Source organism: Equus asinus, chromosome 10, assembly GCF_041296235.1.
Source record: "Equus asinus isolate D_3611 breed Donkey chromosome 10, EquAss-T2T_v2, whole genome shotgun sequence".
NCBI lineage: Eukaryota > Metazoa > Chordata > Mammalia > Perissodactyla > Equidae > Equus > Equus asinus.
The window spans coordinates 19,031,837-19,320,194 of NC_091799.1; the positions used below are offsets into that span (position 1 = coordinate 19,031,837).

Sequence of the window (288,358 nt, forward strand, 5' to 3'; positions counted from 1 at the left end):
TCCATCCAAACAAACGTCCACAGCGCGGGGCCGGTGGATTTATTTTCCGACGGTCGGAGGAGCTCGCGGAGCTCCGCTTTCTTCTCCGAAGGGTGGGAGACTGGCGCGGAGGGGTCCCCGCAGAGCCCAGCGAGGGTCGGCGCCGGGCGGGCGCAGCAGAGCGCCCCCGTGCGGCCAGCCGAGCGCACGGCCGCCCCGGCTGCGGGCAGAGGGGGGGCCCTGGCTAGCAACCTCGAAAAGGGCCTGATTGCACGGTCCCCAACTTACAGAGGAGAAAACAGGCAGGAGGAGAGTGCAAGAGACCTCCCGTGTTCCCCGCGCTGGGAAGTGGGACCCAAAGCAGGGGTTGCTTCCCTGCCAAGGTCTGCCTCCCTGGGAGCTGCAAGAGGCTGTCGGAGCCCCTGCAGTCAGTGGGGTGGGGTGCTGGGGGCCCAACCCGGCAGCCAGGCCCACAGGGGCCTGTGTCCCCCAGCAGGAAGCTCTGATGGGTGCAGTGGGGCCGGTGCTTAGCCCAGAAGCAAATTCCAAGTACACAGGGCTTAGATCTAGCAAAATCCAGCCAGGGAACAGTGATGGAGCATCACCCTGTACTGGGCCAGGGGCTCCCAAACTGGGTGGACAGGTCTGGGGTGGGCCAGGGTTACCTTAGCCCCTCAGTCCTTTTCCTGCCTTCTGGGGCCTCCCTATGGCCAAATGCCTTCTGCTGGGTCCCCCGCAGCGCTGACCCACGCCCAGGGCCAAGCTTCTTATGGGTCTGACCTCACCTCCTCGTCCGGAAGGCCCTGGGTGTTATCCCAGAGCCCCAGGTCACGTTCAGAGGAGGTGGCAGAGCTGAGCCCGTTTGATCTTATGAGCGTTCTCACTGTAACCACCACACGACAGGACACTTCCTTCTGGGTGGACTGAGTCCAGGCTATAGTCGGGCACAGCACTGGAAGTGGGCATTCTTGGAATGGATGCCCAGAGCTGCCTCTGATTGGCTCTGTGCTTCCAAACACTCTCTGGAGCCTCAGTTTCTCTGTCTGTAAATGGGGGACTCCCTGACTGCAGGACCGTGGTGATACACACATAGGGTGTACCTCTGTGTCCTCCATAAACATTCACTGGTGCTGTGTGAACAAGCGCAATACTCCCCCCCGCCCCCGTTTGTTCACCCCTCACTCAGAGCATCCTCCCTCCCAGGCCAGGCCTTCCTCGAGCTCGGTGCACACCTGTCTCCTCCAGGAACTCCGCCTCTCCCTCCTTCCAGGACTCCTCTCCGAGGGAAGGGACTGGCGGGACATAAACGCCATTTTTAAAGGTTTGGGAGGATGGGCAAAGATTCCTAAAGCAGACACAGAAAGCACTGACCATACAGGAAAAGACTGATCATTGGACTATATCAATAACTTCTTTACAATTTTTAAAAATTATTTGAGGTATAATATATAACATTAGTTTCAAGTGTAAACATAATTCTATATTTGTATACGTTGTGAAATGATCCACTACAATGGGTCTAGTTAACACCCGTCACCACACGTAGTCACCATGTCATACATTATATCCCCGTGACTTATTTATTTCATAACTGGAAGTGTGTACCTTCTGACCGCCTTCCCTCATTTCGTCCTCCACCCCCCACCTCTGGCAACCACCAATCTGTTCTCTGTATCTATGAGCTTGTTTTTTTTTTTTTTAAAAAAATTCTATACATAAGTGAGACCATACAGTATTTGTCTTTCTCTGACTTATTTCACGTAGCATAATGCCCTCAAGGACCCATGTTGTTGAAAATGGCAAGATTTCATTCTTTTTTTATGGCTGAATAGTATTCCATTGAATATATACTCCACATTTTCTTTATCCATTCATTCATCGATGTCCACTTAGGCCGATTCCGTCTCTTGGCTATTGCACATAATGCTGCAGTGAACATGGGGATGCATATAACGTTTTTGAGCTACTGTTTTCATTTTCTTTGGATAAATACCCAGAAGCGGAATTACTGGATCCTAGGGTAATTCTATTTTTAATTTTTTGAGAAAAGTCCATCCTGTTTTCCATAGTGTCTGCACCAGTTGACATTCCCACCAACAGTACATGATGGTCCCTTTTCTCCACATGCCCACTATCCCTTCTTTCTCAACTTTTTGATAATAACCATTCTAACAGGAGTGAGGGGATATCTCACTGTGGTTTTGGTTTGCATTTCCCTGATGGCTAGTGATGCTGAGCACCTTTCCACGTACCTGTTGGCCATCTGGATAACTTCTTTGGAAAAATGTCTACTCAGATCTGCCCATTTTTTAGTTGGCTTGTTTTGTTTTTGAGTTGTATAACTTCTGTTCATCAAAAGGCACCATTAAGAGGGTGAAAAGGCAAGCCACCGAGTGCGAGAAGATATTCGCACATATGTATGCTAAAGGACTCACTCAGAGGATAAATAAAGAATGTAAAGAATAAAGGAAGGAGAAGACAGACAACTCAGTAGAAAAATGGGCAGGGGACTTCCCAGGTCTTCACCAAAAAGACATGCAGATGACCACTGAACATATGAACATGTGCTCAACCTCATTAGTCAACAGAGAAAGGCACATTTCCACCACAATCAGATACTGCTTCACACCTACTTAAATGACAAATTTTAGAAAGTTGGAGAATACCAAGTTTTGTAAATGACGTGGAGCAAATGGAACTTCCAAGTATTGCTAGTGTGCATGTGAACTGCTACGACCATTTTAGAAGACTACTTGGAAATATTTACGAATACTGAAGATACGCCTCCTCTTTGATGCGGCAATCCTACTCCCAACAGCGACGTAGACACGCGTCCACCAAAGACACGTGCTCGAATGTGCGCAGCCGCACTCTTCACGGTCGCTCCAGACGAAGAATAGCTCGAAAGTCCCCAGGCAGTAGGATGGATACATAAACTGCGGGATATTCGGACCAGCGAGCGCTACGTGGCGCTAAGAATAAATGGACGCGGCTGCAGGCACAACACGATGAACCTCGAGAACGTCATGCTGAGCGCCAGAGGCCAGGGACGAAAGAGTCCGTGCTCTGGGATTCCTTAATGTCCAATTCACACCCAGAACTCGTCTGTGGAGTTGGCAGTCAGGAGCGGGTGGTCCTTTGAGGGAGTGCTGACTGGGCGGGTGCCGAGGGGGCGTCTAGGCCAGGTGAGGTTTGTTTCTTGGTCTGGGCTGGCACATGGGTGTGTTCAGTTTGTGAAAATTTATCAGGTCCTAGTCCACTTATCATTTGTGCACTGTGCTGTATGAATGTTACTTTTCAGTAAAAAAACATATTTAAAGGCAAATAAAGAGAAAGTGATAGGATGATGGTGACACAGCACCAGAGAACCCTCGGGGCTTAGTGAGTTATACGCCCCCTGGGGAGTGGAAACTGATGAAGGAAACCCTCGTGCAATCGATGTCCCGGACAGGTGGGGCTCCGTTTCTCCAGTGGCGAGGTGCTCACCAGCTCTCGAGGAGCCTGCTGTAGCCTGGACAGCTCTGGTTAAACGGGAAGTGTGCCTTCTCGCTGTGTCCACTGAAGCGTCCAACCCTGTACCCCGAGGTCACATCAAATGAGGCTTCTGCCTCTTCGTCAACATAGCCCACACCCGCACCAACTCTTGGAATTTATGCCATCAATGGGTGTACAGTGGTATCTCAATTTTTTCTAGATGCTCCTTTTTTTTGTTTGTTTTTTGAGGAAGACTAGCCCTGAGCTAACATCTGCTGCTAATCCCCCTCTTTTTGCTGAGGAAGACTGGTCCTGAGCTAACATCTGTGCCCATCTTCCCCTATTTTATATGTGGGATGCCTGCCACAGCATGGCTTGACAAGTGGTGGGTAGGTCTGCATCCGGGATCCGAACCAGCAAACCTTGGGCCGCCGAAGTGGAGTGCACAAACTTAATCGCTGCACCACTGGGCTGGCCCCAGATATTCTTATTTTAAAATTGACATATAATTGACATATTTTTCCAGATATTCTTAATTTTTGACATTTTATATTTTCCCAGATATTAATTTTTGACATTTTATATCTTTCCAGATATTTAATATATAGTTCCCAATAATAATCTTGTTAGTTAATCTGTTGTATCTGTAGTTATTTCTTGTTTTCTTATTTTATTTGCATCGTCTCTCTCATTAGAAGTTTGTCTTTTCAAAGAACAGAATTTTGACTGTTCAAATTTCTGTTTTCTCTGTTTTGTTGATTCTGCTTTTACTATCATCGTTTCCTGTTTCTTTGCATTTACTTGTTGCTTTATTCCTACCTTCTTCACTTGAAAGCTTAGCGTGTATGTTTTCGATCTTTCTTGTTTTTGGATAAATTTAGACTCGAAGTTTTGTTGTATCCACTGCTTCAGCTGCGCCCTGAAAATTTTGATATGTGGTGATTTCGTTATTTTGTGCTATGATTTTAATAAGTTCTTTTATGGTTTCCTCTTATTTAGTTGTATGTTTTGTATTTTCCAATTGTATGTGATTTTAAGGAGCTAATATTTTGTTATAAATTTCTAATTTTACGGATGATGTTAACCCTTTGGGATTTATTGCGCCCTCTCCAGTGGCTTAGTGCACAGTGAATTTTGAAAGAATATAAGATCTATATTGGGTAGAAACTTCTGTGCTTGTTAATCAGGTTATTCAAATCTTTTCTCTCTCTGCTCGTCTTTTTTATTCAGGTATAATTGACGTATTTCAAGTGCATAACTTAATGATTAGATATTTTTATATGCTGCAAAATGATCATCACATAACTCTAGTTAACATAGGTTGCCGCACATAGTTACAAAGTTTTTTCGTTGTGATGAGGACTTCTAAGGTCTACTCTCTTAGCAACTTTCAAGTATGCAGTACAGTGTCATTAGCTATAGTCACCATGCTATACATGACAGCCCCATGATTTAATTATTTTATAACCGGAAGTTTCTACCTTTTGACCCCCTTCACACATTTCATCCTCTCCCCCCACCTCTGGCAACCACCAGTCTGTTCTGTGATATCTATGAACTTGGTTTTTTGTTTTATGAACTTCCTTTTTTTTTTTTTTTAATTCCACATATGAGGAGCTCATATAATATTTATCTTTCTTTGACTTATTTCACTTAGCACAGTGCCCTCAAGGTCCATCCGTGTTGTAAATGGCAAGATTTCATTCTTTTTTATGGCTGAATAGTATTCCATTGTATACATACACCACATCTTCTTTATCCATTCATCCATCAGTGGACGTTTATTTTGTCAGAACATCTCGGCTGTTGTGAATAATGCTGTGATGAACATGGGCGTGCAGATGTCTTTTCAAATTAGTGTTTTCATTTTCTTTGGATAAATACCCAGAAGTGGAATTGCTGGATCATATGGTGTTTCTATTTTTAATTTTTTAGGACCCTCCATACTGTTTTCCACAGTAGCTGCATCAATTTACATTCCCACCAACAGTGCACAATGGTTCCCTTTTCTCCCCATCCTCACCAACATTTGTTATTTCTTATCTTTTTGATGGTAGCCATTCTTTTTCATAAGATCCATTCGAACAGGAGCGAGGTGATATCTCATGGTGGTTTTGATTTGCATTTCCCTGACGGTTACTGATATGGAGCATCTTTTCATGTACCTGTTGGCCATCCGTATGTCGTCTTTGGAAAAAAAAGTCTACCCAGATTCTCTGCCCATTTAAAAAATTGGATTGTTTGGGCTTTCTTGCTATTTATTGAGTTGTACGAGTTCTTTTTTTAGATATTAACCCCATAACAGATATATGATTTGCAAATATTTTCTCTCATTCAGTAGGTTACCTTTTCACTTTGTTGGTGGCTTCCTTTGCTGTGCAAAAGCTTTTTAGCTTGATGTCGTCCTACTTGTTTAGTTTTGCTTTTGGTCTCATTGCCTTTGGAGTCAGATCCAAAAACTTATTGCTAAGACCCATGTCAAGGAGCTCACTGCCCATGTTTTCTTGTAGGAGCTTTAGGGTTTCAGGTCTTACGTTCAAGTCTTTAATCCATTTTTTTCTTTCTTTCTTTTTTGCTGGGAAAGATTGGCCCTGAGCTAACATCTGTCACCAATCTTCCCCCGCCCGTCTTTTTCCTCCCCAAAGCCCCAGTACATAGTTGTAAGTCCTTTTAGTTCTTCCATGTGAGCCGTCACCACAGCATGGCAACTGACAGATGAGAGGTGTGGTTCCGTACCTGGGAACTGAACCTGGCCCACCGAAGTGGTAAGAGCACCAAACTTTCACCACTAGGCTGTCAGGGCTGGCTCTCTTTAATCTACTTTGAGTTGATTTTTGTGTATGGTGTAAGATAATGGTCTACTTTCATTCTTTTGCATGTGACTGTCCAGTTTTCCCAATACCACTTATTGAAGAGACTGTCCTTTCTCCATTCTCCACTCCTTTGTCATAAATTAATTGACCATATATGCATGGGTTTATTTCTGGGCTCTCTATTCTGTTCCATTGATCTATGTTTCTGTTCTTGTGCCAATACCGTATTGTTTTGATTACTGTAGCTTTGTAAAATAGTTTTAAATCAGCGAGTGTGACGTCTCCAGCTTTGTTCTTCTTTCTCAAGATTGCTTTGGTTATTCAGGGTCTTTTGTGGTTCCATACAAATTTCAGGATTGTTTTTTCTATTTCTGTGAAGAACGCCATTGGAATTTTGATAGGGATTGCGTTGAATCTGTAGATTGCTTTGGGTAGTATGGAGTTTTTGACATATTAATTCTTCCAGTCCATGAACATGGAATATCTTTCCATCTATTTGTGTCTTCTTCAATTTCTTTCATCAATGTCTTAGAGTTTTCAGTGTACAGGTCTTTCACCTCCTTGGTTAAATTTATTCCTAGGTATGAGATATATATATATATATATATATTTTTTTTTTGCTTAGGAAGATTAGCCCTGAGCTAACATCTGTGCCAATCTTCCTCCACTTTATATGTGGGTTGCCACCACAGCATGGCTGATGAGTGGTGTGGGACTGCACCCAGGATCCAAACCTGTGAACCCTGGGCTGCCAAAGTAGAGTACACAGAACTTAACCACTATGCCATGGGGCTGGCCCTAGGTATTGTATTCTTTTCGATGCAATTTTAAATGGGATTGTTGTCTTAATTTCTCTTTCTGATAGTTTGTTATTAGTGTATAGAAATGCAACTGATTTTTGTATATTGATGATGTATCCTGCAACTTTACTGAATTCACTTATTCTGAAAGTGTTTTAGTGGAGTCTTTAGAGTGTTCTATTGGTTATATCATCTGGAAATAGTGGCAGTATTACTCCTCCCTTTCCAATTTGGATGCCTTTTATTTCCTATCTAATTTCTCTGGCTAGGACTTCCAATGCTATGTTGAATAAAAGTGGCGAATGTGGGCATCCCTTTCTTTTTCCTGATCTTAGAGGAAAAGATTTTGGCTTCTCACCATTGAGTATGACGTTGGCTGTGGGCTTGTCACATATGGCCTTTATGATGTTGAGGTACATTCCCTCTATACCCACTTTGTTGAGAGTTTTTATCATGAATGGATGTTCAATTTTGTCGAATGCTTGTTCTGCATCTATTGAGATCATGTGATTTTTATTCTTCACTTTGTTAACATGATGTATCACATTGATTGATTTGTGGATGTTGAACCATCCTTGCATTCCTGGAATAAATCCCACTTGATTATGGTTGTTGAAGTTGGTTTGCTAATGTTTTTTGTTGAGGATTTTTGCACCTATGTTCATCAGTGATACTGGCCTGTAATTTTTTTTGTGGTGTCCTTGTCTAGTTTTGGTGTCAGGGTAATGCTGGCCTCATATATTTGCCCATGTTTTATCAATTTGGCTACAGTTTCTGGGAGGGGTGTATTAAAATTTTCCAGTCCAAATGCTGATTTATCTGTTTCTTTTCTCTTTGGTCTGTCAGTATTTCAAAACTGATAGGCTCTTATTCAAAGTAACTTGCTCTTGCCTAATGTTTCCAGTGCCCTCCCGTGTCTCTTGGGGGCTACTTTTTGTTTACAGTAAACTCAGGCTCTGGTCTATCAGGTCTTCTTCTGGTGTTGGTTGGTCAGCGTCTTGTCTTCCTTTTGGTGGACCAGCTCTTCTGGCATCTGTCTTTCCCGTGTGAACTCATTGTTCCTTGGGACTCTCAGCTCCACAGGCTGGTAACACACAACTGAGGAAAGTGGTGAGAGCCCAGAATTTAGCTTGGTGGTTCTTAACCTTGGCTGCATGTTGGCATCACCTGAGAAGCTTGACGCACAACTGGCCTCCTGAGATTCTGGTTTCAATGAGCCACGTGTGGTCTGGGCACAGGAAGTTTTAAAGACTCTCCAGGGGATTCTGACTTGCAGCCAAGGTTGCGAGCCCTTTGCCCCCTCACCTCAAGGACAAGGAGGGTGGGGTGATAGATGTGCCTCGAGTGTTCCAACCCATGCCAACCTCACCCGTGTGACCTCCCCCATCAGGAGACCCAGCCCCTCAGGGAAGTGTCAAGACCTCTGTCCCAGCACCACCATTCCCAAGACCCGAGTGTCTGGCTGTATTTACCTGGTTTAAGGTGTGGAGAGAGGGGAGGAGGGAGCCCAGGGGCCAGCCCAGCTGCTGTTTTGATGGTGAAAGGATGAAAATGGTGAAGAGATGAAATGACCCACCTAGGGCAATGTGGGGGAGATGAATGAGCATAGCCAGAAAACTGCTCCCTATGCCATCTCTCACCTGTGGCATGGGCCATCTTTCCCTCTGGCCTACTGCTCTTCCCCACCCTTGAGACCCAAGGCCCTCCTAGCTTTCGTGTTGGGTCATGTGATCCAGCAGTCATCTTCTCTCTCTCTGGCACTCCACTGAGTTGGGCTCAAGGGAGAGAGGTAGTAGCCCATGGCAGTTCACTTTCCTGCCCTCCCCCCCACCATGGATCATGCTGGGCGATGTGGCTTCAGAGATGAGAAGGTGAAGGCCCAGCTCTCACCCTTGTCTCTGGTGTTTTTGGGGCCAGCATCAGGACTTGTCCAGGGAGGTCCGCCGCTGGCCATCACAGTCCCTGGGGTGGCCATAAGCCTCACAGTAAGTGCCACTGGGGCCCATTCTTCTTGGGCTCCTCAGCAATTGAGTCCGGTCCACCTGTCTCCCACCTGCTTTGAGGAATTCATTCAAAGAGTGTTTTCTCAGGCCTGTTATTTTTCTGGGTCTGTGCCGGGTGCTCAGTTTGAGTATATGTGTGGCTGGGGAGGAGAGTGTGATAAATGAGACATATGCCCCTTCCTCCAGGAGCAGACAATCTAATGAGAGGACCAATGGTTCTGATGTGCAAGGTATGCAGTGGCTCGAAGAGGAGGATCATTCCTTTTGCCTCCAAGGGGTCAAGAAGGACATCACGGAGGAGGTGTATGAGCAGGGTCTTGAAGGATGAACAGGAGTTTACCAGGCAGAAAGATGAGGGCAAAGCATTCTAGGCAGAGGAAATAGCATAGGCAAAGGCAAGGAAGCAGAGTTTAGGGTTTGAAGAACCACAAATAATTCAGGGAAATTAGCGGGAGGTGAGGCCGGGATGGAGGGTGAGGGCAGACCTAGGAGGTGGTTTTCAGAAACCTGAGGGGCTTGGACTTTATTCCTAGGGTGAGGGGTGAAGCTCTGTAAGTGGAGGAGTCCTATGAGATGGATCTTGGTTGTTGGAAGATGGATGCGAGGGGAGGACATTGGAGGTGGGGGAAAGGTTTAAGGGGCTGATGCTGTAATGGAGGCGAAAAGTGTCGAGGCCAGAACTAAAAAAGGAACAGCAAGAAGAGAAAGTAGTGGCTGAGTCTAAAGACAAACTTAGATGAGAGAACTGTCACAGGTGGCTCCAGGTGGAGGCCTGGGTGACTCTGGCGGGAGTGATGGTGGAGCTGTTCCAGAGACGGGGACGTCAGGAGATGGGGAGCAATTTTGGGCTTGGAGGAAAACGGTACGTTTAGCTGGGGCTGTGCCGAGGTCTGAGTGTGACATCCAGGTGGCTGCTGGAGCTCAGGGACATTGGCCAGCGTCAGAGCTAAGGGCAGTTAAAGACACAGGTTGCACTCAGCTGCTGGGAGGATGCTGAAGCAGGGGAGAGAGGTGAGAGCAGGGCTCAGGGAGCCCAGAATTTTAGGGATGAGCCAGTGTGGCTGGGAAAAAACGGGCAGAAGGAGAAGTAGGAGTGACATGGCTGGGTAGTGTGCACGTGGGTGGAGTGGGACTGGCGAGACCATCAGCCCTCTGAGAATAGGGGTGCCAGTGGTGTCAGTCACTGCTGAGTCCCCAGTGCCGGGCTCAGGAGGTGGACGTGGAAGGTGCTCACACAGCATGGTTTGAATGAATGGACAGATGGATGGATGGATGAGAGGACGAATGATGCTCCGCCCACCTCACCATCCTCTCCCCACCTCCCCGAGCTGCCGGTGGAGTGCTTTCCCATCTCCCCGGGATGGTCTCGCATCCCTCCGCCCTCTATCTCATCCTCCTCTGTAGCAAGTGCCTCGGGAGGGTCTAAACCGAGACCTGCTCCAGATGCTCTGTGATCACACAGAGCTGGGGGCAGATGGGCTCACCTGACCCAGGCCAGCCAATCAGAGTCTGTCCTGGGACTCTTGCCTCCGGGTCTTCTGAACTGAGAATGTGTAAACTTGGGTGGCCGTGTGTGTGCACACGAGTGTGCCGTGTACACTGGTGCACAGAGCACATGAGAAGGAGGATGGAGTGTGAGAGAATGAGAAGCAAGCAGACGCCCAGAGGCAGACAGGGGCAGTGTGGGCACGACAGAGGAGAAAGAGGTGCCGCCTGGCTCCGGCCCCTCTGAGGCTCGGGCACGTCTTTCTTTGGGCTCCGAGTGTCCTCCGGGTCTGGCCACTAACCCCACCTTGGCCTTGGCTGCTGTGTGTGGACTTCAGTCTCTTGCCGCCCAAAGGCCTGTGTGTGAGGTGCCCCCCCGGGACCCCGGCATCCATCTGCCTGCCTTCCCGAGCAGCGCCCGAAGCCTCTCACAGCCAGCCTCTGTGTCCTGGATGTCAAAGGCCACCACTCATACTTTGTTGGTGACCCAGCACCGGGAGGGACTTGGCACATGCTGTGGATGGCAACACAGAACCCGGGCCCCAAAGAAAGATCCAGGGTGTCACTCAGTCTCTGCTGGTGCTAAATGCCCTGCGAACGTGGTTCCATTTTCCCAGGATAAGCCACTGAGGGAGGCGCTGTCCCCACTCTGACAGGTGTTGGGTAACGAGCTGAAGGCCACGTGGTCAGGATGTGGCAGGGCCGGAATGTGAGTCCAGATCTTCACAGGCCACGCAGAGTGTCCTGTGTGGGTTCTCATGGACTTCTCTGGGCTGCTTTTCCTCTCCTCCTCCCATGGGAAAAAGACCTGGGAGAGGCGAGAGGTGGGCTGGGCCGGAGGCGCTGACACACTCTTGGGGACCCCGTGGTCCTAACGAGTGGGAGCTGAGCTAAGGGTGGCCCATTCTCATCCTATTCTGGCGTGAGCAGGCTGGAGGCAGCAATGGCCCTAACTGAGGTTTAGCCCCAAATGCAAAGGTCACGTATAACGGAGGCAAAGAGCTTTGACAGTGAAACCTGCATGGACGTGTCCTCACCAGGAGCCAGGGTCGCATCCTGGGCCCTGCAGCCCCCTCCCTGCGCTTAGGGTGGCGTCTTACAGGCAGGTGAGCCATCGGGACGGGACTGGACCACTGGGGCCAAGGCCGTGTGTTGTGTGTGCCCCACCCGTGGCCAACTGGCTCTGAACCCACGAAGACAAGGCTCTGGGGTGAGCCGGAGGTATAAGGGCCCCCTGCAGTCCTCACTGGCAACCCCTTGAAATGCACACGTTCCCCACGCTTTTATGGCAACTGGGGTTTCCCCTTCCAGGAGCATTCCTGAGTGATGTTGCCAGAGAACGGCAGGGTTTTCTCCACCCCTCCTGAATTCTTCTGGCTTGTAACCAGGTTGCCTAAACTAAACAGGGGCAAACAAGCCCACCAGCTCTCTCTAGAAGGCTGGAAGGCCGGGGTGGCGGCCACCCACCCCTTAAGCCTTTGGCTGGCCCGGCCAGCATCTGGGACAAGCTGGAGAGGAAGCTGGAGGCCAGAGCCTGGAGCATCCTCTGAGGGATGCTGACCTTGGGTGATTTCAGAGACAGCAGCAAGCTGGGAAAAGGTTAAAACAAATGTTTATTTAACAAATTATATTAAGAAGACAATCACACAGTGAAACTTTCCTTTGCCAAGTACAAGAGTCACCTCAAATAAATAGACGTAGCAAGGACTTCGTCCTAAGCGAGGCACGGCGGCCTGTCTGAGGCCCAGGCGGTCGCGCGGCGGCTCACCCGCCCTTGGCTGGGAGCATAGCAGTCCCCTGTCTCCTGGTGGTGACGGCCACAGGCGCTCTGGGCCGCCATCAGAACAGGCAAGGACAGTGGGGCTGGGGCGAGGGCAGGGTGCCTGGCCTCCTCTTCCAGGCCCCAGGGGTCCAGGAGACGGGAACCGAGTCCCAGGAGCTCAGCTGTGGCACATGGCTGCTTTGTCAGGGCCCTTCTCTGCCCTCGTCCTCAGGCTGCCCAGGTCTCCGGGGAGCTGCAGGCTGGGACCCCTTGTAAATGGGAAGGCGAGCAGCCCGGAACCTCAGGGGAGCCCTTGTTGGCTGGAGTGAGCAGGGTAGGCGGGCTCTTGCCTTGTGCTCAGCACCCATGGCGCGGTGGGGTGGTGACACCATCACGCCGGCACCAGCAGGACCAGTGGCAGCTGGGAAGTCCATTACTGGACTGGAAACAAAAAGGTCAGTGTGGGGCATGTGCTTATGATGGGCCAGCTGGCAGAGGGGGCTCTGGGGCCCGACGAGACTCGGGTCCATATCCTGTCCCTGCCACTTACCAGCTTTGTGCCTGTGGGCAGGTCTCAGCGTCTTCATCTGTAATAAAGAGCAGGTAACACCCATCTCTGGGGATTTGTTTTGAGGGGGAACGACGGGAGAAAATGTGCTCCAAGTGCCAGCCTAGCGCAGGGCAAGGAGCAGGGGCTCCATCCGTTAGTCCTTCCTGCCCCTGCCGGCCCAGGGCAGATGGAAAAGCCAGTGTCAGCGGCTTCTCACCACCAAGTGCGTGTACTCAGGGATTTGCAGGAGGTGGCCCTCGCCCCCGGGAGGCTGGGCTCTGACCTGCCATCTCTCCCTGCTGCTGCCACGGCTCCCACCTTTCCGAGCAGAGGAGGGTGTGGGATGAGAGCTCTTGGACTTGGGGTGGGAAAGACGCCTCGTTACAAATCTGCAAGTGAACCTGGAGCAGACTGGCTCCTCATCACCGTTGTGCCATTTCCAGGGCCTCTGGAGAGAGACCGGAATGTTCTGGGGAAAAGGAAGGCAGCGCTGTGCTCTGCTTAGTCTTTTCGGGAGGGAGGGACGGGGGTGATGGGGGGCCAAGGGCGAGGCGGCCGCCCTGCACGTGTCCAAGGGGCCCCCACCCTCCCCTCCCCAGGTGGCCAGAGGGGTCGTGAAGAAAAGCACCTCCCAGGAAGAAAGGAAAGGTCATGACAGCTCACCACTGCCCGGCGCCCCGGTGGCTGCATGAGCCCACGAGGGCTGGGCATGAGCACACACGCGCCCCCGGCCCCCCACACACTCGCTCACCCGCCTCTCAGAAGCCAAAGCAGGAGAGGGTTAGGAGCAGCTAACAGCTCTTTCCTAACAGCACCACTGTTTCACCGTCCCCGGCAGCCGTGTACCGCCATTCACAGTCAGCGCCAGCCGAGACCACATCTGTGATGCTGGGGTCCCTCTGGCGCACCCGGGTCCACGCAGGTCTGCCCTCTTGCTGGTGGCCCTGCAGCCCCACCTAGTTCCGTGCATCCCGGGACTGCAGGGTGGCCCCCGGGGGTGTGAATGGGGAGCTGGGTCCCCCCCTCCCCCGACAGCCACTCTTACTGCCTGGCTCTGCCTTCTTGCTCCCTGACAAGGGACCCTCCAGCGTCCTCTCTGGACTTTCCAGGGCCCCTCAGAGCTGCTGAAATGCCTGGTTCTCGGTCAAGGGAGAAGGGCCCCCGTGTTAGCTGTCAGAGATGATCTCCCATCCAGGGTGTGAAGAAGAGATGGAAGGAAAATTGCATGAACCACTGGGAACTGGACAGAAGCGAGCATGGCTCTGCCCCGAAGCCTGCCAGCTGTCACCCCTCTCTGTTGAGCTTTGACTCACATAAGTCACTTGGTTTGGGACCAGCCACCCCTCCAAAACAGCAGCAGACCCAGGTTCTCGGGACCCCGGGGGCTCCCCCGATTCCCCAGAAACGCGAGCTTATTTTAGCGGGAACGTTTGAGGTCAGCTCCTCAGCTCTTTCCTGGTAAAGCACTGACCCCAGAAAGCGCTCGCAGGGACTGTGGGCTCCACGCCGCGGCCCCGGGTCCACCAGCCACCTGCCCTCTCCTGCCAGGTGGCAGGCATGGGGAGGCCAGCCCCGCCAGGGACGTCCTCAGGTCTTGGGGGAGGTGGGGAGGGATGACCACTTCCCTGATGCGCAGAAATCAGGAGGTATCGAGATGAAGACCGAGGTGGGAGAGCCGAGGGCTCTGGAGCTGGGGGGGCTGACGGCAGGTGCATGAGGTATTTTGTGCCCCGCCCCACCTCCCTGCCAGCGGCCAGTCTCCTGTGTTGGTCAGTTCCTGCTGCACCTCTGCCACCAGCGAACCCTGCGCCCTCCTGGGAACCACAGTGGGGAGGGCTCTGTCCCGGGCCGGGCAGTGGCTCTCCTGTGCTGCCTTCCTGGTGGGGGGACCTCCCTGCTCTCCATGGCCCCCCACATGCCAGCCTCATGTCCAACCTCACACCCAAAGCCCCAGCCATTTGGCGACCCCCAACATGAGGTCTGTCCTAATTCCACAGAATGTTGGCATCTCCCAGACAGCCAGACAAGGTGGCCATGGGGTGAGGGCCGGAGCCTCCAGGGACGGCTGCTGCCACCGTTCTCATGGCACATGTGTGGGGAGCTGGACTTGGCGGCTGGCAGGGTGAGGACCTCAGTGTATCCACTGGCCACCTGTGGCAGAAACATCAGTTCTGGCCCCCGTTTGGTGACTTGGGTCAGATGGGCTTTTCAAAACAACTGTCCCTGTTAGGAGAGGCCAACAGGACACCGCCTAGCTCTGAGCAGCTGGGTGGCCATGTGTCCACATCCCTGGGCACCGGCTCACAGCACCTCTTCACCTGCGGCCCTGGGAGGGCCTCGCTGTGGTCACCAGGTCGGGGCACCAGGCCGAGGCACGTGGGCGTTCCAGAGACGAGCCCTCTGGGGGGGGAGAGGGTATGAGCACAGTGTCCTCGCATCGAGGCAAGCACCAGTCCCTCAGCTGTCTCCCCAGAAGGCAAGTCCCCTCTGTGCTGGCAGCCGGGGTGTGCTGCTCCCCGACCTCAGGACGTCCAGTGTGTGGATCGAGGGACAAGTTCCAGGGCTGTCCACAGTGTGGCAGGGAGTCAGGCTCGGGTCCGCTCGAGGACCCACGGGCTTTTTCCTCCCGTGTTCCCCCAGGGTCGCCGTGAAATGCTCAGGGCACTTGATGCTGTTGGCGTGAGGGACTTGTTCCACGGCAGCCCTGGGGCTGGGGTGACCAGGGAGCCGTGGAGGGGCCTGTGCACATCTGCCATCACCCTCAGGGTCTTCCAGGAGGAAAGCAATGGCGTAGTGGTGAGTGACAAGAATGAAGGGAGCTGGTGGCATCACTGGGCGGCCAGAGCAACTGTCCAGGGCCCTCAGGGGTGACTCCTGCGGTGGGTAGGGTTGTTTGTAGGACGACTGGTCATCACACAGACACGTTAGGAGCCGCTGGTCACTACAGCACACACAGATTAGTGGAGATTAGGAACAACGTCCCCAGGGAGGTGGGGATGTCATGTCAGGCAAGCCGATGGCCGAGGATGCAAGCTCAGCTGCCCAGTCTGGTGAGCCCCGCGGGCGGACCGGGCGAGGGGGCACTCAGTAGTCTGGGCAAGGCTCTCCTCCCTGCAGGGCGCCGGCCCCTCAGGACTGGGGGATCTGCTGACACCGGGTGGGGCTGGGCGGGAGCCTGGCGGCGGCACTCTGCTCCGTGCGGAAGCTGTACTCATACTGCAGGGGGGCGGACAGGGGACAGAGAGCACAGTCAGTGCGTGAGGACACCACAGAAAATCACAGCCTCGGCCCAGCCCAGGCAGAGGCCAAGGTCACCCTGCTGAGTATCCAGCCGCAGGAAGGGCTGCCTTCCGCATCTGCGTGTGCACATGGACTGTGGGTGTGAGCTCTGGGTGTGCGTGTGTGTAGACATGCCTCTGGTGCTGTAGGGGCTGGCTGCTTTGTGACAACTGGTGCCTTTCACAGTCCTGGGCCTGTTCCCCACCGGGTGAGGCCTCAGCACCAGCGGTGCCCGCGATGCCCGTGGCAGACATGCGTGAGCTGACCGATGGCCCTCCTGCCTCCAGGGCCCAGCAATGCTGCTCGTGCATCCTGCTGGAAGGGGAGTCACACGGCTGGGAAGGGCAGATCTGCGACTCCAGCCACAGCCACCAGGCTCAGGGGACCCCTGGACTTGCTGCTCTGCTCAGTGCTTCCTGAGCACCATGGTGACAGACACTCCAGGTGACACGGGACATGGAATGGACACCACCCTATACTTGCTTTCCTCTCTGAGTTCCCAGACCCACTCCCTGAAGGGCGTGCGACTGTCCTCACGAACTGATGAGGACCCGAGGCTCTGTAAGGGCAGCACCCCACGGGCCACCCAGCCTGAGCCAGGACAGGGTACCGGTGCTTGGCCCAGCCACACGCTGGAGGCCAGAGCTTCCGGGAAGCAACCTTGGGTCACAAAAATGAGGAAAGGTGGGTCCCAAGTCTGACAGAAATTCAGAGAAGGGGCAAGGATGTCTGCTGGGGAGGGGGCACCTGCGGTTCACCTTGGAGGCCAGGTGGGAATACAACGTCCCAGCGAGGGGCAGGTGTGCCAGGTGGAAGTGTGGGCACAGGTAAGGAGGGGCCAGCGGGCACCGTGGGCAGGAGCTTCTGGGGTTGTAGCATGGGGAATGGCCTGGAACACTATGCCGAGGCAGCGTGTGGTCCTATGGGTTTTAGGAATGAGGAGCTTAGACTAGGTCAATGGCTGCTGTGTATTCTAGCAGTGGAATTGCCATAAAACAGGGTTCCCCTACATACAGCAGAGTGAAGTGGAGCTGCCTAGGTGAACTCAGCCACCACCTGAGGCTGTCTCCTCGGGGGACACTGGGTGGGGGGGGCGGCTCTTAGGAAGATGGTATGGAACCATACCAGCAGGAGGGTGACTACGGGGTGCCCACCACAGGGAAGACTGCAGACCCCAGCCTCAGACTCCAACTGCCCCTGCCCACCTCCTCCCGCCGGGCGCACTGGCAAAGCCTGGCTTGCCCAGCTCCCCCAACCTGCCCGAAATGAGCTGCCTGCAACAAGGCTGAGGGCTGCGCTGAGCGAGAACAGCTAAGAGGTGAAAGGTTGGAGGGAGAGTTCAAGAATGACAGGGCGGGGGGCTGAGCCAGCCAGCACTGTGTCTTCAGCCACCCCTGCCTTATGGTCCCCTAGGGCTGACCCAGGATGGACAGACACTCAGTGAACTCATCTCTATAGGGCGGGTCATGTCAAGAAGGAAGCACTGGCGAGGATGTGGAGAGAAGGGAACCCTGTGCACTGCTGGTGGAAATGCGAGCTGTGCAGCCACTATGGAAAACAGTAGGGAGGATTCCCCCCAAAATGAAACAGAACTACCATAGGATCTAGCTATTCCACTTCAGGGCTTTTACCTGAAGAAAAAGGAAAACGCTCGAAAAGACATCTGCTCCCCCATGTTCACTGCAGCATTATTTACAACAGCCCAGACGTGGAAGTGGTCTCAGTGCCATTGCTGGATGAATGGATAAGATGTGGCACACGCACACACACACAATGAAACATTATTCAGCCATAAAAAAACGAAATCTTGCCATTTGTGACAACATGGATAGACCTTGGGGACGTGCTAAGTGAAAAAAAGTCAGAGAAAGGCACATACTGTATGATCTCATATGTGGAATCTAAAAAACCAAAAAAACCCCGACCGAGCTCAGAGACACACAGAACAGACTGGCGGCTGCCAGAGGTGGGGGAGGGGGGTGCGAAATGGGTGAAGGAGGTCAAAAGGCACAAACTTCCAGTTATAACATAGGTCCTGGGGATGCAATGTACAACACAGTGACTATAATAATACTGTATTGTATTTTTAAGACTTGCTAACGAAGTAAATCTTAAAAGTTCTCATAAGGAAAACAAATCTGTAACTATGTATAGTGAGCGATGTTAACTGGACTTAATGAGGGGATCCTTTCGCGATATATACAGATATAGAATCATTACATTGTATACCTGGAAGTAATACAATGATCTATGTCAATTACACCTCCATAAAAAAGGTGGAGTGGCCTCCTGTACTCCCAGGGCTGCTGTGAGGGTGGGACGAGCCTTGGGTTAAGGGCCCGTCCCTGGCACCAGGAAAACAGTCACTGTGCATTTGTTGGCTATGCAGCCAACAAGACCTCGCCCTCATGCCCCCTAACGCCCAGGGCACAGCCCGCCGCCAAGGGACGCCAGCTCTGGGGAGGCTGGTGGAGCAGTGAGCCCCGGAGACCTTCAGGCAAAGTTCAGGACAATATCGCCACCTGGTGGCTACCCGGGTGCATGACAATAGGAAAGGTTTTCTCGTTGGCTCCATCAGCACCTGCCACACCCACCCGGTGCTGGGCACTGGGGCCAGGCAAGAGTCCCACAAGGGTGGCCGGGGAGGGACACTGGCAGAGCAGGGTCATCAACCCAAATTGGCAACCCAGGAGGAAGAGCAGGTTGGGGAGAGAACATGAGTGCCTTTCTGCCAGTGGCCGAGAGTGGTCCTCCGAGGAGCCCCTCGGGGAGCTGCCGGGCTGGGGAGACCTGGAGCCAGGGATGTGGGGCTGGGAACTGGAAGCACCTGAGGGGCAGGGCAGCTGCAGTTACAGATGTGGAGATGTTGCAAGAAAAGCACCCAGCGTCAGAAGACGAGGACGGGCAGGGAGAGCAGCAGAGGCCGGGGGTGTGCTGGGGACCTCAGCAGGAGCAGCTCTGAGTGGGCGAAGGTTCGAGAGAGGGGTGCAGATGTGCACAGGTGAGTGCGGCCCCTCCTCAGGCACGCAGGGCAGGAGATGCGGGATAAAGCTATTAATGGCAGGCCGGTCAGCCTTTAACACACACCCTGGGGGGGTCCTGTTGAAATGCAGATTCTGACTCAGCAGGTGGGGCCTGAGAGCCACGTTTTTATCCAACTACCAGGTGACTGGTGGTTTGGGGACCAACTTACACAATTCTGTGACCCAATCAATGGGACCTGGGAGCAGATGTGATAGGAGCAGGCAGAGATGGAAGGGCCAGGGATATTAGAGCTGGGCAAGTGGGGGTGGGGGGGAGAGAAGTGGGAAATGGGTGAGGTCTAGGCGGAGGGCTTCCCTTTGGCTGCTCTGAGACCATGCCTGGCCTGGGAGACGCCTACCTGAGGCAGGAGCAGAGGTGAGGCAGCTCTCAGAGGAGGCAGCCAGCCCAGTGCCAGGCCCCCAGCCGGGGCACCGTCAAGTGCTGGCGGAGACAGTCGTGGGCTGTCACTTCTTCAGGGGGTTCTGCTGTGCCCTGCTGTGTGTGGCTCTGTGCCAGCCTCCTGGGGGTGGCGGGGAGTGCCTGGGGCAGTCAGCCCTCGTTGATTTGTTGGGGCTGGTCTTCCACAGGGAGCACAGAGGGAGATGGAGGCACCAGCTCCCAGATGTCCACAGCCCCGGCCTCAGACCTGGCTGCTGACGGCGGAGGGCCCAGAAAAGGGCACTTCCAGTTTCTGGATGGCAGAGTGGGTGGGAGACGGAGGGACAGCAGGACATTTCCGAGTCCGGGGAAGTGGCTGACGAGGTGGAAGTGCCTTGGTGGGGAGTCATGCGCCAGGCTTTGTGGCCAGGAGGTGGGACATGGCCACTAGGAAGTGGCCATAGGCGGGCCTTCAAGGATGCACTGCTAAGTTCCCTCACTGGGGCTGGGGGAAGGAGGGAGGAGGGAGAAGTTGAAAATACACACACTGCCTTTTTCTGACTCACAGCCGCAACACAACCCTGCCCCCACCCCAGGGGCCAGGGACTCAGGCGCACAGACTGCTGTCCCCGGGCCCCCGCCCCCTGCCCTTGGGATTTTTCCCTTTTTAGGTTATCTTGGCTGGAGAAAAGCCTTACTCCCCTCATCTCTTGTTTTCTCTAACTCCCCGAATGAAATTTCAACATATGTCCCCCGCCATAATCCCCCTTAGGCTGCGGATCACCCGTCCCACAGCCGCTGTCCTCCCCGGGATGGCTGGCCCCAGAGTGTTTGCCCAAGAGACTGGGGCCGCTTCTGGAAGCCCTTTCACTCCCTTGGGCAAACAGCGAGTACCTTTGAAGGTGGATTTGGGCTCGGATCTGTTTACTCAAGACATTAGTCTCCTGCATAAGGAAAACCTGCCCTCGCGGACAAACAGCAAATCCTTTTTGAATTAAAAAAATTTCCAATTAAAAAGCATTTGGGTTCGCAGAGCCGAGCCCAGGGGAGCGGCGCCGGGCCGCGGCGCCCTCTGGTGGACACAGGCCGCCACCGCAGCACGGCAGCGGGCCCGGCGGCCTCTCCAGGAGAGACGTCGCTGTTGGGGGCTCCGACCCGTCCCGTTCCCCGGCGGCCACACCTGCCTCTGGCCGGCAGACACTGCCACTTGACGGGATCAGACCTCCTCCAGCCACGGCGTGCGAGGCCCAGCTTCCAAGAGCCTTTTGTCACGGCGAGACCAGCTGCCCCGAGGAGGCCGTCCCAGGAGCCCCAGCCTGGCTGGTACAAAGGGGGCCACCCAAGCCCCACCCCCAACTCACAGAGGTGCGGTGAGAATCGCCTAAGACGCTTCGGGAAAGCACCTTGAGAGTGGAGAAACGAGTCCTCACGTATCTAACCAGGGATTTCACCAAAGCCAGTGACGCCTGGTCTTGCCCTGGTGCGGTGGGCTGGTTCTGGTTTAACTGGCCCGGTGGGGCAGGCATCCACATTGTTTAAAAAAAAAAAAAAGCACCCAGGTGATTTCAATGGTTAGGAAGGTGGCGAACCACTGCCTGAAAACTTTGACCAGACACAGCAGAGGGAAAGAAGGCGAGCAGACCCCCTCCCTCCCTGGTCTAGGCACGATCAGATCAGTCCGAGGGCTCCGCACCAGGAAGGGCAGGGAGGGACTGTCCCAGCATCTGAATCTTGCAGATGTGGACGCTGAGGCCGGAGAAGGATCAGACTGCTCACAGCCCCCGAGGGAGCCCACGCACGGCTGGGCTAGGCCCCCAGTGGCACCTGCACCGGGAACAGGCATAGTGCTGGCAGTTCCACTGGCGTCAGGCAAGCGCAACTCTGAATCACAAGTGGGTGCAATTCGGAGGTGGTGGGGGGGAGAGGGACAGATGTGAGCCAGCGACCCATGCAGGTTGGCACCGTGCTGGATCACGGAAGGGCCTGGCGGGGGCCCAGGCCAGGCCTCAGGGACCTGGCCAGGTGATGACAGGTGGAGGGAAGGAAAGGAGCCAGACTCAAGCCAACCATAAGTGTGGTTCAGGGCTGGGTGACACTGAAGGGTGGGCTCCGCAGTCACGGAGTCTCCTCAAGGCAGATGGATGGGCCTGGCCACGCACAGTCAGAGGCAGGTGGGTGAGGCTCTGAGCAGCGGCCCCGCGTTCCCCACAGCCCACCTGCTCCGGGGCCCCAGGGCCCAGGCCTGGACACCTGCTCTGCTCATCACCAGTGGTTCAACCCCCTGGGAACTTCAACTACGGAAGCTTCCTCTCCTCATGTAAGGGCTCTGAGTCCTTCCCACCTGTCTCCAGAAGCCTGGTGGCTAGAACTCAGCACCCTGTGGGAGGGAAGGAGGCAGGTGCCCCTGCGAGGAGCAGGCATGGAAGTGCCCACGTCCCAGGGTGCAGGCCTCCTCTGTGTGCTAGGGGAGGGCCCATCCAGCTGATCTTGAACCCGTCCACCCTCTCAGCTACTGAGGGCAGACGGAGGACCAGAGGGGAGCGACGAGCCCGAGGCACGTGATGCTCTGTGGTCTGAGTCCTCTCGTTTTGTCCCAGGGGAGCCTTTGTCTCATACTTGGATTGTGGTTCCACAGAGACATCCGAAAAACTGGGTGATGGGGGAAGCCTGGGGTCAACATGCGTGCGGAACTGCTCTACCTGAGGAAGGCTGTCCACGTGCAGACTGGGGCACAGGGGCCGGTGGGGAAGCCGGGACTGCCCTCCCCAAACCTCCACGAGGTTCTAGAACCCCCCGGAGCTGGGAGAATGCCTTGTTCAACCTCGTCATTTGGTGAGAACCCAGCTCAGGGCTCGTGGGTTACAGCCACGACCCCTGTGGCCACTAATAAGGCGAGAGGAGTGGCAGGAGCTGCTGGGTCCCAAGTCAGGGTGCTAGGACCGGATCCTCCTATCCTGTGAAGCTGGAACCACTGCCCTTCCCACGACAGGAGAGCAGACCGATGCCAGACCAAGGCCAGCAGGGGCAGCCGGGAGGCCCTTTAACTACCACGTCCCATATGGATGATCCGGTTGGTCCCATGACAACCCCACAGAGGGTCAGCGCGGCTCCTGCAGACCGTCTGGGAAGCCGTTTCTGTGCTTCCATCCTTGCGCTCCCACTGGGCTCATGAGCTCTAACCTGAGAGCAGCAACCGGAGTCAGGAGCCCCGAGCTCCACCCAGTCCCACTGCTGGTCTCCCCCTAAATGAGGGGCTGAAAAGGGCCCCTCCACGGCTCACCTGCTCCAGGAGCAGGAACCACGGCTGTCAGGCACCAGGCCAGGCACGGAGCTGGCCTGGGGAGGGGCTCTGTAAGCAGCGCTGAGTGACTGCATGGCCAGGCACGGATCCAGCCCCTGCATCTTTCCACTGAGGCATCGGGGTCATTTTCAGCAATCCTCATCGGACCCACCCTCCCTGCTTTCCTGCTCTAAGCCTGGGACTCCCAGGAGGGGATGGCGACCTCACCCTCTGCCCTACACAGCCTGCCTCCCTGGGCTCAGTGCCAGGAGAGCCCCCTCCCTCTCAGGGCACCCTCAGCTCATGAGTAGCTTCCATTGAGGATTCAGACAAAGCATCTCCACATCCCCACCCTGGGGCCGAGTCCCAAGCCCCCTCCACCTGGAGTGAGGTTTGAATGGTTTCTGCAGGCCTTTCCCCATGCGAGGTTTCTCGGGTTTCCCCTCCCCCTCCCTGCCCAACACCATTTCCTAAATGTGCCTTGGCCAGTCACACCTTTGTGCCTTTCTGAACACTGGTCCCTCTGGGACACTCTTCTTCCCCCAGGAGAATTAATCTGAAACCCCAGGGCCCCTACAGCACTTTCCACATTGTGCTTAAGTGCGGGGTCAGGAAGTGGTCTCAGCCATTGCTGCAGCTCCACAGCCTGCTATAGGCTGTGGCCCAGAATAGATGAACGAATGAACGAAGGATGGATGGGTGGACAGGTGCGTGGATGGGTGACGGGATGGGTCAGGCTCTGGGCACAGCTCAGTGCACAGGAGAGAAGGCAGCTGGCGTGAGGACTCAGTCCTCGGGCAGGCGGGGGGTCACTCCGGTTTTCGGTCTTCTGTGGAAGCAGCAGTATCATTCCAGCCCTGGGCCCTCTGAATTCTCACTGCCCTCTGAGGCTGATGGTGTGATGGCCCCCAGCCTGTGGTATTTAACTCATGCATGTAAGTACTGAGCCCAGGGCTGGTCCACATCACCCCTGCGGATGGCGGAATTCTGAGTCTAGGTGATTTCTGTTTGTATCTCTGTGCACAGACCCTGTGCAAGTGGGAGGTTCACACATTGTTGGCCTATGTGGTGTTTAGAAATAGAAACATGGGAAAAGTTGAGAGACTCTGTGTAAAATGCCAACATTTTCCAAGCTTTCATTAAAAAAAAAAGGGGGATATGCCAATTCTGGACCTCCATTCTTGCACAGCAACCACGAGCCTCACACAGGTGAGTGGAAGCTGTTTTCTTCAGAGAGGCATGCGCTTTCCAGTCTGCCACAGTCCTCACCACTCCCTAGAAATGGCCCAACCTGGCAGAGTGCCAAGTGCCATTTTATCACTGTGATTGTATTTTGTGTGTGAGCGTGTGGGGTGATGTGGACAAAGTAAGGAAGAAAGTAAAATCTTTCTTGGACCCGTGACTATTAAAAGTAGGAAAATTAAAGACTGAGAAGGCACACATTTTAAGGAAAATGGGGAAAGCACATTTTGTGGTGGAACTGAAGATTTCTGCATGACTGATAAGGACACCAAATGTGTCTTGCTCTCCTGGGCCCCTCCCTTGTCACGGGGCGGCCGGCGGGCACCTGCGTGTCCAGCCTGTGTGCCCTGCCTGTGGCTCTGGGCGGGGCTGGGGACTGACAGATGCCTTTACTGCTGAATAAATGCCATTTCTGTGTCTGCAAACAGCCATGGGGGCTCGGCCCTCATCAAGTCAACATTTCAGAGTTCACCTGAATATCACCTAAAAAATGGATATTTGTATTTTCCCTCTCCTAGGTTATTTGTAGAAAAAGATTTAAAATAATACCGCTTTCCAGCCCTGACTTCTGGGTGGAAAACGAGAAGCCGTGGGGTCACTCTGGGAAGGAAGGTGCCCTCCTCATTCTTTATCTCCTCTTTATGCTCCTTTTTTACCTACATGCCAGGCAACCTTCTCAGAGTTCAATTTGGGGGGTATGACTTTAAAACTTGGGGGACGAAAGTTCACAAAATGCTAAGAAAAGGGTAGAAAAATCCCTGAATGAAGGACTTGCAACAGACCGAATATTTATCCTGACTTCAGTTTTGCCCAAATAGGGACACAACTCACGACGGTACCCGGGCAGGAAATTCTGCCTGCCGAGCGCCACCTCTGCTTCCGCTTTATCCACGGCTCAGCCTGGTTCTCTCATCCTTACGACGAACACCCTGGGCCACCTCGGAAGCAACCTGTGTGCTGGCTGCCGCCTGGCCAACACTGCGACCCACAGAACCAGGAAGGGTGCTGGGGGAGGGGGACCCTGAGGCTCTCCGAATTAGGAGCTCTTTTAATATAATCTACCATATTAATATGCCCGTGGAGAAAAAATATGATCATCTCAATAGATGATTAAAAGACATTTATCAAAAGCCACCACCCATTTCTGATAAAAACATTTAGGAAAATAGAAATAGATGGCTAATTCTTTAACATGATAAAAAAAAAAAGATGTCTATATATAGCAAGCCAAAATGCAGCATTATGGGTTAATATTGAAATTAGAAGCTTCCATGAAAAACACAGATAAGACAAGGGGATCTGGTGACCTGCAAGTGCCGGCCGTGGTGCCAGGGACAAGCTCCAGGAAGAGGCACGAATGCTGGAAGAAAGGAGGCTGGCACCGGTGTTTGCAGATGACACAACTCCCTGCCTGGGAAACTGAAGGAAAGCAACTGAGAAACCACCAGAAACAATAAAAGAAGCCAGTGAGAGAGCCAGCTCCAAAGGAAAATGCAAAAGTCAACAGCTTCTTGATATAGAAATGCCAGAAAATCTAATGCCAGAACAGAGCCCGTTTGCAAGAGCCACAAAAACATAAGGCACCCGGAATAACCTAGAAAGAACACCATCCACTCTGCCGAGTGACAAAAACAGACCCGGGTGGAGACTCTCCATCTAAAACGCCAGCCACTCCCCTCCCGCCCCGCCCCCCCCCGGATCTGTATGCTCAGCGCAGTCACAATAAACATGGAGAAGGCAGTTACGGGAAACCCTCCTCCCAGAAAGAGTCTGAAGTTCAACTGGAAGAATAATCATGTGAATATAAATAGGAAAATTGGGGGGGGGGGAACTAACCCTATCATACATTAAAGCTTATTATAAAGCTGTCAGATTCAAAACAGTGTGGTAATAACCGAAAAAGAACAGAGTCAAGAAAAATGTCCATTGATCCACTTATGTATGTAACTAGGAGAAAAAGGTAGCATTTAAACTTCATTAAGAAAACTGGCTAGCACTTTAGGGTAAAACGCAGCTGCTTCTACTTTATACCCTCTAATAAACTGCAGATGGATTAAGTTGTTGAAAAGTATTCAATATTTTAATACATTAAAATACAAAAGGGTAGGAGAAAATAGGGGTGAATATTTTTATAATCTTCTAAGTACGACATGAAACCAAAACCAAGAGGAAACATTAAAACAAAGACAAAACTGTCCGTGAAAAATTTAAAAACTATTGTATAGCAGAGCACGTCATTAAAAAGGTGAAAAGCCACTGCTTCGAGTGTGTTTGAACCGATGACAGAGAGAAGGTTGTTATAAAAAGCACAAAGAAAATTCTTAAAAATGAACAAATAGCTTAAATAAGCCAATAGAAAAAATTGGACAAAGGGTGCAAATGGAAGAGATTCACAAAAGAAAAACAAACGGCCAATGTGCATATGAGAAGCTGTGCACCTCTGAATAGCAGTGAGACTTAGCTGTAGTGAGGATGTGGGACACAGGGAGCCCCTCGTACGCCTCTGGGTCAGGGGAGTTTGAACGGGGGCACCCTTTTTGGAAGGCAAAATGGTAACAGATATTCTTCTAAAGACAGACCCGGGGGGGGAGCAAAGACACGTACGATGAAATATATTGCAGCAGTGTAAGAGTGAAAACCTGGAAACAACTCAGACTGCTGTCAGTCAATAGTGCTTAAATAATTGATACTGCTTAAATAAATGATAGCATAATCATAAAAGGGAACCACATGCAGTCATTAAAAAGAATGAGGGAGATATGTGCGAAATGATACGGAAGGTTGTGCAAGATACACCGGTGACTGCGAAAGCAAGGTCCAGAATATTATGTACCGTGTGAGCCCGCGAGACGTTTGTTAGAATGCATGTGGGTGTGTGTCTCCAAGGAGTGGACTGTGGGGGATTTTCCCCTTTTACTTTGCATGTTTCTGTAATGTTTGCATTTTTAGAAACATGTACAACCTTTGAACTCGGGGAAAACACTAAATGTGAAGAAATCGATTCTGATTGGCAGGGTAGCTGCTTAAGGTGATAAACTGCCCAAGAGATCGGCCACAATTTCTGGGGAGAGAACTAAGCTTCTCTGTGGCATAAACACAGTGGTGTCCCAGCTGTTGTCAGGTCCCGAAGAGTCTATGAAGGAGTGGTCCCCCAGCGACTTCCTACATTTCAAAAGAGGCCGAACCCTTCTTTCGTGCCTTCAGAGCGGCCATCTATTTTCATTAGGTTTCTTTGTTTTTGGCTGGAATCATCTCAACTCAGTGTGAAAGCTAAGAATTTGGCGGCAGCTCTGTATCTTTGAGCAACATAAGAAAGGGGAGCAGGACAGGGTAACTTCTATTTATTTAACGTACTTTTATTTCCTAAATGAAGGAGGCAGATTTCCTTCCCAAAATATATCAGCTGCCTGACTGAAAAAGAAAGAAAAAGGATTCTGTGTGGTGAAAATGTTCAATCTCACAGGTAGAGAGAAGGTACTTCATTTCCTGTTGCAGTTTACGATCCGACCACTAGATGGTGCAAAGGGATCACAAATTTTGCCCCATCTCCCTCCACAAAATTCTCCAGCTTAATAAGCACAATGAGAGCTTTCCAAAAGTGGGAAGAATGAACAATTGTGCTGGGATATGAACATTTTGCTTTTATAAAATTGGGACTCTGCCATTTCATTACTGATACAAAAATCTTCTGCTTTGCTTTCTTCCCGCATATGCAGGTCCCAAATCCATGCTAGTCTCATATATTTGAAGGGGCCTGCAGAAGGCGTGCTAAGTGGATGTTCAAAAGTTGAATTCAGAAATTCCTTTCACCTCGCTCTGCCAAATGTGTTTCCATTAATTTCACCTCAATGTCGTGACGTAAACGCCAGTGGAATCGGCCCCAAGCTAAATAAGCAATAAGCCCCATTTTTCAACACACAAACACATAAAGATGTCAGCTCAAACTGTTTACTAATTAACACTTAAAAAGACACAAATTAGATATGCGTGGCTAAGAGCAATTATAATCAAGACGAATTTCTCTAGTCATTTGGGAACTGAAAAAAATGCCTAATTGCTGGAACCAATGTTTTAAAAACTGAAATCACGCCAGTTAGCAAATATGTTCATTTAAAGAACATTCCACGTGACTACACTCTTGAGGATTGACTACAAACACGAGAACAAGGAAAATATTTAGGTATAAAATTAAAATCTTAAGCTCCCTTAGATTTATAACTTCTTCATTAAATACATCTGCGAACAGCGGCCCATAAAAACCTGCAGCAATTCAGTGGTTAAATGAACTGCCTCCCTTGTCAATTTTAAGGGAGTGATTAATATTAGGTCGTCCCTCTACTAATTAGACTCTCCCTTGTCTTTCAGCTTTAAAGTCGAGTGAAAATGGCTGGCTGCTCCACCCTGAAGTGTGGGCTCAGGATGCCTCCCCGGCCGTGTTTTTGAGCGGGGTACCCACCGAAGGGCGGGCGAGCACCGTGCCTGTCCGTGGAAGGTGGGCAGCAGGTGTGGAGATGGCTTTACGCGTGCAGCCTGAAATCTGCACTCAAGGCCACTGTCTCCTGGCCGTCATTCCTTGAGACAAGGGACAGAGCGGTCAGTGAGGGAGGCGAGGCTGCGGAGGGTCGGGCCACAGGCCAGCGTGGGGCAGTGGGCAGATAAACGGCTCGAGGAAAGGTAACGGGGACACGGGATGATCTCCAGAGCAGCTGCCTGGACAGCGGTGCTGGGGAGCTCCCACCGGCCACGCTGGGGAATCCGTCAGATGGAGAGATGGGGCGACTGCTTGCAAGGGAAATAAAGAGCGGCCAAGAGGGAGAATATTTACATGCCCATGTTCTCAGTCCGAGAGACGACGCTTCATCACAGGGGTCGGCTGCGAAATTACTCTCTTCCCGAGTCCCAAACAGAGAGAACCTTCGGTCTGGGCAGTGGGGAGGACAGCAAGGGCTTCACAGACAGAGCCCCCCAGGGTCACTGGGCCACCACCCTCCTGCAGAGCCAAAGGGCTGTACCCAGCCCCATGGGGGAGGGGGCTCACCCGGGGCCAGAAAACCCTCCTGTTGCTGCTGACAGCTGCCACTGGCTGGTCCCCTGGTCGCCTCCATGGCTGAGGGGAGATAAGCAAAACCTCACGTGCGTTCACGGGCGGCAGGGGTATGGGTGCTGGCAGATTGGGCCAGGCAGAAAGGATGTGGCCGCCATCTTCCAGAGCCAGGAGAGCGACGGCATCTGAGTTGGAGTTTCTTTATTAGCCACGGCTTCATTCATTTTCAATAACCCACAGACGCCTCCTGAGTACTTCTGAGTTGTGAGAGGTTTTGCCTTTCCAATGATTTTTTTTCCTTCAACATCTGCTCGATCGCATGTACACTGATTTTAATCGTGATGTTAAAACATGGCCTTCCTCGGGTGTCTTTCCTGAAACGTAACCCAGGAGCTGCATATGCCTCAACCACGGGAAGGCCCTGTGAACAGCACAGCAGCGTGGGCTCAGCCTTGGGGGCGGTTGTCAGGCCTGCGCTCCAACTGGAGGAGGGGCTTGCCCCAGGGTCACACCCAGGTGGCAGGTCCGACATGCTACCCCAGGTATCTGGACTGGAAAACTGCATCCTTTCCCCTGCACCACGTTGCCTCCACTGTCTACACAGCCCACAAACATCCCTGCAAACACATGATACCTATGCACCAAGGTGGCAGACACCTCTAGTCCACACTGCCAGCCACACTGCCAGCGAGCCTTGTCATCTTCCTGTTGTAGGGCCCAGAGTCACACACTCCCTTGAGCTCATCAGGATTCTGGGGGGCTCGGGGTGCCCACCCACGACTAGGGTGACACCTTGTCTCTCTCCATCTGTTACTCAGTGCCAGGCAATTCTTGGGCTGGCAGGCTGGGGTCCGCTGTGGGCCCCCACTCTGGTGGGGGGCTCCCAGGGCCAGCTCTCCTGGGCTGGCTACTGGTGTGTTCCCTTTGGCCCATGACCACCAAGCTCAAGGCTGACATGGTGATGGGGTTCAATCACGGAGTGACCTGACCCTGAGGCCAAATGGTAGCAATGGGGCACAGGGTTAAATTCAGAAGCATCCCCTGGGCGGGACAGGGTGAGTAGAGTTAAAGTTGGCAGGAAAGCACAGCTGCCCAGTTCTGGACGATGGAGCAACGTGCTGCCTCCTGGGGCACACACTGCAACTGCCTTTACAGCTGGGACCACCCGACCCAGGTTTCTACTGCAAACCGGGGTGATGCCACCTCCCCCAAAAAGGTGCGGGGGAATAAAGGAGGGGGAAGGCTTGCCTAGCACAAAGCAGCTTCCACAGACCTCTGGAATCCCGGAGATCGGTAGGGCCCAGAGTCACACACTCCCTTGAGCTCATCAGGATTCTGGGGGGCTCGGGGTGCCCACCCACGACTAGGGTGACACCTTGTCTCTCTCCATCTGTTACTCAGTGCCAGGCAATTCTTGGGCTGGCAGGCTGGGGTCCGCTGTGGGCCCCCACTCTGGTGCGGGGGGTGGATCAGGATGGGCAAGGAAATGTGATATGGATCACGTGCCTGTGCCCCTGAACCCAAAGGCCGTCTCCTACCTTCTGTGGGGAGGGCGTTTGGCTTAACAGTGTAAAATACAACAAAATAATAGTTTACAGTGAGCAAAGCAAACTCCCCAGCCGGGATCTTCCCGCCCCCAGGCGCCCCCCCACCCCAAGGGCAGCCAGACTTGTTGGTAATGGAAAGCAGCAAAACCCTCCCCAACAAGGGGACACCCAGCGGCTCAGGGCCAACCCACAGGGCCAACCCATGGAGCCCGAGAGAAGGGCCAGGCGGGCGTGGCACGGCTTCTCCTCCACCTCCAACTCCACGAGCAACGCTGAGTTCAGCGGCTAACAGGAGCAAGTTGAGGTTTATTTATGGAGAAAATCTTCTGATGTTGTTGCAGAAGGAGTGCATTCACCTAAGTGTATGGATAGCAACATGCTTTTAAATGCACTGTTAAATGCACCGTTAAATGTATGCAGGTGGCTGGCGTAAATAACTTCTAAGTCCTCAGATTAAATGAAAAACTCCACGGCATTCTTGACTGTGATGACATCTGTGGGTCTGTGGGTCTTACACACCCTCTGGTCCTAACCTCTCCTCGTTTCCCCACATTTTCTTTAACTCCACTTTAGTTTCCTTCAATGCCCGTGTTTCTAACCCATCACTGAAAACAGAAATAAAGCTAGGCTTGGTCAACCGGCATGTCACTCCCCAGCCATGAGCAACAGAGCAGCACGTGGTGCTGAAACGGGGACGATTTACACGGCCTCACACCCCTTCCTGTGGACAGGAGAACAGTCATAACCATGATCGTGACCACGACAAGAGGAGCTGATGACTGCTGAGCAGTAACCACGGCAGGCACCGTTCTCGGCCATTGACGTGACCATCTCAGGTAAACCCCGTAAATGCTACGGGCTAAGTACTTTTATCACTGTCCTGATTTTACAGAACAGGAAACTGAGGCTCAGAAAGGTTAAGTGGGGGAGCTCAGATTCAAGCCCAGGGCGGCTGACTCCAGGACCCGTCTGCCCCGCCAGGCTGTGCTCAGAGTGCCTGACACCAAGACAAGACATTTTAATGAAGCACACGTTTTTCGACCAGATTTTAGTTCTCAGACTGGAGAAGAGAGTTAAGGTTTATGGTGGTTCTACCACATGCACTGGGGTCTACACGGGGGCCCTCACCTACGTCACCCCATCCTGGTACCTCAAAGGTCCAGCCGGGGTCAGAACCCAGGTCCACCAGCCTCCCACACCCTGTGGTCCCCACCAGCCCCTTACAGGGAGCCACAGACTTCAAGTCACAATGGAGAGGACTTGGAGTGTGACACACGGGGTCTCGATCTTGTCTTGGGTAGGTGACTTCACCTCTCGGAGTCTCAATTTCTGCCCCACAAAATGGGGAGGAATGATGCCCCCTTGGTCAGCTTGGGGTGGGACCCAGTGATGATGTCGGTCAAGCCCGGAGCCCTGAGCTGAGAACACAGCAGGTGCTTAACTAATGGGGCTATTGTTAGGGCCCAGGCAAGCCAGCTGGTGGGGGACCGGAGGGGAGAGAAGGCACGACATTTCGACGGCCACCCCATCTCCAGTAAATGCCACCCAACCCGCAGTGATGGGCACTGGTCTGCCTGGCTTTTCACATCTATTCATTTAGTATCCATGAAAACCTTATGACAGGTCCTATTGTTATTCCGGCCTTACACAGAGTGGGGCGTGACGTGTCCTGGTCAGTGTGGAGCGGGGTCAGACGTCTGTCTGTATGACCCTGTCCATCCTAAACAGGTCACAGGCCGTGCCCCTGCCTCACACCTGCAGCCAGAGCAGGCCACCCTCCAAGGCCTTCCACACACACTCACCGAGCGCCACCCTACGCGGAACCCCACGCACAGGCGGTTCGTGGGCAGGCAGACGGCGGAACCATCCGGCACCCTGCTTTGGAGAAGGGCTGACACGGAATTCTACGCACACATATATTTCTAAGGTGGGAGCCAGCCATTCTTTCTCCTAAGTTTACCCCCAAAATTCTACAGATGACAATCAGATTGGTTTTTATGATTTACTGAAAATCAAAGGCAAAGGGGGACTTTTTTGTCTTGCTTTTGCTATGACAGGTTTAGAAATTTGTTGTACTACATTGATTCAATTTTCCTTGATTTCAGCCATCTTTCAATAATGCAACCTGCTTCTGCTAGCTGGGTATACAAGAGAAAACCCAAAGGAACTGAGAATATTGAAATGGTTCTACCATTTCCATCTTTGAGACAAATGTTCCTCTCCAAGGAGAGCTGGCTGCGAGCATGTGACTGCTTAACAACCTTCTACACAGAACAGAGGACGCGCACACGCTAACGCCGTCTCGTGGAACAGGAAACGCGGGCGGACGAGACCTCCAGTTTGATTCCATTATCTCAACTCTCCTTCTTCCGAGTTGTCACATACACTCCCATCTTGGATTTCTTTCTTTTTTATTAGGAAAACATTCAAACTGTTTCAAACCAGGCTGCCAAGTGGGGTCTGGCTTTCAAGCACAATGGGATGTATGCTGATCCTCCCTCTAAGTTACGACAAGGCTCGGACATTTCCCCACACCCCTCCCGGGAGCAAACAATAAAACAGAAGGAGGACGACAAGTCCACTCTGTGCCTGCCCCCAACCTCCACCTTCTTCAAGCTGAGACCTTTTTAAAACAATGGAGCACAACTGATTTTTCTGTCCGTCACTTAAAACCTTCTGACTTGGAGAAGACAGGGAGATGCTGGTCATGTTTGACTTGAAATAATGAACACATTAAAAGTGAGTTCCTTTTTCTAAGAAATAAATTTGAGTGAAATGAAAGTGTTTTCCTCAGAGGCCCCCCCAACGTCGAGGTCCTTGCTGCTCCTGGAGCAGATCCCTAAGCGGGACGAGAAGCCCGGGGTGAGCAGTGACGGCCAGGCCCTGCTGCCCCCACCCTGGGCGGCCTGCTTACCTCTTTTTCAATTTCTGCCAGAGATTTGATGGTGATTCCCAAGAGATCGAAGGGCTGCATCTGAAAACACAGATCGAGTCATCCTTTTAATCAGCTCAAAATGCTTCTTCACATCTGCTTTTATGCACAACAACTGTGACACCTCGAACCACCCTGTGTGATCTCGAGTTTTCTCCACCCCTCTTCCAGAGAAACCCAGCGGTATGACCCTCTAGTGACTAGCGAGGGTGAATGGACCAGGAACAGGAGCGTGCTCCAGGAAACCTCGCCGTCAGTGGGGAAGGACCCTACTGGTGGGGTCCCTGCTTAGTCTTCTGTTTGTAGCACGGCCACGGCGCTCCTGAAAGACGCTGACTGTCACCAGTAACTCCCACCTCGCTTCTCTCCCCGCCCACCTAAAAAGCCAGTTTGCTCTTTCTGCAGCGGTGGGGATGGAGGTGCCCACGACTTCTGCAGAGGCCGCCCTGGCTGGTGTCTCTATAGTGTGGGACGGGTCTAAGGAGCTCCGGGAGGCGAGGCAGCCGATCTCCTGTCTGGGGCTCCTTGGCCGCCAGGGAAGGGGCTGGAGGGAATTCCAGGTCTTTGAAAACGCAAGGTGAATAAAACAACCGCCCATCAATTATCGTCTGAGAAATTAATGGTAGTGAAAGAGGATAACACTGCATTTTAATGGGGTTTCTAAGATTTTACAAAGATTGGGATCTTTCTCTGAAAATGCTGGCTTTTCAACAGACAGTGTGAAAAATCAAATACACAGGGGTCAGCTGGAGGTCCAGAGAAGGCTGGGCTGAGATGCACGGTGAGAGGGCAGAGGGAGCTCTGTCTCTGAGCCCCCTCTGGGCACATTAGCATTCTGGATTTCCAAGAGGGGCACCGGCCCAGCCTCCTGGAGCCCAGGCCAGCAGCTGGCAGCCAGGAATGAACAGGTGAAACGTGAGTCTCCGACAAAACCCTGGGGTCCTCATGGCTCTGAACTAGGGCCTGAGGGTGGGGGCAGAGTGAGAGCCCAGCCTGGCCAGCAGGGATTTCCTGCGAGGCATGTAGAAAGGGGAGGCTGGCTCCCGAGTCCAGGGACCCAGATTCAAAACTGGGCTCAGCGCCTCCTCGTGATGCAGCCACACGTTACATCGTTAAATCGCTTCATCATTTCCTCTCCTGTGAAAAAGCAGCGTGGGCAGCCCTCCTGGCCTGGCTGCTGGGAGGGTTAAACGAGAGAAGTGCAGGGAAGCGCTCGGCACTCGACTTGGCCCAAGTCCTCGCGCCTTGAGCGCTTGCTGAGTCGGCAGAGCACCGGAGGTAGCACGCTTGTGAGGGCAATCTTGGGACAGGGCCACCAAACGAGGCTCTCAGCTCTCGGGCTGCTCTGCCAGGAGCCACAAACCAGTTCGGCTCTCTCCCGCTGCCAGCCCGAGTGGCAGGAGAACAGGGCCGCCTGCCCACACTGCCCGGGAGCCAGCCGAGGTCCAGCTGTTGCATCATTAGGCTCTAACTGCCCCACTAAACTTTCCCAACTGGAGCCGGTGCACAGGACAGAGCAGCCTCTCGCAGGGAGCAGGCGGGAGAGGCGCCAGCGTCTCCATGGCAACGTGGCCAAGTGGAGTCGGCTGAAGTTACTCATGCTCCGCATGTCACGTCACGAGCATTTTTCAAGATTAAGCTGCTTACCAGAAGGGTTCAGAGGAGGCCTATTATATTTCATGAAAATGGAAACTACAGAGCAGGTCAAATCGCAAGCCGGGTGGTTTTAAGCTGGATCCAAGAAAAACACTGAAGGATTCGTTAGCTGGTGCCCAAACGGGGGCCTTCATGTCTATTAGCTACTCAAAGCAAAGTTCTGCAGAAAGGATAAAAAAAAAACCCAGAAACAAGTCTATTGAGTGGCATAGGCCAGCCCTGCACAGCTAAGGGAGGGCCACTGCCCTCCTGGGGGGCAGGCGCCATCCGAAAGAGGGCCCCAGAGTGCAAGGCGGGGTCTGCAGCCCCAGTCCACAGCCCCCCAACGCCGTGCATGTGTGTGGCAGGTGCCTCTATGGTCCAGCCTTCGGGCCCAGCCAGCCCACTCAGTCCCCCTGTCACTAAAGATAGCTCGGGGACCAGCCTGGGCCTCGGTTCGCTCACGTGTATCATGGGGTCAATGCTGGCCTGCTATTCGGGGGCCCCTGAGTTAGAACAGAGAAGGTGGTTATCACAGAATGCAGCAATTACAATGGGAAAATGGGGAGCCTTCTTTCTGCAGGACATTGTCATCATTAAAGGAAAAAGAACAAAAATTATCAAGCTGAACTTGGAAACCAAGAATATTCACAACTGGCAAATTTCAGTTCAATTTATCATCACATTTGAAATGAAAAGTCTCGGCTGCATGTGAGTTTCTCTGCTAGTCTGTCTCACTCCCTCCTCAACCCCTATCTGATCTTTTCTTTCACTTCTCAAGCACCTGCTATGTGTACCTACTATGTGCAGCACCAGCTGAAGGGGCCCAGAGAGGAAGAGGACTCACTGCCAGCTCTCAGGCAGCCCTGTCTGTTGCTGCTGCAGGGCTGAGCTTCCAGGGTGGACAACAGGCGGGCAGAAATGATCCCAATGAGGCACGGGGCACGAGGCCGCCAGGATAGCCCGTGTGCTGTGCGGTGAAATCAAGGTGGAGGGAGCTCAGGCTGGGGGTGGAGGAAGGGAAGGGCAATCATGCATGAAACTTACACTTTCTGGAACACAAGAAAACTTCTCTGAAATCATAAAAGGCACACCATCCATTGCTGCAAAAGAAGAAAAAAAGACAGAATGGCATTTCAGACACCATGGATGTTCAGTAACTTGAGATGTTGACACGGACGGTACAAGTGAGTCAGAGGCTGGAGCCAGCTGACATGTGCAGAGGTGAGTGTCGGGGGGAGCAGGTACCACCCCTGCTCCCGGGACACACACCTGGTGATGGAGGCAGACGCCCCGCATGTCCCCTGAACACCAGGCAGATGTGCAGACAAGAGCTGTGGGAGCAGAGAAGGGTCTAGAGCCCACCCTAGGAGTCTGGCGTCCGATCTGTAAGTGATGGGAGCCACGGAGGGGCTGACGGCAGGGCAGAGGTGCACGAGGGCTGAGAGGGGACAGAGCTGTGCCCTGGGAGGAGGTGGGCAGTAAGCATGCCCGTCAGACATTCTCCCCCTGAGAGTGATATCAGGTCCCAGGCTGTCGGCCTCCTGGGAAAGGTCAAGGTTGGAGAACAGAGTAGTTTTGGAGTCAGACAGACTGGGTTGAATCCAAGCTTCTCAAGTTACGTTTAAAAAGAGGATGGCACGGCCTGCGTTAAAGGGGTGTGTGTGAGCTGGAGGTGTGTACAGTGCCCGCACACAGTAGGGCTCAGTGGGTGGGAGCTGCACGGCCACCATCGCTGACTCTTGGTCATTAGTCCCAGGCTCCGTGGGCTGACTCATGGTTTGTGTCTGCTTGGTTTTAACAGGACACACGAGAAGGGCGGAATGGGTCCCCAGCAATTGCACACATGACACGGGGTGGGGGTGAGTGGTACAGTTCCTTTTCCACACCCCTCCACCCACTGTGTCCCCAGGTCATTGGAACTGCCTCCACTAGCGCATTCTTTCCCAGGATAAGTGCTCTTGATGAATTATAACGTCAGAGGAGGACTCTGACGCCACGTCAGTGCTGGAAACCTTGGCACGCTGAGCAGGTCGCATGGACAGAGCGTCACGGGCCTCCCAGGGTAAAGGCTCGGCAGCTGAGCGGGAGAGAGGCATGGAGGCTTCTCCATCAGGTCTGAGCAGAGTCGGGAGGAGCAGAGGCCACATTTGGCCTTCCTGGTCCCGGCTGTTTGTGCCTGGACCCGTAGCCCAGCAGTCAGCATGGGGGCCTCACCCTGAGGGTCATGGTTTTCTGGTAAGTTGTGGTTGTAGGAAGGAATAGAGAGACAGAATAGAAGTTTAGTGAGTGGGTTGCCTGAGAAATGATGCTCTGTGCTTCCCCCTCGCTGTCTTCCAAAATGGGGACATCTCTGGCATACAAGCGGGAGGCAAATTTTTCAGCCCTAAGAAAGGAGAACCTCAGAAGCAGAAAGAAGTCAAGGAAATAAGAGCAAGAAATCTGGGACAAATCTTCTCTGATCAGCCAGACGAGCCAAATGGCTCATTTTAAGCTATGTTCCTAATTTATTTCAGGGGAGAACAAAATGAAGCTTCCTCTGCTAAGTCTGAAGAAAAAGAAAGAGCACAGCTGGCCGCAGCTGCCGCACGGGAGACCTGCTTTCATCACAAGGCTGCTGTCCGAAGCGGGGCCCCTGCAACCTGCCGTGGCTGCCCTGCCCGGGAGAGGGCCGGCCAGGGGTGGGGAACAGTGTGACGCTTTCCCAGAAAGGACGGAGGGGAAAAGCTGCAAATCGTCCTATACAATCCGTCACACACTCAAGCACACCAGTGAAATCTGAGTACCTATGCATGCATGCTCATTCATGGCTGGAAAAGACCCGTCCGTGACTGGAAGATCCTCCAAAGGCCACAACGCCTTCTAGAGAGGGGCAGGACCAGGTGCCCCCAAGATCTAAGAGGAGGCCACGCACCCGTCCCAGCTCCTGCGGCTGTCCACCTGACGTGGACGTACCCCGACATGGCACTCTGTCTTCCCACCCCCTACCCGATGCCACAGAGACAGGCGGGCTCGTGGCACTCGCAGCATTTCCCATCATTTCATAGATTGGGGATCAGAGGCTCAGAGAGGCTGGGGTCTGCTGAGGTCACGCGGGGAGCAAGCAGCGACTCCGATGTCTTTGGGTCTTCTGTTACGTATGGAATTTCTGAGAACAAATCTGCCTCTTCTTCCATACCATGGCCAGTCAAGGTTCTGATGACCATTATCTCGCCCTCCCTAAGTGTCCGGGTGGGCCTCTTACAAGCTCTTTGTGATCAGACCTATGAGCCAGGAAGTGGGTGTGTGCAGGAGCCAACAGTCCCGGGTCAGACCCACTTCCGCCTTCTCCCCAAACCCGCTCCTTCCTTGGCCTTCCCTCTCACGGTTCCCCTGCAGCCCTCATCCGGGCCAGACCAAGCCAAGCACTAGAAGCCACAGCCTATTTCATGTCTCCTTTAAAGTCTCAAAGCCCACTGTTGTGCCTGCCAGGGCCATGTCACTCTCTCCCCTGGCTCCTCTCTGCCTGCTAGACAGACGGCAGGGTCCACAGCAGAGCGCCCCTTGCTCGCCCCTCAGGAAGCTTGCTGACTGAATGCCCGGTGGGCAGTGCTCAGCGAGCACGTCTTCAGCACACACCGCCAAGCTGAGAAGCCCCATCATCCATTCACTAGGCTTAGTGCCTTGGGTGGTTTAAAGACCTTATTAGTGCTTGGGGCTTCCCAATACAACAGGGTAGAGAACTGCCTCTCACTGGTGACAGCGGTTTCCATCTAAATGTCAAAGTTTGTTTAGAGAACTTGTGTTTTAGAAAGGTGGTGCGGAGACCTGCAGAGGCCTGACACCCCAGGAAATGAGAGGCCTGGGCAGCCCCGGGCGGGAGAGCGAGGGGCGGCCCCTTCCCAGTCGGAGGCTGGCAGTCACGTCTGCGCCCCAAAAGGGAAGAGAACAGGAGGATTTCCAAGGTGGGGCCGTCACTGGCATTTAAGGCCCTGACCCCTCACTGTGCCTCTTTAGAGAACGCCCTTTCTCTTCACCCCTTATGTTTATACCCCGGCCAGCCCTCTGGGCTCTGCTCGGAGGCCCTGTCTCTCCTCCCTGGGTACCAGGGCCGTGTCTTCTCTCCTGGCAGTGCATGTACAAGTCACCTCTGCATTCCCGTGTCCTGGGCACAGGGCAGGGCCCCGAGGGGCTCAGTGGCTGTGCTGGAGCAGGAAGGGAGCTTCCCTGTGGATGGGTGGTCTGGCCTGGGGCACGTCCCTAAACCCCGTGAAGGCCTGCTGTGCTGCTGCCTCCACCCACCCTGCTGCTGCTGGGGTGAAAGCCATGGATTTCCGGAAAAACCCTGGGCACCACTTCTAGGGCCTGGGAAGATCCAGGCAGGGAGGGGTGTCATTGTTGTTGTTTTAATTTTAGTAGTTTATTGAGATGAAATTCACATAATATAAGATGAACTGTTTTAGAGTGAACAATTCCGTAGCATCTGGTGCATGCACCATATTGAGCAACCACGACTTCTGTCTATTTCCAGTACATTTCCCTCACTCCAGGTGACACCCCTACACTCAGCAGTTCCCCCGCTCCCCCCAGGACTGTGTTTTTATCTCTCCTCCCAACTGACCATCATGTCTTTGAAAAGAAAGATCTAGAAACACACACTGGCTTTCTGGACCGCGGTGGCTCAGCCTCCTGGGATGCCGTGCTCCTGCCTTGTAGTTACAACAGGGGACGGGGAAGGGTGGGTTTGCCCAGGTTGGCTGACTGGACTTGGAGGGCTGCAAATAAAAACTGAGAAAGGGAGCAAGACCCAGAAAAAAGTAACTTGTAAAACTTGGGTATTAACAATAACAGCATTTTTTATGTACATATGTATATATTATATACAAAAATAAAATTTTACATAGATATATAAATGTATAAGGTATCATATATAAACATCTATTTTATATCTTGTATATTTATATAATGTGTATTTGAATAATATATATTTTATATTATATATGTATTATATATGTATATGTACCCGTGTATGCATATGTGTACACACATGTAACATTTTCAAAAGGCCCTCTCTTGGCTTCTAAGAGAGACTGAGGGAAGCAGTGGATAAGGAGGGTGCGCGGCCACTCGTCCCTTCCGGGGTTTCTGAGCGGCCCTACAGGAGACTTCCTTCGAGGACTCTGCTCACCCCCAGGCCCTTCCCCGCCCTCCCTTCCAGAGGTGAGGTCCTCCCTCCCAGACCTTCTGGAGAATGGCAAAGAATTGTTGGGGCCGAGGGCCAATCCCCCGCGTGAACAATCAAGGTGTTTGGTTAAGGCACACCTTCTGGTCCTCAGGGAGGCTCAGAGTTCATTTCTTCATAGAGAAACTTCTGGAGGAGGCTGAAGACAGAAGACCAGAAGCGACATCATTATGGGATCACGCCAAAGGCAGCCCGTTGAAAGAGAAGAAGGGGAGGAGGCATTCCCGAGACTGTTTGAGAAGCAGGAGGCAGCACCGTGGTGGCCTTCACACCGTGGTGGCCCTGACGGGGCTTAGCGGCCGAGGAGACGGTGAGGAGAACCATGCAGATCTAACCCGACCGTGAGGAGGAGCGGTATGGTGAAGGGAGAGAGGTGGGGACTTTGGGGTAAATTACCGCTTTATCTCAGAGTTCAAGACAGGAAGACAGGCACAGTCAGAGGCTCCTCATGTTCTCCTAGAAAGGACTTTAACAAACTCAAAGGAAAAGAAAGCCAGTCGGTAGGCTCCTATGGGCTGAAGCTCCCGAATGCAAGCTGGCTTAAGAGGAACAGGACGCTCTTGTCCAGGTGTGAAGTCCCCTTAAAAGGGAAGCCAGAGTCCCCGGAAGCCAGTGAGAGTTTGCTAAGCAGATGATCTGCTGGCCAAATTTCATTTATTCTAAAAATCTAGTGTATCAAAGATTATGGTAGACTGAAAGAACGTGGATTTTAGCAAAGCATTTGACAAATCTCTCATGTTACCCATGTGGTCAAGACGGATAAATACGGCTGGACAATGTTAAGGGTAGGAAAATCCATAACTGGTTGGACTAGATGCTCAAGAAGTTGATTAATAGATTGATGCTGACCTCGAGCGACCTCTCTGGAGGGTGCCCAGGGCGTTATCAATTACTTCAATGAAGACATGCATAAGTGGGCTTATCTAACACGTGGCTGATGGGGAGTCTGGGTGGACAGTCTATAAACTGGATAACGGAGAGAAATCCAATGAAGACCTCAAAAAGCTGGGATTTGGGGCTAAATTTAACAGATGGAATTTACTAAAGGTCAGTGTTAAGTCATGAACTTTAGGTCCAAAAAACCAGCTGCATTAGATGGAATGAAAGAGACGTGGGATAACAGAAGATACAAAAAAAGACTTCTTTGTAGTTGAGTAAGTCAACAATGTGATGTGACTATGCAGAGTGGGAGGGATGCTGAGTTAAGCTACAGTGCTGCGGACCTGGCGCCATCTTGGTCTGCTCTGAGCTTGAGTGTGGATCTCAGTGCTGGGACTGCATTCTCAGAGGGGCATTCCAGGTGGTCCACAAGGAGGCCCAGGATGGTGAGGGACCAGAAGCCATCAGGCCTGGTGCTCCAGGAAGGCAGGCTCCTGTCCATTTTTTGTTCATCATCGCCCCTGCCCAGCACCCCAGAGCCCAGTGCTGTGTCTAGCACATGGGAAATGCAGCAAGATGGGGCTCTGGTCCAGACACAAGGAGACTTGAAGGTAAATGTGATCGAATGTCTGCACACATTCTCAGAGTGTCACAGGAAGAGGTATGAAAGAGATGGGGGAAACCCTGCCCTCCTCTGGGAAGACGCACTCTGCTCTGGTGTAAGGGTGGACCAGCAGAGCTGGGGGACGAGGGTCCAGGTAGACGGCCACTTGTTGGGGAGCTAGGGAGGGATTTGGTGTGTTGGGTAGAAAGCTGATCTATAGGACTGCTAAATCCTCTTTTTTTTCTTTTTTTTTTTGAGGAAGATTAGCCCTGAGCTAACATGTGCTGCCAATCCTCTTTTTGCTGAGGAAGCCTGGCCCTGAGCTAACATCCATGCCCATCTTCCTCTGCTTTATATGTGGGACGCCTACCACAGCATGGCCTGCCAAGTGGTGCCATGTCTGCACCTGGGATCCGAACTGGCGAACCCCAGGCCACCAAAGCGGAACGTGCGCACTTAACCACTGCACCACCGGGCCAGCCCCTAAATCCCCTTCTAATTCCATACCGTCCATTTCTAGTCTCCTTATCTGGGCAGCCTTTCCATATTTTAAAATATCTAGAGGTTTGCCAAACATAATTCTTAAAATCAATGGCACACATTTTTCATGTCTTCCAGAAGAGTGCTCAGCAACCCTCTCCGTCCTGGCTTCTCGTCGGGGAGCACGTTGCCTGCCTTCCTTTTTCCCAGCTGAAGCCAGTATTTGGACTTCACTACTCTTAGTGCTGAGAGACCGCGATACTCGTTCTGGCATTCGGTCTATTGCCGAGTCCCACGCAGTGACACATGGTGGAGGAGCTGGAGAGGGAGCCAGGAGAGAGGACCCAGCTCTCATGGAGCCACCATTCAGGGGGTAAATTTTCATCCCCCAAGATGCCTTCCCTGTCAGCCTGGAGTTCTCACATGGACACTGCCTCACCAAACCGTGGTCACAACCCAGCAGAAGGGACAGCACCTGTCCTTCCTCGTTGGTGCCAAAGGTGGCATTTCCAAGGAACACAGCAGTCTCTCCTCTCCAGGCCCCTCGGCTCCCAGTGTGACATAACAAAGGTTCCCCCAAACCTTGGGGGTAACAGAGCTTCTCCCCTGGCGCAGTTCTACAAAAGAGGGAGAAGGGAAGGAAATCCACATTTTGGAACCACATTCTAGGTGGTAAACATGCACCAAATCACTTAACCCTCAAAGTGACCACTTGCAAGTTATAGTCAAGGAAACTGAGGCTGAAGGGAGTTACGCAGCTTGATCAAGGAGCGGGGATTCCAGCCCAGAGTCCAGCTGGAGGTGTCCAGCACTGCAGTGGGTGTGACAGGAGGATGGGTCTGAGAGGTCAAAGGACGGAGCACTGACCCCTGACTCTCAGCAGATGGCAGACGTGTGGCTGCCTCACCTCTCTGAGCCTTGGTTTCCATGTCTGTAAAATGGGGATGCTGTGACAGCTCTCCCAGGAGGCTGCTGTGAGGGTGAAAGGGAAAGCAGCCAGATGAGAGAGCTGAGCGCCTGGCCGGTAGTGAGGGGCGCTCAGCAAACACCAGTTTCCGCTCTGACCAAAAGCTATGCGCTAGGCAGGTTTCCTTTCAGTGCCAGGACAGTGTTTTTTTCTTCTTCTGCCTTTTTTTTTTAAAATTTTATTTTTGGTGGCAGTTTTAACAAAACGCTGATCCACGGCACGGCGCAACCCACAGCAGATGAAAGCAAGGATGAGCCGCAGGCTCTGTAGCGCAATTAGCATTCTCCTAAACAAACGAGCTTGAACAGAGCTGTAATTAAGCAGGCCTGTAATTAAGTATATGCCCTTTATCATAACGATCATGCTTAAAAATGGCATGATGCATGGAACTCTGTTATTAATGCTGTAATCCCAAACTGAAGTGCGAGTACATAGAAATCAGCGTGTCAGGCCTGTCACTGGAGTGTTTGTAAAATACATTAAAGAAAAAAACCAGGAAACAATGAGCTCATTCAACTGTTCTTTTTACAATCAGGCACTACAAGTCAAGAGGATTGTGAATGCTTACAGGATGTGCAAGGTTTAAACAAATAAAGCTCTGATCCGCTGCTGTATTCACACCACCCCCTATTTTAAAGAAGGGAAAAGGGGATGATTTTTTTTTCAACTGACCTGAATACCTGCCTTTGCTGTTCTTGGGGAAGTAGTCCAATTTGCATGCTGTATTTGTTTGGACATTAAACTGGATTCCTGCTTGCACAGACAGCTCTGCCATGAATCTAGGAACTCTGCCTGGCAACGGGACAGGGCTGCAGCTCCTGGGTCTCCCCTTCCTATGGCAACCATAATTTCCCTTGCTCTGGCAATCCCTCAGAGCCATCCCTTGGTTCTCCCCCCCAAACATACACCCTCAGACGTCTGCAGGCTCAACACGAACCCTCCACTGACCAACCCCCAAGGGCTCCGGACCTCGGGCCATTCCATTGCCTTGGAATACCCACAGTTGCTCGGGGCTGCCAAGCCCTTCCCTCGAGGACATCCCAACTGGGAAACACCCCAATCAACACATGTACTAATCTCAACATGCTTGATAAAGAGAGTCATAAAAGCGTGTGGTAAAAAATACAAAGACTCCATTACCAGCGTGTCAAGTGTTATCTGCTTATAGTTGTCAAGTGGTGTTAAGCGGACTCGAGTCCTAGTGCCTCAGAAGTACTCGCAGAGACGATGGTGAACGGCGCGGCTTATTGGCAGGTAGTCATTTTCAGAATGAAATTAAATGCAGTTGGAATGGTGGGAGGTCTTTAATTCTGTGTGCCTGCTTGGGGCTCGGAGCTGTAAATAATCAGTGGCTCGGCCCTCTCTTCTCCCCCTTCCCGTGGCGTTTCAGAAGTCCTCCGCCATTTGTGATGGGAAAAACGCCAGCCCCTCCAGATCTCAAGGCCATTGCTCAAACTCATTTGCAAACCGAAACGCCCAGCCCGGTCTCCTTTCTTGGCGATTTCACTTCGGGGATACTCCTCGGAAGATGTCTGCAGCCGCCTCCAGAGCTGTCTGCTCGGTGACGTTCCAACTGAGTTTATGCAAGGCCAACAACTTCCTTCTGGATCCCCAAAGTGATTTGTTTTGCCACGTTATTCATAAGCCAAAAGGATTGATTCATCAGCCACGTTCAGAGCCTCGGGAGCCCCATGCGTGAGGGGCAGCTCCGCGGGGAGGGAGAGCGGACGCGGGTCAGCCTGCTGGCACCAGCCTGGCGCAGCCGCTCGCCGGCCACGGGGCTTTGGGCAAGTCACTTAGCCGCCGAGTCAGACTGTCATCTGTCAAAGACGGATAATCACGTCCACTCGCAGCACTGCTGTTGGGATGAACGCAACTGAGAGGGAGCGAGCGCAGCCCGACCCGCAGCAGGCACTCGACACGCGGCGCCACGGCTGGGACGCACGACCAATGCAATGCGGCCTCAGAGGACTGAACGCAGGCCGGTGCCTCCGCCTGCCTCTGACTCGGGATGAGCGTTTAGTCTCTCTTTAGTCTCTGTGCCTCTCTTCCCTCCACTGTAGAAGGAAGGAAATAATACGTGGACCACTGTGAAGTTCAGAGGAAATAAAAACATAACGTTCCAGGGACAAACTAACTGCTCAAAAACTGTCACCCTTGCCATCATCATCCTCACTGCCCTAGAGGAAGATGCCCTTCCGAGGTGGTAGATCTTTTTCTTTTTCTACCTACTGTTACATAAAAACAGAAACGCGGCCACAGGAAATTCTGCAACCCTGGGCTGTGAATCCCAATCCAAAGGCTTTGGAGGTGCGGAAGCAATGCCTGCCCAGGAAGATGCACGGGGTCCCCGGACCGCGGCTCTCCCCTCATCTGCTGTCTCTGGCGTTACAGGTCAAGCGCAACTGTAGGAGCAAGGCCAAGCCAGGCCCGGCTGCTCACGGCCCCTGGAAAAGGGCCCCAGAGGTAAAGTGAAGAAAAGTGCCCCTGGGTGTCGGGAGGTTAACTGGCCAGGTCACCTGGAAATGCCATACTCTCCACATGAAGGTGCCTTCACACCACAAACGAGTCTTCTCTGAGGTTCTATTTGGCGGAGGCAATGAGGAAGCCCTTCTGCCCCCACACTCATTTCTCTGCCCCCCATCTCTACCTGGAACACCTGCCAGCAGCTGTCACCTTGGTCGCGGGGCCCATTTCGCCTGTCCACATCCCAGTACCCTGGGAGGAATCTGGGGGCCTCCAGCTCGTGGGCCCCTCCTTTCAGAGCAGCCACCCACGGGGTCCAGCGTGGTTTTGCAGCAGGACGCTGCCTGCAGGTTCAGGGTGGGTGTCTGCCAGCTGTGGGAGCTGGGAGGGCAGAGGCTACGGGAGGCTGGGCCACGGGCGGCTGCCCTATGCTCTACACCCACGAGAAGCTCCAAACGCACGAACGAGAACATTCTCACCCCGCTACAGAACTGCTTTTTTAAACTTCATAAGTATTTAATGGCTTGGGGCAGAGACCAATGGCATTTTTCTCAAAGTAAAGATAAAATCCAACTAAGTGACACTTTTCCATGTGGGTAAAAAGGTACTTGGATTATTGAGGGGCTCCTAGGTAAGTCACATGTGTTCACACCTGCTGCCCACAGTGAACACACACAGAAACTCCTTGGTGAGCTCGAGACTAACAACAGGGGCTTTGTAAACGCAGAATCAAAAGCAGAGACGAGGGTCCGAGCAGCTGTGTTGCCACCAGGAGCGACGACATTCCTCTGGAAGGGAGGCACGGCCTAAGATATACGGAAGCAGTTCAAGCCCAGCCACTGCTGTGTTACTGAGGGTGAAGACCCGGCACAGGGCAGGCCTGGCCGGCGACTGCCAAGCTGCCTGCTCCGGCGGCTGCTCGCAGGGCTTGGGGCCCCACGGGCACGAAGATGCACTTTCTGTTCGAGGGCTCCTTTCTACCTCCTCAGAACCAACTCCTATATATTTTTAAGTTGTAGTTTTCTTAACCCGTCAATAAATGAATACATTTTCTAAAGAAACAATTCCAACAGTACAGCTAAATTAAAGCGCCCCTTGAATCCAGAGCCCCCATCCCAGGGCCAGCCCTGGACACGGTCTGTGCACAGTCCTCGGGGTCCTCCCAGCCCGTTTCCCAGGCACTTACACGCATGTCTGCATGTATAGAAGAAATACAGAATTTTGTCTTGTACGTGTTTGTGTTTTTAATAAAAATGGTATCACGGCATAATTAGCTGTTCTGCAATGTGCTCTTTTTCACCTGTCAGAGAGTGTCCATGTCGGTAGCTGTAGATGTATCTCACTCTTTTTAACAGTTGCACAGGAGCAAGGGTGTGGAGAGACAACCAGGGCCCAGTTCATAAGGAGCCTTGACTGCCAGTTTAAGAGGCCTGGATGGCACCGTGAGGTCCCTGGGGAGCCACTGAAAGGTTTTTGAGCTGGAGAGAGACATGGTCATGTTCATAGTCTAGGAATGTCTCCCCAGCCGTGGAGAGAAGAACGGGTTAGGGGCATGAGGCTGGAGGCAGGATCACGGGGAGGAGGCTCTGATGGGAAATCAGGCGAGGGATGCTGGTGGCCCAGACTAGGACTGTGACAGTAAGAACAGAGGACACGGGGCGGATCGAGGGATATTTAGGTGGCAGAATCAAGAGACCTGGCAACTGGCTGTGAAAGGGCGAGGGAGGAGGAGTTGGAGTCCAGGGTGACTCCGAGATTCTGGCTTCAACAGCTGGAGAATGGAGTGCCGCTGCTGACATGGGGGGTTGCGGGGTTAGCGGAGAAGCGCAGGTGTAAGGTGCTGGGTTCCATTTTGGATGTGCTGGGTTTGAGGGGCCTGTGAGACGTCCAAGGGAAGAGGTCAGTCAACACTGGTTGGCACATCATGATCGAGGAGGCAAGACTGGTCGGTGAGGACTACCCGGAGGGGAGCACAGAAGTGAGGCCTGGGGGCTAGTTTTGGAGTTACCAGCATGGTGATAATTGAGGCCAGGAGAGAAGGTGGGATATTCTGGGAAGAAAACACCGTGAGAAGACAGCCAGGTCCAGGACAGAACACTGAATGATGCTAACACGTAGTGCTCAGGTTGAGGAAGAGAAGTTGGCAAAACAATGGGAGGTATCAGTATAAACTTGGTTTTAGTAAGTAGATATAGATATACGTATGTGCATATATGCATGAACATTTATATGTATGCATATCTACTCAAACATACACACATATATTTATCTGCTGTGGGCCTAGCAGCAATGAGCACACCCAGTGCCCAGATTTTGGTGTCTAGTGTTCTCTTTTAAAAGAAAAATGCTTTTTAGAAAACAGCTGATTTAGGGCTGGAAAGGGAAGGAACAAGCCCCGGACATCTTGTTGTCCGAGAAAGTAAAGACATTCTCAAAGATTCACGGTACTGTGGCAAAGGGACACAGGAGCCAGCTTGAAGGGGCTCCCACTGGCTAAATCTAGAATAATTTGAATATCAAAATAATTAATGACAATAATGAACAAGAATCCACTAGCCCACACCAATACACGTCAGTTGGGGATATAGGAAAGCTCTTCCTTCACAACAAAATGCCAACTAAGAAATACTGAAGGAATGATGGAATTATGAAAACCAACAGATGCTAACACTAGTAGGTGAAAATTTGATGAGTGAGCTATTTACCTAGTCCTAAAGTACCTCCCAAAAATTACATACTAATTACAAAAGGGAAAGTAGTAACTTTAGAGTGAAGGAACGTGGCAAAGATCACTTAACTGGGTGAGGCCAGCTAACTTCACCAACACTCGGTCATGCCAGCATCATGAGCCTCCTCCATGACGCACTGAGAAGGATACAACATCTGTTGAATAAATAACAGTGAAAAGAGAACTGGCCTTGGAGTCAGGAGGCCCACATGCAGCTCAATCAAGTCTCAGTGTCTTCACCTGTGGGTGAACGGGCTCGATCAGTGAGTCTGCTGGTGCTCATCCAGCGAGTTTAAAAAAATTACCACTGCTTGCTATTCCTCCCCAAGAGGTTCTGACTGACTCGCTCTGTGGGGTGGGCCCTGGGCATCAGCACATCTTCCAAGCTCCCAGGTGATGCTAATGTGCAAGTGGGTTTGGGCAGCCCTGGGCCAGATGGTGTCTAAAACTCCTTCCAGCTCCGACATTCTTCAGTCTCACAAATGATAAGAATCACCATAAGTATTAAATACAAATCGGTGATTCGAGCCCCTGGATTTAACCCCAGAGGATGCAGTTTACAAAATCCACCAGGGTTGGCCCATCGTAGGTAATAGCTGATTTCTCTAACCCTCATCCAGGTTCTACTTAAACAAAGGGTAACTGTAGCTTCTGGGCCAGAGGCCTCCCCTTCCTCTCCTGGAAGCAAAGGGCAAGGAGAGCCGGTGTCCCAGATGGATGGGTGTGGGAAGAATCCTGATCCACCACTCTGGAGAGCCCTGCCCAGGGCAAGAGCATGTCGGGCACTTACACACATTCCATTTAAACCTCCTGATGGCCCTGTGGGATGTCGCCATCCCCACGCTGCCAAAGGGACCTGAAGCCCAGAAGGGAAGGGACTTGTCAGGGCCACAAAACAGGAAAATGGCAGAGCTGGGGCAGAAAGGGAGAGCTTTGAAAGTCCACCGCCTTCCCACCACACGAAGGACGGGGTAGGAACGCCCTCCTAGGGGACATGAAGAGGTCACCCAAAGGTGGAAGCAGGAAAGTGAGATCAGGAAGAGAGAGTGGACGGAAGGTGTGTGGAGTCTGAAGAGGTCACGGAGTGTCCTCTGGGCACTCCCCCAGGGAACGCCGCTCACGCCCGAGACAAACACGCCACCTCAGAGACCTCCAGAGTCAGCTTCCAAATGCAGGTCTCCTCGTGCCTTTACTTAAAAACTTGAAGTGTTTCCTAAAGGTTACAGGGTGACGTCCAAATGCCTTAGTCCAGTCCTCACAGGGTGACTCCAACCCAGCTCTGTGGCCTGGCTGCCCCTCCCAGCCTGCTCCCTACGCCCAGGATCCAGTTCCCCCAACCGACTCACCATTGCCTGGCTGGGTCATGTGTCTGTACGCGACGTGCTCTTTTTGCCATTGGCTCAACCCGGAACGCCCATTCCTGCCTGTGGACCCCCGAACCTGGATGAAATGTTACCCCTTTGGTGGGGGGGTGCTCCCGAGCTATGGCTCATTGGACTCAGCGGTCTGTTCTCCAGCCGCCAATGTGCTCTGATCACTGGTGCCAACACCCTTCCCCGGATTACGAGCTCCACGCTAGTCCAGAGCTGGCGAGAACGAGGTGATGGACAGGCGGATGAGCGCAGGCCCCTATCCAGCATGGGAATCCTGCAGGGCTCTGTGAAGAAGGGGCATTCCAACCCCTTTACTCTGAGTCCATGACCAACGAGGAAGCTGTGAACTGCTTGCTTCTTTGCCTGAGCACTTTAATAACAGGACAGTGGGCTGGCGGACCACACACACTGGGAAGGTAGAACCTTGATATAAATTCAGGATTTGAAAAGAGACTGCCCGCAGGTTAAAGAAGAATGGTACAAGATGTGACAATTTGGTACCACAGCACAGAGGTCTCCTGACCTTGGCTAGCGGGACCAAGTTCCCAGGATGTGGCCCCCCACGTGAACCAGACTCCAGGATGAGAGCTTTGGAGTGACGGCCCGAGCCCTGGGGTCGGGGTGAGCCCTGTGAGGACACTGCCTGAGTGGGCCCCAGCTCCATCCCCCCTAAGCTGCCAGGTGATTCCAAAGACCAGTCACAGGGATGGAGAGGTTGGGGCCAAAGAAAGTCCGACAGCAATCGACATCCAACCTATTGTGTTTGTGGAAGACACTGCTTGTGTGCATTCGAACCAGGTCACAACTGAACAATAAAACTTAATTTGAAAAGAAGAAAAGGCATTTCTTTTCTTCTTCTTCTTTTTTTTTTTTTTTGAGGAAGATTGGCCCTGAGCTAACATCTGTGCCAGTCTTCCTCTGTTTTGTATGTGGGATGCCGCCACAGCATGGCTTGACAAGTGGTGTGTAGGTCTGTGCCCGGGTTCCAAACCCATGAAACATGGGCCACCAAAGTGGAGCGTGGGAACTTAACCACTATGCCACCGGGCCGGCCCCTAGAAAAAAAGGCATTTCTATGTCTCATATTTTTCTCACTTTAAAAAAGAATACTGGACTTCCCCGTTCAAAACCACAGGCCTAGCCATCCTCCCCCTCGTGAAGCTGGACTCTCAGCGTCTGGCTGAGGTGGGTTGGCTCTGACAGTCCCCACAGACGGACGTGGAATGACAGGAGACTGTGAGATAACGCTCATGGTTGGGATGGGGCACAGGAGCACCCACACCACACACACAGAGGGGCATTTCCAATCTCAGCAGAATGTTCAAGAAACTGTCCCCTGAGAAATGGCGTCTTTTGAAAGCAGTACCTCACCTTCCCCACATTTGGCTCCAACAGACAAGCTCTCTGGACCATGGGGATTTGAGCGAAAAGGCACAGCTTGAGACCGAACTGTCACCTGCATGGACGCCCGCTTTGATTCGGAAACACCAGGGCATGCGCTCCCTTCTACCCAGTTGCCGTGTCTATGAAGCACGATGCCACAGATTACCCAGATTTCAGATTTAATATTAACTTTTAAAGGGCATGTCACAAAAATGTATTCTCTAAATGTTGGTTGTTAGTTCACTTTGTAAGTCTATCATGGAAAACAGGAGTGAGGCTGCCACCCGTCTCTGGCTGCACCTGTCAGGGACATCTCCCGCCACCTGACAGTAATTCCGACGGAACTCAGCAGTCCCTCAGACGAACAATTTAACCATCCGCCGTCTGAGCTCAACCTTAAGATTTAATAATAGAGCCTGTGAATATAACTCTAATTTCTAGAGCTGATGAACTTTCAGAGGCAACATGAGTTGAAATAATGAGCGTAGGGATGACAAAGAATTCTAACCCAAGGTTCTTTGAACTATCGAGTATAATAAGCACTTGTTCCTTTCTACAATGGGCATATAAAAAGAGAAATCTAAATAATAATTGCTGTAATTATCTTGAAAAATATGCAGAGATTAATGGTGATTATGAAAATCTGTATAATTGTTCTCTGAAACCATCACTGATGAAGTGGTATCTCGAAATGGCCGCTGCCGGAGAACTTTGAACACCGAGCGCCATGTGGGCGCGGAGATGTGACCCTTTGGCTTTCTCCCTGTAAAATATTGCCCTGTGTTTACGAAATTGTTTTCCATCATTTCCAATACCCTGGCCTGCATTTTAACTCTTCATACCAGTGCCCTGAAAAGGTTCCAAGACGCCCTTAATGGGATGCGTATGTCATTGCGGTTCAAAGCCCCCAAGCTCAACTTGTTATTTATTCAAATAATTAATTACTCTTGTATCCATCGAGCAGTTTGTCATGACACATTAATGACTTGATAGACTTCTATGAACTGGTGAACACAGAACAGCAGAGCGTTTTTATCGTCATTTAATTTTAAAACGATCCTGTGTGAAATTATCTAGTCGTGAGTGATGGGAGCATAAAGAACAGACTCAGCAGAGCCCCTTTTGGATCATTGCTTTATTAATGGTAACGTCAGGGAAATGAAAAATGCTAACATTGTCATATTCCGCTGCTGGGTGGAGATGAATGGCTGGGGAGTGGGCGAGGGCTCCGCGCACTCCCTTGCCAAGAGCGCGAAGCCCCTCCTGGCGCCAGGCCGGCCGGGGCTGCAAGCCTTGCACACCCACGGGCTCTGAGAAACCACCTGCACGCCCAGTCTCCCTTCTGAGTTTATGGTTCTCCACATCTATTACTTTGTGTGTGTGGTCTTTCTTTTTAACTTGGATTTTCCACTGGTGATATAAAGCACCCTCACGAAAACATTTCGCTTTATTGCTTTGAACATTAAACGTTATTAATCCAATAGAAAAACGTTAAAGATACTGCTGTCACCTTTAAATGTGAAATGATATTAGGCCCTAAAAAAACGCTGGGTTGGTAGAAAAGATGTTCCCTTAGTTTCTTTCAAGTCTTGAGATGACTGTGCCGGGTTGATGATAAAATAATATTTCTACATGGCTCACAGCACACCATCTGCTTAAAACAGACTTCCTGTTCAGCTATTCTTTTCTTTTATATAGTGAAAATTGTTTCTCAATTGTTTTAATTACAAACTTGGGAATCTATGCAAACTATTCCCCCCGCAGCGTGATGCAAAGACGACAGACGACGATCCTCGAAGAGCCACAGCGCCGGCCTGCGGGCGGGAATCGTGGGGGTGCTGACGGCCACATGCACCGGCGCACTGGGGACAACAATGGAAAAGGCAGCAAGGCATTGTTCCTACCCTCCTTGGCAAGAGAAGAAAGGGTGGATTTCTTTTCCCCTACAAGCTTCCTGTTTCTGTTTTCCTGATTCCAGTGAAAAGCTCTGCCACCCACTTGGATGTCCAATCCAGGGGCCTGGGGCAATATGGACCCGTCCCCTCTCCCTCCCACCTCTCCTTTAAACCCCAAAGAGGGTGGTGGTGGTGGCAGCTCACACTTAATTAACTCCTCTCCTGCGCCAGGCCCTGGTCTAGGTGCTCTGTGTGCTGACTGATTTCTCATTACAATCCCATGAGGCATCTCTGTCTGTCTGTCTGTCTGTCTGTGTCAGTATCATTGTTCTCATCACCCCCATTTTATAGGGGACACTCAGGCAAAGAGCAGTTAAGCCACCTGCCTAGAAGCACACAGCTAACAAGAAGCAGAGGCAGAACGGAACCCAGGGGGCCTGAGTCTTCCCTCTGACACGACGGTGCCTCTTAATTCTATCCAGAGATCTCTCTGGAACCCGGCCCTCCTTCCCAACCTCCACCGCCCTGGAACCCCGGGACGGGGATACCCACTCCTCGAGCCCTGACATCAGCTGCTTGGCTACTCCTGGCTCCTATCGCTCTAACACCCTTCTCCTGCAGAAGGGGATTCGGAAAGAAATGGGCACAAGCAGAGCATTTGGGCATAACTGCAAATACATCTGATGTGAGTTGAAATGGGGGTGTTAGAATTCTGAGGATAAACACGGAAGGGCCTGGGAAGGTCCAAGAGGTGGCTTCTCTGTGGAATGGCTTCCTTTTCCAGATGGAGATGCTTGGGCCCATGTGCTCATGACTTTCACAGGGACCTCGCCAGCAAGGTGGCAGCAAGGCTGGAGCTCAAGGCCAGGGTGCCCCGTTACGCAGTGAGTGCCGGTCTCGGCACGCGAGCAGAGCCTCATTTTGCCCGTCAGGGAGGTCTGAGTAGAGCCGTGGCAGGTCAGCGTGGCTGGGTGGAATTCCGCCAAGGTTGGAGGCTGTGGGGTGTATCTCAGATTCATGTGGGCGAGAGCTAGCGGGCCCCTCAAAGAGACAAGCAGGCACCCTCCAGAGCAGCTGACACTCAGGTACAGGAGACTGTAGATGCCACAGGCAGGGAAAAAAACAGCGATTTCACATGGGAGCCCCAAATGGACAGTCCGGGCAGATAACCCAAATCACAGGGGACACTGCTTCTGAACCAGGGCAGCTCCACTCACGCAGCCAGCCCGCCCCAAATAAGCTCTGACCGCAGAAGCTCTCTCTCTGGAGAGCAGTCGCATCTCTCGAGATGACAGCCACACCGTGCGACAGGCGCTGGTCCAAGCGAGTGAGGGAGGGAGGCGAGGGACGGAGGGGTGGGCACTGGCAAGCTCGGCTTTTGTTAGCGCTTTAAAGATGGCATCTTCAGAGGTGGCCTCCGGGAGGTACCTCCTTTCTCTCCAAACCACAGGTTCTCAAACTTCTAGGTGTGTGAGCATGGCCTGGGATGCTCGTTAAAAGTACAAACTCCAAGTACCCAACCTCTGGAGGCTTTGGCTCAGGAGCGCCGCGATGAGGGCACCATGGAAAACTCCGCTCCGTGCTTGGAGCCAGAGAGCGCGTGGGTGAGGGTCTCAGGGGTGCAGTTCCGCGGAGCTTTGCTGCACAAACAGGACTCTGTTACCCACAGGGACTAACCACGGCAGGGCAGGCGGTGCTGTAGCACCCGCCATAGCGGTCACTTGGTGAGTGCCTGGGACTTTGCACCAGGCACTGCGCTCGACCCGTCCCCGTGTCACAGCCCCGTGAAGCAGACGGGATCACCTGTCTTATGGCCTCGAGAGGCAAGGGGGCCGTGCGTCCAGTCCAAGGGAGGCCAGCACTGGTGACTATGTCTGTCTAGCTCAGGAGGCTAGGCTCTCGCCAATCCGACGTCACTTAAGACAAGATGTCAAGAAACGCTAGTGCTGAAGCACAATCAGGAAGTGCACTCAGAAAGTGATCGTTTATCACTGATTATGGAACCTCACCCTGGGCTTCTCTTTGGTCCAGACCTTTCGTGGACGGAGCCTCTAAAACTCACCAGATGGAAGGAACCCTTGTCTGTCTTCTGGTACCTGCAGTCAATCTGCTGAGAACTCAGGGTTTCCACGGCTTTTGCCCTCAGTAGTAGGAGAGCAAGAAAATAAATTCCGATAGCTTGTAACTGTCTCTTCTGGAATCCAGACAGAAGGCTCTTTTCTCTCTCTCTCTAACTCAAATTGAACTCTTCATATTTTGAAGCTAAGGAATGCATTTCTAACTTGTGCTGGAATCTTGAGTTTCCTTCTTAAACCTTCCTGTGCTTACCCGAGTAATGACTTCCAGCCACTTGAAAATCTGCCCTGAATTTTTTAAAGGGACCCTTTGGTCAGAGTAAAGTGGAAGAACACATTTCAATGGAACCTAACAGCTTAAAAAGACACATATTCTCCACCACGAGGGTTTCGGTGCAGCTGCAGTAACTAGAGAGGACACGCTGCAGGCAAGAATTAGGGGGAACCATCGTGAAACGCAAGGCCCAATAGCTTCTTAAAAATACTTTAAAGTCCCATGGAACGGTGCTATAGGCCAGTGTGGTGTGAGGGTGTCGGCCAGGGCAAGGAGCAGCTTAGAAATGAGAGAACTGAGACACCCAGAGTTCTAAGAACCACAGTGTGGACACCGGTGGGGCCTCGTAACTCCTCTGGGGTTGCACACCCATTATCCTTTATCCCAGTTTCCACCCTGTTCCAGTTTCACCATGACGACACTCGGGCTCAGAGAGGTTTACTGGCTTGCTCAATGCGACCCAGCAGGCCAGTAACAGAACTGGGTCTTGCATACAGGTCTCCTGACTGCTATGTCGTCATTTATTGGGTCAGTGGAAAAACCAATTGAGCAGAGGCCTTGGAAGGGACCCCAGAACCCAAAGTCAAAGGCTGCCGCTTGGCAAGAGACTATTCAGGGCTGCTGGTCTGGGGACTCCGGGGGCCCAGAGGACACAGGTCATCAACGCTCTGTCTTCATTGTGCAGCAGTTTCCAAATCGTCTTTTGACAGACACTTTCTGAGAGCACAGTTTTTGGGCTCGTTGTTATTGTTCAGTTTTCTGTGGAGATGGGGCCGGGCTGCTGATCGGGGTTCTCAGCTTCACTCCCTCCGGGCTGCTGGACAAGCACCAAATCATGATTTCATTTTCGCCTAAGGTTGTGAAAGAACAGGGTGGTTTTAATGTTCTGCCTGTAAAACCCCAAATGGCCAGGCACTAACGGCGCTGCTCCAGCACACGGCCCTTTTCCCTCCGGGTGTCCACGAAGCCGCGTCCTTCCACCTGAGACAGGCTCTCCTTCGGTACTTGAGAACGTAACATTCACGGTGTCTACCATGGGTGGAAATCCTGAAGGGCATGACATGAAATTATTTTTGCTAAAAAAGCACAAACTGGAATGCTGTGAGTGGGGTGCTTGGCTGGCGACCAAGCCAGCCAGACACTCAGCACCTGAATTTCAGCTCAGCTGGGACACTCCCCATTCTCCTCCTGCAAAAGCAGGACCTCTTCTGAAGTGACTGTTTGGTTCTTTATTTAAAAAAAATTGACCCCACCAACTGCTGGCGCTGGAAGGGAAGGGAAGAGGGAGTCAAAAAGGCCTGAGAGAAGGAGCGGGCGCAGGCGGGGCCGGGGCACGGAGAGGAGTCTGGGATCCATGACCGAGTGGAATGTGGACTCAGGGCGCGCTGGACTTGGGTCCGCGAGGGAAGGAGCCCCCCGCACACGCTGGGCATGCAAATCAGAAAGGGGATGCGTGAGCGTGGTGTGGCCAGGGCTCTGACTGTGAAAACTGCTCTTCAATGAAGACAGAAAACTTGGGTGACAGCAGAGTCAGTCAACTTGTGGTGTGAGGATAGACGCAGAAAGTACAGGATCCTCGATGGTTCGGGAGAGAACAGGGAACCGGGAACACTTCCGAGAGTAAAGGTGGTTTGAGAATTTTAAGAGGGCTTTTTTTCCCTCTTTTAATTTTTTTAATTTTTTGGTTTTTTGAGGACAATTAGCCCTGAGCTAACATCCGTGCCCATCTTCCTCTACTTTATATGTGGGTCGCCTACCACAGGATGGCATGCCAAGCAGTGCCATGTCCACACCTGGGATCTGAACTGGTGAACCCCGGGCCGCTGAAGTAGAACTATGCACTTAACCACTGCGCCACCGGGCCAGCCCCTCTTTTCTTTTTTATAAATGGAAGTTAGAGAGGGGCGCTGTTAGCAGACGCTGCTGCCGGTGAAGCCGTCTCTCACTCAGCTTCAGAGAGGAGGAGAATGGTGACGGGACAGAACCAGTGTCCTGTGCAGATGAAGCTGGCCTCTGTTGAAGAGAATGCCTTCTTGAACCTAACCGAAGGGGAAAAGGAAGCTTCTGAGGCAACGTGGCCCGAGAACAGAGGCTCCTCTTCCTCCCAGCTCTGCAGCCGTCTTCATGACCCAGCCAGGCTCTGCCAACGTTCTCAGCACCCTGGGGTGGGGGAGGGGGAAGCAGGAAGGGGCGAAAATGGGAGCTGCGGCCAAGGGTACCGACAGCCTGATTAGGAAAACCCGGGGTCTTGGCCCAATTCTTTTTTACATAAACAAAACTCACTGTTAAAATTATTATTAACAGTGATGTAATATAGGGAGGAAAGTATTTTAGTGACAAAATCTATTTAAGTAACTTTATAAATGACGTCAGCTTGTATTTATAGAATCATTAGTTCTAAAGGTTCACCAAAATGTTTCACTTTTACATGACTACATTTTGTAGGAGAAATTATGTGCTAAAGAACTGTTTTTAAATTTGGGCATTTGGGGGATGTCTTGAGGAATTATCCTAGGAAAACATTTATCGTCTGATTACGGTATTAGGAAGAGATGTTCAAGATGACCTAGCAAAGCTGATCGTTCTAGAGTGACCCACAGCCGCAAAACCATCTCATGGACCATCACAGGCTCAAAAATTCACCACCCTCAATTATTCAGTCAGGTCTTCATGGGGCTAGACACACAGGGGTTCAAGTCAACCTGCCCCCGGCCTCTGCAAACTTATCCTTACTCTTAAATGGGAAATCTGTTTGCCTATGACCAGGGCCACGGCTCCATCTGTGCAGCCCCCAGCCACTGTGGCTATTCACAGTTATGGAGCCGGGTTCACAGGAGCAGCTGAAGAGCTGTGAACAGTGCCCAAACAGGGAAGATTTCTGCCAGTAACAATAATAATAATAAAAAAATCTATTCTGCCCCACTAGGCTCTGGGGACAAAACTCAGCCTGGTGGATGGGTGGGGGGTGGTGAGGCTGGAGCAGCATGCCATGCGAGGTAAGCGAGCTGGTATAATATTTAAGAGAACAAACTGGAGGCGGCCACGGGACCTTTGTAGCTAAGGGGACTGAGGGGCAGAGCAAACACATTTTAACAGCCAAACTCCTCCTTTCACACATGTGTAAAACCTTTGGAATTTCATTGGAAAAAATTTTATTTCAAAAGTAATCTTTGAAGTTTGAAAATAAAAGCAGAAGGCTATTTCCCAGTATAGAAATAAAGGGTTTAAATTGTTAAAGGAAGGTGCTAATGGGTGTAAGTCGCACCAGCTCCGAGCACGGACTCTGATGCTCGTCTCTGGACGCACCCTGTGCTGCTGTGTCTGCTTCTCTCGCGGATGCTCCCCGACGGAGGTGGGACATTCATTTCTCTCTCTCACTGCCCTTTGCCCTGTCAGGGCCGGGTGAACCCTCACCCTGGGCCTGGATGGTTACTGGGCTGGTGGTGATGATGATTCAGAGAGAAGGGGAGGCCAAGGGTGCCCTCGAGTGTGTGCGTCCGTGCATGCATGTGTGTGTTTGAGAAGGTGGCACAGCAAGAAGAAAGAAACCGCCTGAGCCCTGTGGGTGAGCAGCGGCCAAGCCTGGGTGACCAACCACGTCTTCCATGCGGCACCAGGGACACAGCCAACACTGCGGGGAGCAAGGCTCCTGCACGGTCCGCGTGGGCAGAGAGGAAACCATCCCTGAAATTTCCAGCCTCACAGTGGAAAATAAAACTCCAGACTCGAGAATGCAGCAGGGGTGAATGGGGACTCAGCTTCTGGACCTGAGCATTCACAGACCCCTGCCCTCGCCAGGCCCCGGCCCCCTCCACTCAGCTGGCTCCTTCTGCCCTGCTTGTTCACCTTGTGGGCAGGGAAGCTGAGGACCAGCCATCCTTGGAGGGCACACGGGGAGGCAGCTCCTTTCTGGGGTTTGTGTACCTGACACCAGCACAGGCAAAAATAGACGCTCAATAAAAACCTGCCGTGTGGAAGAAGGCAGGATTGTACCAACCCCACGGATCTCACAGCTGACAAGGCACTTTTGTGTGTCTTTTCTTAATCAGTCTTTCCCACGTTCCCCACTTGACAGAAGCCTGACCTGAAGCTCAGAAAACGGGAGTGACTTGTCTCAGGGGCAGAGCTGAGACTCGAGTCCAGGGTTTTTCAAATGAGACCATATTGTCCTACAGCCATGCCCCCCATATTAGCAGGTCACTTGTCCCAGAGAACGAACTGGACCACAATTTGCAGAAATGGTTGGAAAACAAAGGTCCACCAAGTTGCTAAGCATTTCACAGTTGTTTTATTTTTGGCATCAGTTAGCAATCACCCTTGAATTTCCCTTCCTAAGATATTCCAATTACTATCCCAATTACTTCGGCCAGAACACTCTCCAGCGCCCCAATTCACCTCCCACACCTCACGCCCAAACACACAGGTCAGAGGGCAAAGACTGGAGGAAAGGGCTCTGACAACTCTTTCTGTCCCCCACGGGGTGAAACACCTTCCACTTACTAGCCCAGCACAGAGAGGCTGAACAGCTGCCTTGTTATTTCCAGTAACATTCCAAATAGAACCAATTTCCAGTACAGCAAATAGCCTGCAGGCCCCGTGGAATCTGTTACGCTGGCCGCCCCCAAATCACAAACAGACTGTGCTCTGACGGGGAACACGCTTCCCGGCTCCCAGGTCAACTCTGAGGGTCCACTCGGCCTGCAACACAGGAAGCTGAGTGCTGGCCGGGGCAGGTGCACTGGAGGGAGAGCATCCCCAGGGCCGGGGGGCGACCCTGGCTTCTTTGCCTTTTACGGCCCAGAATCAAGCAGAGGGACCGGTGGGGAGGAGGGCCTTGGGGTTCGACAAATGACTGGCTGAAAGGGCGACACCCGAGGACCAGGAACTATGCGGGGTGCATTGTATACAATGCAAATTCTACTTAGGAGCCCTGGGTGTGCGTACATACACGAGCCTGCATGTTGTGTGTGTGGCCACGTGGGTGTGCATGCTCTGCATGTGTGTGCACCCGTGAAATGAAGATGCTCCAGGGCACTTGGTAAGATCCTTCCTTTTCCCATCTTCCAGAGGAGAAGAAAATACCTCTGCTGGTCACTGACACCTCAAGCATCTGAACGATACTTTGACAAGCTGACCCCCTGACACACACGTACAGGAGGCTTCTGGGAATGGGGTTTTTGGTACAACTTTCGCATAACCAGTAAGAGGGGGCCGAGGGATGAAACAGTGTGACTTTCATAACTGCCAAGCCTGTGACACGCCAAGTTTCCTCAGTCATCCAACCTGAGAGACACTGACACACAGGCTCAGCAAACAGCTCGGGTCCGTCAGACGGCTCATGTAATCTGCTCTTTATATTCCTCCCGGCTTGTCATTGCTTACCTGTGACCAGAGGCTGTGTGTTCTGGGGCTTCTTTAAAGCTAAATCAGAAAGATAAATAAATCCTCTCAAATGATGCGTGTTCTGGGCACCCAGCCCAGGCCCTCGAGCCTTCTCTCTTCCCACCGCTGGAAGGCAGGGGACAAGGGCAGGGCCACCTCGGAGCTCCCGGAGGCCCCCTCACTCTTCCTCCTGGCTTCTGCTCCCCTGCCTCCAGCCGTGTGTGAACCCCTGCTGCTTGCGGGCCTGGGGGCACAGGCTTGACTGAGCCCTATTCTCTTGGAGCCTTGCCATGCTCTAGTCTCCAGGGCTCTTCCTCACGTCACCGAAGGGCCCGAGCAGCTCTCAGCATCCTTCCCTCAGCGAGCGCCTGCCGCGTGCCCCTGACTGCCGCCCAGCCCGGAGTGCACTACAGGGCCGGTCCCTTTGCACGAGCCTCTCCACGGCTCCCCCAGCCCGTTCTCCGCAGGTGTGAGCAACCGGCCACTTGCGAGCTTTACCTCACTGGATCTTCACTGGTCTCTCTGGGGAGGCTTTTCATACCTCCATTTCTGTTTCTACCACTGAGGACACCGAGGCCCAGAGGGTGAACAGCCTGGTTCCTGATCACAGATTTGGGTGAACGGTAGAGCTGGGGGGACTCGGCCTCCAGGCCTCCTGCTCCTCCTCTGGCTGCTGGCCTTCCAGTGATGCAAAGACGTCACCAGCGAGGAGCTGGCTGCACCCTGGGGGGAACGCACAGGCATTTCTGGCCAGCAATGCATCAGCCTGGCACCACGGGGCCTTGTCACTGGAATGCCAGACAGTCCACACGCCCGTTTCCGGCTGAGGGGAGCAGCTACTCTACACCCACAGGGCCCGCAGGACGTCCCTGGGATCCCACAGCTTCCCTAGAGGCCTTAATCTCAGGTGCCACCTCTCCTGAATGGGTGCTGGCCCCGAGCAAGAGGCAAGTGCCTTTCAGCCTCCAGCACACACTGGACAGTAGAGGCTGGAGGTCAAGAATGGATCCCGGCCCAGCCTGCTTGAGCTGTGTGACTGTGGGTAAGTTAACTAGCTCTCTGTGCCTTTGTGTCTGCATCTGTAAGCTGAGACTAATGATATCTACACCTCTTAGGGTTGTTATGAGAGCAGCAGGGATGATTTGGGTAGAATATTGAGAACAAGAGCTGACACTCTATAAATGCTAGGTGGGTGTTTATCATTGTTATTATTCCTCACTTCCCAAACAGAAAGAAAACGACCAACGTCTGTTCTGGAACCCCTCCGTCTCTGTGCCCTCCCCCCAACCCTAGGAAAAGCAGTTTCCTGTAAATAATCCTCACGCAGGGAGGGGGCAGGGCAGGGAGGGAGGGCGTCCCTGAGCCACGAGGCTGCGGCGACATGACAAATAAGCCGCAGGCTGACAATGTCTCCAAGACATATTGCCGTTTACCCTGTCGTTCGGGCTTGCCATCTGTGCCGCCCGGTGGGGCTGGCTTCCCAGGCTGCTCTGGGGGCCAGCGGGAGCGTCCACTGGTCCCGGGACAGATCTGCAGGCTCAGCCGGCCATCAGTTAGGCTCCTAACGAGAGCACACGGAATCTGCGCACTGCTCCCCGGGGCACCGGGCCTTCCTTCCCGGGGAGGCCCGGGGTCTCTGCTCTCACAACAGGGAACCAGCAGTGCTCATGACCCACTGAGCCTTCCTGCCCTGCTTCTCTGCAGCCACCACCACTGAGGCCCGGGCACAGGCTGCCGGCCAGAAGGGAGACCAGATGGCGACATGAACTTGACTGCAGAGCCCTCACAGTCAACTTTGATGCTGCATCTCAGGAGGTTGGGGGTACAAATATTGAGAAGGCCAAGTGCTTCCCTCATGGAGTGTACAGTCTAGGAAATGAGAAAGAAACTTAAAACCAAGAGCAGAAGAGTGTGAAAGGCTATGAGAGAACTCTGTAGAAGGCACCCAGGGGGCACTGTCGTGATTTACTGTGTGTCCTTGGGAGACTCACTTAACCTCTCTGAACCTCAGTTCCTCACTCATAGTACCCCATGTTTCCCAGGGTGGTCGGGAGGATTAAATAAGTTCATACATAAAGTGATTTCGCTCAATAAGCACTGACTATCATTCCTGAAACCAAAAAGACACGCATGTCACTTGCTCCTCCACGGCAAGGCTGGTCAAGAGAGGACAGAAGCCAGTCCTTCTCATTGCAGGTAATGACACAACAGTCACCCCGGCCAGCACAGCTGCCCATGGGACTCAGGGCTTATTGGGCCCAGACCAGCCCTTCCAGGTTCAGAAATATCCCAGGTCTCTGGGCACGAAACGTAGGAAGTGGCTAAATTTGCCCAAATTATAGGCTGTCCTTACTTTTAACCATGAAGAATGACTCTCTGCCTTCCTCTGGAAATGAGCCTTAGTAAGGAGGTGCTGTGGGCTTATTCACTCTCATCCGAAACCACAGTAACGACAGGAAACCAGGGAGGCTGTCACTGTCCCCCAGACCCACAGCCTGAGAGGGAGAGGGCCCGTGGACCTCTGTGGCCCGGCCCCATCTGCCAGGATCGCCCTGTGGACGGCTGCACTCTGTGCCCACGGCCACCGAGCCTTCTCCAGGGAACCCACCTCAAGGGACTGAAGAGCACGCCTCATTTCCACAGTTGGCACCTGAGTGTTTATGGCGGCGGTTACAGCAAACTGGTGTGTGCTCCAGGCAGCCCCCCGCTGCCCCCAGGCTCTCTGTGAGTTATCAACCAGAGTGGGCCCCTGGGCTGGGCACACAGCAGTTTCTCGGGAACTGGGCACTAGAATGGGTGAACGGCCTCGCTGACTTCTCACAGCCCCGGCCCCGTGTGGGATGGGTGCGGGGAGCCCTGCGTAGACAGGAGGACACGGAGCCTGAAGGGCAGGGTCTGTGAGTTCCTGGACGGCGCCAGCCTGGGAGGCGGTGGTCTGCAGGGCCCCACTTCCTCTCTGCACCATGCTGCCCGTGTCCTCGTGCGCGTCCCTGGAGCATCACCGGGGAATGTGGGAAGGGTTTCAGATAGAACTTCCAACAATCACAGTTTTGGACTAAGGCTCTTGAAATAATTTAAAAAAAAATGAATTAGTTGGTGTTCCATGATGAACTCTAAGAACAGAACAGTCTAGTAGCAGCAACCAGCCCCTTTAATAACAAGGAAACTATGTGGTAAAGAAGACAGAGCAGGGCTGGGCTGGGGGCCTCTGAACGCAGAGCTCTGCCCACGAGGAGGAGGAAGCTGACCCAGGGCAGCTGACGTGCACGTGGAGGGGACCCGAGAGATGTGTGCTCACACTCGGGGCACAAAGGCAGCTGGAGGTGCCCATGGAAGGAACCAGGGGAGAAAGGGAGTCACTGGGCCTGGCTGCTGGGAAAAGCAGGGCTGGGGTGCAGGTGGGAGACTGGTCAGGATGTGGACGGGGAACAGGAAGGCTCCTGGGGCAGGAGGGAGACCAGAGTAAAGGCCCGAGGAGGAGGCTGACCTGCCGGAGCAGAGGGGGACATGAAGCCACTGCCCGGCCACGGCCACGGCCTCGGCCGAGGCCTGAGAGCAACGCAGGACAAGAACATTATAGAACTTAGGGCCAGAAACCCAAAACGGAACAAAAAGGGGGAATTTTATTTTAATGAAGAGTAAAATACACAGTCATAAACCTTCACGGCATGAATAACATTACATTGAAACGTACAAAATACCACCAATGCTCAAAAATGATAATGACAAAAAAGAAATCTACAAAACACTAAAACACTACCATTCTTTGATCAAGTAGGATGGATGGACGTGGACATGGATGTACCATCCATCCTATCTGATCAGAGAATGGCAGTGTGTGTGTGTGTGTGTGTGTGTGTGTGTGTCTATCTCAAACACAGTGCCTTATAGAAAGAAGACACATTTTCAAGTGTCATTTACTAAAACTGATCACGCAGAGGATGACAAAGAAAGACTAAATATCTGTGAAAAAAAAAATTAGACAGGCTACATTCTCTGACCACCTTGCAAAAAAATTAGAAATTAATACGAAAAGGTTAAACAAAATCTGAATCACTCTGAAAAAAGTATTTTCTAACACTTGAGTCAGAGGCAATCAAAATTAAATTATATATTTATAAATATAAGTACTACACACCAGAATACCAGCAAATACACAAAAATATTAACATAGCTTTAAATACTTGTATTAAAAATCAAAAAGAAGTGAAAACAAATGAGATGACCATTCAACCCAAGAAGCTACAAAAACCAAAAGAAGCCAAAAGAAAGCAGAAAAAGGAGCTAAAGATAAAATTAAATAACGAAATATAAGGCAAAAGCCTAATGCCTTGAAAAATAAATTAAAAACTAGTTATTTAAAACAATAAATAAAACAAATAAGTCCTTACCATGGATAACCAAGAAAAAGAGAGGAAAAAAAATAACATGAGGGATAAATATGACCACATGTATATTAATTTTAAAATCAAAATAAGCTCTTAGGCACAATTTTATACCACTAAACTTTAAAATTTATATGAAAGAGCTGATTTCTCTTTGAAAGAAAATATAAATAACAAAACTGACTCAAGAAAGAGCAGAAAGCCTGAAAAAAAAATTCACAATTGTGAAAGAAATTCAAATCATTGTCCCTCCCTCCCAAAACACCACTCACTCCCCAGATGCTTTCAGGTCCATTTATTTCTTAAGGGAACTTTCTTTCATTTTCCTTCTTCCCCTCAAGAAAAAGATAGTACAGTATTTTAAAAATATTCTTATATTTGAAAGAAAAAACCTCTTGATTCTCAGATCACTCAAAAATAATATCTTGACAAGCATTAAGCCCAATCTCACTTATGGAAATACCAAAATCCTAACTTAAATAACAGCAGCTCAAATCTAGTACTATATGTAAAGAATAATGCCCCAAAATAAAGCAGGATTTATTTCAGAAACATAACTATAATTTTCTAAATGCTAAATCATCAAAATAAAAACTGATTAGTATCGATAAGTTAAATGAGAAAAAATACAATATTGTGTTATTGATAGATTCTGAAGTTACTTTTATATGAAATTGAAATTAGTGCCCGAATTTAAAAAAAAAAAAAACAAAACACAACTCCCAGGAAAATAGCAATAGAAGAATGGCTCCTTTAACATGATCAAACTCTCTTCTCGATTACCAGCCTCTCTCAGACCTGAGTAGCAACACTAGAAACAGCCCCATCGAAGTCAGGAACCAGAGAGAACTTTCGCAAGCTATTGCTACTGTCATTTGCTGCTTTGGATGTTCTGGCCAACGATACAAAGCAAGAAAAAGAAATAAGGTATAAATGTTATCAAAGAGCCAAGATCATATTTGCAAGATGATGTTGCTGTCTATCGAGAAAACTCAAGGAAATCAGTTGGAAGCTACCAGGAATAAACAAGCAAGGTGGCCCGTTACAAAATGAATATTCAAAAACCAGCAGTATTCTTATAAATATAAATAAGCAATGCCCAGTTAAAACATAATGGGCAAAGCAACAATGAAAACATTTAAAACCTAGGAATTAGATAAACAGAAAGTAAACTATAATACTTTACTGAATGATATAAAGGAACATTTCAATAAACGCAGCCATACTGCCTTTTTTCTAGAAGGAAAGATCAAGTACTTTAAAAACGACCACTCTCCCCAAATTAATTTATAACTTCAATATTTTCTCAATCAAAACTTTGAAAGGATTCTCCTTGGAACTTGAAGTGATTCTAAATTTCCACTGGGTAAAAAAATTGAGCTCAAGCGCTCGCCTCGGCAGCACACATACTAAAATTGTAAAGATACAGAGGTTAGCATGACCCCTGCACAAGGAGGGCACGAAAATTCATGGAGCATTCCATACTAAAAAAAAAAATTGAGCTAGAATTACCAGGAACATTTTGAAAAACAACTACAAAGAATAATGAGACAGGATATCAAACATATACATTTACAATAATTAAAAATGTGATCCTCCCATGAGAAGACGCATTCAAGTCAATGGAACAGGGCACAAGCCACAAAATATATCACAGTAGGTAATAGGAGGTTGATAGAAGATTTTTGTTACAAACTCATTTGAAAAGAAAGCTTATTTAATAAGTAATGCTGGGACAATGATAAATAATTTGGAAAAACATAGTTAGATCCTTATGCCATACATGAAAATAAATTACAGATGAATTTTAGATTTAAATGTAAAAAAAAAAAGGGAGATACCAGAATATACCATGAGATAAAGAAGGTCTTGCTAAAATGCAATAGCAAAGGCACAAAACTCAAAGGACAAACCACAAACTGGAAAAAAGCAGTAGTAACACAAGAGCAAGAAAGGGCCTTGTTCCGTAAGGAGCTGCTACGGCCCAATAAGCACAAGCCGGACTTGAACAGAAAAGCTGTAGTATAAACAGGAAAGCACTGGAGGGATCCAGATGGCCAGGCCACAGAGGGAAATTCGCCCCTCACTAGTAAACAGGGAAATGTAAACTAACAGTAAGATGCCGTCTCATCTTTCAAATGGATAAGGATTTCAGAAAATAGTAGCCAGTTAGTAAGGTTTCAGGGAAGAAAAATTCTTTCGCACATGTGGGAGTGTAAATGGATTCAGCCGTCTTGGTGGGCAATTTGTCATCATGTATCAAAATGCTTAAAAATGCACACTTACCCTAAGGCACAAAGATATACCTAAAGGAATGTTCACCAAAGCATCATTTTTAGAAGTGAAAACAGCGTACACACCCAGTCATAGGGACTGGGTAGAGAAAGTGCATTGTACCGAGAGGAAGGTGAAGCAGCCATTCAGTTTGCCCTGAGGAAGACTATGAACCAGGAGAAAGGAGCATGACCAGGTCTCAAAACAGGACGGACATTCTCAGCAATAAAAAGGAGCGAGCTACTGCTATATGGAACAACGTGGACGGCTCTCAGAAACACTGTGCTGAGCGACACAGACAGCAGGTGCACGCTGTATGATTCCACGGATGATACACGAAACGCACGAGGGACTGGCAGGGACTGGGGGTGAGGGAGGAAAATGACTGGAAACAGGAACAAGAGAGCTTTTTAGGGTGATGGAAAAATTCCCTATCTCGCTTCTGGTGTTGGTTACATAACATTTAGCATGTAATTTGACATTTGTCAAAATTCATTGAAATGCACACATTAAGAGGGTGAATTTTACTGTATGTAAATAATACCTCAATAAATCTGATCAAAAAACCAGCACGGACAATTAGGTAGAAATATACTTTTATGTATAAATATGCATGGTATAGGAAAAAGTTGAAAGATATACCTTAAAATATTGTTTCTCTGGGTAATTTTATGTATTTCCCCACTTTTCTACAATGAACATGTTACTTTTATAAATTAGAAAACTTTGTGCCTGTTTTTGATAAAGAAAAATCTATCAATGAACTTTTCTGTCTAGTAACAAACTATTTTTTAGGTTCTTAGAGGAACTGCTGAGTCCCACCAGCCCTGCAAGGTGTCTGATTCTCAACAGGTGCTCAGAAGGGGTGGTGGGAGGGCAGAGCAGCAAGAAGGACCACCTGGTCCAACAGCTTCATTTGCAGCTGGGAAAATGGAATCCTAGAGAAAGCCAACAACTTTCTCCAGTTTGGAAGTGGTCAAAATGAGCCTTAAACCTCAGAGAGCAGAGCTATTTCCACCACGCCGGAGCATCTGTGGAATCCTGAGCTCGTACCTAACCATCCCAGGAGAATTCAAGCTCCCGATGAGTTGAAGATAAGCTACAGACAATGTTTCCCAAATTTTAGGAAACAGTGTCTCATGTCCCAGCTTCATCTATTTTTTTCCAGTATAATTACTGACTTCATATTTTTATTTACATCTGAAAACTCACTTTTTAAAATTTTTAAAAATTAAAAAACCCTTTATTTTTTTATTATTTTTAAATTTAATTCTTTCTGAAACTCACTATTTAAAACTCAAAACTACCATTCCTGGGTATGTGCTCCCACCTCCCACTGCCATGGGAAGGGCAGGGCCTCCTGGGGAAGAGGACGCACCCCTGCATGCTGATGTCGGCTGGGCTGAGCGCCTTCCCATGTTTGACCAGAAGCTCTAGGAGCCACTGAGTGTTTCTTCCAGGTCTCTTGCTCCTCTCCTCTACTCTAAGAACAGCATGTTGCAGATAGGGGCTGGTCCCAGAACGAGACGATGCATGGAGCGGGACCCCATCAATCTGCAGTCACCAACTCAGAACTTGAGTGCCGTACAAAATGGTGGTGGTGTCAGCCACCGTGGTTTGTCACTGCAGCATAACCCAGCAAAGCCTGATTAATATACCCACTTTAATCTTATCCTAAACAATGCTATCCACTGATACACTATTATGGGTGAAATAAAAAATTAAGAAGGCCATCCACATCTCTCCCTCAGGGGCACACGCCCCACCTTTTGGGAAATGCTGCTACAGCCTGAAGGAGGGAGTGGATAGGTACCAAAGGAGAGGTAGTTTATAAAGAGGCAGCTCCGAAGAGATAGGGCCATACAGATAAAACTCAGAAAGCTCTGAATTTTCCCCCAAGAACTGTAAGCTATACCACTGATTTCATAATTCGCTGTGCTCGTGTGTGTGTATAACTGCTTGAACAGTAAACATCAATTGTAAGACATATCCAATATTCAGAAATGTTAAAATATGCAAGGAACGCCCAGCTAAGATTCAAGGGATGTTGGGAAGCATGGGGAAATCAAGGCGGTGACCCTGTGGCCAGCTATTTCCCCAGGCACTAGCTTCATTATTAACCTTCCAGCTACTAATTCTTCTTAAAACAAAAACCACTCTGACCACCCAAATAAAAACATCCTTATCTACTCTACCGCTTAATAATTTAGCTACTCGGCATAATGGATACCGTTCAGCTGTCTAGAACTTTCAGTTGGCTCTATCATGCTCGAATCATTAATGGTCCACTTGTTTCGTTCAGGTAAATTACATTTGCATATGCAAATTATGCCTAAATTCTCTATACTATTAATGTTATTACTAATTACATAATAATAGTTACCAATTTCCACACAGATCAAACTTACAGTTTTGTAGCTATTAGGGAAATTGTGCTTTGTAATTAAGATAATCCTCATTTCCAGATGCTAATTAACTATATAATAATTAGTCTCATTCACTAATGCAAATTAAGGATTTTCATCTTTATTGATAAAGGAGTTGCTTCTTATCGGTTAAGGAAAGATAGCCCCAGAAATCTTGCAGAGAAACACTTTTCTTCCTCTAAAGGTTAAAAGGTAAATTCATTTTTATCAGTCTCATTTGAGGATGCAAATTAGGTCTTGATTAATCAAGTCAAAGATAAATGTGCTGGTCTTATTTCAGGACAGAACATATAGCTTATTGAGTTCATCTCTTTCCTCTTCCAAATAGTCAGATAAACAGAGTTCACAGAGCAGAAGTCTTCCTAGCGGGAGCAGTTCATCTGTGGTCAGAGGAAAGCACTGCCATCCACGTGTCTCTTACGCTACCTTTTGTTTTCCCTGGAAGCACTGTGGGAGCATCCCAAAATAGCTGTGTCCTCACGGTTCAGCCACAAATGGGAAGGAGCGAGAAAAGGTTTTTTGTGAGTAAATACAGAGAAAAAAGGGAAAGCCACATTTGCTTGGATTATTAAGTTTTCTGTGCTCCAAACAGAATACAAACTGGCACCTCCCATCGTGAGTAATGAGGGCTGCCTCGGCGAGAACAGAAGGGCTGACAGCCAGCGAGGCCTAGTTGGCAGCCCCGGCCCAGGCCGTGCCGCATTCATCATCCGATAAACCGATCCACCAATTCCGCACCACCATTTGTCATTAATTATGCTAATCAGCACGCCATTACTCTCTGATGACACTGTAGCTGTTATTAGCTAGTTATGGCTTTTCAAAAGCACAACTTATTGTGCATGCACGGGCTGTGCGTGCATTAGCCTACAGGGAAGAAATGTCCAATTATGAAAAGAAGAAATTTGCTATTATCTTTTTATAACAAACCAATTTAGTAATTAGAAAAGTCTCTGAACTCATACGTTCTTTTTTCTTCTCTCCCTTAAAATAATTGAAACAAAAAAAAAAATGTGCTTTTCAATATTTCTCTGAAAGCAAAGGAAATACCGACATGGAGATTTTTTTGCGACATGTTTAAAAACGGGGCCTAGGGAAGGACCGCGTGATGCTCGGGGCGCACAGAGATTCCTGTTGGGCTGGACTTTTTCTTTCCCACTTTGAATGAGCAGGACCATGTTATTACGTATATCTCAGTTGCCACAAATGCCTGAAAGGTGAAAGCACACCCTTGTGACCTTTTACAGTTCACTCGTGGCAGAGCAAAGCTGTTCACGTAACGATGCCAGGCTGCGCACACCTTACCTGGCAGATGCTCGCACAAGCAGCACAGCGACAGCCTCCTTTAACCCTCTCGTGCCCCCGTGACACTGCCAAGAGCATCAGTGCCGCTCAAATGACCTTGGAGATGTACAATTTGGCCAAATTAGCACACGTGCATTGATTCAGGGGAGAAAAAGGACTGTCTCCAGTCTTGCAGAAAAACAGAGCCTTCTGGGGTCAGCAGCCAGCCCAAGTCAGAGGAGACCCTACTCTGAAACTCGGGGCTCGCCAGAGGGGCTCACACGAAGCCTGCAGTGTCCGCAGGGCCAGCCTGGGGGCTCTTGTGCAGACCAGGCACTGATTCCAAGCTGTTGTGTTTGGGCTGGAGTCTTTACCACTAGTTTTAGAAGCTTCGTCTGTATTAAGAGCTCATTAATATCATCAGAGTAAATGGGCCTATTAAAACATCTTTAAGCAATATCTGAACATAAATCTCCCTAAACTATATTTAATGACTATACTTAAGATACATTATATGCAAGTCTTAATGAGACATTAGATAGCATTTTGAAGATTAAAATTAGAGAATCCATATAAAGTCTGTCCACTTAATGTGGCCTTAAGCTACACTGATGAAAGCATTACCACCAAATTATTACTGCATTAGAACAAATATTTTTAATCATGTCTGATTTATGCATTCTCTTTTTCATATAATTTTAATTTTCACAAAAATACATTTTGAGTTTACAAAAGAGGGTACGCGAGAGGTTTCAAGTTTTTGAAGTCCTCTGGAGGTAAGGCGAACACAGGACGTGGTACCGCTTACTGAAAGTGCTCTGGGCTCTGAATCGCATTTCTTTATGTTTAGTTTAATTAGTCAATCTAGCACAATTGGTAACCAAATATAGTTAGCTTACTATTAAACTTCCTCCAAGACTGGGCCAGAAACAAAATAGAATTTCACCAAAAATATTCTGAAGACTAGTATATAGTAGAATGCACACAGTATAATCTCTCTAATACTGTGGGGGTAACATCCGGGCTCTAGCTGAGTCAGTCTGTCTGGGTCCTGTGGAGACCCCACACTCCGAGACAGCAGCCGCTGCCCTGCACCCTGTGCCCCACCCCCGCCCCTGAGCAGATGCAGACAGAGCCGTGCTCTGAGTTCCGAGGTCTGCAACCTTCTGTTGGTCTGTTTCCCCAGAGGCTGCCAGGGAGGTGTCGATGAAGTCCTGCTCCCACTCCAGGGCCCCCTCTGTGAAGAGCAATCAGTGCTGCCTGTCGAAGGATATTAAAAAAACGAGTTTGACTCCCCCAGGGCTAAGGGAGTTGAACCCTTTACACAGATCCAAATCCGCCTCAAGTCTGTTCAAACAAGGACGCGTTTTCGAGCCTGTGGGACGTGGACCTGGGTGGGAAGGTGCTGATGCCCAGGTCTGAACCACTTGAGTGAGTAGTCGGGACACAGAAAGCTCGGTGGGAGTCTCTCTGTATACAGGATTCTACTCTGTTTAGGACAGAAACATATACCCTGAGTCTACAAAAACCCTGTAAGACAATACACAGTGGTCCTTTTTTGAAAACCAGTCAAACTTCAGATTACATACATAGAAATATTTTTCTTTATATTTATCTGCTATATTTAAAATACTACACTCCCAGACAGGATTTTCGATGTAACAGAAAATCTGTTTTCTCCTACCTGGTCTCCCCCCCAACCCCCCGCCACCTGGAAGACTGCACCTACCCTGCATCGAGATAACAGCCCTGCAAGCCCAGTTTGGGGTGAGTCTGCCGAGTCTTTCATATCCTACTACCAGCTGAACTGTGGGGAGAATGTTATCTGAGAACGTGGACAAGGATAAGCTGAGATTAATGTCACCTGGTGGCACACACAGCCTGGACTTGGATCTGACACTAGCACAGGATGCTTTGCAAAAACCCACACTTTATCAGAGGCTTTTTAAGACTTGTTTTTTTTTTTGATACTTTACACCAAAGTGTAATTACCTTTTATAAATGCTATTCAACTATGAAAGACTTCCGGGATTATGTAAATCAAGACGAGTCGAACCTGTGACACCTCCCTTAATAGAATGAGATTATCTGGCTTTTTTTTTTTTCCTTCAAAGAAGAAGAAAGTAGTACAATTTAAACACTCTGGTCATTAAAAGAAGACCCCTCCTTTAGCATGTAAAATCTGTAGCAACAAGCCTCTTTCCATTTGCTTCGCCCAGATATTCTCTCCCCAAAAAGAACTACTTCCTAGTACAATTTTGCATTTTTAACCGTATGAATTAGGCATTCTTCATAAATAACAGCTATGTTCTATACACGGGAGCTCCTTTTTATTAGGGGCACTGTAATGAACAATGAGCAATGTGTTCTATTATTCTTTGTCAAATCACAAAATGCTACATTAGAATAACTGTGCTGGTCAATGTAATATAGTAGATTAAATTCAACTTCTGTGGAAAAACCACTGTAAAACAGCATGATAAGAAGGCTATAAAAAATTTAATTTTACTCCAAACTCCATCACAAAAAAAATGGTGTGAAAAGTAATTTTGCATAATCAGTACACGCCATCTGGAACAATTAACCGATTTCTATAGAACTATGAGGATCAGTCATATCTGCTTATTAAAGATCAGAAATTATACAAGTAATAAATCCTTGAAAAAACTAAGCGTACTCCCGCCTGTCAACGCTATTTTAACTTCAAATACTGAAGAACGCCTGATAAGGCTGAAAAGAAGAGATTAATATATGCAAATTACATCCAGCATTTAAAACCCCCACAACTGTCTCCGGTTTTCTGTCCCTTATTGCTGCCTTTATGTTTTATTCATACACCAACTCACCTGTCACTTCATAAGCTATAATATTATGGGGGTATTATTAAACAGCATAAAGCCGTGCTTTAATTGGAAAGCTTCATTGCATTTTCCAATTATTTGGAGTAAATTAAAAGCAGATGCACATAGTTTAATAAGGAGTCTAATATCAGTTCCGGGAAATCAAAATTCATTGTCATTACTATGCCGTGATAGTTTTGCAAACTGTACTCAATTTCAGAGGTTTTCAAAAGAAAATCTGTCTATGCAATCTGTTAATTGTCATTCGGTTAATAACTGTTTAAATATCCAAACTACACAGCAGCTTCCTATTAAAAAAAATTAAACTATGGGGTTTATGCAAGCAAACAAACACGGAGTGCCACTCCCGGGCTGGGCTGGACTTTTCTGACTTGCCTGTTCACCTTAAAACAATGGAGGCCGGGAGAAACCCACCCACGTGGCAGCTTAGCCCGGAGGGGAGGACAAAGAACGGCAGTTCTCCACTCCTATGAGCGCCAGAGGTTTGAGCACCGTCAGACAGCTCTCGGTGGAAAAGGGCAGAAGCCATGTTATAAATTGCGTTTTCAGAGGTCTGCGCTGCTCAGCAAAAAATTAGCTTCCGAAGTTTTAATTGGTCCACCTAAAATAAATCCTTTTAATGAGTGAATTAACCGATTCAGGACACAAACATGGAAAAATCAAAGAAAGCAAATGTCGTGAGCAGTTTGTTTTTAAAAAATTGACCCCTGAAGGGCTGTTCCCTTGTTGGTTCATGACCCGGGAGTGGAGTGTTCCCCAGCCTCTGCAGGGGCCGCCCACAGTGCCTACCAGTGGACGGAACTGCCAGACAAAGGACTGTATCCGAAGCCATTATGGATTTCAAGAACTAGATCGTAAAGGTTACTCTTCAGATGTAGTTACATCGTAGGTCTGCAGCTACAAGTTGCATACATACAAATACATGTAGCTCGAGCATTTACACATGGAAAGTCACAGGTACACTCAAACTAGTACACGTAACCTTTTCATTTTTATACTAAGTGACAGACTTTTTCAAATCCTAGGTGTGTAAATTATAATAGGACAAGCAGTAATTGACTTTTAAACTCCACCCACTGCGAGGGCTACAATTAATCTGTTTTCAGCCTAAGAACTGCTGCTCTGCAAAGTTCATAACTTGTAGGCTCTTTTCTCCAGTCCAATTAAGACCTAAGAGTCTCTCTAAAAGGGAACTGCACAGAATTTACTCTCCATCTCCCGTTTCACAGGGAGTAGTGGCCAACACCTGATCGTCCAAGGGCAAGCTGCTCCAGATCAGAGAGGACACCAAATGCTCGCACATGAGAGAGCCTTCTGGCAACACAACCAGAAACTATGCTCAGAGATGAAGATAAAAGCAATTCTTGTGCAGTGATCCAAAAAATAGCATCTCTCTTTTTTTTTTCAAAATTACCTGTTTTAATAAAGTAGACACACTGTGCTAACTGAACCATTGAATTATCTGCAAAAATGATGAATCAAAACAATAGTTTGCAAAAATAAATGACTAACCTCTGATTAAAATGTCTGTCCTCATTAAATCCAAATAAAAGGTACAATATCTCTTTAAAAAAATGTAGCCTGAAGAAAGGAGCAATCCCTCAGCAGCGATAGAGAGCCTGGCGTCCTCCCATAAGATGGGGACATCTATGGAAGCTGTTTAATCTGCTCTCTCAGACCCTGGGAAAGGCCGCCTTCGATGGGCGGTGTGTCCCGTGGCCGCTGTGCAGGCCTTCAAGCCCGGGGGCCCTCGGCCTGGCAGCGAGCTCTGAAGCAGGGACTTCATGATGTGCTCCGTGGGTGGTATGACTTTCATGCTCCCTTAAACTAGCCCCGGCTCATAGCCATGTTAGGATTCTGGGGTAAGGAAAGGGGCCCTCTTTTTTTTTTTATTTTTCCCTTGCTAAAGGATCCTTGGATGGGAGGGGTGGGAAGGAAAGAGCCACAAACCAAAAGGCAAAGAAGAAAGAAGTCACGTTGTTTAGATGATTGAGCACAGATATGATCCTTTCTTAATCAGAGCTGATTCGATGAGATGGGCAAAGGAAACGTGGAGGCTGATTTAAATGTTGAGAAGTTCTCTTTAAAACTGTTTTACTCAGTAGCAAACTACATCTCAAGCAATTACTTATTTCTGAACTAGGAAAGAGGTTTGCCTTGTATTACGCCAAGAGGTCCCCTGAACGGGGTAGGGGCCCTCCAGATGTGAGCTCCCTTCTGGCTCTGCCTTAGTGGACCAGCTGCCCCATCCCTGACTGCATTTTTAGGTGGGTTGGGGGGGGTCAAACCATAGGGAGAATATGACGAGTGCTTCCTAGAATAATAGGAAGCACTTGGCTGGAACAGCAGTATTTGTGATAGCCATACCACCTACCATTTTGGGGGTGCCCACCCAACACTGGGCACTTCATGTACATTATCTCTAATCCTCAAAATTGCAGAAGAGAAAATGGACTGAAATGTTACATAAACTGTCCAAAGTCATGCAGCTGGAAAGGGTGGAAACAAAAGGGTGGATCTCAAGAATCTACTGAACAACAAACACCACTGAGCGCCTCCTGCGGGCCAGGTCCCGGGCCAGGTGCTAGGCACATACCTGTGAAGGAGACATCATTGCCCCAGCCTCCCAGAACGGACCCTGAACTCCAGCGGAGAACTGTGCACTGAACAAGATGTTATAACCAAGACAGACGGCCTTTCTTAGAATTGGGAAACCAATCAGATGGCCACAGTTTACAAGAAGCATAAACAGCTAAGAAGCTTACAGCCAAAGCATCTGCCCATTTGGACCTACAAAAGGCACGACCACCTCTGGCTGAATAAGGGTGAGTGAGGACTGCGTAATTCATGGACCAAAGGACCCTCTGACAGGAGTGACACTGGCGTTTTGTGAGCACAGGGCATATTTAAGGTAAACACATGAGGCAATGGAACATAAAGACGGGTGCCTTTACTGCCTGTAGGTAGCGAGCGATTAAATACTTCTAAGTGTGTCACCAGAAGCGATGCTCCAGGCCAACGAGGCAAGCTCTGCTCTCTCATTCAAAATTATGGATGTTGGCTCACCAGTGGATCATGAGATCGCTCATGCTATAAAACAAGTCAGGCGTGAGAAAGCGCTCTCTAACAAAGGATCTCAACCTTGGAGGAGAGCTCCGCATCACTCATTGTCTTAGAGACAATCGAAAGACAAATCTGAGGCATAAGGAGCCTCGTTCTCTGGGACACGTGATAAATATATTCCATCCAAACTCTAAGCTGGAGCGCCGGAGGTGTTTGTTTTTTTTTTGTTTTTTTTTTAACATAAACAAGTTAGGACCATCATTGGCCATTAATAAAAGGAGGGTAAAAAGCATTGGGTATTCAGGACACAAGCACCATATGCATGACAATGGATGGGTTCGGGTGTCTGTCACAGGAAAGGTGGCTTCATTGTTCTGAAACAGACCAGAGTTACTTTTGTCCTAATGTTAGCAGTTAAGCGCATTCGTTCTGACATTCTGACAAAAGGGAGGGTGCTCATGTTGTGTGATAGATAAAGGGTAACTTTCGATCTCCTCACCGAATCTATGTGGCTGTCCACCTGCTCCCCAGGTTCTGTCAACACCCACATCTCTACTCACTGAGCCATCAAGAGTTTCAACACGCTACCCTGGAGCCTGACCTCTGTGACTGTTGTGGTCAGGGAGCGAGCCTGGAGTCCGGGGCTCAGCCACAGGGGCAGCAGGAGGACTCGGGGAGCTGGAAGCAGGCAGGAGGGGAAGCTGAGGCTGTGTGCTGATGGGAGCGCACGGGTCTGGACGGGCGCAGTAACCTCTGGCTTGGTTTCGGCAGAGGCTGGCATCTTAGGAGGCCCGATCTAGGGAAAGAAGCTACAAAGCAGGGTGACAATAAAGTGACTGTCAGTTCAAAGAGGAGCCTGGTCGTGGGCAGAGTCCAGCAGAGCTGGGGCACCGGGAGAGGAACACCTCGGGGACAGTCCCAATAAGTGAAATGGTGGGTTTGGGCCACCCACTGTCACCACAGGGCTAAGAGAAGACCATGGCAAGGGGACATCCAGGTGCCCAGAGCTGTCCCACACACGGTCTAAGCTAGACCAGTGGTGGGCCCACATCCTGATGGGAAGGAGGGTCCTTGAGGTTCCTGGAATCGTCTCTTTCCTGGCTGGAAAAGGATCTGAGAAGGGGCTGTGGAATAAGCACAATCATAGCGAGACACCTGCAGCACTGTCTACGTACCAGGCACAACTCTAACCCTCACCACGAACACTGCCATCTCCACTTCACAGGTAAGGAAACCAAGGCACAGACAGGTTAAGTTTCTTGCCTAAGGTCACTCAGCTTTCTGCGAGGGGGCTGTGTGCTCAGCCCTTCACTGTTCTGCCCAGCAACGGCCAACACCCACTACTGGAGACGCCCTGTGGATTAGGGGGGTTGTCATCAATCAAGCATCAAAAGCCTCACTCTGACGGGGTCCCAGAGATGACGGTCTGGGGAATTATCTGAGATTTAAAGGACACTGAGACCTAACACACCAAGTTGGTCCTAGCAGGATTCACGCCAGGTGAGTGTGCCATGTTCAACCTCCACGTGCCCAAGGGGGGGAAAGGGTCACACACAAGCCAAAGCAGCATCCTCCACACAGTGACTTGGAGCTTAGAGTCTGGACTCAGAGAGACCTGGGATCAAATCTCAGCCCTCCTGCTTACTGGAACTGTAACTTTGGGCAAGTCACAATCTCTCAAGACCTCAGTTTTTTCCACCTGCAAAATAAAAATATTTATAAAGACAGGATATTTATAAGAGACATTTATTTTACAAGGCTTGAGCATGGGGCTCAGAAACACTGGCAGCTGTGCTGTGTCTATAAAATAGAGATGATAATAGTCATGGCATAAACCCTAAAGGTTTTCTGTGAGGTTTTCTTGGTAAGGATTTGTTGGGATTAAATGACAAAACGCATGCAAAGTGCTTACTACAGAGTCTTATACTCAGTAAGCGCTGGAGGAAGGTTACGTATTACTAAAATAAATTAATATAATCCATTTTAATAAAAGCAAAAACAACTTCACCTCCCTGAATGTGTTTAAATTAAAGAAGTTCCCTTAATTATATCATTTTTCCCTCTCAGCTGATACTCTATTATTGCGAGAGAGATAGAGATACAAAAGAAACAAAAGGCTAATTTGATAGAAGCTGCCCCCAGGCAGGAGTGTTTGGTAAACCAGGCTACTTTATTCACCCCAGAGAAAAACCTCTGAAGAAGTGCAAAGAGCAGACAAAGAGCTGGGATTAAGCGTGTTCCCGTTTTTGTCAGCATTTCTCCGGATAGGCCTGCAGAAAGGACCCTGCGGCTGGCCCACAATCATGCCGCCTACCAGGAAGGGAATTAGGATGGGCAAATGGGGGGCAGATTTCTGCTTACAAACCAGACAAAGAAGATGGACACACACGGGGGAAAGGTGTCAGAAAGTTGGTTTTTCTCTAATTGTTCCTGCGTTCGGGAACTTTACAGTCAAGGCAGTGTTTGGAGGGAAAGTCTGTGAAAGTCCAGGGGCAACAATTGTATAGTGGAGGGTAACAGGTCCCCAGTCTGCAAAGCACACAAGGCTCCCTCCCACAGAGCCTCAGGCCTGGAGGGGCATCATCACGGCTACCCTAGATGCTAGACAATGGCTGACACATAGGAAGCTTCCAATTAATATCAGCTGAATTACTGTTACGTTTAAATCACTGACGTTATTGCAATTACTGATATTGAGAGATGCGGGAATTTGCATCCAGAAAGGCTTTGTGCCTTGCCTGGGGTTACTGGGCTAGGGAGTGGGAGAACCAGGGCCTGAACCCAGCTTTTCTGGCTCCTGTGCTGGTGCCCCCACCGGCCCTCACTCTCAGATTGTAGAGGGGGATGTGGGCCACCAAACCACGGCCGCCTCAACTCTGCCGTGCTTAAAAGCCAACGAGAGAAGGAGAGCACAGCGGGAGCGTGGCCACCCTTTTAAGAGTACGGAAGTATCTGTCACCTAATAATATTTTTATTTTTCATGATGACGAAACTGGAAAAAGTCTTAACTTTCTCCTACCCGTGGAGCACAGGGAAAGCAGAAATGAATGCCTGGAGCAGAAAGCCGCACTTCTCCTCCAAAAAAACCAAAAGCACATTGGAAGATTTTATAGAAGGTGCTGGCTCGCTCTGCCAAGTGCCTCCCTCCTTCTTGCCCCCACACCATCACTCTGCCACCTTCCCGGGAAAGGGCTCGTGGGCTGCTTGCCACAGAAAGTCGCCCACTTCTAAGTGACGATGTGTGACAGCATATCCTGGCTTCCAGGGGGTGCCGAGCTGAGCCAGGCCAGAGAGCCTGGATCACAAGTTTCTTTGGACTGAGGAAGAAATTTTCGCTGAGCACTCAGAGCGTTCTGATTCCGGAGAAGTCACCTTATATATGAAATTATGTAAGGGGCACAGGGCTAAGGAGATGAAGACCATGCTGGGCACGAGCCAGTGTCCTGAGTGATAATTCTCAGCAAATCTTTGGGCTCCAACTCTGATCACAGCCCCGGAAGGGAGATGAACATGGAGAGAAACTGACATTCCTTCACTGCTTCTTGTTTTACAGAATGTTCTTATAGACCCTGGATCCTCATGACAAGCCTGGGAAGGGAGTGCATTATTTTACAGGTATGAATAACTAGCGTTGAGTGACTTCCCCAAGGTAACATAACGCAGGGCCTTTGCACAGGTCTAGCAGGGGAGCTAGTCACACATTTTGTGCATTGCACAACCTGTGCGGCCATTCACGGTGACTCTGTGTGATGGCCAGACTGCTTCTGACTCCAAATGCCATCAGTCACATGCTGAACCTTCTTCCACGGGCTTCCCATTGTCCTCGGGAGGGAATACGGGGCCCGGCACATGGCAGCTCTCAGTGCCTCCTGAATGAACAGAGGAGTAAACAATCCTTCTCTTCGCCTTCAATTACATCCTCCTTGATTCAAAATGATTGAAGGCAGCCTCCATCCTCTCTAAACATAGTCTCTTCTGGCTCAAGGTGCTCACAGGTGAAATCTCTCCCACACAGAGTGGTGTGGGAGTAAAGCAGGAAGGGAACAGCCCCACCTGGAAGGGAATCAGAAGAGCTTTGTGGAAGAAGCAGTTTGGGAACAGGCCTTCGAAGATGGCGAGAAGAGAGGAGGAGAAGGTAAGGCAGTTTGGGCCACTGGGCTGCAGGGGCAAATGCAGAGAGAAACACAAAGGTGAGGACACAGGACTGACGCAAACTGGTGGGCACAGGTGAAGAGAAAGGGCGAGAAGACACCGGACAGGTGGAGAGTGGCCACCGACAGCCTCAACGCTGGGCAGGTGAGGTATGAATTAATACAGCGGGCAGTGGGCAGCGGGCTGGGTCGGGCATGAAGGTTTGATCTGAGGAGCTGTGCTTTGGGGAGATGAGTCTGCCACCTGGGCAACTGGACGGAGGCTAGATAAGCCAGGTCCAGGAAGACAGCCAAGTAGGAGGGAAGCACCGACGCCTGGTATCTGCCAGGCCGGGCCCAGCCAGCCTCATAAGAGGGGACGCAGGAGACTGAAGAGAGGACCACCCTTGACGCTCAGCTCCAGGTGACTCGCTGGGGAACTAGATGTGGCTATGGACTGAACCCGTAGTAAGATGATCCGGAGCCCAGCTGAGGGGTCTCGGGGTCTAGATCTCTCTGTGAAAGCCTAGAGGAGGCCCTCGCAGCGAGGAACACCTCCGGGAGGCGAGGCACGCGTTCCCCAGGCGCCCGCCCGCACACGCTGTTCATTAACTTCGGTGACACGGCGAGCACGCGGATGTATAAAAGCACATCCAATTAGCCAGGCCTACATGGATATTTGCACTCTTAAATCTTTTGCATTTCGAAAGGGTTAAAGCTTATTATTAGCATATAATTTACAGTCCTTTCTCCCAGGAAAGGAATAATGCACAGTAAATGCCACATTCATTTTAATAATACATGTTACAGTCTGTGCCCAACATCTGCACAAAGGTAAAGGAGACAGATTTTTTTGACATGTCCCACTCTGCCATCTAAACACAGGCTTTTTGTTTCTTAAGTGACGGAAGGTTTAATCAAGAAAGCAGGCAATTCATCAATCGAAACAAGGCAGCGTGCGTGCGCCTGACAGCACACACATGGCTGTGTACAGAGCAAACCTGGCCACCTGTCAACGGTACCTTTTACATCAGGATATACAAATACACTACGCGATCAATTCCCCATCCGCTCCCATTCATTTCTTCTCTTTCTTATATTTTTCTTTGTACTCGATTTTGTTGTCAGGGCAAGAATAGATGGATAGACAAGGGGACGCAACGGCTGTTAGAGGTGATGATAAAAACGTATATGCCTTTAAAATGACTTATTTCCTCCTTGATTTGAGCACCATTATTATAAATATTTTTTCACTTCATTCAGGAATTCTCCCCATATGCTATTATCTGTGGCTGCACCAAACCGATCCTTGCTATCCTCCCACACACTCGTCCACCACCTCTCCAACCAATCTTGGTGATTATGAAAATCCTCAGTGGAGGATAAAGGGATCCAGGAGTCTGAAATACAAGGCCGTGAACGCCACATGAACATGTCCACTGAAGACAAAGGCCACGGGGGTACCTGTGAACGAGAGGCTGACTAGCATCGTTGCTCAGAGGCTGCCACTGGAAGACAGCAGCTTTCCCTCATTCGGGGTTATCAGGAACATAATCAACCTACGCACGAGCTGACACCCCCCCCCAAATATGGAGAACAGAGAACCTTGGGCACACACATGCAGAATGCGGATGCAAATTCTGCAGCATGACACCATGAACACACGAGGAGCAGCTGTTGGCTAGGACACCTGACACAGAAAAGCACAGCATTTCTCGAGCACCCTATTGGGTGAGTCTTTTAGCCTTCGTTTTCCAACCCAATGTTTTAGGATCATTAAAGTATTAAGTTGATTTTCGCATTTTCCAGGTGAGGTTCTTTTCCTAATTAAAAGACAGAAATAACGCAATCCCTACGATTGAAAGGAAAATACGTTTATAATTGGTTGGTAGACTGCAGATGAGTTTTTAAATGATCATACTGTAAAAATATACAGATTTTTTTTTCATAATAAGACGCAGAGCTGGTGGCAGAAATTTTATCCAATTGGATGAAATAGATAAATCATGAATTTCATAATACTGATAATTAAATGTCCATCTTCCAATTTAAATGAGGACTAGATTAAAACTGCATGGAGAAGGCTGATACTCAGAAATCATTAATTATTTTTAATTGCTTTGTGCTTTCCTGGTCTGATGTCAGAGTTACACGGCTTGTACGCGGTTCTGTGTTTCAGATAAAATCGTCCTTTTCTCCATACGCGTGTTGTGTGCCAGAGTGATGAGCCGATGGACTCAGGCTTGTCCACGCTCACACATGCTTCCTGGTGTCAAACATCTTGAAAGGGAACTGGTTTTTAAGAGGGAACAGCTGTGGAGGCCAAAAAGATGGCTTTTCCAGCAATCAAAAAGAAAACTGAAAAAAAACGAAAAAAAACAAAAAAGCTGAAGGCAGGGTGACCACACCCCGCAGTCTGCCGGGAGGGCTCCAGGGTATGGCTTTTGTCCTGTTACAACGGTGTGCCCCTTTCCTTCTCGAAAGTGACGGTGTGCACAGTCAATTACAGGGTCAGCCTAATGCTGATGGAGAAATGAAGATGTCAGCAAGGCAGTCCGCCTGTGTACTAAAAGGAGAAGAAACTGAGCCCCTGGCTGCCTGCACCTGTGAGCTTCATGGTATTTCTGCACTGTGGCTCGTCCTGAGTTCATGGGCTGCTGGAGACTTTTGGTTTATTACATGCCAGTTTTAATATGCATCTGCTTAATTTTACTATCTTACACTACTGTGTCAATTTTTTCCAAAGGGAGAAAAATAAGTTATCTTTGGTAAAAATTCTTCACTTGGAGGTATAAATCAGTTCATAACAAGAAGAAAAACACAATAGCACAGGGTGGTTTCCCATGCCTCCTGTCACCTGTTCATTAAGTAAAACCTGCCAGAAGACGGACAAGAGCCATTCTGTGGTTAGAAACAGCAATCCTGGGCACCTCTGGGCTGAGCCGCTCCTGACAGGGAGCCTTGGGCCAGGTGAGAGCCTCAGGTTGGACCGGAGGTAGGGGAGCCACTCTTTCCTGACACCCCCCAAGGTCTCCAGCCCCTAAGGTACATGACGCCCAGCACAACATCTCATTCAACTTGCAAACATTTTAGGGATTCAGACATGAGTGAACCCCCCACCCCATACACGGGCATACAGGCTGTTCTTATCAAATTCACCGCAAAGAGGCTGTTCTGTGGTCCGCAGCATCTTACAGGGCCCTCTTTATGAGGACGAATTCAGGACCAGGAAGAGTTAGCTTCTTCCCAGGCATTCGCTTGTTTCCATCTCATCCAGAGACTGCCCCGACTCAGACACAGACCTAGACGCCCCTTCCTGCGAGACCGCCCACAGCTGCCCTCTACGTTTCCAGCCTGGATTTCCCTTCACTCTTATTTTGTCATTTCCATTTTCATGTCATTACATGTATTTTGGGAATTACTTTAAATAGTTCTGGAATAGGTGGCGTAGAAAGGAATGAATGGTCAGACATCTAAACTTCTAAAAAAAATTCTAAGGAAAAAAATAAGGTAGGAGGCTATCATCAGGGACTAAAATAGAAGACTTTTCAAGGGGAAAGAAGATATTCTTAAAAAGAAAACTAACAGCCACGAAGATGCCTGATGAGGAAACATAGCGGGGGTTGGGAGTAGAATCTAGAGAAATCAACATGGCCCTGAAGAGGCCCTCCCAGGAGGAAAGATCTGGAAGGCACACAACTAAGGGGTGGACACCAGCTAGACCATCACCAGAAAGCACGGAGCCCATAGCTGGCATTTATCAAAAGCAAGAATAACTTCAAAAGCGGTCTGCTAACCCTAATGTGCACAGCTAACAGAGTGAGCCGAGCCGGGCACCCACCCTTTTATTTCCATCTCCTCTTTCAAGGAAAATCACCCTCAAACCCTAAAGAGTAGAATAACATAGTGATGGGGGATTTGAGGAGCAAAAATGGTGAGGAGAGGCCTCGAGCAGTCAGGGGCTTCCAGGCTCAGTCGGCGTCTGGAGGGCCCATGGACCATGAAAGATGGGGTTGGAACTGCAGGTGGTGGTCGCTGAGGAAGGTCAGTGGACAGGAGGTTCCAGGGAACCGGACAACAGAGAAAAATCATCTTCTCAAAAAGGCACACGGAGAAAATTATTGATCTGTGGCCTGGAACTGATTTCCAGTAGAATCCGAAAGCATATTATGAGTCAGGAGGCCTGTGAGCATTCAGACAAAACAAGGCGATCGCTGGGGCCAGTGAGGCTTACCAAGGACACGCCAGATTAACGTCAAGTCTACGTTTCTACTACAAAAGCGACACCCGCTATCATAGAAAACTGAGACACTGCAAAGAAGGAAGAAAGAAGAAAAGAGCAGTGGAAGCCACAGTAAAGACCTTGGCCTGGACCTTTTCAGACCTTTGGACATACTTTTTAAAATGAGATCACATTGCACATTCTGGTTGTCACTTAACAATATTCATGCACATCTTTTTTATCTAAATCGTCATTTTTGGATGCTTGAAAAATTAAGGCCATTGTATGGATGTTTCATAATTAAACCACTTGCCTTTGTCTGAGACTTTTAGGATAGCTCCCCCCCTCCTTTTTTTGTGTGAGGAAGATTGGCCCTGAGCTAACATCTGTGCCCATCTTCCTCTATTTTGTATGTGGGACACCAACACAGCATGGCTTGATGAATGGTGTGTAGGTCCAGGCCTGGGATCTGAACCTATGAACCCCAGGCCACCAAAGCAGAGCACGCAAACTTAACCACTACACCACGAGGCCACCCCCACCCCCCTTTCTGGAGCATTACTTTTAAAAAACAGCAGAGCTCATCCTTGTGGATAAATGTTTTTGCACATCTGTAAGTATTTTCTAGGAGAAATTCCTGGAGGGGGAAGGGTGAGGATCGAAGGTGTGCTTCCTGGCCGTTCTGACTCGGGTACAAGGTGACAGAGCAAGGGACACAGCTCTCAGGATGTCAGCACTGAGTCAGAAGTTCCTGACCCCACTTCTGTGTGCAAGACAGAACTCTTGGCTGGACTGTGGAGAACAGTGGGCACATTCTGACTGATGGAATAAGCACAGTATCCCAAATGGCTGGATGGGTATGAACGTACAGAGAGACAGACTCCAGGAGAACAAGGAACAGAATAGGCTGGTAGGAGGTGGTGGCCCCAGACACTGGGGGTATTCGAGCAGCAAATCAGGATGATCACCTGCCCCAGAGGTCACAGAGGGTGTTCCTGGGCAAGGTAGACACTGGGCTAAACGCTTCTCTTCCTCCCTCCCTCCCTTCCATAAACATTTCAGGAGCACCTCCGTGTGTGAGGACAGAGCTACACGCTGTCTCCACTGGGTTCTCCAGTGGCTCTGAGCAGCCTCTCTCCCCCTGCAGGCATGACAGAGACGAACTATCTGAGTGAAAGGTACCGGAGAAGGGATATATTAACAGGTATGCCCCTGGGAAAACATTTAAAAGTAAATATCACTTTAATAACCACACATACAAATTAAATGTGGGCTGCTTTTTAAATTTCTCATTCCATTTTTTGGAAATATACTCATCCTAGGAAGGGACTGCAAACTAGGAAAGCAGTAATCGAATGCTTTCAGGAACGAACCAGAGCACACCAGGAGACTGCCCCAAAAGCTTAGCCCCTGAAGCCTGCAGTGAGCGTGTGCCCAAGTCCATTCAGAAGGAGAAGAGTTTGATGATTCATTTCATTATCAGCAGAGCTCCAGCTAGCGTGGCATCCAGCACCGGGCAAGGGCTAGGGCCTGGGGCACACTCTGCCTTGACTGTTGTTGGAATGAACCATCAAAACCTTAACTTCGCAGTACCAAACTGAGATGTGCCACTCAGCGCCAAGTACTGATGGTAGAGGGGAGGGGGCGGTCTCTGCGCCCTTCCAGCCAGAGCGGCTCACAGGCAGGCTGCCGGTGGGTGGGCGGGCAGGCTTCCCAGTACACCCCGGCTGCCCAGTGCTGAGCTTGCAGGCTTCATGGAGCCGGTGGGTCCTGCGAGATATTTCTGGCAGCATCACAACAAAGCCGGCTTGGACCCTGGCGGAGCAATTTGTGCCTGCAGCCTCGGAGGAGGCCTGAGCTGCCTGCTGCCATGGGCTGCAGCCTCAACTACCTCTGTTTGGAAGATAAAATCTAAGCAACGGGCCACTTACATAAACGTAACAGGAAGTTTCTGAATGGCCTCCCCTGTGTCTTGAGGCTGTTACCTCGGCGTTGCTAAACCAGCAGCTGAAATGAACCCAGACAACACCTCATCAAAGCCGTGGGGCGAGGAAGCAGCGGTCCAGAGGCAGACAGGAACATTCCTGCCAAACCAGAGGAGGTTTCACTCTGTGGGCCCTTTTCCGCAGAAACGCCAACAGCTGGGAAAGCCATCAGAGAACCCAGGTAAGGGGGAGGTGGACGAACCCCCGGGGCTGGAGAAAGATTTGCAAGCTGGAGGAAAGCAGTCATCTGCTCTGACTGAGCTCTCCTTACGTGCATTAGGGATGGGGTCGCCCTGCTGGGTTTCACAGGCCTGTTTTTGCACCACTCTGCCACTAAGCATCTGGGGAAATATTCAGCTTTTCTACAAAATAGGTCATCTTTCCACACTTGTTATGCTCCTTGTCGACTCTGCTGAAACAGCCGCAGCACAAAAGAAACTCTCCCAGGAGATGCTTTTCTCAGACAACGTGTTCCCTCTACCTTTCGGGAGCCTGGCTCCTGGAGTGTGGCCAAGGACGCGGGCTTTAAGAACATCCGTCTTCTGCCCTTCCCCCAGCAGGAGTGCCACCCAGAAATGGAACAACTGGCTTTTGCTTATACTTCCAAACCTATTAGGGAGTGATCATAACAAGAGAAACTAATACTGACAAGAATTATACCATTGTTCTATTTCGTCTATTTAGTAACCTGAAGTTGCAATTTTTAGAAAAAAAAGATTACCTTTTAAATAACCGATTCATTATGGTACATGAATGAATGCCATGTTCCCGTGTTCAAAATGTCACTCACCATTAAGGGCGTGCACGGGTAAGTGGCACCGATTTGCCACTTCCCCCTTACGTACAAACACCCCCGACCGGAGGCCCGGTATAATCGGAGGCCAGTTTGTGGGTTTCCGTGCCTCTTAGCAAGTCACCTGCACGGCCAGGCACCTAATGAATCTCAGTTCTGTAATAAGGCTCATAAGTTCTCCCCTCCCTGGGCAAAGGTGAAAGGGAACTGGGACTGGCGAAGGTCCTGCCAAGGTAACACTGTCCATTTCAAGGCTGCGTTCAGAAATCACAGACTCACACGATGGGGGTGTGAGGGGAGACCGCCAGTGTAACTTCTGGCCAGAAACCAGGCTTTGGGAAATGAGAGGTGAGGACAGACCTGGATACGGGAGCGCGAGGGGACGGGGCCTCAGTCCCCCTGGGAACCCAGCCCTGGATCTGGCAGGTGAACAACGCAGTGACTATTCTCTGGAAACCTCCCTTCAAGCTTGTGAAATCCACACATTGTTTTTCATCATTAGTTTCCAAACATGCTGAGTATTTGGCCCTTCTCTAAGCGCGGCGGTGACACAAAGGAGAGGGAAGGCCTGGTGCCTGCAGGGAACAGGCCCCTTGCAGGGAAAGAAAGAGAGGTAAGACAGACAGGTGCCGTTAGAAGCCTGGAAGCACGCAGAGGGAGGCGGTGCCCGGGTCGCAGACGCGGTGGCTGGCCCTTAGCAGCGGCCCCACCTACCTGAGATGGCATACAGGTTGGAGTGCTGGTACTCATAGTCGGCGCGCGTGCTGTTCCTGCCTCGGAAGGTAGCAGGCAGCGTTAGAGAGATGTGCCTGAGAAAGAGACAGGAGAAAAAGGAGGTTACAGTGTGCATGAGCGTTCCCCAAGGCACAGAAAGCACCTGGCCCCTCGACAGCCCACGGGAGCACGGAGCAGGAGGAGTGCCCGCTAATCCTGGTGAGCAGGACTTCCCCAGCAGCTCGAGTCCCCTCAAGGAATTCAAAAGTTTCCAGAAATCAGCACCCACCTTTTTCCATACCAGGAAGGACATCCAAGAGGAAGAAAGGGTTTCCCAAGCCTTATGGCACGTCCAAGGTGCTTTAAGGAGATGGGCAATTCAGTCCAGACTCTGCCCACTGGGCAAAATACACCAGTGGGACCAGAACACTCAAGCTCTGAAAATGAGCCTGGGTTTGTCCCGCCATCTTGGTTCCATTATCCATCCAATGACTTCCATACCTGTCCCGGAGGGCCGCTGAGGACAGCAGCACAGAAAGCACTTTGTGAAGGAGGGTGTTGGGTATTATCATTGCCATGTGGGTCCAGGAAAGTGCTGACCACTGAGAATCAGAATGGCACATTCCTCTGAATTGCCATGTCTGTGTGTTCCCCTCGGGTGGGAAGCACATACTAGGTACTGAGGAAAGCGTCTCCGCTCAGTCCAGTGCTGTCTCTTACAGCGCAGGTGTTGGGCCTTAAAGTCCACAATGCACACAGCATTGAGTGAGCATTCCATCAAAAGCAAATCACCACTTGGTGTGGTCATCAGCTGCCCACAGCAAATGCAGAAAAGTAAGATTGAAATAACGGGAAAAGTATTTAAGACTCAACAGGTCTGGGAGGAAAAACAAAAATCCCTCTTCTTGGCATGACTGGGGGTGGTTTGAAACAACTCTGTAGCCTGAGCTTTGACTACACTCAGTCATTTCCAGAAGGGAAGAGACCAGGGGACGGAGCGCTTATTACATAAAGAAAGCTTTAAGGTTTACATGTCACCTTTTTCACACAACAAAGGCACGACCTCCTTGAATGATTCTTGCATGTACAGACTCCTGGGAGGAAATGTTCTCCAGGCAGAGCCTCTTCCCACAGAGCCAGAGTGAGCAGGGGCCTCCGGGGATGAGACGGGAGCCAAGGGCTGGGTTTGTGCTCGGTTTGCCGGCACAGAGCGAGCACGGACCGCAAACACCTGTGCACTGATGCAGTGGGCTTTCCTGAGCACCGATTGTGAGCTCAGGGCTGCGGGGGGACCAGCAGACACAGCACATGGAGAAGTATCCATAGGGCCCTCTGACGTGCTGCAGTGACCTTGCATGGTCTGCTCATTGCTGATGCTACCTAAGGATGTGCAGGTGGGCTCCCTGAAGAAGCTCGCAGATTACAGGGAAGAAGGTGCAGGAACAAATCACTGGGTACCATGACATGTGCTCAGAGAACGAAATCAGGCGCTGAGTGAACATGAAAGGAAAGAACCACACTTTCTGATTAAGGGGACGGGGCTTCCAGTGACACTTTCTCAGAGGAGGACGTGAGTGTTAAAGGAGTAAGAGGGACTCACCAGGGAGTCAGGGCAAGCCAACGCTCTGGTGCGGGGTTAACGGTACACATGGGAAAAGATGCTGGAAAGGCAGGCGGCTGGCCTGCAAAGGACGCCAAATGCCACACCGAGAGGTCTGGGTTCTATCCCCTGGGATGAAGGTTCCCAACTCTGTTCCACACATCACAGCACAGACAGAAGAGGCAGAGCCACCCGGGAAATTGCTAACGATACAGATTCACGGCCCTGACCCTGGGGAGGCTGGTTCCATGGGCCTGGGGGCTAGCCCAGAAATCTATTTCTAACAAGCTCCAGCAGTGACTCTGAAGACTGGCCAGGGCTGGGAGGCCGGAGAGGGTGCGGAGCAGCTGCAGAAGGCTTTACAGCCATTGATCAATGCTCTGACCACAGCACTCAGTCAATGGAGCCGAGCAAACAGAAGAATGAATTATCGACTGTGGTTGTGGTTGAGCAGAGCTACAATGATGACAGGTGACCCTGCAGAGAGTGCTCGCCGTGCACTGCGCCCTGGGGTATGCAGATCTCACGAATTCACTTTGGGCTCCTCACATGGCCCTGATGAGGCAGGTACAGGCCCTGGTGACACGGCATGCAGGGCCCAGTGCGAAATGAAAACGTGGGGCCCTGGGTCAAATATGGTTAAGAATTTCAAGTCAATGACAGCAGAGCATTAAACCAAGCATGGGGCCCTTCTGAGCACGGGGCTCTGTGGGACTGTACTGGTTGCACATCCAGGAAGCTGGCCGGGGCCAGGTGCCGTTACTGCACCCACTGGACCAAGGAGGGGACTGCCAGGAGCCGGGGGAAGAAGTGTGCTTCAGGCCCACCACACCCTAAGATTTCTAAGCTTTGAAAGCCCTAAAAAGGTACAGCCAACCCAACCAAGGACACCAAACATCTGGGCTGGGTGGTAGCTCCTCTGGGGGCTGGAGGCATTCGGGAAGGTTCAGGAGGAGGCAGGGTGTTAGATGGGCAGGCACGGATGACAGCAAAGAGGCCAACCTGAACCAGAGGACAAAACGGGGCCAACCCAGCCATTCAGTGGTCAGAGGTCAGGCAGGGCCCCTGCTGTGGCAGAGCTCACCTTGCAGCAGGGGGACATGAAAATGTCCACAAGGTTACGGGAACCAAGAGTAGCTTACAAATGCAATCACGCACAGAAAGCAGGAAGCACTGGTGGGGGGAGTGATGCTCCTGGAGGCTTCCCTGAGGAAGAGCCGGGTGGGTGGAGAAGCGAGGATGGGCAGGCCACGGGGTGTGCCAGGGAGGAGCAGCAGTGCCTGAGGCTCTGCGGCCAGCCTCCTAAGCAGCAGGAATTCTGGGAGGGCAGGCCTGGAAGAAGGCCAGGGTGGCCAGAGCCTGAAGGCCAGAGAGAGGGCGAGGGACCAGGCTGAACAGGGGCCACAGCACTCAGCACCCTGCGTGAGTTCTGATTTTATCCTGAAGGACAGGCTTCTTTTAAGAAGAGACGTGACAAGATGCAATTTGTAATTTTAAAAGAGTGCCTCCCCGTGGGAAAGTGAGATGCTATGGTAGATGGGAAGGGGGCAGCAAATGATGATGGAGATTATCATGAAACTGCAAACAGTTACTTAGCACCTACTGTGTGCAGACCCTTAACAATTCCTGTCGAATGACCTGCTGCAACCCTCGAAATGAGCAGTTTCGGGAAAATTCTATGGCACACAGGGCTTAAAAAAGATGTATATACAAACCAGAGAAATCAAGGTGCTGGCTCCCTAGCTGCCCCACACCCGCCATGGACATCCTGGGCTGAACTTTCTTGCCTCTCCCGGCGTCACAGTTTGCCTGGCCGACCACTCTGCAACTCTCCCTCCCCTGGCCTGTTCTCTTTCTTCCTCACAGATGTTCCTCTCTGGCTCCTCCTTCAACTTTTTAAAGGTTGCCGTTTGCAAGGGTTCTGGTTTAGCTCTCTCCTCACTTCACACACTTTCCCTGGACAACCTAATTCACATCCATCCGTACGGTTTTAGCCGTCCTCACACACCAGCGCACCTCTCCTGTCTCCCTCTCTTGTCACTGCTGACTTCTCCCTCCACCAGGAGGAGCGAAAGGCTTGTGAATCTCTGAACATGCCATGTTTTTTCATGCCTGATTCTTTATCCACGCTGCTCTCGCTTCCTAGAATCTCCATTTCTCCTTTACCTACTCTCCAAACTCCTATTCATCCTTCAAGACCCCACCTAAGAATCCTCTCTTTTGTTGAAACTTCCCTGGACTTGTCCCAGGCTAGACTCAGTGCCTGTATGTCCTATCTCACTCCAGTTATCACACTATGCTGTATTCATCCAATAGAAGCCTGTCTCCCTAACATGACTGTGACCTCCTCGAGAGCTGGGTCAAATCTCATCCATTATGTACCCCACTTTCTTGGACAATTTCCACCCTAGAACATACAATTTCCGAACACCGGTTGACCAAATCAAGTGTTGAACCTAGTCTATTATGTACATGAACTGCGGTTGCCTCCATTGTTTCATTTCTGCATGTATTTTTTTTCCGTTACATCAAGGGGTCTCCGGGAAACTCCTTACACTATGCACCCTACTCCTCTCCGTGACAGGAAACAGGTATGACGTAAGAAATCAGTGGTGGCAGCAACCAGGAATTTACAAGGGGGGAAAAAAAGAAAGCTTCTGATCTCATGCAACAGACAATGTGTGGCTGATGCAATGAATATGAAATTAAAAGCGAATTTAAGTCACAGGCCTGCCTATGTCTTTCACAGAGTAATTGCTCAATAGGAATCTGTTGGATTGAAATCAAGTTACCAAACACGCCAGCTGCAGTGGCTGATGCGAGAGCGAGTGTGCGGAGCATTCCGAGAGCAGGAGTGGGAAAGACCCTGACCAGAGGGAGCCTCAGGGAGAAGAGCTCCCCACGCTGCAAACAGCCTCTTCTGCTGGACACAGGAAGGAGGGGACACGTGACAGGAGGAAGAAGAGGCACACCAAGGCCTCCTGTGAATTGAGAATGGGCAGTCTGGGCCGAGGGGAAAGATCACCTGTGGTTAAATCGAAAGATGCCACCTGCTGATGGAGAAGTGGCCCCGGGGCGCTGCCGCCTCAGATTAGGTGAAAGTGACGGGCAGGCAGGACCGCTCTGCAATCAGCTGAGTCTCAGAGCGAAATGAGATTCAGTTCCCGGCAGCTGGTGGAGACCCGCCTGCCAGGCACGGGGCTGGGTTCCTTTCCCTCCACCGCCCTGCCTAACCCTCCCAGCAGCCTTTCCAGGTAGGAACCATCCATTATTTTCATTTAACAGAACAGAAAACCGAGGCCTTCAGAGATGAGGCAGCAGGACTTAACAGAAAGGTTAGTGCATGCGTCCCCTGCAGGTTACCGTGACCACCTTAAGTTACCCTGACGTACCTTCTTGAGGCACACTGAATGAGACTGCTCAACCAGGAATGCAGGGTCCATCCCGAAGACCCTTTCGAAACCAATGATGCCAGGGACTCAACACCTCTGCCACTTACTAGTTTGGTGACCCTGACAGGTCATGGTTCCTGTAATATGGTATAAAGGGAAAAGCAACGGACAACCGATGGCCCGACCACGTACCCAGGGAGGCAGAGCCGTTGTAGTGGTTAAGGGCACTGACCTCAGAGTCCACCCAAAACGGGTTCACATCCCAGTGCCACCTGGAGCCGGGTGCCCTTCCCTGAGGGTGTGTTGCCTCGTAGTGCACAGCTCACTACAATGCAGGCAGAGCAGACAGCGCAGAACCAGGCGTGTGGTGAGCACGCACAAGGATAAAATTCCTATTACAGTTCCATGCGGAACTCCTATTCTGATTCTCCCTGTTCCCGCCATCCCTGGCATTATTTTAGAGTCCTGCTCACGAGGGCCTCCGTACAGAGCCATTACAAAACCCACTGGTGGGGCCGGCCCCGTGGCCGAGTGGTTAAGTTCCTGCACTCTGCTTCAGCGGCCCCAGGGTTTCACCGGTTCAGATCCTGGGCGCAGACATGGCACCACTCATGAGGCCATGCTGAGGTGGGTCCCACAGAAGGATCCACAACTAAAAATACAATTATGTACTGGGGGTTTCAGGGAAAATAAGAAGGAAAAAAAAAAGATTGCCAATAGATGTTAGCTCAGGTACCAATCTTTTTTTTTTTTTTGAGGAAGATTAGCCCTGAGCTAACATCTGCTGCCAATCCTCCTCTTTTTGCTGAGGAAGCCTGGCCCTGAGCTAACATCTGTGCCCATCTTCCTCCACTTTATATGTGGGACGCCTACAACAGCATGGCTTGCCAAGCGGTGCCATGTCTGCACCTGGGATCCGAACCTGCGAAACCCGGGCTACCGAAGCAGAATGTGCACACTTAACTGCTGCGCCACCGGCCAGCCCCTCAGGTACCAATCTTAAAAAAAATAAAAAAATTAAAACAAAAAGAAATCAGACACTTAAAAAAACCCACTGGCGCCTTCCCTCTGCATCAGAATGAAATCTAAACCGCCCCATGGTTGCGCAGTCCTGCCAATTCTGGCCCATCCCCCCTCTCTGACCTCATCTGGTTCATGACCTCTGCACTCACCTCCTCCAACCTCACCAGCTGCTTTTTGTCCCTCCATCCCCTCACTCTCATTCCTGCCTCAGGGCCTTTGCACTTGCTGTTCCCTCTGCCTGAAACACTGTTCCCCAGCTCTCCAGAAGCTGGCTCCTCCCCCTCAGAAAGGCCACCCCTCAGATTCCTGCCCTGACCACCCACCAGAGGAAGCACCCCATCTTCAGATGCTCTCACACGCCACACCCTCCTTTCTGCAGAGCCCTTCCCACACCACACGACTATCTGATTAGTTTACGTGCCACAGAACACCGTCTCCAGTTCACTCTCTCTTTCCACCATAGCCCCACACCCAGTGGGCACTTAAAAAACACTGGGGAGAACCACACAGGATTACCCAACACTTTCTGAGTGAATGAATGGATCTGTTTCTGACATGTAATTAGAGATAATTTTGAGAAACTTATAGGAACGCTTCCTATTTGTCTCCTCCTCATGCCCAGGACGCGGCTGGTTAACGGTTTGGAAAATACAACTATTTCTGACTCATGGATGTTTTTACATAAGCAGTAAATACATTCATCATGGTGTTGCTTATAAAGCCAAAAACTGGAATCAAATTAAATATCAACTAATAGGGGACTGGTTAAAAAATTATGGTATAACTCTGATAAGAGACTTCACAGTCACTTAAAATATTTTAGAAGACTACAGTGGCCAGAGCCCATGTCGATTACCATAGCATCTAGTGAGAAAAGATATCAAATCCTTAGTTTTACACTTGGAATTGTGATCGGTTAACCCAAACTCTTTGGCTTCTTTCCCATAAGCTGATCATCTGATGAGATTAAAGAAACGCCCCATCGTGACCCCAGGCGTTACTAGAGGAGGAAGGAAGGAAGAAGCCAGGAGCTTCAGTAGACCGTGGACACTAGATGCTCAGCGCTTCTGGAGCACCCAAGCCAAGGGAGCTACAGAATGAGTAAGTGCTTGAAAGCATCCACAAAACTGAGACGTCCAAGAGCACGATGGCCAGTGGTGCCCCCGAGGACAGCAATTTCAAGTGGCGCCATTTCAATGGGCCCCAACTTGTTGATCACTCTGTGGGCAGAGAAGTGTCTTTTAGATTTTAAGAGAGTTCATGAAGCTCACCAGCAGATCAAGGAGAAGTAAACCCAAGGATTCAGGAAACCGGCTCCACCTAGGGCAGCCCTAGATGCAGACCTTCTGGTACCATCCCCCGTAGGCCTTGGGCCACTGGAATAAGGGACTGACAATCAGAAGCCAACAATTCCTGACACTTGATGCAAATGATGGATTACGATTCCAAAATCTGTTGGGTAACTGGGGAATTCCAACCAGAACAGCCCCTAAGTCCTAGGGGAACTTGACCAAGCGTTTCCTCTCCGTCCCCCGTCCACAGAAGCAGAGAGAGGAGACAGGGCACATGCTGCCAAGCGATCACGTCGCGTCTCTTTGCAGGAGGGACTGGCTGTTCTGTAACAAATAGGTCAGCACCACACATGCTGCCGACATCAGCCCCGGCTGAACAGATGCTGAGGGAAATTTCATTTTTTTCCCCCAAGTCAGTTGCAGGCACCTTATTCAATTAACATGGCCACTAAGCTGCAGACAGCTCCATATAAAAGCCCTTCAGTTATAGAATACATTTTATTATGTGACAATAGTTGCCAGCACGATTTATTTCCTTTGATGGGATTCTGCTTTTTTCTTGTTAATTTAAATCTGTATTTTCTAGTGCTGATTCCAGGTCTGTGTGAATTTTTAAAATGTTACCATTAATCTTCCAGACCCAGTGGCCACATATAATGAAGACAGCTCTGCCCAGGCGGTGGCGATGCCTCTGTCCTCTCCAACTGTCAGAGGGCAGCGTTGAGGGGACTGAGGCTGGGGTGGCAGAGGCAGACGCATGGTTAGAGACAGCTGTCACTTCATCTCCCACCCCCCAGACACACACACACAACACACATGTACAACACACATGCAACCAAGGCAAACTCTGGTGCATGAAATTGCAACTCGCATTCTGTTTCTTGGACCTGACGGTTGTATTAAAACCACTTTTCTGAGCCAGCCATTTTCAGTGTGCTCCAGGGACCTCTGGGGGTTCCCAAGTCTTCCAGGGACCCCATAAGGTCACAACTATTTTCACAATAACACTAAGACATCACTTGCCTTTTTCCTTTCATCCTCTCACAAGCAGACGGAAGAATTTCCCAGAAGCTCTGTGACTTATGATGATGTCACTGCTCTGATGTCTGCTTGCGTATTCTTGTGTCTTACATTTTTTTTCAGTTTTAATTTCTAATAAGGGAAATACAGATAAACATAACCCACATAAACAAAAGCTCTTTGGAATCCTCAATTTTTAAGAATAGAAAAGTCCTAGACCAAAACATTGGACAACCACTGTTCTAGGACAACGTGTTAAACCTAACTCTGCAAAGACTGAGTTGTAAAGTTCACGGGATTGGGCTAAGAGTAGTAAGAAAAGAGAATAAAAGGGTTGGTCTCAATTATATTCTTAATTAAAGAAAAAGGTGCCTTATTAAAAAAGTTAATAAACTTTTACAAGTGGAAGAAAGATGAAGCATGAGATTCACGTGCTGAGGCCAGGAAAGCAACTATTTTTAAAAATTTCGTTCGAGAATAAGGTGAGCTAAGACGTCGGAAGGTTTTGCTTTCGCCTGCTGCTCATTTGCCCAGACCATCCCAGGGCGAAAGGCAGAGCTATGAAATGTCGGTCCATCCATAAAGGAAAAAAGACTGGGAAGGAATCAAAGTAGGAAACGACCCAAGAGATCGACAGGACTGTAGAGAAGAAAGGCAAGGGGTAAGTCAGGAAGTCCAGGAGGCCTAGGGTTCGATCCTTTTGGTTTAAATGCATCTTGATTTAACAGGCACAGCATGCCAGGCAGTGCCCACTGCCTAGAGAGCTTGCCAGTGAACAGGAGTCGGACACTGGGGTGCACCGACTCTGGATTGTGACGTTCCGCATACACAAGCCACCTAAAGGTCCCCGACGAGCCTGTGGGTCCCCTTTCTTAATGGCAGTGACGAAACCCTTAGAGAATACAGACTTGTTTGTGAGACAAAGTAAGCAAGAATGACAGATGACGCTAGATATTTAAACAAAATAATGAGGCATTACATTTGTTTATTCACCCTTTCACTGGTATAAACAATCGACAGTTGAAAATATTCAAAAGACTCAAAAAAGTCAAGTTAGGAGAATGAAATGATACATGTCTTACAAAGAAACCAGGACTGTATGATTTGTACGGCCAGTGACAGCTCTAGCCAGCCTCCTGTCACCAAGATTCTACAAAAACTAACGAGAACAGAGAAAGGTAAGGAAGATTCAGAAGATTATCTACCAAATAATGAGCACCCAAGTGAGGACAGGGGACGGACGGGAAGGGTCATTCACAAATCCTGCCTTTCGGCCAACCCCCAGTCTAGAAATATATATCTTCATGAGGGCCTACAAAAAAATGTCACATGGCAAGATAAAAAAAAACATTACCTTTGGGGAAAAAACTTACTGTAGGATGCAGAAAAAGTTATCTGAATTACAAATAACGCAGAAATAAAATTCTAAAAAACTGAATTAGTAATATCGTGGATAAGCCCCCCAAGACTTTCCAGAATGCAGAGAAAGAACACAGAGATGACAATCATGAGGAAAAATATAAATATGGAGAACAAAGACCAACCTAGATATTCTAGATGTTAGAAAGAAATCAGAACAATTAAAAGAGAAATAACAATCAAGAAAAGTTTAAAGCTCGCCTAACTAAAAAAAAACACAACTAAATATAGACGCCAACGGGGCTTCCAACATTCCAAGCAAAATCAATAAAGAGACTCACAGCTAAATAAAGCCTGATTTCAAGACCACCTAATTTCAAGACACAGTCTAAAGCTACAGTAATCAAGACAGTGTGGTACTGGCATAAAGATAGACATATAGATCAATGGAGTAGAATGGAGAGTCCAAAAACAGGCCTGCACATATATGATCAATTGATTTTCAACAAAGGTGCCAAGATAATTCAATGAGGAAAGGGCCATCTTTTCAACAAATGGTGCTGGAACAACTAGATAGCCACGTGAAGAAGAACGAACCTTAATGCTCACCTCTCACCATATCTGTATATAAAATGACCCAATAGTTTCATGGAACTATTCCAGAAAAGAGCAAAGGGAAGGGGTAACTATTAAGTCTAGAAAGCCAAGGGTTTGAGACCTTTCAATTAAATGCATCTGGATTTAACAGGCATAGCATGGCCTCTTCCAGAAGAAAACACAGGAAAAAATCTTTATGACCTTGGGTTTAGCAAAGATATCTTAAACAGGACACAAAAAAGCACAAACTGTATAAGAAGAAAAATCAATAAATTAGACTTCACCAACATCGAAAACTCTTGATCTTCAAAAGATCCTGTTACAAAAATGAAAAGGCCAGCCACAGACATGAAGAAAATATCTGCAAAACACATATCCAACTTATAGCTACAATATACACGGAACTCTTATGACTTGAGAAGACAAATAACCCAATTTAAAAATGGCCAAAGGATTTGAATAGACATTTCATTAAAGAAAATATACAAATGGCAAATCACACAGGAAAAGAGGTTTAACATCACCAGTCATTAGGGAAATGCAAATTAAATCCCCAATGAGATATTACTACACATCTTCCAGAATGGCGAAAATTAAATAGACCGACAATATCAACTGCTGGCGAGGATGAGGAGCAAGTGGGACTCTTACGCACTGTTGATATGAATGCAAAATCCTACCAGCACTTCAGAAAACAGTTTGCAGTTTCTCAAAAAGTTAAATAGACCCTATCATACAAGCCAGCCATTATAGTTCTGGATTTTTACCCAAGAGAAGTGAAAGCATATATCTATACAAAGATTTGTATGGAAATGTATTGAGCAGCTTTATTTGTAATAGTAAAAAACTAAAAACAAGCCAAATGTCCAATAACAGGCGATTGCATAAAAATATTGTGGCTATATCTACACAATGGATACTACCCAGCAATAAAGGAGGAATTATTGATACCAGCTAGATGGTAAACCTCAAGATAATCATGCTAAGTAAAACAGGCAAGATGGAAAGAATGCCTATGTTATGACTCCATTTATACAAAATTCTAGAAAATGCAAATTAATCTATAGGGATAGAAAGCAGATCCGTGGGTGCCAGAGAGAGGATATATTACAAAGGAGCACAGGGAAACTTTTGGGGGTTCTGGATATATTCATGATCTTGATTTTGGTGATGGTGTCACAGTGTGTGAATATGTTAAAGCTCATCAAATTATACTTTAAATATGGACAGTTTATATCATACATTCAGTATACTTTAGTAAAGCTGAAAAGACTTTTCCGATCTAAAAAAAAAAAAAGACCTAGATAAAGAAGCCAATAGGGTTCACAGTATTCCAGAAGAGGCCAGGAAAAGAGACCCATGGATACACGAATCCTGGCAAATCCTGATGGTGACTTCAGACTTGTCCTCTGTCACACTAAATGCATGAAGACAGTGAAGCCACAGAGTCAGGAAAGGAAAGAAAGCTGGGATTCAGAAATGTCTTACTCATTCAAGCTGTCTTTTATATGTGAAGTCAACAGCAACAAAAAGATCATTCATGTCCCTTTCTCTGAAAGAAATACATGAAAACATCCTCCCGATGATTCAAAGTGAAGATTCAAGAACGGGGAAGTAATGGAACAAAAGGGTCAGCAGTTATTCTTTCCCTCTGGAAATCCAGCCTGAGGAAATAACCTAAAATGCGAGAAACGACTTATTTAAGATAGAAACAATAAAATAACATCAGCTGACTTTTCACAGGGCCCACCCTTCACGTGTATCCTGTGACCACGCCCCTCATCTGGATCCCACAACTCGGTGCTGAGACTGCCTCTGTTTCAGACGGTCTCAGAAAGGGTCAGCAGCTTGCTTGAGGGGGCACAGCTTGGATTTGAACCCTGATGGGGCAAATTACAAAATTCAGCTCTGAATCACAACGCTGTGCTCGAACACTGGAAATGACATTATAAAATGTCTGATTCGCAATGTGTTGCAGGCGTAAGATGCTTTTCAGGTTTTCTGGGTGGAAGTCGGGGGAGGGTGCTCACGAGGTGATGCTGACTGAGGAATGCAGGGTGAGACCGTGTGGGCAGCGTGATCCCGGCTGCAGAGGAGGCGGGACGGATCCCCCGGGAGGTGGTCATAAGAGTCACGAATTGGGACAATGTTCATCTAATACTAAACTTGGACAGAGCAAGAAGGAGGAATGAGGCAGACATTTCTATAATTGACATGGCCAAATCTCAAAGACACAGCTACTATGTCAAAACAAAACAGAAACCAAGTTGTGGAATGACATATATGTCAACAACCATGCAAGCAATATATTTCTATGGGTACACATATACACACATGTCACTGTACAAACGGGACCTGAGGGACATGCCAACTCATGGCAGTGACGGCCCTGTGCCGACGGCAGGACTGGGGTTAGGGACGGTGCTCATGGTGCGGACAACACAAGTCTGAGGTGAGGGTGTGGATTTTTTCTCCCCTGCTTTTTCATATATTTTTATGTGTTAATTTTTTTTTCAATGAGAAATTATTTTTCTTTTTATCAGTAAGAAGAGGAGAAGAATAGTTTTCTGGATAACGTGTCCGCTGGCGGACAACGACCCGAGGTGATATGCAGAGGAAAGTAACGGCCCCGGGGTGGGTGGAGGAGGGATACGCAAAAGCCGCAATGATTGAGTTAAGGTGGTCAGGGGGAGAAAGAACACAGCAAATGGCTAAATGAAATTCCACTTTATTCTGCAAAACACCATTGGGAAGAAGTCATCTGTGACACACAGCTTCTGTGCCAGGTGTAAGGACGTGCTTAATGAATGCCATTTAATGAAGAAAAAGGCTCTTATAAAACACCTGGCACAGGCAGGGTGAGGGAGTCGCAGGAAAGGGGACCCTTGGTGCACCTGCTGGCATTTTAATAAGCACCTTCTAGAGCGTCCGCTCTCCAAGGCTGGTCAGGGGTGTCAGAACGAGGTCCCTGACCATTGCCCACACTCGCTGACAGTCTGGGGAAGCTTCTTTCTTAAGGACCATATGCTCCGGTATTGGATTGGCCTGGAAGGTAATTAAAACGAATCATTTTCAGCTGGAAGGCCGGCCCCGCACTAGCACACTCCTCAAAGACTTCACAGCCAGGATTCCTGCTTTAGGCCCCCTGGGCTTCCAGACTGAGGCTCTGAGTTACGATTCAGATCTGTGAAGACCCAGAGACGTGAGATCATGTTGCAATTTTTTCTTGTTACTTGGTTCTACTAAAACAGAAAGTCCGTTATTTTAATGACTCAAGGCCCTAGAATATTTTTAGATGTGGCGATTTTTCTTGTCTCATTGATTTTGGAGCCAACCTCAGAGAGAAATCACCGTGTGTGGAGTTTACTACCATTGCTCACGGTCTGATGAGACAGTTTTGTTTTGTAATTGACACCGGCAAAGTCAAGTGAGGTTTTGTAAAACCCAAAACAGACCTGTTCCTTCTCAATGACAGTCACTATCTCACAAACTTTTTATGCCCAGACCTGAAACTTAATTCTAAATAGACCCAATGAATTGATGCCATCCAAGAGGAGACGCACGGTGGCATCCATGGCCACACAAAGCTGCTATAATCAGTGTGTTGTGACCAACACAGCCCACCAGTTCTTAACTGAGGTCCTACTACAGGCCAAGTACGTGTCTGGCACTGACATAATTTTAAAAAATCAAATGATAAATGCATATTACTAAGTGAAAGAAGCCCATCTGAAAAGGCTACATACTATATGATTCCAACTCTATGACACTCTGGAAAATGCAGAACTATGGAGACAGTAAAAGGTCAGTGGTTGCCAGAGGGGGTGAGGGGAGGATGGACAGGCAGAACACAGAGGATTTTTAGGGCAGTGAAGATCTCTGTGTGATACTATAACGATGGACGTACATTGCTATGCATTTGTCCGAACCCACAGAATGGGCAGCACCAAGACGGAACCCGGCTGAAGGGAAACAGTGGACTTTGGGTGACTATGATGGGTCAGCGTAGGTTCAGCCTTGGTAAACCCTCATGTCTTTTGCCCTTCAGGAACTGATCTACAAATAAACTGAAACACACATAAATCCCCTATATCAGAAAGTAAAAAGCTCTAAATATTATAAGATATGCAAATAGAAGACTGCAAGTTTATAGGCTTCAATTTCAAAATTGGCATCAAACAAGGGAAAACAACAGACACCTGTGGCGTGCCGCCGTGCGCAGACGCGCCATGAAGCACTGTGGAGTGTCCAGCAACATGGCGGCTGTGGCCCTGCCTGCCACGAGCAAAGAAAGCGCTGGAGGTCGAGAAAAGGCCGGAGCAACGGAACAGTAATTCACAAGACAAGGACCTAAGAGATGTCACGAAGTAAGACACGGGTGATGAGGCTTCTGGAGTAGAGAACTGGGAGATCGCTTCTGACTCAGACGGTCGGGGGTGGCTTTGTTCCTGTAACCATCTGTGCCTATGACGGTCACCACTTCCTGAGCACTTGCGCTCTTCTTCATGCTTCACACTCATCTCTAATCATCACAACCCAGCAAGGTAAGTATTATTCTATAGATGGGGGGAGAGGGAGTTCAGAGAGGTTAAGGAACTTGCCCAAGGTCACACAGCTGAAGAACCTGGCTGAGCTAGGATTTGAGTTTATGCTTTTTCTTCTACGCCATGTGGCTTTACTGAGACAATGCAAAGCAAAAAGTAATATAAACGCAGACTTGTTCATTTTCCATTCAAGCAACCCATTTGCCATGATCAATATAACTTCATCCTACCAACTGGACTATATAATGAGTTTTCCTCATGGGCAACACAGACACATACAGACAGACAGATACAGACGCGCACACGCCCCCCAACCACATCACTCTGCATTGGATAAGGAAAAAAAGCTGCCGCTGGAAGACTAAGGAAATCACAATTCCAAACTCCCCAGGTTCCTGAGCGCAAAGCTTTAAAGTGTGTGCAGCTCGACAGCATATGGCAAATCAATTACTAGTTTAAATCTTAAAACAAAAACATGGCAAGTGTGGTGCAGAAATAATCAAGAACAACGGTTCGGTTTAGATTACAGCGGGCCACTGGAGTTTTGAATACAATTAATCCTCATTCCAGGCAATGGGAAGCCATATTGACACTTATTCCTAATTTGAATATTTAATTAGGGTGAAGTTCTTCATCAAATTATCGCAGAACTGGGAGAAAGCCTGGACGACTTACACAATTACTATCTTAACCCCTTACCAGCTGCTCACCTGTGCGCACAGTGAGTCTGGTCCCAGCTCTGCGGGGGGAGGATGCCTGCGCCCCCCAGGCTGGTTCCGGGAGAGCTCGGAGGGGAGTGGGGCTGACCGGAGCTACAGCCGGGGCGGAAAGGAGCCAAATCTTGGCAAGAGAAAGGCCTAAGGGAATGAACTGCTGGTGCTCAGCTAAATTCTGAAACGCACCCTGCACAGACACAGAAAGCCACACGCGCACAAGTGCCCGCTGTGTGCCTGGCGTGGCACGTCCACGTGTTCCCTGCTTTAGTGCTCACAACAGTTCTGCAAAGAAGGTATTCTCATGCCTATTTTACAGAACAGGAAACTGAGGGTCAGAGGAGTGCTAGGACTCATTCGAGCTAACACTGCTTGTGAGTGGTGTAAGGAGGTCAAATTACTATACACACGCACACACACACACACACACACCTTGTACTCACCACAAATAAGGACAAAGAGAACACTTAAAGGTCAAAAAAATGTATTCAAAGCTGTATTGTGGATTATTCCATATTATGCAAACAATTTGGGGGGTGGGGAGGGTGCAACCAAAACTCAGGCCTCCTCAACCAGCATTCTAAAATTTCGCTCCTGGATTCAAAATGCACCACTGAGCTCCCCAAATCGGGGAGTCACCACGCTGCTGTGGCCAGCTGCTCGGGACAATGGGGCAAGGGGAAGGGCCAGCAAAACTCCGGGAAATGGCCTTGTACGGCCCACCTGAGACACGGGGTGGCCATCCAGGCCTGGAGAGGGGAGCCTTGCCCAGGCAGGCCCTGCAGAGCACTGGCACTGCTGGTGTCCCAGGGGTGGGAAGGGTCAGTAACAGGACGGGGAATGTGCACTTGGTTTTCTCCTTCAAAATGCCAACGGCTCTCGACAACAGCATTCATAAGTACGTATCAGTTTAGGTAAGAGAGAACACCTCCTCAAAGAACTCCTTTTCACTACATGAAAAGACTTTTATTGGCACTTCACAGACGCCCATGTGATTCTGCATGACCAAAAAGAACAAATTTTCCCATGAAATCTCCCGCACGGGCCCTGGGACAGGACCCAGGGCCGGCTTCGCGCAATGCGCTTGGCCATGATGGATCTTTCTGGCTCCAGACTCCACTGAGGTACTGAGCATGAGGGACATGCTGATAGTTTCAGATTAGCGATTTCCTCTTAAAAGCTTGAGATGGGCTCAATTACCCTCTTGTGGAAATCGTCAAAGCTGCGCTCACAAGGGCCACTTTGAGCAGGAAGCTGATTACCGGTGGCCGGTGGGGAGAGCCGCCCCCCTGCAGCCCCAGCTCGGCCCCGGCCAGGCAGTGGGAGACCCAGGATCCACTCACCCTGCTCCGAGCTTGCTCGTTGTGGCAGCAAATGGCGTCGGGAACTTCGAAACTTTCCTTTGTATATTACATTAATCCATATAAGAAAATCTCTTTTAATGAGGAGTGATGTAGTTACAAACTCTCCAGAGCCATAATTAGAGCAAACTAATTGAAGTTGTGTTTTGACACACTTTCCAAATTCACGGGTGCTGCGTGACATATTCACAACACTGCCGCCGCACAGCCATGGCGACGGCAAAATCATTAGGCTAATAACACTTATTTGCATTCTTATCATGCCGGCAGCTCTCCCTTAAACACTGTTCCTACTATTGCTCGTGTACTGTACGTTTCCACTGAAAGATATTAACAGTAATTATTAGTACTTTAGTGGAATTTTAATGTTAAAGAATAACAACGTGCATTAACAGACGTTGAATGCCAATTCCCTTTCTTAACCACCGTCGGAAGGTTTGGGGGTTCTTCCTGGGTCCCCATCCCACAACCCGAGAGTGACGAGTCACCGATTCAGCTTCATTTGACTGTGGGATCCGAGTTAGGGTTTCTGAACTATTCTGTTTCAAACGTTTGACGAGAAAAATCTTCCTTTTTTTTTAAAGTATGTTAAAATGAAATTGAGAAATTTTTTCCAAGCAGTTAAAAAAAAAAAAATCAACAATTTACAACAGGGCCTTTGGAAATAATACTAATGAATCCCAGGAGGACGTGCTTTCCCTGCTCTGTCGCCACCCTCCCGGTGATTAAAGACAGACCTGGAAGAACCAGAATGTGAGAAAGGCCAGTGGGGGTGGGGCAGGCCTGGTCTGTCAAGATGGGGGCCCTGTTTGCCACCAACGAGGCCAATTTTTTGGATGCTTAACTCAGACACTCACACACAGAGAGGAAGACTCGACAGTTCTAAATAATGGTTATTAATGACTCCTTCCTCTGAAGTGACAAATTACTCCTGAAATTTAGAGTCGGAGAGGTATGAAGAGTGAATGGAACATGACAGGCAATGCCAGTGAACACAGAGCTCCTCTATGGTGGGAGACAGGCGGGGCCCTGGAAACAAGGTCAAGGGCCCTCCTCTCTGGGCATTCAGAGCCCTCTCTCCTCCAAGGGTCTCCCAGCAGCTCACGTCAGGGACCAAGGGCAGTAAAAACGATTCTTGTCCCACCTCCCGTGGAAAGTGGAAGATGCTAGGCGCACTGTGACGGGAGGCAGACCAACTCCGGGCCCTCGCTCTCCCCAGGTATGTCACCAACGGGGCCCTACCAAGGGCTCCTCAGTGGAAACCTGGGGTTAGGCTAGACCGTCACTCAGATTCTGAGCTTCTATAAATATCTTGGGATCAAGAAAACAACGACCACATCATTTTCCATTCATAATCCTAGAGAAAAATGAGGGCAAAGGACGGCACTGCCTTCACTAAAGATGTGCGCTTGTGTTGAATTTCAAACTATTCAGACGTCCATTTCAGGATGGATGTCTGGTTTCAGCCCAGGAGGACTTAAGTGAGAGAAGAAAATGCTTCCTTAGAAAAACACCAAAGACTACACTCCTTTCAAGCTGGGGAGCTTTCGGGTTCTTAAGTCATCCTCCTTGTACTAATGTGCTATTTTTCAAGTCCCTGATTACTTAAGAAAAGAAAAAAAAAGGAAACTAACTTTCATAGCTGCAGCAACACTCCAAATCGCAGTATTTATTCACTACATTTAAGTTTTATTACACTTGAACTCAGCGATGCCAAAACGCCTCCCGCCCGTATAAAAGAAATGAAGAAAAAACCCGAGTCTGGGACCGAGGGCACCAGGCTTCCATTCCAGATGATCTAGTCTAATCTTATAAACTGAAATATTTAAAGAGTCTCTAAACCTCGCTGACCTTGCTTTTAAAAACAAGGAACATATGGGCACGGCTAGCTTTTCATCTTCTTCCAGCCTACTAAAATATCCGCTTCTCCAAAATTCAAGAGTCCTGAGGCTGCCAAACTCAGATTCATAAAAGGCTCCGTGCGTGACACAGGCGGGCGGGTAAGGGTCTGGACTGGGAACAACCAACCCTGACAAAGAACCCAAGGCCGCATTCTTCTCCTTCTTGCCCGACCAATCTCCAAGGCTGTGGAAAACAATTTGTTTAGCAAAATAAAGCCAGGACTAATAAGGAGGTGGAATGTCGGCTGGGATCTGGAATAGCTCACGGCTGTGTGGGGTCCCCTGAGAGGCCATGGCTACGTGGGCTGCAGGAGACACTGAGGTAGAGGGTCCTAGAATTCACGAAGCCCTGAGGCTCCTCGAAGGCAGCGAGGACTCGATGGCGGGAGCTAGCCTCCAATCCTGGCTCCTCTAAAGCCTGCCTTTAGGTCCATCGTCATCCCTCCAAGCTCAGTTTCCTCATTTCTTTTTTGAGGAAGATTAGCCCTGAGCTAACTGCTGCCATTCCTCCTCTTTTTTTTTGCTGAGGAAGACTGGCCCTGAGCTAACATCCATGCCTGTCTTCCTCTACTTTATATGTGGGATGCCTGCCACAGCAGGGCTTGCCAAGCGGTGCCACGTCTGCACCCCAGATCTGAACCGGGGAACCCCGGGCCGCCGAAATGGAACGTGGGCACTTAACCACTGCGCCACCGGGCCGGCCCCAAGTTTCCTCATTTCTTAAATCGAGGACACTGTTATTCACCTCACCATATGGTTATAAAGATTAAAACAATAGAGAGTGTTTACACACTGCCTGGCACAGATGCTTAAAAAATTGTAGCTGAAATAATAATGATGATGATGATAATTGTATTTATTCTAATAATTATTATTACTAATATTACTATTCAACTGGAAACAAAACATCTGCTGCTCAAGAAGGGTATTCGAGTTGAATGCTCCCCTACCTATGGGCAAAAACCCCATCCAAAGAATTCAAAAGGCCTTTTAAAAGTTACTGCAAGCAAAGGATTTCATTAAACATCCAAATTAATAATTGAAACCTTGCTTTGAAATAGAACAGGGTGGGGGTGGGGTGCAGTAAAATACCGGGAAATTTCGCTTGTTCAACACCCATTTTCACTTTGTTTGGCAGCTGGATTTACACCAAGAGACCCAGGTGAAATATTCTATGGAGCTCCCTGCAAATAGACTGTCAGCCTCCACTCTGATAAAAGGTAAAATATCCTCCTCTAAATGGTCTGGTTCACAAAACCGACCCTAAAGTGAACTGATAAATCTGTTCTGACACACGGAAAACTATTTTCATAATCCTGAAAAAGGCCTTTCTCCAAACCCCGGAGCTTAAACCAGCCTCACAAAGAGCCTTGTACCCTTGAGAGCCCGGCGGAGGAGGAAATCACTTCACATTTATAACCCTGCTTTCCGGGACAACGGCACGAAGAGTGCACGGCACCATTGCAACCACCAAGGAAAATCAGACAGTCATGGAGTCACGAAAATTACAGAGATAACACATTCACAAGCAGCAAATGCCTTGGCAAAACCTCACGTAGGAGAGGGAAAGCCAAGGAGGCCAGCTCAGAGGTGGACGCTCATTGACTAACCGTCAATTCTTCATTAAATGGAAGCTCTGACTTCCCAAGAAGCCGTATTAAAAATTAATACCAAAAAGTGTGTTGCCAGCCTACACTCATCATTCATGTATAACAACACCAAACTGCATTCCAGTGGAATTTTGCCTTTGAAGTTACTCTGACACCAAAACTAAGTTTGATGCTGTGACAGAAGCAGTCACAGCTCTGGGGCACGAGGATTTTAAAGACCCCTTACTCTGTAGGTCTCCATCACACCGCTCTCTTAATCACCAGAATAAATCAAGCTGCTGGTAACCCTACCTAATCGCAGGCTTTGAAGCCATTGAGGGGAGCTGTGACGCTGGGACCCTCTCGGGTATGGCCTCCACATGTTTCCCTCAGTCATTACCTACAACTCAAGTGGCCTGGACCCCAGCCAACGTTCGCACGTCTCCCCAGAAGAGTGGGAATGCAGCCTGCTCCAGCGGCTTCCGACAGGAGGGGCCTGTGGACGACAATGAGCTCCCGACCCACACGCGCATGCTCTGTGAAGTCCTGATCTCCCAGCTGCTGGTCAGGAGCCTGGAGAAGCTGCATGTGAAGACAGCTGGCACAGCTGGGGGGCTGCACCCCAACCGGCAGCCCCTCGGGGCCCAGGCTCAGCACCCCAGTGAAATGCTGCACAACCAGTGATCCTGTGACCACAAGCATCAGGGCACAGGGATAGTGTGCACGCCAAAGGTGACTCACCTGCTTGGGGTCAAATCCTAGCTCTGACACTTAGGAGCTGTGTGAACTTGGGGAAGGAATTTAGCTTCCTTGATCTCAGTTTCCTCATCATAAGACGCAGGTGATAACAGCACCCAACTCACAGAGCTGTTATCAGGATTAAAGGAGTTGTTATTTGTTAAGCACTTGGAACCGGGCCTGACACCTAGTAAATGCAATGCATGTCTCGGACAGATGGATGGAAGAAGAGGTGGGTAAATACATGCTACCTGGTTCGATGGATCTAAACCAGCTCACTTTACACATTCAAAAAATATTTTTTGAGTGCCTACCATATGCCAGGCACCTGGAGTTCAAAGGTCCCTACCATTCCGAGGCCACACATTTTTCACTGAACACTTACTGTGAGTATCGAACGAGATGACATAGTTGAAAGTACTTGCTAAATTTCCATACATAGTGATGTGATATTATCATCCTTATTTCTGTGTGACTAGCCTTTTCTGAGGCTTTAAAGGAGAAAAAAAAGAAACATGAGCATCCCGGTCATCAGTAAGTGGCAAATGTAGTCATAAGACCAAACATAAACACAGGCAGCAACAAGAGGGAAACGTGAAATGCCAAAGCGTACAGGGCAGGCACCTGGAGGCGAGGATCGGGGAAGACGACACGGGCCCGGCTTTCTGGAAGAGGCGAGGGCTACACCAGGTCTGGAGGGTGGACAGGACCAAGCCTCGGCGTTCTGGAGTCCAGTCTGCCTCTTTCAGGAGGGCAGCTGGCATGAGGTAAGGCACACAGCAATGGCCACAGCGGAGATGCTTCTGGAATGAGGACCATGTGCTCAGGAGCCAAGAGGAGACTCGTCTGATTAACCGGAGAGGATGTGGGAGACATGTCAGATAACAGGAAGCCAGTGAAAGTTCCAGACAGGAAGAAAGAACACGTGCCTGTCTGAAAACCCCAACGGGATGGCAGGCAGCCTAGGACTTGAAAGTTTCAGGCAAAGAATGTAAACGTGGGCTATTTAAATGAAATAATGAGCCCCCTGAAGCCCCACCTCTAATCTAACTTCGAATTGGTGTTCAGGTCCTACCCCTCCAGGGGGTTCTTCTCTGAGACACCCCTGGCTGTCGGTACTTTTGGCTGGAGTGGGTGGACGGTACCGCTAGCAGAGCGAGGCTAATTCAAATGCACAGTGCCAACGCTTGTGCTCCTTGGGCAAAACCCCTACAAATCTGCATTACAGTTTTCATCTTACAAGGAGTGTGTCACATCAAGGAAGGTTATGAAAATGTGTGTCCCATCTTCAGATGGATGCAGTTTTCATGTGAAGGAAAAAGAAGTGTAATTATTCCTAATAAAGCCACAGTTACGCCCGGACACTCTGCAGAGGCATGGGATCTGAAGGCCCACTGGAACGGCAAGACCCAAGCCCTCCTCTAATGGGGCCAGGGCCGAGGGCTCCCCTGGGGTCGGGTACCCCAAAACGTCTCTTGCTGCTATGGAAGTGGAGCTCAAAATCCCAGTTATAAGCTGTTTACTATTAGGGGAAAGATATCATTGGACTCAGCCGTCGGCCCTGTCTGCTAGCCTTACCTTGGTGCAGGACACACATGACCCTTCTCACAAATGATGACCTTAGAGTAAACAACAGCTTTCAACTCAAATAAATCCCCTCCAATCCTCTGGGCTGAGCCTTCTCCAACTAACCCTGTAATCAAGGAGAAGCGGCTGGGCCTCCGCACATGTAGTGCCTCCACTCCAAGCCTTCCGCCACTCAGACAAACACCTCGAAGGGAGAAGGAAGACTCGGCCTCCCCAGTCTGGGCCATTCTGGCCTCTCCTTCAAGTCCTGCAACAACAGGCAGGTGACAGCTGTCACCTGTGGTGCAGAGACCGTCTTACAATTCAACACGGACAGAAGGCGGCCGCCAGCTTAGTCAACAGGATCCAGCCGGCGAGCAAAGCTTCTGTTTCCGATGCTGGCTTCTTCTGCGGTTGATCAAGCAGCAGAGTTGATCCCACCCACGTCCACGGGAAGGCGGGGTCAGGGAGGCCAGGACGGGGCGCCGCGGCTCATGGGCTGTTGACAATGGATGTGATGGTGGATGAGCCCGGGCCGCGTGGCAGGAATTCTAGATCACCGAGGCGTGATTTTTTCTCTCCTTTGGGACAAGCCATTAACCTTTGAGATGACAGCCCTGGGATCAGAGCGACGGAACGATTTTTGAGGTCAACCACGATCTATGTTCTCAAAACCTGACATCGACATGCAAAAGTTGTGACTGAATCCTGGTGTCCCTAAGAGGAAGACTAAATGCGTGTGACAGATCTTCTGCAATCAAAATGCCCCATTTCCCAGAGTATCTGTCACAGATTGATAACATCCACGCAAAAAGTTAAGTACAATTATGTCTGTCACTAAGAAACATACTTCGGAACCTGTGACTGACAACTTGCTGGAAGCTGACAAATCCCCGGAAGATTCTAGAACAACTCAGGGCAGCACCACACACCTTATAAGGGAAGCTCGGCCACCTGACTCCAGGGAGAGGCTCGGCGGGGGGGGGGGCTGGGGGGGGCTGCCCCTCGTGGGCAGAGGCTGTGGGGCAGGACTTGGCAGCTGGGAAAGGAGCCATGCGCTCTGTGGCTCTGGGAGGGAAGGTGACGCTCCCTCCCAGGGGAGGGGCAGTGTCAGTGACGGGCCACAGGACGCGCCCATGGCCGGAGGCCTGTGGGGAGCAGAGTTCAGGCAGCGGCGTCTCCTTCAGGACCACAGTGCACTGGACTCAGCACCCCAGGCTGCCGGGAAGGGCAGCGTCGAGCTCCTGGAACCACAGGTTCTGCATTTTCTAGGACAGCCCTAGACCAACGTCCACAAAGACATGAAACGTCCTGGAAATTCCAGCACTCCGGACCACTTACTTCAGATGGGCTCTGCAAGGGAAAAAAAAACGCTTGCCACTCAGCTCTGGCATGCCAAGGCTGGGACGGAGACACGGCATCAGCACGGCCGAGCGCCCTCTGCGCCCTCCACCCCAGGGAGGGGGCCACAGCAAACGCCCCGCAGTCATCCTCCTTCCCTCACACTGGCACTGCTGGGCCGTAATTCGGACAACACTGAGGAAGCACTGAAAGCTGTGTGAGGCCCTCGGTGACAAACGTCACTGCTCTGCACCCTCCCCACCCACTGGCGCTTCCCAGAGGCGCCCTTGGCAAGATCTAATACGCAGGTCTGCTGACTGAATTTCTGAGGGCGGGCGCCGGGAACACGATGCATTTCTTCAGTCAGGTCTGAGACGAACCGCTGAAGGTGTGAAGACTCCAAATGATGTTCGCTTTCCGCCAGCAGCTGGGGGCACACGACCTCTCCTGTCAGCTTCTTCAATGCAACAAGATTTTTACCTTCGAGAAGTTTCCTTTATTAACTTTTTAAGTGTGAAGCCCAAATCTACCCCTTGTCACTTCAGTCCACCTGACGCAATCGTGCCTTCTGGGGCTTCCAACAACCCATCCCAGCTGGAAACACTGCGATTCTCCCTTCTACATACTGACCGTCTAAACACCTGAAGCAGCTGCCGTGTCTCGACCCAGGTGAAAACGGGGCGATTCCTCATACTCAAATTCAATGCTTGATTTGGGTAACTTTTACAAGGTGGCACGAGGCAGTGGAGGTGAACTCTCGATGTACCTGACAGGTGTGGGACACCATCCTGTGGGATGTGCCCACGCCAGGCTGCATTCCACACAACCCAGGCTCCTTCGTGCCCAGCCGAGTCATTTCACACAAACCACTGCTAAGCCAGGGCCCCTCAATCTGGCTCTTGTGCAATTGATTTTTTGACTCTTGGCGGGCCCTGTCCATTTTCGCCCATCACCTTTCATCTCCTGGTTCCAGCGGGGTGTTCTGGCTGTGGAGATGCAGAGTATTGATTCTGTCATTCAGCACATCAGCTCTCCCTAATGGCTCTGTGTCATCTGCAAATTTGATAAGCATGCCTCTGATGTCTTCATTAAGCCACTAGTTTTACTGCTCGGCAAGCCGGGGGGCAGCAGTCCGCCAGGGGCCCCTCCCCGGCCGACACAAGCATTCATTCATCCACACTCTGGGGCGACTGGTGCTGCATCAGCTGTGAACCTGCCTGCCTCCCAGAGCTTCTCTGAACCTTGGTCCAGGCAGCAGCAGAACCCCTTCTTCCAGCAGAGTCATATGTGAGACCCGGGCTGTGAGAGAGGAGTGGGGCTGCTCTGGTCCACGGGGGAAGTGCTTCCTCCACCTGCACCCTGCCCAGGCAGCAGCACGGAAAAGAGTCAGAAAAGCCTGGATCCATGGCCTCTGTCGTCTGCTTAGATGCACCGGGCTGACCCGCAGAGCCGAGGCCAGCCCAGAAGGGAGATGTGGAGCTGGAACCCAACCGCAACCCCATCCTGCTGATCAACCTGCGTGAAGTGGGTGAGCAGAGGAGGGAGCAGCACGAGTGCCCAGGCAAAACAGAGGCTCCCAGCCCCCGGCCGAAGCGGCCCTTCACTCAGAAAATGTGGAGGACTGTGTGCGGAGCTGTACGTGTGGGAGGGGAAGACTCAGGGAACCAGGAGGAGGGGCTCTGCCAAGACGTCCTGCCTTTTGCCATGAACTTCACTGAACACTGTGTCCAGTTCACTGGATCCAGCCAAGGGGCATCCTTGTCTCTCTGGGACCCACCCATCCTGAAATGACAACCCCACATCTGGCCCCAAGAGGAGCACTGTCTGCAACGACAGAAGGAAACAGGCAGGAAGTGTTGTGTCTGGGGCGGTCCCTGCCCCTGGAAAGAGAAAGCTGTTCAGCTGGGACCATGAGGTCCACGGGTGCTGACCCATCGTCTCTGAAAAGGTCCACCGGCCGCCCGTTTTGTCTGAGACACGCTGGGGATAACAGCTCTCCAAAGACGGCAGGGAATTCTTGGAAAGATGAGTGATGACATAAGAAAAGGAGGCAGAGCACCTGTTCTCAGCTTTTGAGACCAGAGCTCAAGAAGGCAACAAGGTCTGCTGCGGCCCCTGCCTCCTTCCCTTCCGGCGCCCCCAGGGCGGTGCTGGGAGCCCGGCCGCCGCCCACTCTCGGGAGCCGCCGCCGTCCTCCCGCCGCCGCCCAGAGCAGTCAGTAGAGGGCGCTGCGTCACCGCTCTGACTCCGGCCGGGCTCAGCGAGCGGTCCCCGCGTCCACACAAAGGCCGGCTGGGAGGAGGAATTCTTGCGCTTGCGGTTTAATATTACATGAGAAGGAGGCAGCCGAACACAAACTTGCTCTTACATGATATGATACCACCTATGTAAAAAGTACACGGAAAAATGACGTGAAGGAACTATAACCAGAGGTTCTGAGCCTTTGCTCACCGGAAATGGGATTTCTGCTTTTTCATTATTTTCTATACTGTCAATTTTCCACCACCTTGTATTACTCTCAGAGTCAGAAAAAGACCCGAGGAGCGCTCAGGGACTGAGGAGCTGTCTGAAGAAGGTGTGAGGGGGCTGCAGCACGGGGTCCTCGTCTGTTGGAGAAGCGTCTCTTGTAAAAGTCAATACCTGCCTGGGTCTGCGCTGAGCGCTGGGAGGCAACAGGCTCTGGACACGGCCCTGCCCTCAGGGAGTTCACGACACGACCACAACACAAAGTGAAGGCATGACTGCCGAGAAGCGCTCAGGCCCAGGCACAGGGCGGTCAGGGAAGGCTTCCTGGGAGAGGCGGCATCTAAGGCAGGGGATGCGAGACACACCCAGTGCACAGGTGCCAACACGAGCAAAGGCACAGAGGCACAAAACAGGAAGGGAAGAAGAGGCTACCAGTTCAGCCTACAGTCTGAGGCTTGGGGACGGGAGAGAGAAGAGCAGAAGTCACGGGAGCGGAGCTGGAGGCCTTCACCCTGCAGACCCCACAGCGGGCACTCCCAGGGCTCACCACCAGAGAGAAAGCTGTCAGCCTCCTCTGCTGGACAGAGTACAGAGCCTCGAGGGATAAAGTGACGTGCTCGTCATTTCATATGGCAAATTTGAATCCGCATTTCATTTTTTTTTAAATCAAAGATATTGGATAGGAAAATAATACAAAAACCAGACACAATAAGCCCCTGATGAATTAGCAGGTTCCCACTGGGGGGCGTGCCACCTGTAAGTTACCGCACAGTGACAGAGGACTGGGGACAGACAGGTGGTTTTTACTCGGAAAAGTCTTCATGTAACATTCAATTATCCAACAGCATGGTGGCGGACTTAACTCAGCCAAATTAGAATACATTTTATATTGACTATTTTGACATTTGTTTTATTTGGCAAGTAAAACAAAACTGATCCAATTTCCTTGCAGGCATTGTAAACCATAAACTGTACAACAAGAGGCAATAAAATATATAAGCCTGATAAACACGCTGTTCTGATGACTACCTCCAGGGCCGCCTGGCTCCCCACAGCCTCTGCTTGGGTCCTCTCCCTTCAGCTGCTAGTGACGCTGCTCTCATGCTGACCAGCAAGCTTCTGGGGAGACCACCCTTCCTATTTACCTGGGAGAATCAGTGCTCTTCCTTTATCCAACAGAAAGTTAAAACCTGCCCTGAGGTGGTGCCCATTTCTAGGTCCTTCCAGAGCGAATGATGCCAACAGGGAGCAGGTGTATGTACTGCAGAGGCGATGGGCCTGAAACGACCCCCAGTGCAGGGGATGGGCCTGAAACAACCCCCAGTGCAGGGGATGGGCCTGAGAGGACCCCCAGCTCAGGGGATGGGCCTGAGAGGACCCCCAGCCCAGGGGATGGGTCTGAGATGACCCCCAGCACAGGGGATGGGCCTGAGATGACCCCCAGCGCAGGGGATGGGCCTGAGATGACCCCCAGCGCAGGGGATGGGCCTGAGATGACCCCCAGCTCAGGGGATGGGCCTGAGATGACCCCCAGGATAGGGGATGGGCCTGAGATGACCCCTAGCGCAGGGGATGGACCTGAGATGACCCCCAGCACAGGGGATGGGCCTGAGATGGCCCCCAGCTCAGGGGATGGGCCTGAGATGACCCCCAGCACAGGGGATGGGCCTGAGATGGCCCCCAGCTCAGGGGATGGGCCTGAGATGACCCCTAGCACAGATGATGGGCCTGAGATAACCTCCAGCACAGGGAATGGACCTGAGACGACCCCCAGCACAGGGGATGTGCCTGAGAGGACCCCACACACAGGGGATGGACCTGAGATGACCCCTAGCACAGGGGATGGGCTTGAGATGACCCAAGCACAGTGACAGTGAGGGCAGCTGTGACAGGGCCCTGGGTAGTGAGAAAGGAATGAGAAGTGCTGCCTGGAGCCGTGCTCGCCTCGCGCTTCTAACCCCCTGACACTCACCCGCTGGCTCGCCCTGCACCTCTGGGCAGCCATTAGCTCTTCCTATTTTTTCCTACCAAAGTGGAACTGAAAACTGCTCCTAAGGTTTCAGGCAACTCCAAGGATGGTTAAGTGACAGTTTCACAGGAGAAAGACTAGACTGTCTTTGGGGGGATGTCCCGAAGGACAGAGTCGTCTGAGCTGCTGGCTCTCGACAGCTGCATTCTTCAGAAGGAGGCAGACGCTCAGCCCGAAGAACAGAGCGAGAGCCACGGCTATATGGCCATCTCCTTGCCCCTCCCGAGGGCAGGGCGGAGCTGTGAGGTCAGCAGGACAAGCCCACCACTGACTGCTGGCCGCCTTGTCCTGCTCCTGACAGGTTTTGTTCACCTCTGTTCGCCCACATGGAAGCTTTTGCATCCGTTCTCATGTACATTACATCAATCCCCAAATGACGCTGCCTCACCAGTTCTCAGCTGTTTTATTTACTTTGGTAATCCTTTTCTCAAACTTCATCCATCATCGCTGTTTGTTCCTTGTCCTCCAATAATTTACTACTAGTGATGCAGAGGTTTCTTATCTGACAGAATTCTCTTACCATCTGCTTCTTGCATAACATGCAGAAGACCACTGCCACCTCTATTAGGACTGAAACCGGCTGCTGAGTGGCCAGTTTGCTCTCCCAAGTTTCTTTGTGGAAACGATTATTAAAACTAACAGCCCCTGAAGAACACCTCGCTGTTCTCACACCCAAACTACTCAATTCTTAGTGTGTAGCTCATCGGGAAGAGAAACAATATGAAAATGAGCATAATTACTTACCAGCCCTCCTGGGTTTCAAACGGGTGGCTGGCCAAGGCAGAGAAGGACTCCTACCTTCTTAAGGCCCCTGTTCCCAACCACATGGCTGCAAAGCTTGTGTCTGTGTGCAGCTATCAGCTCTTTAGGAGAGCAAGCCCATTTAAAGTCGCATATTCTGCTATTTTAGGAGCCTGCAGAATATGTACAAAATAGAACAGAGAATGGCCTTTACATTCATGTAATGCACAGATTTCTAACTGGATTTTAAACATCTCCTCTAAAGGTATATTTCTTCTGCAATTTTTCAGCTATCTTCTGTGCTATTTCAGCAGAAACGAAGTAGAGGTGTTCTCAAACGTTCTGCAGGGGGACCCCAGACCACATGACTGTGACGTGCAGAGCGGCATGAGCCGCCACTGACAAGGCCTCACCTGGGAAGGTTGGGGGCCGGGGTGGACGCTGCTGATGACTGGGAAGGCGTCGTGGGTTGAGATGAGTCATGATTTCTTGGTACTCTGCCCATTCGATACCAGATCCCCATGCTGTTCAGTTCCCTTGGGGAGAAAAGAGAAATCTTCATGGCGCTGTTCGGCACAAAGCGTTTACCTGAGCAACAAAGCAACAGTTCATTCAAAAGAATCACGGCCTCCAACGCCAGGGAGTCACAGCTCGCCCTCGAGGATGGCTTCCGTCGCCTCCCTGTGCGCTCTGGGTGTCACAGAGCAGAGCCTACCGTGAGGGCAGCTGTCCCCCCGAGGCAGGCCTTTACGACACGGCCACCGTCCTCACTGCCCCAGAGCTCGCTCCCTTAGTTCTCAGTCTTCAAAATGCTTCTTAGTGGCCGCTTCATTGTAGGTGTTTACGTGACAACCCACTTCGAGTCCTATGTACGGTTAGGGTGAGATAGATGGAGCAACGGGCTGACACAGAGGCCTGGTTTTTTGGTTTCTTTTTTTAAAGATTGGCACCTGAACTAACATCTGTTGCCAATCTTCCTCTTTTTTTTTTTTATTCTTCTCCCCAAAGCCTCCAGGTACATAGTTGTATATTCTAGTTGTGAGTGCCTCTGGTTGTGCTATGTGGGACTCCGCCTCAGCATGGCCTGATGAGCGGTGCCATGTCCGTGCCCAGGACCCAAACCGGCGAAACCCTGGGCTGCTGAAGCGGAGTGTGAGAACTTAACCACTTGGCCACAGGGCCGGCCCCCAAGCCTGGTTTGTAACGCCCAGGAGAATCAGCTCCACCCAGCTCTATGACACGCCCCCACTTCTGGACAAAGCTCCTTACTGCCGGATGTCACCTGCAGTTGGCCTCATGCTCAGGGTCAGTTTGGGAGATATCTTCAAACGACAAGGCATGTGCCCCACAAACCACCGTGACTCAGAGGGATCACAGAAGGGCCTGACAGATGCCACATGGGGTTTCCTGTTACTGGATGTGCACGCCCATCGCAGCCCGGCCGCACCCCCACGGCCACGAGTGCTCATGAGACAGGTCTGTTCTCAGGAATCGTAAGGGCATGAGTTTAGCCATATCTCAACTGCCCTACAGAACTGCATCTTGGGATGCGGAGGAACATCATCTCTTCAAAAACGGAGACCAGATTTACTCAGTGGACACTTCTAGCAGCTTCCCAGTACATTCAGGAACTATTCTAACCCACAATCGCGTCTTCTTAGATGCCTGCTTCCAATCGGCCGGACTGATTTCCCCACGTCTCAGTCACGGTCCCGCAGCCAGGCCTGGGCAGAGCTGTTCCCAATCAGGAGGCTTCACTCCCCGGCTCACAACCCCGACCCTTGCAAAGTAACGTGTGGAATTGTGCCTGATTTTAAGAAAAAGTGACTTAGAGTTCTGAACACTGAATTTTCTTTCCTTCCTTAAAAATGACACGGAAATTGTCTTCCTCTAGAAAAGAACTGTTGCCCCAAGATGAAACAAAAGTGTACTTCAGCAATCTTTTAAAATGATACAAAAGAAAGAAGATTCTCGTTTTGATTATCAAAACATATATGGTAAGAATCTATTCTTTAGAATTGTTTAAATTGGTTAAAAATTAAATCTTTTAAAGTAGTATAGTTTGTAATTAAAAATACACATAGTAACTGAAATTAGACTTTAAAAGCTCATTATTAAATTGTTGGCTTCTACTATTTGTATGTAAATGGCTGTTTCTAAGGCACCTGAAGTATGGTTATTCTCTTAACTATCTCCTACTCCCATAATCCTGTTTATGCAATTAGTTTAAACCATGTTGCAAAACAGGATTTTTGAGCGTGTAGGAAGGGAATGATAACAGAGTCCTTCTTAAGGACCACAAAATCTTGAGACAGCTTTCAGATTCCACAGCTGAAGACTCCGCACAGACCATGTGCACCAAGAGGAGCATCACCTCTATTTTTGTGATACCTGCCCCCTACACGGCTGGAGCAAACACCGCAGCTCTCGTCTGTTGCCCAGCCTGCGTCTAGTATACGGGGAAAGGCCCTGGCTTTCAAAGTCAGGAGGAGGTCTGGGAGCAGATGAACGAGAACCCTAACAGCACAACCCAGATCCAGGAGGAAGAACTCACCTGTGGGGACCCACGGGGACGGGCGAGACGCCTGCACAGCCGGCCAGAGAGAGGCACATAGCCAAGGGGGCCAAAAACCAGCGACCACATTGATTCACTGGAAAGACTCGAATTTCAGGAGACTGAGCACAACGAACATCTATTATCTTTTGGACATCGGCATCCATTCACCCCTACCTTCCAACTTTTTACCACCTCTCCATATTTGGGGGGCAGCTACCCCCTCATTCTTAGTCCCTGAGTTCCAATGGAGCTGACTCCACTTCCGGCTCAGGCCTGAGAGAGAGAATGACATTTTCCAGGTAGCAGTGATGGGTTCAGGGTGCATATGACCCCAGTGAGATCAGTCAAGACCAACGAGACTGAATTCTAGAACTTCTGTTTGAATTATCAAGAACGTGGAGTTGCTCTTCGCCTCAGGTCTTGAACCTGGAGGAAAAGGAGGCGAACCCACTGCACCACCACTCCTCCACTCTAGGGGAGAACACGTCTAAGAATGGGGTCCACCCCAAGGAATCAGAGCAAAGAGGAGAGAGGGAGAAACTAGACCCTAGTGACGTCCTCTGAGCGCCTACTTCCAGCCACACCTGAAGCCAACCTGCCCCCTGAACTCTGCTGTTATGTCAGTCAACAAATTCCTCCTTTTGCTTAAACCAGTCTGGGTTGGGTTTTGCATCACTTACAATCAAAAGAATCTGGAGTGAAATCCTGAGATTCCTTGTACTTAGCGTTTACGAAACAGCTACAGAGCCAGACCCGTGCCCTGTAGTGAGGCTACTGGGCGAACAGGACACAACAGGCCCAGCCCTCAGCTTCTCAGGGAAGACAACATCAGCCCAAAGAACTGGACACGGAATTATCACGTGGTCATGCAACATTCACATTTCTCCCCTACTCAGAACCCTCCAACAGCTTTCCAGAGCACCTGGATTAAAATCCAAACCGCCACCATGTCCCACAAGGTCCTGCCAACCGCTGGCCTCATCCCCGACTCCTCGCTCGCCCGCTCTAGCCACCCGGGGCTGCTTTCTGCCCCAGCGTGCCTCGCCCATCCCCGCGTTACACCTGCTCTTCTGCCTAGAAGGTTCTGCCTTCGCATCTCTGCACGGCTGGCTTCTTCCAGACATTCAGGTCTCTGCTCACACGTCGCCTTCTGGACCCCCCAACTCATCATCGTGTGTCATTTCCGTCACCAGCTGAAATGGCCTCCCTCACTCGTTTGTTTGCTGCTCGTCTCCCCCTTTCAGAACACCAAGTCCGTGAGAGCAGACTCTCTGCCGCATCCATCACCATATCCAGGGTCTTTGGCCCAGTGGTGCAAAATGGGTGCCCCTAAAACTTTAGTGGGGTGAATAAACAGGACAGAGAGTTGAGGCCTGGTGGTCACAAAGGGGAGAACACCTTTGCTTTCAGGCACCTGGAAAGGCCCCAGAGGAGGCTGAGGGTGAATACTGAGGAGGATGAGGGGAAAGAAAGGCCCCTGGATGGAGCAAGCGGCATGAACAAAGGCCTGGAGGTCAACAGCTTGGCGTTTTGGACTGGCTGTAGCATAAGCAGGAAGGGGAGCAATGAGAGCCAAGGCTAGAGAGGCTGACGAGAGGCAGGTGGCCAGAGCCTGGTGGGTCACACAGGAGGTCCCTGGGCTTCATCCCCGGGGGCGACCTGAGCACTCTCTGCAGAGAGAAGAGATGAGATCTGTGTTGTTAAGACTTACCCGATAAACGTGTACTGAGGTGGGGCCTGCTTGGTCCGGCCCATGATCCGAATGTCACAAATTGCAGCTTCGGTTGAATCCCGTGGAATAAATTTAATGCACAGCCTCTTCTTTCTAAAAGCCACTTCCTCTGAAGGAAAGGACAAGAAAAGGTATGAGTCTTCCAGAGATGCCAGCATCTCTATTCTGAACACTGCGTCTCCTGTCACGTTCCCTTCCTGGCAGCAGAAGTGACCGGTCATCCAAGTCACCCAACAGAAGGACGGGGCTCTGCCCCTCCTGCCCTCCACAGGGCTGCAGTGGACAGGCTGTGACTGCAGAGTGGACCCCAGTCACCCTGCTCAGCATTCAGGACCTGACCCCAGACACCCCCTGCCGAGAAGGGGCTCCCAAGGTACACACACCTCTGCAAGGAGAAGCAGCTTGGAATTCACACATGGGGCCGGGCTTCTAAAAGCCACAACCACATCTGCTCACCACTGAAGCCAGCAGGTACATACACACGGACACCCTGAGGATTAAGACATTTCACCACATGGACTTTTTTCTTTCTTACTTTTTATTATAGAAACTTCAAAGATTCCCCAAAGCAGGGAGAACAGTAAAATGAATCCCCGTGTTCCCATCATCCAGTTTCAACACTGTCAACAGTGGACAAGCTGGTTTCATGTCTTCCCCACCCCAGCCCCCTTTAGTTTTGCAGGAGAATCTAAAACGAATCCCTATCACCACGTCATGTCACCCATTAATATCTCAGTGGGCATCCACGGCAAATAATTTTTTTTTTAATATGAGCATCATGCCATTATCATTCCTAACAAAATGAACGATTCCTTAATATCATCCAATAGATAGTCTAAATGCAAGTTTTCTCCATTATCTCAAAAATGTCATTTAACTGTTGGTTTGTCTGGATCAAGATGCAAACAATTCTATGCACTCAACTTGGCTGGGTAGGTCTCTCGAGCCTCTTTTGTTCTGTAACAACCTCTCCACCCTCCCTTTTTCTTTCGGGCACTGGCAGGTTGGAGAAAGTGGGTCACTCCCTGCACTTCCTGTGAACGGCTCGATAAGATTCAGGTTAGATTCTCTAGGCAAGAACACGTCACAGGTGGTGCATGCACGTCCTACGGCGTCACATCACAGAGTCGAGCTGTGCCAGCCTCGGTGGGTTCCGGTGGTGTCGGCCTGGTGCCTCGGTTATAAAGTCCACGAAACTGTTTTTGGAGCAGAGTCCTCATCTCCTGAGGACGGTTGCCTAGATCCATAAGTTCATTAAAATGGTGGTTTTCTGAATCTGTCATTCCTTCTGCATGTATTGGCTGGAATTCTTCTGTATAAAAAGCAACTTTTCTTCTTCATCTACTTAGTCTCCTTGAAATACACTTTGTAGAGGAAAGGAAAGATAAACACGTGATTCACTTATTTATCAAGTCTTAGAGTAATAAGTCGGTGCCCTAGCAACCGCCAGTGGTGACCGACCTGGTGTTTTTTGGTTTCTTCATTTGTCGTTTTTAAACATGAATTTCAATCAATTGCAGCCACTCAGTACATGAGTCGGGTGGGTCTGTGTTGAAGTCTCAACTCTGCCATTTTCCGGCACTACAACCTTAGGCAAGTGACTTGATTTCTCTGAGCCGCAGTTTATTATCTGTAAAAGCGGGTTAATGAAACCCCACCCCATAGGGACGCTGGGTGCATGAAAGGTGGTAACACGGATGCTTCACTCAGCCCAGCGCCTGGCACACAGTAAATGCTCAATAAAGAACAGCCACGAATGTTCCTATCACCGTTATCACAAGTAAGCCTCCAGCACACAATTTATGTCCGTGTTTGGCCTTGATTTTCAAGACCTTTCAGTTCTCTGGCAGGAAATAAGCACATCCGAATCAGGGAGCAGAATGAGGAGGGAAGGGCATTCCTGGTGCTAGTATCGATTTTACCGGGGGTGGGGAGGGAGCTGGGGGGAGGTTAGAATCAGTGGTAGTGTTTTGTTGCCGTGATCTGGGGGAGGCTGGCTGTCTTTTAAAGAGCCAGATGGAAACTTTGGGGGTTCCTTTCCCAGGTGAGGAAACTGAAGGCTAGATCAGATCTATAAGCTGTGAGCAACAATGTCCTCAAGCCACACCCCAAACACTGTACCCAAGAAGGCAGGGATGGCGTCCTGGGAGAAAACAGCCACTGCAACCCTGTGCCTTCAAAGGCTATTAGGTGATAAGACCGGGCCTTTGAAAGTGCGAAGTGAGACCTTGCCTCAAAGCAAACGCAAGTGCAGGTCTTTTCCGTGCGTCTGCCAGGCTGCTCTTTGCTCCATTCCTCCGTCTACAGCAAACTCGGGGTAAGAGATGGAGCCACTAATTACACACGCTTAAACAGGCCTAATTTTAAGTAAACATATTACACAGAGTCAACAGAAATGTGTTCAGTCATGCAAATGAACACGGAGAAAGGACACAGCACTTTACTAAAACGGTCTTCCAGTTTTTAAGTACTATATGGATTGCAACAAACTACATTTCCCATTAATTACAGGAGTCTCATCTTTTTGGCTGACTTGATAAAATCAGGGCTTTAAATGCACTCAAAGTGCATAGAGCTGACTATGGGTTTGTCTGGTCAGCTCGGGCTCACCTGTCCCTGGTGTAAGGGCTCCAGGAAATGACAGTAGGACCTGAAATGAACAGGCTACCCTAATCCACCCTCCTTGTGTGATAAGATGTTGGAGATGCCAGGACCCAACCTCAGAATGTCCCCAGGGCAACACCCCCAGTCATGGGAGAGGATCACCGTGGCCCCACAGCAGCCAGACCACGGACCCAGACAGACTCCTGTCTTAACTGCTTCAACAAATTGAGAGGAAAACGCAGAATGGGCAATCCCTTGGGGCTCTAGAGTCTATCAATATAAAGACATTATAAGTCAATTAGTCGTCAAAAACAAACACCAAGGCAAACTGTGAAACAAAGAAAAACATGGGGGAAAGTGGGAAATTAATATAAGTCTACAAGGCAATTTTAGTGCTTAGCAGAGAAGTCACACAAGAATAAGCAAAAGTAGCAAACACCTGTGAAGATGTTCAGTCTTGCTAGCAAACGATGAAGTGAAAATTAAACAAAATTGAATAGCAAAACAAAATAAAAATTTTAAACGCTATGTTGGCAGGGCTGTGGAACTCAGGGACAAGTGTGCATCATGAGTGGCACCGTGGGCTGGCATTTCTGGAAGTTCATTTGGCAACAGAGTTATCTTTATTGATCCCATCCTCTGAGCAAGCTACCTTAGGTGAATCAAAGATGAATTAAACACAGGCTTTGTCCTCAAAGAAAGAGAGAAAGACATGAGGAAAACATATCAAAGGCTACAATACAAGCTAAAAGCAACATGATGAAGTGGGTTATATTCCCCCCATTTTACAGATGAGGGAACTGAGGCCCAGGAGGGTGAAGTCATTTGCCCCAAGCCCCACAGTTTCAGGTGGCAGAGCCAGACTCAATATTAGGCGAGTTTGACTCCAGAGCCCACGTTCTTCCCACTATGCCGAACCATAGTTTGTCCTAATGGAGGAAAGATGGGAACTCAGGCAGAACTGATCACTCTCTTTGGCTTGCCACCGCTGTAACTTGCAGGTGCTTACTTCCCTTCTTCCCTTCCATAGATGTGTGCTGGGCCAGGGGTGATGAAAAGCAGTAAAGAACGCAGACAGGGCCCCTGACCTCCAACTGATTACAGCCCTATCTAATTATGTCGTAAGGCAATTCCTTGTTTGTAGGTCCAAGTCCTCCACCAGACTGAGCTTCTTGAGGAAAAGGCCAGTGTCTTATTCATCTTTCCATCTCAAAGCCTGCAGTGCCTACGCTAGGCATTTACCAATCTTAGCTGACTGTGGAGAGTGGAGAGAGCCGGCTTCAAACTGGTATCTAGGGATTAGGGACTGTTTCATGTGCGTGGAAGAACTGAAGCTCACCCTTGAAAGATACGGGGTGTAGACATTCAGAGTTGAGGGAAAAGGTATCTCAGGGAGGAAAACAAGAAAGCAAGTTCGCAGAGGCAGAAAAGACAGGAGCGTGAAGGGGACGCAGTCGTAGCTTGGTTTGGGTAAAGTATCGGGTGCATGAAGATGAGGAATACCTTTGCAGACGAAGGTTGTGGGCAGCCCACAGAGGAGCTATGACCCAGGAGCCTCAAGTACTTGGACCTTATCACAAGGAAACCACTCACAATCTACACACACTCAAACTGACCTACAGATTCAACGCTATTCCTATCAAAATCCCAGCTGGCTTCTTGGCACGAGCTGACTCATCCTCAAATTCACATGGAAATTCAAGGAACTTGGAAAAGCCAAAATAACCTTTAAAAAGAAGAATAAAGTTGGAGGACTCATACTTTCTGGTTTTAAAACTTGCTACAAAGCTAGACTGTGTCAAGACTGTGTAGTACTGACATAAGGAAGGACATACAGATCAACGCAAGAGAGCTCAGGGTCCAGAAGAAACCCTCACATCACAGTCAGATGATTTGCAACAAGGATGCTGAGACAATTCAGTGGGGGACAGAAGAATCTTTTCAACAAACGTTGCTGAGAAAACTGGATATTCACATGCAAAAGAATAAAGTTGGACCCCTGTCTCACACCACATACAAAAAATTAACTCAAAATGGATCAAAGACATAAATGTAAGGAGCTAAAACTATAAAACTCTTAGAGGAAAACACAGGCATAAATTTCCGTGACCCTGGATTAGGCAATGGTTTCTTAGGTATGACACCAAAAGCACAAGCAACAATAGTAGAACAGATGAATAAAATTCCATCAAAATAAAAAACTTCTGTGTTTCAAAGGACATTACCAAGAAAATGAAATTTCTCACAGAATGGGAGAAAATGTTTGCAAATCATATAAATGATAAAGGATTTACATGTATTCTAGATGCATAATATATCTACAATATATTAAAACATTCTCACAACTCAATAATAAAAAGATAACCCAATTTACAATGGGCAAAGGACCGATTTATCATTGGTCCTTTAGACATTTCTCCAGAGAAGAAATACAAGTGAACAATAAGCAGAGGAAAAGATATTCAGCATCATTAGCCATCAGGGAAATGCAAATCCAAACCACAATGAAACACCACTTCACACCCACCAACACGGCTAGAATGAAAAAAGAATGACAATAACAACTGTTGGTGAAGATGTGGAGAAACTAGAACCCTCAGACACTGCTGGTTGGGATGTAAAATGGTGCTGCTCCTTTGAAATGGGGTTTGGCAGTTCCTCAACATGTTAAATACAGAGTTACCATATGACCCAGCAATTCCACGCCTAGGTATATACCCAAGAGCAGTGACAACATATGTCCACACAAAAACTTGTACATGAATGTCCACAACAGCATTATTCATAATAGCCCAAAGAAGAAACAACCCAAACATCCACCAATTGAATGGATATGCAAAATGTGGTATATCCATATAATGGAATATTATTTGGTAACAAAAAGGAAATGAAGTACTGATATCAGCTGCAACATGGACCTGCTATGAAATCGTTATACGAAGTGAAAGAAGGCAGTCACAAAGGACCATATACTGTATGACTTGACTTATATGAAATGTCCAGAATAGGCAGATCTATACAGAAAGTAGATTAGCGGTTACCTAGGGCTGGCAGGGGGTGGGGAGGCGAGGGTTGGGGAGAAATGGAGAGTGATTGCTAATGGGTATGGGGTTTTTCTTTTGGTGGTGATAAAATGTTCTAACATTGATTGTGGTAATGGTTGCACAACTCTGGGAATAGACTAAAAACCATTCAACTGTACGCTTTAAATGGATAAATTGTATGGTATGTGAATTATATCTCAATAAAGCTGTCACCAAAAAAACCCTATACATAAATATATAAAATCTGTCTATAAAAGGTGCTTAAACATATGCTCTTACAGAGTGGCACCGTGGTTAAAAGTGTGGCTGGAGTCAGACTGGCGTGTGGACTCCAGTTGCCCCCCCACTTCTTTATGTGCGACCCCGGATAAGTTCTTTAATCCCCAAGTACCTACTGTGCCTCATTTCTCTCATATGTGAAATGGGTATAACGATACGCATTTCCAAATAGGGGTCTTCTGAAGATTAAATGAGATCAAGCACATAAAGCGTTTATCACCAGGGGTGGCATACAGTAAATACAGGCTAAATATCAGCTATTACAATTAGAAGCTAACACATATAATAACAAGGAAGTTAAAGCAGCCCCACGTCCAAAAGTGAGAAGACTATTAAGAAAATAAAAGTATGCTACACAATGGACTCCACTTGTTTCATTAAAATAACAGCTATGTGGGGTCTCTGTAGCTACGGAAAGTCTGGTCTACATGAAATGCTAGCAAGAAAACAGCAAAAAATAGCGAGTTCAAAAGGGGGCTAACTATGGAAAGATAATGTAGGACAAAGAATGTATGATAAAGAATGAGATACAGAATTTCATAAATGAATCGCGTGTCATAAAGACAGGATTCCCAGTATTTGTTTTTTATTTACAGCGTCGTTGTAGATATCCTAAAGTTGGTAACAAGTCATTAAAAATGAAAACAAGTTAGAGTACATCAAAATGAGAAGGCTCAAATATCCAGAGGTTTTCCAGCACTATTTAATAGCTGCCGTGCATGACAGGAACCTCAAAGCCCTCCGGGATCCCAAAGAAGCTTCCAACTCTTCAGCCATTCGCTTCCACTCAGTATCGCTCAGCGGGCAGAGCAGTCGCTCCCGTTTGAATCCTGGGCACTCAGCTTGCAGGCTGTCTGGTTCTGGCGTTTCTTGTTCAGTCCGAGAGCCAGAAATGGGACAACATTGCACTTGTACTGCCTGGGCGTCTTCTGATTGTTTTCCTTTTGCTTCTGGGTCTTGTCCAAGCTTGGCTTCAGCAACACCAGATGATGGACTAAGGATGAACTATAACCAGTTTCACTCGTTCCATTCCCTCGTGAGTCGATTCAGCAGGGAGCATCCTGCTAGGAGAAAAGGACATTCTGCCCACTTACATGTCGCTACCCAGAACGCTGCAAACTCCTTGGAGAACCAAGTCAGGCACATGTCTCAGAAGCAGCAGGGTTTATTCATGGGCACGCGGTAAGCCCTCCAAAAATGTTTCCAAAGAAAAATACACATAAAAAATATCTACAAATGTACCTGGAGGAAGAAAACGCTCGCTGCAATGAGTGGTACTAAAGGGTGACTCACGTGTGTCCACCGTCTCCTGAATGGGGATGAAGCCTACAGGCAGAGTGTCCTTGGTGTCAATGAGCTTCATATCCACTAACACGTTCCCTAAATGACTCTTGGGAAGAAAGAAAAGAGATACAGACTATTAATCTGAACATGCCTGTGGTGGGTTTGCCATTTTGGCTTCAAGATGCATATTTAACACAATGACTCTCACAGCTTTACGACAGCAGGTTAATTAGAGTAGGTGCCACTTAATGTTCCCCAGCAGTTACAAAGGGACTCCGGTGGCCCCCGGGAAGGAGTTTCATCTGCGGAACCTCAAAACCTATTCAGTCAGACGTGGGCCTTGGTTAGCCAGACAAGCAAGTGAGGAGATGCGTGAGACATACAGAGCCCAGCAGAGGGCAGCTGTGCACACGCGTCCCGGGACCAGCTGCCACTCAGCCCTGATGGAGCATCAGCTCTGGGGTCAGTAGGTTTTAGGAAGAGCAAGTTCCTAGAGCAGTCGCTGGAGGGGAGAGAGCTGCATCTACCCCTAACCGAGAAAGAATCGCACTCCTAAGTCATTGCCAGTCTGCACAGACGCACATTTCACTTTAGATACATTCTGTAAAATCCCAAGGATCATAAACCAGTACAGAGCAGAAAGACCTGCTGCCTCAATGTTACACATCTTCTAACATGACATGCACCAGGGCCTCTTAAGGCCTCTATTTAGTGGTAGTATATGGGGTCCACTGTGCACAGTTTCTGTAACCAGGGCAAAAACATCTTCCAAAGACAGCACACCCCGTTCTGTAATTGTGAAAAGGGATGCTCGGCAAACACACTGGCACCTGCAGCCCGCATTTCAGGCTGGAAACGAGCTAGAAAGATAGCCGCCCTGCAACTTAAACACGTGGGGCCACCTTGGAGATTTCACTAAACTCGTCAGTCATTTGCAGCGTAGCTCCCCCTCTAGTGAGAGTCGGTTAAGGAAAGAATTGCAGCTTCCGATCTCAAATCTCTCCCGTTAGGATGCTGGCAATGCACTTTGCACGCCCATTTTCCAGAAGCAACTCAGCCCCAGCAGCCCTGCACTAGCACACTCTCAGCTTACTGGGTCTGCGTCCCTGGACAAGCATCGGGTTGGCCAGCCCGTCACTCTGCCCTCCACAACAGCTTCCCAGGCCGTTGTTTCTGTCTTGCTCAGAGAAGGGCTTGCACCTCCGTCTCTGCACAGGGCCCCAGCCCCCTCACCCCTCTGGCTCAGGGCCAACACTCTCTGGAAGGCAGCCAGGGATTGTTACCATCTAAACTCTCTGCTCCATTCTCTCTTGGCACTCTCTGTTTTCCTCCATATCAATTTACAATGGCATATTTGTGAGGCTACTTGTTTAATATCTGCCTCCCCACTAGAGCTGAAGGACCATGAGAACCATGAGACTCAAAACTATTTCTATTACTACAGTAAATTCAAGCCTAGCACAGTTCTTGGCACACAGCAGGTGCTCAATAATTATTTGCTGAATAAGTTGATGTTTTTTTGGTACATTTTTAACAGGGTGGGCCACTCAGAGTCAGCAATCAAACTGGATTTGCTTGGATGACAAATATAAACTATATCAATAAAAATACTTAAAATATATTTAATAACTGCATGATAAACCAAGAGTACACAAATGAAATACATTCTTCAAATTTAAGTATGAAGGTCAATGTGTCGAGCGTAAACTATGACAGGTGTCTTTATGGCACTGTTGTCACAAAACTGTTTCTTTCTCTCAGAACCACTGTGTTTGTCAACAATCTGATAGTATGACATTTCAGGTAGCTGGGTCTCAGGAAGACAATGCACGGCGCAGCGCAGCAAAGCACAAGCGCCACCCTCGCTAATGTGGAATAAATCTCTGACCGCGTGGGCAGGGTTTGAACCGTTAACCTAGCTGGCAAACATCAGCTGCTTTCAGAATCGCCTGATCTAATCTATCATAATTTTTTCTCCTGGCAGTTGCTTTTCCGTGTCATCACTGCTTTCTGCATTGAGAAATTAACAACTGGGTATGTTTTCCTGCCCCGTAGATGGATGGGCATTCATCAATATCCTTCTCAAATGTCTTCGACTTGACAAGTTGGGTTTTCTAGAAGTCAACTGCAAACCACTTAGCGACCTCACCCTCCACACTCTACAAATGTCCCTGAGCATAAAACCAGAACATCAGTGGTGCAGCCATTAAAAAAAAAAAAAGCATCGAAAAACCCTCCCATGCATACAAAACGGGAGGCTGCACTGTCAAAGCTTCCCGCAGTCCAAGTGTGGTCCCTCTGGCACGGGGCTGCCGCTGTTCAGGGTTTAATACCGTAGGTCTGCGACACCATTAATTTTGCTTGTTCCTCTCCCCTCCCCCATCCCATGCTCTCTTTCATTTCCTCCTCATAAATATGAAGAACGTATTCCCAATCCTTGTTGAGCAAATGATTCATGCCAAAGGCCCAATATGCACTGACTCAGGGTATTTATATTGTCTCTGGTAGCCAGTATTTGCTAGTATACTGTAATTATTTTTGACAACCTTGCATTTAAGGTAGCCACAGATAACCAACTTAATATTCAAATGTTCATAAATCCTTCTGTTTAATATCCTCCCTACCTAATCTATGTACATTATTATTACAGGTAATGCAGAAAGTACAGGGCATGAAAAGTGCAATTAATCTCGATCCTTCCCCAGGAAGCAATGTCACTCCAAAGCCAGGTTTCTGTATTAATAGCATTATTGGGGGAAAGGAATTTAGGTTCCAAAGGAGTCTCCCAAAACTCCTACATTGGGAGTCTCAAGTCACCTAATTAAGAATCTGTCCAGTCTTGAGATCCCACGTCCCTCCTTTATGTTGTAAAAAATTATGCTATGCAGAGGCTTGGCTCTGACAGCAGGGCCAGGACAGACTGGCTGTAATAGCTTAAAATATGTCTCATTCCTACTCTACTCCCAGGCAGCAAGTTGGCCCCTGTGGCCCTCTTGAACTGGATCCCCATGGATCTCACTTTAGGACCCATTCATTCTTTTTCTGAAAACAAAATACACCTATTTCCTACACTGCTTCAAAAGAGAGGCCAAGGATTCTCCCACTGTCCTTGTCCTCATCTTACATCCCTTCATCACAACCCACGCCGCCACGCCCAGCCCTCACAGAGTACGACACAGAGTAGGCACTCAGTAAACATCTCTTTAATACGTTCAACAAATGCTAAGTCAATGCATTTTCTAGAATACACTTACCATGACCCCCAAAACTAACAAGCCCTGTGACTTCTCTCCGTCATGTTTAGACTGGACACTGTCCCTACTCCAAGGGTTCGGGGACTCTTCTGGCCTAGAGTATCAATATCCCACAGCTTTCATGGGAAATGTCACAAAAACAGAAATCACTAACAATCAAAGAGATCGTGGCTGTCCTCTGAAGCCACAGTTTTGAATGGAAACCTCTTCAGTCAGGAGACGCAAAGGCTGATCAGGGAGCAGTAGGAACACCTGAAACCACTGAGCAGTGCGAGGTGTGAAGAGGAGTTGTTCGAATCCTCAGGAGTTCGTCCTTCCAGCCCTGAGTGGCAGTGACCACGCTGACCTTCTGCAGAAAACAGCAGCCAGCGGACAGAACAGAGGTGACCCAAGCTAAAAATATAAATAGTCTCAAAAAAGGGCTTCGGTTCACCCTAGGGACAAGGGTTGGGAGAGCACAGCGGGTGTGTGGCTGTGGGTACAAGAGGGAAGGATGGGGCGATGGGGGCACCAGCCCGACAGCATGCGCCTGACGTTTGGACAGGCAACCCGGCCTTCAGACCTGCTCCTCGGAGGCTCCTCGGGCAGCACACAAGCCCGAGGGACCTGCTCAGACTCATCGGAGGCTCAGCAGCCGCCTCCCTGCCTGGATGAAAAAGATTTCCAGGGTTCCGCGCCAGCACTGGCCCTACTCCATTAGAAACAAGCATATATTACTCTCGTAGTTAGGGGGAAAAAGTTAAAGCAACGTCTTCTTCCCCAGTCCTGAGCACGTTAAGAGTAATTTTCCTAACAAAGATTTACCAACAAACAAGAGGGACAGCTGGTGGAAGAGAATGCAGGCCAGAGAACCCTGGGACTGTCCACAGCCAGAAAACGCCGAGGGGACGCGCAAGGACCCCCAAGACGGGACCACGGGCCTGGGGGAGTATGTGACAGGGAGACAGACCATTACTTTTCCCTTTTCAAGCTCTGAATGAGGATGTTGGAAGTTATTTTTTTTTTCTTTTTAAACTATGAATATATATTTTTGTTATAATAACATTTATAAAATTAAAATATTTCTAAAAATAAATATTTGCTTCAGAAAGAGACAAATAACATTTAGGCCAAAAAATCAAAATGGCATCCCTGAAAATGAAAATCTGACTGCTCCCTACCTGGGGCTAGGGAAGACCCGTGACCTCGGACAAGCACGAAAACTCTGACCTCAGGAAAGGAGCCAATGCTTCAACAGACTGCCCTGAGGATGGAAGAGGGGTATTTGTAGCGTGCCCAGGACAGGCCTCATCCAGAGCGGAGAGTCATGAAAGCTACTTTCCTCTTTTCTAAGCCACCTATTAAAACACTTCATCGGAAAAGCCTTAGTAGATATCTTTGAAATTTCCTCACTTATGGGCCCAAGTATTAAAAATAGCATGTTAGAAGAAACCGGCACATGTGGCTACTACCCGCAGACACACGACACGTCACATGTCACCTAGAGACTCAGAGAGAAAGTCAGTCACTTTGGAACAAGGCCTTGTGTGTGAAAATGGGAGGCCATGGCGCATCCTTCCAGCTACGCTTCCATGCGTCAGTCGGCTTTAAATCCAGCTCTGCTGGAGAACTCTCACGTCCACACTACCCTGTGATTTGTTACTTGGAGGAAAGGCAGGCAAATGAGAGCTGTGAGAGAAATTTCCCGGTTTCCTTTTGAGAACACGTTTTAATGGAATTCACTGTACACTTCGGTATGTGGCTAATAATACTGTTAATAAATGAAACACAGCGCTGGCTGCTGATTCTACCCAGTTCACTAAAACCACAGATAAATTAATATGGCAATGAAGATAAACCACAACAAAAAAGAATGGGGAAGTTTTAAACAGGGATGTAAATATCACGTGCTCACTCGGCAAACAGAAACAGCCACGAGACTTACATTTTCTTTGGAAAATGATCGTGTAAAGCACAGGTATCTGGTAACCTTCGATTTAAATAGGCCGTCTTTCCAGAGGTCAGCGTCCACACCATCTGCTGTCTGTGCGACCTGCGGCAGAGAACAGAGCAGAGGGCCGCAGGTGAGGCGGGCTGGAGGAAGGGGTGCTGGAGCAGCTTCTTCATACCTGTGCCAATTAACACCGGCCCGAACTCTCACGGCATCTCATTAGTCCATTTCACCAGGCACTGGGAAGAGATTTTCCAAGAGGGGAAAAGGGAGAGTGTGAAAAATACAACTTCTAAAAATATAGTCCCCAGGGAAGCCATTGATTAAAGACACCCTGACAAAAATGGTTCTAATGAGAAAAGAGCAACTTTGGTTGTAATGGACCAAGAAGGGATTGGGGAAGTCAGCACATTAAGTTGCTCATTACCACTTACTCGGGGGACGGTACGGGGCGCAGACAAAAGTCCAATGGGGTGTGAAATGCCACCTGAGAGGGGCACCGCCTGTAGAGAGACTGACGCGGCCTCCTGCTCCAGGACTCCCGGGGCCAGCCAGGGCGCTTCGGTCAATGGGACTCTCTACCGGGGCGTGAGGGGTAGGGGGTCAGGAAAATTCGCTCCTCACTGTATCTTCTTGGTACAAACTCTGTGAGTGGTATTCAAGGTCGGAAACTGTACCATGATAGAAAAATAAAAAGAGATTCAGGTCCTTTTTAATAGTCTCACTAAGAAGCCATGTTCCCATAGACAGCTGCAGAAATTTTCCCTAGGAAGCGTTTGAGGATGAAGCCAGCCTGGATCTGAGTCTCGAAGGACCTGTGCGCCGGACTGCAGGGTGTGACGGTCCGTGCTTTGTGGGAAAGGGTTTACATGACACTGGAGACAACAGGGCAGGCTGGACGAGGACGGTCTCCTTCTCACGTCTTTCCAGACTGCTCTCTTAATGGACTGTCAGGGCTGGGTCTGCTTTCTCACTCAGCAGCCTCACATGACACTGCCAGCATGGCACAGAGGAATAATCAACACTCCACACCGCGGCTGGCACCCGAGGGGACATCTGGGAAGACTGAGGGCGCAGCCGGTTTGGGGATGGACCCTGAAGCAGCCTCCCAGCCGTGTGCTCTCGGAAGCCTCCCTGCTTGTCCTGAGCGTTAGACTCTGGGACGCAGGCTGTGATCGACGAGCTCCCGGCCATCTGACAAACTGCGGATAGCGCCTCCATTCTTTACACAGAAACCGCCTCGCTTCAGCCCATCCCACGTCCACACTGAGTAGCTTTATGCAGAGCCAGGGGCCCCACAGCACTGCCCCATCCACAGGGCGGGGGCGGGCGGGCCACTCCACTGGGACATTCCCAGAGCCCCCACACAGCCATGTTCTCTGAGGCTGTCTCAGAAAAGCCCGAAGGCCAACTGGCAAAAGAAAAATGTTTTTTCTTTTTTTTTCAAATTGAGCAATTGTAAATGAGCAAACGCAACAAAGGGAAAAGAAAGGTCCTTGTGTTAAATATGCAAATACATGTGACCTGCAGTCTGAAGGAGGAATGGTCTGGAGATCATTTTAAGGACTGTTTGCTCCAAGCATGTCACCCCCGCAGAAAGAAACCTGATGGATTGGGATCGGGCCTCATCAGCATTTTCTCCCACAACGGTCACACATAAAGTTTCTTGGAAAACATGAGATTTAACTCTTCACCACCAAGGATCCCTTTTGTTTGTTTTCTCCCATGGATTCCATGTTTTAAAAGATTTTGGGGGTTTTTTGTCCAAACGGTACTTTTACTGTATTTCCTCAATTCTAGGATGTACTCATTTGGGAATCACCCACAGGATTTAAAGAACATCCCTTCAGGAAAAAAAAAAGAAATAGTATCTTATCAAAATGTACAAACCTATTTTAAAATGCATCGGAATTTCAGAACCATTAAAATGTGAAAATAAAAGATGCTATAGGAACTAGGAAATAAGGGAATCTATATGGTTTCTCTATAATAAATGCATTATTTTTTATAAACTTAAAAAAATAGTCTGCAGAACACTAAAGGCCGTGGAACCACAGGCTGGGACCTCGAAAGAGAGCCAGCTGTGTCTTTAACCTTCCACAGAGAAGGAAGGGGGCCGAGAAGGGCTCCCCGGGATATTTGGAAATCCCATCGAGGGGAGGTATGCACCCTACGTCAACGCTATGTTTCCAGGGTTTGAAATGATGATTCCCTCCCCTCGCCCCACTGCTGGAATTTCCCATTTCTGAGTGAGAAGACACCTTGATATGATAAAGAAGCCAGCGCAGGGATGAAAGGGAAAAAGCAGGCAATGGGCTGGCCTTCCTCGGAGGCCCCTTCTCTGTCCCGGCAGTTAGTCCTCCAACTCGTGTCTGAGAAGCATTAAAAATGGACAACCAAAGGCCTGGCTCATTTGCAATAAAGTAAAAATGCGTAATGCCCTCTAACCCAAGGAGGGAATGGGGAAAGAGAGCCAGCGAGAGAGTGTCTGTGTGAGCGTGTGTGTGTGCATACGTGTGTGTGTGCATCTGGGCAGAATGCAGAGGCACCGAAGCCTGGCCACGCAGGCTGCATCCACACAGGGGCTGCGGCTCCATGAACTGGAGCAGGGAGAGAGAAGGTCCCGGGTCCTGGCTCGTCCGGAGCACCAGGGAAGCAGCCCTGGTGTGACAAGGCCAGCATGCCCAGCCTTGTCTCCCCTGTAGCAATAAGATGTACCCAGAAGCTTCTTTCCAATTCAGCCACATAAACGTGCTTGCTAACCTAAGCTCTTCCCACCTCGAGTTAGACGAGCTAAGGACCTACAAGATGAATTATGTGTGAGGCAGGTGGCTGCGTGGAGCGTCCGCATCTAAACTCTGAGCATCCAAACTCAGCAGCCAGCCTCTGAGTCCTGGGATGGGAAATGCTCGGGTGGGGGGCGAGATTCTGGGGTTAGAGCAGTGAGCCTGCCTCAGTGCTCACCCGGGAGCATCCATAAAGCCAGTGCTCACATGTCGAAAAATGAGGACATCTGGTCCAACATGGAACCAAATATTTAAAGTGACACCACGCTACAACAGCATCCTTAAAGTCCTAAATTGCTGCATCTGGGCTCAGCTCCAACCTCTAGTCCTCTGGGATTCCTTCCCCATCTCTGGGACTAGATCTTGTCTTCAAACACACATTACGTACTTGTGTGATCAACATTTACCTGCCCCTACTATCCCACCATAGACTATAAGCTTCACAAGGACAAGGACGATGCCCACTCTGATCGCCATTGAGCCCCTGCACTACGCACAATGCCTGCCTGTGGACTCAGTCAAAACTCGCTGAAGGAATGAACGAACGAATCAGCCATTCAGTCAGGAGCAAAGAGTGACAGCTACCCAAGTAAGGTCATAAGAATTTTTTAAAATGAAATTTCCAGGATTTAATTCCTTGAGCTGAGCGCACCCCCTTTAAAATCACCACTCTGTGAGGCCACGCACTCATGTCAACAAGGAGGCCACTTATTCTTCTGGTTCCTTGTCTGTATCTGCCTTGCTCCCAAAGCGACTGGAGTTTGTCCAGTGCTACTGCTGACTGCAGTGCCTCCAGAGTGTCTGTCACACATACACGCTCACACTCTCATACCCTCCCTCTCTCCAGCATTCCCCGCGTACAGGAGCTGCCTCTGAGGAGGAGGAGGTGGGCAGCGACAGATCGAACACATGGGGCTTCTCTGCCCATATTCTCCTAAAATGGCAATCAAGTGGAGAAAGTGTGAACTCACTGAAATAAAGAGCAAGGGAGGAGCACGACTCAAGAGAGGCGCCAGCAAATGTGTGGAGACAGGGCAGTGGAAGCTACGGGATTCAGCAGGGCTGAGGGGGCTCATGATTCACCCTCAGAGTCGTGGAGCCGCCAGGTACCCCCGGGGATGGGGGCGGAGGGTGCGAGTCGAGGGCCGAAACAGGCAGACCAGAACAGGTCTACAAACAGCGCGGTTACACACCCAGGTCCCCACCCCCATTTCGGAAGTATTTTCTGCAGAACCAGAAGCAGGAGGGCTCAGGACTCCAGACCACCAGCCCCTGGGAGAAGGAGGAGGAGGAGGAAGTAAGGCTCCAGAGTGAAAACAGCAGGTGAACCATGCACACTGAAGGGTGGGCTGCTCCCCTGCCACCACCGGGCTCATCCTCCTTCTGCTGCTGGCATCTTGGCAGCCAGGCAATTGAATCCCCTAAATATCTCCCTAAATGCTGGATACTGAAGGACTTGTCTCTGGAGAAACTACAGCGCCAGGGAGCAGACAAGCACACTGATTGGGGGTTGGGGGGTGGGGGGATCTCCTGTGAGAAAGTCAGCTCCCCCTTGTGTCACCTTCCTGCGCAGCCCATCAGCTCACAGGCCCCACCCCACTGCCGACTGGCCCCACCCCCACGCTCCAACCCCAGGAGCCAGTGCCCCGCCCTTAAAGATAAACTGACCACAAGGGACCACCAGGCATTGGGGGAAGTCTCAGCTATGAAGACAGGATCCAAACTAGAAGAAGGGCAGCTTGAAGACAGCACAGATAACATGAGGAGACAATGAAAGCTAAGGAACAAAGAGCCAAGCCTATAATCAGCATCCTCAGAGGGATGAGTGAATATAATTGCAACCACCAAACAGAAATGGAATATTGCGGGGAAAAAACTTTTTTTTAAAAAAACAATATAAAGAGCCTAGAAATAAAAAAGTTATGGCTAAATAAAAAATTGAAAAAAATACTGGAAGAGAAAAATCGAGGAAATCTTGCAGAAAATAAAACACAAAGATGAGATAAACTGGTAAGAAAGCAAACCTAAGAAAACTGAAGATCAATACAACATCCAACTAATGAAATTTCCAGAAAGAGAAATAAGAAATGGAAGAGACGGTGAGCCCCCCTATTCACGAGGTCCTGAAGGTGGCGGCACAGTGAATGAAAAGGACTCAGCTTAAAGCCAAATAACAGAGAAACCACCAAATCTGGGATTAAAAAAAAAAACCACCTTTAAAACTTCCAGAGAGAACTCGCACGTCCCGGACAAAGAGATGGGGATCAGACTGTGTCAGACTTCCTAACAGCAACACTGGAAACTAGAAGACACAAGAACAACGTCTTCGAAATTCTGAGGAATTCTGGAATTCTCCATCTAAACCAATGATCAATTAAGCGTGAGGGTAAAGACTTTTGCAGATGTGCAAGCACTGAAAAAGTTTATCTTCCGCGGGCCCTTTCCTAGGAACCGGCCAGTGCGTGCATCAACAAAACTAGAGATTAAAGCCGTAAAGAGGAGACCACGAGCACCGGGAACAGAGCCCACCCAGGACAGTGGTGAGATGGCAGCGGGAGGAAAAGAAGAGACGGTGGTGGGGGCCACCTGTGAGCGGGGAGGGGAACATGGAACTGAGAGTGTTTGGAGCCGGGAAGAAATGTGTAAATGGGCACGCGACAGGCGTATTGGAGCATTTAGAAAAATAAAGACACAGACATGAAGCTGTTTGAAAACATAATTCGTTAACTTAAAAGTTAAAAAGAAAATTTTAAAATCCTAATGTGAAAACCAGTAGGCACCCAGACAAGCAAATGAAAGGAACGAGTCAGTGACTAATTCCAAGGAAAAGAGAAGGTTGTACAACAAAGAAAATCTCCTCCTGGTACAGTACTTAATTTAGTGGTACCAGATGTGTGCACCGTCATAATATGAAAACACGGATTTACCAAAAATTGTGAGACCCCCTGATGGGGGGTGATGATAAGAGAATTAAATGTGTAGGATAGATAAATCAAGAAATAAGCAGTTTAATCAAATTATTTAGAAATACGGAGATAAAGATCCGAAGTGAAAAAAATCTAAGAGTTGAAAGTAACTGCCTCCTGGGAGTGTATAAGGGAGAGACGGGGCCCCGGGGAGCTATATTTTCTTACAAGCTTTTTAGTAATCTTTATTTTTTAAATTGTGTACGTATAACTTTCTTGCAAGAAAAGCAAATTTTAATTTTAAAAAAATCAGGGGGCTGGGAAAATGTCTCACGGAAGACAGTATGGGAATGTATTATTATTCCTTCTAGACACACCACTACCGTCACCCCCATCAGGGAGGCTCCTGGAGGAGCAACCCGACCTCAGTCCCACGTACAACCTCAGTGTGTTCCCAAGTGTGTGACAACGTCCAAAAGGGGCATGTGCAGCTGACTCCGGCCTTCTCCACTGCTGGAGTCCACCAAGAGCTAATGTGAGGATGCCGGAGGGGGAGTCCCTGTGAGCGGCAGCCCCTGGTCCTGCAGGAGCAACGCAAAGACCTGTACAAGCCTTTCAAGCAGCTGCCTGTCCACGACCCGGGATCGGCCTCTGTCTCGCACAGCCCAGGCTTCTGACTTCCTTCTCTGGCTCAAGTTCAGGTCTCATATTCTGGACCACGTGCAGCAGCCACGAAAGAAAATGTGTGTTCCAGAAGCCCTGAACAGCCCACTGTGCAGTGGGACTGGCTACCTATAGCTGGCCTACGGGGCATGTAAGAGAATCCCTGAGGTTAAATGTAAGAAATCCTCGCGGTTTAAGGACAGGTAGTAGGGCTGGAATCTTTGCTGAGTACTTACTGTTCGCCGGGCACTGCTCTAAGCACATTATGTGCATTTTCCCACTGAATTCTCCCAACAACCCAATGACATAGGTACTGTTTCTCTCCTCAGGTTACAGATGAGAAGATGAGGCTTGGAGAACTTAAGTAAACATACTCAGTGGTGAGAGGAGAGGTGGATCTCCTGGTCTCAAGCCCAGACTGCGCTCCTACCTCCACCACCTCAACACTCAGGAAGCAGAGTTGCCCCGCTCAGCCCAAGAAAGGTCAGTCAACCTCCTGGGTCAAAGCCAGGACACCTGTGGGCCCTGCCTTTGGGACAGTGGACAAGCTACGTGCAGGCCTATCTGGAAAGCATCAGAAGGACTCCACCCAAACAGAGAGAACCACTCGGGGCCCGTTTAGAGATCCACCAGTATCTCTGCAGTGAAAGGAAGCTGAGAACACACAGCATCCATCCTGCTGAGTGCTGCAGACACGAGAACGCTTGCAACACTTTCGGAAGCGTGAAGGTTTGGAGAGCTTCGCTTTGATGACAGAAGCAAAGAAGAAACTGGCAAAACTAATTTTAACGCTGAAATGACTTATTTTGTGAGACTGAAGTCTAAGCTCATAGTCCTAATGGTTTTAAAAGGTCCTATAAAGTTCAGGTAAAGCCCAGTGTTTTAACCACACTCTTTTGCTTGCAGGACCCAGAAGTACTTGAGGTCACCATGTGAGAGGGAGGGGTGGAGGAAGTGGTACTGCAAGGGTGCAACCACACAGAGACCAAGAAAAGTCCAAGCGAGCAGACCTTGGAAAGAGAAAGCACTTTCGGTTCATTTGAGGCCCACCCACGCGGCTCGGGACCTCACTGGGAGGGACACGTCGACTTCTACTCGATGCGGCCCCATCAGCACAGACGACTCCGCTCTCCAGCCTCCTCCAGTGCGCTCTCCCTCCACGTGGATAACAGCAGCAGCTACCACTCACTGTGCATCTTCCACGTGCCAGGACCTGCTCTAAGTGTTTTATTCTCCGTAAGCCATTAGTGTTAGTAACTCACTTAACACAACAACCCTACAAGTAACTATGAGTAATAATCAGTTACTATCTGATCTTATAGGTGGGGAACCTGAGGAACAAAAGGGTCTTGGTTAAATAAATTATGGCATACCTATGCAACAGAATATGTATTTAGTTTTTAGAAAGGATGAAGTATGTACATATATAGAATTATGTCCATGATACACCAAGTGGGGAAAAAATTCTTACCAGAAAGCATATGAGAGAATACATATAAACAGCTCGTATAAGGCAACAACAGGAAAAAGACAAACACGCCAGTCAAAACATGTGCTGTGGCCATCAACCAGCAGTTGATGGAATAATACGAATGGCCAATGAGCATGAAAAAAATGTTAGTATTAAAAATTTTTTTTTAATTAAAATTAATTTAATTTAAAATTTTTAAATTTAATTTAAAAAATAAAATAAAATGTAATTATTAAATTCAAATGACAAGATGCCACTTATCTTTATCAAACTAACAAAGACACTTTAAAAAGCATGAGATGGTGACACTCAGTGCTGGAGAGACTAGGGGGAAATGAGCACGCCAGTTGCTGCTGGAGTGAGTATAAATGGTACAACGTCAATATTAATTTAGCGCCGCACATCAAAAGCCTGAAGATTATATATGCCCTGGGACCAAAGAATTCCACTTCTGGGCAGAGTCTAAGGAAACAATCAGTTTTGTTCACAGAGTGCGGTCATTGTTTGTTCATTCATAGTGAGCTTCTGGGTGCCAGACACTGATCAAGGTGCAGAGAACAGAGAGGGGAGCAAGGCAGACTTGGCCACTGACCCCACAGGGGTTACATTCTCGATGTGGGAAGGCGCATGAGAAACACATAAACAAACAAATATATAAGGTAATTTCAGAGCGGAGTAAGCGCTCTGTACAAAATAAAATGGGGGAATGGGGACAGTGACTGAAGGAAGAGGCTACCGGGTGGGGTGACTGGGAGGTCCTCTCTTGAGAAGGTGCCTCAGTGCTGACACCTGGATGACAAGCACAAACTGTCATTAGCGAATCTCGAGGAAGGGCCACATGGGGCTCTGGAGCAGCTACTGCGAAGACAGGACGATGGGAACAAGGCTGACGGGTTAAAGGGACAGAAAGCAGGGCTCTGTGACTGGAGCCTGGTGAGATGGGAAGTTCGCCCCATATGGTCCCTGAGGCACAGTCTGTAAGGGCAAAAGTGGGGAATGATCAATGTCGAAGGATTAGAGAACATCCTTGCGATGGAAGACTCAGCAGCCTTTTTAAACAACTCTGGGGACACAGACCGACCACCAGGGAAACTTCAGGGGAAAAAGTAAGTTACAAAATGGTTTATATAGGACAATCTCATATTTTTTTTGTTAAAAATTATATACATAGAAAAGGACCTAGACAAACAGAAAGCAAAGCATTACCACTGTTTGGTTCTACACAGTCGAGATTATGGGTATTTTTTCCATTGTTCTTTTAATTAATTAATTAATTTTTAATTGAGGTTTAATTGACATACAACATTATGTCAGTTTCAGTTGTACAACATAGTTATTCAATATTTGTATACATTGTGAAATGATCACCACGCTAAGTCTAGTTAAGAGCCAGCATCACACAGTTACAGAATTTTGCTTTCTTGTGATGAGAACATTTCAAACTTACTCTCTTAGCAACTTTCAAATATACAATACAGTATTATTACCTATAGTCGCCATGCTGTACATTACATCCCCATGACTTATTTATTTTAAACTGGAAGTTTCTACCTTTTGACTCTACATAGCTTTTATAATAAGAAAAACAACAATTTAAAAGACTTCATGTGATGGGGTGAGAAATAAAGATCTGCTGGATTTAAACTTGACAAACACTTTGTAAATCAGCTACCCAACTAAGCCGCCTGGAGTGGAGCTGGGCAGTAAATCCTTGAAACTGTCAGAGGTTCTTCAACATCAGAATCGAGTACTCCTTGCGCAAAGGGAAGCTCTCGAAAGACATGGCACGGCTAACCGCTGGTTTCATCAACCCGTTCACACCCTGGTGTTTTAAAAGAGCCCACCCACAATCCAAAGATGTATTTGGCAGACAGAAAGCAATCAAAGGGGCCAGGAAATTCTGCAGACATTCCAAAGGAAATATCTGGCTGACACCAGGAACGAGAATGAAGTTCAAAGGGCTCATGATGTGTGAGATCATCCGCTGTGGAAACACAGACACTTGGCCCAGGTCAGACAGTGGCCAACCGTGCCGCCACTTCAGCTCTTCCTGAAAGCAGGGTGGGCACAGCACGGAGGGAAGGCAGCCAGAGGAACCATCCTCCTGGGTCCCTAACAGGAGGTGAGCCCAGGATGCTTTCTGAAAACTATGGAGCAAAAGAGCCTTCTTGCTTATCTGGTGATGAGGCCAGGGACTCTCTGGCTGGTTTTTCGTTCTGATTGGATTGTATTTTCTCGTTTTGTATCCCGAATGGAGAGCTCAAGTCTGCCACAGATCTTCAGCTGAAACGTCTAATATTTTTAGCACAAGAGATGAATGCACATCCCTGTCCCCAGACTGGTGCATCTCACTCAGTTTCTGGGCTGCTCTCTCTCCTCACGTCCCAGAGCACAGGGACAGGGACCACCTGCTCCTCTGTGGGTCTCTGTGACGCGGGACCACCCTGGCTCTCCTCCAGCTCTCCCTCCTCAAGGTTATCTTGCCTCACGTGCCCAGCAACGTCCTGCCTCCCTAGTCCTGCTCCTTTTCTCCTCTCTCACGTCTCAACATGTGGGATGTTCTCATCATTTAGGGCCTGGCTGAAAGAAGCCGGCCCTGCAAACCCTCCCTGATGATACCAGCCAGAAGCGCACTGTCTTCTTCCAGGATCTTCCCCGCCTGATAGCTTCTTGCATCAAACCTTCTCGATGTGAAGAAAAGCATAAGACAGAGGGAAGAAGTGGGGTTTTCGGAATCAGGTAGACTGGAGGTCAAGTCGTGGCTCTGCCACTTACATACTGCGGCTTCCCAAAGTCACACTTTCCTCTCTGAGCCTCATCAAAAATGAAAATAATAGTAACATCCACCTCATAGGATTATTGGTGAAGATCAAAGGAGAAAAACACCAAAAGTACATGGCCATGCGATACCACTTCATATCCACTCGGATGACTATAAGCAAAAAGACAGACAATAGCCACTGTTGGCAAGGATGTGGAGAAACCTGAACCCTCATGCACTGCTGGAGGGGCTGTGACACGGTGTGGCTGCTGCAGAAACAGTTGGACAGTTCCTCAAAACTTTAAACACAGAGTTACCATATGACCCAACAATTCCACTTTTAGGTATATACCCAAGGGAACTGAAGATACACATCCGCACAAAAAGTTTTCATGATGCTCACAGCAGGGTTTTTCACAATCACCAGAAAGTGGAAACAACCCAAATGTCCATCAGCTGGTGAACAGATAAACAGAATGTGGTGTATCCATACAATGGAATATTATTCGGCCATAAAAAGGGAACAAAGTACTGACACATGTAACAATGTGGATGAACCTTGACAACATTGTGCTAAGTGAAAGAAGACAGCCACAAAAGGCCACATATTGTATACCATTTATACGAGATGTCAAGAAAAGGCAAATCCACGGACACACAAAGTAGATTGGTGGTTGCCAGGGGCTGGGGCAAGTGGGAAATGGGGAGTGAATGCCAACGGGTTTGCAGTTTCCTTTGGGGTGATGAAAATGTTCTGGAACTAGATTAGTGGCGAAGGTTGCACAACTCTGTGAATATACTAAAAACTACTGAATTATACACTTTTAAAGGGTAAAGTTTATGGTATGGGAATTATACTTAAATAAAGCTATTTTTTTTAAGCTCTTAGCATAAGACCTGGCATGCAGTAGACACTCAAAATATGTTAGCTCTTTATTATTGTTTCTATTCCTTAAGGTAAGGATCCTATTTTACTCAGTGGGCATTTTTCAGGGTCCCTGGCCCCAGGCCCCGCTGGTGGCACACAATCAGGCTTTTGCCCAACGGCTGAACGAACAAGTAAAAGAATGGACAGTGTGACAGATGCACAAAGCGTGAGGCTGGCACACCAGGGGCTGGGGAGAACGGCCGTCTCTTCGGTCTACCTGCCGCACAGCTGCCGTGGCTCCAGCAGGCACAGAGATGACCGATTCCCGGGGCTGGGCAGAGCGGAAGAAAGCAAAGGCCCCTGAAGGCACCCCCAGAAACCAGGAGCCCTGCTTCTGCACCTGCCGATGGGGACAAGCAGACACACAAGGAGATCAGCTCCTGGGGACGGCGAGGCCCATGAGAGGGAAACGGGAAGTAAACGGGAGCAGGGCACTGTGCTGCATCAGAGCGGGAACTTCCTCTCCATTCCTGGTTGTCAGGAACGAGGGCCTTGGCCACAGGTGCTCCTGCCTCTGCCACACCCAGAGGGCCAGGCCGGGACACAGCCCTGGACCTCCACAGCCCCCCCGGAGAGCAGCATCTGTGGCCTAGAGCTTCCCTCGTGGCTGGCTGGCTGGCACCTAAGTGGACAGCGGGTTCCTCTCAGCCACAGACACTCTGCCGCCATGCCACACCATGGCCAAAGCACGAACTATTCAACCAATGGCACGTCTGATAATCACTGTGGAGCAAAAAATTAAACTATAGCTCTACCACACCTGAAAACAACTCGAGGTAGACTACAGGTTAAATGTGAAAAGCAAAACTAAACCTTTTTGAAGAAAATGTAAAGCATCTTCATTATTTTAAGAGAGGGAATTACTAAAGAGATAGACATGTGTCTAAAAGAAATCCCGTAAATGAGAAAACTGATGAATTTTACTACCCTAAAATTGAAACCTTTGATACTACAAAGGACGCTAAAAATGGTGAAAAGACAAGCCCCGGACTGTGAGAAATGCATAACTGACGATGGATTAATGTCCAAAATAAATAAAGAACTCCTACAAGTCAATGAGAAAAAGAAATAATCCAAAAGAAAAATGATATGCAATACGTAGAAGCCGTCTGAGAAAACGTTCGACCTTTCCAGGAAAGGCAAATTAAAAATGACAAGGCTGTGCCATTCACGGCAAATCACTGACTAAACTGTAAAATATCTGATGAAAATGAGCGGGGCACAAATTGGCACGACCACTTTGGAGAACACATTTACTATATTCAGTAAGACGAAAATGACCCGGCAATTCCACTCGTCAACTGTTCCCTGGAGAAATCCTTAGCACATAGATATGCGGATATTATTTGCAATGCTGTTTATAATAGCAAATTATTGGAAACAACTCAAATCCTCATCAAAAGAAGGATGAATAAACATGTCATAGTATATTCATGCAATAGCATTCTCTACAGCCTTGAAAATGCTTGAACTAGAGCCACGCGTATCAGCAAGGATAAATCTCAAAAACAATGCTCAGGAAAAAGGCAAGCTGAAAAATATGCACAGTATGATATATAGTCCGTATGCTATCATCTATATAAAGTTTGAAAATAGGAATGAATACACAGGAATGATAAACACCAAACTCAGTGGTTCCTCTGGGTAAGGAAGGATGTGTGGGCCCGGAGGGTGCATAGGCACCGATAATGTTCTATTTCTTTTATTAAAAAAACAAACTCACATAAACTTGGTGAAACACTAAGACTTGGAAAAGTTGCAAGGCGGTTGCATGGATATTTGTTACATGATTCTCTATATCTTTCTACATATACGAAATGTTTTGTAATACAATTTTTTAATTTAAAAAATCAGATAGTAGAGACCTTAAAAAAAAAAAAAGAGTGGGGCTTTCAAATACTCGCAAATGTGCACCAGAAGGAGAGTTGCCATAGAAAACACAGGACATCCAGTTCAATTAGAATTTCAGATAAACAATGAGTAATTTTTTCAAATTAAAAGAAAAATTACAAAATTTTCAGATTTAACGGGCATCCTGCATTTTTATTTGCCAAATCTGGCAACCCTAACAAGGAGGCATGTTCTAAGGCTTTGTTTAGTGAAAAACTGGAACAAAACTAAAAGTTGGGCAGCAGGAGAATGCTGTGTGGAGTGTCCCGCCTCCATGGACAGCCCACATCAAAGAATGAGACGTGTACACAACCGTCTAGAAAGATCTAAATGACACTGCCTCACTCAGTCAAAATAAAGCCAGAGTTTGCTGTGCTATCTAAGTTATGTGAAATTCACAAGTTGCAACCATTTACTTCTGTAAGTCACTTATACATGCAAATACAGAGAAAAAAGAAAACACAGCAATGGGATGACAGCAGCTAGAAGAAATTAGGGGTATGGTCAAAAGGTACTTGAGCTTTAGCTGTATTATTTGATTTTATTTTTTTTACCATAATAAGATTTTTGTATTCCTTATTTAATTAAAAATAAACACAATTTTTTGCAAAAAGAAATAAGTCTAGAAGGATATTTCTAAACTTTTAATAATATGCATAGGATTAGAGGAAAGGTGATATTTTCACTCTTTAGTTTATATAATCCTGTATAATTTGGATTTTCTGGAATGAGCTTTTGTAATTTGTTAAATGTCATGAAGATATTTTTAATTAAAAAACAGGCAGGGTTCACTGGCCCTGTCTCGACCACAGGCTCCTGGGAGCAAGAGAGAGTTCCACCACAGAGGATGCGTCTGCTGGGCAGAGAGGGAAAGGAGCGAGAAGCTGCTGTGCAAGGCCAGGTCCTGCCCTCTGTCCCTGCTACCCACGGCACAGGGCTCCAAAGCCCTTTTCTGGCTGGACTTGGGCTAACGACCTGTGCCTCATACTGCCCGATACCCACTCCCCTGGGCCAGGGAAGCAGAGGAACTCAGCAGTTTAAAACTTGGGCTCTGGGGCCGGCCAGATGGCGCAGCGGTTAAGTTTGCACATTCCGCTTCTCGGCAGCCCAGGGTTCGCCAGTTCGGATCACGAGTGCGGACATGGCACCACCTGTCAAGCCATGCTGTGGTAGGCGTCCCACATATAAAGTAGAGGAAGATGGCCACGGATGTTAGCTCAGGGCCAGTCTTCCTTAGCAAAAAGAGGAGGATTAGCAGTAGTTAGCTCAAGGCTAATCTTCCTTAAAAAAAAAAAAAAACAGAAAACGTGGGCTCTGGTTTTGGACAGATGTGAATTCAAATTCTGGCTTCACCACTTATAGCTGTGTGACCGTGGCTGAGTTCCTCAACCTCTCTCAGCACTGCCTCTGTACGTGGAGACAACAGATTCTATCTCATACAATCATTAAACAAGAGTAATCATTAAACGAGACAATGCAACTGAAGTGCTTTGCCCAACACCTAGAACACAGTACTCAGTCAGTGGTAAATACTGGAGTTGATGTTTTGGCGCACCGCTCCACTCCCACGCCCAGGTATGCAGGCTGGCCCGGCTCTATGCACAGACCTCTCTACCTGCACGGGCAGCCACCATGAGGCTGCGATCGTCTCTTAGGGGCACAGGTCTTCACTTTCCTCTCGGCAGATAGTTACTAAGCACTGATGATACGCAAGGCTTTACACCATGCACTTTGGCACATGCAAAGACGAGTAAGACACGGCCCCCCTCAGAGGAAGACCGACGGGCGAGCTGAAGCAGCAGTGAGGGCACAGCACACAGCAGGAGCCCCAGGACTGCTCTCAGCTCATCCACACCTGCTGTGCATCTCAGGAAGAGCCCTTGAGCTCCCTGAGGCTTCGTTTTCTTATTTTTAAAGTGAGATTATAATAGTAACTTCAAAGGGTCATTGTGTGAAGTAAACACTGTGGAAGCAACTAGCACAGGGACAGGCACAGCACGGACACTTGGAGTTACTGGAAGCACAAGGTCGCTTTACCTTAATACTATAATGGAGGACAGTGCTCAGCAGAATAAGAAAGCACGTCAGGGCTTGGGGAGGGGCGGGGACAGGGGGAAGGAAGAGGAGAATCAAAGGCAGCTTCAGGTAGGACACATCATAAAGCATCAACACGCAGAAAGGAAGCAGGGGAAGACGGGTAGGCACGCCCCTAGAAGAGACGGGGTCAGAAAGGCACCTGTGGGAAGAGCTGGGCTGGTGGACCGCAGCCTACACAGGCTGAGAGAGGAGAGGAAGGCAGCCGTGGGTGGGGCCTGGGGAGCAGGGCAGGTGCGGGAGGAAGGACTGGCCTTTGTGGCAGAAGGAGAATCTCTGGAGAACTCGGGGCAGGAAGGAGGAATTCTAAGAGCTATGCTCTAAGGAGAAAACCTAGAGCTGAGAAGGGAGGGACCAGAGTCCTCTGGGAAGAGGCCATCTGGGACAAGAATGGTGAGGAGCCAACCAGGGTGGTCGCGGAGACAGAAAAGGAGGATGCAAAAGGGGAAGCTGGGGTAGAAGCCAAGAAACTGCCTGACGTGGTGTGGGATTGGGGTGGGCGAGGAGCCCCAGGGGGAGCCTGGCCTCCGTCCGGTAGGAACGGTTCAGAGCAGAGCACTGGGTGAGGGGTCGGAAGGAAAGGGAAGACAGATCCGGTTTGGGAGTATTCACGCTGAGCGTCAGCCAGCCATGATACGTGGGCGTGTCCACCAGGCAGGTGGAAACAAGGGCCTGGCTAAGAAGAGGGGCCTGAGCACAGGTTGTCCACAGATCGCGGGATGGCAGCTCAGCTCCGGCGTAGCTGGGACCCGGGCTGGAGGAGAGCGCACAGTGAAACAGGGCCAATCAGAAGCTGGGCGTGTGCTCAGTGTGGGAGAGACGACCACAAGAAAGGGGAATCAGAGAAGAACAGGTAGAAAATAGGTGAAATCACATTAAAGGGATCAGAGTGTTTGCAGAAAGAAGGGCTACAGAATATTGGATGACCTAAGAAAATACTGCAGTAATATAATGAGAACATACCATGCCATAATAAGCATCTTACGAAACAGTATAAACAGTAGAATCCCGTTATTGCCAAAACGCACACACAGGGAGGAAAAAAACTAAAAGGATATATGTCAAAATGTTAACGGCACTTTCCCTCTGAGTGGTAGGCTTATGAGCCCCTTTTTTTTTTTTTTCTTCCTTGTACTTTTTTATATCTTCCAAATTGTCTACAATGAGCACGTGTTAGTTCTGTATTCGGGGAATGAATGTATTGAGGAAGGAAGAAATTGGTCAGCAGCGTTCAAAGTTGAAATGAGATCAAGAAGAACAAGAATAAGGGAAAAGATAGTGAGTTAGCCAATTAGGAAGTAAGAGGTGAGTGGAGATGAAGAAGAGGCGATGGCACGTGGGAACAAGCTGGGGGAGAAGGGCTCATAAAGACAGTAGCTGGAGGGGCTGGCGCCATGGAGAGGAAGAGGGGAGGTGGTGGTGGCTGTTCTGTTTTCAGGAACAGAGGGGCGGTGGCATGTTTGCGTGGAGAGGAAAGGAGAGGAGGAGAGGGATTCACCAGCAAGAACCACGGCAGGAAGAAGTGGAAATGAGATCTCCCTGGGGGCATTAATCTCAGGAAGGAGAGAGCTACCCAAAGCTGCTCCATCTCTTTTCTCCTTTTCTCCCTTTGGTCTGGGTCTGTGAATTGCGTGCGGGCAGGGACTACACCTGACAGTCACAGTTCCCAGTGCCTGGCACAGGACCTACATGTGGTGGGGGCTACTAAATGAATGCTTCCCTCCTCCTTCTGCTCCGTCTGCAAAGTCTAAGGAACTCTCCTCTGAACCCAGGAGAGTGGGCTTACATAAAGGAGCCGGCCAGTCGACTCAGGGAGCTATGGAAATGCTCGTTAACAAGCAACTGCACAGGTCTGAAATATTCTAGAGACCCCCACGCTGACACTCCGAGACATCTAAGTGCCTTCTTAAGAACAGGAAGAAAGCTCTTCTATCAAGCCAAACCGCTGACCTTGAGGTAGGTCCAAATGTGAGACGCCATTCCTGAATATAATTCAGTGAGGCTATGAAAAACAAAATGGGCCTAAGATAAGGAGGCAACCTTTTTGACAAATGGCACTGTTTTTGTCTTAGCTAGGACGCTAGCAGGATATAATTAAGAAAATAGTGAAAACTAGCAATCCTGGGATCAGCAGAAAATCTGGGGACCCTGCCTGGCTTCCCCGGGCCTTGAGGAAGGACGCCAGCCTGCACACTGGCCCAGCGCCCCCTGCCCAGTGTTGCTGGCCCCACCTCTGACCAAGCTCTCCGCAGAGACCGCCTGGAGTGGGTGGTACAGCCTCCTGCTGAAGCCAACCAACTCAGACCACAAGGCCTGGCTCTGGGCTTCCGGCTGGGATTCACAAAGGGGCCCCTGGAAGAGACCCAACAAGACTAGAAGAATAGGAAGAGTTAAAGTAATGGGATTTAAGAGAAGACAGTGAACTCACGCTACCCATGAGTCATGCTCAATGACAGGAGGCAAGAAAGCAAAGGAGATGAACTGGCACTTGTGACTAAGTCACCCTTCTTATTTACTCTATTACTCAGCTCTCAAACCACATTGCCGGCTGTAATTGCATTTCAATTCATGTTTAACACAAACATAACTTAGCTGGATGTTGGCATCCAATATCCCAGACACAGAAAGGCAAAACAGAAAGGAGCCAGCTAATTCAATTCAATAAATGTCCTCTGCCTGCCTGGTGGAGTGTGTACGCACCCAGGCACTGTGCCGGGTACGGGGGCACAGCTGTGGGAAAGACAGACGCTGGTTCCCAGGCTTCAGGGCCCTTAGTGCGCAGGGAGGGCACACGCTGACCGACCTCTGTGATTAGAGGTAAGAGCTGCAGTCGAGGAAAGTGAAGGCACTATCCAAACGCAAAGAGCTCCAACATCATTCCACAGGGAGAGCAGTCAGGGTTGCATACAGGCACAGACGCAAGAATGAGGCCAGCACAGCTGGAGAACTACAGACAGTTCAAGGGGGCAGGATGAGGGCTAGAAAGGGAGGGGAGGGGCAAATTAATGACTGTCTCCAATGCCAGTGAAGTCCATCCAGTTGATAAACACCTACCAAGTGCTAGATGCTAGGCATTCAGTGCTAAGTAAAACAATGAATTTGTCTCTAAGTCTGAAAACAGAGAGCTGGAGACAATTCCGGGCAGGTGAGTAGTCTGATCGTTTAGAAGCCTGCCACTGGCAATCACTCAGGACAGACGGGAGGTTGGAGTGGAGTTAGGGAGATGCACAGGGAGACAATCCAACGGGCCTTCACAAAGGAGAGTGGAGAAAAGAGTCAATGGATATTTGCTTTGTCAACATGGCAATCCCTTCTGAAACCTTCCCTTCTCATGTGCCCCTCTCCACAAACACAGTGGAATTTGTAATCACATAACTTTTTATCGCATAAACCTTACAAGCTTCTCAGCCTGAACCATCATCCAAAGGGTCGTGGAACAGCCAAGAAATAGGAGGGGAAATTAGAAACAAAAAAAGAACTCAGCGAGGTTGTTGGACATAAGATAGATACATATTTTTACAAGTCAGTTTTCCTCTGTACAAAATATGCACACCATAACCAACAATCACTGAACGAATATACAGGGGAAACAGTAGCATTCCCAACAGCAATATCAATTGTAAAACAAACAGTAAAACTAACTGAGAAGCCTCCGCTCTTTTTTCAAAGCTTTAAGATAGTTTGCAGGATGCGAGAATTACCTGTTCCTTGACGATTTTAGGGAATGCTACCTTAACAAAATTGGCACCTAGTGCTTTTGTTAGAAATAATTCTCTAATGACTTTTCCAATTTCTTCTTTCAATACAGGTTTGTTATAGGATTTCTTCCTCTTAAATAGCAATAGAAATGATCAAACTCATCAAGATTTTCAATTTTAGTTGCCTAGGGCTGCACACAACAGCTATACATCATATTCTTTTATAATTTTCAAATCTTATCTTTCCTTTTCTCAATCTACATTCTGCTTATCTTTATTTCCTTTTACTATTACATTTGATGGAAGTTTATCTATTATGCTTTTTACAAAGAACTGATTCTCAATTAACAACTCTCCCTCCTTTTCTCTTACTTCTAATTTCTGATTTTATTTTTGTTATTTCCTTCCATGTGTTTGTCTAGCTACTTGAGCTGTGGGATAATATCAAGTGACCTGATATACATGTGATTAGAGCCCCAGAAAAGGGAGAGGCAAACAACTATTTTAATAATGACCGGAAACCAACTGCAACAATGCAATAATGGCAGAATATACATTCTTTTCAGGTTACATGGAACATCCACCAAGACAGATCATGGTCTAGGCATGGGTTGATGAACTATAGCCCACAAGCCAGATCCAGCCTGTAGCCTGTTTGTGTACAGCTGAAAAATTACAAACTGTTTTTATATTTTGTAAGGGTTAACAAAAATCAATATGCAATAGAGATCATATGTGGCCCATAAAACTTAAAATATTTACTCTCTGGACCTTTATAGAAAACTATTGCTGACTCCTGTTCTAGGCCATAAAACTAAGTTCTTTCTCTGGTGACAGAGAATTAAAGATGTCAATAACAGAAATATATCTGGAAAATTCACAAAGATATGGAAGTGAGACAACACATATCTAAGTAACCTATGGGTCAAAGGAGAAATCAAAAGGGAAATCAGACAGAATTGTGACTGGAATTAAAACTAAAACATATTAAAATATGAGGGATGCAGCTAATGCAGAGTTTAGAGGGAAATTCATAGCATTAAATGCTTATGTTAGAAATGAAGAAAACTCTCAAATCAATGACCAAAACTTCCACCTTAAAAAACTAGAATGTTAAATCCAAAGTAAGCAGAAAAAAAATAAAGAGAAAACAATAAAATAGAAAACAGAAAAATAATAGAGAAAAATCAGTAAAAGCAAAAGATGGTTCTTTGAGAAAACTGATAAAACTCTAGGCAGCCTGAGCAAGAAAAAACAGAGATGACACCAATTACCATTATTGGGAATGAAAGAGAAGATATCCTACAGATCCTAAAGATAATAAGAAATATTATAAACAACTTTATGCCCAGACATCAGAAAACTTAAATTAAATGGAAAAATTCCTTGACACAAATTACCAAAGCTCATTCAAGAATAGATAATTTGGGGCTGGCCCAGTGGTGTAGTGGTTAAGTTCAGCATGCTCTGCTTCAGTGGCCTGGGTTCAGATCCCAGGCATAGACCTACGGCACTCATCAAGTCATGCTGTGGAGGCATCCCACGTACGAAACAGAGGAAGACTGGCATAGATGTTAGCTCAGGGTCACTCTTCCTCAAACAAAAAGCAGAAGATTGGCAACAGGTATTAGCTCAGGGCCAATCTTCCTCATCAAAAAAAAAAAAAAAAGGAATAGATAACTTAACTAGCACTATATTTATTTAAAAACTTGAACTGTTGAAAACTTTCTCACATCCAGGCCAAGATAGCTTCAGTGGTAGATTCTAGAAACATTTAAAGAAGAAATAATACCGATTCTACATTAAATATTCCAAAAAACAGATGAGGAAGGAACACTTCCCAACTCATTATATGAGGCCAGCACTGCCCTAATAACAAAACTAGATAAAGACATTATAAGAAAAAAACCCACAGACCAACCAATATTTCTCATGAACATATACATACAATGTCCTAACAAAATTTTAGGAAATTGAATCTAACAATATACTAAAAGGACAATATATTATGTCTATGTGGGGTTTACCCCAGAAATACAAGTTTGGTTTAACATACAAAAATCGATCAGTTTATTTCATCTGCTGATGTTCTGTATCCTAAAAGATCAAAAAGGAAAAACCACATGATCATCTCAATAGATGTAGATAAAGTATTTGACAAAATTCAACATCCATGTATGATAAAAAAACTTTCTGGAGGCGTACTTCCTAAGTCTATTAAACAGTATCTACAAAAAATCTACAGCTAACACTATATTTAAGTGGTGAAATAATGCATATGTTTCCCTAAGATCTGGAACAAGGCAAAGACATCTGCTGTCACCACTTCAATTCTATAGTGTACTGGATGTTCTCGCCAGGGCAGTAAGGCAAGAAAAATAAATCAAAGGGAATACAGACTGAACAGGAAGAAGTAAAAGTGTTCTTATTTCTAGACAACATGATTGTCTATGTAGAAAATTGTAAGGAATGTTCAAAAAAGTTACAAGAACTACTCAAGGTTGCAGAATACCAGCTTCAGATACAAAAATCAATTGTATTTCTATAAACTAGAATGGAATTAAAGTGAAAATAAACACCGTTTACAAAGCATCAAAAAAGTGAAATGCTTAAGGATAAATTTGGCAAAATAGTTACATAACTTGTACATCGAAAACTAAAACAGATTGATGAGAGAAATTAAAGCGGACTTCCATAAATGAAGAGATAGATCATTTTAATGGATCTGAGGGCCTAATATTGTTAAGATGTCGATTCTCTGAAAATTGGTCCATACATTTAATACAACCCCAATCAAAACCCCAGCAGGCCTTTTCTGCAGAAATCGACATGCTGATTCTAAAATTTATATTAAAATTCAAAGGACCTAGAATAACCAAAATAACTTTGAAAAAGAATAAAGTTAGAGGACTGCCTGATTTGAAGGATCATTATGAAGCAACAACAATCAAAGGGTGTGGTTCTAGCCTATGGACAGATTTATAGATCAACATTAACTAGAAATAAGTCATTGACCAAATGTAAAAACTAAAACCATAAAACTTCTAGAAGGGATTATAGAGAAAAATCTTGACCTTTGGTTTGGCAAAGAGTTCTTAAATGTAACACTAAAAGCACTAACTATAAAAGAAAAAACTTGACAAAGTGGACACCATCAAACTTTAAAACTTTTGCTTTTCAAAAAAAGTTTTAAGATAATGAAAAGGCAAGCTAAGGACTGGGAGAAAATATTTGCAAAATGTACATCCAACAAAGGACTTATATTTTAAAACATACAAAGAATTCTTCAAACTGAATACTAAGACAAACAACCCAATAAAAAAAAGGCAAACAACTTGAACAGACACTTCACCAAAGATATACTCATCGCAAAAAAGCACAAAGGTAAGATACTCAAAATCATTAGTTACTAGAGAAATGCAAACTAAAACCATAATCAAATGCCACTACACACCCACCAGCAAAGCTAAAATTACAAAGAATGAACATATCAAGTGTAGACAAGGATATCGAACAGCTAGAATGCTAATATCCTGCTGGTAGGAATGGAAAAGGATATAAACACTTGGAAAGCGGTTTGACACTTTCCTAAAACGTTAAACATACATCTAGCATTCAATCCAGCATCCATCCTAGCTATTTACCCAAGAGAAAGGAACGCATGTGTCCACACAAAGACTTGTACCTGAATGTTCATAGAAGCTTTATTTTTATTTTTAATAGCCCAAACTGGAAACAACTCAAATAATCATCAAGTAAACTGTCACATAAGTATTCAATGAAGTACTTACTACTCATTAAACAAGCCAACAAAAACTACTGCTATACTCGCATTATTTACAATAGCCAAAACGTGGAACCAACCTACATGCCCAGAAACTGATGATTGGATAAAGAAGATGTGGTATATATACACAATGGAATACTTCTCAGCCATAAAAAAAGACAAAATTGGCCCATTCACAGCAACGTGGATGGACCTCGAGGGTATTATGTTAAGCAAAATAAGCCAGTCAGAGAAAGACGAACTCTATATGACTCCACTCATAGGTGGAAGTTAGTATATTGATAAGGAGATCTGATCAGTGGTTACCAGGGAAAAGGGGGGGTGGGGGGAGGGCACAAAGGGGGAAGTAGTGTACCCACAACATGACTAACAATAATGTACAACTGAAATCTCACAAGGTTGTAATCTATCATAACATTAAAAAAAAAATACTGCTATACTCAACAATATGAATGAATCAAAATAATTATTCTGGGAGAAAAAAGTCAGTCAAAAAAAAAGAATTTACATAAAATTCTGAAAAAATGCAACCTAGCCTATGGTGACAAAAAGTAGTCCAGTGGTTTCCTGGGGATGGGACTGGGGGCATGAGGGATACATTACAAAAGGACATGAGGAATCTTTTGGGGGTGATGGGCAAGCTCATCATCTTGACTGCAATGATGATTTCACAGGTGTAGACATACATATGTCAAAACTCATCAAATTTAACACTTTAAATATAGGCAGTACAATGTAGGTCAATTATAGCTCAATAAAGCTATATAAAAAATGAACCCATACACAACAGACACAAAGCACACAGAGAAATGACAAGACATGAAGAAGACTCTCAAACTTTACTGTTTACTTGTTTATAAAACAAGACCTAAATAAATAGAAACGCAAACCATGTTGCTGGATGGGAAAACTCAATCTCGTAAATATGTGGCTTCCCCTCAAATCAATTTGTTAACTCAGTGCAAGTGTGCTGAGAATCAAACGACGATATTTTATGGAATTTGACAAATTCATTCTCAAGTTCTTTTAGAAGAGATAATATGCAGTAAGAACCAAAAATTTTTGAAAAACAGAAAGAAAGGAAATGTTTCTATCAGACATCAAAACACACTATGAAAACCTTGAAAATATTATGCTGAGTGAAAGCAGCCAAACAGAAAAGGTCGTATATTATATGATCCCATTTATACAAAATACCCAAACAGATAAATCCATAGAGACAGCATCCAGATAGGTGGTTGTCAGGGCCAGGGAGAGGCGACAACAGCCAGCAACTGCTTGATGGGCACAGGTTTCCTTTTGGGGGGATGAAAATGTTTTGCAACTAGATAGAGGTGTTGGTTGCACAACAACGTGAAAGTACTAAATGCCACTGAATTGTTCACTTTAAAACGGTTCGTTTCACGTTATGGGAATTTCACCTCAAGTTTTAGAAAATTAAGGAACTGCTAACTTCAAAAAAACCCACATGCCATAAAGTTTCAATCACTGAAACAGTGTGTGTGTTATCGCAGAAGAACAGATTAACCAGATTAATGAAATGAACAGAGCCTAGAAACAGTCTGGAACATTCCTCTCTTTGGGGCTCAAGCAGAGCCACCCTGCAACAAGATTTCCCCGGCGGTCACCAGGCTGCCTCCTCAATCAGTAAGCCTGCAGGCCTCAAGGTATAAGCAGGATGCTGCAACACCGTCACCAGGCAGGACAAAAGCCAGGGTTGAACGTTAAGGGCGTGACTTGCTGTTAGCGGTCTAATTCGACCTAACCAGGGTGTCTTAACACCCTGGACCCGGGCTCGCTGCGGTGGAGCTCCGTTCTGTCTGCTGGCAACGCATGTGGGGCTCACATCCCAGCCCTGAAGGAAAGGCCTACCCAGCATTCCTTGCAGACCCCTAGCATCAGCCCCACCACCACCCACCCACCCCCCAGCGGCTCTGACTCGGGGTCAGCAGGGGTCAGAGGAGGCGGCAGTACAGCTTATTGGGGTCTGCCTCTCACATCCTGTACTCTCTGCCTACGAGCCCGGCCCCTAAGGGGACAGAAGGCGCTGTGAGTTCCACCTTCCGGACAGGAAAGGAGCTTTCAGCCAAACGAAAGCACAAACCTCACATCTGCAAGGGTCTAGTTTCAGACAATGGCACCACGTCACACCGACAGGTAGGAGACGGAGCCCGGAGAGTGGCTCCTTCTGGAAAAAGGACAAGTCAGACACCACCCTAGACTCCAAAATAAAAATCTGGATGCGTAAACAGCCAAACCCACGAAAAGATGAAGTAAGTACTAGCTAAAAATAGAGAACAATAGTTCTGTAATCCTGGGGTAGGCAGGCTTTTTTTCTTCTCTTTAATTTTTTTAAAATTTTTATTTTGAAATAATTTAAGATTTAGAGATAAGTTACAAAAATAATACAAAGAACTCTTGTACACCCTTCACTCAGATTCCCTAAAGTGTTAACATTTTACCACATTTGCTTTTCCTCGCTCTTCCCCTCTCTCTCTGATACATGTGATATGTGTAATATATATTCATATCTTCATTTACATGCTGTGTCCCTCATGGTGTACCCTATCAAGAGGCACATGATATCTCTTTATCTCATTACTGGGAACGTTAACTACTTTTATTCTTTTGTAATTAATCAGTATTTTGTGAGAAATACTATGAGACTAGGTAAATATACTGTGTCTCAAACTTTCACCTACTAGTTTTAGCATCGAGACAGTCTTTTAAAGCATTCAGACCGAAAAAAAATAGATTGACAGATGTGAATACACCAAAACTAAAAACTTTGATAAGATGAACAAACTTATAACAAAGTTTGATAAAATGAACAAAGCGGCAAGACAATGACGGTCTGAGAGAAAAATAATTGTAACACATATGATAGGTAAAGAATTAATAAGTAAAATATGTGAGGGAGTCCTACAAATCAATAAGAAAAAGCCAACCAAATGAGTCCACTACAAAAACAGGAAACTAACAGAAAAAATACAAATGGCCGATAAACATGAAAAGATGCTCAACCCCATTACTAATAACAGAACTGCAAATTCACACAGTGAGTTCCTAGGTGGAAAAGATAAAAATAGGAAGATTGATAATAAAAAGTGATGGTAACGATGAGGGTAAACAGAAACTTTTGCATACCATTTACTGGGAGTATATATAAATTTGTAAAGCATTTTTGAAAGCCATTGGCAGTCACTGCTAAAATTTGAAACGCACTTATCCTCTGATCCATTAGCAAACACCCAGAGCTGTATGTACAGGGATACTTATCACAGCTTTGCTTTTCAAAGACTTTAAAAAAAAATTTAAATTTTCATTGGCAGGGCAGTATAAGTTACTATGCAGTGGAAAAGCAGCCATTAACAAGAATGACGTTGATCTGTATGTCACGACATGGAAAGACTTCCTACTCATGTTGTTAAGGAAAAGAAGAAAGTCAAGAACATTATATATAGCAGGTGTATTAATGATAATAATAAGATACTAACAGCTGCATAGCTCAAGTGAATTCTTTTAGGCACTTTATGCACATTAACTCATTTAATCCTCACCACAACTCTATGAGGAAAGTGCTGTTATTACTCTTCATTTGGAGACAAGGAAACTGAGGCACTAAGAGTAAAGTACCTTCACCAAGGTCACACAGCTAATAAGTGGCACAGCCAAGAGCTGAACCCAGGTAGGGTTGCCAGAGTCTACGCTTTTGACTACCAAACAGCCCCTCTCTCTATATATAGGTATTTGCAAATTCGTAGAAAAAGAATTGGAAGCATATAGACCAAACCGTTAACAATAGTTACCCGCTATTAAAACTAGAACACTTTTTAACCAAACTGGCTAATGGAACTGGTGCTCGACCCTCTGGATGTCTACCTACTTCAAGAAGCAGAACAGATGGTCTCATCTCCCTTCCTTGGAGACATCTCATGGACTCCTTCTCCCCTTCAGTCATCTCGAACCTTCAATAATATAGCTCACCACTCAATTCTCAACTCCAGCCACATCTCCTCTTCCCAATACACACCACCCCTCAGGCAAGCAGCCTCTTAATACTGTAAATGTGGACTGCAAAAACTGAGGAAGGTGGCCCTGAAGTATTTTGAGTCTTGTAGACATTGAGGAGTGACTAGTAAGTATTTTCTAAGCATGCAGTAGCACATTTCTTGCCTGTATACGTAATAAGGTTGAAACATAAATGTTTTGGATAGATTTCTGACAGGCTTAGAAATAAACAGGTTCTCTGGTTAACCCTGAATTAACATAAAATTAAAGCAAGCCAAGACTTCCACTTCCAGGAGTATGGGGCAGATATACTTTTCCCTATTCCTCCCACTAAGTACAACTAAAACCCCTGGACGTTATAAGTGGACATTGAAAGGTGAGAGAAGAAGGGAGATAGCTAGGGACCTTGGGACCCAAGGAACAACGTGATGGTGAGTTCTGTGGGTTTCTTTTTGCCCCACGTATCCCGGAATGGAGCTAAAGACAGCAACATAGAAACAGCAACAGAGAGAGACAAACAACAACAAAAGCCTGCTTTCTCTAGCCAAAAGAGCATCCTAGCAAGACAGAAACTTTTAGACAATAACAGATCTGCTTCAGCCAAATACCATAGAAAATACCGTGGCCCCATCTCTACTCATGCCAGCAAAGCCAGAGTAGGGAGCCTAGACCTCCAGCCCCACCAGGCTGTAATGAGGCATCTCAACACCTCTGCCAAGACGGTGTCAGGGAAGGCCAAGAAGGGAGCCAGGACTTTCATCCCCGCCAGTCATTCCTCTCCCTGCTCTTCCCTCTCCCCACTGGGGTGATGCTGAAGAGGCCTGGTGGAAAGTCACCATGGTATCTAACAAAGCCACCTCCCCAACCCTGTGATGTCAGTGGAGGCCACAAGGGAAGCTGTAATGAGGCACTTCTACCAGGGAGGTGTAAGTGGAGGCCAAGTGGGGAGTTAGAAGTCACACCTCCACCCAGCAGTAATAAGGAGCCCCACCTTGTTGGGGGTCAATGGACGCCAAGTGTGGAAAGTGGACTTGTACCCCTACCTAGCAGTAAAGAGGTGGTTCTCCCCCCTTTTCCTACTAGACTAATGTCCAAAAAAGCCAGCTAAAATACAAGGTTTAAATGAGATCCAGAGTCTCATAACATAATATCCAGAATTTCCAGGTTTCAATCAAAACTCACTCATCAAAGAAAACCACGAAGAAACAGAAAGATCTCAAACTGATTTAAAAAAAATAAATAATAGATGCCAAAATGAGGATAACAGAGATGTTAGAATTGTCTGGAAAAAATTTCAGATCAGCCATCATGCATCATTGCATCATCACTGAGCAATTACGAACATGCTTGAAGCAGATGAAAAAACAGAAAGTCTTGGCAAAGAAATGGAAAGTTTTAGCCCATAAAGAGAAAATATAAAGAGGAGCCAAATTGAAATTTTAGACCTGAAAAAAATACAATAACTGAAATAAACTTAATGGATTGGCTCAACAGCCCAATGGAAGAGAAAGAAGAAAGAACCAGTGAACTGGGAGCTAGAATAGAAATTAACCAAGATGAACAATACAGAGAAAGTGGACTGAACAAAAAGTGAACAGAGCCTCAGGAACCTGTGGAACTGTAATAAAAGATCTAACATTCCTGTCATCAGAGTTCCAGGAGAGGAGAAAGAGGGTAGGGCTGAAAAAGTACCTGAAGAAACAATGGCTAAAACCTTCCTAAATTTAGCAACAAGCATAAATCATAAATCGAGAAGGTAGACAGGGGCCAGCCCAGTGGTGCAGCAGCTAAGTTTGCACATCCCACTTCTCGGCGGCCTGGGGTTCACTGGTTCGGATCTCAGGTGTGGACATGGCATCACTTGGCAAGCCATGCTGTGGTAGGTGTCCGACATATAAAGTAGAGGAGGATGGGCACGGACGTTAGCTCAGGGCCAGTCTTCCTCAGCAAAAAAAGAGAAGGACTGGCAGTAGTTAGCTTAGGGCTAATCTTCCTCAAAAAAAAAAAAAAAAAAAAAAGCGGCAGAAGGTAGGCAAACTCCAAACAGGATAAATCCAAATAAACCCACATCAAGACACATCACAGCTAAACTTCTGAAAAATTAGGATGAAGAAAAATATTTGAAGAATTGAGAAATAAATGACACTTACAGGGAAGAACAATTAGAATGACGGTAGATTTCTCATTAGAAATCACAGTGGCCAGAAAGAAATGGCGCATCATTGTTCAAGTGCTAAAAGAACTGTTAGCCCAGAATCCTACAACCAGTGAAATATCCCTCAGGAATGAACAGGAAATAAAGGCATTCTCAGATAAACTAAGAGAATTTGTTGCCAGCAGACGAACTCTAAAAGAATGGCTAAAGGATGTTCTCCAAACAGAAAAGACATGAGAAAAGAACAAACTTTGAATCAGGGAGGAAGAAAAAAACATGGTAAGCAAAAATATGCATAAAATAAAACAGACTTTACTACTCCTCTTAAATTTTCTACATCATATTTGATGGAAGAAGCAAAAATTATAACACTGATATGGTTCTAAATTTTCACAGAGGAACTATTTAATGTTATAAATGAGGGAGGGTAAAAGGATATAAAAGAGAGTAAGGGTTCTACACTTCAATTGAACTAGTAAAATGATGCTACCAGTAGATTGTTAACATACACACACACACACACACACACACACACAAAATGTGATGCCTAGAGCAGCCACTAAAAAAGCTGTACACTTCTGGGGGCCAGCCCTGTGGCCGAGTGGTTAAATTCATGCTCTCCCCTTCGGTGGACGAGGGTTTCACTGGTTCGGATCCTGGGCGTGGACATGGCGCTGCTTATCAGGCCATGTTGAGATGGTGTCCCACATGTCACAACTAGAAGAACCCACAACTAAAATATACAACTATGCAATGGGGAGATTTGGGGAGAAAAAGCAAAAAAAAAACAACAAAAAAAAGATTAGCAACAGTTGTTAGCTCAGGTGCCAATCTTTAGAGGAAAAAAGAAAAAGAAATACACTAAAAAACAAATAAACTAAAATGGAATTCTAACAAATGTTCAAGTAATCCATAGGAAGGGAGGAAAAAGAATAAAGAAATGAGAACAAACAGAAAATAAACAATAAAATGGCAGGTTTAAGCTCTGACATATCAATAATTACATTAAATATACATGGTCTAAACATACGAATTAAAAGACAGAGATTGACAGAGTAGATAATTTTTTTAACTTTTTCTTTTTGGTGAGGACGATCAGCCCAGGGCTAACATCTATTACGAATCTTCCTGTTTTTTTTTTTCTCCCCAAAGCCCCAGTACATAGTTGTATATCCTAGTTGTAGGTCATTCTAGTTCTTCTATGTGAGATGCCACCACAACATGGCTTGATTTGTGGTGTGTAGGTCTGCAACCAGGATCTGAACTGGCAAACCATGCGCCACCAAAGAGGAGAACGCAAACTTAACCCCTCAGCCACAGGGCCAGCCCCTGGTAGAGTAGATTTAAAAACATGATCTAACTATACGCTATCTATAAAAAATTTATTTCAAATATAATGCTATAGGCTGGTTGAAAGTAAAAGTACGGAAAAAGATTTATCATGAAAACGTTAATTAAAAGGAAGCAGGAGTAGCTATATCGTTATCAGATAAAATAGACTCAGAGCTAAGAAAATTACCCGACACAAAGGGATAATATATAATGATAAAATGGTCAATACACCAAAAAGACATAGCAATCCTAAATGTCTATGCAGCAGACAACAGCAATGCAAAATATATGTGAAGAAAAAACTGATACAACTGAAGAGAAAAAAAGACAATTTCAAAATTATAGCTGGAGACTTCAACACTCCTCTCTCAAAAATTGATAGAATGACTGGAAAGAAAACTAGCAAGGATACAGAAGAACACACAACACCAAGAGGATCTAATTGATATCAACCAAGAGAATCTAATCAACATTGAAAGAAAATATAGTCAATAACAGCAGAATACAACAGTCTTGTCAAGTGACTTTGGAATATATGCCAAAATAGACCATTTCATGGGCTATAAAACAAACCTCAACAATTTTAAAAGAAGTGAAATCATACAGAGTGTGTAGTCCAATCACAATGGAATCAGACTAGAAATCAGCCCAAGAAAGACTACAGAAAAATCTCTAAATGCTTGGAAACTAAACAGCATAATTCTAAATAATCCATGGGTCAAAGAAGTCTAAAAGGACATTAAAAAATAGAGTGAACAGAAGGAAAACATATGACAATTTGTGGGACATAGCTAAAGCTGTGCTGCGAGGGAAATTTACAGCACTAAATGTATACATTGGAAATGAGGAAAAATCTCAAATCAATAATCTAAGCTCCTACCTCAAGAATCTAGAAAAAGAGCAAAATAAACCCAAACCAAGCAGAAGGAAGGAAATAAAGATAAAAGCAGAAATCAATGAAGTTGAAAACAGAAAAATCAATTTAAAAAGAGGTGGTTTTTTGAAAAGGTTAACAAAACTGACAAACTTCTGGGAAGACTGACAAAGAAAAAAGAGAGAAGATACAAATTGTCAATATCAGAAACAGAGAAAATATTATTAGGGACTCCGCAGACATCAAAAGGATAATAAAGGAATGCTACAAACAATCGTGCACACATAAATTTAACAACTAAGATGAAATGGATCAAATCCTCGAAAATCACACACTACCACAACTTAACCAAAAGGAAAAGATTATTTTAGTAGCCCTATTACTAGTAAGGAAATTGAATTAGTAACTTTAAAACTTCCAAAAAATAAATCTCCATGTCCGGATGATCTCATTGGAGAATTCTACCTAATATTTCAATCCTACCCAACATTTAATTAACACCAATTCTACACAATCTCTTCCAGAAAATAGAGGAGAGAACACTTTCCAATTCATTTTATGAATCTAGGATTACCAAACCAGACTAAAACAACAGAAAAAAAGCAAACTACAGATCAATATCCTTCATGGATATAGACACAAATATTCTTAACAAAATATTAGCAAAGAGAATTCAGCAATAAATAAAAAGAATTATACACCATGACCAAGTGGGATTTATTCAAGGAATGCAAGGAATGGTTCATTATTCAAAAATCAATCAATGAAATATACCATGTTAACAAGCTAAAGAAAAAACATTACACAAGCCTATCAAAGGAGAAAAGGCATTTAACAAAATTCAGCACCCATCCATGATAAAAATTCTCAGAAAAACAGGAAAAGAACTTCCTCAACTTGATAAAGAGCATCTACAAAGAAACCTACAGCTAATATTATACTTAATGGTCAAAGACTAAATGTTTTCCCCCTCTGATCAGGAATAAGGCAAGGATATCCACTCTCACCACTCTTACACAAGAACTAAGTCAAAATGTATCACAGACTTAGATGTTAAATGCAAAACTATAACCTTGAAGGAAAAAAACAGGAGAAAATCTTCAGGATCTAGGGCGAGGCTAAGAATTCTTAGATTTCACACCAAAAACATGATGGATAAATGGAAAAATTGATAAATTAGTCTTAGTCAAGTTTTAAAACTTTTGCTCTGTAAAAGCCGCTAGTAAGATAAAAACACAAGCACAGACTAGGGAAAAATATTTGCAAACCACCTAACCAACAAAAGACTCATACCTAGAATATACAAAGAACTCTTCAGACTCAACGGCAAAAAACCAAACCACCCAATTAGACAATGAGTAAGACATGAAGACATAGTTCACTGAAGATACAGAGATGACAAATAAGCACATGAAAAGATGTCCAACATCATTAGCCCCTAGAGTAATACAAATTAAAAGCAAATGAGTTACCACGACACACCTATGAGAATGGCTAAAGCAAAAAAAATATTGAAAATAACAAACGCTGGACCATTCAGACATTACTGGTGGAATGTAAAATGTTACAGCCACACAGGAAAGCAGTTCGACATTTTCTTTAAAAACTAAACATGTAACTACTGTATAAGCAGCAATCGCACTCCTGGACATTCATCCCAGAGGAACGAAAACTCAGGTTAACATAAAAACCTGTACACGGGGATTTATAGCAGCTTTATTCATAACAGCCCCAAACTGGAAACAACCAAGATGTCCTTCAATGGGTAAATGCTTAGACAAATCCTGGTGGGGCCATATCAATGAATACTATTCAGCGATAAAAAGGAACAAACTACTGACACATGCAATGGAGTCTCCAGATGAATCTCCAGAGAAAGATGCTAAATTTTTGTTTGTTTGTTTTTGGGGTTTTTTTTTTTAAATTTGGCACCTGAGCTAACAACTGTTGTTCAATCTTCTTTTTTTTTGTCTTTTTCTTCTCAAAGCTCCCCAGTACACAGGTGTATATTCTAGTTGTGAGTGCCTCTGGTTGTGCTATGTGGGATGCTGCCTCAGCATGGCCTGAAGAGCAGCGCCATGTCCGCGCCCAGGATCCGAACCAGTGAAACCCCGGGCCGCCAAAGCGGAGTGCGCGAACTTAACCACTCGGCCACGGGGCAGGCCCCTGCTAAGTTTTTGAAAAACAAAAAAAGCCAATCCCAAAAGGTTATATGCTGTAAGATGCCATCTATGTAACATTCCTGAAATGACAAAATTGTAGTCATGGAGAACAAACTAGTGGTCGTCAGTGGTTAAGGGGGTTAGCTAATTCCTAGAGATAGTAAACAACTTGCCTGGGAGCACACTTTTGACATGCAAACCAACCAATTCTGAGTCCGTATCCCCATCTGCCCCCTTTCAGCAGGCTCCTTCAGTCTGGACACTATCCTCCATCCAAAATCACCCCAGGGCCAGGTATCTGACTAGAGACCACCCCTAAGGCCCAGAGCCCGCTGAACTTATTTGAACTAGACAGTCCAGAGTCTGCTGACCTTGCCTTGCCTTGCCTTTCCCACAGGAACCATAGTAAGGGCCTTGCCCACACTGTCCACTCGCTGCCTCTGCCTCCTGACCAAGGCTGGCGCTTCCCCAGGTGGCCCTGCATGGCATGACAGCTCCCTCCTCTTGAGAACTGTGGGAACAAACTATCTTTCCAAAGCCAGCTGTCTCCTGATCTGTTGACCTCACCATCCCTGAATAAAAATTAAATCCCATGTACATTTTAAAACCAGAATGACTGCATCAGTGTCAATATCCAGGTCGTGATCCTGCACTAGAGCTTGCAAGATGCTACACTGGGGGAAAAAAATGGCTAAAAACAAGATCTCCCCGATTACATCTTACAACCGAATCTACAATTATCTCAAAATAAAAAGTTTAACTGAAAAAAGTGAAAGAAAAATTAAAGCAAGTCCCTCATCTTTGAAATTAATCCAAGCAATCGAGGTTTCTTTGTCAGGAGCCATTCTAAATAGCGGATAGGACGTTTTAGTGAACGGGAGGAAGTCCCAGAACACTGCACTGTTCCCACCGGCCCTCTCCACTTTCCAAATGAACCAGCTACAGAATAAGCCAGCAGTGAGAATAAACCCTTTGGGCCAAAACCAAAGTTCATAATTTAAGCCACTGTTTCTGACAGAATCTTCCTAACGGCGCCGGTGTGTGCTCTCACACGGCTCCTGGAAGCCAGGCACTGTGCACGTGCATCCTCCCCTCCCGGGCATGGCTCTGCCCCCCGGGGCCCGGGCTCTGCAGGGCACACGGGAATGTGCAGGGAAGATGCAAGAGTTACCTGAAGTTTGCTAATCCAGGCCACAGGAAACAAGGGCCCCAGGGCTGGTCATAAAACCATTTTCCATGTTTTCAGTAAATCTCAGTTTAATGTATTTTCTAACAAAACAAAAGGGAGAACACCTGGTGCCTTTTATCAAAACAAGCTGCGGTTCTGAAAATAAACCAATGTGGGGGCGGGTCTCCTTCTGTGGTCACTTCCGCCGTTGGGAGTAGGCCCCGGACAGCAGAGCCGGGATGGGGGGGGGGACTGGAGGCAGCAGGAGGAAGCTGCGGCCCCTCGCTTCTGCATTTGCTTCTGCACTCGCTTCAAGGAGGCAGGGCTTCAGGAGGCTGCGGTCTCTCACTGTCCTCTGGCCATGAGGAACAAGTGCGGCCTCTTCCTGCCCTGCTCGGGGGGCCCCCCGACGACTTCAGCTTTCTGGAGGGGAGATCCACGTGACAGGTGCGATCAGACTGGACACATGATTATGTCCCACAGTTTCCACTTGGTATCTACCATCTGTTTTTAATAAGATATCGTTACCATCTTCACGTGCTTCTCACGTCATTTTTTTTACATTCCTTGCCCACTATATAAAAATACCAGCGTGTTTGAACCTGCATCAGCTCTTAGGAGGTTATTTTTTTCTTTTACCACTTTGGTAAGTAAAAAACAGGACTCCGTTTGCAGGTTTAGGATTTTAAACTGACCCCTCTCTATGCTCCCTAGACATGGCTCACTGGTCCAGAGAGGGGCCAATCTCTCTGGTACCCGCAAAGCCCCTCACATTTGACAGTTCAAGCATTTGAAACCCCCGATTATTTAGAAAATTCAAACACATTTAGGGCATATATGAATTATACAGGTCCAACGTTTTTAAGAAATGTTTTGTTGTCCAGCTAGTTTCTGAAATAAACAGCAGTATTGAGAGAAGAGGGAGAGCAGAAAGAAAGGGGTAGTGGAGACCTATGGGACTGGTCTATGTGCTGCCCAAGGAGGCTCACTTGGAGGTCAGAGGCCATGACCAAGGCCGGCTTCCCTGCACGGAGCAGCTGGCAGGAGCAGGGGCTACACAGACATAACTTCCAGGGCCTCTCTCTGACCAGCTCTGGACGCCAAGTCCGCTGCCCGCTCCTAAGCCTCGCTTCATCAGCCCCTCTCTCTCCTCTATCGCCAGCCCTCCCTCACGGCTGGTTCCTTCCCACAGCAACTGAACATGCTCAACACTTGCCGGCCTTTAAACAAAGAAAAAAAGACTCCTGATCCCATGTCATCCCATGTCATCGTCCTCTAGGTCCCACCCTCCCTCTGTCCTCTCTTCTTTTAAGCCCATCTGCACTCTTGGCCTCTCTGGTCACCTCCCACTTCAGGTGGGCCCCTCAAGTCCGCCCCAAGCTTGCTTCTGAGCCTGCCCCCAAGTTCACAACCCCCTCCTGGTCATTAAACCCAGCAGAAACCTTTCAGCCTCATTTCACTTACCCATTAGGCAATTTTGAACATTTCTGACCACCCCTTCTTCTAGAAAGACTCTTTTCCTTCAGTTTCTTACTAGTTTTCCCTACCTCTCTGGATACTCAGCCCCGTTTCCCTTTTCAGTGCCTCCTCCAGGTCTGTCCCTAATCAGTGATACTCCAGGGGCCTCTGACATGGAGTCTAAGATGACAGGACCATTTCAGTTATGCCACGGTCTCTGCTCTGTGACGGTGACACCCAGGACTCGCTCCAGACCTAGGCTGCTCGACACCTCCTCCTAGATGTCACACCGCACTTCAAACGCAGCTCAGCCAAAACTAAACCGACCGTCTTCCTCCCACCCAGGCCCCCTGGTTGTCTACGTTCCCATCTCAACAGAGAGCATCAACCTCCCCCCAGCTACCCAGCAGGATACCCCCGTGTCATTCTGGTCCTTCCCTTTCCTCACCTCGGCACCCGTCTCGCAACATTTAACCCATTTTTTCTGCAAAAGAATAAGCACTTAGGTCCCCATGTCTAATTCCCCTGTCCCTCGGATCCATCCACTTCTTTCCATCTCCACTGTCAATACTCCGGGTTAGGCTACTGCCCTCTCACCCTACACTAAACTCACCCACTTGCCTCAGTACCTACACCCTCAGGTGTACGCACCAAGTGAACTTTTCAAAACACTAATCTGAGGACTTCTTTTCCTTAAAGTCCTTTAATGACCCCCACCACCCTCAGAATAATAGCCAAACTCCTCCCTGTGGCTACGATCCTCTGTTGGATCTGGTCCCATCCACGGCCCATCCATCTCTCACCTTCCACCTGTTGGAACCCGACATTCCCAGAATACTGGGACTCCCAGTGCCTTGCACAATAGGAGGTGGTCAATGAACACTTTTGAAACCAACGCGTGAATAAATAAATGAGGAGGAACGTCAGGGAAAGTTTCACCAAGGAGCCATTCAAATGGATTTTGAAGGAGAAATGAAATTTCACCCAGAAAAGGGGGTGGGGGGACAGCAATCTCAGAAATATGGAAAAAGTGAGTTCAAAGGTATGATGGTACAAAGTTCCTGCTTATTCTGAAGATGTGAAAGTGAGAGCTTCCATGAGGCTGGAGGAGAAGTGAGTAGAAGGAGGTGAGACTGGAAAATACACTGAAATCACATGTGCCAAATTAAAGAATTCGGAGTTTTGTCTTATATCTGGTTATCGGAGATGAGACACTTCTTGGGGAGAAGACCCATGACTACCACGGAAACAAGGGTGCATATTATCACTCAGGCCCTTGCTCTCATAGATGTGCCCAACTGAGAGGTACCAGTGTGACAGCAAGTCAGGCACAAAGCCTGGAGGGAGGGGAGACTCAGTCAAGTCATCGCCCCCCCTAAAAATTCATTTTACTCGCACCCACTTGAGTGAGAATAGAAACTGACAAAATGTCACAACCTTTCTGGAATGCAATGAGCAATTTTTGTCAAATTTAAAATATGACTACCCTGGCCCAGTAATTTCAACCCACGATATTATTCTACAGAGCTAATAAGACAACCATGCCAAGATACGTATGGAAGGATGTGGTTTATCTTATTAAAAACAAAAAATGGGGCCAGCTTCGTAGCCTAGTGGTTAAGTTCTGGGCGCTCTGCTTCGGCAGCCCAGGTTTTGTTCTCTAAAACGGACCTACACCACTCGTCAGCAGCCATGCTATGCCAGCAACCCACATACAAAATAGAGGAAAACTGCCTGAAACAACTGAGTGCCTCCATGCCAAGAGCTAGCCCCACTCAGCTGCACTCCTAAGAGAACTGACATCAGCCTTGTTGGCCTCAGGCCTATCACAACTGTACGCCCCTGAGCCTAGCAACCAGCCACACTGGGTACCAACCCAATTAAGAGGACACTTGCAATAAGAATGTGCTAATAGACTTTGTAGCCAACAGTGCTGAGGCCCCTCCAAACCGGATTTACAAACAGCTGGCCAGGGAAGGAAAGATCAGACTCCCTGGGTACCTGCAGTGGGAGCAACCCTGCCACAGCAGAAGGACACAAGTAGCCCACAAAGGGGTCACTCCTGGTTCTTATGGACTGGTGACGAGAGGGAAGCACACTGCTGGGCCTCATAAGGCATCTCATACATAAGGCCACTTCTCCAAGATCAGGAGACATAGCCGACTCACCTAGTACAAAGAAAATAGCACAGAGAAAGAGGCATAATGAGGAGGCAAAGGAATACTTTCCAAGCAAGGGAGCACTACAAAACACCAGAAAAAGAACTAAGTGAAACAGAAACTAGCGACCTCCTTGACAAGGAATTCAAACAAAATATAATGAGGATGCTCACAGATATGCAGAGAAGAATGGATGAACACAGTGAGCACATCAGCAAAGAACTGAAAGATATAAAAAAGAACCAATCAGAAATGAAGACTACAATACTGGAAATGAGAAATTCACTAGAGGGACTCAATAGCAGAGCAGAGGAAGCAGAAGAACGGATCAGTGAGCTAGACGAAAGACTAGAGGAAATCACCCAAACAGAACAGAAAAGAGAAAAAAGAATTAGACAGAATGAGAACAGTGTAAGGGAACTCTGGGACAACATCAAGCGTGCTAACATTCGGATTATAGGGGTCCCAGAAGGAAAAGAGAGAGACAAAGAGGCAGAAAATTTATTTCTCGAAATAATAGAGGAAAATTTTCCTCACCTGAGGAAGGAAACAGACATCCAAGTTCAGGAACCACAGAGAGCTCCAAATAAGAGAAGCCCAAAGAGGCCAACACCAAGACATATTATAATCAAAATGTCTAAAATTAAAGACAAAGAGAGAATCCTAAAAGCAGCAAGAGAAAGGCCACAAGTGACATATAAAGGGAAGCCCATCAAGCTGTCAACAGACTTAGCAAAGACCCTACAGGCGAGAAGAGAATGGGACAACATATTTGAAGTGCTGAAAGGAAGAAACCTACAACCAAGAATACTCTATCCATCAAGGCTGTCATTCAGAATGGAAAGAGAGATAAAGAGCTTCCCAGACAAGCAAAAATTAAAGGAGTTTATCACTAAGAAACCCGTTCTACAAGAAATGCTGAAGGGACTTTTATAAGTGGGAAAGTAATGACCACAAATAGAGAAAAAAGAAAAAAAATTATCAAAAAAACCTAAAACAACAACAAGAAAAAACAGGCAATAAAATCACTTGTAAGGTAAAAGTATAGTAAAGGCAGCAGATCAACTACCTGTGAAGGTAATATGAAGGTTAAAAGACAAATGTACTAAAATCACCTATTTCAATGATAAGAGGGTAATGGATATACACACCAAACAAAAGACTATATATGATGTGAAAAACATATAATGTGGGAGGAGGGGAGTGAAAAAGTAGAGCTTTCAGAAAGAGGTCAAGCTAAAGAGTCTATCTACTCAATATAGACTGTTATATGCATAGTATATTAAATAGGATCCTCATGGTAACCACAAACCAGAAACCTATAACAAGCAGGAAAAAAAGTAAGACAAAAGAAATCAAACATATTACTAAAGATAGCCATCAAACCACAAGTGAAGAGAGCAAAAGAAACGAACTGAGAAGAACTACTAAAACACCCAAAAAAAAGAAAAAGTGACAAAATGGCAATAAATACATATTTATCAATAGCTACTTTAAATGTCAATGGATTAAATGCTCCAATCAAATGCCATAGGGTGGCCAACTGGATAAAAAAACAAGATCCATGTATATGCTGCATACAAGAGACACACTTCAGACCTACAGACACTCACAAACTGAAAGTGAAAGGATGGAAAAAGATATTCCACGCAAATGGCAAAGAAAAGAAAGCGGGGGTAGCAATACTTATATCAGACAAAATAGACTTTAAATCAAAAACTGTAATAAGAGACAAAGACGGGCACTACATAATGATAAAGGGAACAATCCAACAAGAAAATATAACACTTGTAAATATATATGCACCCAACATAGGAGCACCTAAATATATAAAGCAATTATTAACAGACATAAGAGGAGAAATAGTCAGTAACACAATAATAGGAGGGGACTTCAACACTCCACTTACACCAATGGATAGATCATCCAAACAGAAGATCAATAAGGAAACATTGGCCTTAAAGGACACATTAGACCAGATGGACTTAGTAGATATATACGGAACATTCCATCCCAAAACCACAGAATACACATTCTTTTCAAATGCCCATGGAACATTCTCCAGGATTGATCACATATTAGGCCACAAAACAAGTCTCAATAAATTTAAGAAGATCGAAATAATACCATGCATCTTTTCTGACCACACAGGTATGAAACTGGAAATCAACTACAGAAAGAAAACCAGAAAAGCCACAAAAATGTGCAGATTGAACAAAATGCTACTGAACAATGATTGTGTCAATGAAGAAATCAAAGAAGAAATAAAAAAATTCCTGGAGACAAATGAAAATGAAAACAGGACATACCAAAATCTGTGGGATACAGCAAAAGCGGTTCTACAAGGGAAGTTTATAGCAATTCAGGCCTACCTCAACAAAGAAGAAAAGTCCCAAATAGACAATCTAAAAGTGCACCTAAAGGTACTGGAAAAAGAACAACAAACAAAGCCCAAAATCAGCAGAAGGAAGGAAATAATAAAAATCAGAGCAGAAATTAATGAAATAGAGACTAAAAAAAATAGAAAAAATTAATGAAACCAAGAGCTGGTTCTTCAAAAAGATAAACAAAATTGACAAACCCTTAGCTAAACTCACCAAGAAAAAAAGAGAGAAGGCTCAAATAAATAAAATCAGAAACGAAAGAGGAGAGATTACAATGGACACCTCAGAAATACAAAAGATAATAAGGGAATACTATGAAAAGCTATACGCCAACAAATTGGATAATCTAGAAGAAATGGATAAATTCTTAGAAACATACAACCTTCCAAAACTGGACCAAGAAGATGTAGAAAATTTGAATAGACCGATCACCAGTAAGGAGATCAAAACAGCAATTAAAAACCTCCCAAAAAATAAAAGTCCAGGACCAGATGGCTTCCCTGGTGAATTCTACCAAACATTCAAAGAAGACTTAATACCTATTCTTGTCAAAATCTTCCAAAAAACTGAAGAGGAGGGGAGGCTTCCTAACTCATTCTGCAAAGCCAACATTATCCTGATACCAAAACCAGACAAGGACAACACAAAAAAAGAAAACTACAGGCCATTATCACTGATGAACATCGATGCAAAAATCCTCAACAAAATACTAGCAAATCGAATACAACAATACGTTAAAAAGATCATACATCATGATCAAGTGGGTTTCAATCCGGGGATGCAGGGATGGTTCAACATCCGCAAATCTATCAACATGATACACCACATTAACAAAATGAAGAATAAAAATCACATGATCATCTCAATAGATGCAGAGAAAGCATGTGACAAGATACAACATCCATTTATGATAAAAACTCTAAATAAATTGGGTATAGAAGGAAAATACCTCAACATAATAAAGGCCATATATGACAAACCCACAGCAAATATCATTCTCAATGGAGAAAAACTGAAAGCTATCCCTCTAAGAACAGGAACCAGACAAGGATGCCCACTGTCACCACTCTTATTTAACATAGTATTGGAAGTCCTAGCCAGAGCAATCAGGCAAGAAAAAGAAATAAAGGGATCCACATTGGAAAAGAAGAAGTGAAACTGTCACTCTTTGCAGATGACATGATTTTATATCTAGAAAACCCTAAAGAGTCCACTAAAAAACTTTTAGAAATAATAAAGGAATACAGTCAAGTTGCAGGATACAAAATCAATGTACAAAAATCCGTTGCGTTTCTATACACTAACAACGAAGTAGCAGAAAGAGAAATTAAGAATACAACCCCATTTACAATTGCAACAAAAAGAATAAAATAGCTAGGAATAAACTTAACCAAAGAGGTGAAAGATCTGTACACCGAAAACTATAAAACATTGTTGAAAGAAATCGAAGAAGACAAAGAAATGGAAAGATATTCAGTGCTCTTGGATTGGAAGAATTAACATTGTTAAAATGCCCATCCTTCCTAAAGCAATCTATAGATTCAACGCAATCCCTATTAAAGTTCCAACAACATTTTTTACAGAAATAGAACAAAGAATCCTAAAATTTATATGGAACAACAAAAGACCCCAAATAGCCAAAGGATTCCTGAGAAAAAAGAACAAAGCTGGAGGTATCACACTCCCCGATTTCAAATTACACTACAAAGCCATAGTAACCAAAACAGCATGGTACTGGCACGAAAACAGACACACAGATCAATGGAACAAAATTGAGAGGCCAGAAGTAAACCCACACGTTTATGGACAGCTAATATTCGACAAGGGAGCCAAGAGCATACGATGGAGAAAGAAGAGTCTCTTCAATAAATGATGTTGGGAAAACTGGAAAGCCACATGCAAAAGAATGAAAGTAGACCATTCCCTTACACCATGCACAAAAATCAACTTAAAATGGATTAAAGACTTGAATGTAAGACCCAAAACCATGAGACTTCTAGAAGAAAACATAGGCAGTACGCTCTATGACATTGGTCTGAGCAGCATATTTTCAAGTCCCATGTCTGACCAGGCAAGGGAAACAAAAGAAAAAATGAACAAATGGGACTACATCAAACTAAAAAGTTTCTGCACAGCAAAGGAAACCATCAACAAAACAAAAAGACAACCTAACAATTGGGAGAAGATATTTGCAAACCACATATCAGATAACGGGTTAATATCTAAAATATACAAAGAACTCATACAGCTCAACAACAAAAAAACCAACAATCCAATTAGGAAATGGGCAAAAGATCTGAACAGAGATTTCTCCAAAGAAGAAATACAGATGGCCAACAGGCATATGAAAAGATGCTCAACATCATTAGCTATCAGGGAAATGCAAATCAAAACTACAATGAGGTATCACCTCACTCAGGTCAGAATGGCTATAATTAACAAGACAGGAAACAACAAGTGTTGGAGAGGATGTGGAGAGAAGGGAACCCTTGTTCACTGCTGGTGGCAGTGCAAACTGGTGCAGCCACTATGGAAAGCAGTTTGGAGTATCCTCAGAAAATTAAGGATAGATCTACCGTATGATCCAGCTATTCCACTGCTGGGTATTTATCCAAAGAACTTGAAAACACAAAGGCATAAAGATACTTGCACCCCTATGTTCATTGCGGCATTATACACAAGACTTGGAAGCAACCTAGGTGCCCATCAAGGGACGAATGGATAAAGAAGATGTGGTATTTATACACGATGGAATACTACTCAGCCATAAGAAATGACGAAATCCGGACATTTGTGACAACATGGTTGGACCTTGAGGGTATTATGCTGAGTGAAAAAAGTCAGAGGGAGAAAGTCAAATACCATATAATCTCACTCATAAGTAGAAGATAAAAACGACAAAAAAAAACAAAACAAAACACATAGCATTGGAGATTGGACTGGTGGTTACCATTGGGGAAGGGGGGAGGGGGAGGGCAAAAGGGGTGATTAGGCTCACATGTGAGGGGATGCACTATAATTAGTGTTCGGGTGGTGAACATGATGTAATGTATCCAGAATTTGAAATATGATGTACATCCGAAAAAAATAACAATTAAAATAAAAAAAAAATAGAGGAAAACTGACACAGGTATTAGCTCAGGGCAAATATTCCTCAGCAAAAAAAAAAAAAAAAGGAAACAAAATGTCCTTCAATATGAGATCATTAGCCAAATTTTGGTGTAACCAGATAATAAAATATTACACATTATTTAAAGGATGGGATATATCTTTATGGATTGATATAGAGTTACACCCTCAATATATTATTTTTTTCATCCTATTTGTATGTGTATGTAAAATATGGTTTTTAAAAAACCCACAAACATACACACACATTCTCAAAGGCTTTCTGAACTCTAAGTCAGGAGAGGCTGGAAAACAACAAGGAAAGCTGGCAGTGCCCTCCCTAGACAGACATGTGGCCACACGCAGAGATTATCTAAGACGATTTAACCTAGACCAGGAGTTCTCAAAGTGTGGCCCCTGGACCAGCAGCGTCAACATCACCTGGGAACTGGTCAGAAATGCAAATTCTCAGGTCCATCCCAGACCTGCTGCAGCAGGAACTGGAGGGATGGGGTCCTCCAGAGGATTGAGGCCCACAAAAGCTGGAAAATGCCCCACCTGGACGTCTGGAAACAGTCATGGAACTATAGGATAAGCTGTCACTTCAGGGTCACTGTGTCAGAAAGACTCCTGTGTGTAGGGCGGGGTTTCTCAGGAAGAGAATGGAGGAGTCTTACCTTGGAGTGAGGAAAAAGAAAAATATCTCCTGATGTCTCTGAGACCTGGACTCAAGATGGCCGGGACGCCAGGTACAGCAGCTCCACCCGCTGCCGGGGTTTGGTGGAATGAAGGCAGCCAAAGGCGAGGCTGGGCAGGCGGGGTGGAGGAAGGACCTGGGCCTCAGCAGCAGGCGTCAAGATGCTCTGAGTTGTATGCTCTCGTTCCCATTATCCTCAAAGCTCCAGAAAGGTCTCATTAAAGTAACTCTGGTCTCAGCTGTTCCATGGGAAACCACAGAAGGCCACAGAAGAAGGGAGTAGAGGGGAAAGCAGTGTCCATCCCCACTCAGGCCAGAAAGGGGGGAGTAGCCGCTGCCAGGTTGGCCAGGGAGCTGGACTCCACCAAGGGCGACCTCACAGACGTCATCAACACAAAAGTGACAGTGTGGTGGCAGGGGAGAAAGCCAGAGCTGAAGAACCCTAAGCACTCGTGGGGCAGTGCCCTGGGAAAGGCCCAGAGAAGCTGGAGGACCAACACCTGGCAGGTCTCGGGGGACGGAAGAAAGGAAGCGATCTCTAGAGTGAGCCGGAGGGGCTTCATGCTGTCATAATCTAGGATTTAGCAAGAGAAATGGATAGATCTGGAAAGCTAGATCTGAAAGATAAAACAGTCTGTCAGGACTTCCCTTCAAAGCATCTACCACAATTTTATTTTCCACTTATTCGTGTAATCATTTAATTGTCTCTCTCCCCCCTTAGACTGTAAGGTTCATGAAGGCAGGAACACTGCATGCTTTTGCTCACCACCATATCCCCCGCTCCTAGCTGGCACATAGTAGGTACTCAAAAAAAGGTTGGATGAATAAATAATTTAAGATTAAAATACTCTGGAGTGTTTGATTATTCTTTCTCTGTATTGTTGGCTTCTTGTTTTATTTGTTTTTGCAAAAAACACTGTGTAATCATGTGAAAGTATATTATCAAAGGAAGACATTTCCTTTTTGGAAGGAATGAGTCATCTCATAAATACGGTGCTGTGGCTTTAGCCTCTGAGTTGTAAACACTCATTTAGCAAGGCAAAATAATGTAGGTAAAAGGTAGGATGTATTTCACTGGAAATACACAGAAATACACCCAACACTGGTGATGAGAAGCGTTCAACTTGACGGTCCCAGACGCTGCACCATCCCAGGGTAACTTGGAAATCAAAAGTTAACTCTGTGCAGAGGAGCTTTAGCACGAAGTGCTTCTACGGAATTACAATTCGTTGAAAACTGACCATCCACATATGATAAGACAGCACGTACTACCTTCGGCAAACGCCGCATCTGGAACACAGAGTCATTACGCCAGGTACCGTGGTGTCACAAGGACACACGAGACCCACCCACCTGCCCTCTGACAGCAGAGACGAGCATCAGTCACTCTAAGATCTAAGAGTCTGGCTGCAGAACAGAAAGGCGAGGCTACTTCAGAGAGGACTGCAAAAACAGGGAGGATAAATTGGGCAGTTTAACAAATAATCCCCAGCCCCCTAGCCTGAGAAGCTTCCCCTGACCTGCGGAGAAGCTGTGAGATTAAATTTTTAGAAACATACATTTGGCATCTTTTACTTCAAGCAGCAACAGGACTGTGCTCATTTGAAAGCGGCTGTGCTACCCAGGGTCGGCAGTCCATCTGGTCCCTAACTCTCGGGGCTGCGTGGTCACAGTACTTAACGTATTCTCCTCCCAGGAAGGATTCATCCTACCACAGATATGACAGGCAGAGCGAGGGCTCCCCACAGTCCTCAGCAGGGCTTCCTCGGCCACTGCAGTTCTGTCTCAGCATCTCTGCAGCCACCATAAAAGGCCTTACATCTCGGTTTGGATGCTGACTTCATACGAAACTCCGGATACAAGGAGTGGGGAGCGCCTCTCCTCCCCCTGGCCTCCCTCTGTTCCCCTTGAACTCGGGGTCAGACCTCTGGGGAACCGGACGCTTATCTGAGAACAGTCCAGCGGCCAGAACAAAGAGAGGACCCCCACCTCTCTCCCTGAAAGGGCTAGGAGAGGGAGCTCGGACACTCTCCATCTCGGCGTGCCGAGGCTGGGTAATTGCCAGGCTGACCCCTGGAGCCTCTTGCCCTGCTCACCTTTCACTGTAATGCACAGGACGGTATAATCATGAAATGTGCTTATTAATTTTACTCATTTGACACCGCGCTCTTCTGCCCTGAGCTAGATGTTAGGAGAAAATGATAGGGATAGATTCTGCTCCTGTCACACTCACCAAGACTTTCAGAAAACCAGACTAGCAGAGGCCACGTGCCGCCCACTAGCCACGCATCCAAGATGACCCCCAAGGTACCAGCAGAACATTAAAGACGCAGACCGGCCGAAGAGAACAGCAAGAAAACGGGGAGGCCCATGGGCTGGTGTGAGCCCCCACGCGAGCCCTCCGGGGAGAGCAACCCTGAGCCGGTCCTCCAGGGACGGCAGCACTGAGTCCCTGCCCTGATTCACGGCTAGCTGCTTCATATCTAATTCATCAAAAGATACTTTGGCTTCTCAAATCAGGAACATTTTTACTAGCTTCCCCAAGAGTTTTATGGCACAGAGCCATATCTAATGATTCTGTTTTATGGCAAGTTATACATTCAAACAGGGCTTTGAAGTCAGGCAGCAGGTAAGACTCAAATCTTTGTCAAAAAAGATCCCCTCGTTCTTTCACTTTTAAAATGTTTATAAATGTTCAAACAGTTGGGGAAGTGATGTGGAGCATTTTAACCGGCTTCTCTTCCCTCAGCCAGGACCCAGCACGGGCTGACCCGACATGCAGCTGCCTTTACGGCGGCGTTCTCAATGGGGGCTGACTTTGCCCGCCCACCCCCTCTGCCTGCAGACATCCGGCAATGTCTGCACACATTTTTGGTTGTCACAACTGGAGGGTTGGTGCTACTGGCATCTAGTAGATGGAGGCCAGGGATGCGGTTGAATATCCTACCATGCGCAGGATAACCCCACAACACAAAATTATCTGATTATCTGGCCCAAAATGTCAATAGTGCCAAGGTGAAGAAACCCTGCCCTAGGGCTGCTTCTGGACCAGGCACTGCATCCCTCCCATGCCTGCAACATCAGATACACCAATCTAATCACTGTGGCAGGCTTTCAATGCTATTAATGAGACGCACGTTCTTTAATTCTTATGTATTCTTGGTACGCATTTTCCATGAACAAGAGTAAAACAATAAACAAAATGAGGAAAGGAAAATCAGACCACCTTAGAATCTTGGAATACAGGACGCAGCCTCTGTTAACTAAACCGTCCTGATGTTACCGTGCACTCTTTAAGCTCCACCCAAATAGGAATTTATCTATTGAAACAACACAATAACCCATCCCAGCCATCAGCACTGTTGAACCCCCCACGGAAGTCTGCTGAAAAGCACGGCGAGTTCTGTGCTACACTGTGGGGTGCGCCCGGTCAGAGCACTGAACTTGGGAGGGCTCTGGCCCTGATTCACCACTCCCAAGGACTGGGAACCCGGCACTGGCCTTCTCGGAGCTCGGGGGCTGCTAATCAGCTGAGTGGAAATAAAGCTACTTGCCCTCTCAGCCTTCCAGGGGCCTGTGAGAGCGAAATGAGTCCACGGGCTGGAGACCGCTCTGTGAACTGTAAAGAGCTATACAAACGTATGGCAATACCTTTATGACATTTATACGTGTAGGACAGTCTGTGACAACCTCCGAGGGTCTTTCAGACTCTTGGATTCTTTTCATGAAACATCACAACTAGAAGTGCCTTTGGAAATCAACTGATCCAACTTAATTTTACAGAAGGTGAAAATGGGCATCACAGAGGTCAAGTGACTCAGCCACGGCCAAGGCCAGGAAGCAGCCCAGATGGGCTCAGGTCTTCTGACTCCCAAACCAGGACACTCCCTACGCCTTCCCATCGGTGATACTTTCCTCCCTTTTTAAGCTCCCGGAGGGAAGAAGCACATCTTACAGACAAGGCTCAGAGAGTCTTGAACACAGGCGGTAAGTATTTGTTGAGTCAGTGAATCTTGACTTACTACATCGTAGCCCGTCGGGGCTCGGTTCCGAGAAGCCACCACCCCCACTCCCGTGATGGGATCCATCGACGTCTCTGGCAAGGATTCTGAAAGGTCCTTGACTTCGGGCATGGTGGATTGGTCCTGGTTCCGAAAAGGAAGAAGAAAGCACAAAATTCAAACTGAGGGTTTAAAGCGAATGACACAAAGTTTCAAACAGTTAGAACCAGAATCCTGGGGCAAACATCCTGAGCTAAGTCCGCATACCTGAACTGGCTAAGGGAGCCCCGGCCTTACCTGACTCTTTCCTCAGGTCAAGAACTCGGATCATCTCTGGCCCCTGCTCTTCACAAGTTAGCTTTGAACACTGAGCTAACGTAGTGAATGAGGGCTTGCCCCGGCTTGGAGGAGGTGATTTTGACTCAAACCCAAAAGCAAACCATTCTCAACTCTCCTGTCCTGGTGCCTGACTTCTTAACACACACCAGTAGCTTCGCTGAGGATAAATCAGACACGGCGTCTAACGACACTTTTCATCTCTCTCTTACAATATCCCCTTATGGAAGAGCAGACTTCCAAATCCACAGCCTCTGTTACAACCAAGGGTGGACTACTCATTAGGCAGAGCTTCGAAAACACAAAAGTGTTCTGGGCACGGAGGCAAAAGAAGGGTGTGTAGTCCAGGATCCATGACTTTGAGCAAGAAGAGGTCATGATACTGACTTGCAGAGCTGCAGTGAGAAATAGCAGTCGCATAAACGGAGGCCCCGGAGAGGCCCCTGGCGCACAGTAGGCGCTCCGCAAAAGCAGATTAGCCTGGCGGGCAGAGGACCGGCAGATCCCTTTGTTGTGTTTAATCCCGCAGGTCATATGGGCACTTACTCAAAGCTCAACACTAACAATGACCATAATTCTTGCTGGGCACTTGGAGAGAAAGGGAGGGGAACTGGAATTATTATTCTGCTGTTGACTGCCTCTTGATGTGACCAGAGGAGACAAGCAGAATATGGAGAGCACCGGGTCCGCGCAGCTCGAGTGGCAGTGCACCAGAAAGCAAATGAAAAAGGTAACACCTTATGTAAATGACTTTTAGTACTTTTAAAAGGACAAGCAGTGAAAAAGAGCAAGTTAAATTCCACCTCCTTCTGCAGCAATTAAATTCCACTGGCTGCAGATCTGCCAGATCTCTCAAGGCTGGTTCCCACTTCTAAAGCAAACCAAACACCCTGCCTAACTAAGCAGGCAGGAAGAGCATTCTTAATTCTCAGCCCAGAATCAGAAAAGGCAGAGGCTATTAAAAATGACTGCAGCCTCCTAAACAGGAACCATCAGAATGCTGTGTGCAAGTTACCCCCGTAATCAGCATCCTCGGAACCTACAGAAGGCTCCGGAAACAGACTCATCAATGCAAGGGTGCCAAGTCCTCAATCCAGGCTGGGAAGTGCCTGGCAGCAGCCGCAGGCTTAGCTTCTGTTTAACACAAAAGCCAAACTAAGTTACGCTTTACTTGATTATACTGAAAATAAGGTTCTAGAAGCCCAGAGCAGGGGGTAGGGTACCAGGCCAGACCACTGCATCAACTTCTGTTTTCAAATTTCATTTGCCAGGCAGGTTTATCTGCATAAAGCACAGTGCTTCACGCTTCCTGCCCACAGTAGGCATTAAGTAAATACTTATTGAATAAATACACAGGTAGGCCCCCAAGAAAGAATGTTTAGCAATAAATATGTGCACCAGCCTAATCCAAAACAAAAACGGACCAAAAAGTATCTTCACGCTGGAGAATCCCATATTATTGGTAACATGAAAACAACACTGCTGCAGTTTGCAAAATAGCGTTACCTGCTGTTGGTTACCAAAACGCTTTGCAATTAACAACTCATTAACAGAATGCACGAATTCTGCCAGTGCTAAAATATCACGCTGTGAATTTAATAAAGAACATGCGAGGTAAGGTTTTTTTTTTATTAAGATAGTACTGCCTCTACTATCTAAGAGAGGGAGAGGAGGCAAGCATGGGAATAAACAAGAAATATTTTATTTCTTGATGGATTCATGTCTCGGGTCACCGTATCCTCCACGAGGAACTGATGACAATGGCTCTCTTTTGCTCTGAAGCACGCTATCCAGTGCAGTGGGGTAAATTTGCTCTTAAAGAAACAGCGCTGCTCCCAGAATGCACCAGAGAGACAGCCCTGCAGCAGGTTCCAAGATGGCTGCAGGCTGCCTCCTGCTGAGGCAGACAAAGGAGCCTGCGGCCTGTGCCCCTGCGTGCATGGTCACAGCCCAGCCTGCAGGATGGGAGGATGCGCGGAGCAGAGCATCGGGCACGGAGCATCTCGGATGCACGCCTTCTTCTTGCCTTCCCCCCCAGCTGCAGTACCCTGGGGATCCAGGCAGCCTTTGTGAAATACAGACAAATGACTCCTCGCTGCGCAGGGGCCTGGGCCGGCTCTGCGGTGGAGGAAGCACCACCACCAGCAAAGGAAGCTTTTAATGAGAAACGCCCAAGATATCCATGGCAGAGGCAATCACTCAAAGCAGCTTGCCCTGAATTACATATTTTCTGACTGCAAATTACTTTTAACAGCGTCTCGACCGTCACTTCAATTGACCTTCCTAACAAAAGGCCATTTATTAACTAGCACTCCACGTTTCCCGGGCTGCATGGAGCCTCGAGCCAGAAGGGATGGCACCACCGGGTACTCAGGCGCCCAGGGTCACAGGCCAGGCCTCTGTGAGGGGGAGAAGAGGCCATTAATGTGGGCCTGCAGAGCAAATCTGCCCGGGGAGGGGAGGGTGAGAGCAGGGTGTGGAAGACCAACATCAACCTGTCTGGCAAGAGGCAAGGCAAGACTAAAACAGAAAACACCAAGGCCTGCTTGTAACAACTCTGGGTTTCATCCCCCGCAGCTCCTCAGCCAGCATCCTCCTCTATCTCAAAATCCTAACTGTACGCAAAACACACTAACACACCTCCGGGGCGTTCGTACAGCGCTTTGCAATTCTCAAAGAGCTCCTCAGGCTCCGTCTCCACTGATGCTCACACCAAACCTGGGAGGTGGCTGGGTCCTATTATCCCCATTTTGCAGGAGAAAACACATTTTGCCCGGAGTTCTCAGACATCATGCAGCTGGCAGACGGCAGAGCCGAACAAGACCTCCAGCCTCCCTCTCCAGTCCGGTCTGCTTTCCACGACACCGCACAGAGAGAGACCAACACCCCACTGGATGCCCGATCGAGAAAGTGGCTTCGACGCTAATTATATTTTAAAATGTCAGAGCTCTTCTTTCTCTAGCCATGGCCCAATAAGCGAAGCAAGGGGGAAAAAGTACAGAAAGATAAAAGTAACGTGGGATTAATTTCCCTCACACCTCAGTTTCAAGATTCAACATTTTCCTCATAAATAATTTACAACAATAAAAATGAGCTAAGGCCATGTTTGTGTAGGACGGAGGTAAATTTAGGCCTAATGAGGGAGATCCGATCACTGCACGGGAGGGAACGGTTGATGTACAGCTCGGTGCAAGCGCCACCGACAGCACACAGGGGCTCCATTACCAACTGCAAGTCACCGGGAGGAGGAGGGGGGCAATTTGGGGAAACTTCTACCATCCCAGCTATAGCCCGAAGGAGGGTCTCTACAGGGAAGCCAAAAGTTGACCCAGTACTTTAGATGACAAGATAACAGATGTTGCGATCTCTCAGAATTACAGGATTGAGCCAGCCTGAAACTCTGTCCGTTCTCAGTAAACGCCCAGGTAAGGAAGGAGGTGGTGGAGGCTGGGAGTCACGTCTGCTCCTGGGGTGGAGGCAGTGCAGTGGCAACACTGACCTTGAGCTAGTCCTCCTAATTCAACCTTGCAGGTCATCTGGTCCCAATCCCCATCCCCATCTCTACCGGGAGTGTGCAGCCTCTGCCAGATCATTTCCAAGGCTGGGGACTGCAGAGCCACACTCCCGGCAGCCGTCCCTCTGTCTGCCCCTGAGAGGATTTCTCGGCAAGGCGGGACAGCGTGTGTGAGCATGAGTGAGAGTGTGTGTGCTGCATGGACATACTGGGGCTAGCTGAAGTCAGCTAGGGCGAGGTGTGTTGTCCACACCAGGAGGGTTTTTTTCCATGCCATGCACAATACATACTATGCACCAGGCAAACACCTCTGGGTGGGAGAAAGCCCGCTTCCCACTTCCGCCTGCAATGCTGCAAACAGTGCCTGGGGGGCAGGGTAGGGGGGCCCAGCTCCCAGCACTCCAGCACCTCACCAACGCTGTCATCCCAGGTTCACGGAGACATGAACTTGAACTAGAAAGCCCCTTTGTACAGACAGCGCACTGCTCCCTGGTAGCTGATCAAAGAATTACTACAACAGCGAGCTTAATCCCTAAAAGTCAGCAGTGCTGGGCTTAACTGATGCTGAACATTGTTTCAGAATCAAAGGCGTGCCTCCCGGCCCCAGTCTGGGAGAAAACTAAGCTACTGTATCACAGCTGAAAACTCAGGGGAACTTTTATATCATCTCTGTTTAATTTCCCGGCCCTCTGAGCCTGGGGTTTACCTCGTTTTATCAACTCCTGCACCGAAATCAAAACCCAGCTAACAGACCTCTCTCCACGGAGGCCCTTCCAGCGGCTGGCTGGGGTGTGGGCTGAGCAGTTTAAAGTGCTTTTGGGGGGCAACCACTGCAGGGGGCAGGGGACACTCCCTTCAAAGGAGGTGTAGTGGGATCCCAGACTCCACCTCCCCTGCCGGGGCAGGAATGCCCGGCTCAGAAGCAGGGCCAGCGCCACCCACCAGGGCTGAAGGCGAGACTTGCACACAACTTGCGAGGAGAGTAATTTCAAGGGGGGAGTGGGGGTTTAAATTGGGCTACTGTAATTGAAATGACAAAACCAGTGGGTTGATTAAGTCCCCAGAGAAGGATGAACTGGCAATCAGCTTGTTTGAAATCCAAAGTCAAGGGCACAAAAGGCAATGACTGTCTGGCCACATCTACCAGCTTGCAGGGCTGGGGAAGCAAGTGGGTAAATATTTCACTCGCCCCGGGAAACGGCACCAGAGCAGGGCCACCCCTGAGAACGGGCTGTCCCCCAGTAAAAGATGCTGCGGTGGCCGTCCGGGGCAGTTCTCTGCCCGCCTCCCAGTGGCAGTGGAGATCTGCACGAATCCATGCCCTGCTCGGTTGCCCCATGATTACCAGCACCTTTCTGCTGACAAATCTCAAGCAGGGGACAGGACACTGCCCGTCCCCACAGGAGGGAGCCCCTGGCCAGGCTTCAGCAAGGCACTCCACGACACACAAACACACAAACCAGGCCACTTCCAAGCAGCAAGGTGCAGAGATCTACCTCCTCTGGAGGCTGCGAGCTAAGGCCAGGGTCCATGCAGCACCCAGGAGAGCGGCCAGCCGGCTCTCAAGGCCACCCGTGGGAGACAGCGCACAAGCTCTGTCCCCTGTGGAACCTCAGGACAGGATCCTAGCGCCTCCTGATCTTTGGTCTAGTCAGTTTACCTGGTGACCAGTCAGAAGTCAACTCACTCGGACAAATGCTGTTGAGTCCGGTCAGGTGGCCGCAGGCCACAGGCTGCCGGGAAGGCTGCTAAGACAGTGGGGAGCTAAAGCAAATATTTTTCTAAGCTCTCCTAGATCACAAAGAATTTTCCAGCTAGGGAACTAACAATGGTGAGCATTTCCTTTTCCCCAGTAAAGGTCTGTTACTTCTACAAGAAGAATCTGGTGTATAAACGCATCCAGTCAATCTGACCTACGCTTCGATTTATATTAACCATTTGATGACCAAACCTTTTCCATCAACCACATGAGGCAGGCCTGGGGTCAGGTTGCAGCCTGTACAGTGCAGGGCTAGATCCCGGAATTCACTCTCCAAAAATAAAGCCGGGATCAAGTTCTGCAGCACTGCTGGGGCCCAAGCCCTGCCCTTAACAGGCCCGACTGCAAAAGCAGGGAAGCTGGTGCCGGGGGAGGGGCGTCCTCCTGCACACGAGTCCCATCCAGACTTGCCCACGGTCACCGCAAATGAGCGTCATCCCTGCCCATTCCCGTCAGGTCTTGGGGCCATATTGTCCCCCCGGAGAGCAGGAAGAAGGAAGATCCCAACAGAAGGCAGAGGCCTACAAATGAAACCCCCCCAGGAGGCTCCAGGAGCAACAGCCTCTTGAAGTGCAGGGACATAAGATGAGTCACGCCCTTGACCTGATGGCCACAGTGTCTGCAGAATAAAAATGTCCACATGTCTCCTCAACACTGGGCAAATGCGCTGCCAGGCCAGGATCACTAGAACACCTGGCCTCAGGTCAGCCAGGCAGGCCCCATTACCGTCACTCCCCTCCCTGACTTTCAACAGATCTTGAGAGTTTCTTTTCATACATTTGGTCACCTAAGCATTGCACCTGTTGGCTGACAATTTCCGAAGTACCTCCAAAGACTTTTCTCCTGAGACTCAGAAGTGTGTATCTAGTGTCCTGCTAGCTATTGTCACTGGCGCGTCCTAATAATACCTCATACCCAGCAGACCTTGCCATCCTCCCACATTCCCAGCACCTAACAGGATCTGGCACGCAACAGTCAGTCCACAAACATTTATAGAGAGCCTTTGTGCTAAGCATTGAGGGAGCGTATGCAGTGATGAAGATGGAGAATCCTACATTCTGGAGCGGAGTTCTCCAAGTCTACCACAGGAGTCACCTGGAGAATTTTAAAACAGAGATTCTTGAGCCCAGCAACACTGATTCAACAGGTCTAGGATGGGGACCAAGAAGCTGCATTTCTAAGAAGCTGCATTTCTAACAAGCTCCAGGAGAGGGTGAAGCAGCTGGTCCCTAGTCTGAACTTTGAGTACAAGATAGTAGGTACTCACTGGGAGTTTGATGAATGAGTGACTGAATGAACGGAATGAACCTGAAGGTAATCATCCATGGACAACAGCCTCGAAGGAGTCCTCTAGGCTCTCCCTCCCCATCACACGTCAGCCGAGAGCACCCAGTTCCTCTCCTACGACACCCACCCACTATTCAACACCTAGGTCACATTTCCCATTCTACCCAAACCTTCCTCAATTGCCCAGCCAACAGGTGCTGTCACCAGAATTCTAACGTCCAAAGACATGGTCTCAGCACATACATTTGCATACGCGCATGCGTGCACACACACGTGCACGCAGCCTTGCCTCTCAGGTTATAACACACTGTCCCTAGCAGAAAATAAGTTCTTCAAAGGTGTTATGTCCACCTCAGTGCCTAGCTCACAGTAGGTACTCAATAAATGGACTATGGGTAGATGGATGGAAGGGTGGAAGGAAGGAAGGAAGGAGGAACGAATGAAGTTCTTTCCATCCTCTCAAAATTTCCAGTGTTCCATTGGTTTAAGGAGGGCATATAAAGCAGCAGAGGCAATGGTGACAGTGCACCTGCCAGGTCCCCTCCAGTGAGAGCCCCACACTGGGATCACTCACGCCCCACGCAGGACAAACACCACCACTCCAGGCATGAGCCATCTGCAGAGGAGGGGGGGTGGGGCGCTGCAGCTCTCCCAGCAGTTTCGGAAGCGAGTCTGACTCAGTCCAAACAGGTTGACTGAGGGCCTGGCGGGGTCCATGGGTCCCCAGGCTGGCTGCACAGCTGACGCCCCTGAGGAGCTTGTAAAAACCACAGCTGCCCATTCCAACCCGGGGTTCTGATTTCCTGGGTCTGGGTTGGGGCTGAGACTGATAACACACAACCCAGGGAAGTGCCACTGTGCTGGGTGATACAGGGACAAATAAGACACGGCCACCACCCATGGAGCCTGCAGGCTGGAGGAGATATCCCAAAAGAAAGGCACTGCAAGTGAGGGGACACTTCCTTCTGCCTGGTGAGTCAGGGAGATTGCCACTTGAGCTGACCTCCCTGATGATGGAGGGAGCAGAGTGGGGAGGGTATTGCAGGCAGAGGACATGGCACCACCGAAGACACAGGGGTATGAACACACACGGACGGCTGGAGGAACGGCGAGAAAGCAGATGGTCTCAGAAACGGGCTTACGAAATGCTTAGACAAACAAACAAACGAGACAGTTAAAAACCTGTCTGCACTCCTCTGCTATTTCTGGGGTCTCAGCAACAAAGCAGATCTACAGGAAGGAGCACCCCAGTGGTCCGAAAGAAGAGATTCCCAAGTCTTCTGCTCATATTTCCTCTCCTGCAACTGAGCGCCTCTCAAACCAACACCACTTCCTGCACACCCCCACGGGGCCTCCTTATGCTAGTACCTTAGCAGGGGGAATGGAAGGCAAAGCAGAGGAATGGAAAGGGTGCAAGCTTTGGGGTCAGAGGGAGCCGAGCTTGAATCCCAGCTCTGACAGTAACTTCCAGCTGTGTGACCCCAGGCAAGTTAACTAAACTGGGCCTAAGTTTCCATGCCTATAATGTTGGAATAATAGATACTATTGTCTCTACAGGGTTATAATGTGTATAAAGAACATGTAGAACTTGCATCAAAAGACACAATCAACAGAGTAAAAAAGGCAGTCTACGGCATGGGAGAAAATGTTTGCAAATCATGCATCTGATAAGGGCTTAAAATACAAATCTATAAATAAATGAAACTCAACAATAAAAAAATAAATAACTGGATGAAAAAACAGGCAAAGGACTTGAATAAACATTTCTCCAAAGACGATAGACCACTGGTCAAGAAGCATATGAAAAGATGCTCAACATCACTAATCATCAGGGAAATGCAAACCAAAACCACGATGAGATATCACCTCATACCCATTAGGATGGCTACTACCGAAAAAAAAAAAACAAACCCAGAAAATTAGTGTTAGTGAGAACGTGGAAAAAATGGAAGCCTGGTCCACAGTTGGTGGAAATGAAAATGCAGCTGCTATGGAAAACGGTATGGTGATTCCTCAAAAAATTAAAACTAGAATTGCCATATGACCTGGCAATTCCACTTCTGGGTATAGACCCGAAAGAATTGAAAACGGGGTCTCAAAGAGATATCCGTACATTCATGTGCATAGCAGCATTATTTGTAACAGCCAAAAGGTGGAAGCAACCCAAGTGTCTGAAGACAGAAGAATGGCCAAAGCAAAATGTGGTCGATACATACAATGGGGTATTATTCAGCCTTAAAAAGGAAGCAAGGTCTGACACATGCTACAATGTGGACGGACCTTGAAGACATTAGGCTAAGTGAAATAAGCCAGTCACAAAAAGACAAAAAAGATACGATTCCACTTATATGACGTACCTGGAGTGGTCAAATTCACAGAAACAGAAAAAAGAACGGTGGTTGCCAGAGGCTGGGGGAGGGGGAATGGGAGCTGTCTAATGAACACAGTTGCAGTTTTGCAAGATGAAAAAGTCCCAGAGATTAGCTGCACAACAATATGAATGCACTTAACATCACCAATCTGTACACTTAGAAATGATTATTTAGGATGGTAAATTTTATGTCATGTGTATTTTACAATGTAAAAAAAAAGCGTCTGCCATTGTGGTTCTCAAGTTGAGTACAACCCAAGACTCCTGCTAAACATGTAGATCCTGGGTCTTCTTCCCCAGATAGTCTGATCCAAGGTTGGAGTTTGAGGCCCTGGAATCTGCATTTTCATAAACATCCTAGGGTTATTTAGCTCCTTAAGAATTTGTTTATTTTTCTCTTCTAAAGGACCGACGAATATTCTTTTGAACATTTGCTTTGCTGATCAGTATCTGTTTAAAAAAAAAAAAAAGCCTGTGTGTGTATATGTGCGTGTAGGACAATCTCATGTTGATGCTAGCCACAGGCCCAACAAGATGGCCCTCCGGTCCTCAGGGGAGTGTGAGCTACAGAGCTGAGTGTGCAAGCCCAGGGCTCCAGGCCCACGGGCCTCTCACATTTCAGCCTGGACAAGCTCTGCATCACGCCAGAAGCGTGTCAAGTAAACCAAACCCATGCCCACAGGATGTCCCCAACAAGGGAGGTAATGTCAAGCACACGCCGCAGTGGTTCTGCCTCCCAGGCAGCTGGGGAGAGGAGATCTGAGGCCTCACTGCAAACAGTGCAGACAACTCAGGGAAACCACAATTCCCAGGGGCAGCCCAGCGAGCGGAAGGCCAAGGAGAGCCTGTGGGGCCAGTGAAAGGTTGGCCAGGGAGGGCCTCAGAGAGAGTGAGAACAGCCTGGGGAGCGGCAGCTCATTCAAGGAACCCAGGCCTCCCCTCCCACAACCCAACCAGCAAAGGACACTTTGCTCACTCAACCGCAGCCACCTAAATACAGAGTTCTCAGCCCACCACATCCAGTCACGTAGTCATTTGTTATCTTCACCATCATAATAGCACCTTTCACATTTCCCATGCTTGACTCCAACACCATCATTACTTTCCAGTGTGGCAAGGATGTCACTCTTTGAGCATGAAGGATGGAGCACTTCCAACCTGCTCAGGCAGAGGGCCTAGGCCACCGGGATTCTGAAGCAGGCCCCCAGAAGCAGATCTGCCATGAAACTCATGGAGATTAAGCTTGGACCTCCCCCAAGCCCTTCCAAGGCCGTGAGAGGGGAGCCAGCAATGTGTTCACATGGTCCTGAGGTTTTGTAAAAAAAAAAAAAAAAAAAAACCCACAAGATATTTTTGTATTCTTTTTCTTACAGCCCCTGCCACACACACCAATTGTCTAAACCACGGACACACAAAACCAGGATCTGCCGCTGTATCCCACTTAAATTTAGTGAGAACCCTCAGCTTCTGCAGTGCCACGCATGTTCACACACACGAGCTCACACGAGCTGGGCAGGTTTTATTGTTAAGCCACTTTTATAAATAAGGAAATGGGGATTCAGGAAGGTTCCAACAGGTTCTGTGACTTGCCTAGGGTCACCTGGGTTCCAAGGGGGTAGACTGAGATTCAAATCTAGGCCCCAAGCCCAGTGTTCTCTCTACTCCACCATCCCTTCCCAGTTGCCCTGAGAAGAGCTAAATATTAACCACAAACAGAAAGGCACTCTAAAAAAAAAAAAAAAAAAAAAAAAGCAGCAGCTACCCTTCTGATTAATCAGTTAACAAGCCCTTAATAATAGCCACTAACTTTTACTGACCACTTGCCCTGCGGCAGGCACAGAGCTAAGCACTTCTCTTGTATTTCATTGACTTCTCATCATAATCCTATGCAGTAGATGCTAGCACTAGCTTCACTCTACAGATGAGGGAACCGAGGCTCAGAAAAGTTCATTCATTGGCCCAAGAACACACAGTAAGTAGGAAAGCCAAGGCTGACGCTGAGGTCTAATTCTCAATCCCTGGTACCTCAGCGCACTATTCCAGCCAGAGGTGGGGAAAGCCCACCAGCCAAAGAGAGGCATACATCAGGAGCGCGGCCTAAAAGCCAGAAGGAAGGAGTGACAAATGCGGACTCCAGAAGATGATTCCAGGCTCAAATGAACCAGGAACTGCCATGTCAACTGCTACGCACGGGTCTTGGTGCCTAGGTCCCAGCAAAGGCTCCATCTCTCAGAGGTCCCATTTAAATATCCTGAGCATGGCACATTATCTCCAAGTCCCCAAACAATTTCCCGTGAGCAAGAAAGGTGTCGCCCGTCTCCTGTAACTAACCTGAGTACACTGAGTTTTTCAGTGGGTCTAGGCTTCCACAGAGCTTATTTCCTAACTTTTCTAAGGCTTTTCTGGTGCAGCTGATAAGATTTTCTAGCCCTGTTAAAACCAGATGAGATCCGGCCAGCTGTCGAGAAATGGACAATGAGATTATACTGAGGAGGAACCACCAGACACAAAGGCCCCCATGAGGCGCTGGCCTGCTGTCTGCTTTCCAGGCAGACATCTGAGGGGGCACTGGCTCCTGGGTGGGGGTGGGGAGCAGAGAAGGGGCAACAGCCATTTTGCCCTCCTGTGCCCTTCCTCTGTGCCCTGCTGAAGAGGCTGCTGAGCGGCAGGAACAGAAGGGTCACATCCTTAAGGGTGAGAAAGGCTGATAATTTAGGAAGAGTTATGCGTTGGTAACAACGAGGACAAAGATGCTCAGGGGTCTGTCTCTGAGGATCTGACATCCCCTGGCCCTGAGCCATGGCTCTTGTCCCAGCCCCTGCCCCTGAGCCTCACTTGTGCTGGGTCCCTTGGGGTGCTCCTTAACACGCCCAACATCCTTCCAGGATGGGGACTCCGGGTCTTGGGTGCCCAGGTGGGGCACCTCACCTTGCAGACAGGTGTCTCTGCTGTCTGTCCCCAGGTCAAAGCGGAGGCCGCACCCCAGATGATGCCCGAGGTTCAGGTGCACGCTCGTCTGCACCCATGTGACCACAGCGAGCTGGACCCCAGGCCGGGGGAGTCAAATAACTGTTCCCCGTGTGTGCAGGTGGCCGCGGCGGCCGCACCTCTCGCTCCGACGGAGGCGGCTCTCGGGGCCCTCGTCCGCCCCGGCCCTGGGGGCGCTGCTGGCACTCGGTCCCGGAGCTCCCGCCCGCCGCAAGGCCACGCCAGGGCCGGGCCGAGGCCGCCGGGCCTGTCCCTGCGGCGGGCCGGGCACCGAGCCCGCAGGCCGCGGCGCGCCCGGCTCCGCCCGCCCGCCCGCCCGCCCCTCGGCCCGGGGCCCGCGCCCGCCCGCAGCCGGGGCAGCAGGGCCGAGCCTCCGCGGCGCCCGGCCCGCCGGCCTCACTTAACTGTTCCCCGCTGGGGCGGCGGCGGCGGCGGCGGCGGGTCCCGGCTCCGTCTCACGCAGAAGCAGCTTCTCATCGCCCGGGCGGCGCGGGAGGGGCCGGGCCCGGGGCCCAGGCGGCGGGGCGGGCGCCGCAGCTCGAGCGCGAGCCTCCCCGGGAGCGCGGGGCGGCGGCAGGGGCGGGGCGCGGCCTGGCGCGGCGGCGACAGCGGCGGCGGCGGCGGTCCCTGCGCGGCCGCGGCGGCGGGCCGGCTCCGGGCCTCCCGGCTCTGGCGCTGGCTCCGGGGGAGGCGCCCGGCGCCCGGGGCTGGCTCGGGCGGGAGGAGGGAGCGGGCGCCCTGGCGTCCCGAGCCCGCGCCGCCGGCCCGGCCGGCCCCCCGCCTCCCCGCCGGCCTCCCCCGCGGCCCAGCCGGGTCCCCCGGGCAGGGCCCTGGCGCCGCTGACCTGGCCTCCGCGAGCCCGCGGGCGGCCCCCAGCCCGGCCTCGGAGCTCCCCGGGAGCCCCACGCCTCTGGAGCCAGGGACACCAGTTGTCCCCTCCCCCAGGTTGGTCTCTGCCAGGGACCCGCAGCTCACTCAGCTCTCCTGGGCCTCACTGTATCCCAAACCAGTCCTTCGGCACAGCTCAGATCTCTGGAAGCCCCCAGGCCTCTAGGAGCCTTGGATAACCATCTCACACACACACACACACACACACACACACACACACACACACGAATGTTGGCCTCTTGCAGAAACACCCAGGCCACCTCAGGAGACCCCACCGCCCCCGCTGACCCGATACAAGCTTAGCCAGGCCCCAGACTCCACTGCTAATCCCAGGCCTCTCAAACTGACCCCAATCTCCTAGCAATTCTCCGCCTCCCCTTATGCTAGGCAAATGATCTACCCACAGAGGCCTAGAGCCAGGGTGATGGGGCATGCCTCAGGGAAGCATCTTGAGGGAAAGGTTTAAGCAGAAGTGCTGTCCTACAGTCCTTGGGGAAAGGCACAAGCCAAAGGATAAAATGGAGCTGGTTGAGAGGTGGGGTCCAAAGCTCGACCCTCAGCTGGAGTAGCTGGTAGGAAAGGCATGAGCAGACTGCACCCTTAACCACACGTGTCCTACACAGCCCCAGTGAGGCACCTCCAGGCAGAGGCCAGCATGCTGTTTGAAAGGATGTTTGATTTTCACACATTCTAGGCTTTTGCAAAATAGTTGTTTGATCCTGAAGAAAAGAATGCCAAGAAGAATTGGCCGTTGGGGAAAAGGTCCTGGGGCGAAGCCATAGCAAGGGTGTGCGTTCCAAGCATCTCTATCACTCAGAAATGCCACTGGTTCAGATGGCTTTACAGGCAAGTTCTGTCAAATCATTAAGGGACAGATAATCCCTATGTTATTTAAACAGTTACTCAGAAAAAAAAAAAAGGCAAAAGTTTTCCTTTTCATCTCCCAAGTTTAGCGTGACTCTGATACCAAAATCCAACAGAGATAACACCAGAGGAGACCTACAGATCAGCATAGAACACTAGTCCCTGGAGAATTTAACATGTGTTCTTTGAAAAAGAGGTTCTGCAATCAAATAACTGAGAAATAGCCATTTATAGTCTACCTTTTGGAGAATTACAGGAAGTATTAGTATATTAGGGTCACTGTGAAGTCCAGGAGTAAGGAAGCCTAATTAGCTTGACATTTCCCAAACTCATCTGAGCCAGGATCACTTTTTCAAAGTTCATCAATTAATCTCTAATATGTAAATCAATGCTATAGACCAACCCACTTAAGTATATAGTAGTTGTAAAACTACTAAATAAAATTTTAGCAATTTGAATCCAACTTGATGTAAAACACATCAAAATCCACTATGATTAAGCAAGATTCATCCCAAGAGCGCAAGGATAATTCAACCTTAGGGAGTGTGTAAATTCATTGCATTGTTAAAGAAAAATAAATCACAGGATATTATCAACAGGATACACGCTTTAAAAGTATTTGGTAGGGGCTGGCCCCGTGGCCTAGTGGTTAAGTTCGCGCGCTCCGCTGCAGGCGGCCCAGTGTTTCGTTGGTTTGGATCCTGGGCGCAGACATGGCACTGCTCATCAGATCACGCTGAGGCAGCATCCCACATGCCACAGCTAGGTGGACCCACAACGAAGAATATACAACTATGTAACGGCGGGGGGCTTTGGGGAGAAAAAGGAAAAAAATAAAATCTTTAAAAAAACAAAAGTATTTGGTAAACTTCAACACCAATTACTTACAAATTTTTAAAAACCTCAGTAAATTGGAAAGAAAATGTCAACTTCTTAACATGACAAAGTTTACTCATCAGAAGCCATCAACGAGCATATTTAATGGTGGAACACTAAAGGTATTCTCCTTTCAGTTGGAAACAAAACAAAGATGCCTGCTATAATGGCTACAAACTAAAGCCAATGCAATAAGATAAGAAAAGTATATAAGAAATACAAATATTGCAAAGGAAGAGACGAAATTGTCATTATTTGTTCATGATTTAAGTGCATCCCTAAAAATAAAAATTGAAGAGAATCAACTAAAAATCTTAGAGACTAGTTAGTGGTAAAATGGCTACTTATAAGCTAAACACCAAAATCAATGACTTTCTTAAATGTTAAGGGAGAAGCCTTCTTTTCTATACAGAGGGACTTCTGTTAGAATAACACTCACGGCCTCTCTCCATCCTAGGGGAGAATGAGTGACTTTCCTATGCTCTCCGCCACATGGTAAGTGGACCCGTTTCTGGGGCAGAGAGATACTATTGTCCAGCACTGCCTGCTACTAGAGAGGTAAGTCTATGCAATTCAGGGGGAAATATGGCAAGCCTACTTGGCTGCAGATCAACAGCTACATTTTCCAGCCAACTTTATCAGCAATAAAGGTAGTATTTGTATCTCCTCTCTCTCTCTTCTGTGTCTATGCCTTGATTTCTTCCAAATTCAGAAGAAAGAGAGAGGTATTACTTATAGGATCCCCTAAATACAACACTAAATACTAGTGATTTCCACTTAGAAAGTATAAATTTTAAAAAAAGGAGAGATTATATGCACATTAGCAATGAATACTATAAAATATCTAGGCATAACCTTAACAAGAAGTGGCAAGGACCATAGAAAAAAACTATAAAACCTTGCTGAAGGACACAAAGGAAAAATTTAACAAATCCCTGGGCAGAAAGTCTCAATATTGCAAAGATGTCATATCCCCCCAACTCAATTGATAAATTGAGTGGAATCCAAATCAAAGAACCAATATGATTTGAGCGGTGGAGTGCTATGGAACATGACAAAGTTATTTTAAAACTTATCTTGATAAATAAATATGGGGAAATATCCAGGAAATTTTTGAAACTGAATATTTTATTATTATTATAAGAATATTACTAATAATAATGAATATAAAATACAATGCAATGTATATAAAATATAATGTAATATGATATATTGCTCTAACATAATGTAATACTTCAGGAAATAAAATTGTGGGCCACTAGTGTAAGGATATACACTTTTATCATTTGTTAAGTTCCATGTTTATAAATGCTATGTTTTTATCCACTGATCTACTTGTATATTCCTAACCCCCCACTCTAAGCCATATTATTTTGCCTAGACCACTTCAGTAACTTCCTTACTGGTCTCCTGGCTTTGCCTCCAACCAAACAATGGAAAATAGCAACCAGAGTGATCATTAAAAAGTAATAATAATAAAATGCAACAAATCGCTCTCTTGCTTAAAGCCCTCCAAATGATTTTCCATAAAATAAAATAAAATTCAAATGGCCCAGCATGACCTACAAGATCTCGTGTTGTCTGGACCTGGCCTGCCCCTCTGCAGCTGATTTCCTGTTGGATTCTTAAATATCAAAGCTGTTTCTTCCCTGAGGGATTTCACCAGAGCACCCTTCCTCTCCATCTTTACAGGGCCTCGCCCTTCTCATCCTTAAACTGGCAGCTTACATGCTACCTCCTTGGAGGCCTTCACTGGTCATCCCTCTGAGAAGGTCCCTATTGTTTTCATACCGCATCAGTTCATTTCCTGCTTATCACTCCTCACAATTTGTAACTATTTACTATTTGTTTACCTGTTCAAGTGTCAGTCTCCCCACCGGACTGAAAGCTCCACAAGGTATCTGTTCATCAAGCATAAATGTGCCACACACACTAGCCCCTCAATAAGCATTTGCTTAGTAGATAGATGTGTCAACATTTAATATGTGCATACCCTCTGTCCATGTTTAATAATTATCCAAAGTAAACAATCAGGCAAGTGCACACAGATGCATGTTCAAGAATAATTATTTCAGTATTGCTTATAATGAGAAAATATTGGCTATATCCTAAACGTCTAGCAATAGAAGATTGAGTTGTTAAAAAAGCTGTAGTGACGTAGAAATATATCATGGTATTTTGTTAAATAAAAAAACACAGGTAATAGAACAGAATGCATTTATTCTATGAGCCCATTAATGTTATATGTATTTGTGATTATTTATATGATATGCATAAAATACTTGGAAAAATGTATGCCAAACGATAACAGTTTAGTCGTGGCTATATCCGGGGTGGGGGGATATGTCTGGGGGGCTATTTTCTGCTCTAGCATATCTAAACATATATTTTAGCATATCTTAGGAATATGGATGCAAATAACAGAACACTCACCCACAGTAGCTTGAACAAGAGGCATTTATTTTACTGGCTAGGCATCACCTACCTTCAGTCTCCGATTATGTGAGAATGAAGACGTTAAGGACACATGTCCTTCTCTGACATCCTCAGATGGTTGTCGTTTATGTTCATGCTTGCTGCTCCATGGGCACAGGATGGCTCCTCCCGCTTCAGATGTCATGGCCTCCTCTTTCACAGCAGGGAGGGGAGTAGGGAGGAAAATCTTTCCCCAAAACTCTCCAGCAGACCTATTAAGATCCCCTGGGCCAGAAATGGGTCACATGGCCACTCCTAACTACAAGAGAGCCTACGAAATTGGCTTTGTCAGTCACGGTCACCTCCTGAGGCTGGCCATATTGCCAGGCCAATAAAAATCACTGTTCCCTGGGAAAACAGTGTGGAGCTTCCTCAAAAAATTAAAAATAGAACTACCATCTGATCCAGCAATCCTACTTCTGGGTGTACATCTGAAAGAAATGAAAACAGGATCTCAAAGAGAGGGCTGCACTCTCACGTTCATTGCAGCATTATTGACAATAGGCAAGACCCAGAAGTAACCTAAGTGGCTATCAGTGGATGAGTGAATAAAGAAATGTGGGGTACGTATACAACGGAATATTATTCAGTCACAAAAATGAAGGAAATCCTGCCATTTGTGACAACATGGATGAACCTCTAGGGCATTATGCTAAGTGAGATAAGTCAGACAGAGAAAGACATATGCTGTATAATCTCGTTTATATGTGGAATCTAAAAAACCTGAACTCAGGGCTGGCCTGGTGGCGCAGCGGTTAAGTGCGCACATCCTGCTTCGGTGGCCTGGGGTTCACTGGTTCGGATCCTGGGTGTGGACATGGCACTGCTTGGCAAGAGCCATGTTGGGGTAGGCATCCCACAGATAAAGTAGAGGAAGATGGGCACGGATGTTAGCTCAGGGCCAGTCTTCCTCAGCGAAAAGAGGAGGACTGGCAGTAGTTAGCTCAGGGCTAATCTTCCTCAAAAAAAATAAATAAATAAAAATAAAAAAATAAAAAACCTGAACTCATAGAAACAGAGAGTAGATTGGTGGCTGCCAGGGACATGGTGTGGGGGAAATGGGTGAAGGTGGTCACAGGGTACAAACTTCCAGTTATAAGATGAGTAAGTTCTGTGGACCTGATGCACGGCATGGTGACTATAGTTAACAATATTGTATTGTACACCTGAAAGTTGCTAAGAGAGGAGATCTTAGAAGTTCTCACCACACACACAAGAAAAGGTAACTATGTGAGATAATGGACGTGTTAACTAACCTTATTGTGGTAATCATTTCTCATATATACGTGAATCAATCATCACACTGTACACCCTAAATTTACACAACGTTATATGTCAATTATATCTCAATAAAGCTGGAGAAAAAATGAAAGACAAAAAATAAAAATAAATCGCTGTTTCCTTACCAGGAAACAAGGCAATTCAGATTTTAAAAATTTTAATAATGAAGCTGTATAACTTGTATAATCAGGAAAAAATATGTCGGTGTATTTCAGATATGATGAAATCCCAGAGGGTGGTCAATGCCACAAACGGTACTTATTCTGAGAGAGGTGGGTAAAGTGCAGCGATCAGCCTGGAGAGCAGGTCCTCACAGCTTACCGGGCCTCGCCCGTGCAGGACAAGGACCAACTCGGGCAACCTCCTGAATCCGAGATCTCCACGGCTCACTTTTGTTCTCTTCAGCCTTCCTTAAGGGCTCTCTCAATTAATAAATACATCTTTCCTCCTCAGGCTGTTTTCTGGTATTGATCTGTGGGAAGTAGAACAGATTGATTCTGCCTTGAGCGAGCGAGGCTAAAATCTCAGCAGTTATGTCTTGCTGGCTAAAGAGAACCTTTCCCTGAGTGGCCCTGTTTCTGATCTGATCTGTGCTCTCAGATTGAACACAGACTCTCGTAGGAGCAGAAGGCAGGCAGGTGGGATTAACATGTTTGTGAGACACGTGTGTAAGTGTGGCTGGCTCTCTTTCAGAAGATCTTGACTGAAAGGATGTGAAAAATAAACACAGAATAACCACAAACAGTGCTGTGGAAACTAAGAAACCATAACCATGTGCAGATCTGCTTTTATTACACAGAGGCACCACGTAATGACAGACCCCAATTGTGATTCTTTCTGTACTCTCCTTAATCAAGAGGAGCTTGCCTGGAGAGCTGGCACAGAGAAGGCATTCAAGAAAACCTCCTTCCTTTTCTTTAGATTGTAAGCTTCATGCGGGCAGGCACCTGGGGATTCTTATCTGTCTTTTCACCATTCCTGGACACAGTAGGTACTCAACAAATATTTATTGAATGAATAATGTCAGTTCTCAAAGGCAGTTGTTAGAAAGCACGATAATTTCCATTCACAGGGCATTTCCTCTGTGCCAGGCCCTTCCGCATAAAATATTTCACTCCATACCTACATGGGTCCTATGTAGTGGGATTGTGATCCCTTAATACAACTAGGGAAACTGAGCCTTCCTAAGTCACACTGTGTAAGTGGGAGTCAAAGGTGTGAAACTCCAAAGCAAATGCTTATAACTTTGCTCTACAAAACTCCTGAAGAGGATTCCCAGAGTCCTGGAGAACGTTCTGATGGAGGGAGCTCTGCTATTCTATGGATAATAGTTGTTTCTGCCGTCCCTCACTAGGAATCTTGGCCAGGTTTCTGGATTTAGAGAGATGAGCAGAGTTAGTTTCACCCTCAAGATGCTCAGTCTGAAGAGGATTCAGATATTGTTGGTCAACAATCACTTGGGTGTCAGTAACAAAAATGCACTCAAGCTAGCTTGGGAAAAAATAATTCTTGGAACACACAGGGATTCTCATGGAAGCAGTCACAAGGCAGGAAAATTCCAGGGATTTCCCAGGGTTGCACGTCCTCCTGTTACTCCTTCTCCTTGGGTGTCTGCGTCTGTTCTTCATCTTTTCTAACAGACCACTTTTCTCTTCTTCTCCCTGTTCACAAGCTAATGTGGCTGCCATGATGGGACCCTCAGCCTGTCTATTTCACACCAGTTCCAGTGTCGCACAGACACTGACAAGCGTCCCTAAGCCCAATTCCAGACTTAGGGAGAGAATCTGATAGGCCCAGTAATAGTCAGGTCTACCCTGGACCAAATAAACTGGGTCACAAGGCAGCTCACATCTCTTTACCCACTCTCACGTGCCAGGCACTGTTGTTTGCAAATATTTCCTCCCAATCTGTGGCTTGTCTTCTTATTCTCTGGATAACGTGGATTTTTAACAGTGAAATTTGACAACTCAAAGCCATGAAGTTAACTCTTTGTTTTTGCTATCTGTTTACTTTTTGGTTTTGCTTTGTATCATTTCTTCTCTGAAGTATTAGACCTCAGAAGGGATTTTAAAGAGGGAAAAGGTTCAGGTTGAGGTGCTCAAAAGAACTGCCAAGGAGAAAACACCTGGGTAATCTTTCAAAATATTTATCAATGACACAGGTATTATAACACGACGTGGAGTAATTTGTCCCAGGGTATCAGTACATATAGTCAAAGTGCTGTTGTAATGGTGAGAATAGAAATACTCATTCTTCTAGGAAGAAGCTGCAGAGAAAAAAGATGTATATGCTGGTCCTTGAAGAATGAGGAGCAGTCAACAGTCAAGAAAAGGAGAAAAGTTGCACAAATATGCAGAGTGTAGAAGAAAGATGAAAGGTTTGCTGGAGCTGAGGCGGGGTTGGTGAGCCGAGGAGTCTAAAGAAAGATTTCTTGGACTCTCAAGGTCTGGCAGTGGTGCTCTTTTATTTAGAGAATAGTACGGAATAGCATGGGGACAGGACCCATGGGCAGTAAAGAGCCGCTGCCTGGGGACAGGACCCATGGGCAGTGAAGAGCTGCAGGCATGGGGACAGGACCCATGGGCAGTCAGAGCTCCTGCTGCTGCCCCGAGTTGAGGATTAGGGCTAAATTTATAAGGCACAGGTACGTGACTTATTTTTTACTTGAAAAAGAAAAGATGATGTAAAAAGTCGTTAAATGATTTCAGTGCAGATGGGGTCTGGTTATTGTGCGGTCGTATAACTTTAGACACGAATCTGGTCATATAGATTGGCATGTAGGTGAGGATGCCCTGGGCTTCTCTCCCTGGGGCAGCCCTAATTCATACCATAAAAATCCACCGGGTCATATAGTTTGGCATGGAGGCCAGGTCACCTTGGGCTTCTCTACCTGGGGCAGCCTTAATCCACATCAGAGCTGCTGGGAGGGGTACCTGGCTGGGAGAGGACAGAGTGAGGTTATGTGGCGGGCCAAGGCCAGCTGGAAGGATCTGGTGTCCCGGGCTGAGGGTCTTCGGGAGCCCCCTACCACATAATCTCATCCACAACGTGATTTTAAATACCAGCCTTATGCTGGTGACTCTGAAATTTACATCTCTAGCCTGGTCCTCTTGCCCAGACTCCAAACATGCCCATCCATCAGCCCACCTGACCTGCTCATTTGCATGTCCGTGGGCATCTCGCATGTAACACATCTAGAGCTCAGCTCCTGCTCATTCCTTCCAAACCCCCACCTCTCTCAGTCCCCCATCTAATCTATCGGAAACTCCATCTTTCTAGTTGCTCAGCCAAAAACCTGGGAGCTGTCCTCACCTCCTCTTTTTCTATTCTACCTCACATCCGACATGTCAGCCTCGAGGCTCAGGGCAGTAAAGGAGGTGCCTCTACTCAGCTTATTTTCATCTGTGTGGAAGAAGGCAGAGCATGTTCCATTGGAAGGATACATACAAGTTGGCCAGGCAGAAAGTGATGGAATGGGGGCACAGTCCAGGCAGAAAGGACGTGGGCAAAGGGCACAAAAATGGGAGAAGGAGGTCTTGTGTGGAGATGACAGGGAGGTCGGCCTGACTGGAGGGGCCGGGTGAGGTGAGACTGGAGAAGCAGATGGAGTCCGCCAGCTCCTGCAGGTCTTGAAAAGCATTCTCTTGGTCTCCCTACTCACCCTACAGGCCCCTCTGTGGCCTGACACAATCCCCAAGGCCTGTGTCTGCTCCTCCTCCATTCACCCCGACTTCCTCCCATGGCCTATGTGGTCACACTTGGCTCTCAGCATCCTGTTTCCTAAACCTCCGTGTTTGGCTCTGGACCTCGGCTGCTGTTACTCACCCAGCCCTGTAGCTTCCAAGTATCAGTTCGTGGACCAGTGCTTATCAATGAGAGAGGACATGCGAGTAGGGAAATGAGAAAAAGAAGGACAATGTGGCCTGATGTAAGCAGAATTGCATTTCCATCTGTAAGTTACGACATCACAGGAAAATGGCTGGACTTATGGAATGTGAGTGCAATGTTTGGAATGCTCAGGCTTAAAATTTAAGCTACATGGTGAGCACAAGGTCCACTTTAGGGGCCCGAAGGGGAAACATACCTCCAACAGGTAAGCAGTTATTACAGTAAGAGGCCTGAATGGCCACCTGTTTGAGAGGGACATGATGGGAACGTTAAGATATCACAGTCAAGGAAGACAAACCGTCACTTCAAACGTGACTCCCAGATTGAAAGTTTGGAGGGTGATTCTTTGAATGAAAAGCGATAGTTCGCCTCAAGCAACTTCTCACACGGGCAACTCCAAACAGCCCCATAGTGGGTCATGGCACGAGTCACTTATTTAATGACGATAAAAGATTCTCATAGGCAATTCCTGGAAGCCAACTAACATATAATGTCTGTGCGTCTCAGGCTAGTGTGACTATACATGTGCGTGGGGCCCGCGTGAGTGTGTACGATTTGCGTAAAGTTCTCAAATGTCTTTTCTATGAAAGGAATGTTCTTTATTATACTATTATTTCCTTCCAACTTATAAATATTAAGATGCCCTTTATTCTATGAAATGATGTTGATCATATGTACTTATGAGACAAAATCACTCTTGGTTGGTTTCTAGATTATTTTTGGAATTTACCAGGCCATGATCCCAAAGTCTGGGGCTCAGGGCCTGCCTGATTAAACGTTTGGTTTTGAACTCTTGACTCCAGCTTTGACCTGAGCATCCCTTCAGGACACAGCTTTCAGCGTTTTTTCATTTCAGGAGGCAAAATTTGCCCAGCATTTAAGGCCACAAGTGACATATCCAAAGGGGAAGGAGTTGGGCTACAATTTCAGAACCTGATCATAGCTGGACTCCCACTGCTCACGATTCACAGTTTTCATGCAGTAGCCAGAGTGCCAATTTGAAATATAAGTCAGATCCTGTTACCATCTGTGGTAGACACTGTTGAGGATCTCCGATATATGTGTGCTCCTTGACATTTCCCAGCCTCCCTTGTGGCTAGCTTGGCCATGTGACTAGTTCTCGCCAACGGGATGTGAGCAGAGTGATTTGAATTCCTTTCAGGCTAAGGCGGATGAGTGTCTGGGGTGCCTTCCCCATTCTCTCTTCTCCTTCTACCTGTCCCTAGGCAGATGACCTTGAAGCTACAAGATGATGGAGCTACAAGATGGAGGCAGCCTGGCTCCTGAGTTGCCAGTTAGAGCAAATCCTCCAGACACACAGTAGACTGTGACATAAGAGAAAAATAAGCTCCCGTTGTGGAAAGCTGCTGAGATTTTAGGGTTTATTTGTTACTGCAGCATAGCCTATCTTATTCTGACTGATACACCACCTTGCTAAAATACCCACCACTGCCTTCTCATTGCATTCAGAAAAAATCCAAAATCTTTTCCTCGGGCTGCAGAGCCCCCCATGCTGTGCCCCTGCCTACCTCTTGGCATTCTTCTCCCACATTTGCTATGCTGTTGCCACACCGGCCTTGCAGGATGCCCAAACACACCAAACTCACTCCCACCATAGGCCGTCTCCTTTAGCAATTCTTTCTGCCTGGAATACTCTGCTGCCAGCCCTTCCTCCCTCCTGACAGTCATCTCACCCTAAATGCTCAGAGAAACCTTCCCTCGTCACATAAGACGAAAAGCCTCCAATTGTCACTCTGTCTCATCCAGTTTTATTTTCGTCCTGGCATTTGTCACTACCTGGTATTTTCTTTTTTATTTAATTGTTTGTTTCTTATCTTTCTTATCTTGCCTGGCTTTGGTTACCACTGAATCCCCAGTGCCTGGCAAAGAGCCTGGGGCACAATCGGGGCTCAATATATGTTTGTTGAGTGAATGGACGAATGAACAAATGATGCAGCTCTGTTTTTCATGTCTGCCCAAGGAGTTGACTGTGTCTAGTAAGCAATAGGACAGTGCACCTGTTGTCTATTGCTGTGTGACAAACCTTCCCCAAACAGTGGCTTGCAAAAACAACAATTGTTTACTTTGCTTACAAACCTAAGGGTTGACTTGGTTCTGCTAGGCTGTCCTCACTTGGGGTCCCTCATTAAGGTGTATTCAGACAGTCACTAGGGGCCCAGGTTAGTCTAAAGACCTCTTCACTCACATGTCTGGCTTCTGGGCTTGGAAGACTCAAACATCTGTGGTTTATTTCACTGACAAGCTGTGTGACTTTAGGCAAGTTACTTAATCTCTCTGAGCCCCAGATCTTTATATGTAAAACAGGAGTAGAAATGATAACACTTACCATTTATCGCACACCTACTATGTTCCAGGCACCATATACACTAAACTCTTTGTGAGCCTGTCTCACATAATCCTTATAACAACCTATTTTGTACACATTCCTATTATAGGACCTACTCGTTTTGTAGATGAAGACACTGAGGTTCTGAGAAGTGTCTTGCTCAAAGGCACAGAGGCTAATCGTGCCAGAAACTTCTCGTTAACGTGGTGCATTGAGTCAATATGAGAAATCTCCCTTCCTGCTCTGCATGCATTAAAATGCTAGATAAACTATGACCAAAAAATGTAAATGCATAGCCAAGTTCAAAGCCGAGAAAGAGGAAACCCCAGGAAGCAGACAAAGAGGGAACTCGGAGCCAGGATGGTGAGCAGGATCTGAGGTGGAGGCGTTCTCTGGAGAAGAGGGTGGGACGTGAGCCTTGGGCCCTGTGAACGCAATAGGCTGGAACTGAGCTACCAGCATAAAGCCCCAGGGAGGTGCTTGCTAAGAGAAGGAGGCACCGAGACAACTCAGCCCAGGGCTCTTGCACCCACCATGTTCCCATGGAGCAGCCAGAGGCCCAGAGACCTTCAGCGGAGCTGCAGCATCCAAGTCATGTGGCCATATCAGGCCTGGAGCAGGGGTTCAACCTGGACACCTGATTCCTGGCCTGTGTGCACATCATCAGGCACTGTCGATTTATTTCAGCTTTCAACTTAAATGAACCATCTCCAGACACCTCTCTAGTTGTCCTTTCTAGTTAGGATCTACTCTAAAAGTCTGTTAGAACTGACGAAAGATAAAGAAGGAAAAGGAAACCTTGGAGAGTAAACAAAGCAGTTGTAAATCAACGAAGGGTCAAAGATGAAACGGCACTGGCCACCAAGACGCTGGAGTTGGAAAATGCTCTGCGAAAGAAGCCAGAAGTTTGCCATCCACCTGGGCCAGGAGTGGGAATAAAACGGGGGTCCGAGGTTTCACCGTGCTCCAGTATAAAGCCTGGAGCCGCGGGAGCTTACTCTGGGAAATTCATAAGCAACTTCATTGGGACCAGAGAAAATGCCGGGATCCCCCGTGGAGGCGAGCCTGAAATTACTCTATAGACACAACCCAGGGCACGTGGGACCCCCGGGGCAAACAAGCCTTGCTTTGTGCGAGTTTATAGACGACAATCACAAAACACACAAGGAAGCAAGCCACCAAGAGAAAGATCCAGTGTGTACATCCAAGGGCGCCATTGGTACCCCAAGACCTAGAAATGAAAGAGCAACCTGAAAGAGTGGTGCATTTAGGCCTGTTCAGTGAAATAAAGAGAGCGATGAATGAAAACAGAAGGCCAGAACAGGAGAGGAAGGAAGACAAACAGGCTCGTGTGTGGCGGAGCTGATGCTCAAACCCAGGTCCACAGCCAAGCCAAACCAATGCTGGCACTTAGTCAGGAGCTCCGTCCTGGCCATCTCCTTCCTGTTTGTTCCCAGGAAAAAGTCTGCTCCCTGGGTTAGAAACCACCAGTGTCCACCGTCTCTTCACTACTACTGATTTTCCAAAAAGAATAGGTCAGCGTGCTCAAGCTCATTTATTACAGGACCAATGGGTGTGGTGGAGAAAGCAAAAGTAAGCTACCGCCCTTCAGGTAGTTAACTACCTGGACATAGATTCTACCTCAAAGCACAGGGAATATTTTATTTCATTCATTCATTCATTGTTTCTTAACCAAGCACCATCTGGAATCCTGAGAACAATCAGACAGACCTCAGTTGCTACAGCCTTGACCACGGCCCTGTGTCTCTCTGGGTTTCAGTTTCCTCCACTCTTAGGTGGAGGTAAATAATTACCCGCCTTGCGGGCTTTTAGGGAGGAGTAGAAAAAATGCACGTAGAGCACAGAGCACAGCCTGAGTGGGGCTCTGCACGTGAAGGTCATGCCCGCCCACAGCTCCAGGGCTCAGGGTGCAGATTTGTCTCGGCTGGAAAGAAGTGGGTGGAGAGTGAGAAAGACTTCAGCACTGGGGGCCCCCCCAGCTGGGTGCTGGAAGGTGCTGAGACAAAGCGGCCTTCACGGTGACTCCACCCCCTGACCCCGCGGCTGCCTCCTCTCCCTGCCCCCACCGCGGATGCTGCTCAGTCCCATTGTGTTGCTTCTGTATCTGGTTTTGTCACAGTTTTAAAGACACCAACACGCCATGGAATGCACACTGGAGCCAGCCCGGCCTCAGTGGCCGTCCTCTCACCGTCGTCGCCAACATGTGTTTAAGCTGCTGTTCTTATGCTTTTCTGAACATGCTGTCTCCTTTCAAATCTCAAATTAACAGGATCCCTCTCCTCTCCTTTCAAATCCTGCCTTCCAGCCACATGCCTGGTCAGATTTCAGATTTACAGACACACACACACACCCCCACACACACTAGGACCTATGTGCACAGAGACCCAGAGATGAGCTGATCTTGTTCCCACAGGCCCTCAGGCTCCTAGACTTAGAACATCACGGACTGTAGACTGACTGACAGACACACAGCACAGTCAGGTCGACGCAGAACACTGTCAAGGTCTCACGAACACAGGCACGCTGAGACCCAGGAGCCCCAGCAACACAGATTCACAAGGACAGAGGCCCCAGAGGTCAGACACTCAGACGGACAGACACACAGACACAAACACAGGTGTGCAGTCATGCGGTCACAGGGACCCACAGAACAGCCCTCCCTTCACAGACATTATTATGGGCTGAATTGTGTGTCCCCAAAATTTGTATGTTGAAGCCCTAAGCCGCAGTGCCTCAGAATGTGACTATATTTGGAGACAGGACCTTTAAGGGGGTGATTAAGGTGGAACGAGGTCATATGGGGGGCCCTAATGCAACACGACAGGTGTCCTTAGAGGAGGAGGTTAGGACACAGACACACAGACGAGAGACCGTGTGAAGACACGGGAGAAGGTGGCCTCTGCAAGCCGAGGAGAGAGGCCTCGGAAGAAACCCACCCTGAGACCCCTGGATTGCAGACTTTTAGCCTCAGAACTGAGAAACTAAGTTTCTGCTGTTTGAGCCACCTAGTCTGTGGCACTTTGTTTTGGCAGCCCAGCCAACCAATACAGACATGGAGACCAGGAGCCCCCCACCCCATGTCCCCCCAGCACAACCTGAGGCCCACTGCTGCCTTCACAGCCTTGCACAGAGCCCCAGGGCCAACACATTCCACACGCACTGACCTGCTGGTGAGCCCCACTCCCCACGGCCCTCTTACTCCGCACAGGGACTGAGTAAGGTCCAGTCTCCCAGCATTGTCAAGATGCAAGAGGAGAGGGCACCCAGGGACTTCCTCCACCGGACAGTGAAATTGTGGAAAATGCTATCGGGAGAATAGCTCACACATATGGAGTCCCACTTCTAGGTTCCGAGGGCTGTTCCAGACACTGTGCAGGCATTAAACCATCTAACCTTCCCAACAACACTTTGAGGTAGGTACTGTTATCAAAATCCTCATTCGAGAGATGGCAAAACTGCGACACAGAGAGGTCAAATAACTTGCTTGAGATCACACAGCCAGCAAAATCAGAACTAATACTTGAATCAAGGCAGCCCGGCTCAAGCCTGGCTCTGAAGCATGGGGCAATGTGCCACCCGGACCACAGACAGGGCCAAATTACAGAAGAGCCCAAATGCTTGGTCAAGAAGCAAGTCAGCCAAAATGCCTTCCCCAGAGCATAGACTTTCCTTGGTTCTTGACGTCCTAGGTGAAACCCTGCGCTTAGGGCTGGCAACATAATTTGCAACGCCCAGTGCAAAATGAAAACATGGACCCCTTGTTCAAAAAGCAGGGAAAAAGCGCAATGAAAAATATTAAAATATAAAGTTTTTCTTTTCTTCAGTGGTCTGTCTCTTGACTTACCATAATATTTTTTCTTTGCTATTTAATGCTACTCTAAGTAAAGTAATAATACAATTTTAAATTATTAGCATGAATTTTACCTTATATTTTACAATGCAAACAGAAGAACACTTAACCCATATGCAGAATCACCAAAATTACATACATATTTTGTAGCTCATATAGACATATGTATTTCATTCTTTTTTTTTTTTCTTTGAGGAAGATTAGCCCTGAGCTAACATCTGCCTCCAGTTCTCCTCTTTTTGCTGAGGAACACTGGCCCTGAGCTAACATCCGTGCCCATCTTCCTCTACTTTATATGTGGGACACCTGCCACAGCATGGCTTGCCAAGTGCTGTATAGGTCTGCACCTGGGATCCGAACTGGTGAACCCTGGGCTGCTGAAGCAAAACGTGTGAACCTAACCATTAAGCCACTGGGCCAGCCCTGTATTTCATTCTTACCAGAACAGTAGGAACACTACACAAAACGAACCCAACTGTTTTTATTTCACTTCTTGATCTATGCACATTCTCCTATGAGTGTCTACCTTTAACTTACTGATGGTCAAGAAGCACTGGGAGGAAAAGGAACTGTGGTTGCTCTCTTTTCCTTTCCTTCTGAGTCACAGTTTTCAACTTAAGTGGTTGGCTAACTCATAAAGGAACATGAATATGAAAGGATCTGATGGGCTTGCCTGGTAGTTGATGTTTCTTAGAACACCACTGCCTTCTTTCTACGTTCCAAGCACATTCTTATTTGAAGAGAAAACGTGGCCACTCGGGGCTGTGGCACCCCACTTAGTCGTAAGTAACACGTTTACCTTCTGAGTTATGCTTTGAGTCTCCCTGGGCTCCCAGGTATTGTGGGTCCACCAGAATTCTGTGCTGGTGGAGCACAGCAAATGCTGTCCACCAACGGGGAGGCAAGGAGCAGTGGACACACATGCCGTGCTTGTCTCCTCTGATCACTTGCACGCTCCATCGTCCCACTGGAGTTCACTTACAAAACACATGTCCAAAGATACAATTATTAAGAATTTCAAAATGATAGCAGCAGCACATTAAACCAAGCATGGGGCTCTCCTGAGCACAGGTGTGACTGCACAGGTCATCTACACCTGAATGCAGCCCTGCCACCCCTGGCCGTGTTCCTGCCCTCATGGCAGCCTTGGCTCACAGCTGCTCCTCCCTCGGGCCCAGCTGCTCCATCTCAGAAAGACTATGGCCTACCCAGGGCTCCCTCCCCTGCCAGGTGTGTCCCTGACCTGGTCCAGCTCCTCTGGCCTGTGGCAGAGATCACTCGGTGTCTGGAAGGCCATCTCATTTCAGGGTGCTAGAATTACAAGGACCCACTCTTTACTTGTTTTGAGGAGAGCCGAGCGTTTCTCACTTTTCTTACAACACAGACTTAGCTGTGGTCCAATCGCCTCAAGTACCATCTGTAACCTCCAAATCTTTTCCTGTAGGCCAGGCATCGCTCCTGAGTTCCAGACGTGTTTGCCCAGCTGCCCAAAGGACGCTTCCATCTGAACATCCACAGACATCTCGGGCAGGGAGTTTTCCATCCATCTCGTCCCAAACCTGTTCTTCATCTCAGCGCCAGGGGTCCCCGTTCTTCTGAAACCAGGAAGACACCCTGGACTCCCCCCACACATCCTGCAGAGTTTACCTCTGGAAGACCTGTCATATCTGCTCCAGGGCCTCCCTCCTGTGCTCCGTCCCTGCCAGCGCCTGGCAAAGATCTCATCATTCATCACTAGGACCATGGCAGGAGCCCCCTCATCCTCTCCTCACCCGGTCCACCCTCCCCACCTTTCTGAAGCACGGATTCTGTCACAGATTACCCTACCCAGAACCTTCTCAGAGCTTCCCATTGCTTCGCAACGAAATTTGTACTCCTTACCTCTGGGTAACAGGTGAACTTTCCCCCCAGGAAAATAATGCCCCGGGTATTAAAACTAAGGTGGGCATTTGGACACGGGTGGGCAGAGAGGAATCTCCTGTGCTCTCCAGGGCCAGGACACTGAGGTGGGGGCAGACGATGGGTCTAGGCTCAGAGGATGCTTGAAGGTGGAAACCCCTCCTGACCTGATAGTGCGAGGGTGCCTCGAAGAAGAGGGCATGGTGCAGGGAGGTGGGGAGAGGTGCTGGAGAAGGTGAGCCAGGGTGTGTCCTAAAACAACTGTGTAAACAGGAGCTGGAGCCACCACGGCTGAGCAAAGCAGAGACGCTATGTGATCGCCAAGCCAGTTTCCTCTTCCTGAGCACACAGCTAGACTACATTTCCCAGCCTCCCCTGCAGTTAGGTGGGCCATAGGACTGAGTTCTGGCCAATAGCATGTGAGGTATGGTTGCTTCCAGGCCTGGCCCCTAGAAGTCTCTAAGCAATCCTCCATGCTGTCTCTGTGTCCTACTGACCAGCCAAATGCAGAGGAAGACAAGGCGCTACGAGATGACAGAACCACAACATGGAAGGGGCCTGGGCCCCCGGGTCACTGTGTGGATCAGAGCTCCCCACTGCCACCATGCACCCTGAATTGTGACATGAGTGCGAAATCAACTTCTGTTGTGTTAAGGCACTGAGATGTTGGTGGTGTTAGTTACAGCAGTTACCTTATCCTGACTAGTTCCCACTTTTTGCCCCCTCCCGCATCGCTGATTGCACATCCATGGCGTGTGTGTGTTCCCGGCCCCATGGTGTCCATCACTGGGGAGGGGACTCACAAGCCAGACAGCCTGTTTTTCTCTTTATAAATAATTCATTTTTAATTGCACAAGCAGTCCATCAATACCTTCTCCTTTTTCTCTTCTGTAAAAAAATACAGGAAGATTAACAATAAAGCTCAAGTCCCAATTTCACCTCCTTCCCACCATCCCTCCTTATTTACCACCTTCCTCCTTATCTACCCCCACCACACAAGGCCCTTTCCCACAGTCTCTGAGCTTCCTACTCTTACTCCCCTTTGAACCATCCTTTCAAATATTTTTTATACATCTATGTCTATAAAAAATTTTAAAATTATTGTGTTCCTATTTCTGTCTCTGCTTAAAAGGTGTCCTGCTTTGTGTACTTTTTGTCACTTTCTTTATTCTCCCAACAGCATCTCTTCCTGTCCTGTCGTAGATTTACGTCTTCTTTTGAACGGCTGCGTAGTACTTCATAGCACGGCCATGCTAAGGTCTGTTTAGCTAAGCCCCTGTTGACGGACACTTAGGTTTTCTCCAGTTTTTTACTCGTCTGAGCAATACTGCAGGAAACGTTCTGATTCAGGCCTCCTCGTGCACACGTGCAAACATTTTCCCCAGCCGAGATGCTAGCTAGCGGCCTTGTCCTTCAAAACGGTTGTGCCAATTTGCCTCGTCACCAGCAGTATTCAAGAGTCCCTATTCCCACACACCCTAATATTTAATATCAAACTTGAATTTTTTTGGCCAGTGTGATGTGAAATACAGTTCATGGTACTTTAATGTTTTATTTCCTTGATTACTAGTGAAATTGAACATTCTTCAAGTTTATTGGCCATTTGAATTTCCTTTTCCATAAATCGACTGTTTTTTATCATTTGCTGAGTATTCTATTGGGCCATTTGTCTTTTTCTTATTGATTTGTTAGAATTCTTTATATATTCTGGATGCCAATCCCTTATCTGTTATATAAATTGCAAATATTTTCCCCTGGGCTATCGCTTGTTTTGAGCTTGTTTATGGCATCTGTTGTCCTTTAGAAGTTTTACACTTTAGTATCTTGAGGTCTAGCAATTGTTTCTTTTATGCTGCTTGCTTCTGGCCAGTCTGTTTTCAGCTGTGACACAGTGAGGCGGCAGGGAAACCAGCCGCCAGGACCAGAGGCCCTCCCTCTGGTGGACAGATTAGGTTGTCTGATCCTCTCTGTGACAAGAGGAACTCCCGCAGACTCCAGACTGAACTTGGAGAGAGGGGGAAAGACTTAGGGGGCAGGTGCTGAAGAGAGAAGAAAGACACTCTTTCTTCTGTCGGGAGACGGATCTTAGAGTCATTGGAATGCTAAAAGTGACTTTATTTCGTACTGTCTATGCTGCTTAAACCAGACGTATGGCTTCCGTTCCAGTTCTTTATGACCTGGCCCCCCTTTTCCACTTGTATTGTGAACTGCTCCCCTTCGTGTAGCGTTCACTCCGGTTACCTTGAATTCTTTACCAAACCCAAATCACACTTTCTGCTTCCAGGCCTTTTATGACTCTTTGGCTTCTAAGAGACGGGAAAAAAAATAGTGATGGCACTTATTCTGAGGCAGACTCTGTGATAAGTTATTTTCATATCTTTTCATTGGTCCGGATAAGGCAGGCTATGCTGCAGTAACAAACAAGTCCAAATTCTGGGGTCTTACAATTGCCACAATCTACCCCTCCCTCAGGCTACCTGTCCACGGCATGTTGGCTGTGGGTTGGCAACATATTTTCTTTCTTCCAGGACCCAGGCTTCTGGAACATCTTCTGCTGGAACATTGCTGGTTGTGGTGATCATTTCAGCGGTAAACAGTGCAGCAAAGCACAAATTAGCTCCTAGTGTGTCTGCCTAGAGCGAAATATCACTTGCATGCACATTTCCTTGGCCAAAGCAAGTTGCACAACCAAGACGGACTTCAATGGGCTGGGACGTTTGTGACCAATAAAATAATCTTCCACAGTCTGCCCTTCTGGTCACTGCATATTCAATTCCCTCTGTATCCTACGTGTAGAAACTGTTCACCTTGGGCAAACAAACCAAAGTCCCATCCAGACACTGGTTCAAGCTCAAAGTCCAAGATTTCTTCACGATGCCTGGAATTCTCTTCAGCAGAGAGGAGAGAGAACCAGCTCATTTTGGTTCAGAGATCTATGAACCAATGAGAGCAGCTGCCTCTCACCCACAGGCTCAGTATACTCTGGTGAGCTGGGCAATCACAGTTAAACACTTCCATTCCGACAGGACGGGGATAGGAGACGCATGGCAGCTGCAGCTCTGTGTGGATTCTGAAATCACTCTGGGCATCTTTTCCAGGGGTCTGTTCCCTAGGATGGGGACTGTTCCATGATTAGGCCCCGCTTTCCTCTCCTGGGAGGAATGCTCTAGTCCAGTGTTCTCTGTGGCGCTTGGTTCTTGGAGGAGCCTTCCTTTTTAAGGTTGAACCATAAGGAAATCCACTTTTATGGGCCAAAATGTCCATAAAACATTGAATTGCACATTGGCAATTTCATACAGCCCAGCCTATGCTCTTCCACATATGATGAGAGCCCTGGAGAACATGCCTGGTCTGGGGGTTGAGCAGATTGCTCAGCCTTTCTTCTGTCCGCAAAAGACTGGAGGCCCGAGAGTGGGGTTAAGTCTTAAGTAGCCACAAACTCTTTTAGATTGGGCTGTTTGTTCCCAGTGAGGAAGATATCAGCGAACAGTAATATAATCTACTACGTCATTTCATTGAATTCACACAACGACTTTCTGAGATGAATGCTTTTATGATCTCCATTTTATAGTCAAGGAAATTGAAGCTCAGAGAGGTTAGTATTCTGTCCAAGGTCACACAGCTAATATGTCTTTGAGTGAGAAGTCAAATTTAGTTGCACTACTATACTGCCTCCTCAAAAAGAAAAAAAATAGGGGCCGACCTGGTGGCACAGTGGTTTAGTTGGCGCACTCCACTTCAGTGGCCTGGGGTTTGCCGGTTCAGACCCTAGGCATGAGCCATACCACTTATCAAGCCATGCTGTGGCAGGCATTCTGCATATAGAGGAAGATGGGCACGGATTTTAGCTCAGGGCCAATCTTCCTCAGCAACAACAACAACAGAAAGGAAGATCGGCAGCAGATGTCAGCTCAGAGCTAATCTTCCTCAAAAAGAAAAAAAAGAAAAAAGTAAAAGACTTCTATCATAAGGCTCCAGATAGCCTGGGAGCTGAGGCCTCCGAGGCATTTCTCCGATTCCTTGTACTTAGTTATAATTTCTACTTTGTGGTGCAACGATATTTCTATCATGGAACTTCCAGCTTCAGCTCTCCTGCCAGTTCTTCTCATGTCCTTCAATCAAACACCCAAGAGAGGAAATCTGACTCGCCCGGCCATAGGTTGTAGGTCATAGGTCATAGGTCACTGGCCAGCCTATGATGGGCTCTTATTGGGTCAGACATTCTCTCCTGGTCAGTAGCTCAGGCTGAGGTTATGAGACAGAAAACCCGGCTTCCCAGGCGGCAGGGCATCGAGAGGAATGGTTTTTATCCTTCATTAAAGACCTTCACAGGGGCTGGCCCGGTGGAGTGGTTAAGTTCGCGCGCTCCGCTCCAGGCGGCCCAGGGTTTCATTGGTTCGAATCCTGGGCGCGGACATGACACTGCTCATCAAACCACGCTGAGGCAGCGTCCCACATGCCACAACTAGAAGGACCCACAGCTAAGAAGATACAACTATGTACCGGGGGGCTTTGGGGAGAAAAAGGAAAAAAATAAAATACTGAAAAAAAAAAAAGACCTTCACAAACGCTGTCCCCTTTGCCTGGAATGGCCGAGTTCTGGCTCCCTTCGTAGGGCCGTAGCTCAGGGAACTCTTATTGCATGCGCTGTGCTGTATACGTTTAACCATCACACAAGCGCGTGATGTAGGCGCCACCCTTAAGCAGTCCCATTGTAAAGACGGCAAAGCTGAGGCTCAGTGAGACTCAGGCACGAGCCCTCTGACCCCCATCTTAAGCACCACAGCTGAGACTTCTGAACGAAAGCCCTTTACTACACCAGGAGGTCCCATGGCGCCTCCTCCTGGAAGCCCTTCCTGTTTCCTCCTTGAAGTGGCTTCTCTTCCCTGCACACCCGCGAACCTTTCTCCTGCTCTGGGAGCGGAGCGCGTTTTGCCTTGTGCTGCGGCTGAGGGCTGTGTGAGATGCAGCTCTGCATCTTGTTTCCTCCGTTCACTCGCTCATTGGATGTTTATTGAGCCCCAGGCCCCGCGCGGGGCACCCGGGATACATGCAAATAGAGTCCCCGCTTTCACAGAGTTTATAGTCCAGCGGGAAAGACAGACATTAAACAGATAATGACGCCAATAATTATTTAATTACAATTGTTATAAATGTTATGAAGAAGTCCAGGGGGGATACGAGTATTTATGACAGGGGACCCAACTCTGGAGGGTGGGGACGACACCTCGGAGAAAGCAATAGTTCTGCTGAGTTCTGGAAGGGTAGGTAAGAACTGGCCAGGGCACGAAAAGGTAGGGGGAAGGGAGAACCTTCAAGACAGAGACAACAGCTGGAGCACGGCCCTGAGGCTCGGAGAACTTGGGGAGCAGAGCTGGGCACAGCCGGCCAGGAGGGCAGGGGAGAAGAGACCAGTGCGCGCCTGGCACTGCCGTCTGGAGGAGTCTCGCTGTGTCCCTGCTGCCAGCCCGGCCAGAGGCTCCTGGACCAGGTTGCAGGGGCTGGAGCAACGGGTGGCAGGCATTTTGTCCCTGGCGAGCCGGCAACCCCACGCTCCTGGGTCAGGAGGCGGGAGGGAGCAGAGGACGTGCACAGCACACTTTTTATATATGTGGGGCCATAATATTTAAGTGTCTTGGCTGTAAGCCTGCGACTAGGTCCCCCGACAGCCGAGCATTGCTCCGCACGCTCTAACAGCTGTCTGTAAAACCCGTTTATGGAGCCGCCATAAATTTCCCAGCTGCTGCAAACGCAGGGCTGGGGACAAAGAGTCGGTGGGAGGGAGGCGTGGGATAGCCGCGGCTGCGGCGTCTCTCCTGGCTCGTCCTCTGGGCCCCTGCTTGCCTCCTGCCCACCCGGGGCTGCCTTACCCTAAATTCTTTTATTGAAGCTGATCTTAACATCGACCCCGTGGGGCCTGGCTGGGCAATCCAGCTCAGCACGGACGCAGGCACTTTCAAGATTGCAGCAAAAGGTACAGTAAATCAGAATTAAGTGTCATGATAGTGATTTGAACTGACACTGTTTTCACCTTGTCCATTTACTGGGAAATATATAACAGGAATAGATTGAGCCTGTCATATTGTACCTGAAAAATACAGCTGTTAGAGTAGGAAAGGCAGCTGGCACCGAGGCAGGGTCCCAGCGGACAGCGGGGTATACAGCCTGGCGGGGGGTGGGGGGGGGGCGGTTGGTGTTAGCATCCTGTTGGGGTGAAAGCTTGTCCTGGGACTGCTGAGAACCCAACTTGTGCTTTTCCAAGGGTCTGTTTAAGGCAGAACCAGCCTGACCAGCCTCTCAGGCTGTGCCCCAGCTGCTCCAGGGACCCTGCAGCCAGCTCCATGGCCCTGAGGGCCCGAATTGCCCGGACCACAGGGCATTTAAAAGAATTTTCTACTGAAGTATAACAGATACAGAAAAGTGCACAAGTCGTAAGTATATCGCTTGATCGATCGGCACCAACTGAATGCACCTGTGTCCCTAACACTCAGGTCAAGAAACAGAACAGAAACCCCGAGATGGCCCCCTGTGCCCTGCCTCCGTTCTCTCCCCCCCCACCAAGGGGAACCACTCTTCTGACGCCTGAAGCTATGGATTGATTTTGTACCTGACATTTTAATGAAGGCATTTTGAAATTCCCACCTGTTTTTTTGGCCCCCAAAGAAATTATTTCAGTTTTGAAATAATTTATAAGGAATATGAGAAGCAGATACCCTCATCTCTCCCCCCAGAACTTCGAGCGGGATCTTGACTCCAAGGCAGAGGCAAGATGGAGGGAAGGATGGGGAAGCGTCTGGGATGGGTGTGAGGTGGCCCGGGCCCGGCGCAGAGACGGGGTAGCCGAATGGGGGAGGGGGGCGGCTTAGGACTGGGGTGGGATGAGGAGGGGGTGGGGGGTGAGGGAGGGGCTGAGGCTCCGAGATGGAAGCATTTTCAGGACTGGGATGAGGCTCAGGAAGAGGGGTCAGGGGCAGGGCAAGGGTCAAGGTTGAATTGAGGGGCAGGCTCAAGGCAGGTTCAGAAACTGGGTGGAGCCATGAGTAGGAGGGACTCAGGGAGGGAGGGGGCGAGAGGGTTTAATGGGCCCACACTTTGCGATGCAAGAAGCTGAACATGACGTCCTGGAGCCAAACCACTAGCAAAATGCAGAGGGAGGGCAAGTTCTCTGCAGCGAGGACTGGCTGTTCCCGTCCCCATCCCCTCAGCCCTGGCAGCCCCAGGCATGGGGTGGCTCCGCCTAACCGGAGCGCCAGGCCCATCCCGACCCATGGGGAGCAGGGCGGCGGCTACAGCGCCACCAGCAGGTGGCCTCCGGTGTTCCTCTTATTGCCCCGAGCTCTGGCTCTGGCTCTGGCTCAGCTCTGCTTTGCCCACCATCCTCCGCCTCCTCTTTCCTGCTGGACCTTGAGCTCTGCCCTGAACCCACCCTCCTTGGCTGGAGCTTGAACCCCCTGCATAACCCATGCCAGCTCCTAACCCCCAAAGCCACAACTCTCCCTGATCTCCCGGCTGGGGACCTCCCGTCAACCTACCATGTGGGCGTTGCTGTGTACCTGCCTCTAAGTATCTCCTGCTGTTGAAGGGCACCCTCAGGTGGGGTCCCCTCTGAGGTGTGGATAGCTATCGTTCTCCACTTCCACCTTTAAGCCAGTCCAACCTGCCACACCGCCACGCAGCTCAGCTCATGACGGCTGCCTCCTTGCACAGGAGACCCCTTGCTTGCTTCCGGTCATTTCCTTGCCACCCACGTCCCCATCCTGACCCCCTCTCCTGCTCATGCTGCACAGGAGAGCCACTCTCTCTGCCCTGGCTTTGGCTTCAATGCTTTGACCCTCAGCCCTGGACTCTTTCCACCTTTGGCCACCTCAAGGAGGTCTTGTCCTCAGGACCCCCACTGGGGAGCTGGACTGGTTTCTCCCTGTGTAAGGGCAAGACAGGGTACTCCCCCTCCTCTTGGCAACACCTTCCTTGAGCACTGTGTCCGCATCCCCATTCTCACCGAGGCCCCACGGTCATCTTGTGTAATGTCAGTTCCCCTGAGGAAGCTACGAGCTCCACGAGGGCGGGGATGGCGTCTGTCCTGCGTGTTCCCAGAACCCGGCTTGATGCTTGGCGCAAAGATGCCATTTTACAAACATCCGTGGAACGGCTGGAGGGTGAATGGCTAAAAGCATAGATCTGAAGGGAGGGAAACCGAGAGTCAAACCCTGACAGCTCCACTCAGAGTATCATTGAACTGCTTGAGGCCTCCCTTTTCTCATCTGTGAAATGGGATAGTCCCCCCTTACTGCATGCGGCTCTGTGAGGATTGAATGCCATAATGCACATCACTGTTTGGTGCCGTGCCTGGCACGTGAAAAGCACTCAGTAAACAGGACTGGTTAATATTTCTATTTTCTCTTACTGAGGCAACAACCACAGGTGTTTCTATTCCTAGATTCACTTGGTTCAGCACCTTCCACTCAGATTTTGAGGTCCTGCACTGTCTTCAGTGGGCATTTGCTCCTTGGGCTACATGCTTAGGCCCTCCTTGGGCTCGCTGGAGCTTCAGAGTCAAGGTAAAATGTGAGCAGACCCTGCCTCTTCCCGCTGACCCCCAAGGATGCTGACTTCTGTGGCAGGGCTGGAGAAGGCCTGCCCCTCGCTCATGGGGCCCTCCCTGCTCATCCGCTGCCGTTGACCTTGCCTCCTCGTCTGTGATGGGCAGTCCAGGGCCAGCCCCGGGGAGCAGTGCAGCGAGGGGAGCCAGGGCCGGCTGGCTGGCAGGAGAGGCTGCGGTTCTGCTGATGAAGGGCCTTTATCGACCTCCCTCTGCAGACCCGGCCGCATCATTCACAGGCCTCGGAACGGGAGCCCATTCATCTGGGGCATGGAACTCGAGGGGGCTGGGATTTCTCATTCTAGGGCGACACGGAGTTCACATCAGGAAATATTAGTCTGATGAGTTCGCTATGAGTGGAAGGACTGTCAGACATTAATCACGGGCTGAGGGGGAGGCAGCGCTGGGCCCTCGGTCCAATCCCCCAGGGTCTCATCCTTTCTGGGAACTTCAGAACCTTGCCGGGCCTGAAGACAAGGATGGAAATTACCCTTGAAGTGCCTCCGGCTGCTCTCTATCACTCTCTGAAGCCTGTCTGCCTGGGGCTGGAGCCCTTTGTGAGGACGTGGGCAGGTGGCTTGACTCCCTGAGTCTCAGTTTTCCTGTCTGTGAAATGGGATGGGAAGTACCTCCCTCACCAGGTGATTGCGAAGCCAAAAGGAGATCATGCATGTCCACTTCCCAACTTGGTGTCCTAAATACAGTAGCCCCATAAATGCTATCCCAGCCCCTTCCCTTTCCTCTTCTTCTACTGGACTGAACACCCCCAGATGGCAGGACCCCGTTTATTTCTCCTCTCCATAAGGTCTACACGATGAGGGATACGTGAATCAATGAATGAATGAGTGAGTGAATGGGAGAAACCCAGCCTCTTGGTTGAATGCTGGTTGCAAGCAATGTAGTTGTGGCAAAAAATGGGGCTGGTGCACAGTCCCTGACACTCTGTAAAATGTCATCTCTCCCTTTTCCAGTCCTGGTCCACCTCTGCACTTCTGTAATGCAATGATAGCCGCGAGCCACATGAGATGGCAAGGGACATTGTGTCAAATCAGATCACATCATTCATCTGCTGTAGAGCCATTCGTGGCTCCCCAGTGCCTTTAGGTTCAAGCCCCAACTCCTCGCCTCGGGCTGCAGGGTTTGGGCACCACGGGCTCTTTGGTCTCCCGCCCGACCATGCACGTCCTCACTCTCTCCTCCAGCTGGACTGGGTTTCTCTCAAGCCCTGAGCACACCCTGTCCTCTCCCACCTCGGCCCTCCATGGTGCTGGCCCTTGTTCACAGCTATGTCGTGGACTCACCGAACAAACTGTGTCCTCTCCAGCTTCTAGCCTTTTGAACATATCGTCAGGACCCTTCAGGAACCTGCCTTTCCACTCCCTGAGCCCAGCATGAAGGCCCCACATGAACAGGAGGCTGCTGAGAGGCTGGCCAGGGAGGGTTCCTCAGGGTCTCCCACCTGGTGTCTGGGGTACTGGAGACGTCTGGCCCCCTGAAGACTTTGTGACCTCAGACTGGAGTGCTCTGCAGGCTGGGCAGGCAGCCATGGGCGGCCTGGGCTGCACCAGCTACTGGGTTCTGGGGCTGGTTTGCTACTGGGTCTGGCATTGAGTGCACCTGGGGAGTCCCAGGAAACAGCTGAGCCCCCCTAGGGGGCCAGGTGGCCTCTCAGCCCCTCCCCTGGTGGCCAGAGCCCCCTCCAGACCCCCAGCCCCTGCTGCTCTAGCTGTGTGTGGGTGGGTACGCCATTTGCCTTGAGACACTGAGGAATATTACCCTCTGCCTGCCCCCACCCCACAGGGTCACCCCCGGCCCAGCCAGGTGGGCAGAGCCCTCAGGAACCCTGAGGCCTTTCTCTGCTGCCCTTGTCTCCTTAGTGTGTGGCTGTGAGAGACCACTGCCTTTGGTATTCAGGCACTGCCCCGGCGGGCAGGGTGACCGCAGAGGCGAGTGTGGCCGGAGCTGAGGGTGCTGAACCAGGCATGTTTTACAGCTCTGCCCAGACAGCTAATGGCCTCTCTGACATTGCCGCTCCAAACGGCGGCCTTGGAGCAGTCATAAATCAGGGGGTGCCTGCCCAGCAGCCCCCACCCCTCCCAGATCGTCCGTCCCAGAAGGGGAGCATTGCCGGGAGGTTTGGGCCCTCCTGGCCAAGGGCTGTGGAGTGCCCAGCAGTTCCCAACCAAGCCAGGCTGTGAATGTCGAGGTCAGGCAAAGGGAAAGTGTGTGCATGCACACCCATGTGCAAGAGTGTGGTAGGTGTTCATTTATGCCCCTAAGCCTGAATGCATATTTCAGTGTGTGAGTATGTGTGTGTGTGAGCATATTTGTGCCTGTGTGCCCCAATGTTTGAATGTATATGGATTAGTGGATATATATCTAAAGATAAGTGCATGTTATTGTGGGAGTGTATCTGTCTGTATGTCCTGTATGAGTGAGTGTGTTTTTGTGTCTACAGGAGCTATATAACTGTGCGTCTGTTCATGGCTGTTTCTGCGTGACTCTTTCTCTACATGCACCTCAGTAGGCAGTTGTGTGTGTTCCTCTGCGTGAGTGTGCATTTGTGTGTACAAGCCATCTAGGTATACGTGTCTGTATCAGTGAACGTCTACCTCATTTTATTCAATAAAGATTTCTTGTGCACCTACTATGTGCTAAACTTTGTTCTCGGTGCTAAGGATGCAGTGTTGAATAGTCAGTCTTCTGCAAAGTCTCATGTTACATTCTAGCAGGGGAGACAGACGACAAACAAGCACCAGGAAGAAAATTACGTTGGGTCAAGGATAGAGTGTGACTGGGTGGGAATGGGGAAGCTGCTTAAGTAGAAGGGGCAGAGAGGGCTTCTCAATGGAGGTGGCATTGAGCAGAAGGGTGAACGATGAGAAAAAGAAAGCCACGTGAAATTCTGAGGTAAGACAGTTCAGACTGTGGGAGCAGCCTGTGCAAAGGCCCTGAGGCTGGAGGAGAGTGATTGGGTAAGGGCTGAGAGGTGAGGATGGAAGGCAGGGAGGGCCAGCCTGTGGAAGGCCTTAGAGACCTCAGCAAGGAATTTAGATTTTATTTCAGGAATCAAGGAGAGCTTTAGGCAAGGGAATGGCAAGTTCTGACTTAAGTCTTAAAGCATGCCTTTTGGCAGCTCTTTGAGAATGGACCGCAGGGGAAGGAAGAAGCTGGGAGGAGTGGTGGAAGGCAGGACCAGCGACTGGATAGAGGACCTATCTATTCCACAACTTTTATTTTGAGAAAGTTCAACCCTACAAAAAAGTTGAAAGAAAGGTATAGTTTTAATATATGCTAGCTTCTCCGATTGTTAAAATTTTGCAACATTTGTTTTCTTCCCCTCTCCCTCCATTTGAGAGTTAGTTGCAGATATCACAGCATTTCACCCCAAGAGACTTCAGAATATCTTCTAATTTCAAGGACACTGTCCTACATAGCCACAATGCCATGGTCACACCCAAGAGTAAGTGATAAAATAATATCTAATATAAGTTTTCCCAATTATTCCAATTCTGTAATGTCAGGAACTAAGGGTGTCTTTCAAGACTGGTGAGGACATGTCAAAAGGCACAGAGACAGCTTGATGGAGATGGCCAAGTTTTGAACAATTTGAACATAAAAAAGAAAAATGACAATAATGGATTATAGCCCATTAAATTAAAAAACAATCCACGAATCCATACCAAAATCCATACTCAAAGAGAGGACAGGAAGAAAAGTTCTTTATAGAACAATGCAGAATAAAAATAGAAGAAACGATAAAATTAGAAAAGTTACCATTTTGCAATCATCAATGTAATAATTGACTCGAATAAGACTCACTGATGGATGTTAAAATCGTTGGATGAAATGTTGGGGACACAGAACATTCACACAATTTCAGGGTATCATTCAACAGATTATCTTTCAATTTCAAGTCAGAGAAGTTTCCTTTACAAGGGAGGAATCTAGCAGACACCACCTTAACCAAACTTAGCATTGCAAATGGCGGGATGTGGGACATATTTTGAATGTAGACTTGACGGGGGTTTCCCTAGGATTGAATGTGGGATTGAAGAGAGCAGGAAGAATGAGGACTAACTTCTGGATTTGGGGCTTGATCAACTGGTCAAATGGGGTGCCGTTTACTGAGATGGGAAAGACTGGGGCAAGAGCCCAGTAGAGGGGAGAGGGTCAGACCGTCCGTGCTGGCTCTGGCCAGTTTGAGATGCCCATACGGGTGGAGCTGTTGAACAGACATCTTGGTCTGTGAACCTGTAGCTCTTGGCCATGGTTAGGAGTGGAGACGCAAATTCAAGAGTCATCAGTGTACAGGGAGCCACGGGCTGGATGACATCCTCTGGGAGGAAGTCAACCTCTATAGTTTTAAAATCTTTTTTCTTGTTAAAAATAGCTTTAGTGTTTCTATTATGTGATTTATACAGACTTAAAAAGATTTTTTTAAAAATACAACTGGATAAAGAACAAATTAATAATTCTGGACAACTAACAATTCACATTTTGATGATCGTGCTGCAAACACCTTTATGTTACTCTGCTTTCACACACATTTGTACACAAATGTATCATATCATAAATGTTTCTTTCATGAACACTTTTTTTTGTGTGTGTGTGAGGAAGATTGTCCCTGAGCTAACAGCTGTGCCAATTTTCCTCTATTTTGTAAGTGGGATGCTGCCACAGCGTGGCTTGATGAGTGGTGTGTAGGTCTGCACCCAGGATCTGAACCTGTGAACCCCAGGCCACTGAAGCAGAGCATATAAACTTAACCACTACACCACCAGGCTGGCCCCTCATGAACACTTTTTTCTTTTTCATTTTTGAGGAAGATTAGCCCTGAGCTAACATCTGCCAATCCTCCTCTTTTTGCTCAGGAAGGCTGGCCCTGAGCTAACATCCATGCCCATCTTCCTCCACTTTATATGTGGGACACCTACCACAGCATGGCTTTTGCCAAGCAGTGCCATGTCCGAACCCGGGATCCAAACCAGCGAACCCCGGGCCTCCGAGAAGCGGAACATGCGAACTTAACCACTGCGCCACTGGGCCGGCCCCATGAACACTTTTTAAATACTTTTTTTTATCTTATCCCCTTTTCCATCTCCCTGGTCTCTCTCTCTCTCTCTCTCTCTTTTTTTTTTTTGGTGAGGATGATTGGCCCTGAGCTAACATCTGTTGCCAATTTTCCTCCTTTTTTTTTTCCTCCACAAAGCCCCACTGTGTAGTTTGTATCTTAGTTGTAAGTCATTCCAGTTCTTCTATGTGGGATGCTGCCACAGCATGGCTTGATGAGCAGTGTGTAGGTCCGTGCCCAGGATCCAAACCAGCGAACCCCAGGCCACCAAAGAGGAGCGTGCAAACTTAACCATGGGGCTGGCCCCATCCATCTCCCTGGTCTTTGCCTAATATTCCAACAACCAATGTTAAAATCTGGCGTTAGAAGCTGGCCCTGTGGCCGAGTGGTTAAGTTCACGCACTCTGCTGCAGGCGGCCCGGTCTTTCGTTGGTTTGAATCCTGGGCGCGGACATGGCACTGCTCATCAAACCACGCTGAGGCAGTGTCCCACATGCCACAACTAGAAGGACCCACAACGAAGAATATACAACTGTGTACTGGGGGGCTTTGGGGAGAAAAAGGAAAAAATAAAATTAAAAAAAAAAATCTGGTGTTAATCCTTCCATGCCCTTTCACATGCCCAGGAGCTCGTATGCACATAGGGTTTGCAGATCATTGTTTATTTGACAAAATGGATCATATTACATATATTTCTCTAATTTCTCAATGAATAATATTGTGGAAACTCTTGCAAGTGAATCTATTCAGTGGCTACATCTTGTCCCATGCCTGAATGTGTCATAATTTAAACACTCTCCTATTCATGGACTCTTTCTAGTTCTTAGCCTGCTACAAATATTACTGCACGAAACACCTTTTGTATTCAAGCATATAAGTGCTTTTGTTTACTTCTATGGGACAAATTCATACGGGTGCAAATGTCGGATTGAAGGGTATGCATATTTGAATTTTTTAAATAGATTTTTTTCCATATTGCTTTCCAAAAAGGCAATATCAGTTCTCTTTTTCACCAGTTACACATGAAAATATACTTTTCCTTTCACCCCCATTGGTAGTAGGTGTTAACACTCTTTTGAATTTTTGCCAATCTGATGGGTGAGAAGTCACTTTAATTTGCATTTCCCTGAGTACCAGGAGGTTGAACCATATCTTTATTGGCCATTTGGGTTTACTCTCCTCTGAGTCTATTCACATCCTGGGAACATTTTTCTATTGGATGCTTTGCCTTTTTCTTAACGATTTGTAAGAGCTAGAAATTAACTCCTTCTCTTTAGTGTTTGTCTTTTAATTTTGTTTATGGGAATCTTTAGCCATCTAAAAAAGTTTAAATTTTATGAACAGAGAGTTCCACATCCAAAAATGATAGAATATCTTGTCAAAGATAATCTCTCTGACAGATAACAATGATAAACTCTGGACAAAATATTTAGAAGGCCATGTAAAGGCACTGAAAGTGATCAAACCTGGAAGAAACTGGAGAGACTGACACTCGGAAAAAGAAAACAACATTAAATGAGTTTCTCGTGTTAACATCTTTGTGCTTAAAGGCAGGCCCCAGGCAGTGACACACGAGTCTGCTAAATGCTGGATAGAAGTCTGGCCTTCTTAGCTGTTGAGGAATCAGAGGACAAAATTTGGGGCTTCCACAGTAGTTGGAAAGTGAAGGAGGAAATCCCAGAAAGAAGAAATCCGGGAGGGGGTGTTCCAAATTCTGCTCATAAACTTCAGCAAAACCTCAGGTTGTTCTCTGAACTATGAATTCAGTGGAGAAACTCTGAGAAGCCTCTTGTGACTTCTGAACAGAGATTTCAGCTGCTGCCAAGCACAGGGGAGAGTGAGCCTGAAGTCTGAGTTCAGCCAAGTTAACTGCCTGGTAAAATCAAAAATCAGCAGTCTTCCAAAGGAACATCATAGAACCCAGGGTCTCTACAACTTATCATTGACAGTGTCCAGGATACAGCCCCAAATTACTAGACATGTGAAGAAGTAGGAAAATGTGACTCCTACTCAAGAGAAAGGCAATCATGGGGACCAACCTCAAGGTGACCCAGATCTTAGAATTAAGAAACAAGGATTTTTAGGGGCTGGCCTGGTGGCGCAGCGGTTAAGTTTGCACATTTCACTTTGGCGGCCTGGGGTTTGCCAGTTTGGATCCTGGGTGTGGACATGGCACCGCTTGGCAAGCCATGCTGTGGTAGGTGTCCCACATATAAAATAGAGGAAGATGGGCATGGATGTTAGCTCAGGGCCAGTCTTCCTCAGCAAAAAGAGGAGGAATGGCAGCAGATGTTAGCTCAGGGCTAATCTTCTTCAAAAAAAAACGAAACAAGGATTTTAAAGCAGCTGTTATAACTGTTCAAGGACATGAATGAAAATATGCTAGAAATGAATGATTAAATAGAAAACCTCAGCAGAGAAAGAGACTATAAAAATAAGCAAACGGTAATTCTAGAACCAAGATATACAATATCAAGTAAAAATTAACCAGATGAGATTAAATTCTATGTAGTAAAACATGATTTTTTTTTTTTAGACTCTAGGTGTCCATTTTCACAGGTGAAAATGTCCCCTCTAAGCCCTGGATTATACATACATTAACCTAAAATTTCTCCTAAGGTTTTTATATTTTATTTTTACATTTAAGCCTTACTTATCCATTGAGATTCCATTTGTTGTATGGTGTGAGGTGAGCATCCAACTTCACTTTCTTACAAATTGATAAGGTGCTTTTTTCCAGCATAACTTATTAAAGAGCCTTTTATTTTTCTTCCTGAGGTGAAATATTTATTACGCATGGAATCCTCGTATATAGGGGGGTACATGTCTGGGCTCTTTATTCTGTTCCGCAGTTTTCTGTCAGTCCAACAACTCTATGCCAGTACCATATTGTTGGATCCTAGTGGCTTCGCAGTCTATTTTAACATCTCGAGGCAAAACCTCCTCCTTTATATATGTTTCTGGCCATCCTCAGACATTTATTCTCCTACACGAACTTTACAACCTTTTCACCCAACTAAAAATGGTACTATAATTGGAATTACATTACATTTATACATCAGTGTTGGGAGAACGGACATTTTCATATTAAGATTTTCCATCCCAAAATATGGTATATCTTTTCCATTTTTTCAAATTATGTTTTAAGTTTTTAAATAAATTTTCATAATTCACTGATTAGGGAGATTGACAAAAGACTTTATTTTATACATTTCTGTATTGTTCGATAATAATAAGGAGCACATTTTTTGAAATAACTTAAAATAATTCTTTCAATAAAAGTAATATGTCTGAAGCTGGTTGGTGGTTCATGATGTGCCATTACATTACCAATACTGTTTGTTTATCGAAAGCATTTAATTTTAAAAAGTGAAAAAAGACTAGTATATACACATTGACATTTTTTTCAGATAATGCATAAAAGCATAAAGAAGGAAATAAATGGCATCTAAAATTCCACTAACTGGTGATAACCACTTCAATGATTAATTTTTTGATCAATTTAATTCCAGGCTATTTTCCTGTTTTCTATGTATACACATACGTACACACACAGAGGCACACAGGTACACATGTGATGTTTATATATGGTTATATAGGTGTGCATATGAATATGCATCTGAGATGTAGGTACATACCTAAGATATGCAGATATGTATCTAAGATGTAAGTATGTATCTAACATGTACTCACTCATCAAAACGGGCTTCTACTGTTCTAATTTCTAATAGTGGCTTTCTTACATGATGTATCATAAAGATCTTTCCATTTCCAAACATACATATCATCACCACGTTTAGAAAATGCATAGATTCCTTTATACGGATGCATTGCATCTTACTTAACAAGTCCACTTTATTTTTTTGACAGTATCTTTACTACTGCACATGTAGATGTCGATTATTTTCCATTTTTTGCCTTTGTAAATACCACTATGGACTTCTGCTCTCTTGTCCTTCAACATCCATAGGTAAATTCTTAGAGGTAATTTCTAGGATTCTCCACTAATTCTTGAGAGACTCTACCGACAGGACAGGAGAAGTGGGCAGCGGGGCTGGGCGTTTGGTCACCTGCCAATCCCAGAAGATTCTGGGTGGCCCGGAGTACTTGCCTCCTTAGGATAGCCAACACTTGATGGGCGTCAGGTAGCGGCAGGCCAGAGTGTGGTCCAGAAATTTGCTCTCCAGACTTTCAAAGATGAAAAAAAGTAATAAATAGACCTGTTTCACGGAGAAAGAGATGGAGGACCAGGAAACTCAAGACATTTGTCCGAGGTCCTTTCTTGGGATTATATCAGAAGCTGTGCTGCCATAGACGGCTCAGGAGAGGCCTGGCCTGGACTGATGAGCACAAAGTCAAGAGAGACACTCAAGATCTCATCCAGGTGCATGAGGAACTAAGATTGAGGTGTTCTGGAGTCTTCCATCCAGGAGGCCCAGGAACACCGCTGGATCACTGCACGGGCCGAAGAGTACCCTCTTCTGGAGCTGTCCCGGGGGGCCTGGGGCTTCTGTCCCTTGCTGTCCCTATACACCCTCATTGGCACCCGCTGGGGACCTGGCCCTGCCATGGGGTCGGGCGATGGGCCAAAGACAGCCCTGCACCTGAGGAGCTCCCAGCCTGGTAGTTAACACCGCCTGGAATTCATTGGTCTCTCTCTGAGGCCAGAGCCTTGACGTCAATCTGCCAAAGAACCCGGAGTCCCTTCTGAAGCCCTGTGGGATGGCAGAGTTTGCCCCTTCCTCCGCCACAGACCCACAGAGTCTCAGGGCCACCGTTCCTAGGAGATCCGGCATCTCCAGGTTGACCTCCAGCAGAGGGGGCTCTGGGAGAGGGGCTACTTGATGATGAGGCCCCACTCCTTCTCCAGTCTTTCCTCCTCCTCCTGCTGCCACACCACGCAGCCCTGGGGGAGGTGGCTGTCATTTTAGCTCCCTGAAGTCCCTCCCCCATGGCTGCTCCTCAAGCCCCTGGCACAGAATTCCCCTGCGTCTTGGCTGAGCTCCTCAGACAGCCACAGGGAGGTGAGCCAAGGAAGGCGTGGCCTTGATTCCCCAGAGAGGGGATTCCTCCCAGGACCCCACCCTGTCCTTCCCTCCCCACCACCCATGCTTCCTGACCTCTGGCCTCCAAAGACGGGCAGCATCACAGGGCCCCATGTGAGTCTCCTAACATTGCTATGACAAATGACCACAAACGCAGTGGCTTAGACAGTACAAACTTATTCTCTTACAGTTCTGGAGGTCTGGGGTCTGAAATGGGTTTCACTGGGCTACAATCAAGGTGCGGGCAGGGCCGTATCCCTTCCGGAAGCTCTGGGGAGAATCCTCTCCTTGCCGTTTCCGGCATCGACAAGCTGTCTGCATTCCTTGGCTCACGCGTGGCCCTCTTCCACTTGCAAAGCCGGCATCACATCACTCTGCCCTCTGCTCGCCGTTGCGTCTCCTTCTCTGACTCTCCTGCTTCCCTCTTTCCCTTCGAACTATTGTGGTCACATGGGCCCACCCTGCTCATCTCAAGATCCTCAGCCTGATCACCGTGGCAAGGGCCCTGTGCCCTAGCAAAACACTCACAGGTTCTGGGGACGAGGACGGGCCCATCTTTGCGGGGCCGTTATTCTGCCGACCACAGCCCCCAGTTCCTGGCGCGTTTGCTCAGGGCGGGGCTGCCTCAGTGACATTGTGACAGGGGCATGTTTCAGAGCCCAATTCCAGTATCCTCGGGCCCACGAACTCAGTTCTACTTTCTGGGCTGAGAAGATGCCTCTACCCCAGGTGACGGGCACCGGTGCAAGAACAGAACACTCCCTTAGGACAGCTCACTGACCACTGCAGCAAAGAGCAGCTATACACACAGATATGCGCACACGCAGACACACGCACGCGCCCGCACACACACACAGGGTGGAGTTAACCTAGGGAATGGTTCAGGATCGATCCCCGGGTGCTAACCGTTAAAAGCTTGTAGGTATGTCTGGCGTGTGTGAATGTGACCGTGGGCACACAGTGTGCATATGCAGTTGTGAGTGTGTGTGCATCCATGCATGAGTGTGGTGGCAGGTGAGAGCATGAGCACATGGGTACGTGAATGACTGTCAAGGTGAGTGTGCCTGTCCGCAGGTGAGGGTACGTGAGCGCTCTTTAAAGAAGGAACAGAAGGTAGCCAGTTTCCGTTCTAGGGGAGGAACACAATTCGTCTCAGGGGAGATGGCTCTTTGTTTTGAAAAGTATGCTGTTGGCCTCCGTGGGTGTTGTCAGTGGTCTGGTGAGGCCCAGAAATTAAGGGATGGAATGGAGAGAGTTGGATTTCTCAGCAGAATTTCTGAGGACAGCCTAGGAGGCAGGGGGTGAGGGGCACAGAAACAAGACAAAGGAGGTGAGAGCAGGAAGAGAACCCCAACAGGGCACAAGGCAAGAATTGCACGGTAGGTCATGGCCAGCACACAATTCCCTATGGTGGGGTACAGCTGATACAGTTCCAGGACTGATGACGTCTGATGCTGAGTTTTAACTTGCTTCCTGTTGTGTGCTCTAACTGGCCCCCCACCCCAAATTGTCAGCAAAGCCTGCTCTCACAATAACATTTGTTGGTGCTGTTCGAGAGAATAACAGGGCGGAGGTGGGTGTGAACAGCCAAAGGTGAGGGTCAGAGCCCCAGTTAGGGGCCAGGGTGGTGGTGAGGGTTGCTACAGTGCCTATCAACCCGGGAGAGTCTGCCTGGAAACTCATGGAAATATGGGGGGACTTCTTCTACAGCATGTGGGATGGAAGCTTGAACTATCTGATTTTAATGCAAAGTAAGGGGTCATCTTTGGGCATCTGGGTGATAATGTGCCTGGAAAGGATGCGGTGACTGTGTGAATGTTTCTGTCTGCCCCATCTGGAACTATGTGCTGGATGACCTAATGGGAGACTTTGTGTCAACCTTGACCATCAATTTCTTCTCTCTGGGTTGCTCCATCTCTCCAGTGCAACTGGATCCGGTTTTCTCCCTGGGACATCTCAGCTGCATTAACAGCTTTCGTGACTACTCATCCTGGGATATTTGATCTGAGCTCAGAGCTGTGTTTACGACTGTCTGCGAACATCTTCTCTTCCATGTCCCCAAAGCACCTCGTATTCCACGTGTCCAGCTGAACTTGCTACTTTCTCCCGACGCCCTCGTTCTTGGCCAGCAGTCTCAGTAGATGGCTCCACCGCCCATTCGAATATACGTGCGTGAAACTAGACATCATCGCTGGATGCCTATCTTTCTCACTGTCCCTTTATGCAACCCATCACAAGGCCTGTCAAGGTGACCTCCTCATCGCGTTTCAACCATCGTCTTCTCCCCATCTCTGCTGCCACCAGTCTGGTCCAACAAGCCTTTGTTTCCCACCTGCACGGCTGCGGTATCCTCTTAACCAGTCTCTGCATCTGCCCTTGACCTCCTCCAGCCAGATTTCCACTCCACGGCCACAGGGAAATGGCGATTTAAAAAATTAGATCGAAGTATCATAAGCCATATTAAAAACAACAGAGCTCCACCCCCATCTACCCCAATATCCAGCCCTCATCCCAGAGGCAACTTCCAGCTCCTTCACCTACTCTTTATAGCATGTCTGATACCTTCCAATAATATGCTTCCATTTCTGTTTCTTGATTTATGTATTTTACACATTATTAATTGAATTCCTGCTGTGATAGGTGAGGGTTTAGCTCGCAGAAAATACTACTTAAATACTGTTCCTGGCAGAGCCAAGTAGTATATTATAATTATATTTTCTTTTTTGAATGCCATTTTCCCCCTGCAATTTCCACCCACCCTTTCCCCTTGTGCTATTTGCCATTATCATATTTTCATTCGTTTCCAGCCGTCCTCTTCAGTTCTGTACTTTTGCGCATTCTCCCTTTCCAGTTCCTATGTAGACTGGTTCCTCCTTAGATCTGCTGCATTGTTTCTCTTCTGGAATTTCTTTCTGCTGTTTTTCTGGGCTGCTCCATTGTTTCTTGATTCTATGTATTCCTTTCCTTGGTTTATTGTTATTTTGCCAGAGCACATTTTCAAGTAATTTCCTATAAAAAGGTTACCTTTGGGGCCAGCCCGGTGACATAGTGGTTAAGTTCGTGCACTCTGCCTCAGTGGTCCGGGGTTTGCAGGTTCGGATCCCAGGCGTGGACCTACACACCGCTCATCAAGCCATGCTGTGGCGGCATCCCACATATAAAATAGAGGAAGACGGGCACAGATGTTAGCTCAGGGACAATCTTCCTGAGCAAAAAGAGGAGGTCTGGCAACAGATATTAGCTCAGGGCCAATCCTCCTCACAAAATAAATAAAATCTAAAAATTTAAAAAAATAAAAATAAATAAATAAAAAGGTTGCATTGGAGGCAAATTTTCCAGGATGATCTTTCTTCCAACGTCACATTGATCAATAGTTTGGCTGGGCATATAAATTCTAGTAGAAAATCATTTCCCTCAAAATTTTGATGATATTGAAAATATTGCATCTAATGCTGCTAGGAGAAATTTGATGCCATTTTGGTACCAATCCTTTCTAGGCAACATATTTTCTTTCTTGAAGCTTTTAATAGTTTCTCTCTAGTGTGATGTTCTGACATTTCACGACAATGTTTCTCTATGTGGATCTTTATGCATTCATCTTTGTCGAGCATGCAGTAGGTCTATCCTGGAGACTCACGTCCTTCAGCCCTGGGAAAATTTCTTGTATTATTTCTTTGTTAATTCTTCCTCCTACACCCCTTTTTAAATTAATTATGTCTGGAACTACCCTTAGTTGGTTATTGAAACCCTTAAACAAATTCTTTATCTTTTGTATTTTCTTCTCATATTTTCTGTCTCTTTCACCTTAGTCTTACGTCCTGGGAGATTTTCTTGAACTTATCTTTTAACTCTATTGAATAGTCCAATGTTGAATTTCTCAGAGTCCTTCCTTATTATTTGATTATTCTAAGCTTTCTCTGGGTAGGAGGAGGGTTGGGAGGTATAGGCATGGATGGCTTTTTCTTCCCGCTTCCAGTTAACCCCCTTGTTTAAGCCCCTTGTGTCCCTCCACCTTCCTTTGCATCTTTGAGACCAAGGCTCTCCCAGGTTTCATGGGATCAAATCCTAGTGTAATGAGAGCCCCTCGGACCACACTGAAGCTGCAGCGCCCTCAGAGCAGCTCCATCAGCACCTCTCTGCCATCTGCTTTTTGGCTTCCAGAAATTTCTAGGAAGGTTCCGCTCATGATATCTCTTCTCCTGGTTCTTTTTATCACTGTAAGCATATATCCTTTTTCTTTCTTTCCATTCATTTTGGCAGCATCCTGGAGAAAAAGGAGATAAATGCACATGCTCAATTAGTCATCTTTAAACAAAGGTCCAGGGTGATCCGGCTGAAATGCAACACCGATCACGTCCCCACCCTTCCGCCCTCCACTCCCACCCCAACTTTTGTTTACAACCCTTTAATGGTTTCCCACTGTTCCTTAACATGCCTACCAGGCCCTGATTGGTTTTTCCCTACTTATTTCTGAAGATATATTCCAGCCACACTGGCCTCTTCCCCTTTCTTCCTTTTCTTTTTAACTTTTGACTTTTTTATGGAAGTCTAAAATACACGGAGAAAAATCCACATATCCTAAATAGACAGCTCAAAGAATTTTAACAAACTGAAAACACCTGTGTACCAGTACCCACAACCTGAAATAGAAAATCACAAACTCCAGAGGCTGCTCCTGTGGTCTTTTTCACTACTTCCTAAAGGATAACCATTCTCCCGACTTCTAACACCACGGGTGAGTTCTGTCTGTTTGTGTACTTTATATAGATGGAACTATGCAGTGTCTATGATTTTGTTCTGTCTGCTTTCACCCATATATATCTGTGAGGTTCGTCCATGCTGAATATAGACATCATTTATTTGCATTTTCGAATAGTATCCCAATGCATGAGTCCCATACCACAATTTATCTATTTTGATAAATTTATCCATTCTGCAATTTGTAGGCATTTAGGCAGTTTTGAGCTTTTGACTATTATGGGTAATGCGTCGATGACCATCCCAGCGCACATCTTTGGTGAACATTAGCATCACACATATCCAGGAGTGGAATGGCTGGCTCACTGGGTATGTATAAATTCAGCTTTAGGAGATAACGACAAACAATTTGCCCAAGTAGCAGTATGTGTTCCCACCTGCGGTGCGTGAGAGCTCTGTTCCCCACAGCCTCTTCAATACTTGATATTTTGAATTCTTAATTTTAGCTTTTCTGGTAGGTGGTAGTGGTATCTTGTTGCAATTTCAGTTTGCATTTCTCTGATGACTGATGAAGCCTTATACCTTGTCATATGTTTACTTGGCCCTTCGAATATCTTCTTTTGTGAAGTATCTGTTAAAGTCTTTTTCCTCCTTTTTAAAAAAGAAAAATGGATTGCCTGGTTTTTTTTCCTATTGATTTGTTAAAAGCTTAAACATATATTCTGAATCCAAGTTCTTTGTTGAATATGTGAATTGTGAATATTTTCTCCCACCCCTTTAGTTAGCTTTTCACTCTCTTGCTAGTATCTTTTAAGAACAGGATTTCCTGATTTTAATGTTTGATTTATGAATTTCTTCTTAGGTATTAGCCTTTTTGTGTCCTGTTTAAGACATATTTGCCTACTCCGAGGTCATAAGACTGCTCTCCTCCGTTTTCCTCTAAAAGCTTTATTGTCTTACCTTTCACATTTACCTCTGAAAATCATCTGGGAATGACTTTTGTGCACGATGTGAGGTAGGTGTCGAGATATGCTTTGTTCATATGGATATGCACTGGACCCAGCACCATTTATTGAAAAGACCACCCCTTTTCCACTGGACCACAGCATCATCTTTGTCATAAATACTGTAATCGTATACGTGCGGGACTGTTTCCAGACTCTCTCCTCTGTTCCATTGGTCAATCTGTTTAGCCTTGCACCCACACCTCAGTGCCTTAATTACTGGAGCTTTATTACAAGTTTTGGCATCTAGTTTTGATTCTCTTCTTCAAGGTTGCCTTGGCCATTTTAGGCACTGGCCTTCTTTTAGACATGTATTTGCTATGCCCCTTCCAACGCCAGGGCCTTTGCGTATGTTCCTTCCGCTGAAACACCTCTCCCTCCTCTCGTCTCCTGGTTAGCTCTTACTCTTCAGATCACATCTCAGCTGTCACTTCCACAGAGAAGCCTTCTCTGAACATCCCACCCAGGTCAGATGCCCGTGGAAGCTCTCACAGTACCACCTGCCTCTCAGTTGTAACATTGCTCACAATTCAATTTGACATCTATTCTTGTGGTTATTGGATCAATGCTCACTCCTTCTCTAGTCTGTTGAGCTCCACAAGGAAGAAGGCCATTTCTGCTTTACTTATCAATAGAGTCCCAGGGCTTAGCACAATTAGTCACTTAATCAAAATTTTTGAATAAACGAAGGAAAGAGTCTCTTATTTATGGCAGCCTGAGTGTGTATTCGTGTCCATGTGTGCCTTTGTGTGTATGTATATGAACAAAGCTTTTTGGAGTGTGTGTGTGTGAGCAATACAAAAACAGGCCAACTTAGGAGCAACAGATCAGAGGAGATGGAGCCCTTCACCCTTCTCCCGTCCTCCGCACCTCCCCTCCCCACCCTGCACCGTCCGGCACTCCCAGCGGCCTTCTTCTGAGCGGCTAGAGGAAGACGCTGGGCTCCAGCTGCCTCCGCTCGGCTGCCCTTGTGCAGTTGTCAGCCAGTTGTGTGCGCCGATTACTATGAATGCCACCATCTGGTACGCCACGCGGACATCATAATCTTTTCTTAATTACATTAGCAGCGCAATCAGTTACTGCATTACAAGGCCGGCGATGAGCTTTTAAATCTTGGTGGAAATCATAAATAATTGCACTAAGTACCAGGCGCCAGATGTGTGTGCCAACTTTGGTTGCACTAGATAAATAGTAACCTTACAAGAGTGTTCGACAGCAGGCGGTCCGGCCGGCCACCAGGCCACAGCACACCTGGGGCCCCGCTGCAGGAGGCCCCCACCGACCACGCGCCCGGAGGGAGGCAGGGAAAGGACTCAGAGGAGCCCTCCGGGTGGGTGGGCTCCAGGGAGAGAGGCGTTCTCAGAGCCAGAGCCAGAGAGGGCGCAGGAGGAACGTGGAGAAAGACAAAGGGAAAATGAGGTGGGTGGATGGCAAGGGAGAGGGAGAGAATGGGAGAGGAGAAGGCGGGAGGAGAGAGGAGAGAACAGGGGCCCAGAGAAAGGGAGAGAGACACTGAGATGGCGACAAAGAGAGATAGCAGAGAATGGCTGAGACCCAGAGAGAGACAGAGACTAACAGTGTGAGTAAAAAGTCCCAGAGGAGTGGTGGGGCTGAGAGAACAAAGGGGAGGCCTTGTTTCAGCTGACCTTTCACTCTTGGCTGGCAGCCGAGACGGATCCCAGGGCTCAGCTCCTCAGGGCAGCAGACATATGGCCACAGGGCGGATAAGCTGTGGCCAGGCCTGAGGGGTCTTCCAGCAGGATGCTCGGGGTTCTGGGAAGGAAGCTCTCTTCCTTTCTTCTGTCCTTCTTTCTGGAAAGCCCCTGAGTCTGAGAGGGAGGAGGTGGGTCATCAAAGATCCAGAGGAAGCAGTTCTGGTTTGTTTAGAGGTGGCCACTGGAGCTTCTTTCGGCAGACAGAAGGCCCAGGATAGGGCAAGTCTCTCTGAGGGGGTGACTTTTAAGTTGAGACACGTACCATAAGTCACAGTTAGCAGGTGATGAGCAGGTGAAAGAAGGGGAGAGTGTTCCTGGGGTGGGGAGGGAGGCACACAACGTGTGCAAAGGCCCAGAGGCAGGAAGGAACTTAGCAAGTCTGAGAATCAGAGTGAGAGCAGATGTGGCTCAAGTAACGAGAAAAATGGAGAAAGGTAGGGAACTTGAGCTAAAATGGATGGTTAAAGATGTGTGTGTTTCTACTTACTCCTGAAATCTTACTAAAACGGACTTGCATGAAATTTAAAGATGTATAATCCACAGGATAAGGGCAACAGGAAAGGAGACAAAAGCAGACAAGGGTTAGTAACTAAATTTTGGAAGCTAGAAAGAAGAGAAGATGGATGGATGATTGTAAGTGACTTGTAGAGCAGGAAGGCTGGAATCTGAGCCTGCAGGGAGGGATGCCAACTAGCAGCAAACCAATTAGACCCAAGCACCTGGGAAAGGCTCAGGGATGGGAGGCTGGGAACTTCTGAAGGGGGCCGGGAGGGAGTAACATGCGAGGACAGCTTAGAGCCTCATTCTGCCAGGGGACCAAGCACCCCCCGCCCCCCCCCCCCACACACACACAGCTGAAGACAAGAAGTTTACCCTCTAAGAGGTTGACCATGAGGTGCTGGACTGGGGGCATTAGCTAAGCAAAGAGTGAGCCCCAGACCAAAACTGGTCTCCTTGTGCTCCCATGTTACCACAGGATGCTGGCCATTGCACTTAGGGCTGTCTCCAAGCCACTTTCTCCCTCCAGTCAGGCAATTGGAAAAGTCTTTTCCAGGAAAGCTGCCTGGCGCAAGGGAAGAGGTCTACAGAGACCATCAAAGGCCCTCCAATGAAAAAGCTAGTGTCTGCCTGATCCCCCTTGGGTGAGCCCCACCCATGTGCACAGAGCTTCTAGTCAGCTCTTTACCCAATACTTTGAAATACAAATGACAGTCAATCATCACCAGATATTTGCAAAAACCTCTGGAATGAAAGACAGAGACTAAAGATTCAGAAAAACAGGAAAAGGCAACTAAGAGGAAAGAGAGACAAGACAGGGAGCAGGGAAGCATTTAAATCAACACCTATAAATACTATCCTCTGAAAGATCAGAGAAGGCATTGCAGCCATAAAATAAGATTAGAACGCTCTCTATGTGTTTTTAAAGGGAATGTTGAGAGAATATGAAAGGATTGGAAGATAAAGTTAAGATAACACAGAAATTAGAATAAAAAGATACAGACAACTTTTTTAAATAGAAAATAAAATATGAGAGAATTAGAGGATCAATGCAGGACATTCAACATCCAACTAATTGGAGATCAAGAAAGAGAAGAAATAAAATCAATTCAGGAAGTCTAGACTGATGTTAATAGGTGTTCTAGAAAAGGAAAGCTGACAACAGAAAAGAGAACATTACCAAAGAAATAATACAAGAAAATTTCCCAGAATTGAAGGATATGAATTTCCAGATTGAAAGGTAACACTTCAGCCCAATGAAAAAAGACCCACAGTTAGGCAAATCATTGTGAAATTTTACAACACCAAGAGTAAAGAGAGATCCTAGAAACTTCCAGAAAGAAAGAAAGTGGTATAGAAAGAACAGGAAACCAGAATAGTACTGAACTTCCCAATAGCAACTCTAGAAGCTAGAAGACAGAGCAAAAACGTGCAGTCAAAAGCGAAAATAATTTCCAACCCAGAATTCTGAATCTCACCTAGTTATCAATTAATTGTGAAAGAAGAATATGTAAATTTTCAGACGTACAAGATTAACAAAATATTAGCTCCTCTGCAATCTTTCTCAGGATCCTACCAGAAGACAAGCTACAGCTAAATGAGGGAGAAAACCAAGAAAGAGAAAAGCATAGGATGCAAGACACGAGATCCGACAGAAAGGGAGGGGGAGAAAACCTGGAATGATGGGAAGGAAGTGTGTCAAGAAGATAGTTGTATACCAGGTACTTGAGAAAAATCACCCTGGGCTATGGCAGGAATATGGAAGGCCCCAGGAGGGCTGTGTCCAGAGAAGAAAAAAATAACCAATAGATTATCTGATGAGTTTCACCGTATTGGAAAGAGTTTTTTAGCTCACTGGCAGGTTTGAGGCTGAAGCGAATCATAACGAATCATATCATAGAATCATAAAGTACTAGGCAAATGAAAAAAACAAAGCAATGATTAACTCTGGAAAAAAACAAAAGTTATACAAGAAAAGAATGCATTAACAGTACACTACATGGCTCAGCTGTGACCAATATTTACATAGTCCAAACTTTTTAAATACTGAATATTTAATTAACAAAAATTGTGATGTAACTATGTTGGAAGGATGGGAAGAGGGGAAGTGTGTGGTATGATCTAAGAAAACTAAATCCTCATCTTTCTTACTAGAAAGTCAATATTCTTTTCTTCAAAAATGGGGAACTAGCAGCATAAACAGTTGCTTCGAAATACAAAGGCAAATAGCAAAAGAGATGGCTAACAGTTGAAAGTTGTCTCATGGAGGGGGACCCCTAGGATGTAGCAGGTTATAAACCTTATGCTGCTATTTGATTCTTTAAATCATGCACACGAACTTTGATATAAATTTTAAAATTCAATTAAAAAAAAAGGAAATCAGGAGACGGCTTGAAATGAGGCTAGCAAGGTGAACAGGCACCAGACCCAGCAGGGCCTCACAGGCCATCTTAAACCGCTGAGACTTTTCCCAAGAGTAACGTGGAACCATAGACGGATTTTCAGTAGGGGAGTGACAATGTCAGATCTGTTTTTCTAAAACAAGACTGTTTCCAGTTGCAATTTAGGGCTGACCTTCTTCCTGAATTACCCGAGACTGAAGTATGGAGAGATGGCTTGCTCTCAGGTTAGCTCCCCAATCTGGGGTCGTCCTGCCTTGCAAAGCTCCACACAGGCCGTGATCTGGAAGGCCAGGTGCAGATCAATGGGCGGGGGGCTCCTTAGCAAACGGGAAATAGAGGAACGAAAGCTGACACGGCCTCCCCGCCACCGCGGCCCCCGCCCAGCGCTAACTAGAGCTCAACCACAAAGCTACCCTTGTTTCCAGGAGAGGGGCCATGTGGGGTCAACCCAAGAACACAGTGGGACAGATTCCTGCTGAATGACTTGATTGGAAACAAAATTATTTTAGGAGCTGTTGTCATGCTGGTACATGTTACTAGTCTTTCGATAGGAAAAAAAACACAAAGCACTAAATATAGAGATATTTCATCACTATATATCTTTTTATGAAGATTGGAAAGTTAGGGGCAACTTCACAATATTACATTACAGACATTTTGGTCACTGTTCTCTTTGGTGACCGCATGCCTGGTTTGTTTTTTCTTATGCTATAGGTCATTTCCTTTTCTCTTTTGCGGGAATTCTTTTAAATTCTGGAAAGTGTCAGACACCAACTATATTCCCATGAAGCCAGGACACATCAGTGAACAGGTCTGGTCCAAGACCGAGTGTCTCAGCAGCATTTGGACAACCTGCTCCCAGGAAGTCCGCTCAGAGGGTGGACACGGCAAGAAGACTCCATGTGGTTCTTTTTTTTTATATAAGACCGGCACCTGAGCTAACATCTGTTGCCAATCTTTTCTCCTCCTCCGTCTCCCTTTCTCCTTCTTTTTCAGCACTCAGGTTCGTGCACAGGACTCGCGTGCTTTTAGCCAGTCAGCGGTCCCTGTGCTACCTGGAAAGTTCCGCAAAGAGTGTGGTCCGCTCCCCTCCATCTGCTCTTTCTGCCATTTATGGGAGAGGCAGTGGTGAATGTGCACACGCAACGTGGGACCCCAGTCCTGTCACTTTCAGCCGTGTGACCTTGGGCAAGTTGTCAGTCCTTCTGAGCCTCAGTTTCCTCATCTGTAAAATGAGGATGATGATAGAACATAACCCGTGTGGTTACTGTGAGGATATACAAGATTAATATATATATCTAAAGCACCCAAATTCCTTGCTATCATGGGATTAAAAAATGTGTATAGGATAATCTTCTGGAAAAATTGGAAGAAAAAGCCCCTCAAACAACTGGGCCATTTAAAGTGCTCCTGTCCAGGCTTACCTCACCTGTTCTGAATGAGACAGCTTTCGCCTTTGCATTAAAAAAAATTTTTTTTCAGGCTGACCTGGGTTTGAATCCCATCTTTGCCACTTCCTAGATGTGGGGAAATTGCTTCCCTTCTCTGAGTCCGTCTTTCCTGGAGGATAATGTGAACAGACTCCATCTCCAATGGGGTTGCCGTGGGGGTTGAGTAACATGGATCGCATGGAGCTTCGCGCCTGGTGCTGCATACACAGTTAGTGTTCAAGAATGTGCCGAGAGAAACCCGTCACCCCACTGCCGGTGTTTCCTTCCATGAGGAGGGGCCTCACCTGTGCAACACCCCGGCCTCAGTTCTCACGCAGTTCTCAGTGCTGTGGCTTCCCCACAGGCTCTTATGGGTCACACACCCCACCCTGTGGTCTAGAGCTGGCTCTGGAATAATCGCGGCCCTGGATTTTAGAGATCCAGATCACAGCTTCACTCTCAGAAGAATGGCATATTTAATTAAGGCACAAATGAAAAGGAAAAGAATCTGCTAGAAAGAAATGTGTTATCTTTATAGAGAAACAACTCAAAATTATCGCAAACCCAAAAACTGCAGAAGGAGTAAAGGAAGCCCGGTCCTTGGAGGACTCCATCTCTAAGAATTAAGTTGTCCAGAAAATCGGGGCATACCGAGAAAAGTACACCTCAGACTAACCATCGGATCACGACAGTGGAAGAAAGGAAATAATTAAAAACAGCCCGATTAAGTGGAAGAAGAGAATGATTAGACCTTGGGACCAGGCTGGAGGATAGGAGATGGCAAATGTGATCCTGAAGGCAGAACAGACTGATATGAAAGGAAGAGCAGACCATAGCATCAGAGAAGGGGGCCATGTCTTAGCTGTTACTACAGCAGACATGGTGACTGGGGAAATCTACCAGAGGAAGAGAAGCAAGATCTCAGAGAGGAAACTGGAAGGATTCTCCCCAAGGGAACCACATCCAGGACACCACTGGGAGATGGCCTCTTAAACACGCATACACACACACACACAAACACACACACAGAGTATGGCATTGGAGCAACTCTCCCCTTGGGTACGGAGGCACCTAAACCAAGGAGTTACAGAGAATCCAGGTGGGTTTGAGAGGGAAGAGGAAGAAGTTCAGCACAAAATACTACAAGCATCAGAAGGTGAGCTACAGAACCATTGTAGCTGGAGATCAAGTCATTCCTGTGCCCCTGAGAGAAGCGCCTGATAAATCCAAGGAATTAGGACTTTCTAAGTGGTTCACAGTCATGGCTGCACATTAGAATCACCTGGGGAAGCTTCGCACCTCATTGATGCTTGAGCATCACCCCAGATCCAACAAGTCAGTCAGCATCCGACTGATGCTCTGGGCGGGGCTTCTCAAACTTGCACAGGCACAAGAATCCCCTGGGGGGCCTGATAAAACATGGATTTCTGGGCCCCACGCTCAGTTTCTGATCAGGAGGGTTGGGGTGGTGCTTGAGAATCTTGAATTCTCACCAATTCCCAGGTGATGCTGAGGCTGCTGCCCAGGGACCTCCCTTTGAGAGCCACTTTTTCTAAGGGAAGTCACTGCAAAGATCAGACAGATGAAAGGAGGGCCAGGCAGGACAGTGACAGGCGGAGGTTGGCCGAGGTCAGATGCTGGGTGATGGAGAACATCTCCTGGGCACGTTAACCAATCTAGGAAGTGAAGACATGGCAAGATTTGTTTGCTCAATGGATGCTTTTAGCATCGCTGGAACTTTCTGATTTCATTCTCTCTCACTCTGGGAGACACCACAAGACAAAAACAGTGCTTTCCTGAAAGGAGAAAGGAAACACACTGGGGCGTCAAACCGCAGGCATCTACCTCACAACTGCAGAAAAAGACAAAGTAAAAGTCTCCTCGGGGCCTGGAACATTCCAAAGCAAAGTTGGTGCCCTGAGAAGCACGCAGTAGAGATCTTGATCCTCACTAGGACCCCAGGGGAGCAGGTTGCAGAGGCTGCAGTCGCAGCTTCAGTTCAGGGACCTGCTGAGAGCAGCTTTGCAGCAAAAGCGAGTGTGGAGATGAGGAAGAAAGATTCTCCAGAACAGTGGTTCCCACGCTTCAGTGCATATTATGACGCAGAGAGCTTTTAATCTGCCCCACGTGTAGGCCACAACCCAGGCCAGTTAAATCAGGATTTCTGGGGGTCGTACCCAGGCATCCACATTTTATAAAACTCCCCAGGGGATTCCAAAGGGCAGCCAAGTTTAAGGACAGAAGCTTGCTAGTCAAAGTGCGGCCCATGAACCAGCAGCCTGAGTATTACCTGGGAGCTTGTTAGAAATGCTGACCCTCAGGTCTTCCCCTATCAGAATCAGAATCAGAATCTGTGTTTTTTTTTTTTTTTTTTTTGGTGAGGAAGATCGGCCCTGAGCCAACATCTGTTGCCAATCTTCCTCTTTTTGCTTGAGGAAGATTGGCATTGAGCTAACATCTGTCCTGTCTTCCTCTATTTTGTATGTGGGATGCCGCCATAGCATGGCTTGATGAGTGGTGCATAGGTCTGTGCCCGGGATCCGAACCGTGAACCCCAGGCCGCTGAAGCAGAGCATGTGAACTTAACCACTATGCCACGGGGCTGGCTCCAGAATCTGCTTTTTAATGAACATCTCTAGGGACTTGTGTGCACATAAATGTCTGAGAAGCTCCACTCTAGCAGGCGAGTTTCTTAGGCCTAAGCAGTTCCAAAGCAAGAGGCGTTGGCACCAGGAGCTGAGGCACAGATCTGAAAACACCAGCTGCAAGATACTGTGGAGGCTGTGGCATTAGAGAGAGCCCACATTTGGTTACTCACTGGCTTTCCAGAAACACGAGGCTCTGTGGGATAACGCGGGAGGGAAAGGTGATCTCAGGTGAAATTTACCAAATTGTCAACAGCGGCTACCTTCAGAAGAGGGACAGCAAAGCAGGAATCGTGAGTCTTTGTTTTCTGTACAATTTGCATTTCCTAACTGTGAGTGTGTGTGTGTGTGTTTTGGGAACCGGTAAGGATTATGTTGATGTGGGATTAGGGGATATTATTTAACATTTCCTTTATTAAAAAATCTAATAAATGGTATTTCTTAAAAAGCAATATACAAGACAAAAGCTGTTAGAAATACCAAGATGAATTTGGCAAAATCACAGTCTTAATAGGATACCTTAATATTATTGCCTCGTTTTGTCTTTGTCAGATCAAGTAGGCAAAAAGAAATAAAAATATGGAAGATATGAATAATTTCATTAATAAGGTTATTTACTAGATATATTTCAAAATATGTAATCTACATACATAGACTACACAATCTTAACACATTCCACTTAGCATTTAAAAAAAATAAAACATTTTTCTGGCCCCCAAAGAAATGTTAATATCTTTTAAAAGGTAGGAAGGGGCCGGCCTGGTGGCGCAGCAGTTGAGTGTGCGCGTTCCGCTTCGGCGGCCCAGGGTTCGCCGGTTCGGATCCCGGGTGCGGACATGGCACCGCTTGGCACGCCGTGCTGGGGTAGGTGTCCCACGTATAAAGTAGAGGAAGATGGGCATGGATGTTAGCTCAGGGCCAGTCTTCCTCAGCAAAAAGAGGAGGACTGGCGGTAGTTAGCTCAGGGCTAATCTTCCTCAAAATAAATAAATAAATAAAATAAAATAAAAGGTAGGAAGTTTAAGCCGCATGAGGGCAGAGAGTACCTCTGTCTTGTCACCGTCGATCTGCAGTGCCTACCACAGTGGCTGCAATAATGGAGGCACTCAGTAAATATTTGCTGTTGGAAGGAGGGTATATTTTCTCACTTAAATGCAATAAAATAAAAAGTTCATAACAAAAGTTTGAACAAATAAAAAGCTTAATGCATTTGGAAAACAAAAGAAATTCTCCCTCAAATCATCTTTAAAGTCAGTCTAATACAAATTGCAACTCAATAAGATTTTCCATGGAATTTTACAAGCTGATTCTAAAATTAACATGGAAGAGCAAATGTACAGTCACATGTCTCTTAACAAGGGGGACACGTTCTGAGAAATGCGTCTTTAGGTGATTTCGTCATTGTGCAAACATTGTAGAGTGACTTACACAAACCTGGATGGCATAGCTTACCACGCATCTAGGCTACATGGAACTAATCTTATGGGACAACTGTCATATATGTGGTCTGCTGTTGACAGAAACGTTGTTATGCAGTACATGACTGTATATGAATTGACGAGATAAATATTTTAAAAAATCTATTTTTCATTCTACAAAGTTCATAATTTTATAAAATTATAGAAATTAAAATGGTGTGATATTGGTTCAGGAAAGGACAATTCAATTAACAGATCATAGAATTGAGTAGAGTTCAGATATATCCTGTCCATTGATTTATTAATTTAAATAAGATACATGTCAAATGCATGAGGAAATTATGCACCATTCAATAGATGATACTGGGAAAATTTGGCTCCAATTTGGCAAAAATAAAATTCGGTCCTTACTTCACGCTATGCACAAGGAAAAAGTTCCAGTGGCTTAGGGGCCAGCCCTGTGGCATAGTGGTTAAATCCACCATGCTCTGCTTTGGCAGCCTGGGTTTGCAGGTTTGGATCCTGGGTGCAGACCTATGCCACTCGCCAGCCATGCTGTGGCGGTGACCCGCATACGAAGAGGAGGAAGACTGGCACAGATGCAGATGCTGGCTCAGGGCTAATCTTCCTCAACAACAATGACAAAAGTTCCAATGGCTTAAAGTCCTGCAAGCAAAACACAAAATAACTGTGTTAGAAAAAAATATAGAAGAACGAATTATCAACTTGGGGTCTGGGCAGCTTCTTAGATAAAGCACAAAAACTAAAAGCCATGAATGCAAAGTTTAATAAATTTGATAACACTATAAACCATAATTCTTTGTGACAAATGACACCAGAAAAGTTTTTGAAAAATGATAAATATGTTAAAAATATTGACAATCTATTTAACAGACAAAGGATTAGGATGAAGAATAAAGAAAGAACTCGTGTAAGTCAATAAGGAAAAGACAAACAATCTAGTAGAAAAGGGACAAAGGACATGAACAGGCAATTTACAGAAAAGGAAACACAAATGGTCAGTAATCATGTTTAAAAAGATGTCTCACTTCACCACTAATCAGGGAGCTAGCTGCAAAGTAAAATAAAGAGATACTATCTCTCACTCTTTGGTTTAGCTAAGTTTTTCATGTTTGAGCATAACAAGTGTTGACAGAATGGGGGTAATAGATTCATATAATACAAGAGGAATAGAAAATATATATGAAAATGTACATAAAATGGCATTCCCACTTTAAAGGGCATTTGAGCAGGACCAAAATGAAAAAATGCACACCATATAACATGACAATTCCACATCTTTGCTTCTACCTTGGAGAAACACTGGCACATTCCTAAGGCAGCTTGCCTATGATCTTGACTGCAGCATTCTCTATAATAGAAAAACCTGGAAATAATGTGTGTCCATCAAACAGAATGGGGTTGAGTAAACGACATTAAATCCATACCATGCAATACACTGCACTAGTTAAAATGAATCAGCTTGATGGGTAGATATTGACAGGAGAAGATGCTTATTACTGACAGAAAAAAGAAAGATGCAGAATAGTATATACAATGTGATATTCTATATGTTAAAGAAATCTACAGCTAAACAAACTATATTTTCTCTAAGTGCATACATATAAATGCCTAAAAAATCTGGAGTGCCATTCAACATGGCAAACTGAGATGATATGGTACCCCTTTCTATTATCACCTAGGATCTTTCTAAGAATCCTGCATAAAATATTCCACAACATTTTCAAAATATAGACCTATTCATTCTCTCTCTCTCTCTTTCTCTCTCTCTCACACACACAGGTACACATAAATGAAAATGCCCAGATGTGAGAAATAAAGAGGGATATTTTTAAAGATTTTATTTTTCCTTTTTCTCCCAAAGCCCCCTGGTATATAGTTGTGTATTTTTAGTTGTGGGTCCTTCTAGTTGTGGCATGTGGGACACCGCCTCAGTGTGGCCTGATGAGCGGTGCCATGTCTGCACCCAGGATCCTAACTGACGAAACCCTGGGCCACTGAAGCAGAGCACGCAAACTTCACCACTCAGCCACGGGGCCGGCCCCCAAGAGGGATATTTTTAAAAGCCAGAGTTGTAGGTGTACAAACTCAAGTTCAGTAGCCATGAGGTGAGGATATTAAATATAGAATTAGTTTGTAGAAGCTTTAAAATAATGCAGAACTAAATTTCCAGACGAGACTAACATGGACAATGCGGCAGGCAGTGGCTATCAGATCCCTCAGCAGTTTGGCAAAAGGGCATGTAAAATTATTAGACTTTGGTATCAAGCATGCATTATAAAAATTTAAGCATGACTTCTGAAAGCAGAGAAATAGATGTCAAAACTTGCAAACCATTGAGGGAGAAGAAAGGAGGGGAGTGAATAAAGAAATCTGATCAATCAAATAGAAGGCAGAAAATGGAGGACAAAAAGGATAAATAAAAAGCACAGCAAACAGAAAGCACAAAATAAGATGGTAGAAATATATGTTAGTATTCAAAATAAATATAAACGGTCTAACCTTGTCAGTTAAAAGACAAAGAGGCTTAAATTAGGGGAGGGGAGCAAACAGCTATATACAGCATAAAATTATGTCTCAGAAAGATCGAAAATAAAAGAAAAGAAACTGTTATGTCAGAGAAATTTAATCAAATAATAATTTAAAAGCTGGTGTAGCTATATTACCATCTGGCAAAACAGATTCTGAGGCGAAGGCACTAACAGAGACGAAGAGTGATATCGCATAATGATAAGAAGCAATGAACCTGCAAGACATAAGAATCCTAAACTTGTATGCACCTAACAACACCTCAAAACATATAAGCAACACATTACTGAAATTTCAAGGAAAAGCACACATATCCACAATCATAGAGGGAGATTTTTAACGTATTCTCTCTTCTTTATTTGTCAAGCAAATGAAAAATAAAATTAGTAAGGGTAAAGAAGATTTGAACAACACCGTCAACAAGCTTGAACTTATAAAGTTGTTTAGAACCCTGTACTCAAAATTTACAGGATAGTCAATACTTTTAAGCATCTAAGGAACGGCTATAAAAATAACCAAGTACTAGATCAGATTAGTCTTTGAAAACTCCAATATCATGCAGACCATATACTCTGCTAACAGTGAAATAAAATTAGAAATCAAGTACAGATAGATTGCTGAAACACCTCATTAATTTAGAAAATGAAACAAAAAAGTAGCATATTTTAAAAAACATATAGGAAGCAATAGTGACAGAAAAAAAGTACTTTAAAGGGATGGAAAATCAATGAGTTAAGCATCCAATTCTGGTAGTTGGAAAAGCAGAAATTAAGTAAACTCAAAGGACAATAATAAAAATGAGGACGAAGAAAATAATAGCAATCAATTAAATATAAAACAAATTAACAGTAGAGAAGGTTAAAAAAAAAGAACCTAAATTGGTTCTTTACAAAGATTAATAAAACATACAAACCTCTGGGATGATTTAATCAAGAAAAAAGAGTGAAGGCACCAATAAACGATATTAAGAATGAAAAGTGTGGAGGGGACAAAGCTTCAAATATAATAAATTAGAGGAGGATACTAAAAAGAATTTTCTAACAATAAATTAAAAATTTGAATGATTTCATAGATAAGTGTAATTTATAAAACTGGTCCAAGAAGAGAGGATAAACCTGAACAAATCTTTAATCATTAATAAAATTCTATCAGTATTTTCGACCCCATCTGCAAAAACAAAACAAAACAAAATCATTGGGCACAGATGCTTTTATAAATGAGTGTTATCAAAACTCCAGGGAATAGCAAATCTTTATTCTTTACAACAGATTCTAGTGAATAGAAAAAGAGGGAAAGCTCCTTAACGCATTTTATGAAGCTGTTGCAACCTTAATACCAAAACAGACATGGAGGCTCCAGGACTAAGACAGTCTATGAGCATAGACGGGAAAATCCGAAATACAATGTTAAACAAACTGAGTAATATGGAAAACAGGGCAAAACATTGTAACAGGTAGAGATTATTTGAGGAATGCACGGACAGTTTAGCATTTAAAAATATTAATGTAATTAGCCCAGCACTATATTAAAAGAGAAAAACCATGTTATCATTCAACAAATGTGGGAAAAGTATGTGATCAAATTGGATGCTCATTTACGAAAGTTATCTAGAGAACAGAGGAGCTTACTTGGTCCCATAATGGGTATTTCTTGGTCACAGGGTACAAACTTGCAGCTGTAAGATAGATAAGTTCTGGGAATCTAAGATACAGCATGGTGACACTGTATTGCATATTTGAAAGTTGCTAAGACAGCAGATCTTAAACGTTCTCACTACTACCCCACCACCAACACAAAAACAGAAACCATGTGAAATATACATGGTAACTAACCTTATTGTGATAATCATTTTGCAATATATATATGTACCAAATCACCACATTGTCCACCTTACACTTATACAATGTTACATGTCAATTATATCTCACTAAAGCTGGGAAAAAAGTAAAGTAAAAAAGAGTTGCAATACACATGATAATTAGTGAATAGCACAAAGCATTTCTATTAAATTTAGAAATAAGTAAAAAATGATTGCTATCCACCACTTATATTCAATATTGTACTAGACAAATACAATTAATAAGATAAAAAAAGATATATGGATAGGAAATGACAGAATTGTCATTATGCCCAGTTAAAAAAAAATCATTGCCTACATTTGAAAAAAGCCCAAGAAAATCTACCAACAAACCATCAGAATAATAGCGTTAGGCAAGCCTGCTAAATACAAAATTCATATACAAAAATTGACTGCATTCCTATACACTAGCAACAAACAGTAAAAAAATGTAATTTTAAAAGAGATACCATTCACAGTAACAAAATCTGTAAGATGTGCATGAACCTTAACAAGAAAATTATAAAACTTCATTGAAGGATATAAATGCCCTAAATAAATGGATAGATAAGTCATTAGTGGATGTGAAGGCTCAGTATCATCAAGACGGTAATTTTCTCTAATTTTATGTGTAGATTCGATGAGGTTCCATTCCAAAACATCAAGGGAGTTCTTGTCCACAGCCGCAAAGGGCAAGGGATGACAGGTACCGCCAAGGCTACTTGGTTGTTTAAGCAATCAGAGTTTATTGATAAAGGGGAACTGAACAAGGAGCGGGGATAAAGAGGAATGGAATAAGGAGCAGGGAAGCAAACAACAAACGGGTACTAAAAACATCCACACTACAATCAGCTGGGGAAGTCCCAAGGGCTTGTATGGAGTGGGGGTGCGAGAGCGCCAATTGTCTGGGTCTGGGGCAAAGCATCCTCTCCTCAGTGAGATTCCCAGTGGTTCTATGCTTGTGATGCCCTTTTATCCTAAGGTTCTCTGGGTTCCGCCTCAGGGTTTCAGACATTTAGATGCTTTCAGTTATTTCTTCTTGTTCCCATGGATGCGATGTTTTTCTCTTCTTGTTCCCATGGATGGGATGTTTTTATCTTTTTGTTCCCATGGAGGGGATGTTTCTATAGTCCAGTCAGGTGTCCACTGGGGTAGCCAGCACAGACAAAGAACATGACGCAGGACATTTTCTTATTAATTTGTGCCTTGGGGTCAGGGTCGAAGTGGCCATCTCCAGCTCTGAGCCCAGACACATTCTTTCACATAGGCCCCAGATCCCAGTGTCCCTGGAAGGTGGGGAGGTCAGCGAACTCTATACAGGAGTTTTTCATGGAATTTGATAAGCTGATATCCAAAGATGAATAGAATCAGCACGGGTCAAAAATAGCTACTTTTTTTGGTATGTATGTAAGCTGATGTATTCTCATGCCAGATATGAAGACACATTTTGAAACTCGAGTAATTTAAATAATGTGACCTCAGTGCCAGGATAGACAAACAGATCAAAAGAACAGAAAAAAGAGCCTGGAAACTGACCCCCATGTATAAGGGTCTGGCACGAATGGGTGGCAAAAGAATGGATTCTTCAATAAACAATGCTACAATATACGATAAAGGAGTGATTGAGTTAGAATATTGCCATTGTTTGAAGCCCTAATGAAGTCATGGATCTAGGCACATCCATGGTCGTTATCGCAAAAATGATGTTGATGCCATACACCTGTTGATGGAAATACACAAAATCCTGTAGGAAGTTTTCTTACCAAATGTCAAACCTGAATCTGATCAAGTCCCTAGACTGACTGATTGACAAACTAACTACTAATTAACAGTTTACAGGAAACACAGGGCAGAGGAACAAGTGAAATGACAAGACAAAGATGCACTCAGGAAGACATAGAATGTGGGCATCTTTACAGAACCAAGTCTAGTTTCTTTAATAAGTAAATTTCAAGGGGAAAAAAAAGAGGAAGGAGATGCTTATATAATAGAGTTAGAAAATGCTCAACCAACTGCAGTGTATGGACTTTATTTGAATCCTGATTCAAATCATATGCAAAGGGAAATTATGATATAATTTGTAGAAATTTGCTTATTGATATTAAGGAATTGCATATTTTTAGATGTAATAATGTTATTATGGTTAAAAAGAGACATGATCTTTTAAAGATTCATGCTCAAACATTTACAGATGAAATTATACAATTTCTGGCTTCAAAATAATTCAGGAGAGAGAATGACTGGAGGTATGGAGGAAATAAGACTGGCCTTGATTTGATCATTGTTGAAGCTGGGCGATGAGTACATGAGGTTTATTATCCTATTCTCTGTACTTCTGTAAATGTTTGAAATTTTCTAAAATAAGTTAAAATGGGAAAAACAATGCTGAAATGATTTGTTATCCATAGGAGGAAAAAATAAAATTAGATCCCTCCCTCACATCATATAAATAAATAAATTCCAGGTAGATTAAAGACTAATTGTAAATTGCAAAATCTTGAAACTTTTAGAAATGAATATAGGAACACATGTTCATGACATTGGGGTGGGGAGGATATCCTAAGCAAGACAGAATAGGTGCTAACCATGAAGGCAAACATTGATAAATTTGAGCACATAAAAATAAAATGCTTGTGTACTATAAAAGATACCATTAAAAAAATGAAAGACACCCAACCACAAACCACAACCTGGGAGAAACTCTCTGCAACAAAATATTCCTGTCCTCGACATATAATGAACTTTTACAAATCAATGAGAAGAAAAATGGGAAAATGGGCAAAGGCTACAAACAGGGAATTCCAAAAGAAAACCTAAACTGTAAATAAATATGTGAAAAGCTCTGCAACCTCACAGGTAATTAGGAAAGTGCAATTAAAACAACAATGAGAGGGGCTGGCCTGGTGGCATAGTGGTTACGTTTGGCACGCTCCGCTTTGGTGGCCCAGGTTCACGGGTTCAGATCCCAGGCACAGACCTACACCACTTGTCAGCCATGCTATGGTGGTGTCTCAAATACAAGATAGAGGAAAGACTGGCACAGATGTTAGCTCAGGGACAATCTTCCCCAAGCAAAAACAAGAAGATTGGCAACAGATGTTAGCTCAGGGCCAATCTCCCTCACACACACACACACACAAAAGCAACAATGAGATACATTTCACATCCATGTGTCAACAAAAACTGGATGATACCTAGCGATGGAGAGGATGCAAGGAAACAAGCGCTTTTATGCAGTGCTGCTGGGAGTGTAAACCGGTACAACCACATTGGAGACATTTTGATAATACTGGACTAGTCAGGTTGAAGGTGCACATATCCGTGACTTGGCAATTCCACTTCCACACATCCACCCGAGACAAATTTTCTCCCAGGTGCCTAAGGAGACAGGGATTAGAATGTTTATCATGGACCATATGTAATAGTTTAAAAATGGAAACAAGTGTACCTTAGAAAGGAAATGGAAAAATATTCATATAACAAAATACTAGCGAGCAAATAAAATGAATAAACTAGATCTATGTGTATCTACACGAGTCAATCTCAAAATCAGGTTTTAAAAAGATATGGACAGTACGCTACTATTCATTGCAACTTAAAACACACAAAAGAATTCTAGGTATTGTTTGTGGATATCTACTTATGTATATACGGGAAGGATACCCACCGATTCAAAGAGAGTGGTGTCCTTGGGGACAGAGGGTGAGATAAGCAAAGAGGGGGGACTCCCAAACTCTGATGATGGTAAAATGGATATGTGTTATAGCTGTAATATCATTTGCTATCCTTTTCGTATATTTGAAATATTTCATAATTAAGATTCTTTTTTAAAGAAAATGCATTGGTTTAATATCCCCAAAACATTATCCTTGTCACACATTAATTAAAGATGATATGGTTTTTCTATCTGGGAAACCTCAGATAATTAACTGAAAAATGCTTAGAACTAATAAGAAACAGTGGCTACCCCTAGGGGTTGAATTAGCGAGGTACTGTCACTTTCTAATCTTCTAAATTGTTTGAATTTTAAAATGATGAACATGTATTACTTTTACATTCAGAAGACAATAGTGATATTTCCACTTTGAAAATTAAATAAAATGGAGGGGCAAAAAGTCAAAAAACTAATCAAGTGCAGGAAGGTAGTAGTTTGTAAAATAAATGTGGCAGCCATAAAAATTCACAAAGTAATATTGGAATAAAAATATAATTCAAAAAAGCGACCCGAATGATTAAATAACAAAAAATTGTGCAGACATATGAAGAGAACCGTAAAGCTTTACATACAAGGAGACTTGAATAAATGAGAAATGTACAAGAATAAATGAGAAAACTTCCAGAATGGGAAGAGTTGATGCTCTGCAGGCGTTAATTCTCCTCGACGCACTCATACACATTGCAGAAATGAACTCGTTCCATCCATTCTATCTTTAGAAACCAGCACTTTATGCTTAATGACAATTAATGAATATATTTCCGTATCGCTATTTTGCAGCAGAATTTCTTAATCTGATCTGCACACACTCCTAGGAAGTGCAGGGGGTCCTTAAACTCACGGAAATTAAATGCAAATTTTTCTGTATGTGTGAATTTTTCTGGCGAGGATATCCACAGCTTTTAGGAAATACTAACGTGGCCCATTCCGAAGAAAGACTAAGAACCACTATTATTGATCTTTTTTTTTTTTGGTAACAGCTTATATACAGTATATAATGGTATATTCATATAATATATTCATATACCATACAATCTATTCACCCATTTAAAGTGTATAATTAAGTGCCTTTTAGTATATTCACAGAATTGTGCAACCATCACCATAATAAGTTTCAGAACATTTCACCCCAAAAAGGAGCCCCATAGCCTTTAGCTGTCATCTCTTAAACATCCATGGCTCCCAATCCTAAACAACCACTAATGTGCTTTCTGTCACTATAGACTTGCCTTTTCTGGACATTTCATGTAAATGAAAGCACACAATATGTGGGTTGTTGTGATCAGCTTCTCTCACTTAGTATAGTGTTGTCAGGGTCCATCCATGTGTAGCATGTATCAGTACCTGACTCCTTTTATGGCTGAGTAATATTCCATTGCATGGATAGACCATATTTCCTTCCTTCTTTCATCAGTTGATGGACATTTGGGCTGTTTCCACCATTTGGCTATTATGAATAATGCTACTTTGAACATCTGTGCAAAGTTTTTGTGTGAGCATATTTTTAGATGATCAATAACCCTCTGCATTTCCTTTTCTGTCAACTATTTGTTTAGATTCATATTTCTCAACCCTTTTGCATTATTAACTCCATCGGGAGAAAATTTTAATTAGCTAATTAAATTATTTAATTAAGGGATTATTTTAATTGCTACCATTATAACATAATTGATAATATTATTATAATTAATGTTTGTTTAATTAACCAAATAAGTTTAATTTCTTCCGAACAATAGAAATTAAATACTAAGGAATAAGAATTGAGTTTGGGGGCCAGCCCTGTGGCATAGTGGTTGGGTTTAGCATGCTCTGCTTTGGCAGCCTGGGTTCGTGGTTTTGGATCCCAGGCACGGACCTACACCACTTGTCAGCCGTGCTGTGGTGGTGACCCACATACAAAATAGAGGAAGACTGGCACAGATGTTAGCTCAGGGCTAATCTTCCTCAAGTGAAAACAAAGATTGGCAGCAAATGTTTTAGCTCAGGACAAATCTTCCTCACCAAAAAAAAAAAAAGAAAAGAAAAGAATTGAGTTTGGAGAGCCACAAACCATTGTAATATCTAAGACTTTCTGCCCCCTAAGAAATAATTTTGCCCTCTTAGGGGCCATATTACATCCTCTGGGAATTCATGCTTTAGAGCCTTTGCACATTTTCCTCCTATGGGGTTGTCAGTCTTATTCTTTTCATTTTTTAAGAATGCTTCATATGTTAGAGAACCTGCCTCCTTATGATATGAGTTGCAGATAACTCCTCCCAGATTGTAGTTCCTGATGGTTTTTGCCTTACAGATTTTTTAGAATGTAGTTGAACTGATGGATTGTTTTATGGCTTCTGGGGTTTTGTCATACTCAAAAAGGCCTTGGCTATTCCGAAATTATTAAAAACATTCCCCTGTGGCTTACAGTTTCATTTTCCACATTTAAATCTCTGATCAACCTGAAATTTATTTTCGGGTAAGGTACACATTTTTTTCCCCCAGATGACTACCCAGTTATCTCAAGACGTATTGATCATTCTATTTAGTATTTGAAATACTAAATACTGATTTGATATACTAAACTACTGTGCATATTTGGGTCTAATTCTGAACTTTTACTCTGTCCCACTAACCTGCGCACATATGCAAGCAGCATCGCTGCACTTCTACTTACTGTCGACTTATAATCTGCTCTACTGTCTGGTGCCCTATTTCTCCCCAATTTATTGACATTTAAAAATGGATCTCCTATTTTGGTTTGTGTATTTCTAGCTGAACTTTAGAATCAGCTGATTTCACTAAATGATACTGTTGGCATTTTGGTGGGATCCCATTACACTGTAAATTAACTTAAAAAGAACGGACATCATTATTTTGAGTCGTCTACCCCAGAACATGACATAACTTTCCCTTTTTAAAGTCACCATTGGTAACCCTCAGTATTTCAAACTTTTATTCACATATATATCACACACTTCTCATTATGATAACATAGTATTTTAAGTATCAAGAGTGTGTAGGTGGGTGTGTATATATATATATCCTCAGTAGTATTTCAAAGTTTTATTCATATACATATTATTATTTCTCATTATGATAAAATACTGCATATTTTCTTTGTAAGGAAGATTAGCCCTGAGCTAACAGCTGTTGTCAATCTTCCTCTTTTTACTTGAGGAAGATTGTCCCTGAGCTAACATCAGTGCCAATCTCCCTCTATTTGGTTGTGGGATGCTGCCACGGCATTGCTTAGTGAGCAGTGTATAGGTCCACACCCGGATCTGAACCAGCCAACCCCAGGTCACCAAAGCAAAGTGTGTGAACTCAGCCAATACACCACCAGGCTGGCCCCCAAATACCGCATATTTTAGGTATCAAGAGTGTGTATGTATATCTACTGTTGATTCTTCTAATTTTGTACTCAAACACATTACTGAACTATCTTATTTTTATAATAGTTTTTCAGTTGAGTCTCTTAGGTTTTACAGCTAGATGATCACACCATTTCATCTTTTCATCTGCAAATAAAGATAATTTAATGTCCCACTTTCTTATTTTCATACCTCGAATATTGTTCTTTAATTACATTGGTTATGTCTTTCAGAACAATGCTAAATAATAGTCCAAATAGTAATATTGGACACTTTTTTTATCCTGACTTTAATGGGAATGCTTTGAGTGTTTTTCCCATTAAGGATGATGCTGGCTTATGGGTTGAGATGAATCTACTTTATATGTTAAAGAAGTAACTTCCTCTTCCTATTTTATTAAATGTTTTAAAAATTAAGAATAGATATTAAAGTTTGTCAAATGCCCTTTCAGTATTTATGGAGATGATCTTATGATCTTTCTCCATAGACCTATTAATCTGATGAATTACGTTAATAGATATTTTCCCAACATTTTATTACAAAATTTTTCAAACATATACTAGAGTTGAAAGAATGTCACACCGAACATACATATATCTACCGCCTACATTCTACCGTTAATATGTTATTATTCTTGCTTTATCGCATAATAGATAATAGATTTTAAAATATTGATTTTAACAGATTTTAATTGATTCTATTAGATTTTAAAATATTGAACCATTCTCATTTTACTGTAATAAACACTTGCTCAAAGTGTATTAGATTTGTTTTTAAACATTATTGTATTTTGTTTGCTATTTTAATTTGGACTTTGATATCAAAATTCATAAACGTATGAACATGTGATGTGTGTAAATCTGTGTGTCTTTGTTTGCCTCACAAAAACAATTTGAACATCAAAAAGTTCCTTAAGCACTGGAATTATCTGTCCCTTAAAAAACTGGTAGAATTCCTCTGTAAAACTGTTTGGGATGGGTTATTTTTCAAGAAGGTAAATCCTTAAGAGCATTTTCTATTTCCTGTAGGGTAATTTGTCAGTTTATTATTTCTTTCTCTTCTAGAGTCAGTTTTGATAAATTATTTTTTTCCTCCTAAAAATATCAATTTCTTCTGGTTGTCAAATGTATTTGCAGACAGCTGGGCAGAACGTCTCTTACAATGCTTACAATGATCTACTTGTATTTATTTTCCTGTTGTCATGATTATTTTGTGTATTTTTATTTTTTCATTTTTTGATTAGGTTACCAAACCACTGATATATTCTTGTTTTTCTCCCAAAGAACTAGCACCTGGATTTGGTAATGCTATTTTTTCCCCCTCTTTTCTAAGTCATTGTTGTCTGCTTTTTTATGATTCCTTCCATCTGATTTTTTTAGGTTTATTCTGTTTAACTTCTTGAGTTAAACACGATGCATTTCTGTTCATTCTTCTTAATTATTAATATACATATCAAAGGCTATGAATTTTCCTCTGACCACTGTTCTATCTCCATCTCATAGGTCTAATAGTTAGGATTTTCATGACCACTATTCTCTAAACACTTTGAAGGTTGGGTTTGATTTCTTCTTGACCCAAGAATTGTTTGAAAGTTCTAAATTCTATGAGCAGAAAAGTTTTTTTGCATTTGAGTACTGTTACTAATTTTTAGTTTCACTGCCTTGTGATCAGAGAATGTAGTCTCATTATTCCTACCTTTTTCTTTTTGAATTAATATATGGTCAATTTTGTGAATCAATAGAAGCACTTGAAAGGAACGTGCACTTTTCAACAGTCAGTATGATTACATATTAGACTCACCTCATTATGTTTTTAGATGTCTTATAGTATTACTTTTTTATGTATGTGTCATTAACTTAGGTGAATTAAAGCCTCTAACTACTAATTTGTCTCTCTTTCTTTCTTCTTGTATCTCCTGTTGCTGAGTGCACAGATATGCATAATTGTGTTTTCATTACAAATTGTAGCGTTTGACATTATAAATTGCTTACCTTTGTATATCATCTTTTTTTATGGCTGAGAATACCATTGAATCACAATTTATTTAGTTACATTGTATTGTTAGGTATTGAGGTTTTCCTAATTTTTCTCTCATGTGAAAGAATCCTATTAATTTGAAGAATGCAAATGGTATTTCATTACTATTTTGATTTGCATTTCTCAGTTGGTGTTAAGATTTATGATTTAATATTTTTGATTATTTGCATTTATCTATTAATGAATTATTAATGTTTATAATAGCTAATAACTGGAGATAACCTAGATGTCCAACAATAGGTTAGATAAATAAATTTCAGTATATTAATATAGTGGAATGATAATAGTTATCATTTATTGTACTTTATATATATTATATCATTTTATCCCTATAACAGTCTTTTAAGGTCAGGATTACCATTTTCTATTGATTCTAAGATTAAATTTTTATATATCAACCTACCTAAAATTGATTGCTTGTGTGTCATAGTTTAATTGGCAGTGTTTTTTTTTCTTTCTCAGTGGCAAAAAAAAGGTAATTCTCACAATTGATGGTATATTAGGGTCAATGAAATATGCTATTTCCCGTTTCATAGACGGTAGTGCTGAATGTTAAGGATGTTGAGTAATTTGCCCAAGGTCAGCCAACTTAAAAATGCCTGGAAGCATATAGATCAAAATGTTCAAATGGTTCTCTCTGGGTGGGAGGATTATAATTACCTTTTTTTCCTTTTGCTCATTCATATTGTATTCTTTCTTCAATATGTACATATAACTTTTATAATAAGAAAAAGTGGAATTGCTTTAAAAAAATGGAAAAAATAAAGTTCGGATCCCCAGTTCACATTCATCAAAATAAATCCCAGCTAGATTAAAGAATTAAACATAGAAAATGAGATCATTCTAGTTATACTGAAATTGTGGCAGCACTGTAGTTTTTTAATTATCCCAAAATGTTTCCTGAAAATCAACATAGCAGTGAAAGAAAAAAAGTCCACAGACGATCTCTTCAACGAAGCTGGGTGAGGAAGACTCTCCATGAACTCCAGGTTACGGGTAAATGTGGCTGAACTACTGAGAGGACCAGGACAGGATGGCAGCTGTGCATCGGGAGCACTGGGAATGGAAAGTGGACAGTTGATGGACACAGACCCCAAAATCTCTAAAATATCTGCATACCCAAAAGGAGAAAACTCCATCCCAAGTGGGCTCTGGGCAAGCGGATCTGATAGACATTGACAAAACTGGGATGTGTCCTCCCACACTCCAAGTTGTGGGTGAGTACAGAAAAGGTGATGCAGAAGGGTGAATCCCATTAGGGGTCTAAGTCTTTAAGGACTTAACAGATATCCAGGAAAGACTCACTTCCAGATGTTAAACCCTGAAAGAAAACTGCTGGAAGCAGACAAGAAATGGAACAAGGAAGAAACACTAGGGGGAAGTGAGAGAAAAGGCTTAGATAATAGGAAGGAAGTAGTTGAGAGGCAGCAAATTTTGCTGTATCACAGCAAAATATAAAGTCTAACAGAAATATAATGGGAGCCACAAATGCAAGCCACATATGTAATTTTATATTTTCTAGTAGCCACACTCAAAAATGAAAACAGGTGAAATTAATTTTAATAATATATTTTACTTAATCCAATATACTAAAAATATTATTTCAACATGTAACCAATATAAAATTATTAATAAGCTAGTTTACTTTTTTCATACAAAGTCTTTGAAATCTATCGTGTATTTTACATCTCAATTTGGATTAGACACATTTCAAGTGTTCCATAGCCACAGGTGCCTACTGGCTCCCACGTTGGACACTGAAAGTCTGAAGATTAAAGCAATGCCTTAAAGAGCAAGGCCCAGAGAGCTCCAGGAAACACAAGGATGGAAGCAGCAAGCCTTTTTGATTCAGGCTTAATTCTGAGAAGCGCAAAACAGTCACACAGAGAGACCACTATTTGAGCGTTTCATAGCAACAGAGGAAGTGTGGGGAAAGCCACCTGGCCCCTCCCTACTCCTTCCATAGCAAACCTCTCTTAAAAATCTACGAAAAAAGTCCACCTTTTTTATTCAAGAAACAAAAAGGAAATACAATATAACTCCAAAAAAAGGTTTTTATGAGGAAAAAAAGATAAAATGGAAATAAACTGAATACTATTCTAGTAGACAAAGAGACCATATATGGACACAAAGTTAAATGAGTTGAAAGCAATTAAGAAAATGTGAGAAGCTTTGAAAGAACAGCACACACCAGATAGAAGCGCTCAGAAATGGATGGCTGGACAACAGGAGGATTTTAAACAATCTGATAGAATTGGAAAACAAAGAGAGGAAAAATCAAACTCAGAAATTAAGATTAAATTAGAAGGAACACAAGGGTGAGTAGACACCTTGACTGGAACAGTAAGGGAAATAGAGGATATACAACAGAGAAGTGAAGAAAATCAAACAGAAAGGAAGAAAGAGATAAAAAGGACTTGAGAGCAAGTGATAAACATAGCAGTTAGACAAAGGAGATCCAACATATGTATAATTGAAAGCCCTAAAGACTAAAGTGTAAACAACGAAACAGAATACCTATTTAAAAACTGAATTAAAAATATTTCCTGAAATCTAAGATCTGAATCTAAATATTGAAAGGGCACACTGTCCTATGAGAATTAACCTCGAATGGTCAACACTGACAATTAGCTTAGTGATATTATTGTTCCTTAAAATAAAAATCTTTCAGGCATTTAAGTTAGAAGTCCAACTTCTAAGGAAAAGCAAATCAGGATGGCATCAAGATTCCAGACAGTAACATTTTATGTTTTAAAAATGGAGCAATACTCGGAAGATATTTAAGGGGGAAAAAATGAGCCAAAGATTTTATATCTAGGCAAAGTCTCCTTCAAATATAAAGGCCACCAACCAAAGAGTAATGAACCCACAAGTCTCCAGGGATTGTGGGTCCACCAGAATTCTGTGCTCACGGGGCATCACACAGGCATATTGGGCACATCTCTTCTGCTCATGCACATGCTCCCTTGTCCCATCAGACTTGACTTACAAAACACAAATTCAAAGATAAAATTGTTAAGAATCTCAAGATAGCAAAAGCGAAACATTAAGCCAAATGTAGGGCCCTCTGGAGCACAGCGCCCTGTGTGACTACATAGGTTGCACACTCTTGAAACCATCCCTGGATGACGCCCAGTGTCTGGTAAGGCCAGATCCCTCCCAACTTGTCTCCTTCCTCGGCTCTCTCTTCCTACAACCCATTGTCCATAGTGGAGTCAGTGGGCTTCCTAAAACACAGAATTAACCATGCCCACCTCCTGCTTAACCTGCCCCTCCCATCGTTCTCTCTGCGGTCACGATAATATTCACCTAAGATGGGTTACCTGGACCTGCCACTTTTCCCCCCCTCTCATCCCTTCCTCTCCTGCCCCACTCACAGTCCAGGCCCTGGCCAAACCAAACCCAAGCATCACGTGTCCAAAACCGAATCCCAGTTCTTTCTCTACCTCCCAGATTGTTCCTTCCCCTGTTTTCCCTGCCTCAGGACCCAGCACTTCTGTCTATCTGGTTGTGGGAACCCTGGGGTCATCCTTGTCCCTTCTTCTCCCTTGGTCCCCACATTTAATCTGCCCTGTCTTTCATGAATCATCTCTTGAACCTTCTCTTGTCAGTGTCCCTGACATTCTTGCCCATGTGTCCCCACTTTTCACCTGCCTTGCGGTCTTCCACCCTGAAAGCAACCTGCCTTCTTGCTCACATTTAGCAAGGAAACCTTTGGAGGAGAATGCCACAGCTGCAAACACTGGTGCTTCTGAAAAATCAAGGTCTCCAGCCTCACATGGGCCCACGGTTTCTCCCTTCTGTCTTTCCAGAGAAAGCAGGGAAGGGAAGGTTCCTCCTGTCTGAGATTACTGTCTCACTAGAAATTAACAATTAAAGGAGAGCTAAAGTGTCCCATAGGCTTGGAAACGTTAATAGCTAACATTTACGTAGCACTTGCTATATGCAGGCATGTTCTGTGGTGCTCTTTCCATGAGCTAATACTCACTTAAATGCTACCATTACAGAAATGAAAAAACTGAGGCACAGAGAGGTTAAGTGACTTGCCCAAGGTCAAACAGCTAATGAGTAGTACAGCAAGGATTCAAACCCAGGTAGACAGGTATAACTTTATTACCTATAATATAGTACTAAAGGGATTTTTAAGAAGTATTTAGAAGCAAATGATAATGGAAACAGTACTTGTCAAAACTATGGACATAGCTAAGAATGATAGTAAGAAATTAATGGCATCAAATAAATATATTTATTTATCAAGAAATAAGAAAATGAAAAAGAACATAAGAGCAGAAACCGAATAAGGAAAGAAATATTAAAGATAAAGACACTAATCAATGAAATAGTAAAGAAAAAAAGTAGAGAAAATTAAGAAAACCAAAAGTTTATTCTTAAAAAAAAGACTAATTAAAAAAGAGAGATGGAAGTTAATAATAATAAGAGAGTATTACAAAGAGCTAGATGCTAACAAATTTAAGAACCTATATGAAATACCTAAACATACAGGAAAATATAAAATGCCAAAATTTGTGCAAAAGGAAGCAAACTTGAACAAATAAATAAACTTGAACAGAACAATATTAAAAAGATTGAACTGGTAGTCAAATCTCTCCTTTTTGTCCTCCACCTGCCCACCCCTGCTCAAAAAAACTAAGTCCAGATTGTTTTAGATAGCACTACATCTGAATTCTACCAAACTTCTAAATAACAGTTATTTTTTTATTTTATTCAAGTAGTTCCAGAAAATAGAAAAATAGAGAATTCTGCCCAGCAAATTTTGTGGGGCTATTACAGTCCTGCTTCCAAAGCCAGATAGGAACCATGCAAAAAGGAAAACTGTAGGCCTATTTCACTTATAAGACGATGCAAAAATCCTAAACAAAATAGCTGCGAAGTGACTCCAACAATGTATTAAAAATAATACACCATATTCAAGGAATGCAAGGATGGTTCAACATCAGAAAATTTTTCCATTTAATTCAACATTAATATAAAGAGAACAATAACATATGATAATCTCAATTGATTCACAAAAGGCATTTGACAAGGTTCAGTACCTTTTTATGATTTAATAAACCTCTTATTTTGGGGTTGGCCCAGCGGTATAGCGGTTAAGTTTGTCCACTCTGCTTTAGCAGCTCGGGGTTCGCTGGTTAGGATCCCAGGCACAGACCCACACACTGCTCATCAAGCCACACTGTGGCAGCATCCCACATACAAAATAGAGGAAGCGTGGCACAGATGTTAGCTCAGGGACAATCTTCCTCAAGCAAAAAGAGGAAGACTGGCAACAGATGTTAGCTCAGGACCAATCTTCCTCACCAAAAAAAAGACTCTTGTAAAACTTGAGTAGAAAAAAATTTACTTAATTTGATAAAGTTTATACATCCCCAAACAAGTAACATACATAATAGACAAATTTTAGACATATATCTTCATGTCCTGGAAAAAGACAAGGATGTCTCTAATAACTGATACTGTTTAACATAGTATTGAAAATTCTAATTAATACTGTAAGGAAGAAAGATTGTGAGGTCTGGAAGGGAAGACGTAAAACTGTCATTATTTGTAGACATGATTACCCATCTAGATGGATACCAATAGAAATAACAGATCAATTATTAGAACTAATATGAGAATTCAGCTAAAGTGGCTCAGGTACAAGATTTACCTACAAAAATCAATAGCATTTTCTACAGCAATACCAACAAAACACCCAACAAGGTACCCAATGTAATATGTAATAAAAGAAATAAGAAATGTAAGAAAATGTAATACAAAATGAAATACATCACAATAGCAACAAAAATTATATGGTAGCTGAGAATTAAACCAAAACACGTAAGACCTCTATGAACTCAACTTTAAAACTTGAATAATTGACAACCCTTGGATAGGATGACAATATTATAACCAAGTCAATTTTCCCCAGATTAATTCATAAATTCACTATAATCCCAACCATAAGTACAGTTGTATGTGTATACAGGTATGTGTGTATATGTGTGTGTGTGGATTTTCTTTAAAAAAACCTTGGTGTATCTACTCTAAAACTTAGATGGAGTAATGGAAAGCACAAGAAGAACTAAGTCGGCCTAAAAGATATACATATATATCAGTGGAACAAAACGGAGAACTCAGAGACCTGCCTCTGTATACACGGGAACTTAACAGGGATAAAGGAGGACGTGCTGCAAATCGATGGCAAAAGGATGGGCTGTTCTGCACACAGAGCAGGGAAAATCAGCTCAAAATACTAAGAAAATTATCTGGATCCCTGTTCAGCCTCCTATACAAGGGGGACTCTGGTGAATTAAAGATCTAAACGTGAACATTAAAAACTACAGGGTTGATAGAAACAAAGGTGAGAGGATATCTTTGGGCTTCGAGAAAGGCAAGGAAGGTTATTTAACAAAACTTTAAAAGCACAAACCATAACGCACAAATTTGTTCAAGTTTATTACACCAAAATTAAGAAGTGTTTAATAATAAAAAAATAACACGGGCCAATTAAGAGTCAGACGACAGGACTGAGACTTTTTCCCAAAGTCTAAAACTGACAAGGGATTAACGTCTAGAATATACAAGGAACTCTGTAAAGCAACAAGAAGAGGACATCAACTCCAATAGAAAAATGGGCAAATGATGTGACAGGCAATTTACAGGAAAGGAAACCCCAAAAGCTAATAAGCACATGAAGTGATGCTCAAACTCATTAGTAGTCAAAGAAATGCAAATCAGAACGAGATAGCACTTTACACCTTTAGACTGGGAAAAAACCAGAAAGCTGGGTAATACCAATTAATGGCAGAAATGAAGAAGACAGGATCCTTCACACATGGCTGATGGGAGTGTAAATTGGTAAAGCCTTTTGGAGAGTGGTCCCAAACTACTTATGCAAATTAAGCACACACACCCCCTAGGACCCAAAGAAATTCCAACACACGTGCACAATGGGAAATCTACAAGGACGTTTGCTGGAGGAGAGCTGGTAGCCATCTGGATTGGTCCTCACTTATTATGAAGCAAAGTATCATATGTACCAATAACACAGACAGATCTTAAAAACATAGGGCCAACTGAAAAAAATAAGTAAGAGAATGGTAATGTTACACAATACCGTTTACACAAATTATAAATATGGACACCCCCTCTGGTGTGTATGTGTCTTCCCCAAACCTCCAGTGAACTTGCCATTTTTTGTTCATCCGTATCAGCATGATGTCATTGATGTAACAGATCAATCTGATGTTTTGTGCAATCTGGAACGCAAGGAGTCCAGATCTCCTTGGACTACTTCGGGACAGAGGATGGGAGAGTTGGTATAGCCCTTGGGTAAAACTACAAAACACAAATAACTGTGGTTGTTCTGTTTCAGATTCCTTTTTCTGATTGGAATAGAAAAGAACGTGTTCACCAAATCAATGGCCACAGGCTATGTACTTGAGGCTTTATTAATCTGCTCCAGCAATGACACCGTGCCAAACACGGCAGCTGCAATCAGGGCCACGGGGATTGACAGGTGGAAAAGGTTCTTTTGAGGAGAGGGATGGCCGCAGACAAGAGGGAAGGAAGGCAGTATGGGACAGGCACAGATCCTAAAGCCAAGCTATTTGGTGGCTGTGAGTTGACAGAATATGCATCTGATGGCTTCTCTTTGTGAAGAACTGCCTTTTACATTTATCATTATTTGGGGAGAATTTTCCCAAATAATTACCTGTTTCTTGAAGATGCCATTTTTGAGGGCAACCCCATTTTCCATCCTGTGGAGATGCCAAATCCATTTGGCCAAACCCACGTTATTGGCATCGGGGTACCACCTTGTGCAGCTGGTGCTCGGCCCCCGGGGGAGGCCCACCACCTTTGGTACCTCCTTCTCCATGAGATCCTGCATGAATAAGCTTTCTCCGCCCTTGGGTCCCGCTTCCATGGGCTTCTCTGGCGCAGCCCTGCCTACCTGAACCCCACCTCCCCCTGCCCACCCAAGACAAGCCCTTTGGCAGGGCTGACCTCCCCAGCACGGCCCCTCCATGGATGTGCACATATAGACAATCCTCAGACACATAGCTACTATGAAAAGTCACACACACAAACACAATGCAGATACCCATGGACTGGCCTTGCAAATCCCAAGGTGTCACCTCTGTCACACTCGTTTAGTCGAAGCAGTCCCAAGTCCACCCAGATTCAAGGGGAAGGACACAGACCCTTGATGGGCGGAATGTGAAGGAAGCTGCAACCATATTTAAAAATGGCCACAGTTGTGCACCACAGGAATGCTTATACACACACATATATGCACACACATATACACACAATACATAGCTATACAAAAACATAAACACACACACACTTAGACCTTATCCTCAGAACCTCTATTCTGAGAGCAGACGTGCATATGAACACACATGTAATACAGACACATTCACACAAGCACACCCATAGTCATACGCAGGCGCACCTACGCGTGCAGACATGCATACACACACATGCTCACGGCTGCAAGCCCTGCCCTGGAAAGGCCCACTCCGATACCTGCAGCCGCACCTGCTCGCTCCATGCCCCAAACATGGCTGAGCTGGGGGCCAGAATGGGCCGGACTGGCTTGGCTGGTATGGGGTGGGCCTTCTCTCCTCGCCCCCGTCCCTTGTGGCAGGGGCCTGGCAAGAAGGAAAAAAAATAACCTTGCAGTGTTTAAATAAGCAAAGTTTTGTGCAAAGCAGAGGTTAATGTACTTTATTGTTCAATGTCATGTTTATAGTGGATTGGTGGAGGGAAAAATGTGATTAATTGCCCCGAAGCCCACGGATCTACAATTATTTGGTTGTTGTGAACAAATAAAGGACTACAGTATTCATCATATTCAAATGAGGCAGCAGAATAAATGATGGCAGGCCGGGTAGGAACAAACCGAGCCGTGTTCCGGCACAATCGGAAGGCGACTGGCGCCTTGTCAACCAGACGCAGGATGGTGGCGGGAGCCGAACCCGTTTGTCTCCGTAGCGCCAGCAAGGGCTGGGCTGACCCTGCAGGTGCCGGCGTTAATTCATGTCACACCTCGCGCCTCCAGCCTTCGCGGTATGAAAACCAGGCACCAATTTCGTAATAAAGACTTGTTTCCGACGAGGCCCGGTTTGGGGCGGGGGGCACAGATCTTCATTAGACCCCTTCCCTGGGCCGCGCTCGTTACAGAGCCCAGGTACTGGCTAAATGTGTCCGATCATTCATCATGATTTTGCCCTCCACTTTGTCACAGCGTGGGGATTTAAGGAAGATAGATGGTACAAGATGTTGTCTCCTCCACAGACGCTTTCTGCTCTGGTAAGTGTGTCCGATGCAGAATTATTTTGCCACTTTATTATTTCCTAGTGAGTGTTTGTCAGAGCTTCGCCTCTTGGAAGGAGCGAGTTGTTTCCTGTCACTCAGGGATGTCGCGGGAGCTGTGATGCTTGGCTGGGCTCGCCAGCCAGCTGGAACCCGGGCAGGGTCCCCAGGCAGGGCTGTGGGGGGTCCTGGGAGTCTGGGCCGCAGGGCGAATGTCAAATCCAACAGAAATGGGGGGAGGCAGGCTTGGAAGAAGGCGGGGCTCGGGGGCTTTGAAAAAGGGGGCATCGTTCAGGACCTGGCCTGGCTGTCGGCCAGTCCGCTGGACGGGGAGCTGATCGAACCAGTGTCCAAAGGGCTGTAAGAGCCTGGCCTTGAGCTGAGCCAGCTGGAGAGGGTGTGGGCAAGGCTAGGGGCCTGCAGGGCTGCTGATGGCCTTAAGGCACTGCGGCCAATTCTGGTGCCCAGTGCTGGCACTGGATGAACTTCCTGCTCTGAGCAGGATGGTCGAGGGACTATGGTGTGACCAGCCGGGATGCCAGGTAGGTGAAGATCACACGAGGCTAAAGATGGGGATGAATTCAGCTTGAAGCGCAATCCAGCCCAGGGCCCAGGGAACTCTTGGGAATATGGGAACTTCATTCCGGGTAGTGCCGGGCCACAGAAGTGTGGGCCCTGGAATCCAAAGGTGAATCTGGCCCCAGGGAGAAGGTGGGGTATCTAGGAGGCAGCAGCCTGTCCTGTGGTCCCTTCTCACTTGTGTTTGTTCTGCAAGGGTCTCCCCACTGGCCCCATCCTTCAGGGTACCCGCTTCCCACAACCACTGCTGGCTGCCCCAGCCTCTCCCACACACGGGAGAGAAATCTCCTTTTTCTTTGCTTCCCCCTCAATCTACACTGGTCTGAGAGGGGAATCAGGAGGAACAGTCCTGGAGGTTCAGGGGAAAGTTATGGGGATCCACTCAGGAGGAGCCCAAGCAGAGGCCCCACGGTGCAGGAATGTGGTGAGGGCACCCCGCCTTTCCCCCACCCCACGATGCCACTGCTGGAGACCACCTCGCCAACATGGCAGCGTTTCCCTCTTCCAGGTCTCTCCAGAGGCAGAGTATGGAGGATAAAGAGCACAGCTGTGGAATCAGACAGGCCTGGGTTCAAAGCACTGAGGGCTGTGAGGTTTTGGAGTCTCCGTTTCCCCATCTGTAACACAGGGCCCAGGAGATGACATCCTCCTCGGAAGGCCTTAGCCTGGCTCCTGACACACTGTAAGCGTTCTGTCAACTCAGACGTCCCCTCCCTGCCTCCTCTCCGGGTCCTGGCTGCCGGGCGTCCCTCATTCACCCGTGACCCGTCCCCGTGGGCCTGGCTGGGTCTGCAGCGTGGTCCCCGTGCCCCGGGACTCCTGGCTGGCATCCAGAAGGGTCTGCAGACGAGGCAGGCCGCATAAGATGGTGGCTGCCCTTCTGCCCCATGCACTCCCCGCCCTCGCTTTGTGGACGGCCCCACGGGGAACCTTAACAGTTCGCAGCAGCTAATTCCCCGGCCCTTCCCCAGCCCTCCTCCATCCAGGCCCTGGCTGGGCTCTGGGACACAGTCCCTGCCCTTAAGGAGCTGGGGGTCGGGGGAGGAGGAAATGTGAGCAGATCATTACTCCAAACACACATCCCGCCAGGGGCTCGGCGGGCGCGGGTCCCAGGCCCAAACTCCACGTGAGGGGCATTCACTTACCGAGCCCCGCTGCCAGCTGGACCCGGTGCTGGCGCTCCTTCCGCCGAGTCCACTTTGCAGCTGAGAAAACTGAGTCTGCGGATGAACTAACGTGCTCGAGATCTCGCGGGATTCAGTCGTGGAGGAGGGAGGGATTCGAACCCGGGAGGCTTCTGATGTCTTAACTCCGAGCTGGTCAGCTCGGGGAATGGAGCAACTGTGATTGACACCCACTGCATCCAATCAGAATTCAGCCGCGTCTCTGCTCAGGTTTGGCTTTTTGGGTTTTTTTTTTTTTTCCTACTCCGCCCACTTCTGGAGGCCTCTCAAACTCCTGGCCCCCTAGTCCCGCTAGAGTTTCCAGTTAGAAACCCCAGATCTGCAATTCTGTGCAGTTTTATGTTTAAGATATATTTTCCTTTTTTCTCCCTCAGTTTATCAACATGTTTCCTTTTGTAGCTTATCTCCCATTCATTCATTCATTCACTCATTCATTTGTTCATTGAGCAAACACTGAGGAACCACTGTGCTCAGTCAGGTCAAACTAGCAGGTGGGGGCCGCCTGGTGGCACAGCGGTTAAGTGCGCACTTTCGGCTTTGGCGGCCCCCGGGGTTGGCCGGTTGGGATGCAGACATGGCACCGGTCGGCAAGCCATCCTGTGGCAGGCGTCCCACGTATAAAGTAGAGGAAGATGGGCACGGATGTTAGCTCAGGGCTAGTCTTCATCAGCAAAAAGAGGAGGATTGGCAGCAGTTAGCTCAGGGCTAATCTTCCTCAAACCCCGCCCCCCACCCACCCCCCCCCAAAAAAACCCAGCAGGTGGTGAGAGCCAGTGAGAGGGGCTGGCAGGGCCCCAGCCAGATGCCCTGGAGGTGGAGGGGCTGGCAGAGCTCCGGCAACGTATCTTGTGAGGCAGTGGATCTTGGAGGAACCCAGGGAGTACGGAGCCCCGCTGGTCCGAGGAGGGGTGGGATGGGCGCTATTCACCTCTCAGAGGCCCGTGTGCCGAGGAGCAGCAGCTGGGCCCTTCCCTCCATCCACCAAGCACTGCCCTGGGCTGGGCCGTCCACTCTCCACAAGCCTGTGGCCTCAGCCTCCTCACCTCCTTCAGGCTCTCCTCCTTCCTTCTTTCTATTCTGCAGCCAGGGTGATTTTCTTTAAACACAGATCTAATCATGTCACACTCTGCTTCAAAAACCATAGCGGCTCCTCACTGCCTACCCACTTGAAACCTAAAGCTTCAACTTGGCATTCAAGGCCTTTCATGATCCAGCACCAACCTACCCAAGGCCACCACTCACAAGCTGGATCTTAGCCTGTCACTTAAATTCTTTCTTTGTATTTTCCCAGCTGTAGAATGGGGATCATATTAGTACCTACTACGGCAGACTGCGTTTTCCAAAGATGTCAGCCACGATATACATCCCATCCCACAAGCTCTTCTTATAAGAGCCATTGACTCTTCCCTGGGGATGGTGGGGATGATGTTCCCTCCCCTTGAACTTGGGTGGCACTTTGTCACTGCCTTGATAGATATGGCAAAAGTGACGCTACAGGACTCCTGGGGCTACGTTCATCAAGATGCCTTGTGTTTCCATCTTGTTCTCTTGGGGTGCTCACTCTCGGAATCCGGCCGCCATGCTGTGAGGAAGCCAAGCAGCCACGTGGAGAGGCTGTGGTAGGTCTTCTGGTTGGCAGTTGGCACCACCTGGCCAGGCACATGTGTAAGCCGTCCTGAGAGCCGTCTGCCCGGGCCAGTGATGGGTGGCGCTGAGCTGACCCTGCCACGCCCTAAAGCAAAATAAATAACCGTTATTTTAGGTACTAAGTTTTAACTGGAGCCCCTACCCCCGTAGGGTTGTTACAGGGTAGATGAGTGTCTTGGTTTGCGAGGACCGCCATAACAAAACACCACAGATGGGGTGACTTAAACAACAGAAATTTATTCTCTCTTAATTCCGGAGGCTGGAAAGGCTGAGATCAAGGTGTCGGGAGAGTGGGTTCCTTCTGAGACGTCTCTCCTTGGCCATAGGTGGCCATCTTCTCTCTGTATGTCTTCATGTGGCTGTCCCTCTGCACCTCTGTGTCCTGATCTCCTCTTCTCCTAAGGACACCGGCCATACTGGATTAGGGCCCACCCTAGAGACCGAATTTTAACTTCATTACCTCCTTAAAGACCCGATCTGCAAATACAGTCACACTCTGAGATACAGAGGACGAGGACTTCAACATACAAACCTGGGTGGAATACAGTTCAGCCCATAACAAGAAGTAAATACGGAAGAAATATTCAGGGGGTCAGCCCAGTGGCGTAGTAGTTGAGTTCATGCATTCCACTTCTGTGGCCCAGGGTTTGCAGGTTTGGATCCTGGGCAAAGACCTACACACTGCTCATCAAGCCATGCTGTGGTGGTGTTCCACATACAAAATAGAGAACGGTTGGCACAGCTGTTAGCTCAGGGCCAATCTTCCTCACCAAAAAAAAAAAAAGGAAGAAAGAAATACTTAGAACAGTACGTCACACAGACTAAGCACTCAATAAATGGTTGCTGAGTTATTCTAACTACTACCACTATCACCACCTCTGTCATCTGAGTGGCCTCGATCACACCACCTCCCTCCAGCCCCGGGGGCAGCTGTGGATCCCCAGGCCTCCTCTGAGGCTATCTCCTCTGCCTGCCCTGCCCAACCCTGTTCTCCATCTGCCCAAACCCTCCCTGTCTTAGGAGGCCCAGCTCCGGCACCACCCAGCCGTGGAGCATCCCTGTTCCCCCCGCCTTCCTTGGACTTCCTACAACTTGGGCTGGGGGCCCTGGGTACCACTTATTCTGATCTGCGGTGTATGAGAAGCTTTTGCTTTTTTGAGCTGCTCCTTTTTGTCTTCTAATATAGAAACATGGGTTTTTTTCCTGATTACAAAAATAAGTTGTGCTCAGTTTACACAATTCAGACAGTACAGAAAGGTTTCAAAAGAAACTGAAAATCACCCAGAATTAATGACTTTTAAGATTTTAGTTTACATCTTTCTGGAATTTTTCAGATGTGTATATGTGTATGTGTGTGTTTATTTTTTCTTGATTCAAAGACAACACTGATTGCAGGAGGCATCATTGATTTAATTACACAGTTTTTAGGGAGAAAAGAATTACTGCATTTAAACATATATTAATTGCAATGCACATCTGGATTTCAGAAATGTTCAAGTGTGAAAAATGTCTACATCTTAGAATCAAGGAAATATGATATAAGCATTTATCTATGATTTTCAAAATGGGAATCTTTATGAACGCTATTTTATAGCCTACTTTTTAAAAATCTGAACAACAAAGCTTGGCCATCTTTCCGCATCAATGAATTAATAGCCACACCATCGATTTTAATGGCTGCATAGTATTCCATTAAACTGATATATGATAACACACTTATTCCTCGCTGAAGGCCATGAATTTTTGATTATCATTTTGATCCAAACACATTTATAGATCCTCGTTCCGATTTTCCTGAAGATAAATTCCTCTGATCAGTGTGGGAGGGAGAGTGGAAGCCCTCTGCCCAGGAGTTAGCTGCCACCAGCCCACGTGCTCCAGAACTGTCGCTGAACTGCCTGTGGGTCCTCCGGCATGGGGTCCTGTCACCGAGCCTGGTGCACAACGGGGCTCAGTCGATGCATATCCGTTTCTTAATAGTCAGGAGACAGACCTCCCCTGAAGACTTTGCCTGGAACTGACATGTGATTAAGTCGACTTTCTGCAATGAGATTAAAAAAAAATAACAAGCATGGTTTTGAGGGTCAGCTGTCGTTTCAAATCCCAGCACAGCTACTCAGTGTGTGACTTAACCTCCTGGAGCCTCAGTTTCCCCATCTGAACAAGGGAGATCATGACGCCTCCTTGGCAAGCCGGTGTGGCTGAGTGTCTGCTCTGGCTCCGGGCAGCATCTAGGAGATGGAAGGCCTGGATGCGGTCCTCGCAGGCACCACTCACCCGAGGGAGCCCACCCCTGGGGAGATCTACAGTATAAGCTGGGGGGGGCACCTGAGTGCTCCAGGGCCTCTGAGAACCAAAGCAAGACCTTCTGTGCCTCAGTGGGCTCTGGGCTCCATCAGTGAGCTTGGCCTCAAGTGGTACAGACCACTGGAAACTGCAGCGGGCGATCCTTTGGGTCTCTAATAACAAGAAGAGGAGTCACGGCTGCCATTTATGTGCCAAGCACCTTCCAAGTGCTTTGTATTCGTTTTCTTATTTCATCCTTCTTGCAAGGTGGAAATACAGCCCCGCCTTACAGAGGACAAAACTTGGACTCAGAGAGTGACTGGACCAGAATCTCCACTCTGCCCACCTCTCCCACCGCCATCTCTCACCGCCATTCCTTGCCCCACTGCCAAGTCCTTCTCCACTCTGCAGCCAGAGTGAGCTTTTCAAAGCACCAAGCTAATTGTGACATTCCTCAGCTTATGACCTTCTTCAGTGGTGTCTCCCCAGGGCCCTTGGGAAAAAGTCCAAAGTCCTAAATATTGCTTGCTTGGGGTCCTGCATGGAAAGCCTGGTTCGCCAAACCCCTCCAGCTTCACTCACACCCCTCACTTCTTAGTTCTCAGCTCTAGGCTCTTGGTTTGCACAATATACAAGTTCCCTCCTGCCTCAGGGCCTTTGCACAGCTCTTCTACTGCCTTTAGTTAATCTCCCCTCATTCTTTCAAGTTGAGCTTAGATTCACCTTCTGAAGAAAGCCTTCCATGACATTCCTCCTCCCCAGGTTAAGCCCCTCTGTCTTATTTTGTAACATTTATATACTTATCATCATTAGGGTAGATCAAAGGAAGTTGCCAATAGTTGACCATTTTGGACCTACACTAATGGCCATTCCCTGTGGTTCAACCTAATAAATATTTATTGTATTGTCTCTTCAATGTTGGGCCCCCTGATGTTTAGGAAATGCTCACGATTGATACTATGCTCACCATTGTATCACCCCAGCATGGTACCTGAACATGGAATAGAATTTCAATAAATTTTGGTGAATGAATAATAATGAAGTTGCCGGTTGGAATCGAACCTCAGTCCCTCCAGAAGAGTTGGAGCAACTGGTCACCCAGTCTACTCTAGCCTGGGGGCTGTCTGCCTACCACTTGGCACTAGCTCCATGCTGCAGAGGCACAAGCCAACAGAGGCGGACCGGGCCCTGCTAAGTGGACAGTGCTGGCCCACTGTAGCTGGCTCCAGCTGCCACACGATCTGACCCCAGTGCTCCATGATCGCGTCTGGTTCACTGGGAAGTGGCCAAAATGGTAGCCGGGCTCATCTAGATGATAAGGCCCAGCTTTTCGGGGCAAGACCTCCGTGCCGTCCCTCCCGGGTCTCGTCTTCACTGGCCGGGCATTCCAGGCTTGCGGCCTGCACGCCGTGTCCCTGCAGCCACATGGTGGCAGTGTTGGCACCAACTGGGCTTCAGAGGAGCCGAAGCGTCAGCCTGGCTCCCGCAAGATGCCCTTAGAGGTGGCGTCGCTGCATGCGCACACTGTGTGCACAAAGGGTGTGTGTGCAGGACGGGCTGCGAGTGTGCATGTGTGTCAGCATGTGGGGGGAATGTCTGGGGGGATCTGCATGCATAGGTACAAACAAACATGTTAGGATTTCTGTGTGTGGGTGTGTTTGTGTGCTCCCATGCATCTGTGTTTACTGATGGATCTCTGGCTCTGTACGTCTGTGTGTGTGTGTGTGTGTGTCTTTGTGCCTAAGAAGGTGTGTTTCTGGCTATGTATGGTCTCTTTCTGCCTCCTTGCACTTCTGTTTCTTAGTGTGTCTGTCTTTGCTTTGTAGCTGTGTTGATCTGAGAGGGGTGTGTGTGTGTGTGTCTGTGTGTGTGTGCTTCCAACTGGGCCTCTGGGTGCAACAAAGAGAGAGCCAGTGGTTGAGGGAGGTGTGTGTCTGGGTGCCTGGTTACCCCAAGGTGGGGGACTTCTGGGGCTCGGCCTCCCCCTCCTGGCCCCCCTCACCCCAACGCCTGCATGGACAGCTGCTCTGATTCCAACCCCTCAACCCCAGCCTCAGGCTCCACCAGGTGGGCTCCCCCTCTAAGTGCCCTGTGCCCCCACCCCCCTGCCCTGCGCTGACAGCTTTCTCTCTGGTGCCTCCTCCTCCAAACGCCAGCTCCTGCGGCTCAGATGTTGACTCAGATGGACGTGCAGGGCTCCAGTCACCTCCTGACCCCGTTGCCCTGATGGAACCAGATGCCCTCCCCAGCACCCTGCCTCTGGCAGCCTCCGGTCTGCCTGCAGCCGGGCAGACGCCTTCCTGCCACAGCTCCCCTCCCTGGGGAAGCTGCACCTCATCTCCAGGGTCCCCGGTGGGTCCCAAAGCAGCAGATTCCATGGCGTGTCTCTGTCCTCAGACTGGAGGCGCCTGGAGATGGGGCTCTGCGTGTCCGCTCTGACCTCAGGGTGGAAGCGTGTCTCTGCCTGGAGAGAATGTGGGCACCCTGGTTCCTCCTCCAGGCCCCACCTCTTGCCCTGCGCAGGCATTTCTCAGTACAGTGCCAGCTCCTTCCAGCCCTCCCCTCCTCTGCCAGGCGAGGGCCCAGAGTGCCACGTCTGGCCACGTCTGGCCACCCTTCCCCCATGGTTATTAATAATTGGGTATCAGGCGAGAGGCGACTATTGATTCCGGCGCAGGCGGCCCCGGGTCGGGGTAATTTATGGAAACACTGGTGTCCCTGGTGATAAATAATGAGGTGATCGTAGAGACAGGTCACTAGTGAGTGGCCTCCAGCCCGCTGCCCTGTCCACTAGCATACAGGCTCATAAATGGAAGGAGAGAGGGAGAGAGACCCGGGCCGGCCATAAAGACAAAGGACGTGCTGGTGGTGCGAGGCGCCGGGGAGACAGGGAGAGGGGAGACACGAGGCAGTGGGGGCCGTGCGGCGGGGCTGGTGGGAAGGGCAGCAATTCACAGAGGGAAGGACAGAATGACAGACAAGCACAGGGACACAGAGCGAGAGATTGGGCAGAGGAGGGGAAGGCAGACGTGAGGACAGAGACACGGCAGGGAGAGACGGAGGAAGACAAAGCCCGAGAGACTGAGAGATGGAGAGCAACAGAGCTGGGAAGGGCAGGGACAGGGATGGGGAGACACAGGGACAGAGACAGAGAGACACGCGGCCGCCGCACAACAGGCCAGCCGTGCTGAGTGCCTACTGTGTGCTGGCTCTGCTCTGTGTTCTCATTTCATCGTTCCAGCAGCCCCGAGCAGTGATTCAGAGCGTGGCTCCAGAGCCAGCCCCCCTAGTGGCTTCAAATCTCGGCTCTGCCCCTGGCCACAGCTGCATGACTCTGGGCCGGGTCACTTCACTCCCGGTGCCTCGTGCCCCGATCCGGAACGTGAGGCCAACATACCTATGCCAACGGCGGTCGAGAGGATTAAACAAGTCAACACCTGTGCCCTTGGGGACCGGTGCCTGGTGCATGTGGGTGCTCTCAAAGCATGTTGTCCTGGCTCTAGTCGATTTCATGCAATTCATTGGATTCGATTCTCTTGCATTTAATAGACCATCTAGTTTACAATGAACGAGCCAGGAGAAACGAGATGCAGCCTGACTGGCAGCTTTGGGGAGACTCCCCGCGAGAAGCAGGGTTTGATTTGGGCCTTGAGGTGGAATGAGAAGGAAGCATAGTCCAGATGGCAGCACAGCTGATGCAAAAGCATTGCAAATTTCAAGGGGAGAGGGACCCTTGAAGGCCCGGTCCATCCTCTAACACCTGGATTCCCTCTATATCTCCCCGCCAGTTACCCAGCTTTAATTTGGCCACCTTCAGGGATGGGGAGCTCATTACCATCCTTGGGGAACTCTGAGATGGTCCTTCTTCAAAATCAGCCTTCTCATGCTGCCCCACTCCCCCCGCCCCTCGCCCACCCCAGTTCAGCCCTGCAGAGGTTTGCAGTCAACAACTGGGAGCTATTCACAGCACCCCACCCCTCACCCTACTTGCTGATCATCAGGTGCAACCAATCTCAGCTGCTCCACCTATTCCTCCTGGGCTGGCCAGCAGGTCCCCTCCCGGTGCTGGCGGCTCTCCTGGGCAGCTCCAGCCAGGAGGGTCTCCAGGGGCAGAGGCAGGGACCTGCTGTGCTGAGCAGTCAGATGGGGCTGGATGGTTCCCTTCACCCTCGTTGCACAGCGTTCAGAAGCTGCTCCCCAGGCCCTGAGGGTTCTTGGAGAGGCGTCAGTGGCTGCCCCAGGGTTGAGGGGGTGACTCCTCTCGCCTTCCGTCTCCTCTGCTATTCGTTTCGTGCAGTAAAAAGCATGAAAACCCCCAGGTTACAGGCAATTGAGGCTGCTGCCCCAACGGGAGGCAGCAGGGAGCAGCGGGTGCTAACGCAGTGTGTCCTGGGCTGGTGTCCTGGCCCTGCCACCCGTTGACCAAGTGACCGTGCACAGGTCCTTTCACCTGTCGGGGCCCCAGTCTCCTCCAGTATAATAGAGCTGTGTGTAAGGGGCTTAACACCCAGAGGCAAAGCCCCTTTAGTGGCCACTGGTGTTATTATCATCCTCCCCCTGCCCACCACCCCTTCACACTGGGAGCCTGGGACTATCTCCGTTTAGTCTTTTCCAAATATAAGAGCCCCCATGGGTTCCCTGGTCCACGTGTCCTGACATGACTGAACTTGTCTCTCTTTGCCCTGGCTCTGGAGCCAGCATAGCTCTCATCCCCCAGCCCTGAGGGACCAGCAAAGCTATCTCTACCTTCATGCACAAGGGACTGAGGCCACAGCTGCACAGGAGTGAGCCCTGGGGCACTCCACTAGAGACCCCTTGTGAGGACACAGGCTGCCCTATTGTTCGCTTGGCTCTTTGTCCATTCAACATTTCCCCATCTATTCGGCAAGTATGTCCCAAGAGACCTCATCACCCACCTTCCAGGAATCTGGATGCCTCCTCTCAGCCTGACTTCTCTGCCTACTGGACCAGCCATCCTGTAGACAAGAATACAGCCGGTGGATGTGGCCTTTTCTTAGCAAACCCCTCGCTTTCCTGGGTTTACACACTTCCTCCCCTTAGGTGCTCACAGATCATCGCTTTATATTCCATTCTAGAATCTTAATGGAGATATTGAGACTCAAATGATATTATTATAGCAGCTAATTATTCTTTTTCCTATTTTATAGATGAACAAGCTCAGAAAGGTTAAATAGCTCACTCCAAGAAATGCAGTTTCTTGGTCTGTACCCATCTAATTCCTCCTTCTTCTGCCTTAAAAAAGTTACATTCTGGGGGCTGGCCCGGGGCGTAGTGGTTAAGTTCAGCATGCTCTGCTTCAGCGGCTGGGGGTTCCCGGGTTCGGACCTGGGTGTGGACATACTCTACTCATCAGCCATGTAGTGGAGGCATCCCACATATAAAGTGGAGGAAGATTAGCACAGATGTTAGTTCAGGGCTAATCTTCCTCAAGCAAAAAAAAAAAAAAAGAGGAAGATTGGCAATGGATGTTAGCTCAGAGTGAATCTTCCTCACCCAAAAAAAAAAGGAAAAGTTATATCCAATGGACATAGCTGAGGATGGGTGACTGGACCAGTGTGTGTGTGTGTGTGTGTGTGTGTGCACGCATCTTGGGGGGTGTGTAGAGGGAACCATGTTTGGAATAATGGATCAGGACCAGCCGTTAGGTGGTGAGGGCATTGGATGTCAGGTTACTGAGCCCAAGTTTTATTCTGTGGGCAGTGGAGAGCCACGGAGCCTTCTGAGGTTATACCTGAGTGGTCGGCAGATTAATCTGACAGTGGATGTAAGATGAATGGGGTTGGGGAGAGTGGAAGCAGGAAGACCTGTGAAGAGTCTGGGGACATAGTCCAGGTGACAGGGACAAAAGGTCAGTGCAGGGGCAGTGGGAGCAGGTGGAAAGCAGAGCAGAGGCTCAGAGCCAGCTCAGAGGCAGCACTGGCTGAATTTCAGCTGACTGGGTGGGTTGGGGTGGAGAAGGAGAAGTCACACAGCCTGACCCATCCACGGAGGGGTGATGCTGCCATGCATAGGGGGAAGCAGCTTGGCTGAGGGGCAGGTGGGGAACTCGGTGTTGACCCTGTGGAGGCAGAAGGACCTGGGAGATGTCACGTCCAGGGGGCCCTTGGAGACGGTGTCTGATGCCCAGGAGCGTGGTCAGGAAATGGAGAGTTGGGGTCGGCAGAGCAGGGCTCGTGGTTGGAGGCGCTGGAGAGAAGGAGATGCCGGCAGGGCCAGCCCCCGCCCAGCACTGCCTGCGCCTCCTGTAGGCAAGGCTGGGCTTCGTTGCTGCCTCCTCCTGAAGATTGGGAAGACTAGGAGCTCACAGGGCCGGGATCCACACCTCCACCCAGCCCAGAGCCCTGGTGTTCAGCACAACGCCTGCATCAGGTGGGCGGTGGTCCCCTGGGAAGGTGAGAAGCATGCAGCGATGGAGCTGAGGAAGAAACAGAGGGGCCCGAGGAGGGAGAGCTGGACTGGTGATGCAGTGGGGGTGGGACATCCTGGGTTTGGTACCCAGAGGCCATCCATCGGAGCCTCTGGGAAAGTAGAGGGGATGCACCAGAAGGCGTGGTTTGGGGGACCTGATGGGAATACACATTGGTTAGGCACCCACTATGTGCTTTTAACGTCACACTGTTGCCTCAACACCCTGCAAGTTGTTGGAGACTGTGGACACATGTCTATGACTCTGCTTTCATAGGCGAGTGATGGGGCCAGGATTGAAGGCAGATCTTTAAGGAAAACAAATTCTTGGCTGAGAGAAAAGTAAGGATGCAACTGGACCCTCATCCTAGGCTGTGGGCTCCCCAGGGTCCCTGTCCTTTCTGTTCCTGGACAGTCCTCTTGGTCTCCAGGGCCCCTCCTGGTTTCCTGCACAGCAAGCTGGGAGCTCCTCTCAGGGCTTATCCCTTGTCCTTTCTGGACCCAGGGACAGTGAGGAGACAGCTCCAAGGCCACATGGTTGGTGGCAGAGGCAGGGTTTACACCAGGTCCGTCTGACCCCGGGGCTTCCCAGCGCCTGCATTCCCTTCCACCCGGAAGGGCTCGGCCTTGCTCCTCCTGAGGGACGCAGAGAGCGCCAGACACAAGGTCTCCCCTTCCATGAAGCCTTCCGGCCTGCCCGGGATGCTCGTCCCCTCCTCCAAGCAGCTCAGCGCTTCGTGCATCCCTTTCGCACTGCCCACCCCCAAGGACAACAGTATGTTTAGGGGGCTGTCTCCCCCTTCCTGTGCCCAGGGACCCCTCGGCGCAAGAACGGGGTCCCAGCCATCTCCGTGTCCCGGTGCGCAGGGCCTGGCACAGAGGAGGACCCAGTCGACGTGCTGAAAGCATGAACAAACGAAGGAGGGCCGGGTACCCGCCCCAGGCCCGGTGGGAGGGGGCGGGCTAAGCTCTGCTGCCGACCCCACCCCCACCCCGGCCACCTCCGACCCCCAGGCCCCGCCGCAGGCCACAGTGAGAGAGGGGGGCTTTGTTCCCGACCTCCAACCACAGGGAGAATAAAAGTTTGTGAAATATTAGTTTAATAAGACATGCGACTACTATTAAGGATCCGAGCGGTGCTTATTTATTATTCATGCGGCCGCGTGATTTAGGGACGAGCGGGTCCGCCGAGGCTCCAGCTCGGCCGCCTCTCCCATCACAGCTTCCCTCCCCCCCGCGTCCCCCTCAACTCGCACCTCCTCCCCGTCTGTCCACACTGCGCAGGCGCATCCTCCGGGGCCGGGGGAGGGTTGCCACCGCAGCCCTTAGGCCACCTCTGGACCCTGCGGTCACCTTCTATTCTCCTTAATACTAGGGGGAGGTCCCAAGCTGCCTGAGTCCAGCTTGCAGAGTCCTCTCTGCAGCTTTGGGGACACCTGTGCTGGGTAGGGGTCGGGGCGGTTCCCTCTTTTGCCTCATCCCTTCTTTCTGTCTTCTTTCCATCTTCTCTTTCCCAAGTCGAGGACCTGCGAGGATTGGGAGGGTACTGGGTTCCAGCTCTTCCTCCTGCCCCAACTTGCTGTATGACCTTAGGCCAGTCCCTTGCCTTCTCTGGGTCTCAGGGATCCCTCTAAAACCAGAGGCTAGAGTGAATAATCTGAAAGTTTCCCAGCTTTAGGGGGGAGGAGGCAGTTACCTGCAACACGGTGTGCAGATCTTAAGTGGAGAATCCTTGAATATTGGTGAATATATTCACCCATGAAATCCCCACCCCATCAGGATACAGAACACTTTCAGGACACCATGAAACTTTTTCTTCCTCCTTTACAGTTGACTCCCTGCCCCTACTCCCAAAGGTGATCACTGTTCTGAGTTCTTTTGCCACAAATTAGTTTTCTTTGTTCTTGAACTTCGTATCAATGAAATCATATAGCAGGTACTCCTGTGATTTGTATCAACAGTTTGTCCATTTTTATTGCTAAATAATACTCTGTCGCTTGCATCGTAGTTGGTTAATCCATTCATCTGTTGATGGTTTGGGTTGATTCCAGTGTTTGGCTATAATAAATAATAGCTTCTTTGAACATTTGTATACAAATCTTTTTGCAGAAATAAATTTTTATTTCTCTGGAGTAAATCCTTAGGAGTGAAATTGCTAAGTAGAATGATAAGTGTATGTTCACCTTTTTAAGTAACTTGCAAACTGTTTTCCAAAAGGCTATAGTATTTTACGCTCTCTCAGCAAAGTCAGAGTTTTCTGGATGCTCCACGTCCTTGCCAACACTCAGTATTGTCAGTCTTTTTAACTTGCACCGTTCCATTGGCTGTGGTAGTAGCTCACTGTCGTTTTAATCTGCACTTCCTTATGACTAATGCGATTGATCACCTTTTCATGTAGGTATTGACCATTTATGTATTTTCTTTTGTGAAGCATTTATTTTACTCAATTTTGCTTACATTATTTGCCTTTTTATTATTGATTTGTAGGACATTTATGTGTTATGAATACAAATCCTCTGCTAGCTATATGTACTGTTCATATTTTCTCCCAGACTGCTTTGCCCTTTCATTTTCTTCACCATGTGTCTTGATAAGAAGTTTTAATTTTGATAATTTCCGATTTGTCAACTTTTTCTTTTATAGTTCGTGCTCTTTGCGTCCTCTCTAATAAATCTTTGCCTACCCTAACATCATGAATGTATTTCTCCTATAGTTTTCTTATAGTGGTAGTTTATATGATCTATCTTGAGTTAATCTCTGTGTGTGGTGTGAGGTAGGGGTGGGGACTATTTCCCAGACTCTTATGCAGTGAGTCAGCACTATTTTTCAAGGAGACTTTTCCTATTCTCGCTGGATAGCCTTGCTGTCTTTGTCAAAAAAAAAAAAAAAAAATTGACTCTGTGTGTGTCTGTTTCTGGACTCCTCTTGGTTCTGTTGATCTGCCCTGATCCCAAGTCTCACGCTCTTGATTACTATACCTTTATAGTGAGTTTTAAAATCAGGTAGAGTAAATCCTCCAACTTTATGTTCCTTTTACAAGATTGTTTTGACTATTCTAAGTCCTTTGCTCTTCCGTATAGATTGTGGAATCCATCTGTCAATTTCTACTAGAAAGCCTATTGGGATTTTGATTGGGATCCAAGTTTTTCTGTGAGTCACTTTGGAAATGGTCTCAGGAGGCTGCCGGGTCCCCAGCCCTGGCTTCTGTGCTCTGCCCTGCCCGTTTGGCCCAAGCTCCAGGTGTGGCATGCTGAAGGTCACTGTCCCTGAGCAGCCACCTTCCCTCTCCTCTCCACCAACACCATTTCATGAAAGATCGCATTCTGCCCAAAGCATTGTCCTTTACTGGAAACCCATCCCAGAGGGTGAAGGCTGGGGTATCCAAGGGCCCAGAACCCCAAACCCGGCCTGGAGCCTGGACTCAGGCCCAGAGCCTAGAGCTTAGAGCCCAATCTGGTCCTGGGAATAAAGGAACAAGCGTCATTGCCTAGCCCCTGGGAGCCGGTCTGGATGAAATTTAAACCCCGTATATCATTAAGATATTTAAGGTTAAAATGTTATTATGTCTGGGATTTGCTTCAAAATAATTGAGAGGGAGTGAATGGTAATATGATGAAACAAAATTGGTCATGAGTTGATAATTGTTGAAATTGGGTGATGGGTACAGAGTGTTCATTATACTTTTCCATTTTGAATGTTTGCAATTTTTTATGATAAAAATTTTTAAAAATGCACCCACTCTAGTGAGGCAATCCCCTCCCCCTTCATTTCCCCCAAGCCAGGGCCTGGACCCTGCTGCTCTCTGGCTAATGACAACCCCTTTGCCATCTGCAGCGTCCCCCGTGGCTGCTGCACTCCCCCATGGCCTGTGCATCACGGAGCAGACGTTGACCCGGTGGGAGCATGACCTGGCTGTGCAGTTGGCCGTATCTGGGCATCTCCTGATGTAGGGTTGGCAGGTGGGTTTCCATATCACCTCAAATGAGTTTTAGGATGATTGAACTACAACAGCTGCCACCCACAACCCAAAGCAGGGCCCCAGGCCAGCCCTAAGCAATGACAGCCAGGGTGGTCGGGCAAGAGAGCAGGGAGAGAGTTGTTAGCGAAGATGTCAGAGAGGTGGGCAGGGAGAGCAGATCTAGGGCTTTCGAGGCTATGATAAGACTTCGGCCTTCCCTAGAAGTGAGGTGGGGCCCCCTGGAGGAGGGCTTGGAGCCAAGAAGTGGCATTATCTGATCTCTGCTTTCAAAGGATGCTGCATGAAGAACTGCTGGGAGGATCCCGGATGGAAGCAGGAAGCTGCTGCAGTAAGCCATGCTAGAGATGATGTGGGCTTCGCCAGGCGGGGGCAGGGAAGGGGGCCGAAGGTGGTCTGGTTCAGGATATATCTTGAAAGTATTGCTGGTGAGTTCCCTTATGGATTGGATGTGGGTTGAGAGAGAAAGGGAGGTGTCAAGAATGACTCCAAGCTTTGTCGTCTGAGCACCTGGTGATGTGGAGTTGCCGTGCATCACACGGGGAATACTGGGAGGAGTGGGCAGGGAGGCTGATCAGGATGTGGTTGTGGACGTGTTAGGTCTGTGGTGCCAGATGTGCAACCAGCCATGTGGCTGTTGAGTGCATGCTTGGGTACACGAGCCTGGAGCTCCGGGAGAGATGGGGGCTGGAGACTGAATTCTGGGAATCATACCAGGATGGGATTTAAAGCTGTAAG

The 288,358-nt window shown here is 47.4% G+C and overlaps 1 protein-coding gene, 3 long non-coding RNA genes and 1 other non-coding gene across 13 annotated transcripts; 4 read left to right on the top strand and 1 right to left on the bottom strand.

Annotated features, from left to right (window-relative positions):
- Positions 1–12,149: 12,149 nt before the first annotated feature.
- MVB12B (multivesicular body subunit 12B) lies at positions 12,150–201,058 on the bottom strand. 5 transcript variants are annotated; one of them, XM_070518744.1, is made up of 10 exons: positions 200,909–201,058; positions 183,562–183,684; positions 135,042–135,149; positions 129,873–129,969; positions 122,632–122,761; positions 118,777–118,899; positions 89,092–89,186; positions 36,275–36,330; positions 33,575–33,634; positions 12,150–16,082 (listed from the first exon to the last, which is right to left on the bottom strand). In XM_070518744.1, exons 1-10 carry the CDS (start codon positions 201,041–201,043, stop codon positions 15,996–15,998), a joined length of 1,014 nt encoding a protein of 337 aa, XP_070374845.1. In that variant the 5' UTR covers positions 201,044–201,058; the 3' UTR covers positions 12,150–15,995. The 5 variants fall into 5 exon arrangements, with proteins under 5 accessions (XP_070374845.1, XP_044634688.2, XP_070374843.1 ...); XM_044778753.2 differs by lacking the exon at positions 200,909–201,058 and adding an exon at positions 196,201–196,764; XM_070518742.1 differs by lacking the exons at positions 12,150–16,082; positions 200,909–201,058 and adding exons at positions 20,061–21,052; positions 196,771–196,816.
- Positions 66,725–66,828, top strand: LOC123289628 (U6 spliceosomal RNA). The gene has a single exon (XR_006533693.1). It is a non-coding gene; the product is annotated as a U6 spliceosomal RNA (small nuclear RNA).
- On the top strand, positions 87,627–118,766 carry LOC139046337 (uncharacterized). 5 transcript variants are annotated; one of them, XR_011506225.1, is made up of 6 exons: positions 87,627–87,765; positions 93,441–95,073; positions 96,056–101,977; positions 103,423–103,918; positions 104,539–104,639; positions 109,032–118,766. It is a non-coding gene; the product is annotated as an uncharacterized lncRNA (long non-coding RNA). The 5 variants fall into 5 exon arrangements; XR_011506224.1 differs by having other exon boundaries at positions 96,056–96,207; positions 101,918–103,918; XR_011506222.1 differs by having other exon boundaries at positions 93,441–94,026; positions 94,962–95,073; positions 96,056–103,918.
- Positions 196,610–216,911, top strand: LOC139046338 (uncharacterized). The gene is made up of 3 exons (XR_011506226.1): positions 196,610–196,740; positions 198,881–198,981; positions 213,730–216,911. It is a non-coding gene; the product is annotated as an uncharacterized lncRNA (long non-coding RNA).
- A 54,164-nt stretch (positions 216,912–271,075) lies between these two features.
- Positions 271,076–274,713, top strand: LOC139046339 (uncharacterized). Its single transcript, XR_011506227.1, has 4 exons — positions 271,076–271,276; positions 271,455–271,519; positions 272,610–273,495; positions 274,577–274,713. It is a non-coding gene; the product is annotated as an uncharacterized lncRNA (long non-coding RNA).
- Positions 274,714–288,358: the final 13,645 nt, after the last annotated feature.

What these genes read in the sequence shown, in the direction of transcription:
- MVB12B (XM_070518742.1), bottom strand. Translation starts at nt 183,672, where the DNA reads ATGCCCGAAGTCAAGGACCTTTCAGAATCCTTGCCAGAGACGTCGATG. An exon ending in GATCATTTTCCAAAGAAAAT is followed by an intron (nt 129,970 to 135,041) that starts GTAAGTCTCGTG and finishes TTTCTTCCCAAG; the next exon opens with AGTCATTTAGGGAACGTGTT. An exon ending in TCAGGAGACGGTGGACACAC is followed by an intron (nt 122,762 to 129,872) that starts GTGAGTCACCCT and finishes CCTTTCCTTCAG; the next exon opens with AGGAAGTGGCTTTTAGAAAG.